Here is a 243,793-nt window from a genome sequence, read left to right as displayed (position 1 = left end):
TACAGTTTTCTGTAGAACTTAATGGTACGGCCGTGCCGCTTTTTTTTGCTCGACTTGACGGGGGCACTGCCGTGTCCCCAGATAAGTAAAATAGACACAGTCTTCTACCCAGATACGGCTGTATCAATCGAAGATTCGTTCCAGATTAGAGTATAGTCATCTGTAAAACTTAATAACTGGTTACGAAACAGCGTGTGAAGGGACTGTTGTACTATGTACTTACATACATACATAAAATGATCCCTCTTTCCTGGTGCAATAGGCATAGATAACATGTTTTCTTTTGCAACGATCCCTAACAAAAACCCATCGCTTTTTCATGTGATTTTAAACCATTTTGCCAAGACAAGGAAAAAAAAAATATCTGTGGTTAGTGGAAGCAGGCAACTGGTAACACCAAAGATAAATAGAAGGAGCGCGGCGGCGGTCTCCCCTCCATTTACATGAAGTCGATTTGTGTTTTTGTTTGACATAGAAATTGCAAATTTTAATTTAGAAATAGGTAGTTCTTTTATTTATTATAATTGTACCTTGAAAATGACTTGGGGCTTCGTTACCTGCGGTCCAAATGAAGCTCTCGTTGTATCAGGTAAGCATTCGTTTTATAAAATACATAATCCTTGTATGTACAGAGATGTTCTGTATACTCATTACTATTCGTCTAATTTAATATTAAAATATAAGGAAATATTGTTATTATTACATTTTGAAGAATTGATTCGTTATTCTAGTTCGCTGGCGCAATGTTTTATCCATAAATTATTATATGTTCATACCGCTAAGCGAATTTATTTTAATGAATGTACTATTTAAATATTTTGCGTACGCCTGTAATTTTGAATGTTTAATCAATGTATCAAACGTGTATGTTTTAAAGACATGAAAGTAATAAGTTCTATCCTATCTCGGTGCTATTCATTAATATCATAGTCACTGTAAATGTACATGTACAATGCATTAATTGTGTTATCAAAGACCTCTTTATTTATAAATATTAAATCACACCATATTCCTCGAGGGGTAGGCAGAGGCTGCATCTTTTTCACTTGCCAACATAATACGTAGAAGGAGTAACTTTGAACACACATTGATGAGAGAGAGAGATATTCCAGGATACAGGACACTTTAATTACTATTTTTAAAATCACTTCATTAGACTCTTGGTAGTGCATTTTTGTTACTTATTTGATATATTTTCAAGCTGTCACACATCCTTATTCCCACAACAACGTGTCTTCAGATAAATATTCTCACTCATCTCTACATGTTCCCAGTTGCACCCTCCACAGATGTGTTACAGGGCCCTGGGTTCGCCCCAGGGTGTCTTCAGATAAATACATATTGTCTTACGTTTTTATGTCTCTTATACATTCACCGCTCAGTTGATTGTTGAATTAATGTGTATGCAACTAGAAAAAGTAAGAGGTGGGTAAAGACAAATGGTCAAACATTTATCTGTTGATAAAAAAATATCCTTCAGATTTATCTCGCATACACATTTATATTGTGTGTGTCATGTTAGTCGTCTAAATAACTTGGAACCTCCTTGGAATTTAATGATAAAACCTGTGTAATAAAAATCATTAAAATTACATTCAGGTGTTTTTGTCCTGAAAGAGAAACAAACACACACACACGCTTTCAAACTTTTCCATTACAGTATAAGAAGGATAGGATTTAATTTTGATAAGAAAAATGTGTTCCTTGCCATGGGACCCCTGGCACTAATAATAATATGACCACTCCTTCTCATTCCAATGAAAGTCGTTAAAGGTGACTAAGGATTAAAAGCTTATAAACTTTGGAACCTTCTTTTAGGTGATGGGCTAGCAACCTGTCTCTATTTGAATCCCAATTCTATCATCAGTCAAAAAACTGAATGTGGTCTATCAGTCTTTTGAAGACTGTTAGTTGGCTCTGTCTACCCCGCAAGGGATATTGATGTGACTATATGTGTGTATGTAAGAAAAATGAAACTGCCCATTTTATTCATAATGTTTGTACGAGTACTATCATTCTATGAATTGATCAGCAAAACAACATATTTATGAGTCATATATATTATATATATCTAGATAAAGGGTTTCTACATTGTGCAATATTAAATACCAATGTCCTTTGTCATACTAATGATTAGGTTTTGTTCGGGATTTACTTAGCTGTGGGATTCCCAGATAACTTTTCTTTTAGCATTATATCAATGATGTGACCATCAATGCAAAAATTGTGCAGTGTGATCCACATTAGAATAGGGCCACTCGACATCCATAGGGGGATGTCGTAAAAGACGACTAAGGCATGTTCTATGAGGCTTTTCGAAATATATTCAAGAGATATTATGTACATACATACTAACAATCGAGTCTTTATCCCTTGCGGGGTAGACAGAGCCAGCAGTCTTGAAAAGGCTGAAAAGAAAAAAAAATGCCTCTGCCCAGTTTTCCTTGCTCTTTTACCAATTAGGTAATAAATCTGAAAGTCGGGACACATTACGTTAGTCATTCTCAGCTCAAGGCCCACTTAATTTAGGGCACTTGACTGAGTCTACATTAGACAATCATGCAGTGTTGTTTTTGTCGTTTTAGAATAGGACCCGGCCTGACTCTGTCTACCCTGTAAGGGATAAAGATGTGATTTTGTCTATTTATGTAAGTAAACAAGTAAGATGCGTTGATCAAATCAAAAGAAGTTCAGGCAAAAGTTTAGATCAAGATTACCTGAAACTGATAAGCATACATGAAGAGAGTTATGAATGTGGTTGAATCGAAAGAATTATGCAGGGAATATGGCAAGTGGAAAATGAAGTCTCTGTCTACCCCTCCGAGAGAGAGGCGTGATTTATGTATTTATGTATTCAGTCAATTTTTTGTGTTTCTTTTCAATCAATTTTGCACTGAAATTTCGAGAAATCACTGTGCACCCCTAAACCCCATAAAAATGCATAACAAATTTTATTTGGGTTGATAAGTCAGTCAAGTTTGCCATAATTCGTCAAAATTGGTTACAAGTTTAGTATTTCTTACAAACAAAAGTAAAAATATTTTATCTTAACTTATCGCCTCAGAATCCGACAAATATTTCGAGTGTTAAAATATTTTTATCAGATGCGCCTTTTATTCATTCATTCATTCATATAGTCACGTCTATATCCCTTGCGGGGTAGACAGAGCCAACAGCCTTGAAGAGACCGGTAGACCACGTTCAGCTGTTTGGCTTTATGATAGAATTGAGATTCAAATAGTGACAGGTTGCTAGCTCATCGCCTAAAATAAGAATCCCAAGCTTATAAGCCTATCCCTTAGTCGTCTCTTACGACATCCATGGCAAATGAGATGGAGTGGTCCTATTCTTTTTTATTGGTGCCGGGAACCACACGGCATCAAACGAATCATAAAGCGCCTTTTATGTATATTCAAAAGAACAAACATGAGTTATTTATGTCAATGCGAATGATATTTCTAGCTTAGCATCCGTTATTTACTGTTCGAGAGCAATGTTATGATGTTACTAGCCTTGGCGATTGTATGTTTGTATGTGTGTCGGTAGAAATGTTTATAAGCTCATTTAGTTTAGGTATTTGTGTAGTTTGTGTTTGACCTAAAACTGCCTGATATATGTATAATGTAAATGATAAATAAGGGTCAGTTCACACAGATTCAAGTAAGTAGGAGTATTGTGACGTGAAAGAGACAACTAAACAAAATCCAAAAACAGTCATTAAAAAAACATAATGTGTGCCGTGTGTCTCTTACTGTGCAGATCGTAAAAGCTAATCAAGGTAAAGGCTAAACATAAACATGTGATTCTTTTTTGCCGGCGGGCTAGCAACCTGTCACTATTTCAATCTTAATTCCATTATTAAGCCATCCAGCTGAATTGTCATACTTTTCGTGACTGTTCGCTCTGTCCGCCCCGTTTGGGACAAAGACGTGATATATGTATGTAACTATATTAACTATACTTAGAAATAAAAATTCCCAGTCCAATGCGAAAGTATGGCGAATTAATTTCGCAGCATGGTATTACTTATGTTTTATCCGCGCATAATAATAATAATAGAATTTAACCACTCCATATCTTGGTTATGAATGCCGTAAAAGACGACTAAGAGATAGGCTTATAAACGTGTGATTTCTCTTCAATGGGCTAGCAACCTGTCTCTATTTGAAAAATTACATCATAATGCCATACAGCTGAACGTGGCTTTTCAGTCTTTTCAAGACCGTTGGTTATGTCTACCCTGCAAGGGATAAAGACGTGAATATATGTATAGTCGTTAGCTGAGATTTATGTCATTTGTAATATTAAGTTAAATGTATTGTCATTGGTTAGCGTATTTGCGCCGTAGCGAATTTTAAATAATTTAAAAATAAAAACATTATATATCAATTTCCCTGTAAAAAATATTTATAGTATGTTATGATTTTTATCTCAAGGTGATAGATACAAACATCAGTATATACATATATAAAGAAATTATAACATATAATATAATACATAAGATATAATATATCAGAAGTATAGCTTTTTCCAATCATCTCTGTGGTTGCCAGAGGTCTGGTGGTTATGTTAATTGGCGAATAAGAGCGTCTGTTGTGTAACGGTTAAGATGCCCAATAAACAGGATGGCACACTGAGGGGCATAGGTTCTAATCCTATCGGGGCCATCTACCAATGACATGTTTCGGAGTTTAGCTATAGCACTTAGCGTGAGAGACAACATCGCGGGGTAACCTGCACATTCAGCTGGCATTAGCTGGAAAGAAAATAGCATATAATCACGTCTATATCCCTTGCGGGGTAGACAGAGCCAACAGTCTTCAATAGAATGAAAGGCCACGTTCAATTGTAACCTGATCGTTTATTATCGTATATGGTTCCCCCAAATGTTGCGTTAAATCCAAGAGATGGGAGTAGCTTCTTGTCAAAACGCTAACCCAATTTTGGATCGTGGTCAAAGACGAACTCCGGCTTCAAAGTGGTCAGGGTGGAAACGGTATCAACGCTGGATGTTGATGATAAGTGGTAATGTGCTTGGTAACAATAAAGTTATATTGTTGTCAACACTGTTGGTATAAGAAGGCGATTAAGCCTAACAGCTGCCCAGTAAGATTTCAATTTATAATTACAAAAACTCCATACATGTATGTTTAGCATATCATCCATTCGAAGCCTCTCAAAATGTCTACCCTCATAGGCATGGGATCATTATATAACAACTAGTATACAGGATGACTGGTGGAGAATACATTTCAGCATTGAGTTCACCTATTGAGTCGTTAAGGCTCAATAAAGTTTAATTAAAAATAATGATAAAACTGTACGAACTCCCCAGGATGCTGCTACTCCAAGCCGTTGCTGGTGCCGGGCGGGCGCGCGTTCGTCTGGCCGGCCATCCAGAACGTGCAGAGGATATCCCTGAACACGATGACCTTGCAAGTGGAGTCACCCACCGTGTACACCAGCCAGGGAGTCCCTATATCCGTCACGGGCATCGCTCAGGTGAATCATCAGCTTGAATTTTTAATCCAACTACTAGGATAAAGAAATCCGGTTCGAAGGACCAATAAAGAAATCCGGTTCGAAGGACCAAACAAACATAAGATCACGCGTGTTTTCCGGAGTTTAAGCAGTGCCAACATCCCTGCATACTTCTCCGGCTTCGATCACATCATTTGCTCCATGCAACCTCAAGTTTTAGGGTATTATTGACCTTCCACCGGAACGCACCAGTTTGATCAAGTTATGTTCGCCTTGTCACTCTTTTTGAAATTATGTAAAGTAGGTAGCAATCCGGCTCGAAGGACCACGCACCAGTTTGACCAAATTATGTTCGTCTTGTCACTCTTTTTGAAATTATGTAAAGTAGGTAGCAATCCGGCTCGAAGGACCACGCACCAGTTTGACCAAATTATGTTCGTCTTGTCACTCTTTTTTGAAATTATGTAAAGTAGGTAGCAATCCGGCTCGAAGGACCAGTGCTGGTTCAGGGCGGGCGCGCGTTCGTCTGGCCGAAAATTCAGAACGTGCAGAGGATATCCCTGAACACGATGACCTTGCAAGTGGCATCGCTCAGGGGAATCTTCAACTTGTATTTAAAATCTGACTAGGATATAAGAATCCGCTTTTTCCCGCGCTAATTTAGCGTCACCTACAAAGAATACTTTTTCGCAAGTAACTATAGTTTTTACCGGGATGAAAGATACCCTATGTCCTATTTCTTAGTCCACACAATATGTATGAAAAATTTCATACAGATCGGTTCTGTGGTATAACTGTGAAGTGGAAACAAACAAACTCACATTCGCTTTTATAATATTAATAATTGGGATTACTATTAACCTCCTTATTCGCCTTGACGTAACATAACAATAGACACATAATGGGGACAGTAATAAGTAATCAATACACACTAATACCAAGGACACACTCACGGCACAATGAACATCGATCTATGATTTTATTATCATCAAAAAGAATAGGCACATCGGAAGGTGGGTGGGCCGTGTGGTTCTGTGGCGCAGCCAGGGCTCCTCTTCGTAGCGATGAGGATGGAAAAGGCGAACGACGCACATGGTCAAAATAAATAAATATATAAGGGCCAAATTACACAGATTGAGTTAGCCTCGCAGTAAGTTCGAGACTTGTGTTACGAGATACTAACTCGCCGATATTATTTTTATAATAAATACTTTAATTTGATAAACATCCAAGACCAAGATCGTTCATAAAAGTTCGTCTCTCATCATGCCCTGGCCGGTATTCGAACCAGGGACTATGTCCCAGACAGCGCACTACCACAGGTCTTAAAAAATATCCGAGTAAAATTATAATTTCAATCATCTTTCCAGGTCAAAATCCAAGGTCAGAACGCGGAGATGCTGCTCTCAGCGTGCGAACAGTTCCTGGGGAAGTCTGAACAGGAGATACAGCACATAGCCCTGGTGACCTTGGAGGGGCACCAGCGGGCCATCATGGGCTCCATGACCGTGGAGGAAATATATAAGGACAGGAAGATATTCTCCAAAAAGGTTGGTTGTATAATAAATAAATGTTTACAGTATGCAGATTAAGATAGCCTCGAAGTAACTTCGAAGCTTAAGTTACGACATACTGACTCAATAGTACTATATTTTATAATTAACTAGTTTACTTAACAAAAAGCAACGAATTAAACGCCACCTAGTTGCAAAAATCATCGAATATAGCGCCACCACAAAAGCATACAGGTTTTTCGCAAATACCACGGGAACAGTAGTTTTTACCGGGAGGAATGGTACTCTATGTCTACCTCCAGATTCTTAATCATATATACATGATATTTCAAGAAGATTATTTCAGGTTATCTAACCCATGAAGAGGTAACAAACAAACAAATAAATTCGTACATTTATAATATTATAGTTGGGATACTTTATAGATAAACATCCAATCCTAACGATATAACCCAGGTTCTTTTGATTATGAGGCGAGAAAAAGAGATCTGAAATAGAAAAAATAATGTGTAAAAAAAACCTTTTCTTTGGAGCCTGAAGAGAGAAAGAGAGATGTTCATCATCATCACCTGTCACTATTTGAATCTCAATTCCATCATAAAGCCATACATCTGAATGTGGCCTTTCAGTCGTTTCAAGACTGTTAGCTCTGTCCACCCCGCAAGGGATATAGATGTGACTATATGCGTATTTAGAATCAGTAAAAAACGCACTCGATAGTACACATATACCTAGATGACAATCTCCTGAGGAATTACTTCATCGAATCAAGTAAAATGTCCTTATTGTGTTATTGGATGACAAAATCCTGATGTGAATCATACTATGTTCTTGTCGAATTTAAGTGGCCGTGGTGTTATCCCAACTAAAATTATAAATGAGAAAGTTTGTTTGTTTGTTACCACATCACGGGTTATCTACCGAATTGATCTTCTTGTAGTAGTATCACGAATATATAACTAATAATTTTGAAGTCTGTAGATCGTCATTTATTTATTTATTTGAACTTTATTGTACAAAATATAATTGGTGGACTTAATGCTGGAAGTATTATCTGCTAATCAACTATTGGGGTACAGCATAGAACATTAACATTACGTTAAATTTCTAAAACCTAATTATACACTTGGTTTTTGGAAATATAAACACTTTCCTTAAAAATACAAACACTTTACTGAAAACCGCATCAAGAACGGTTCAGCGAAACGCGAGACAATCGCGGACAAACATTCATACAAACAAACACATACTTACATACATAATGGATTCTCTCGTCCACATTCTATTCTAAGTTTGGATAATTGTGAAGTTGACGTTGTTGAAGAAAATGCTGCAGTGCAGTTTGTTACCGCTTCTTCTGCACTGACGCCTTGGAAGCGGCAGTAAACTTAGTTTTAAGTAGGTAGTTTATTTGACGTCAACCAATGTTGTTAAACCATACGTTTTGACAATTATTAAGCGATATGAAGTCTATAATAATGAATAAAAATTTTGGATTTGTAGGCAACCTTCTTGCTAGACGCCCATAGCAACGGTTGCCATGGTTTTGTTACTGATTTATGTCACAAATAATTTTTATTGTAAAAGCTTCTTAATTTTTATGTTCATAATATAATTATTTTAAACCGATTATTTTCTCCTCTTTTCTCCTTCTTTCTTCTGTAGGAATTAAATAACTTTTAATATCTATACTTCCTACAAATTTGAATTTTGAATTTGACATACAAACAGGTCAAACTGAGAACCACCTCTATTTTTGAAGTCGGGAAAAAAACTGTTATTTTAACATCTCTCCTATATGCATCTCCATAGAAATAAATCCAATAAATTGTATCCATTTGTTTCAGGTGTTCGAGGTGGCCTCCAGCGATCTCATCAACATGGGTATCACAGTCGTCTCCTACACCCTCAAAGATATACGGGATGAAGAGGTAATACATCTATGAGACCGTGACAGTGCCGTGTGGTTCCCGGCACCAAGAACAGGACCACTCCCATCTCTTTCCCATGAAGTCGTAAAATGTGACTAAGAGAAAGACTAATAAACTTGGGATTCTTCTTTTAGGCGATGGGCTAGCAACCTGTCACTATATGAATGTCAATTCCATCATAACTCTTATGGGCTAGGATGTTGTCACTATTTGAATCTCAATTCTATCATTAAACTAAACAGCTGAACGTGGCCTAACAGTCTTTTTAATACTGTCGGCTCTGTTTACCCCCCAAAGGGATATAAACGTGATGATATGTATGTACATTCATACATACATAAAATCACGCCTCTTTCCCGGAGGGGTAGGCAGAGACTACATCTCTCTACTTGCCACGATCTCTGCATACTTCCTTCGCTTCATCCACTACTCTTGACCTGACCCTTTACCAGGACGTCCTTAATTTGATCAAGATACGTTCGTCTCGGTCTTCCCACTCCGATCTTTCCCTCCACACTCTCCTTGTATATCTGCTTATTCATGATGTCTGCTTAGATATGTATGTATGTATGTTTTTTAAAAATATTTAATTTACCAACAGGGCTATCTGAAAGCGCTCGGCATGGCTCGCACGGCGGAAGTGAAGCGCGACGCGCGCATCGGCGAAGCGGAAGCGCACGCGGAAGCGCGCATAAAGGAAGCAATGGCGGAGGAGCAGCGCATGGCGGCGCGCTTCCTCAACGACACCGAAATAGCTAAGGCGCAGAGGGATTTCGAATTGAAAAAGGCGGCCTACGATGTTGAAGTTCAGACTAAGAAGGTAGGGGACTGCAGGCATACATACATACATACATACATATGGTCACGTCTATATCCCTCGCGGGGTAGACAGAGCCAACAGTCTTGAAAAGACTGAATGGCCATGTTTAGCTATTTGGCTTATCGATAGAATTGAGATTCAACTAGTGACAGGTTGCTAGCCCATCGCCTAAAAAAGAACCGCAAGGACTGTAGGCGTCTTTCGATATTCAGTTGGTCCCGACATTAATGTATGGGAGTGAAAGTTGGGTATGGTAAAAGAAGCACGAGAGCAGAATAAATGCAGCTTGCATAAAGAGAGTAATGAATGTGGATGAAACGAAGAAGTATGCAGAGATCGTGGCAAGTGGAAAGATGTAGTCTCAGCCTACCCCTCCGGGGAAAAGGCGTGATTTTATGTATGTATTAGTTAAATCAGATTTCACTGAGAACTACAACAGAAAATTTTCTGAAGACAAAATATTTAAATAAGAAATACAGCCTGTGTGGCTTTTTAAATATCTATATACAATTACTTTCATCAAATACATACATACATACATATAATTACGTCTATGGGGTAGACAGAGCCAACATACAGCCTTCAAAAGACTTATAGGCCAAAAAGACTTATAGGCCACATTAAGTTTTTTGGCTTAATGATAGAGTTAAGATTCAGATAGTGACAGCCCAGCCAACACAGTATAGCTGTATAAATTTTGCGTAAAAGCAATCTTTTAACTTTAAGCTGGATAAAGTATTTGTATAACTTCTGTGTAAGCGCTTATACAGGTGATATTCAAGCAATTTGGGCACAAAATATCTTGCTTCAATTTGGTTAACAGTTGATTAATAGCCACATAGCAGCTGAATAAATGTACGACACACTGAATATCTTCTGCATAAATTCTGATTTTTCTTTAGTCCAGAAATTATACATCTTTTATGCAGTTGTTAATTTGTGAGTTCAGATATTCAAATGATATACGAAATTCCGATCTTTGGAGTAGTTTTACAAAGAAATTATTCAAGTAAAAAGTATTTTTTATTGTGACGGGATAAATTTATGTCGCTTAGTTCAAAATATTGTAAATGGTCGCCGATATAAAATAGCGTAAATGATTTCATACATTTTAAGTAAGTTTAAGGTGAATTATATAAACGCATGGCACTTTACTGTGAATTATCAACATGATCATTATACATTTTTTGAGCGCCTCAAGATAAAGCTATATTTTAAAAGGTAAACAAATGTGAAATGAAATACTATGAATGACGCATTGCGTAATATTTAGTTAGACAATTGTTTATATTACCAACTAAAATTGTAGGTAGTTGCAACCAAAAGTTTCGCGCTTGTTACAAAATACACCCAAGAGCACCTAATTATATTTCCATTTAAATCTCTTTTTTAATATCTTTCACACATATGTATGTATGTATTGTCGTTATCTGCAGCTAAAGTTGGACCCAGTCTATGTGTTTGAATCACTAATCCTGATGGTGATGTATAATCATCGTGTACAGAACCCTCTTCAACTGTGTTGGTCGCACTTGGCCCGAGCCCATTTGTATCAGATGTTAAACTCTTTTCTATTACTGTACAGATACTATTTTTTATCTTTACATACTCTCGTGAACATTTTCTTCTTGTTCCTCCCGTTCTCTTTTTTTTCCATGAATCATTTACTCTTTTGTTATTATTTTTCTGAGGTGGCATATTGTTGATTTTGTCACAAAATGGTGAAATATCTGGATATAAACATACGATATCTTCAACTAATCAGTTATTTGCTGCTTAAGATACCCACATTTGTAACTGATATTGTTTTAAGTTTAACATAAAGACAATTGTATGCTTATAGCGCTATAAGTTTGGTAAAACAAGGAGTTTATTTTCAATTTTGCAGAAGTTAGCTGTAAAAAGAAGAAAATATCTAAATTATTCAGCATCTGAATAAATTAGTACCATTTCGTACACTAAACAGCTTAAAGACAGTATTTCGTCTAATATTCAGCGTTTTGCTGTTTAACTGCTTTTCTTTAAAATGTTATGCCGTGTGGTTCCCGGCACCATTACAAAAGAATAGGACCACTCCATCTCTTTCCCACGGATGTCGTAAGAGCCGACTAAGGGATAGACTTGGGATTCCTCTTTAATGTAAATCCCTGCCAATCTAAGGTCTGCCGCGCCGATGGATGCATGGCTAGGGGCGAGCCTAGTCTCGAGCGTGCCACTTCCGCCATGGGGTTGGGCGACCCCCAGGTAATGGCTAGCCTTACCCTGGCATGCGGGGCTCTGCTGGGGCGGACAAAATTTTTCCCTAGCGTCTCGTGGGAATCGCATGGATGCAAATTTTTTGAAAGAGCACCTAAATGGCGGCGATGGTGTCCGCACCCCATCACGTCTCGTTCCCGGCGGGAGCGGTATGCGGTCTGCTGAAAGCCGCTTTGCGACGATGAATGTAAGAGGAGGAATGAAGGATAAGATTGAGGAAGTATGCCAGATGATGGATGAAAGACGTTTGGATGTGTTGTGCGTGAATGAAACGAAGCGGAAAGGATGCGACGCGACGCAGCACGGCCCTTACACGGCGTATTGGTCTGGAATTTCCAGTACCAGCCGAGGCTGTCAAGGGGTCGGTCTAATTCTTTCTGCACGAATGGCTGAGTGCGTGAATGAGTATGAGTGTGTCAGCCCTCGTCTTCTATGGATTAGGCTGAAAGTTGGAATCACTCGGATCTTCGTTCTAGGTGTTTATGCACCTTGGGATGTGGGTTCGAGGGGTACAACATCAGCAAAAAGCGAAAACGAGGAGTTCTGGAATAGTGTAAGAGAAGTATTGAAAGTTACCAAGCCAAATGAGAAGATTATTATGTTAGGTGATTTTAATGGATGGGTGGGTGTAAAGCGTGATGGATATGAAAAGGTGTTTGGTGCGTTTGGTGACGAAAAGGTGAATGATAATGGAAGAAGTGTATTAGAAATTTGTCTAGAGTGGGATCTTTTTGTGTCGAACTCAATGTTTCAACATAAAGAGATCCACACCTACACTAGAGTGGAAGGTATTTTAAAAAGTATGATAGACTTTGTGATTGTAGATGAAAGATTGAAGAACAAAGTGCTGGATACCCGTGCATATCGCGGTGCTGGCATTGACTCGGACCATTTACTGGTGATATCCCGGATAAGGGGTATCTTCAATCGCTGGCGGCACAGGGTAAGGGAGCAAACCAGCGCTTTGGAAAGAGTAAAAGTAGAAAATTTGCAAGATATGGATGTAGGTAAGAAGTATATTAATAGACTGAAGGATGAATTTGAAGATTTAGAGGAAATGAGCGATATTGAAGATGGATGGAAGGAATTTAAAGAAAGAATTGTGAAAGTAGCTGTTGAAGTGTGTGGTGTAAGTAGAAGAAGGAAAGGAAAAAATCACAAAAATGCGTGGATGAGTAAAGATGTGCAAGAACTTGTGCGATTAAAGAAGAAAGCATGGCTGGATTTGTTAGCAGCAAAAGCTAACTTAAGAATGCAAGAGGTTATAGATGAAGATGTGAATGAAGCACGTAAGGAATATAAGAAAATGAAAGATTTGGTTAAGAAAGCTGTGATTAGAAAGAAAGAAGAGTATAAAGAGGATTTTGATAAAAGGCTATCAGAAGACTTTCAGTCAAATCTGAAAGTATTCTGGAAATCCGTAAGGTCAGCCCGAGGAAATACTATAACCAGAGAGCTGACTAGGATCAGATGCCAGGATGGTAGCGTTGTGAAAGGAGAAGAATGTGTACTAAAGATATGGAAGGACTATTTTGAAAGTTTATTTGAAAAAAAGGAAGGAAATAAGAAAGATTTCTGCTATAGCGAAGAAAAAGAGAATGAGATGGAAGGCGAAATTGAAATGTTCGAAATTGTGGAAGCACTTAAGAGTATGAAAGCGGGAAAGGCTGCTGGGTGTGATAGAGTGTCGGTCGAGATGCTTAAAGCAGGAAAAGGCGTAGTAGCTAGTCAGTTGTACTGCCTTTTCAATTTGTGTTGGAGAAGCGGCCGAGTACCAAAAGATTGGTGTAAGGCTGTTATCGTGCCACTTTACAAAGGAAAAGGGTCACAGCTGGACTGCAAAAATTATCGTGGTATAAGCCTGCTTAGCGTCGTCGGCAAATTGTATGCTAAGGTATTGATTAATAGAGTCAGGAATGAAACTGATGACAAAATATGGGATGCTCAAGCGGGATTTCGAAAGGGAATGGGATGTACTGATCAGGTCTTTTCCTTGCGGTGCATAGCCGAAAAGTTTTTGGCCAAGAGTCAAAAAGTCTATTGCACATTCGTAGATCTGGAAAAGGCCTATGACAGAGTTGAGAGGAATGAATTGTGGTCAGCACTTTCTATGCATGGGGTGAGCAGTCTCTTAATACGAGCACTGAAATCCTTATATGAGGATTCGAGTGCTTGTGTCAGGATAAACGGAGCGCACACTGAGTGGTTTAAGATTGAGAAAGGCGTTAGGCAAGGATGTGTTGCGTCACCGTGGCTGTTCAACCTATTTATGGATAGCTGTTTGACAGATTTGAAAGAGTCTAAAAGTGGATTAAGGATGAATGAGTTACTCGTCAAATGTCTGCTCTATGCCGACGATCAGGTTATACTGGCGTCATCAGCGGAGGAGTTACAGGAGATGGTAAACTGTATGCATGAAGCTTTAAAAGAGAAAGGAATGAAAGTGAACGTAAGTAAAACTAAAACACTGGTTTTTGAAATGGAGAAAGAAATGACAGCATGTAATATTTTGATTGGAGGAGAAAAAGTGGAGCAAGTGAAAGAGTTTGTATATCTAGGATCAAAGTTTACATCAGATGGCAAGTATGATAGTGATATTGAAAGGAGAGTGAACGCGGGGAACATGGTGAATGGAGCTTTGCATGCCTTTATGAGCAGTCAGAAACTATCCAAAAAGGCTCGACTGGCTGTGCACAGGGGCGTGTTGGTCCCGACATTAATGTATGGGAGTGAAAGTTGGGTATGGCAAAAGAAACATGAAAGCAGAATAAATGCAGTGGAAATGAGAGCGTTAAGGAGTATGATGGGTGTGAAATTGAGTGACAGGATAAGGAACAGCGTGATAAGGGAATGTTGTGATGTGAAAGAAGATGTAGTTACAGGAATAGAAAAGGGTATGTTAAGATGGTTCGGTCATGTGGAGAGGATGAATGAAAGCAGGTTGACTAAGCAGATATACAAGGAGAGTGTGGAGGGAAAGGTCGGAGTGGGAAGACCTAGACGAACGTATCTTGATCAAATTAAGGACGTCCTGGTAAAGGGTCAGGTCAAAAGTACCCGAAACCGCCGAGCTTGTATGAAGAGAGTTATGAATGTGGACGAAGCGAAAGAAGTATGCAGAGATCGTGGCAAGTGGAAAGAGGTAGTCTCTGCCTACCCCTCCGGGAAAGAGGCGTGATTTTATGTATGTATGTATGTATGTTATACAGGTCAATGCAAAAATTTCACCTAATGTGCAGATAATAGCTGTTTCAATTACTTTTATTTGAATATCGCTTGTTTAGCAGATACTACTCTTGATTATTATTCAGCTTGAAAAAATACCGCGAACTTTATGCAGAATTTAGTAAGCTTACAACATTATTTTAATTTAAGAACTCTCTTATTCAAAATTAAGCCATAACATCAGTTGTAATACATAATTAATAAAGCTTGACACTGCTTATTGTGGTATATTTTCGCTATTATCTGGCTTATGTGTTGGCTGGGAGGTTGCCTAGAAGAAGAATCCCAATTTCATAACCCTATCCCTTTGTGAAACAGCTGATCGTGGCCTATTAGTCTTTTCAAGACTGTTGGCTCTGTCTTCCCCGCGAGGGACATAGACGTGATTATATGTATGTACGTATCCATATGTCGCCTTTAAAACGACCAGTGGTCCTATTATTTTTTTTCCTTATATTAGTCCCGGTAACCACACGGCATTACATCATATACACTTTAAGCATTTACACTCGGGTTCACTTCCATAGGCCGAAGCGGAAATGGCGTACGAATTGCAAGCTGCCAAAACGAAGCAGCGCATCAAAGAGGAGCAGATGCAGATCGCTGTGGTGGAACGGACGCAGGAGATAGCTGTTCAGAAGTGGGAGGTGCAGCGGAGGGAGAAGGAGTTGGACTCCACTGTCAGGAGGTACGTGGGGGGGGGGGGGTTATATATACGGTCACGGCTATATCCCCTGCGGGGTAGACAGAGGTTGGACTCCACTGTCAGGAGGTACGTGGGGGGGGGGGGTTATATATACATACATACATACATGTGGTCACGTCTATATCCCCTTGCGGGGTAGACAGAGGTTGGACTCCACTGTCAGGAGGTACGTGGGGGTATACATACATACATATGGTCACGTCTATATCCCTTGCGGGGTAGACAGAGGTTGGACTCCACTGTCAGGAGGTACGTGGGGGTGTTATATATACATACATATGGTCACGTCTATATCCCTGCGGGGTAGACAGGGCCAACAGTGTTGTAAAGATTGATATGGCCACGTTCAGCTGTTTGGCGGACGCAGGAGATAGCTGTTCAGAAGTGGGAGGTGCAGCGGAGGGAGAAGTTGGACTCCACTGTCAGGAGGTACGTGGGGGGATACATACATACATATGGTCACGTCTATATCCCCTGCGGGGTAGACAGAGTCAACAGTGTCGAAAAGATTGATATGGCCACGTTCAGCTGTTTGGCGGACGCAGGAGATAGCTGTTCAGAAGTGGGAGGTGCAGCGGAGGGAGAAGGAGTTGGACTCCACTGTAAGGAGGTACGTGGGGGGGGGGGGGGGGGTTAATATATACATACATACATGTGGTCACGTCTATATCGTGTAGACAGAGCCAACAGTGCTTTTTCAGTTAAATGCTTGTGTATTTTTGACATGATCTTGACATAATTTGTACAGTATGTACATATTTTATTTTATTTGACGAAATATTCGTATTAACATTATTAGTTCTATTTGTACATTGACGTCCGATGAAAATGCTGCGGTGTAGTTTGTTCCGCCGCTTCTTCTACACATCGCACGTTAACCTTTAAGTATGGACGTAATATTTTCTAAACACAACTGTGGACGTGGAGTCTCACAGGCTCCTATATTGAAACACTTTTTTTTTGGGTTAATTGATATAAAATCCTTTAAAAATGTACTATATATTAAAGATAAGGAATATAGCAATAAAAATAATGTGCGTATATAATCAATTTTTATTATAAAAATTAAAAAAAAATTAAAAATAAAAAATAATGGCACTTTTTACTCTTAAATGTTCTTAGATTACATTTTAGGTATAAAACACAGCCAAACTTATTCTTATAACAAAATTAGTCTTTTTTTCTCAAATTATAATGAATATATAATTTAAAACGTAAGAAGCCTACTTCAGATAGCAAATATTAAAAAAAATGACAACACCCTAATATCGGCAATTTATTGGCAGTCAGTGCATAAAGGTCTCGAACATTGAAGACACACAGGTTTGTTGCACCCTACACAAACATGAGTAGTCATCCTATGTTTTTTCGCAGGACAGATTCTACATGCTCTTCTGGTTCCTTGATTGGTTGCTTGCTCCTGAGCATCTTCTATAACCATGTCTTCACCTAAAACTCGAGTCATTGTCAACCTCAGCTCTCTTGGCAATCGTGTATTTATAACACGCTTTTGCATATGAGGCACCACAAGCATACGTGCTAATTTTTTAACGAAATCTCCTCTCTCGGCAGCTTTTGGTTGATATATGTTATATAGAATGTAGGCATTCATGGCACTCAAGTCTAGAACACGATATAGCAACACCATAGGCCATCTCCTTGTTCGCCGGCTAGTGGAGTAATTCGAGCATTTTTTGTCAGCCTCATCAACGCCCCCTTTAGTTGAATTATAATACATGATAATTTCAGGTTTTTTAGTATTTTCATCTATCTGGTTACTGTGATGCATGGATGATATAAGTACCACAGCTCTATTCTTCTTTGGCACGTAGGAGCATAAAGTTTTTGTGCTCGTAAATCCAAATAAAGCAGAATTTGCTGCTCGATTCTTAGCTGGCTGAAATTCAATCGGGATTTCCCTTTTGTTCTTTTTTAGCGTTCCTACATACGTCAGCTTCCGTGATGATAGTTCGTCTACAAGCTCTATGGATGAAAACCAATTATCAGCTGTCACGTTACGGTTGGTTCCTTGAATGGGTTTTGTCAGGCGTAAGACACACTGAGTTGGAACTAGAAATTTTTTTTCCTGTTCTGTCAATCCGATCCCATCCGAGTCTTTTCCAGAGTAAATATACCCATTATAAAAATAATAGTTTTCGGCATCACATAGTGCTCGAATTATCAGTCCATATTTACCAGGCTTTTTTGGCATGTATGATATCATATGACTTCTTCCTCGAAATTTGACGAGCATTTCATCTACTGTGACGCATTCGCTCAATTCATATAACTGTTGAGAATTACCCACAAACTTATTGAAAATATTTGAAATAGCGGCCAACTTATCACTCTTCATCCTCTCTCCACGATCATCTGGGTTGTCAAATCGTAGACACAATAACAAAACCAGAAATCTTGTCTCTGACATTACGCACCTAAATATCTCAACACCTGTGCCATCTAAAGAGAACAAGTAACTCGTGTTTTCATCATTTGATTTCAAAACAGCAGAGAAGTATAACAGACCAATAAAAGCTTTGAGTTCAACCATATCCAAATCACTCAATTCGGGTCTATTATAACGGACAAACTTAGTTCTGTAGCTAGAAATACTAACATTGGTCCAAGTTAGAATGCATTGGAGCATTACTTCGTCGAAAAGCTTATTCCAAATGTTGTAGTGATCCTTACTATCCTCAGGTTTCAGTTTTGAAGTACCTGCACGAGACGTTATAATATTGTGCTCTGGGATACGCTTGCTAGCCGATGGTGGCGTTTTGGCCCATTTATACCTATTTTTACCGTAGTAATAGTTAGATTTTACTAACTTCGATAAAGGAATACTGTCCGAACTATCATCACCTGATTCTTCTCCTTGGTCTTGGTCCTGGTTCTGGTCCTGTTCGTGTCCTTGAACCTCCTCATTGTCACTTTCGTGATTTTGAATGAATTCAGACTCCAATATAAAAAGATCTTCAATAGTTTCTTCATTGTCAGATTGATCCGAAGCCAACAATAACTCACTCACTTCTTTTTCAAAAGAAGGATCTCCTACCCGAAAAGTTTTTGTTACTGGGCCTTGAACAGAGCTCGTCGATGGTCGTTTTAACTTAGAACTACTGGCTTTATTGTTTTCTGACATTTTGAATAAAAAAATCTGAAACAGACATAATTCCCGTTATAATATATGTTATAGGGGAACAATGGACGTGTAGCCTCACAGGCTCCAGTCACTATTTAGATGGTCATTACTTACGAAATATTTACCGGATGACGCAACCTCCTCCCTCGTTGGCAGTTTTACGACTAAAACAAAAGCTACTGAGCCGCTCAATCCCGGGTGGTGGGGAGAACTAGGTAAAACTAAGAAATCGAAAACATCAAGTAGCCTGTCAGACTCCACGTCCATACTTAAAGGTTAAGAATCAAACCGTCACTAAGCAAAAAAATCAAAACCTCAGAAAGTTCATTTGAAGTCCCAAAATTTACAATCATTGCAAAATGTTATTATTATGTATATAATTTTCTTACTTTTGTGTCCATATTATTATTATTAGGATAAACTTTGTGCTAACCATTTACAGGATTTAAATCTATTTATTAAAACGGATTTTTTTCTTTTTTTTTTTAAATATAGTGTCACTGTACCACGTAATATGTAAAAGTGTCACTTTTCAAAATGTCTTAAGTTAGAGCTGAAACATTACATGCGTTAAAATGACACTATCTTCCTATATTTATAACGATAAATAAACAAAATAATATAATTGGGTAAATGAAACCACGACTTATTATGAAATCAGTCGTTTTATATAAAAAAACAATGTTTTATTACCAATTATATGGCTACATTCAGTCTTAATCTTATTTCCATTTAGGTAATTGTAGAGTATTCTTATTGAAATTGTTCTTATTATCTAAAATCACAGTAATCAGACTATCAATATTACTATTATTTGAAACAATAGATAACAAAATTAAATTCTAAACAAATGTCTCACAGACACAATAATTTGACCAAAATCAATAAACAACTCTCCTCACTAATTACGAATTGGTTTTTGTTTTGGTATCATTAAGTTCGAAAATGAAACAAAAATCATACCTTTTTCAAATACTTTTTCATTTAAGTTTTTTTTATAAACTTTATTTACCTAATCAAAATCAAAATAAAAAGAAATAGTAAAAAAATCTTAGTACAAAATAAAAAAGTGACAATTTTGAAATGGATTTCTTAATCACCTATTATTATTATCCCTTGAAAATTATAGAATGTGATTATAAAAAGATGATACATAATACGGCAATATAGCATTTTTTTTTATAAGATCCTTAAGATCCTTTTTTTTATTATCAGACAATGGTAATTTTGAAGTATAAAGAGGGAGTAATTGAGGCCGAGCACGAGGTATTTTAATCAATTTTATTTCTTTGTAATTTTCTTCCGAATAAGATTCCTTGTAATATACTCTTACGTTATTATTTGAATCCCCTTTTTCAATCTTTATAATCTTGATATCACTTACTTTAACTATCGCTCCTTCTGTATTTTTAGTCAATTTATACTCTTGAATTTTTTTTATGTCATAAAATTCCTTGTGAGACATTTCTACTACATTATATTTGTTCCCTTTTTTCTTTGCCTCTCGTATGGCATTTATGTACTGATCCGGGACGTAAATAGGTCCAGCACGTAACATTCTTTTTATCTGCCGCTCTATTGTGGAATGGACAGAGTCACCCTCATTTTGCGTATGACCTTTGATCAAAAACTTATGAATTATTGAATTAATATTTGGTAAGTTCTTAACTGCGTGTATGTATGTGGAAAATACGAATTGGTTTTTATTTTGGCCATATGCGTTATCAGAGTAAAATATTATATCTACTTTTCCTGACAAAGACGCGGACTTTTTCTCTAAGAATTTGAAAATGCATGTACCTATTTCATTTGCGCCCTTTTGCCCTTCAACCTCATTCCAAAAAAAGCAGTCAGTATTATCTGCTTTTAGTTCGCAAATTGTAAAATTCATGCAATTTAATCTGGATTTGTAATAGAAAGAAGACACATCTCCCCTAGGAACCTGTAACATGGCTTGCATATCATAACATGCTACAATATTATTCTCACTGATAAATTCCTTGTCTCGTAACTTCTCTGCCCTGCTTAATTCTTTCTCTTTTAAGTGTGATATATACTTTTCTTCCAATTTTTCTTTATCTGGTTGTAATGCGTTTTCATATGCAACACAATCTTCGCAACGGTCTTTCTTTGGTGTAAAAAAACTTATATTAAAGTCTTCTTTAAACACTTTTCTATAAATATTAATTTTGACATAATCAGATCCATTCTTTTCACAATCTTTTTTATAATCTCTGTATAAATCGGTTAATGTTTTCCCTCCCTCTATGTATTCTCTACTTGTTTGTTGACGCAAATAATGGCTCTCAATTCTAGGTATACTATCAATATGTCTTTTAACTGTAGCCAATAACTCTGCAGATACTTTGGTTCCATGATTTTTGTGTTTTCCACGTAGTTCAGGTTCAATAATACCCGTTGAATTAAATTTTTCTATAACAGTCCGAATTGGCCTGTCATTGATACCTAAAGTTCTTTTGAAAAATATTTTGCATACCTTCTTTTTTTGGTTATTTATTGTTAAGTAAAATGAGTGTTTGGGTTTTCTATTGTTAGATATTTTTTTATATTGATACTTCGGTTTAATCTCACTCATATGTTTAGATATAAAGTATCTTTGTTGTGTAAGTGACCCCATTCTCCAATAGTTACAAAAAATTTCCTTACGTTCTTCTTCGGAAAAGTTATTGGAACACTTTAATCGGCAATTATTATTACAAGGAACACCTATTTTTCTTTCTGTTATTACTTTATGTTTGGTAGACGAAGATGTATACTTTAAACCCATATTTCGTAAAGTTTTTGCAAGAGCCTTTTTACTGCCGCGCTTTCTTTTTCGTGTTTGTCCATTAGAGTCATTCTGGCAAACTTCATCAGGTGTCAAATCACTAATAGCTGCAGTTTGAATATTTTTAATTTGCTCTAATACAATTGATTTTAAAGATAGAGGATTATAAAACGTAGGATTACTTTGCTTTAGGGGTGATGAAACATAAATAAAATTTGCTGGGTCATGTGCTACTTCAGAATTACCATTAACTGTTGCGTTAATTTGATTATCATGAAATGAGAGTATTTGGGTTTCTCCATAATATGAGTCTAAATTATGTATGTAATTGTTTGAATTATCTACTTCGGTTATGGGCCTTTCAGACGTTGTACATTTTTTAATCACATTTTCATTAATATCAGACGAACTATTTGAATCATATTGTAATGCTATTTGTTGTAAAGATGACAAGTATTCAGTTGATTTGCTTATTATTATTTCAATATCTGTTTCTTGGTTCATTGTAACACATTTCCGCTTCGATGGTGCAACTGAATTTTGTTCAGAATCTGAAGAACTGTTAGAAGAGCTACTAGACGTACTAGAAGTGGATGAACGAGATGATGAAGATGAACTAGATGATCCGGGTGCAGTTCCCGACGATAGTGTTTCTTTTTGTGTAAGTGAATTGTACGAACTGAATTGTGATTGAGACCCACTGACTAAATTTTGTTGTTGACATACTTTTTTTGGTAATTTAATGTTTTGTGTACGAGTTTCATTGTCAGATTCTTGAGATGACGAATTATCTAGAGAACTGGGTTTATACTCCTTATCATCATCGGAAGCTGGCGAAAAATCTCGAGTAGACTGACGGCTGCTACAGGAAGAACTTGAAGAATTTCTGTTTCTAAAGTATTGTTTACGTTGAACGCCTGTAATGCTGGAACTTGGGCTTGGATCTTGTGCAACTCTAATACTCGTAGTTTCGTTTATTTCTGGAGATTCTTCAATTTTGGAATTAATATCTTTAATAATTCCTCTAAATTTACGAGTCCTTGGGTTGATAGGAGGCATGATGAAGATACTGTAAGATAATATTGGCAAAGTTAGGTTGCATGGTCAATAAAAGATTGTTATCATCTATACTAATAGGTATTATAAATGTGAAAGTACGTTTGTTTGTTTGTTTGTCCGTCTTTCACGTTTAAACCACTGAACATTGTCATGTCTTTTAACCAAAAATTGTCGTTTGGTATAAAAATTACAGCATTCGTTAATACATAATTATTATAAACTACTTACATAGCCTATGTCACTCAGGGATAAGGGCCTATCTAACGGCAAAAGATTTTTTAAAATTTATGTTGTATTTTCGTAGCCTATTAAATTCAAACAAACAATGAAATCATTCCTCTTAATAATTATTATTAGTACCTATAGTAACAAGAAAGTTGGAACATTAAGACAAAAACGTTTCTTTTCGGATAGGGGCAGATTAATAAATAAGGTGATCATCTCGAAATTGCAGCAATACTGACTTTAAACTGAAAGAAACATTAAAGATCTAAAATTGTTTTAAATAATACATTCTGAATTTATGGAAAACACTGTCACTATTTGTAATACTACAATTATCATTTAAAATTGTTATCTTACTTAAGAACATAATTATGCGAATACTGTCATTTATTGTTTAATGACAGTATACCTTCAAACAATATTCCAAATATCCAACCAAAAATATGTGAAGACTGTCACTTATTGTTTAATGACAGTATACCTTTAAAAAATATTCCAAATATCCAACATAAATAACGGGACAACTGACACTTTACATTTAAATACACTATTCTTTAAAAGTATGATCTAACATACAAACTAAAATAAAAAGAAAACTGTCACTTTTTGTTTAAAAACGTTTTTTATGTATAAACCCAGTCAAACTTACCTTATAATTTCAGGAAAAGCGTAGGTAAACAAAAAATGTCACTGTTCAATACAGAATTGACCTCAACATCACGGCGGCCATGTCTCTAATGAAAAAATGACGATGTTGCTGTCAACGGCCTCGTGATCTCCCACCAATGACATATCGACACTAATGACATCTATCGAACGGATTATGATATAAACATGGGAGTTTCTGCATTACACTGTCCTTACCGCGCGCTACTAGATGGCGTTAATAGTCGATATTTGCATAATTTCGTATAGTGACGGTTTGATTCTTAACGTGCGACATGCGCTTTGGAAGCGGTAGTAGTTATAATTAGATTTAAGTTATGTGACGTCAATAAGTGATACCTTGTATCCAATTTTGAAAATAAATATATTCTATTCTATTCTACATACCTACATACATAAAATCACGCCTCTTTCCCGGTGGGGTAGGCAGAGACTACATCTTTCCACTTGCCACGAACTCTGCATACTTCCTTTGCTTCATACACATTCATAACTCTCTTCATGCAAGGTCGGCGGTAAATTTTTATATACATACATGTACCTACTTACAATATTGCTATTACTCCGTCCAGGCCGGCAGAAGCAGAGAAGTTCAAATTGGAGAAGCTGGCGGAAGCGCACAAACTGAAAACCGTTCTCGAGGCGGAAGCCGAGGCCGAGGCGGTCAAAGTTCGCGGAGAGGTAACATCAACATCCTACTATATAATATTATAAACTAGCGACCCGCCCCGGCTTCGCACGGGTGCAAAATTATAAATGTTATTATACATAAAAACCTTCCTCTTGAATCACTCTACCTGTTACAAAAAACCGCATCAAAATCCGTTGCGTAATTTAAAAGATTTAAGCATACAGGCAAACAGACTAAAATAGCGACTTTGTTTTATACTATGTAGTGATGCGAAAGTTTGTATGTCGGGATGTCAGAATACATATATACATACATATGGTCACGTCTATGTCCCTTGCGGGGTAGACAGAGCCAACAGTCTTTAAAAGACTGAATGACCACATTCAGCTATTTGGCTTAATGATAGAATTCAGATGTCAGAATGGATGTTTGTTAATCTTTCACGCAAAAATCAATTGAACCGATTACGATGAAATTGATATGTAGGTAGCTGAAGATCCAGAATAATGTATAGGCATATACTTTTTATTCCGGTGTTCCCGCGGGATTGATTCCTTGACCGGAATGCATTCAACCATTCGAGCCCTTTTATTTGATCCCCACAATGAGGGTACCGTAAAAAAATTGTATTTTTGTGGCAGCGGCGGCCATCTTGAACCGATTTCCATCCTTGTTGGAGCATAGCGTAGAAAACATATAATCACGTCTATATCCCTTGCGGGGTAGACAGAGCCAGTAGTCTTGAAAATAAGGCAACATTCAGCTCAGGTGTATGGCTTTATAACGGAATTGAGATTCAAATAGTGACAGGTTGCTAACTCATCGCCTAGAAGAAGAATCCCAAATTTATAAGCCTATATTTGTCACCTTTAACGGCGAGTGGCCCTTATCTTTTTTATATTGTTACCGGGAACCACACGGCACGTTACAAAGTAACTTATATTGTTTCAAGTCCTTCCCTATACATATATATATATATAATAAACGGTATGGATTTTTTTGTTCCTTTTCAAGGCCGAAGCGTACGCCATCAAAGCGAAGGCGGTGGCTGACGCCGAGCAAATGGCGAAGAAGGCGGAGGCGTGGAAGGAGTACGGGTCGGCGGCCATGGTCGACATGATGCTGGACACCCTGCCCAAGGTGTGTACATGGATCACGTCTTCATCGATTGATGAACGCTCACAACATACATACACATGGTCACGTCTATATCCCTACGGGGTAGACAGAGACAATAGTCCCGAAAAGACCGAATGGCCACGTTCAGCTGCTCGGTTTAATGATGGAATTGAGATTCAAATGGTGACAGGTTGCTAGCCCATCGCCTATCCCTTAGTCGCCTTTTACGACATCCATGAAAGGAAAGAGATGGAGTGGTCCTATTCTTTTTTGTATTGGTGCCGGGAACCACACGGCACAAGGATGCAAATATATCTACAACACGATTTACACGAGCGCATTTGACGGCCTCTGGCGCAGCAGTCTGTGACACCGGAGGTCCCGGCTTCGAATCCTGGCTAGGGCATGATGAGAAAAGAACTTTTACTGATCGGCCCGGGTCTTGGATGTTTATCTATATAAGTGTATATTATATACATAATATAGTATTGTTGAGAGTTAGTATCTCGTAACACAAGTCTCGAACTTACTTCGAGGCTAACTCAATCTTTGTAATTTGTCCCATATTTATATACATATATATATATATATATATACATTATATTTATTTATTTATATATATATGTATTGTTTTATTTTCTCGACCTCCGAGTCGGTTTCTTGTCGAATTCCCGTCCTGAAGCCTTCAGGAAGAGGGAGATTCGACGTCCCCTTCAATAAACATAGTGTTTATATAAATATATATGTATATCTTAATTTCACTTCGTCGCCAGGTCGCGGCGGAAGTGGCGGCGCCACTGTCGCAAGCTCGCAAAGTCACCATGGTCTCCTGCGGCGGTGGAGAAGTGGGCGCCGCCAAACTAACCGGCGAAGTGCTCAGCATCGTCCAGAACATACCCGAGCTGGTCAAGGGGGTCACCGGAGTTGATATATCGAAGGTAAAGTGATTGTTGTGTGAGGAGAATGTTTTTGTACAATAATTGTGATTGTATGATTATTGACATCAATGTTTTGCAATATTTTTGTTTTTTTCAGCAAATTACTAATGATACCAATACGGGTTTAAGGTTACAAAGATAAATTTCTGTCAATATATTTTTTCAAGTTTTCTTTAAATTACTAATGATACCAATACGGGTTTACGGTTTACAAGAGAAATTTCTGTGATTAAATTAAAAATGACGCGTAGGAATTTCAATTACTTAAATAATGATTTCCGTTCTTCATTTTTTAAATTTATTCATTTATTTGTATACATACATACATACATAAAATCACGCCTCTTTCCTTTGTATCACTTAACAAAATTGACTTCAAACATAATTTTTTTTAAACGCGGCGGAACAAACTGCGCTGTAGCATTTTTTTGGATTTACAAGTATGCATATTAAATCTTAACGGCGAACGATTATAATGTCATATCGTGATAAATAGACAACGATTGAATTGATTAATTAAATAAAAAATTAATCTTTATTTTCAGGAAAGGGCACATAAAATATGAATTTAAAAGAATAAAAATAAAACTAAACATACATATATTTATTTTTAAAAATCACACCTTCCAAAAAACTACATCTCTCCAAATGCCACGATCCCTGCATACATCTTTCGCTTCATCCACATTCACAACTCTCTTCATGCAAGCTTCGGCGGTTTCTCGTAAACTTGACCTGACCTATCGCCTAACAAATGAAACAAATTAACTTATATCGTTGTATCAGTTACCGTTGTTAAGATAAATTAAATGTTTTTTACGTGATATGTGAGCGATATCGCGAACTATACACATATTGTTCTATGCACGTAGGTATGTGTGTCACACGACATTAAAAATAATATGTTTTAATGTTTACCGATAGTAATTCTTATTTATTTATCTTTGAAGGCCGAGTTTTGCGATACTTAGAACTAAATGGTTAATTTTGTTTTACATATAATAACTATATAGATTTTAATCAGTGCCGTGTGGTTCCCGGCACCAATACAAAAAAGAATAGGACCACTACATCTCTTTCCCATGGATGTTGTAAAAGGCGACTAAGGGATACGCTTACAAACTTGGGATTCTTTTTTAGGCGATGGGCTAGCAACATGTCACTATTTGAATCTCAATTCTACCATTAAGTTAAATAGCTGAACGTGACCATTCAGTCTTTTCAAGACAGAGCCAACAGCTCTGCCTACCCCGCAAGGGATATAGACGTGACCATATGTATGTAGATTTTAATTAATGCCAATATCGCTGCTCTTACGGTGAGGGAAAACGTCGTGAGGAAACCTACACATTCAGGCAACTGGATGTGTAACCGTGATCCAATATGAGTCAGGTCCCTTGCAAAGGTTGCGGAGGTCAGACGGGAGTCGCTTCGTTTTGAAACCTGACTCACCTAATCCATTAAAAGTGAACAATTTTGCTGGGTACTTTTGGCGATATTAACCAAAATCGATCATAAAATCCACTCTTGCGACCATTATACTTTGTCCAACCGTTTATTTTATTTCTACTACAGTTTATTTATTGTGGCACTATTAAGTTGCTGGTGCGATTATTACGACAATCGATTTAATATTTTACTACGAAAGAATACAGGTTCTTTAAGAACCCTACGGGAACTTTAGTGTCTGTCTGTTCTACACATGCGCTTTGGAAGCGGTAGTAGTTATATAATCAGATTTAAGTGATGTGACGTCAATAAGTGATACCTTGTGTCCAATTTGGAAAATACATCTATTCTATTCTATTACAAGCAAACATCAATTTGTCCGTATCAATTTATTCATCACGTTATAACACTTGACACGAATGGGACCTTCCCCACGCGAGCCAAACTCACACTTGACCCTTTTTGCCGCGAGTGGGCCGAACGCTGAACACTATTCAGATGCACAGATAAGACACAGATTTTATTAGAATAACACCACATATGTATGTCTACCTACAATGATGTGTTATTTATCTTGCTCTCAAAATTATTTATTTATTTTATCCTACTACTATTATAAAGGCGAAAGTTTGTATGGATGTTTGTTACTCTTTCACGCAAAAACTACTGAACCGATTACCATGAAATTTGATATGTAGGTAGCTGAAGACCCAGAATAACACATAGGCTACTTTTTATCCCAGAGTTCCCGCGGGATTGATAGGGTTTCCATGCGGACGAAGTCGCGGGCGGCCTCTAGTATCTTATAAAATTCTCGTGTCGCAATGTTTGTCTCCGTACTCCTCCGAAACGGCTTTACCGATTTTAACCAAATTTTGCATGCATATTCAGTAGGTCTGAGAATCGGCTAACATCTATTTTTCATACCCCTAACACACTTAACATTTTTTTTAACTAGAAATTACTTTAAAGTGATTTATATGGTAAAACAACGTTTGCCGGGACAGCTAGTTACATATAGAAATCTTCGATGATTTTTTTAAAGCCTATATGTGTGGGCAAAGATTCTCCTTCCATAGAGGTCTGTTTGAAGCATAATTTTGCCATCTTCTGAGAGAGATGTATATGTCGTCCCGCTATCTCCACCGAGGTCTTCCTTTTCGATCGATAAAAATGGAAAATCTTCTTTAGTTGAAATGTTTCTCGTTATGCCCTGGCCGAGATTTGATGCATGTGGATGAAGCGAAAGAAGTATGAAGGGATCGTGGCAAGTGGAGGATATATAGTCTGCATACACCTCCGGGAAAGTTGCGTAATTTTATGTATGTATGTATATTCAATCTTGAAACTCAATTCTATCTCGAAGCCTAATAGCTGAACGTGGCCTACCAGTCTTTTCGAGACTGTAAGCTATGTCTACCCCGCAAGGGATATAGACGTGATTATATGTATGTATGTATATTTTTAATTAATAACAAGGTCACAATTTTGGCGCATGTAGAATAATACGAGATAACACAGCATGTATCTATGACCCGCAGTGCATGATAACGCAATACTGTGCAGAATAAATCAGTACAAACAATATCTTACGTGTGTATGTTTACTTTTTTTTGGCGTCAGTGATACTAGAATTTTCTGAGAAAAAGTATAAAAATGGGTATTAAAATAAACGTAACATGATTTACAATAGGTTTGTTTGAAATCATTTGTTAAATTAGAATGTGGAGTGATATGTTAAGTCATATTGTTCTCAATCATAAGCTCAATGTATTTAAAAAATATCAAAAAAAGCGTTTGCTATTCTATAATAGCAAACGCTTTTTTTTGATATTTTTTCGACGTCGTTTTTATAATTTATTAGATATAGATCTAATAAATTAATTTACGGATTAACGGATATAAACTAGCAAGTCTAGATTGTTCTTTTTTATTATTGTCTCCGCTTGTAATGAATTTGAAACGTATAAATTATAAATTGAGACCGTGTTTAAATAATTATTAAGACAAGGTCTCAATTGCCAAAATCCTGCTAATATTATAATTGCGAATGTTTGTATGTCAGGATGTCAGGATGTCAGTATGGATGTTTGTTACTCTTTCACGCAAAAACTACTGAACCGATTACGATTAAATTTGGTGTGTGGGTAGCTTAAGACCCAGAATAACACATGGGCTACTTTTTATCCCAGAGTCCCAGCGGGATTGATAGGGTTTCCATGCGGACGAAGTCGCGGGCGGCCTCTAGTTGAGAATAAAACTCTGATACAGATGGTCTTATTATTTCATGCCGCAAAACCACACGGTTTATTACCACACTGTTTAAGTAGATATATAACCATTATTTAATAACCAAGTGTATGAAGTTATTAAACAAGTTAATCGCTTTCACGGCTATAATGCTATTTTAAACATGATTAATTAATGTTTTGCTTAAGTGTCGGTTTACTTTATTATACTGTGTACGTACATGCGTGTGTGCGTATTATGGCTATTTACCCTCTGAAATCAATTTTTCGAGCGAGAAAGGAGTATTTCTAAATTACTTTACGCAAGTCAGGTTTTTACACGAAGCCTTCGCAAGGGAACCTAACCCGTATTGGATCATATGATTACACATGCAGTTTCCTAAACTTTGTAAAATGGCATTAATGTATTGTATGTACCTATATTTTGTAAATAATGTTGTCATTTTTCATCTTGTGCACACCATTATACTGTAACATACATGTCTTAACATCACTGCTTCGCTTGCGTACTAACTGTGGGTGATGGTAGACGGTGATGGAACCGCCTCCGCTGCCGACGCCGACCGCCCGCGGAGACTCCGCGAGGAAGCCCCGATAACTGGGGCGGAGGCCTACGCAACGCCAATGTCAAGGTGAGGGAGCTGGTGAAGCTCGAGAAAATGTTTTAATACCCGTTCAGATCATTTTTAATGTACTGCGATAAAGGTTAACAATTTTAATATGTATGTTTTTTTTTGTTGGTAAAATACGTTTTAAAATTAATTGATGTGAAGAAATAGTAAGATAAAAAAAACGGATGCATGTGCACTTTATCGCACCATCAACTTGAAGTTATTCTGTTTGGTCAGCTGGTTGACTGGTAGAGAATGCCAAACGGCATTAAGTCCGCCTTTTGTACATTTTTTTTGTGCAATTAAGTTTTAAATAAATAAATAAACAGATGTTATAATGATTTTTTTTACTAAGGAATAGTTCCATTATTTCGAGATCCATTTTTAATGGAAGTAGTGATGAAAATTGTTATCAGTAGTTCCAACATGGCACTGTGCCGTGGTACTTGTGTAGTGTCCAAGGAAGTATTTACTTTTTCACAAAATAAAAAAAAGAAACAGTAGGCGATGGGCTAGCAACCTGTCACTATTTCAATCTCAGTTCCATCATCATCAGTTGAACGTGGCATTTTCGCCGTGTCTACCCCGCAAGGGATATCGACGTGATTGTATGTATGTATGTATACACATTCACAAACAATGTCGCGATTCGAAATTGTAAATCGGTTTATTCGAATTTTAAATATTAGTTGAAGGGTTGTGGAAAGTTTGACTAACGCAACAATTATATGCGCAAGTTCATTATAATTACTTTTTTATGAGTATATAATTAATACTTTTATACTTACTTAAATACTAATATTTTAAAAAGGTGCTCCTTTTTAGTATTAATAAACAATACCCCTCTTTTGCATTCGGTTTTATGTCCTAGTTAATGTTAGATTGGACTTTTACGACTATTGAGCAATATCAGGTAATGTAACAAATCGATTGTTGCGGCCGAGTCGAATCGATCGGCGCGAGTATCGGCCGTAACGCAGGCTTGCGGCTTAATCGATTGATTTGCACATGTAATATTAACACTTTGGTAAAAAAAAATGATAATATCGCATATAATATTCGCATGACCAAAACATCTTAACATTTCCCATTCTCTTATCACGCTGTTTCATATTCTCTCATTATATGCTCTCATTCCTGTTTATTCAGTGTTCATCTCCCCTTCTGTCACATTCATATACTACCCATACATTAGTGTTGGCAACAACCTTTAGTTTAGCAAGAATATACAAGTCAAAATATAACGAGACTGTACAATAGTCTCATGGAAATATAACCAACCTTGGAAAAACACGTAAGCTGAGTTCAAATGGGAAAATCATTTTATATTTAAAAAAACACCAATTAAAAAAAAGATGTACCTAAATGATATTCGACGTCGTTTTTATAATTCAGTCTGTTCAGTCAACGCGCAAAGAAAAACGATTATTTAAATATTTGTTCTAAAATCTTTAATTCATATAGTCCGTATCCACATCTGTAGGTATATATCCATTATATGCTATTTTCTTCGACATGAGACATGATAGTTTTTTTTTATTTTCAGAAAATCCGCGCTATGTAACGCTGCGTTCGAAGTAACAATGGAGACGGCGCGTGCGCACATCAAACTTGCTATTTGTTTATACATTAACACGCTAGACGTTGTTTTACGGAGTAGGTGAGTGTTCATTTAAAGCGAGTGCCACTTTTGTATTTAAGATTATTCATTCCCCCTATTGTTAAACAGATATAGGCCACGATTATAACGTGAATTATGTTACTGAGGCTACGCTACGAACGACGAACCAGTGTTACTGAAAACTTGTGGCTCGTTTAGTCAGTGTCCCTGATCGGGTTTCTATAGTTCCTTAGTTTGTCGAAAATACCACAAGGAATACTTAATGTTTTTGGTATTTGTCAAAATATAAAACAGTGTATTAATTCTCATGTTCATTTTGGAATGATTTGAAGATTGAACAGCATTTTGTCTGCAATGAGCGAAGTCACAGAACAGTGACAGTAACTAAACGAACGGACAGTGCATATTTTTCAATATATGTAACTATTTTCGTAAAAAAAAAACTATATACGCCCAAATATTTCAAACACATTTTAAGTGAAATCCATCTACTCAAAGTCTCGGTAGGTGTAGATTTATCTATACTATTTGAAGAAAGAAATGAGCAGATGCCTCCGCTTAAAATGGGTTGGTATTTGGGAAACAGCTTGGAAAAAGCCGGCAGAGGTGACGATTGGTTCTACTAAGGGAAACGGGCAGGCAGTGCAAAATATTGTGTATGTTGGATGATGTTAGTGCTTGGTGAGCTTAACCTAATGCCAAAAATGTGTTATAAGAGATTTTGAGTACTCTAAGACCCTGTTTGAAGACTCACATAGCGCGACGTGAGATCTTTAGATAAATGAGTATTTGAGACATAGATGATAACCTCTTGAACTTAAAGTTGGTAAACAATTATGACGAATAGGTATTTCTAGAATCTTTTGTGATATCGCAACTCTCTCATATTGGCTAATATCTGAGTAACGATAACAGACTAAAAGATAAAAATTAAGTAAAATGTTGACTAAATAACTCGAATCTTTTATAACGGCATATTCGCTTGGCTAGTTCGATAAAAGCAATCTTAAAGTACCTTATCAGAAATAGAGAATGATAAAATGTTTGTGTTAAAGCTATTTAATTAAAAATTATATCTTGGCCTGCATATTTTACAAAATTAAAGTTTAATTTAATTAACAAGTCAACTTTATAATAATTAATTTATACGGCTATAATTATAAATGAAACGTGAATATCAGAGTTGGTTTTGATTGCTTCTTATCGGATTAAGAGTTAATTCTCTTTAGGACGCGCCACGTGCGGCATATAATCGTCTGTGTAGTTATAACGTCTAAATGTACAAGATTTGTAATGTACGTTAATTAAAAAAAATATATAAACAATTTTTGACCAATTGCCTAAATTTTTCCCCTATGTAGAGATGGTTACAAATTTAATGACTGTTATACAAAAAAAAAAAATACCTATATTTTTTTATTTAGCTAAACTGTCGTTAGGGTAAATAATGTTTGGTGTTCAAAAAAAGTGCAGTTTAGAAAATTTAATAATAATTGTAATTTAGTGCGTTCGTAGACTTATTGAGAAGCCCTTTTCTAAAAACATGTATACTACTACCGTTGTAGTTTTCATAAGATTTCAATGTGTGACCATCAAGTCGAGCTAGACATGTCCGTATTGGCCTCACCTTTATAATTAATTATTAGTTATATACTCTTCTTCAGTACCTAATGTACATACGACGGCAAGGATTCGTTATGTAATAATTGTCTTTACAACTAAATTCTACAATGTGATTGTAGTTCAATTTTATTTTAATATTTGATTAATTTATATATTTTTATTTTTAATAATATTTTTTATTTTAATATTATTTATTAATTATTTAATACAACATCAGATGATTAGTTTGGTGACGTACATAATTATTTTCCGGGACAAAATAGAAGATTGATTATGTATGGAATCTCTTTAAGAACGTGAATATTTCTGCTTACTTTTGATATTTTTTTAAGGTGTAAACAAAAATATTCACGGAAAATTTTGCATAGATAGATACCATAAAATGTTCTGATGATATTTACCTGCGTTCTAGCGTAGTGGTAAGCTGTAAGTGAAATACATAATTTGGGTTACCTCATTTTACTAAGGCCTCTAGTGCCATATTCAAATTAGAATTTTGTATATTTTTATTATTATTTATACAGTTAAATTAGTTTTAAGCGATTGTGTATTATTGCATGAAAGTACAATTATTTTGATTTAATTAACTTAGGATTAGAATGCACAAATCACCGCCGATTATTTTAATGTCCTGTTACATATTTTTTAATAATTACTTTCCACTACTTACTAATTAATATCTTGTCATCCAAAGTGAATAATTATAAAAACTAAATTAATATTTCAAATTTAATTGAATAATGATTTAATTTGTAATTATGAAAATCAATTCGAAAATAATCAATGAAAATAATACCACAGACGACTTTGGTTATAAAGACTCTGTCTAATTCAATTCAGTATTTATTTTCATATTTTTAACTGGAGCTTTGTCTAGTCACTAAAATTATTAGGATTTATGATCAAAACACACCATACGTGTATGTCTTTAAAAATGTTATCAGTGCCATTATAGTACGTATAAATAATCTGTCATATTTTTTTAACGATTTCATATTTATATCTCCGAATAAGTAGCAATTTTAAGCAAAACATGTAGATGGAAATGTAATTATTCAAATAGCACACTTTACTGTTATTTTTTTTTTAAATACTAAGTCGTTTACCGTAAGAGTTTTGAAAAAGTAAATCGGCAATATATTGATGCACTAAGAGTGGCACAATTATTTAGTTTCTTTGTGTGAATCACAATTTTTCCAATAACTTATGTATGTATGTGTATTGATGTGTTTTTTTATCAAAATATATTCATTAAATTCGAAAATATAACATGTGTTTTATTTGTATTCACCTATTTATTACCTTAGTTCATAACAAGGTTGGGTTTCTCTCGTAAAAAAGAAAATACTGCTTGTGAATGTTAAATAACTTATATTTATCAAATGAAATATGAATCACAGATTACAGCCGTCTTAAATGCTTAGACTGGGTAATTATTATAATTGGCAATCACTGGGTAACCATATTTTCAGTCAACATGTCGTTCTACAGTAAAATAATAAGGTTACACTTATAATTATTTTTTTTAATATTTACCAGATACTGTTGGTCCAAGACAAAATGTCATTAAATATTAACCAAAAAGGCCAGGGCCACATTTAAATTGACAATAGTTGTTGGAAATATGTAACTGAAAATAAAATTAGTCACGATCTCCCACAAAATTTGTACAAAAAACATTTAAACTACAATTGAATAACCTCACTGATAGTGCGTCACGTATGAAAGTATTATACAACTATTCACAATTGTACCAATAATCTTATCTAAATCTAAATTTAGATTCACCACGAGATCACTTTACAAAATCTCTTTTACTTATATTCTAATACAATTAGTGGCAGATAAACTCAGCCAAATTATGACTTTTATAAAACACATTACAGAGTTTGGAATAAAGATAGTTCAGACGCCCGTAGGCTATGCTCGTCTCTCAATAAAAAAGACATTAAAAATATTTCAAAAACCCTTCACTAAAATCCCTAATGACATGCAAATGGAGTACATTTTATTATCTGTATCTACACACGGCTAAGACTCAAGGTAACTATTCAAATTATGTTGTGGCCCATTTTTAGTAAAGCTATGTGTATATCTACGGCTTCTTCGTACACTTAATTGAATTTACGTCAGTACCTAATTTATTATTTCCACGTATTAGAAATCTACTTCATATCCTACAAATATGGGAGTGATCTACACAATATCATAACATATGGTAAGAATTTGCAACAATTGGATGAACATTATAAATTTTAAAATTTTGACACATTATAGGAAAATCATTAAAAAAAACTTGGATTGTCGACCTTATGAATATTATTAATTTATTTCAAAATAACAAGCTGTTTATATTTCAAGAATTTGATTACAAAAGTTTTGTGTCTCTTTAAAATACTTAATGGATAAAAGATAATTTGCAGTAAAAGTGGTACAAAATAACAGTCGGTGGTTTTCACTTTTGACCTCGGAATGCAAAAGGCCGATTTGATAATTGCATTTTTAATAACACATATTTTAGATTATTTTTATTTAATATATTCAGGCAATTTAAAGAAACAGAAGTATAAATGTGTCACGTATGATAAAACAACAGTAAATGTCAAGAATTATTCTTAGCCAATACTTCGAACTAATTTATGTCGTTGTAAACAATCACATGATATAACTTACTGACTGAACTTAAACTCTCTATAAATTTACATCATATTTTACGATTATTCCGATTCAGACTAAAATTCCTAACCCAGTTAAAATTCCGTTAAATAACCTTACCCACAGCGGTTAAGATTTCGGGCCAGGATCGTAATGAACCATAATTTACGTAGATTTTTAATGGTGGTGCTGACAATCCACTGACATTAGTTTGCAGTCCTACGTGACTAAGCTCCAAAAAGCAATTCTTCGGTGACAATTTAGAAGAGTCCTAAATAGCGTCGGCAACAGCATGTTACGTAAACCTGAAATGTAATTAAATATATTATAACAGTTTACATCACATTAAAAATATTAGGGTTTAATAGAGTTTAAATTTTTTTTCTTTAATATTTTGATTTCGGTCGATAAATCAACCTAATTTAAATACTAATTTTATTACTTATACTTAATTATCTTGAACATATAGATCTATAAATTGAAAATATAGGTTAAGAGAGCCAGTTTATTTTTCTATTGTTTTTCTTTTTTTGTAATAATACTGTTTCAATACTTTGCGTTAATAATTACTAAATTACGGTGTAGAGATTTGTTACGTGCTATCTCCAGTGTTAGTCTTAAGTATAGGTTGTGTGATGTGACCAAGTGCGCAATAGAAACAGGTTATTGGCCTATCAAACGGGCATCAATCTTAATAACTGACTGACTGTAGTGAACATGATTGTTAGTAATAGAATGAAGTACCTACACATTTAATAAATATTCCTCGTTTCAAAATAACTTGCTTTTGACGGAATTATTCTCGACATCGATTTAAAATCGGGATTTTGAGGTACTTAGCTAAAAAGCTATTTATTTTTAGGACCAATTAAGACCTAACTCAGCCATTACGCTATTCCTCCGCGACCTCGCCCTGATGAACCTAATCCATCTTAGATGGCCATTGCACAACCCATCGTCAAGACGTTTCTCTTACAGTTTATTTGACTATTAATTTTCTACATACATGGTGATCCACGGAAATACGGAAATGATGTTGCATACAATCTCGTAAAACATGCGACGTAAAGGTGGCACAAAGCGGCTCGGGATAGAGAAATGTCCTTAGTTTCGTGTCATGCAAAAAGCAGATTGCAAATCTCATGCAAATTATCATTCACAGGCTCAGTCCTGCGGACCCCGTTTAGAAGCCAATTGCTGATAAATTCAATTAAATTAAAGCAGTTTTCTGCAATATTAATTAGTTTTCTTACGAGTATCAAATAAATGTCATTAAGATGAACGGAGTCCCCTCCTACCTTAATAAAACTATTACGAAGATAGGCATTGAAAATATCAAGTATTGGTGGACGTATACAAGATATGGTGAAAAATGAAATGTGATAATTCCTATCCAGGGTGAACATTTTTTTCTGAGTTACTTAATTGTGGAATGAGAAATATAATTATTTATTTCCGAAGGTTAATTAATTTGATCTTGGTCGCCATTTAGTATTCGTGATGTTAAAACGACAGACAAGAGGCAGTGGGCAGTTAATATTAGTGCCGTCAACGTGGCGAATCGACTGGAAATACCCATTTGATAAGCGAGATATGTGATTATTGAGTGGTGATGATGATTACCTAGGCACTGTCTTAGCTATAATCATTTAGAAATTTTACGTCACCAATACCTCTTGTAACCTACCTCCCTATCTTAATTTAATAATTATAAATTGGTTTTCATTTAAATCTCATTTCATCTAGGTACATCAAGTGCAAACTATTGTACTATTAAAATAAGGAGAACAAATAAACCTTGATGTAAATACCTAATTGGTACTTTGTCGTAAGACTGATAAGGTACCTACGCTTTGTAAGTGACATTAAAATAAAATGTAACTAAGTTGACTGACGTTATTTGAGAAATATCGTATGTAAGTATCGAAAATAAAATATGAGTACAACAAGGTTTTCAATTTATATAACAAATCTTCATATTAACCCTTTCCCTATTTCAATATACCTTAAGTTTCCACCGTCCTGTTTAAAGTCCTAATATTTTTTATTAAAGTTTTAAGTCCTCATTTGAATAATTAGATCAGTTATGATGTACTTATTTTAAATTAAAGAAACGGTTGGAATTGGAAAAGAAATACTTAAGTTTTTTTTTAATTTGTTTTGGTTTTATTATCTTGCCAAACATAATAAGGACGCAACAGTACCTACATGTAAAATTTATAGATTTATACTTTATATTTAAAATTATTTTTACAGTTTGTTAGGCAAATCAAACTGTCTCATAGAGATGAAAATGATTAGTTTCTTTTATAACCTGGCCCATTTTGTTTTTTACCGATTGGTAAATTTGTCGTTCTGACTTTAGAGTGGATAATCATCCACTCTAAAGTCAGAACGACAAATTTAATTAAACATCTATGTAATCAGCATTATTGGCGGCAAATCTATTTGCGTCATCTGTTACCCGAAACGGAAACTTAGCTCAAAACAATAGGCAATTACAAGCAATTTGTGGACATATTAGCAGCTTACTATTAACGAACAGAACCCTCCACCACAGCAAATTCAAAATATCTAGATAACCTCAACTGACCTTTGCCTACATAGACGCCATTTTGGACCAGACGTGGAGAACCAAACTGTCACGAATATAAAACAAACATATTATTTTAAAGGTAATAAAAAGCAATTCAAAGTGAAACAACATACTATAAACAATTAACTTTTAATGTCATCTTCTTATGTATAACTGGTATATCTTATTTGCGATACGTACTTCAAAATTCGCGACATTTATTTTTGTACTAACGGAATGTAACGGTAACAATTATCTAGCGATTCTATTGACCACATGTAACATACGTATCATTTATTATCTAGATCAAAAGCATCTACTATATATGTATTAGTTAAACACTAGGCAGTTCTCGTTGATATGTCATTATATCGGTATCATATCAAAAATATCTAATTGAACTATTTTAAAGGCTCAATGGTCAGTATATGAAACTAATGACAGAATTAGAACGTCGGTATTATATATTTGTTGGGAACTGATTTCCCTATTCCCAAATTTTTTTTTCTTTTTTTTGGAAAATAAAAGTATTCCTGTAAATGTGAATTTGTTCAATTCCGTATACTGAATTTGCCAAAAAAATAGTAAGTCTCTGAATTTTTTTTTATGTATACTTAAATGAGTGGTCTTAAATATTTAAATTGTATAACAAAGATATTTATATGTACTCAATAACAAACTCGATAAATTGGAATTATATTAATTTTGGCAAAAATAAATCTGTATAAAAATAAATAAATAACAAAGTTTAATTATTTAACTTACTATTACTTCAATAAATAATAATTCACTATTTTCCTACCCTAACTATCGCAGTATGGAAGTGGTTGGCCCATTTTTGTGATTTAACGTAAAAATATAAACTAGATGGCTCTGTCACCAACGCACCCGTAATGCGTGACCAAATGTTATGTTCGTGAGTGAAAATAAACATGCCTGCGGTCATCATGGAATACATACATGCATATCATTGAATAAAAGAAACCCTTTGTGAAACTGATTGGAATTGATGATTGTTGGTCGCCAACTTCGGTAAATTAGGAATTTCACCAATTTTCCCTCTGTTTTCAACAATTTTTCATTGAGTTTCTGTACACAAAATGTCTTCCTTTTAAAACAATGATTGTCTTAATCATTTTCTGATTATACCAGAATGAAGACTTTAGAGAGCTATTGGGGTAAATTGGATACGAATCAAACAAAAAAACGGTAAAATAATATAAATGAAACTAGATTATGTCAATCCATCACTAACCATGAATAGCAATACTTACACAGTGTAACCAAACTAAACTTATTGTTCTCCGTCTTTACAATAGCGTGTTAATTTATTTAAACTGTGCCACCTGAGGCGAGATTAAACATCATAAAGATGTTTCCATTAACACGCAAGCATTTGTTTGATTTTCTGATTTATTTACTTACGTAATTCTAGAAATATCTCGAGTTAGGACATTTTGTGTTATAAATAAGGCAACGAGTATTGACGTCACTTTCATGCTATTATTTTACCTTAACTTAAGGAAGACTTTGTGGGTTTGACTTGTTGGAAAATTCCATGGAGGGTAAGACCATGTCACCACAAGATTGCCAACACTGATAGTTTATAATTAACTAGTTCAAGTTCATTTGTAGTAAGCCTTCTTACTGGTTAATTGAAAAGTTAAATTATAACTAATAGGTGTTAACTATGTTATGATGACAGACAAAGTCAAATAAAGAGATAATATTTTTAGGACTCTTAATGGGATTCATTGCAAAGCGTCTGTCTGTCTGTATTTTAAAAAATCTACTTTTCACTAGACAGATAACATAATTATAAACATTATGAATATTGAAACATAGTGCGAAAATTTTATGATGGTGTCAGTTAGACGGAATAACAAAGTAAATTAAATATGTATTGAAAATTTGATAAAATCCCACAAACAAATGCCCCTTTTTATATAGCAATAACAAAGACAATATTCGTGGTGGGTTGATTAGCACCAATGTTGGTCATTGACAAATCATACACCCCATTGTGGTGCTTGTCAGTTACTAGAAAATATTTTGTTTTCTCTGGAAAACATAATCCTAATGGGAAAAAAGCCACTGGGTCAAATTATTTATAAAACAATTAATATTAGAGGCCACTTTTCAGAGGCTTTAAGCTGTTAAACTAATAACGTTTTACCATTAGTTTTGGAACCCTATGAAGGCACAAAACAAAGTGAGAACACAAACACAAAAGCCCAATAATAACAGGTCTAATTGGCCATAAAAATGGATATTTAGTAAGCAAAACTTTGTTTGGAAGGGAAATGAATAAATGTATTAATAGAAAGTATGTAGTATACTCTGTCAATAAAATATTTTACTAAATCAGTTTTACGGCCAACCTATTTGGAAAGATGTGACCAGCTAATGTAGTGAAAATTTAATTCAATGTTATACTTTACCCCTTCCATACTTGTAAAGACGTTTTCTGTAAAATCTTTTTGTTAAGAAGTATCTTATGACTAATATAAGAAAAAATAAACAGAATATGTACAGGAGGCCAAATTGGAGAAGAGACATCCCCGAGTCCAAATTGGAGAAGGGCCCCGCCGCAGAGGCTATGCCCGGTCTTCTGGTCACGTCTCTAATGTTATCCGCCTTGTAAACAGACAACAGGTACTGGTAGACGGCGGGCAGGTTCCAGCGGCCGCTGCCATCTCTGCAGTCCAGACACCTCGCCACACTCGGGTACTGGATCTTGGGATGATCCGGATCTTCTGTCACGTCTCCCGCTAAGCGTAAATTCACTTCATTGTGTGATATCCACAACCAGAGCACGGCCTTGTCGTTTTCTTTGACATCAAATATTTTGTTCCTAGCTGCCATGTCTTGGAAGTGTTGGGCGCATTCTGTACAACCAAAGAAGTGTTTGACATATCCGTGCATAGCTTTCAAGACATCAGGGCCCTCGGTGCCCGCAGTAAGGGCCGCATTCACAGTCAGTGTGTGGAATAAAGTCCAAAGGCCGCAGCTGTAACCTCTGTATTTAGCTTGACTGCCTTTGCATCCGATATACTCTAAATTGGTTACATAAACTGGTGCATGAGTGGTTTCCAAGCGTTTCACAATATCATATATTTCACTTCCGGCCCACTCATTTTTCCCACTCAGTGTGACATACAACTCTACGATATAATCTCTGAGATTCCCTCGGGCCGGGAATACACTTCTCAGGACTGCTAAATAATTTAATAATGCGGTGAGAGCTTCACCAGTAACAGTTCTGTGTCTTGTGATTTCTGTTGTCAAGCTTGTTTTAATTGTTTTTTCTAAATCACTGTAGTATACTACATCAGACTGTACTGTATCATATTTTTGTAATTCATTTTGTTTTGTGTTTATATCTGTAACTTCTAAATCACGAATTGGGAAGACATAGTTTTTGGATGCAAGATATGACTTGACTGATTCTAACAAATTAAATTTAGATGCAGGTTTGGGATTGAAGACTGTTGGTTGTGAATTCGCTTCAAGAATAGCAACGGCTGGGAAGTGCCTTATTTGTGCCATTGTCGCTAGCTCACTGTTTTGATATACTCTTTTTACTAGAACATGAGGAAAATCACTCAAATCTAATGCGAGTTCGGGTCCAATAGTAGAATTGTCATTTTCAAACACAAGAACTGTGTAAATCACATCACTTGGCTTTTCTTTCATTGCAGACTGAAAGGAGGGGTATGTTTTGATTTTGAAATCAGGAGCAAAAGGTAATCTGCCTTTTGCTTGCTCTGTAAGCATCTTAGTGATAATCTGATCTTTAAGTTTTTCTGCCGTGTCAGTCATTACGATGCGATCACCGACATTATCATTTGCCTTTGTATAATGTTCATGCAGGTATCGCAGCGACGGGTACGCCATTACTTCGAACTGCCGACATACTTCATTATTTTCTTCGACAGAACAATCCATCACTGCCAGGACTATTATATTTTTCCATGGTGCAAAGTCAATAGCCATAGATTTAAATTTAGGGGCAAAAGCTCTACAATGTCCGCAGAAACTATTGTAAAACTGAACGATTGTGGCATGTTTCTGTCCGTATACTTTTCTCTCGAAGTTTCTTTGCGTTAAAATAACAACATTGTCTAACTTACTGTACAGCCCTTGTTCGTCTAAATCGCCGTCATTTAATATAACTGCACTGTTCACTATAGCTACAGAAAATACGATAGTTAACACTAATAAATACCAGCGGTCCATCTTGAAGTGAATGTAGTTATTAGCATGGGTGAAAATGAGTTCGTTGATTATTATTCTGTAGGGTAGGTAACTACAACTCAACACCGCAATCAATTAAAAATTATCGCTTTAATTAAATTAGACACAGCGAACCTTTCATGATTAAGCTATTACTCAAAGCATAGCAGAGTCCAACTTTATTGTAAGAAAATAAAAAAGAAACTGAATTAAATTTATCACTGAAATCCTAGCCCTACTAGCGTCTGAGATAGCACGCAACGCAATCCAACCAATCAGATAAACATGGTGTTACAAGCTGTCTCCGACGAGAAGGCGCGCTAGTTCGGTCTTAAATAAGCGCTAAATTGGAAAAATATGTAAGACAATAAAAGCTAGCGAACAATTTAAAAAAAACCGCCGTCTATTAATAATTCCACAAAAATTACAGTAATTACACGATAACTATATTCTTGTTCTTTTTATATTGATGCCGTGTGGTTCCCGGCACCAATAAAAACAGAACAGGACAACTCCATTTCGTCATCATCGCCTAAAAAAAGAATATCAAGTTTGTAAGCCTATCCCTTAAACCTTTTGACCGATAAATGCTACTATACACTGGACGAGTTTTTAAACGATAGAAATATTGACATTTAAATTATTTTTTATTTTTATATATCATTTTATCAATTAAAAACATGTTATAAATTATATTCATTTTGAATAACTTATTAATGATCTCTCAAAATTTATTACGACATTTTTTTTATTGTTATATTCAACATAATAGCCGACATAAACCTGCCCGCCGTTCCATATTATTGCGATGCCCAACAGGGTTCATATTGTACCTATTTATAAGAATTTGAACTGTAGACGCTGCAGTGGTCAATAAAGCGCCGTACTACGTACTGATAGCACGAGTTGGTAACATGGGAAAAACTTTCTAAAACTGACATTGACTACTAAATATTTCATATGTCAATGTCACAATTTTATTTATGCTTGCTAGCTAAGGCATTACTCACGCAGCCAGGATCTCGAATGATGTTCTCTTCACTTCTTACCTTCACACTGTAAAACCCGCTTCTTACTTCTACGAAGAGATAGGTAGACTACATACTTGAAATATTCAACTAAACATAAGGTGAAGAGTATTTTTACCGTCGCGTCGTTAAAACTTTTGTCTCTGTCTACCCCATATAGGATATATACGTGATCAATGTATGTTTGTTCGTTAATCGAAAATACATAAGTCCTTTACTGTCACCGGGCTTCGGGAAGAGTCGCACGGCGCCCACGCTCCTAATACCTTCTAAGTTTGAGCGTTTTTTATTCAATAAGTTAGATTTGGTATTTGTATTTCATCTCCACTCACGGTAAGCGACGCTGAAGACGAAGGTGTTACATGCCTACTCATTTATTCTAATAGTAGATAGTACTTGTCTTGACCTCCCTCTGCAAACATCTCTTCGCTTTGGTGGAAATAACCTGCCAGCATCGCAGTACATCTCCTCTCTTCGCCTTGGCGGAAACCGGGCCAAACTATGATGGACAGACAGGTTATCAAACTTTGCTTTAGGTGAATGGAAAAAATAAAAGAGTAATTGGAGGGAAAGAAAAAAAATCATATTTATTTTGCTTATTGAATACATGGATATTGATTAATTAACGATGATTAATACATGCCTAATTCTAATTAAATAGACACGTAGGTATAATAATAACTTCATACCAATCTAAATAAATAATATTTTGTATACAGTTCCCATAAACTGAAAAAATAATAATTATAAATAATCTTAAAGTGACAACAGAGGAATATTAGCAGATTACTTAAATTAAATTACTAAAATTGTTGGCATTATTTTTGTACCACGTTTAAAACGAAACTACCCTACTTTTCACTTCGTTCGCTTACAGCCTTAAACAATCTCACCAAGCCAGGATGACATCCAAATTCCTATACGGAAATCATTTACTCACGTCATGTATCACATAATAGCACCCCAAACTTACTACACACGCCAATAACATAATATAGATTTAAATATAACGAAATTAAATGAATATAACGAAACATTTATAACATAACATCATGTCATACATCATGTCATAAGTATACTGAATATAATTTAAGTCAAAAATGTACTTGCTTTTAAATTGGGAAAGATTTCCATTAGATAAATGCGATTATAGACACCAATATGTTTACCTATTATATGAATATACCTAATAGATTCATACATCTAATCTTGATGAAAATTGAAAATCTTTAAAATCTAACTGTACCCTATCCCCTTTGGCGAATTGGATGTTAACACCATGTATTAAATTGATAAAAAGTGGTATATCCATCCAACTTTAAACCAAGGACAACCTGTCCTAACCTGTATATTTACTAGTAGAGCCCACCAACTATAATGTGGGAAAAGATAAAGACACATTAATGAATACCATGTAGTTAATAACTTGGTTAATAACTTTTTTTTTTGCTTTTTTATTTTTTAGTTTTTTTTTTTTACTATTCCTATGAAAGATTATGTTAAAACTCCTCAAAGTTGGGCAGTAACAATCAGACTTAAACATTAACCATTGAATTGTTAATAAATGCATTGAATTAACTAAACCTTACAAAAAAAAATCCTTACCACTATTCCATATTATAATAAAAATAATATTATTTTTTGTATATTAATTGAAATTATATACAGCCAGGTACTGAACTTAGGACAGAATCCAAATTGACATTAGCCGAAATATCTATTACTAAAGGTTATAATCTTCAAAAATGTATAACATTTATTTTTAAAAGTAATTATAGTTTTCTTTAAATAGTGGATATGCAAATCTTACAAGTTTCATGAATTTCAATATGTAAAAGACATCAAAAGAGGAATTGTACCAAAATATGAATCAGAATCAGTCATCATAATGAATACAGCTATCAAATTAGATTTACTAACTTAATGTAATTTCAGTAATTTAGAATTCAGAATTCTCGCACCATTACCTATCACTCCGTCCCTTAATAAAATCATACTTCGAGTTCACAGGGATCAATCAGTCAAAGTCTCAATCCAAAACTAATAGTGACATTAACAAAGAGAAAATTAACCCGTACTTAATAGACAAACATATTTGTCAACTTAACGAGGTTTCTTTGTCTTCTTTAAGTCAGTTATGCTCACGACATGTGGAGTTGTGAATGAATCGCCAACAGTTTTAACTGTTATGCCAAAGCAATACCCCGGGTACAAAAATTTATGAAGGGCATTATCAGAAAGTTGTTTCTCCACAGCTGTACAGTAAATAGCAACTGCGGGCAAAAGGAGGAATGATTCCCGCATTGGCTTGATGGAATCAAACGGGACTTCGATCAAATCTCCCCAATCAACTAATTGCACCAGCGCCTTACTATCTGGAACAGTAATTTTTTTTACCAAAGCTCGTTCATATTTGAATCGCTTAGTTGTCTGAACACATACTGGTTTTCCTTCAAGTATATCTTCAGGCTTCATCGGATCGGCTTTTGCAGCAAAATAGGCAATATTCTCCCGCTCTTCAACATATTTCTTGAAGTTGTTTATGTCTGCAACATAGAATTCTTTCAAATCCTTTCCGCTCTGCACCCGGACTTTAATAATATCATCTTCTTGAAGCTCCGTGTACAAATAGTAGGCTTGTTTAGGTGCTGGTGCGGCAGAGAACCTATTGATAGAACTCCCATCGTAGCCAAAAGTGGAATAACCCATCAATGCTAACATTGTGGATATATCCTCGGGGCATGAATTGAACATGGTCACGGTCAGCAAGTCGTCTGTTTTGTCACGCACAATGATTTTGGTGCGCTCATCTCCCACATAAAATTTCATTGCATCTATTGCATCCTCTTTCCATATGCCGCCAATTGGTTTACAAAGTTCCAATTGGCAATGTTTGACAAGTGATGGGATGCTATTAGTATTCTTGGGCTTATAAATTTTCTTTGGTGGTACCTCCCTTTCAATAAAGCCATAATCCATGGCAAACATTTCCACAGTAAGATCTGTATTTTCTTCGTCAATAAAAATAATTTGGCCGCGTATGTAATCTTCCTGTGTTTTAGAATCGAAAATAAGTACATTGCCCAAAAATAAATCTTTTTTATCAGCTTTAGCGCCTGCAGCTTGCAGATCATCAAGGTATTCGTCGTATGCTGTTTGACGAACATAAAAGCTGTTAGGGTTGTTCACGTGAGTGACTTCTATCCAGTGTGAAGAACCCACACTGTCTGGGGAAACAGTCAGCTTGTGCCTCAGAATTGACAGTGGATCTACTAAATCCTCGAGGTCATTCTTTAAGTTTCTAGCCATTATTACGATTCCTTTTTTCTTGGAGTGAAGACAAATTTATTGAATCAATTACACCTGAAAAATGAAATTATTTTAATTTATCGTAACAATCTAGAGGAAGGAGGCAGGGGAGGGGGGGGGGGGAGAGGGGGGGGGGCGTTAACTTCCCTTCCACAAGTTAAAATCCTAGAGGTCATAAAAATAATCTGATGTTATAACCCTAGAAGCAGTATCTTAATTTGTTTTTGGTAGTCATAACAAAAATAAACCTAGTTGAATTTCTTTGTGCTCTCATTGTTCTATGATCTATGACTCTCTACAAAATGGCGGCGTCACTGACGTTTTGTGAAGTCACATTAAATGCTCAATGGTATTTTTAAATTTATACAATTTAAATAATCCGCACTCATAAAGAGAAAAGATTTGTATGTTTGTAGAGAATAAACTCAAAAACTTATACACCAATATCAATAATCCTTTCACCTTTTCATAGATATAAGAGGCACAAATTTGTTCAAAAAATAGATTTCAGACAGATTTATCAATATTTGTAAATAACGCGCTTCCAAAAATCTTATTCTTAATGTACTATTGAATGTTTAAATATAGATTTTTAAGAAAGTCCGCAATACAATACTTATATAAAACTTTTATAATTAAGTAACTGTAAGTTGCATTATATGCATTAAAATAATGTGAATTAAAATATGCATTTTGAGCATAATTACAACACAATCCTTATGATTTCAAGCCATTTCATCATTAAGATGAATTTGCGCAGGTAAATTTACCCTTTACAGCGCATAAGTTGAATTTATAGTTTTTGAAATATGTGAAATTGAAATTTAAATGTGTGCTGGGAATAATTTTAAGCAGGTGGGTACTGTTGTCCGCAGCTATAAAAATTGGCATTGGTGTTCTCGACTACATTTTTTATATATAAAATTCACGTCTTACAATTCATTTCATTCCCGTACTCCTCCAAAATGGCTTGACTGATTCTCATGAAATTTGTGAGCATATTGAGTAGGTCTGAGAATCGGCACAAGTCTATTTTTCTTACTCCTTAGATATAAGAGAAAACACTGAACAGATCTCCATACAATACCATATAATGTACCTATAATGTGGAGTATGGACAAAGGGTATTTTTCAAGCGGTCGAGGTCGCGTGAGATAGCTAATTTGGATATAAAATAATTATACGGAATGCGATATAGCTATGCTGGCATAAATTTCTCGTGACATTAACTAGAGAAAAGGCAAGCTATTGCCACAACTTAGTAAAAAAAAGTATTTTTAAACTATTACCGTATACATATATTAAAGATTCGAATCAAGATCTACCAATAAACGTCTATTGCACTAAAGAGAACAAATACTATTTAAATACTAAAATTTTTAATAAACAGGATAACTTTGTCTTACCTGCCCAGCCCGGGAAAGCACTACAATGCAACTGACGCGCATGCACTGTGGATGCAGGCACGATCGATCGATGCACTGTATGAATAAATTTATGTAGGTACAAGGAGAAATCAATGCAGCTGAACCCGGCCCGGCCAAACCCAACCCAACAAAACAAAACAAACAAACATCACGTAGGTAGTGTTGCCGATTACTAGTCTACTATCGATAATATATCGATAGTTATGTAAAAGAAATAGTATCAATACTATCGATAGTGCAATTACCCTCGATACTATTAACACTTAATAATACTGTCGATACTATTGCTGTTGACTATTGCGACAACTATCGATATTTTTATTCATAGTTGTTGCTTATCAATAGTGAACTTTTTCTCTTCCTCCCCTGCCTTCCTATCGATAGTAGTTCCAATATTGAGGTTCAATAGTATGGATACTACAATATTATCAATAGTACTAATGTAATAATTTATCAATAACTATTGCCGTGTGGTTCCCGGCACCAATACTAAAAAGAATAGGACAACTCCATCTCTTTCCCATGAAGGTCGTAAAAGGCGACTAACTGATAGGCTTCCAAACTTGGGATTCTTTTTTAGGCGATGAGCTAGCAACCTGCCAAAGCCAAATAGCTCAGTATTTTTTTCACAAGACGTATTTATGTACGTATTGCTACCAATGACAGTACAATCGTATTGCAAAAAAAGGATGTGGTTATAAATTTGCATTGGCAACACTGCAAGGAGATGACAAGCAAGTGACAAGTGTGACAAAATGACGTTTTAATATTTTTTTTATCTCCTCTCCTCTCTCCTGTTTTGTCTTGCCTGTTGGTTTATAAATAAGGTTGTGCTGTTTTACGTTGAATTTTATAGGAAAAAATAACAAGGCAATATGAGCAGACGTGAAGAGAAAGAAGATGAGGAAAGGAATTACTTGCAAAATCTTGATAAAACGACTCTCATACAGGAGGCGAGATACTTCAACTCCACCCCAGTAAATCCACGGAAATGTGTGCATATTCTCACCAAGATAATATACCTCATAAACCAAGGCGAGGATTTAACGACACAAGAAGCTACCGATTTGTTCTTCGCTACCACCAAATTGTTTCAGTCGAAAGATGTTGTGTTACGTAGACTGGTTTACTTGTGTATCAAAGAGCTTAGTTCTTTAGCTCAGGATGTGATTATTGTGACTTCATCTTTGACCAAAGATATGACCGGTCAGGAAGATCTGTACAGAGCTGCTGCTATAAGAGCCCTGTGCAGCATTACAGATAGTAGTATGCTGCAAGCTATAGAAAGGTACATGAAGCAAGCTATAGTGGACAAGAATCCAGCAATCAGCTCTGCGGCCCTTGTGTCTGCACTTCATTTGTCTGCCACTGTGCCTGACTTAGTGAAGCGATGGGTCAACGAGGCGCAGGTTAGTTATCTTCCTTTCTGTTGGGTGTGTGATGTCATTTGTGTTATTTCTAGTGCTACCCAAGGTTTGACCTGGTGTTGTGACCTTAATAATGTATATCTCATTTTAAGATATATTTTGTGTGATTGTATAATTAAGAGTGCCTGAAACTGACAAGCTTGCATGAAGCATATTAAGTATGTTAAGCGTTATTTATGCACACGCCATACCGCTCCAAAATTAATATCTCCTCTCATGGGTCTACTGGAAGAGATTTCTTTTGAAATAAGTAGCACCTTTGTACTAGAATTACTGTAATAAATGCTTCTGTATATAATTTTGTGTACATAAATAAATAAATAAATAAATAAATAAAGCATTTTAAAAGATGTTTTAATTGTTACAGGAGGCAATCACATCAGAGCAAGTCATGGTTTCCTATCACGCCTTGGCTGTAGTCGCCGGCGCTCGAAGAAATGACCGTTTATCCACGGTGAAACTCGTCACCAAGCTGACCCGCGCCCCCTTGCGCTCGCCCTACACACTCAGTTACCTCATTCGTCTTGCTGCTAAAATCGTTGACGAAGATCCTGACGCCTCAGACCCTCTGGACTTCCTGGAGTCTTGCTTACGTCACAAGTCAGAAATTGTCGTGTATGAAGCTGCCCACGCTCTTTTGAACTTGAAAAAGCAAACCAAAAGTCTCGCGCACGCCGTATCTGTTCTACAAATATTTTGTGGTTCTTCCAAAGCGACTTTACGTTTAGCCGGGGCTCGTACCTTAGCCAAGCTCGCTATCAAACATCCCAATCTGGTCGCTAACTGTGCTGCCGACTTAGAAAATCTGATTTCAGACTCCAACCGTTCCGTTGCGACTCTGGCTGTGACCACTCTCCTTGCCACCGGCGCCGAAAGCTCTATCGATCGTCTAATGAAGCAAATATCAGGTTTCATGTCCGAAATCCCAGACGAGTTTAAGATAGTTGTTGTTAATGCGATAAGGTGCTTGTGCTCCAAGTATCCGCGTAAGCACCACTCACTCTCCACATTCCTAGCCGGAATGCTCCGCGACGAAGGAGGCTTGGAATATAAAACTGCCATCGCCGATGCACTGATCGCTCTTATTGAAGAAAATCCGGACGCGAAGGAAACAGGTTTAGCTCATCTTTGCGAGTTCATTGAGGATTGCGAACATACTTTTTTGGCTGTGCGGATTTTGAATGTTTTAGGTCGTGAAGGGCCGAAAGCCCGCCAGCCGTCGAGGTATATTCGCTACATTTACAACCGTGTGATCTTGGAGAACGGGCCGGTCCGCGCGGCCGCCGTGGCCGCCGTCGCCAGATTCGGGGCGGCGCGCCCGGAGCTGCTGCCCAACATCCGGGTGCTTCTCTCCCGCTGCCATTTGGATGACGACGACGAAGTTCGCGATCGCGCCGTATTTTACAGCGCAATATTGGATTCCGGTGACCAACAACTTATCAACGACTATATTCTTAACATACCGATGCCCAATACAGTTTTGCTCGAACGTGCACTCAACGATTACCTCGCTTCTGAGGATGCGGGTAATGAGCCATTCAATATTGATTTAGTCCCGGTCGAAGAAGAAGTGGAGAAAGCCAAGGAGACGCCTGTGGAAATTGAAACTCGCAAAGCACCAATTGTCTCTCTAGAAGAGAAATATGCCGACGAGTTGAAAGTCGTTCCGGGTATTGAGAATTTCGGGCCTATATTCAAAACGTGCGAAGCTGTTGATTTGACAGAGCCCGAGACAGAATACCGAGTGTGTTGTGTGAAGCATGTATTCGCTAGACATGTTATACTTCAATTTGAATGTTTAAATACTCTGAGCGACCAACTACTTGCGAAAGTTCACGTGCGTCTGGACGCTATTCCCGGTTACGTAATGCACAGCGAGGTGCCGTGCGGCCAGCTGCCTTACAACAAACAGGGGAGCGTCTTCTGTGTTTTAGAATTCCCTGAGAACCCAATCGAAACCCTCGGCTCGTTCGGGGCCACGCTAGAGTTCGTCGTGCGAGACTGCGACGCCACGACCGGCCTGCCCGATGAGGGCGAGGGCTACGCTGATACGTATCCTTTAGAGGAGATCGAGATGGGATGTGCCGAGCAGTTCAGATTTCGGCCAGCGACGGATGATTGGGAGGCGGCGTGGGAGAGAGCGGCTTCTGCCCCCGAAGCCAGCGATACCTTCGCGTTGGCCCAGACTGACGCTGGAGTGGCAGCTTTGGCCGTGTGCCAGCATTTGGGTCTCTCCCAAGCGGCCGTTAGTGGGGACGCGGTGAAGGACATCAAGGGCGGGGGTATATGGCGGGAAGGAGCCCCCATTCTGATCCGGGCGCGCCTGGCGGCCGCGCAGGGGGCGGTCACCATGCAGCTACTCGTCCGGTCCACTCGGCAAGATGTCGCTACTCTCCTTCTAACAGCTGTGGGTTAATTCTCCATTTCGTTTCAGGATATTAATACATATCAAAGGCGAATAACGTTCTAAACTAATTTCAATATACAAGTTTTACTTTCTTAGTTTATTCTTTTTCATTTATGTTTTTTAATGTTTTCCAACCTAGCTTAATTTATGGGGTTTTCTTAAAAATATTATGTAATTAATTAATAGTTTTTATTCAGTGAAACAAATCCACAGAATATATTTCGTGGTGTTTAGTATGTACTATTAGCAGTTTTATATATTAATTAATTCATTATAACTTACGCCCACAACTATTTCGAACCTTGAGGGCTCTAAAATAAAGTTGATGTTTTTATCTTTAAGTAAGTATATGCTGTTTGACTGCCTGTCTATGAGACCAGCCTAAGTGTAATATTAATGTTTACATTTTACAGTATGTACCTATATAATATGATTAAACATAAGAATTATACAACATTTGCTATTACATTTAACCAAGTGGCATTAGAGTATTCCAATAAGTAAGGCATTATGTATTGAAACCTCGTAAGAGTATTTAGGTTAGGATTCATTATGTAACCTTTTATTCGAAATGAATTGCGTTCCTGTGCCTTTTCTCAGTAACTTGCTGAAGTTGAATACAGTCAGCAATCAATTAGTCTGAATTGAAGTACCCAATTACAATCTGATTAGGTACTTATTTTTATTATCTATGGTCAGCCATGTTATTTATATAATTGTAGCAAAGTTCCAATCGATGTATTCCAATCTCTGTAAATGTACACTAGCTATAGGTCAACTTAATTTCCGGGCCTACACTAATTTACTCTTATTTAAGTACTCGTACCTACCAGATACATTATGTTATTTACCATATTTTATTCTTCCTATTTTTTACAATTGAGTATGACACTACATTGTTATTTGGTTTCAAGAAATATAATTTGATGTTGTCTTAAAATATTGTTTTATTTATGGCTTTCTTTCAAACATAGAATCACGCCTCTTTCCCGGAGGGATAGACAGAGATCTACATCGTTCGATATTTAAAACTCTTCGTGCAAACACGTCGGTTTAGTTTACTACCACAGGATAATACTGAGCTTACTTTTCGTGGTTCTCAAAGAGGTGAGCCTACACTTGAAGAGTAGGATTGCCCCATATAAATCAGAATAATGTTGGTAATAATAATAACTGTAGATTTTTGCGCTGAGATGGAGATTTTTAAATTCCTTGGGATTTTTTCCCGAGAACCTCGTAATTTGGGCAAGTTTGCATACCTTCCTACGAATAACCTAACTACCAAAAATCTACCTTCTTAACGTCTTCATCGTGGTCAAAGACGGAAAATGAGTATAGATCAAAGCTCTATGGATGATGAGAGTGTCTTTAAAAAATACGAGTCTACGTTGTGATAAAAATCTACGTTGTGATAAAATTTCAATGAAAAGTCTTGAGAAGTGAAATATAAAAAAAAAATACTGTAGTAGGTACATAAATATAAAGAATATAAGTTTAACGTAAAGGACGTCCTGGTAAAGGGTCAGGTCAAGAGTACCCGAAACCGCCGAGCTTGCATGAAGAGAGTTATGAATGTGGATGAAGCGAAGGAAGTATGCTGAGATCGTGGCAAGTGGAAAGAGGTAGTCTCTGTCTACCCCTCCGGGAAAGAGGCGTGATTTTATGTGTGTATGTAATATAAGTTTATAAACCTTTACATTTATTGGCTGTTACACTCTGGGCCGAAAAAGAAGGCTGGCATACTCGTGATTTTTCTTTCCTATAAGCATAGAGCTTGCACTTGAAATATGTGCTTATTAAATTCAAATTCAAAATTTTTATTCATTATTATAGGATACTTCATATCGCTTAATAATTGTCAAAACGTATCGTTTAACAACATTGGTTGACGTCAAATAAATTACTTAAAACTAAGTTTACTGCCGCTTCCAAGGCGTCAGTGCAGAAGAAGCGGTAACAAACTGCACTGCAGCATTTTCTTCAATAACGTCAACTTCACAATATCAATTAAACTTAGAATTACTTACTTACCTAGAGTTTCTGTCACAGAAATAAAAAATATATTTTCATTTATATTGCATCTGCTCGCTTCTGCCATACATAACACAGCACTGAAACCCTATAGGTTAGGTATACTTACGTGATTACCACTAATGAACAATGGGACATTTATAACTCCCATATTCCACGAATTCATGCCGAGTTATTCCCAGTACATTTTGTAACCAGAATGATTAGGCCACCAAAATATCTTTTAAGTAGATACTGAAAGACATAAGACTTGTTAAGTTACTAAATATTATATACTAGCTGTGCTTGCGACTTCGTCCGCGTGGAGTAGTTATTTTGGGCATCATTGAAGCCTTCAAGCATGTATAATTTACCCCCCTTTTTTCACATTTTCCATTATATCTTCGCTCCTTATAGTTGCAGTGTAATGTTATACAGCCTTAAGCGTTCCTCGATAAATGGCCTATTCAACACAAAAATAACTTTTCAATTCGAACCAATAGTTCCTGAGATTAGCGTGTTCAAACAAACAAACTCTTCAGCTTTATAATATTAGTATAGATAGTATACTTAGATTATTTTAAAGGTTGGTAGTGGTAGGTAGTCGTAATAGTCGAAATCGTAAGTAGATAGGTGGGAAGTTATTTAGTAAATACCTACCTATAATTATAATGCTAAGAATGCTGAATACTGCAACGGCTTTTCCCTATTAAGTAATGATCAAAAAAATATATAAGTAATAAGTTATCTACCTACTAAGTACAAGAAAAGTGTGTACCTAACTACTTGGGTAGGTAATTAGTTAGGTACTGAATTGTTTTTAGCTTATTTATTTTTTAGTTCTGTGTGGTTCCCAGCACCAATTTAAAAAGAATGGGACCTCTCTACCTCTTTCTCATGGATGTCGTAAAAGGCGACTAAAACATGGGATTTTTCTTTTAGGCGATGGGCTAGCAACCTGTCACTATTTGAATCTCAATTCTGATAGAATAGGTATATAGAATGATAGAATATAAGTCAAATAGCTCAGTATTTTTAAGACTGTTGGCTCTGTCTACCCCGAAAGGGATATAGACAATTCTATTAGGTCTTTCAAGAGATCAAGTCCTTCAAGGCTCTCTCTGCCCCGCAACGGATATAGACGTGATTATATGAATGAACTAGCTGTACCCGCGACTTCGTTCGCGTGGAATACCTAGTTATTTTTCACATTTTCCATTATTTCTTCGCTCCTAATAGTTGCAGCATTATGTTATTTAGCCTAAAGCCTTCCTTGATAAATGGTCTATTCAACACACAAAGAAGTTTTCAATTCGAACCAGAAGTTCCTGAGATTAGCGCTTTCATACAAACAAACAAACTATTCAGCTTTACAATATTAAATATATATATAAATATATACGGGACAAATTACACAGATTGAGTTAGCCTCGAAGTAAGTTTGAGACTTGTGTTACGAGATACTAACTCAACGATACATAATAAATACTTATATAGATAAACATCCAAGACCCAGGCCAATCAGTAAAAGTTCTTTTCTCATCATGCCCTGGCCGGGAATCGAACCCAGGACCTCCGGTGACACAGACAAGCGCACTACCGCTGCGCCACAGAGGCCGTCAAAATATTAGTAAAGATATAACGAAACAAAAATAATACTAACATAAAAACAATCTTTAATTTTCCTGAACGACAAGTGCGTTGTATGATAGAAATAATCTTAATATTATTAGCTTGAAGCAGGAGGTAAGTAAATGATCGCGTGATGTTGGGAAAGTGCTTAGGGAAAATGACGTCAATAAAATAAAAGTAGTACATTTAAAAATGGCATGACATTGGTACAGAAATAATTCGTCAGCGCGGCCGACGCTTATGAAGCCCTAAAATTTTAGCGATTTCAGTGTTAATTATAGCACCACATCAAACTTCAGAAAGTCGCAAGCCTTAGCTTTTGTTTTGTTGTTTATGTTTATTCTTGAACACGCTTTTAATACGTTCAGCAACTGAATTCTTTTTCGTAGGTAGGTACGAGGCCACAAAAAGGTAAACGTGACTCTGTTTACACAATTTATGGTAAAGGCATGTCTGACATTAGGTATTACTCATGTAGCGGGAGCGATGATTCGGCTCGACCGCCACCAAAGGGAAGATCTTCCGCCAGGCTAGGTGTTATGCCTGGGGAACCGCGCGACAGACGATGTTGTGTCGGAGGTTGTGCATCATGTATGCATCTCTCTAATGTACATACATACATATAGTCACGCCCATATCCCTTACGGGGTAGACAGAGCCAAAAGTCCCGAAAAGACTGAATGGCCACGTTCAGCTGCTCGGCTTAATGATGGAATTGAGATCCAAATAGTGACAGGTTGCTAGCCCATCGCCTAAAAAAGGATCGCAATTTTAAGAAGCCTATCCCTTAGTCGCCTTTAACGACATCCATGGGAACGAGATAGAGCGGTCCTATTCTTTTTTGTATTGGTGCCGGGAACCACACGGCACTCTCTAATGTTTCCTCATTAATCGAAGTTTATGAGTCATACATGCCGCAAGGCTTCGCTCTTGTGGAGGTCGAACGAGCATCGCTTCGTGTAGAAACATGAACAAAAGTCGCGCCCCGGGCTCTTCCAGAGAAGTGAAAAAGTAACTAGAAACGGAAAAAGAAAGGTTTTTTATTCAGAACGATAGTGGACGACAGTAACCGAAAAGTTACATCCTCCATATGACAAGCATATGATGATTACCTTTGGATAACACGTCTTCATTCCTAAAGCTAAACAGAGCCAATAGTAACAAGATTCCAAGGCTACGTTTAGTTGCATTTCTTGTTGGAATTTAGATTCACAGATACCGATATCGCCTATGTATATGAATCCAAACAATGGAAAGAGGTAGTCTCTGCCTACCCCTCCGGGAAAGAGGCGTGATTATATGTATGTATGTATTTGAATCCAAAAGTTTACAAGCCATTCTGATTGATTTAACAAGCAAGAGAAGCAGCTGGCATACTATGTTTTTTCTTAGGTACCTATTTAATGGCGCTGCTATGTACGTAGTAGATTACATTCGTATTTAATTCATCTCGTATCGGTGCAGAGAAGGGCGACATAAAATATGGTGAGTATAGAAAAGTATTCTACCTACTTATATATTTTTTTAAGCTGCTTACGCCAGGAGCTAGGAGAAATATTACTAAGGTCTTTTGTTTCACTGTGGAAATGTTGTATTTTAGAATGACAAATTACTTAAATGCACTTTAGTATGTACTCTATCTACACAAATAAACGAAAGAATTCTTTACTACGGTATATAGGTGTGCGTTACCGACTGATAAAGTATTGCTAAACCTAGATGTAGGTTTTTGAAAAGGAGTATCTTGTATTAAGCAATAATAAACTGATGTTTCAGACAGCAACTTTGAAAAATACGCTTTTATACAATTATATTAAAATTTAATGATATGGGTATGTGACAATGAAGAATGTTCTGTAAATTATTTCATTTGTTTACCACCCGTCGGGCTGCCGACATTGTGTATTGTTGTTGTCCTGCTCACTCAAACAACTCACGTGTTCTTGAGCGTGAACGTTTAGGGTAGGGTTTGCCTTTTTGCAGATGTCAACTTTTTAGTAACAATGTATCGATACTTCATAAATCGCCTAATATTTATTAAACAACAAAGAACTAATTCAACATAGCAATATGTTTGTTATGTATATTGTTCATAAAAAAGAAAATAATAATTAAATTTGTAAATTAAGATTTGACAAATACTTACTGTTAAACAAAATAAAAATTAAAAATATTGGAAAGATATCAAAGTTAGCAGCAGCATAGCTTAAATTATATTTTGCTTTTTATATCAGTCTATGCGAAATATAATCTTAAAAAAATGGGTTTTAGATATACATTCAGTATTTTTATTACAACGATTCCAATTCAATAACGACCGTGAAACATTTAAATATACTGGAATGTTTTTCAAGAACCCTTAAAGTGCGTAGGATTGAAATTTTCATATAAAATAAGGTATAAATTGACCATATCATACATGAAAGGACTCATTAATGACTAAAAGGTAGATAATACAATAATCGATTCAATTCGCCACATTCCTTTCGACAGAAGGTTCACAGCACTATTCTCATTGCGACTGTGTTTGTGACGTGACGTGAAGTTTTGATTCAGATTTAGTTGTACTTCGCGAGACGATTTATAATTACATTTAAGAGAATTCAGTTAAGCTAACTGTACACGCATATAGTAAACAGTAATTTCTGTCCCATGCCTTTTAATACTTGGTGTATTACGACGTTTGCAGTTAGTAATTTAATTACAAAAGTGTTCATTCAAGAGTCAAAGTATTATCATTGCTTGGTGCATTTTGGACTTTATTTTGTACTGTATTAATGGATATATAGACCCGGTAAGTTTATAAATAGATTAAGATAAATTGCAGTAAGTTTCATCTGATTTATTTCAATCAAAAGTTTATTTATTCATACTTTGGCATTTGTTTTAGTGCATAATTTACAGATGATACTTATGTTGATACTATAAATTAACCAATCGACTTTCAGGCACAAGCATGACTACTTACATATTATTCTTTGTCTACGTTGCACTTCAATAATTAAAATGAATTTATCGCAAAATCATTGGAAAAGTTTTTTTATGAAAACCTATGCATAATCATAAATCTCTTACTTAGTGAAATTTCAAGCATAAATTTTAATTATATAGGTATTTACCTAAGCAAATGTAACATCTTACTCATTCTGTAATTCAGATAATTACGCTCAAAATTCAACCTTGTTTCTGGATAACATCTTGTCCATGAGAAAATAAGTATGTTACATAAATTTCTCGGCAACTATCAAAAAATTGTAGCCATAATGAAACAACTGAATGACTGAGTAAACATTAATAAATAAAACATCAATAATGTGATTAAAGACAGTAAGTGGAAACCCAGCATTTTTCTTGATCAGAAATAGTTTGTGAAATATAGAAGGTTGTTGAAGAGATTGCATGCACATAATTATGCATAACGCATCAGTTCCATAGATTATGTTATTGTAACATATTAACAAAAGTCAAAGTAACTTAATGTTAAGTAACTTTATTTTTGAAATTCTTAGAGCTTGGGTATGTTGCTATTCAGTTGGCTGTACAGACCTGAATTGAATTTATTAGGTGATATTTCGAAGTGAAAGTGATTGATTTTGTTTTTTATTTTGCTAAGCGATTTATTTGCATAAGCGATTTTTTTTTATTTTTTATTACAGCTATGCGAATGTGTGTAAGTTTCTTTATTATTTGTCTTAAGCCCTATTTTTCATTCCTACTACTACACCACCTAAAATCAAAATCTCCTTATTTCTGGTTCTGCCAAAATTTTTGTAAATCTTAGTTCTCAACTAGCTTTCCTCATACATCTTAGCCGAAGCCATGCCAAATATCAGCTTCATAGGCTCAATAGTTTCAGCTGTATGTTGTGTGTTACTCACTTATTAATATTAGAATTAAATGATTTTTTTTATACATTCATACATATAATCACGTCAATAACCCTTGCGGGTAGACATGACCACAATCTTGACTTCGACATGACATGAACAGTCTTGAAACAAGTGAGAGGCCCCGTTCAGGCTTAATGATAGAAGTGAGATTCAGATAGATACCAGTTGCTAGCTCTTCATCTAAAAGAAGAATCCTAAGTTTATAAGCCTGTCCCTTAGTCGCCTTTTACAACATCTATGGGAACGAGATATTATTGATAATGGTCCTATTTCTTTTTTTTTAAAGGCGTCGAAAATTACACAGTACAAATAGGAAAAAAAATGTATCGAAATGATACGAGCTAGTTGCATACTAATGACAGGAACAGCTATCACTTTTAACAATATTAGCTGCGCCCGCGACTTTGTCCGCATGATATAGTTATTTTGGGCATCATTAAAGCCCTCAAGGATGAATAATTTCCCCCGTTTTTATTCACATTTTCCATTATTTCTTCGCTCTTAATAGTTGCAGCGTGATGTTATATAGCCTAAAGCCTTCCTCGATAAATGGTCTATTCAACACAAAAATCATTTTTCAATTCGAACCAGTAGTTTTCGAGATTAGCGCGTTCAAACAAACAAACAAACTCTTCAGCTTTATAAATATAAATATTAGTATAGATTAAGATCTGATAATACACAAAAGTCAACTTTGCATCTTTTTAATAAATCAGCTTTAAAAAGAAACAAAAAGAAAAATAAGAAGAAATAATATTTAGAAATGTGGAAAGATGTAGTCTCGGCCTACCCCTCCGGGAAAAAGGCGTTTATGTATGTATATAAAAAGGAACAGTTTATGTAACAGTTCAGCCTTTTTATTTTGAACTCGTTTATAAACTTCATTAAAAACAATAACTGATTACATGAGTATTGAATCAGTATAAAATCGTAGCAGCTTACCCAATATAGATGCGGCTTTACATTTTGTGTCATCACTCATCACTTCCACATATCAGACTTACAAATAAATTAAATATAAATAAATATATACGGGACAAATTACACAGATTGAGTTAGCCTAGAAGTAAGTTCGAGACTTGATAGAGAGAGAGTATATAGCACTTATAAAATACATTTACGGCCTCTGTGGCGCAGCGGTAGTACGCTTGTCTGCGACACCAAAGGTCCCGGGTTCGAATCCCGGCCAGGGCATGATGAGAAAAGAACTTTTTCTGATTGGCCTGGCCCTTGGATATTTATCTATATAAGTATTTATTATAAAATATAGTATCGTTGAGTTAGTATCTCGTAACACAAGTTTCGAACTTACTTCGAGGCTAACACAATCTGTGTAATTTGTCTCGTATACACATATATATTTATTTATATTTATATATTATTTAGGGCTCACTTTTGACCTGACCTTTCAACACAACGTACCCGATTTACACGAAGGTGTGAAAGCTAATTTGTTCCATTATCCGTGCGAAGCCGCGCCGACGGAGCGGTGTTGGTATTATTACATAATAAATAATCAATCTAAGGCTTTTTATGTCGTACACCAGCTCAGGTGGTGTACGACATAAGTCACGTTCCATTATATTTATTAACTGTAGTACGTTTCACGACTCGTGTTTTGTTGCCTTATAGCTTTCCTAGAAATTTATAGCCGGCACCAACTTTGGTTTAACAGTACCATTGTTCAAGTTTCGAACTTGAAAATCTTAGAATATTTACGTAATACTAGTATGTCGGTTAGTATACAATACTCAATCAACAAGCTTGCATGAACAAAATTATGAATGCGGATAGAAATTGTATCTGCTCTCCTCTCCGGGAAAGAGGCGTAATTTTATATATATATATATATATATGTAAGTATGTGTAAAAGTAAGCATATACGGATGTCGTAAAAGGCGACTGAGGGATGGGGTTATAAACTTTGGATTCTTCTTATAGGCGATGGGCTACCAGCCTGACACTAAGCCTGACAACTGAACGTGGCCTGTCAGGCTTGAGAATATATGATTGAATGAATGTATTTGTAACATACATACATACATACGGTCACGTCTATATCCCTTGCGGGGTAGACAGAGCCAACAGTCTTGAAAAGACTGAATGGCCACGTTCAGCTATTTGGCTTACCTACCGATAGAATTGAGATTCAACTAATGACAGGTTGCTAGCCCATCGCCAAAAAAAAGAATCCCAAGTTTGTAAGCCTATCCCTTACTCACCTTTTACGACATCCATTACAAAGAGATGGAGTGGTCCTATTCATTTTTGTATTGGTGCCGGTAACCACACGGCACAAGCCAGTGTGTGTAACGCTCACAAATAAATCGTTACCGAACTGAAGCACGGGTTGTATTCCATCATGGCATATTTCAAGTACAGCCAGCCATTAAGCGATCAGTTTGTCACAATGGACGCAACGTGACCGGTTCGTGTACCTAGTAGAACGCTGCGAGCGGGAGGGAATAACGTGATATTACGATGTTTCTCACGGAATTTAATACAAGTGCCGTGTGGTTCCCGACGCCAATATTAAAAAAAAAGAATAGGACCACTCCATCTCTTTCCCATGGGTGTCGTTAAAGGCGACTAAGGGATAGGTTTGCAAACTTGGGATTCTATTTTTAGGTAATGGACTGAAAACCTGCCCCATTTGAATTTCTATCAATAAGCCTTACAGATGAGCGTGGCCTATCAGTCTTTCAAATCTGTTGGCTCTGTCTATCCCGCAAGGGATTTAGACGTCATTATACGAAAAGGTCAAATCGAGTAATATTTTGTAGCATTGATTGGAAGACGTTTTAGTTGCTTTATATGTATGTTACGTCTTTTTCTCTTACGAGGCAGACAGTGCCAGCAGTCTCGAACAGTTTAAAGTCATCGTCATACAGCCGGATGGCTCAATGATGTAATTGAGACAGTAGCTAGTGATCGGTAGCGCAGCGCAGTTCATAATAGAATCAAATTCGCTATGTTAACTTTTTATTAAATAAGAATAAGTGCAAGTTTTTCGTAACTTTTTTCCTAATTTAAGCTACTCGTATCATTCCATAAACGTGCCTTGTGGTTCCCTAATGTATGTAGAATCTGCCAATAGATTTTTTTAAGTTCGCAGGCTTTCAAAATCGGTCAGTTAGTTTAGAATAGAATAGATTTATTTTCAAAATTGGATAAAAGGTATCACTTATTGACGTCACATAACTTAAATCTAATTATAACTACTACCGCTTCCAAAGCGCATGTGTAGAAGAAGCGGCGGAACAAACTACACTGCAGCATTTTCATCAATATAGATCCCTTAAATCTATAACTTATTATGCCAATACGAATATATCGTCAAATGAAATAAAGATAAAATAAAATATGTGCATACTGTACAAATTATGTCAAGACCATGTCAAAAATGCACAAGCATTTAAGAGGCCATTGTGTCAAGCTCGGGCCACACATGTTTATCATTAATATAATCCTCCGTGCTGTAATAGGCTTTCCTACAAAGCTCATCAAAATTCAAAAAGTATATTAAATACTTTTTGAATTTTTGTTCATTCATTTCAGTTTGTGAGATGTTTACAATTTCGTAAATTAAAATTTTATGCTGTGGTGAACGGCTAGTTAAGTGATCAATGAACAGTTGTTGTTGTTTGTTTGTTTCAGACTAAGTGAAGACATCTATAAGCCATGGACAATCTAGACGATTCGGAGAACAACGCTAAGATCTCGGACTCTGCCTACTCCAACAGCTGCAGCAACAGCCAATCAAGGAGGAGGTAATGTAAAAAAAATTGCTGCCAGCCTTCTGGGCACGCTCCCGCATGTTGATGCTATGCAGGGACTGTATGCAACTTGTTAATAAAATTTTGGTTTTTTGATCATCATTTTTTTCTTTCTTTTTTATAAGTAGTTTTAATTTGAGTTCATTTTAATTAAGTTTCTTTTCACATTTTCCATTATTTCTTCGCTCCTTAATCTAAAAGTTGCAGGGTGATGTTATGTAGCCTAAAGCCTTCCTCGATATGATATAATGATCTATTCAACACAAAAAAAAATTTCAATTCGAACCAGTAGTTCCTGAGATAAGCGCGTTCAAACAAACAAACTCTTCAGCTTTATAATATTAGTATACTCGTAGATAATAGGATGCTTCGCTTAATAATTGTCAAATTCTTTTAGTTTCACAACATCGGTCACAACAAATAATAAAAATATGAAAACTCTGAATAATAAAAATATGAAAACTCTGTGCCGTGTGGTTCCCGGCACTATTACAAAAAAGAATAGGACCACTCCATCTCTTTCCCATGGATGTCGTAAAAGGCGACTAAGGGATAGGCTTATAAACTTAGGATTCCTCTTTTAGGCGATGGGCTAGCAACCTGTCACTATTTGAATCTCGGTTCTATCATTAAGCCAAATAGCTGAACGTGGCCATTCAGTCTTTTCAAGACTGTTGGCTCTGTCTACCCCGCAAGGGATATAGACGTGATCATATGTATGTATGTATGTAAACTCTGAATAAGAGTGCGAGATGATTGTTACCGATGATGTTGCATAATGTACATGTAGGTATGTGATGATGATGATTCATGATTGTTCGCAGCCACAGCTCCAAGTCGACCCACTCGGGGAGCAACTCCAGCGGCAGCAGTGGTTATGGCGGGAAGCCCTCCACATCCGGCAACAGGTGGGTTTAAAAAATAATGTCTGTAGTATCAGTCTCTTAAAGTTTAAATGTACGGCATTCAGATATTTAACAAACTTTGGCTCATATTATTGATATATGTATATATCTTACTAATATTATAAATGCGAAAGTTTGTGAGTATGTCAGGATGTCAGTATGGATGTTTGTTACTCTTTCACGCAAAAACTGCTGAACCGATTACGATGAAATTTGGTATGTTGGTAGCTGAAGGCCCAGTATAACATATAGGCTACTTTTTATCCCGGAGTTCCCGCGAGATTGATAGAGTTTCCATGCGGACGACTCTAGTTATATATATATATGTATAAACAGACCACAACAGGCCACTTCATCTAAGGTTTTAAGTACATTGAAAATAATTATCAAACAAAAAACAAAATTTAAAAATGATATTTTACTAAGAAGAAAAATTTTCAAGTTATTGGCTTGGCCAATTGGGGTGCAGTGGTGTGTGATTATGATTGTATTTAGAGAACTTTTAACGTATTTAATTGCTATCAATTATCAATTCGTGTCCACGTATAGCAACATACAACAGCCGGAAAAGAGAACGAAAGATAAAGATACAAAAAAGAAGAAGAACCAGATTGAGACGTTGGCTGTCCAGGACGTGATCCAGGAGGAATGTAGACCGCCAGCGCCCGCGCCCGTCTGCGAGGCGCCCAAGGAGGAGACCAGTGATGGTGAGTGGACATTCTGATTCATTGTGACAATATTGATTTATGTCTGAACGCCGAAAGTGCTAGTATTGGTCGTATTTATTGTATTTTTTTATTTTAGTTTGCAATTAATTTTCGTTGTCCTTATTTAATGGATATACATACATACATATAGTCACGTCTATATCCCTTGCGGGGAAGACAGTGCTAACAGTCTTGAAAAGACTGATAGGCCACGTTCAAATATTTGGCTTAATTATAGAATTGAGATTCAAATAGTGACAAATTTGCTAGCTTTGTAAGTCTATCCCTTAGTCGCCTTTTACGACATCCATGGGAAAGAGATGGAGTGGTCCTATTCTTTTTTGTATTGGTGCCGGGAACCACACAGCACTATTTATTGGAATAATGAGAATTTTAAGTGTCTTTTTTTTATATATTATATTAGTAGTTAAATTGAGTGCGTAGCTTGAACTACTGAACGGATTTCATGATTCGTTTTGAGTTATTATGGTCAAGGATTTCTTTAAAATCAAGAGTAAAGTGGCATGCGAGTAAGCTTAATAATATAATAGACACGTCTGGCAGTTAATTTGAATGATTATATTAAAATTTCCCAATTTAGTAGTGCGATAGGTATGTTGGTGTAGTGTACCAAGGAATGTACAAGTTTTGCGTAGTGTAGGGCCCCGTCCTCGCCCGTCCCATTTCATGTAAGTATGTTTTTTTTGTGTTTAACTACACAGGATGCTTTGTTTTTTTTTTTTGAGTACACAAATTTTTGAAGCAAGCAATTTTTCGTCCTAATCTGTCGGCAATTCAAATCGAGTAATTTTATTTTGCATAAAGTTGATATGGGACAGAAAAAAAACTTTAATTGTTTTGATGATATTTATAAAATATTTTTTTTTAATTAAGTACGTTAAAATAGTTTTTAGATATAAAAAGTTTCATAGTCTTGTTCTTGCAACAAGAATTTGTAAACAAGAAAGAAAATATATACATGTATTTTTGTTTTTTTTTTTTTTGTTTTAGATAAAATTGTTATTTCAGTGACATTTTCAATATGTGTGACATCCATTATCTTCCCTTATTATAATGCATTCCTGTCAAGCCATGTCTTTAATTATATAAGGTTGTTTTTCTTTGGCTTTTTTAATATGTACAATGATTTTTTTGTATTCTGTACATCAATATGTTTATATGACCGATATTCAAAAGGTTTCGCCTATTTATACTCGATGTCTTATTATACACTTACTGATTTAGATTTGAAGATAAGATATATTAAGAGTATCAAGCACTTAAATAATTTTAATTAATTAAACAACTTTCTCTTACGAAACATCCTGTATATTTTCGATTCTTTTGAACAACTTTTCAATTAGTTATATTTTCATATTAAATACATTTGTATTGGTAATGAAGAAAGTAAATAAAGTATTCTTTTTGTTACTGATTAGTCTAATTATATTTAAATGATATTTATTATTTTAGGAAAATATTTCTAAAATATATTCAACAATTATGTATAATTGTTTATCGTGATGATTCCTATTATCAATAATGAAATATATATACTTAGATAATACTGTTGCGCTTCATGCGTTAATATACTATTTATATTCATGAATTTGTGACTAAATCTTAGGTCATATAATATGATCTAAGCACTAAATAAATAGTTGGTTTATCAAAATCATGTGGCATGAAAAATCTTAAGTATAAATATCGCATTCAACATAAAATTCTTCACATATTTTTGTATCACTGATCTCATATATTATGCAGTTCTTCATATGTTTAAAATTATTTTTATTTTCGCATAAAAATCTATATCTTGAAATATATTTATTTATTAATTTATAGCATAAAACATCTAATTATAATATATTATATACCATAAAATTCGTTGTATATATTAATTTCCTTTAACGCATTTAATTCAATTTTACGGGTATATACGGTATAAACATGAAATCTTACAATTTCTTTTCGTAGCGTTTTAATGGTCAGAATTATAATAATAAAATACATTATTATCGTTCCAGAGGGCGGGGAATGAAACGCCGTGTCGGTTGTATAATAGCCCCCTTTATTTATTGAATAGGTCCTACGCATCGGGTTTTAAAAAGGCAAAACTGACGAGGTAACGTATATGTCGGGCCCAAACTCAATTGCATGGTATGTATTTGTATACATTTTATTAAATGTGAATTAATAAAGTATATATTGACGATTTCGTAGTGTTTTTATTTCAGATATGTTTAAAAAGTTTAGCTTCGTGTGTGTAGGTTCAAGTTTATCTTCCCGTCTTGTTATTTGTTCCGCAGTTGTGGTGTCGCCGCCTACCCCCCACTCCCTCTCGGACAAGGGCATCGAGCTCATGGAGATAACCACTGCTGAGAGGACCGGCGTCAAGGAAGAGGTGGGTTACTTCATATTCTTACTGAAAACGCTGTTGACCAGACTTCATCGGATGACTTGATAATCATATACGTATTATAATGAGAAAAATTATGCGGCTTCGAAATTATTTATTTAGTTATTAAAACTTTATGCACGTAAAATGTGATATAGGTGGACTTAATGCTACAAGGCGTTTTCTGCCAGTCGAACCTTAGGACCAAACTGAGATGGGATTATTCAAAATATTTTTATGAAATTTGGCACAGATATGTACAGAGTCTTTAGTATTAATAAATTATCCTTTTTTAAAACTTTATATTCATATAATTATACCTAAAACGCTACCACCTTTTTGCCTTCGCACGGTAACTTGCAATAGTTACAATTCAAACCGCGATAGTTCCCTAATGTGTTTGCGTTTGTTGCATAAAACATAGTTGTGTACATGTTTTATTGATTGGAATTCGATTAATATAGGTATTACGTGTGTCCCTAGCCTGGTTAGGGATTGCGCACACGGTTCACGAAAACAGATTTTAAATCAGTATGAATCTGCGTAAGAGTTTTAAAAATGTTTTGCCGGTTGACTGGAAGAGATCCCTTTATGGGATAAGTCCGCCATTGCTAGTGATTTGTTTATTTTATAACTTTGTACTATTTTCTTGTTACTGTGTAAATTTCTATGCAATAAAGATATTACAAACAAACAAACAAACAAACATGTTTTTTTGGCATAATCGTCGTTTCGCATACGACGAATACTTATGAAATGTATTCATACAGCTTTGTATGTAGTTTGCTTATTCTTATTAGCGGCTAAAAATTACCAAGAGACATAGAACAAACGTCTAATAAACAAAGTAAGAAACACTAAACTGTGTTAATTTTTATTTGAATAGTTACAAACTTTACAAACTTTCTTCTGTCATTAAATTTGCAAGCAATTTCGATAATTCGATGTACCTAACCCTAAAATTTTCTAACAGAAAATTTATACCCATTGTTGAGCACTGTCTTTCCTTCCAGGAAGGGTTCTCGTGCGTGATATCGATGCACGACGGCGTGGTGATGTACACCAACTCATCGCTCACGACCACCCTCGGGTTCCCCAAGGACATGTGGAACGGCAGGTCCTTCATTGATTTCGTGCACCCTAAAGTGAGTACTATTTTGTTACTGACAAATGAACGTGAAGGCTTTGAATAGGAGATAAAAAAGGTGGGAAAAATACAAGAAAATATGAGAAGGAAATGTTAAACACGCTTGAAATGAAGTGACCATGGACCATGGTATCGAACCCGGTGCTTTAGAAGATAGCAGTGTATACACATTATTGGTTTGTGTTGGGACCCATAAATAATGCTTACAAGATAAATTTTTAAATAACTAAGAGCTAAGCTATATTTAAGAGCTCTTGCTGTGGTGTTAAGCGGAGCGTTTCCATTTTTTCTCACTTATGTTTTTGGTCTGCTGGTAAGTCCGAACTTCATTATTATGGATTCAATATGGATCCCCCAGATTTCCATAGAGATTTATTTTTTGCAGATTGCAGAATTCCTCACATTTTTCTCCCGCCAAAGTGACTAATATAACAGTCATTTGTTTCGCAGGATCGCAGCACATTCGCATCGCAAATAACCAATAGTTTGGCTGTGCCGAAAATCGTAAATGGTACGCAAGAGAAAGGTAATTTCGATTCATTATTATCCATTGTGCCAATTTATTTGGATGATTTGATTTATTGCATGATTATTTTTTTCTTATTTTTTGCTGTGTAAAATGTGGTGAACTGTCAAATTTTGTGTTGTAAACTACCAGCGCGTTTTCGGAGTAGGCATTTATTTTATCTTTTTAAGAATTTAGTGTAGAAAAATCATATCAAGCTATAAATGATGGGTCGTTGAGACATATTTGAGAAAAATCAAGTTGTGGCTATTTAATAATGCCTATGGACAGTGGTGGATCCAGGGAAAGGCCCTTACCCCAAATTCATCAGTGTCTACTTACTACTTACTTACTACCCATACTATAGATAGTATATTTTTATCATTTATCCTTTACTGAATTAATTTTAATCAAGTATTGTAATATATAAGTTTTTTATATGCCTACCTTCAGCTGGGCCTAGCTCCCCCACCCCTCCCAATCAGGAAACCTGGATCCGCCACTGTATGAAAAATACTGGAAACCGAATTATAAGTAGGCTTCTATATGATAAAAAATTTTCTAATATTTTCGGACTTCGTATAAAAAATAAAGCTTAAATTCTAAAATTTCGCATGGCATATGTTAATACCATCGATAATTTTAGAGATTAAGCTCCAACATTTCTTTTTTTTCTTTTACAATTGGCACATGGATGAAAGACGTGAATGTTAGTTCAGTTTTTAGTTTCAAATTATTTCCCTCAACTTTTATTTTATTTGTAACATCTTTTTTTTTCAAGAGCGATAAGATTAACTCTATCATTAAAAAAATTTTTTTTCACTTCTCATTTTTTGCGACCACATGCGACTATGGTGAGCCCATAGAATTAAAAATAATATAAGACTGTATAGAAGTGGTAAGTTTTGGTGAATGTGACGTTGCCACTGATGACTTTGACACTATCATAGCACACGTTATGTTTTTATCTAGCACCTTTTTTCTATTTGAGCTTTACAATTGCTCATAGCATTCGATGCAAAAAGACAACACATCATTCCTATAGTGTCATATACAATATGGCATTTCTATTATCTTATATTATTATGATTGCTATGAGTGTTTAGTCTTTTCTACACTTTTAGTGATCTGTAGATTTTTTATCGATAGTAATGATAAATGGTGAAGACGGTTTAGCCAATTCGGAACTGTATACACTACTAGAATGGCTAAGTCAAGGTATGTATTTAAAATTTTGAACTTCATTAATGTGAATGAAACAGAATACTTAAGTACACATGCCAGAAGATAAGATGTATTATTTAACAAATTCTCATCATAGTCAGCTTAAATTCTAAAATTTAATAATGTATAAGTTTATTGTACGACACGAGGTAGAGATGGCGTTACTGTAGTCGCATTATGATATTGATTGGTTTTTAATTTTTAAATATTATACTTTTATTTTTTTAAATTCAAAGCTAACATTCACTGCGTTTCTTTTTGAAATTGGGGTCAAATTTTCACGATTAAATTGCACGGCAAAATATTGCTCCATTAGGCTTGGCCATATGTTTCGGATATTGTTTGATTGTTTCTTTGATACGTTTCTTTTGCAAATTTTTTTTTCGGAAATGACTATTGGTCTTTCACATATGGAGCTGCTTATATATTTAAGAAAACCGTTTTAAGTCTTAAGTCTGAAGGGAACACGCAAATGTGAGAGTCTCTTACATGTCGTTCCCGTTTTTGGCAGCCATCTTGTGTGTCAAAATTAACTGTATTGTATAAGTATGAGTGGTTTAATTTTAATATTTGCCCCTTTTTTATATTTTGTTTTAAAGATTCAGTTGTTAAGTAATTACACGAGCAACGTGAGTTGGTGATTGGACCACTCCATCTCTTTCCCGTGAATGTCGTAAAAGGCGACTAATGATAGGCTTATAAACTTAAGACTTTTTTTTACTGCAATCTGCAACTACTCGAATCTCAGTTCTATCATTAAGCCAAACAGGTGAACGTTGCCTATCAGCATTTTTTAAAATTAATGGCTTTATCTTTTCCGCAAGGGATTTAGACGTGATTGTATGTATGTTTGTAATGATAATTCTATGGTGTCCAATATAGCCCAGTCACCAGGCAGTTCCGTGTCTACAATGGTGTGCCGGATCCGACGATACAGGGGTCTCAACGCCGGGTATGGGGTCAAGGAGCGCGTGCTCACATTCATGCCGTTTCTGCTCAAGCTGAACTTCAAGAACATCAATGATGACGAGGGAAAAGTCATCTACTTGGTCATTCAGGCCACGCCGTTTTTTTCCGCATTTAGAAGTAAGTATAGATATGTAGAACTCGGTTTAGTTTTTTTTTGTTTATAAAAGAATGAGTGTGATTGGTTGTTTATTAACAGTCATAATGGTGACTGTAAACTTGAAATTCGAACAGCTTTATATTTAAAATTTCGCGAAGAACTCGAGAAATCATTTTTTTTTAAATTTAATCTGTGAAAAACAAGTTTTGCATAGAAAATTGTATAATTTTAAGGCCGTAAATTCGAAGCTTTGATATTTATTATCACCCCTCAGACATACGTTCTTGTTACGCGCTGGAAACCACACACTCGCACCTCACACCTACTTTGATACAAAAAATGAGTGTCATTAATTATATAATACACTAGCGACCCGCCCCGGCTTCGCACGGGTGCAAAATTATAAATGTTCTTATACATAAAAACCTTCCTCTTGAATCACTCTAACTGTTACAAAAAACCGCATCAAAATCCGTTGCGTAATTTTAAAGATTTAAGCATACAATCAAACAGGCTAAAATAGCGACTTTGTTTTATACTATGTAGTGATTACGAATCGGCCGACCACAGATATACTAATATCGTTCTCAACTTCCAGTACCGAACGAAAAAGTCACCAAAGCTGTGCCTTTCGTGATGCGGCACGCTCCAAACGGCCACATAAAATACATGGCGCCGGAGTCGGTGCCGTACCTGGGCTACCTGCCTCAGGACCTCGCGGACAAGGACGCGCTGGCGCTGTACCACCCGGAGGACCTGGGGTACCTCCGCTGCGTCTACGAGACCATCGTCAAGGAGGGCGGCGTGCCCCGCTCGAAGCCCTACAGGTTTGTTTGTTGAATAGGGAAGATGCAAATATGATATTTATGAAAATTTTACGTATAAAATGTTAAAAAAATATAAAAGAAGAACTTCTTCAACGTTTTTATTTTAAATTATGTTGATTTTTAGCAATTATTACAAATTAAAATTACGTTAAACGAAACGCATTTCAAAACACCAATCAGCGTTCAGTGACGTCACTCGTGCTGTGTCAACTTTTAGAAGTTAACTTTGCGATTATAGGCAGTAGTGCTTTATTTACGTATTATTTACGTTTTTAATAAAAATGGAAGTTAGATTTAATAAAACAGACTCCAAAAATTTACCAAAAAAAAACTTTTTGTCGTGAGTGCAGAGTTTTCAAGTGTAGAAATGAAAGGCACTAAATTAGTACGGTATGCATGAATGTTTTTAAACGTTGTTTGCATTTTATTCAGCAATTTCTAAACATAGCAGTTATAATTTAGCTCAACGAGAGAATCTTACGGCGATAACGCAATCGGTTATGTGCAAATTAAAAGAGATGGAGATGGATTAATTATGTACAGTGAAAAGTCGAGTTACTCCAGAGCACAAAGTACGAAAAGAAGGTTATCGTGTTACAGCTGTAATAAATGAAGCACAATGCTTAGTTCTGTCCTGCCAATGCGAAGATTGTGCAGCTTCTGCAGGTCAAGTATTACGACATTAATGAATACTTAAACTGTTCAAAAAGAAGATTATTTTAAATGCTATGACGTATTTATTATCATGACTAAAACTTTATCATATACAGGTGGGTGCAAGCATGCTGCTGCACTATTGCTATGGTGCACAGAAGGTCTGAGCAGCCTGTAATTACGTCCGTCACATACTATTGGAAGAAGTCGAAATTATCTACATGTGCTTCTGGAAAATCTGTCATAAAAGCCAAAGAAATGGGTCAAGTTTCAGTCAATCACAGTTTCTCTCAAGTAAGCAGCTTTTTTATTTAAAGAGATTGAAAAGAAGTTAAATGTGTGTTACAATAATAACTGCATATTTTTAGGTGGATATTTTATAAGAATTTGTAGATGCTGTCAATAAAAAAGATTGTCGGGGAAGTATTCTTCGCTACTTTCAATAAGACAAGCATTCATAAGGTGTGTTCAAGCTTGATTGGAAAGTTGGACTCTCCAGAATCATTTCTTGAAGCATTATCAAAGCAAATGACCACTGATAATATAAACATGGTATTTTCCTCCACCAAACATCAAAGTGATTCACCAATGTGGTTTGAGTTGAGGTAAGTAGTAAGACTTCTAGCTTAGTTTTGTTTATTGTATTTATCACTGAAATACCATGAATAAAAAAAATATTTTGACAAAATAAACTCATTATCATACTCACATAACATAAACTTGATTGGCATATTAGCTGTACTGTATATAAGTTTATTTTTCTATTTTACAGGTACGGCAGAATTACTGGCTCAACTCTTTATGAAGCCGCTCACTGTAGAACTATAAATGGTTCCCTTCTGAACGCAATTATGGGAGAACATTCAAAATTTACTTCCATTGCGATGAGTAGAGGGAAAATACTAGAAAAAAAAGTTCTCAAAGTAGTAAGCAAGAAAGAAAAGGTAAGTTCGGTGGTTTTTGTTTGTTTGAATATTATGAATTTGGTTCAAGGCTTTTGTAGTACATAATTCATATTTTTGTTTCTGCAATTCAGATTGAAATTGAAGATGCTGGACTACTTCTTAATGCCGAGTATCCTATTTTTGGAGCAACACCTGACGGGCTTACTGAAAATTATACAATAGAAGTCAAATATCCTTCAACCGAAGCTGCCATACTTTCCTATGTGAAATACCTACAATAAAATAACACCAAAATGTTGTGTGCCATATGATAACAGCATTGTATCTGTAATGAATATTGCAAAGAAATTCTGGATAGATGCTGTATTTCCGAAATTAAAAGATATATATAATATATAAGCACATTTTTTTGTTTTTCAAATATTTCATAAATTTATTAAATAAAACTATGCTTCGAAAATATTGTTTTTTATTCAATTTTAATTAAAGGTGATTAACAAGTGCACAACAAATGATTATATATAGTCTATTTGGGGTATGAGAAAATGATCTACACAGGCATTTAGAAACTTTGTTATAGTAGATGGACACATAGGCAGTAGGCACAAAACATGAGTCAACACGACTTTTTATCCGAATTTTTTCAGTATTATGTCTTGTGATCACTTGATGTGGATGGATATTCCATTTTAAATTATTACAAAAAACTTAGTGGAAAGTCGAGAAAATTTGCAATTTATGATAATCAACCAGTGTTTCCACTATAAAAATTTTCTTTCCCCATGCCTCAATTCCGATTTCCCCTTTTCAGAATTTTTTCCCCTCAAAAATTATTTTGCTGTAGTTTTGGCACTTTTGTTGTAACTAAAAGTTTAATTTTTAGGTAAATATATTTTTTATAAATATATACGGGACAAATTACACTGATTGAGTTAGCCTCGAAGTAAGTTCGAGACTGTGTTACGAGATACTAACTCAACGATACTTTGTATATTTTATAATAAATACTTATATAGATAAACATCCAAGACCCAAACCAATCAGAAAAAGTTCTTTTCTCATCATGCCCTGACCGGGATTCGAACCCGGGACCTCTGGTGTCACAGACAAGCGTACTACCGCTGCGCCAAAGAGGCCGTCGATATAATTTTATATATAATAAAAATTAATATATGATTACCTAAAATTTTCCCTTTTATAGTATTTCCCCTTTTTCTTCCCCTCTGGACCCTGATTACCCCTTAAAAGGGGAATTTCCCCTCATTGTGGAAACACTGTAATCAACGAAGGCAAGCACGACCAGTGTCAGACACGTGTGACGTCATTGGAAGTGTAGGTCCGTTTTGGCGCGAAAATTTAAACGATCAGTTTAAAGTCGCATTTTTTTACGATAAATTAGATTGTTTTAATTTTTTTAATATTTTAAGACCTATTTTACATGGAATTCTTTAAAATGAAATCAAAACTAAAATTATTGCATGTTCCCTATTGGTTTTTTTTGTTGTTCCTTACAGCTTTAAATTGTTTATCTATCTATACTGATATTGTAAAGCTGAAGAGTATGTTTGTTTGTTTGGAAGCGATAATCTCAGGAACTACTGGTGCGAATTGGAAATTTCTTTTTGTGTTGAATAGACCATTTATTGAGGAAGGCTTTTGGCTATATAACATCAAGCTGCAACTATTAGGAGCGAAGAAATAATGCGAAAAAGAAAACGGGGTAAATTATTCATCCTTGAGGGCTTCAATGATGCCCAAAATAACTATTTCACGCGGACGAAGTCGCGGGCACAGCTAGTAAGGTATTCTTGGTTTTGTACGACTATTTTTCGCTATCGCTTCCAAACAAACTATCGACGGAGAGTCTCAAGAATCAACGACATGCATCGGTACAATGTAACACTTATTGACATTAACTTCTAGACTAAGGTTTGCTTTAGAGTTTTTAGCTGCTCCTAAAGATCTAGGCCATGTACCAAATTTTATCAATATGTGTCCTTTTCGGAGGAGCAGCAAAAGTTTCATCTGAAACTTCTGGTGAGAACTTAAAAGGTTGAGTGGCGACATCTACAAACGTCACACGGCATCCGCCAATCACAGCGCGAGTGCTGAATCGCTCAAGAAAAATTTTCATGGACTAGAGTTTAATTAAAATCCCGGACTTAACATCGTTGAAGCCGCGGTTCTCCAAGCAGTCTGCAGAAAAGAACTTACCTTTGTGGAATTTTTTCCAAAATCGTGTTTTGTTGTTCTAGAATAATGACCCAAAATGGCGACTACATTCGTCTCGAGACGGAGTGGTCGTCTTTCATCAACCCTTGGTCTCGGAAACTGGAGTTCGTCACGGCGAAACATTATATAGTTGAGGTACCTAAGTAATTAATTGCAAACTTTAAAACCTGTTGATTAACTTTTAAGACGAAATATGACTTCATTGGTGAATTTGTGATGTACAGGTGAATTTATGACATAAACAAGCAAAAAAAAAAAAAAAACTAAATTAACTTCTTCTCTCAAACTTAATACATAATGAGCCACTTGTGTGTCACGACAGCAAATACCATGGTAACTGGAAATAAAATAAATAAATATATGCGGGACAAATTACACAGATTGAGTTAGCCTCGAAGTAAGTTTGAGACTTGTGTTATAAGATACTAACTGAATGATCAGAGAAAGTTCGTTTGTCATCATGCCCTGGCCGAGATTCGAACCCGGGACCTCCGGTGTCACAAACTAGCGCACTACCTCTGCGCCACAGAGACCGTCGATTCTTTTGTGGATTTCTTTCTCATTTGATTTCAAAATGGAATATATGTACCACAAATATACGCATGTTGACCAAACATTTCTCCCGTTTCACTCCAGAGGTTCAAACAACAAATACATATAATTTTCTATAGATATTTTAAAAATGTTGTTTTGTATCCTAGGGCCCTTCTAACCCGGACGTGTTCCAAGCGCCCACTCCGGACAAGCTCTACAAGCAGACTGAAGAAGAGAAGAACAAGGCTCAGAGTCTCAAAGAAAGCATCGTCAGGATTATTAATGAGGCGAGTAGTTTCTTTTACCACCACAGCTTATGAGGAACTTTGTCCTGATGGAAGGAGATGCGAGAGAGAGAGATGATGAGATTATTTGGAAAGACAGGGAAAGAGTTGTTGTGTGGTCGGATAATTTTACGGGTCGTCAAGGTTCTTGGGTAGTGGTAAAACCCGGCAATTTTTAGACAAGGTGAACAGGTTTGAATATTGTTTGAGCCACGTTCTAATATCACTCTTCCCCCTGGCTTTAGGAGGAAGAGTTATATTAGAACAATTCTAATATATTTTTCTTTTCTTTAATTAATTCTAATAATTCTAATACAAATATCACATTAGTGAATAAAATAATAATTGCAGAGTTACGTAAATAATCTAGATTTACACTATTAATAAAGAGAAAAGATTTATATTTTGTATGTTTGTTAGGAATAAACTTTAAAACAACTGACCTGATTTTCACGAAATAAGACACTGATATAGATATAGAATATACTTTCGAGAGTGACATACTTTAATTTTTTTTCTAGAATATCCTACGGAAGCGAATCCCCGCTCAAAAGCCAGTTAGTAATTTTAGTTAAGAAATTAGTTAATAATGATGTTATTCTTGCAGGTATTGACGAAGCCGGCCGAAGTGGCGAAGCAGCAAATGAGCAAGCGCTGCCAAGACCTGGCTTCCTTTATGGAGAGCCTCATGGAGGAGCAGCCTAAACCTGAAGATGAATTCCGACTGGAGATCCAGGAGGCAGACAACAGTTATTATGTGAGTATCGCATATTTGTCCGTAGTTCCGTAGTTCAAATCCGGCTCCAAGGACCAAAAAGATGTAGCTTCTTGAACAACATAGGATTAAAATTAGGAGTGAGTTCCGTATGGAAATTCATGATGCTGACAACAGCTATTATGTGAGTTTACAGTCCCGGTAAATCATCCATAGGTCGAGGTCGCTAGTTCAAATCCGGCTCGAAGGACCATAAGATTTAGAGATCTAACGATAAATTCAGTCTTCAAAATAAGTATGACCTAGAACATAAATTAATTACTAGATGGCGCTGTAAATAATCGAACGACTAGTAGTAGTAATTTTACATATTCTTACATTGTATATATTCTTTAAAATCTAATGACTGTTTTGTAATTTGTTATAATATATTTTTATATGCAATGAAGAGTTGACAAACAAACAAACTGTTCATTGACACATGTATTTGTTTTCAGGAACGTGACTCAGTAATGCTTGGAGGTATCTCCCCCCACCACGAGTACAACGACAGCAAGTCAAGCACGGAGACACCGCTCAGTTATAACCAGCTGAATTACAACGAGAACTTGCAGAGGTACGGACGAACAGACACACATTATTGACAATTGCTCGTGTCTGTGACAATTTCAAGTTATCCCTTTACGGCCTCTGTGGCGCAACGGTAGTGAGTAACACAGTAGGTCTCGGGTTTGAATCCTGGCTGAAATTATGAGTACATACATACATATGATCACGTCTTTATCTCTTACGGGGTAGACAGAGCCAACAGTCTTGAAAAGACTGATAGGCCACGTTCAGCTGTTTGGCTTAATGATAGAATTGAGAAATTAAAATTATGAGTAACTAACTTTTTTTGATAACTTTTCAAGTCTCGATTTTTAGGGCTAACTAAATCCGTGTAATTTGCCCCGTATATATTTATTATCTATTAAAATTTATTTCAGTATTAATATAGAAAAGGTCAGGTCAAGAGTACCCGAAACCGATGAACTTGCATGAAGAGACATATGAATTTGGATGAAGCGAAAGAAGTATACAATGAACGATGTGGTATTTGCCTCTCCCTCGGGAACGTGTTAATGTATTTATATATTTATTAACAGGTATTTCGACAGCCACCAGTCGTTCTACCACGAGGAACGGAATATGGACACCGCGGATAACATGTTCAGTTTGATCAAAGCTAATCCTACAAGGTGGGAAATGATTTCGCGTCACAAGATAATATTATAAATACATTCATATAATCACGTCTATATCCCTTGCGGGGTAGACAGAGCCAACAGTCTTGCAAAGACTGATAGGCCACGTTCAGCTATTTGGCTGTAAGATAAAATTGAGATTCAAATAGTGACAGGTTGCTAGTAATAATAATATTATAACTGATAATATTATAACTTTCAATTATGATTAGCCCTAATGACTTTCAATGATAATTTTAAAGAAATTAAGTTTTTTGTTTCGGATACGTACAGTCTCAATATTTCAGGCATAGGTAAATATAGGTTTAGAAGTTTTTCAAGACTTCAATTTTATGTTTGTCTTTTGTAGGCACTTAGTTGTATTTTTTTTCTGCACTTACATTGTAAATTAAAAACACATATGGAAAAAGAAATATTTTTATATAAAAAAAAAACTTTTACTTGTGATTCGTTTGATGGTAAATATGTGAACAGGTTTCAATATAACCCTTTTTCTACCCCTAGCTGCCTATCCCCGGTGGCCTTAAACTCTGGGGACTCGGGCGAGATGAGTTCAGGAGAAAGCAGCGCGCTGGCCATCAACCCGGGACCTTCCGACGACGGGCAGGCCATGCGGCTCACTGAGACACTGCTCACCAAGTAAGCTTCTAAATAATGAACAACCTCATGTTCGAAACTCGTATAGCAATGTGCTTGAGTGTAAATGGTAGTGAAAAGAATAAGGGAGAGGGGGGGGGGGGAGTTGATGGGGACGGCAGGGGAATTTAGGAGGGAGGGTAGGGGGAATGAGCTAGAGGGGAGAGAAGAGAAGGAATAAGTCGATAGGTTGCTGAAGAGAGGAGATCGGGGGAGAGAAAGAAAAAGAAGGAGGGGTAAAGTGAATAACCGTCCATTCCCGCGGGAATGCCCAAAAATCCTTTCTCTAGCGGATCCAAATTTCAAGTCGATCGGTTCAGTAGTTTGGGCTGTACTCTTATTCAGCAGGCAGTCACCTTTGCGTTTTATTCATACGTATTATATATATCGTATACATACGAATTGAGATATAGTGACAGGTTGCTAGCCTATGGCCTACAAAAAGAATCGCCAGTTTATAAGCCTTTCGCTTAGTCGCCTTTTACGCGACATCCATGGGTGAGATGTGGAGTGGTCCTATTCTCAAGTGCCCGAAGCGACACGGTACTTTTTTATATATGTATAAATATATTTCCTTTGTAACTCAACTAATCAATATCAGCAATTCAAAACTTATAATAAAATACGGGGCCCAAATGAACAGGCACAATGCCGACATGGAGAAGGAGCTGATGAAGATGCACAGAGAGAGCCGCTCCTCCAAGTGCGAGCGAGACAAAACATCCAGCGATACCAGGAAGAAGAAGAAGGAACATCTGGCGAGGTGCAACGCCACCTACCAGCCGACCACGGCGGGCGCCATTTTGGATGAGCCAGTGGTAAGTAACCTTTTTAATACCTAAATATGTGGTAAGTAACCTTTATAAAAACTATATATTAATTTCTCAATAACTTATGTAAAAACAGTTTACCTGTTTAGTACTTTCTCACGAGTGTAACAAACACTATCCTGAAAACTGCATCAAAATCGGTTCAGCGAAACGCGAGTTGATAGCGGACAAACATACATACTTACCAGCATATATACAGGTCAAACTGAAAACCACTTTTTTTGGAGGCGGTTAAAAAGAATATATATACAATATTCACTTACCTCAGTAAGTCAGTTAGTTAATAATAGAAAAAACATTACATCAATATCATCTTTTCCACTTGCTTCGACTTCTGCATAATTGTTTCTCATCATCCACATTCATCAATCTTTTCATGTGAGCTCTTCTCTCTTCTACTCTTAACTACTTAGTATCCTTCTTTCTCCTGGCTTTAGATCCGGTTGCATCCTCACCACTCTGGAGAGGAGCCCGGGGTATGTCTTTGACCATGGATCCTGGATTGTCTGAGTCAGGTGTTAATACGAAGCGACTCCCGACTGGCCTCCGCAACCATTGCAGGGGAAGCTAACTCATATTGGATCGATCATGGTTACACATGGTGCCGTGTGGTTCCCGGCACCAATACAAAAAAGAAGAGGACCACTCCATCTCTTTCCCATGGATGTCGTAAAAGGCGACTAAGGGATAGGCTTACAAACTTGGGCTTCTTTTTTAGGCGATGGGCTAGCGACCTGTCACTATTTGAATCACAATTCTATCATTAAGCCAAATAGCTGAACGTGGCCATTCAGTCTTTTCAAGGCTGTCGGTTCTGTCTACCGCGCAGAGGATATAGACCAGACCATATGTATGTATGTACATATCATTGGTGACTTTTGACCCTGTGGTTGCCAATCATGCGCATCACATACTTTAATCGGGTACTCATCAGTTTGACCACGGAATCTCTTTACGTTAATTTGAATAACATTCTTGGGAGAATAACATCATGCGTTATATTACTATTAACCGTCCTGTAATGAAGTACATTATTATCAACAACTATGCCTTTGAGATACCTTGATTTCCACCGCATGAGCTTTTGATGTTAATATGTAGTTTTATATCTCTAGCCACACGGCATCAAACGCAGCAAACAAGGCGACTCGAGCGAAGCCGGGGCGCACAAGCACCACTGCCCGCAGTCCCGCGGCCTGCGACGAAAGCAGGCAGCCAGCTCGGCACACCCGATAGCTTCCTCCGACGTCACTACCGGTTAGTGAAAGAATGAATGTTGCTTAACCTGGATCATGATCAAAGAATTCTAGTCTTTTAAATTTAGGATTATTTTAGGCGACGGGCTAGCAACCTGTCACTATTTTATTTTTTATAAATTTGGGATTCTTCTTTTAGGCGATGGGCTAGCAACCTGTCACTATTTTAATTTTTATAAATTTGGGATTCTTCTTTTAGGCGACGGGCTAGCAACCTGTCACTATTTTATTTTTTATAAATTTGGGATTCTTCTTTTAGGTGATGGGCTAGCAACCTGTCACTATTCGAATCTCAAATTTTATCATCAAGCCAAAAAGCTGAACGTGGCTTACCTATCAGTCTTTTCAAGACTGTTGGCTCTGTCTACCCCGTAAGGGATATAAACGTGAGTGTATGTATGATCAAAGAAGCACCCATTTTAAGTAACAGGTTAAAGAAGTAATAAGAGTTAAAAGCTAGCTCCGCTCTTGCGCAAGATTTTCAAGCTTTGAAAGGGTTTTCTTTTTTCCAATATTAGGCGTTTGTCTTCCATCTCACCTGATGGTGAGTGACGATGAAGATGTTGCATGCCTATCTGAGAGATATTCATTTAACTTTTTAATGTTTGTGAGCAGTAGGTACTTGTCTGGGAATATAGACGCAGGCATATAAGATGGATTTGAAATATGTAAAACGAAAAAAAGAGTGAAATGGTTAATTGAAAACATTGTTGGATGTCCGCCTGATGTAATGGGTATTTGACGTAATGCATTAAAAAGCATTAATTTGAGAAAACGAATATTAAGACAAGTGAGCGCTACTTACAAAAGAATATAGGTTTTTCACAAATCCCACGGGAAGTTTGGTTTTTTTCCGGGATGAAAAGTAGTTTGTTCTTCTGCAGACTCTTAATTTTATATATACGTAAAATGTTAAGAAGATTGGTTCACTAGGTAACGCGTGAAGAGGTTACAAACATTTTATAATATTAGTCGGGATATTTATAATACCCGGGATTTGAGTTGAACCACCGGCCGCATATTATCCGACCAAATAATGTAGCGTAGCATGTTGTTTTAACAGTTATGAACAAAGAATCCTGCCGGCTGACTGATGTCCTGCCTAATCTAGATTGAAAACATACAAACAAACATATAACTTTGTATTTACATGTGGATGGTTGTTGTAAAACTGTGAGTTTTTATTGGGCGAGTGACGAAAAGGCGAGACGATATGTACGAATATGTAATAACCTTTTACCTTTTAACTTCCAACCATAATCTTCGATTTTCCAATGTCAATGTTAACACTTAAAATCGCAAAATAAATTATTAAGACAAGACATTTTAAAGATACCTATCTACCACATTTTAAACATTTCATTAAACATACCTAATTCGCGCATAATTATAGAATATATACGCAATTAAATTTAAAAATAGAACGATCTGTTTTCTACCAGGAATTTTTTACATAAATTTGCCTTAAGTTTCATTTGAATTTCGAACTGGCAGGCTAAATACAATACCGCATAGTTTTTAGATAAATACCTACGTAATAAAAAAAATTCTTGGCGCGAATTTATGAAGTAACAAATCCAAATAGTTTTGGAGAAAAATGGTAGCTTTTAATATATAGTGTAAAATTCAGAAAGGTGTTTTACCTTTTACAACATTTTACATGCCTCCATTCCGAATGACTCCTGCAAACTTACGATAAGATCAACTTACGTGCAAAATACCTAAATAACAAATTCACAATCGTTCGCCTTTCCGTCAACACAAGCCAACGTCTGATACCGTATAGTGGATGCTGAGGTACATTTAACAATTCCAGCGAATTCGCCTTGGCCGACCCCGGCCGTGAACAACATGAACGCGTTCATTCTCGGCGTGGGCATTCCTCAGCAGATGTCCATCATCAACCCCATGATGACCCAGCAGATGGCCGCGTTGCCTGGTAAGATGGGAGGAACATGGGTGTATATAACACAGATTTTTCTAACACTGGCATCCGGTGTTAGGATATGATTTCATAGAAACGAGTTTTTTAAATGAGGATTTTTTGGGTAACAATTTTAGACTGCTTTGTAAACAATGTTATTTCGATTAACTACCTAAATAATTAAACAAAAAATACTTTTATTGTTTATATGTATCTGCGGGTAGCAAGTATTTAGTTAACAAAGCAAGTTAGTTTTGGTATATAATAGTCTGTGTTATTTGTCTTATAACCATACCAATATTATATTGAATAGAAAATATTTTTTTTAGTTTTTTTCCAACCAATAAAATCAAAAAAGTTCCAATTTGATCATTTATATTATAGCACAGGACCCGACAAACCTTTCATTAGTGACATGATTTAATATATTTTGTATGAACAGCGGGCATGTTCCCGATGTACTACGCGCCAGCTGCTTCCTCCACGATGCCCTCGACTTCCACCGAGGGGGAGACCAGCAAGGCTGGACAATTCCAACAGCCGGCCAGTGAGTTACATGCTTTTTACATGCTGTTGTTTACCCTATATCTTCTCAAGTAATCCGTACTGCTTGAGAAGATAAAGGTGACTCCAGGAGTTGCTTTGTATAAAAATCTGACTCAATCTATAATCGTCGTAGGCGCACCCAGACCTGCTTTAAAAGAGATGAAATGGAGGGAGAGAGAGGAAGATGTAATGATCCGTGGTAGTTGCAATGATCCGTGGTAGTTGCAATGATCCGTGGTAGTTGCAAATTTGATTAATTTTCGGAAAATTGATTTCTTTGACTCAATTTTAAATCAATCTAAATCGTAACCGTAACTAATATTATAAATGCAAAAGTAAGTTCATTTGTTTGTTTGTCTCTTCACGCGATATCTTGTGAACCAATATTTTTTTAATTTTGCGTATATATGTTACTGTAAAAGCCCGAACTGTGGTAAATCCTAAGATTTTCCGGTAAAACCTAAGATTTACCAACTTTCCATGGTAAAAGTCCGAACGTTCTTTTATTTCGAACTTTTACCACCATGTAATTGGTAAATCTTAGGATTTACCATAATGCCACGGTAAAAAAAAAATGTAACTGTCTCAAAAAATGCTTGTCGAAGAAATGCGCTTGCAAGTCAGCTCGTATCAGGATTACTTTGTATCTAATTCTAAGTGCCACAATAGCACTCCGTGTTGTAACAAATAATATTTTTCTTAGGTACTTAGTACCTACTAATTAATGACGATTGTCTTTTTTTTCAACTTTGTTCCTTAAAATACCAAATTATAAGAATCATACCGATTTAGTGAGATTTAATTAGCCAACTTAAGCGTTATGTTTGTGAGAAGATATTTTATTTTTGTAATTTAAATACATAATTATGTAAGATTCATAAATACATGCCTATTATAATGCTAAAGGTAGAAATAAATGATTAAGAATAATATTTTTTTTTATTCCCAAAACTAATATGTACCAGTCATCATTGGTAAAACCTAGCATTTACTTAATTCTTATAGTAAAAAAATCATTTTCAATATTTACCGTGCTCTTGAGGTAAATCCTAAGATTTACCTAGTGAATGGTGGTAAAAGTTCGAAATAAAAGAACTGTTCGGACTTTTACCATGGAAAGTTGGTAAATCTTAGGTTTTACCGGAAAATCTTAGGATTTACCACAGTTCGGGCTTTTACAGTAACATATATAATTGAAGAGTCTGGAGAAGTACACAGTGTAATTTTTCTCCCGGTAAAAATTATAAGTTCCCGGGGATTTGTTGTAACAAAAATAGTAGTCTTTTTAAGGTGGTGCGAAGCTGCAAAAGATTCTCATGAAATTTTGGGATCATATTGAGTAGGTCTGAGAATCGGCCAACATCTATCTTTTCATACCCCTTAGTGATAACGGTAGTCCACCCTTGTCATTTATTTTTAACTAGAAATTCCTTAAAAAATATTTATATGGCAAAACAACGTTTGCCGGGACAGCTAGTGTTACACATATGTATATAGCTCAATTTGTTTGTCACTATATGAAAATGCTGCAGCGCAGTTTGTTACCGCTTCTTCTGCACTGACACCTTGGAAGCGGCAGTAAACATAGTTTTAAGTAATTTATTTGACGTCAACCAATGTTGTGAAACCATACGTTTTGACAATTATTAAGCGATATGAAGTATCCTATAATAATGAATAAACATGTAGTGGGAGCGATGATTCGGCTCGACCGCCACCAAAGGGAAGATCTTCCGCCAGGCTAGGTGTTATGTCTGGGGAACCGCGCGACAGACGATGTTGTGTCGGAGGTTGTATATATAGCTCCAATCCGTGAAATCATTGAAATCGCGTCTCAGATTCTTCGCTGCTATTGGTTGAGCGCGTCAATTTGTTCGCGATGATTGACAGTAGGTAGTTGTTTTCGATTGGATGTTGCGACGAGTGGCGTAGAGATGGCGCCACAAACATTTTGAATTTTGACTAAGTAGGTATATGTCTAAAATCACATTTTACTTCCAGTGCAATGTCTAATGTACGGCTCACCGTTCATGTACTCGTCGATACCGCCGCCGGTGCCGTACCACGTGCAACAGACCACGCTCATGGCGCAGACGATGCAGTACACCAACCATCTGAACCCATTGGGGCTGACCAACAGCAATTATGAGAAGGTAACGTGATAAAATCTGCCCTGGTATAACTAAAATGCCGTTATCTGCCAAATCCTTGTTTAAGTAAAACGTCAAAAATGCGGTAAAAATTTTAACTGATGCCATTCATCAATGAGAACGCCTATTTATGATTTAAGGTATCAAAAAGTCGTATATACAGATCGAAAGAGATTTTTTTCTTATTTTACTGGTAAAAAAGGTGAAAATCCTGATGTCAGATAACGGCATTTAAGTTATACCACGGCAGAAATTTAATGTAGATTACCTAAGTCTTTGGATACATACATACGTAAGAATAGAAGAAACATTTCAAAAGTTTAGGTATATTGACAGTTCCTAGTTTGTACCTTATAGTCCTATTGGTAGATTTAAAAAAGCGATTTGCCTTCTTTGGAGTCTGATAGATAGTCTAATAGAAGGATATAAGAAGCCTTGGACTATTTAAGAAAAAATTAAATTTGTATTTACTACAAAAAATTTTTTATTCAGTGCATGGCTATTTTTAATGAAATTCGCGGTTATGCAATTTATATTAAATTGATTGGTTTTTTTTTCTTTTGACATTGTTAAGTTTAAATTGTAAGTATATTTTGTATCACCCGTGTTTAGTTATAATTAGGTAAGTACTTCAATTCAAACACAATGTAAAAATTGTTAGTGAATAAATAAATTAAATAAAATTTAATACAGGTTAAGCCTTTGGGTATATAGATATCATCACGTCTATACCCCTTGCGGGGCAGACGAAGCCCACAATCTTGAAAAGACTGGTAGGCCACGTTCATCTGGTTTTGGCTTAATGATTGAATTGAGATTTCAAAAATTGACAGGTTGTTAGCACATCGCCTAAATAAAGAATCCCGAGTTTGCAAGCCTATACCTTAGTCGACTTTTACGACATCCATGGTACTCCTTCCCTGGAGTGGAGTGGAGTGTTCCTATGATGATATAGATGGAGTGGTTCTATTCTTTTTTTTTTTGTATTGGTGCCGGGAACCACACGGCAAAAGTAGTACTAATACTGTTTATTTCCACCCACAGTGCACAGACGTGCTACCAAACCCCAGCAGCTTCCGTGCCAACGTCTCCAAGAGCAGCCGCGTGGTGACCAGCGACGAGACGATAGACAGGACTGATGGGGAATCCTCGTACTCCTCGTTTTATTCCTCGTTCTTCAAGACCGAGTCGGGCAGCGCTGAGGACAGCGGCGGAGCTGATAAGAAGTCTAATAAGGTTAGTGTGTTGCTTATTTTTGTAGGTATGTAATCTTATATATAAAACTAGCTGTCCCGGCAAACGTTGTTTTGCCATATAAATAATTCTTAAGCAATTACTAGTTTAAAAAAAAATGTTAAGGTCGGACAACCCTTAATACTTAGGGGTATGAAAAATAGATGTTAGCCGATTCTCAGACCTACTGAATATGCATGCAAAATTTGGTTAAAATCGGTAAAGCCGTTTCGGAGGAGTACGAGACAAACATTGTGTCACGAGAATTTTATATATAAGATTCTTGTGTCACGTTGTTCGTTCCAGTTCTCCGAAACGGCTTGACCGATTGTCATGAAATTTTGTGAGAATATTGGGCAGGTCTGAGAATCGGCTAACATCTATTTTTCATACTCCTGAGTGATAAGAGTTGTCCACGCTTTACATTTTTTTTTACTACAAATTACTTAAAAATTATTTATATATTACTATATGTATAAAGACATTCATATTATATAATGGACGAATTTAAATTAATCGCCATCTGACAAAATGCGCCTAAATTAGCATACATACATTTGATCTCGTCTATATCCCTTGCGGGGTAGACAGAGCCAATGGTCTTAAAAACACTGATAGGCCACGTTCAGCTGTTTGGCTTAATGATAGAATTGAGATTCAAATAGTGACTAGAGCTTGCTAGCCTGTCGCCTAAAAGAAGAATCCCAAGTTAATAAGCCTATCCCTTAGTCGACTTTTACCTACGACATCCTTGGGGAAAGAGATGGAGTGGTCCTATTCATATATATACTAAATATATTAAAATATAATACATAATATAAAAAAAAAAAGAAAAGGACCACTCCATCTCGTTCCCATGGATATCGTAAAAGGCGACTATGGGAAAGGCAAGGCTTATAAACTTGAGATTCTTTTAGGCGATGGGCTAGCAACCCGTCACTATTTGAATCTCAATTCTATCATTAAGCCAAACAGCTGAACGTGGCCTATCAGTCTTTTCAAGACTGTTAACTCTGTCTACCCCGCAAGGGATAAAGACGTGATCATATGTATGTATGGCCTTATTCTTTTTTCTATTGGTGCCGGGTACCACACGGCATACTTCATACAGTTTGTGTTAACTCCTCTATCGTTTACAATTCCAGTGTTGGAGCAGACACCGCCCTGGTGAGCAGACTCCTGAGGATGGCCAGTCGTACTCCGACCCGAGGGCTGGAAAAAAGTTCGCCCGAAGGAAAATGGATCCGCCGTGGTTGGACCAGGTGTGTTATAGTGAAACCGGACGGATCTTATCTAGTATTTGTTGTTTGTTTGTAATATCTTTATTGCATAGAAATTTACACAGTAACAAGAGAATAGTAATGTTGTTATTTATATATATATATATATACATATACATATATTCTTACATATTTTTATACACGGATGTCAGTAAAGGCGACTAAGAGTTATAAACTTGGTATTTCTTTTAGGTGATGAGCTAGCAACTTGTCACTATTTGAATCTCAATTCTATCATTAAGACTAACAGCTGAACGTGACTTATCAGTCTTTTCAAGACTGCTGGCTCTGTCTACCCCGCAAGGCAAGACGTGATTTTATGAATGAATGAATGAACATACATATATAAAATCACGCTTTTTTCTGGCGGGGTAGACAGAGACTATGTCGTTCCACTTGCCACGATCTCGGCATACTTCTTTCGCTTCTTTTTCTGATCTGCCCGTTTCTTAGATGTTTATCTATGTAAGTATTTATTTTAAAACTAGCTGTGCCCGCGACTTCGTCCGCGTGGAATAGTTATTTTGTCAGGCGGTGACGCGTATTAGAAAGAACGCTGGTTCGCCGTATTAAATGTTTCGCTGCAAATTGCTTATAACGACTATATCTCAAAACCTATTCGTCTGATTTATATACTGTAAATGGCAATTTTAGTCTACATGAAAAGCTGAAAGTAATAAACATATTTATTTGGATAAGGATTAATACTGAATTAAAGAAAATTGGTTTCAAAATGACTTATGTTTATAATTAAAAAAATAATCTTAAAAAATGAACATAAAAGTGGTTATTGTAAGTAAACCTTAAGAGATAGATATATGCTCTCGCGGACTTTTTTGTGGCAAAAAATGAGTACTTCACATCTTTAGTACATTGTTTTACTATATCTTTGTTGGTTTGCGCAGCGTTCGCGTGGAAAGCTCGCAGATGGCCGACTCATTCAACTTTCACCTGCATTGTTGACGTTTCCCGTAGAAAATCCGGGATAAAATGTAGCCTATAGCCTTCCTCGATAAATAGACTATCTAACAGTGAAAGAATTATTCAAATCGGTTCAGTAGTTTCTGAGATTAGCGCGTTTAAACAAACAAACAAACAAACAAACAAAACAAACTCTTCAGCTTTATAATATTAGTATAGAAGTATAGATATAGTATCGTTTAGTTAATATCTCGTAACACAAGTTTCGAACTTACTTCGAGGCTAACTCAATCTGTGTAATTTGTCCCGTATATATTTATTTATTTATTAAATTTGTGGTAATTTCAGGTGTCGGTGACATCTGAACTAATTTACAAGTATCAAATACTCACCAAAACTATGGACGAAGTGTTGACGGCAGATAAACAGAAGATTGGCAATCTGGAACAGGTTTGTGAAAATACATTATATTATTTATTTATACATACATACATACATACATAAAATCACGCCTCTTTTCCGGAGGGGTAGGCAGAGGCAGAGACTTGCCACGATCTCTGTATACTTCCTTCGCTTTATCCACATTCACAACTCTCTTCATGCAAGCTCTAGTTATATTATAAAAGAATTAAACCTTGGTTTCAGCCATCACTGGTGAACGAGCAGCTGGAACAGCTGTACCTGGATCTCCAGCTGGAAGGCGTGGCCGCCAGGCTGACTCTGGAGGAAGGCATCACCAGCTCTTCCAGTTCTGGAGAGGAGACGTCCACCAAGCAGACCAAGGTGATTCAATATACCTACATATAGACACGTCTATATCCCTTGCGGGGTAGACTGAGCCAACGGTTTTGAAAGAACTTGAATTGAACACCACGTTGATTTTCATGTTTTTATTGTTTTTGTATTTGTTGTTATAGCGGAAATTGAAATAAATTGTTTATGAAAATTTCAGTTTAACTAGCTTATTATGTTCATGAGATACTTTGGACTTATAGATGGACAGATAGGCTTAGTAATAGGCCCTCGTTTTTATTTTTATAATATTATAGAGAAGAGACGGAGTGGTTCTCCCCTTTTTTTATTGGTGTTATTCTTTTTATATATATATATATATATAAAAATTTAAATATTAAAATTTTTTATATATACCTATATATATATATATAAAAATTTAAATATTAAAAATTTTTAAATTTTTATTGTATACAAAATTACAATATTCAATAAATTTTAAATTTATATTACAAAGATATTTGTATAAAGTAAGGTTGAGGTATGAAAGGCGATAAGTAATATTTTTAGGTAAATACATACATAAACGCATATGTTTCATAGAGGAGTCAATACCAATATAAAAAAGGCCTCTTTTTTTATAGATTTCGTAAAAGGCGACTAAGGCATAGGTTTAAGAAATTGAGATTCTTTATTAGGCGATGGGCTAGTAACTTGTGACTATTTGAATTGTAATTAAATCACAATAAAGTTTATAATGTTAAGTTTAATATCTGAACGTGGCCTGTCGGTTTTTCAGGACTGCTGATTTTGTCTACTCTGCAAGTAATATAGACGTGATTATATGAATGAATGAATGATTTTAATCTTTTTGTTTTTTATGGAAATATGGATTGTTTATAAGTTTCACGATCTTTTGCTGTCTACTATCTGTCCTGTGGCTGACGAGGAAGCCCAGCGTCCTTTAAAATGTACTTTCCATTCTTCTGTCGGTTTTCAATTTTGCTGACGAGGAAGTCCAGCGCCCTTCAAATATACCCTTTGCTCTGCCGTCGGCCTTTAATTCCACTAGCTAGGGCAACCAACTCAGGGTTTCCGCTTTCTGACGAGGAAGCCCAGTACCCTCTAAAATATACCCTCCATTCTTCCGTTGGCCTTCAATTCTGCTGACGAGGAAGCTCAGCCCCAGCTGTCTCCAAGATATATCCTCCGTTCTCCCGTCGGCCTTCAATTCTACCCGCTAGGGGAGGGCGCGCCTGGCACAAGCGCGCCTTCGACCCAGGGCCGTTTCGCCAGGCAGCGGAATCCCGTTTCCGCCGCCCGACCGGCCCTTATTGTGGGGGCAGCAGGTGCAGGGCGTATGCCCGCCTCCTGCGCCCAGTGCGCCGGCGGCGTATGGGGAGGTCGGACGTGTCCTCTCTACACATACATACATATGGTCACGTCTATATCCCTTGCGGGGTAGACAGAGCAATTAGTGTTAAAAAAACATTAATTCGCCACGTTCAGCTGTTTGGCCTTAATGACAGAATTGAGATTCAAATAGTGACAGGTCGCTAGCCCATCGCCTGAAAAAGAATCCCAACTTTGTCAGCCTATCCCTTAGTCGCCTTTTACGACATCCATGAGAAAGAGATAAAAAGGTCAAGTAAGTCAAGTCACTCCATACAAAATATGAATTAATCATCGGATAATTGTTTTGTGGGTAGTATTGTATGGGATACCCACAAGACTATTGTAGTATTGAAATAATTGGTTTTACGTTCGGTCATGATTTTTTTTTTGTATACATAAATACATACATAAAATCACGCCTCTTTCCACTTGCCACAATCTCTGCATACTTCCTTCGCTTCATCCACATTCATAACTCCCTTCATGCAAGCTCGGCGGTTTCGGGTACTCTTGACCTGACCCTTTACCTTTGATTATATGGAAATAAACGGAAACGGGTTGGCTAAGCAAATATAGCGTGTGAATCAGAATCATGGTACCTCTCTCACCCTTTCCGCCGCCTCTTTGCGGAGCATGACGCTCTCCGCAAAGGTCTGCACTGCTGTCCACGACCTCTCGCGCGAACTTCGGTCTTATAAATACAAACACATACACACGGTCACATCTATATTCCTTACGGGGTAGACAGAACCTTCGAGGCTAAGTCAATCTGTGTAATTTGTCCTATATATATTTAATTTATTTAACTTAATTTAATACATACACACATATGGTCACGTCTATATCCCTTGCGGGGTAGACAGAGCCAACAGTCCCGAAAAAACTGAATGGACTACGTTCAGCTGCTCGGTTTAATTATAAAATTGAAATTTAAATAGTGACAGGTTGCGAGCCCGTCGCCTAAAAGAAGAATCTCAAGTTCATAAGCCTATACCTTACTCGCCTTTAAGACATCCACAGGATTGAGAGACAGTGTTCCGATATATTTTTTATTGATGCCAGGAACCACACGACAAATCATAATACTTAACACATATTTCTAACTTTCAGACGCCACGAAGGAAGCGAGAGTACAGCAAGCTGACCATGATATACGAAGAAGACGCGCCTCTACCGCCGCCTGAACTCACATAGTTTTAATTTGTGGTTACCATAGACTAGATAGAGTTACGTTAGTTATAAAGTTAGTTGGTAAAATTGAAGGATGACTGACGGAAGCTGACCAAAAAAAATAATTGAGAACCTCCTTTTTTGAAGTCGGTTAAGATATGGTGAACAGGTATAAATTACTAGAATCAGCTCGCGATTTTGTCCGCATACATATAGTCACGTCTATATCTCTTGCGTGGTAGACAAAACCAACAATCTTGAAGACTATATAACCACACGGCACTTCAAATATCTATAAATTTAAACTTATTATATTGCCTAAAGTTATATTATTGCAAAATATCATGAAAATTAAAGATAAATGTAATTCTTTAATGATATTGAAAGATATCATTAAAGAGTTACACCAAATTATGATAAAAATCAATGTTAATTTTATCTTCTATGCTGGTAAGAACGAAGTGTTCCAGTTGCTTTGTGAAGATTGTAAAAGTCCATTAAAAGAAAGGATTTTTCTATTATCTGTCTGTCTGTCTGTTAACAGAAAATAGTAACCCAACTTGAGTCGTGACAGTTACACTAGATAAAAGGACCTACTTGTTCTATTATCGCCTCTTACGACATCATACTGCACCAATAGTATATTTTTCAGTGTACTACCCAAAATTGTGACAACAGCTTTCGTTTGTCAGACCTGTATGTATGGTCGGGGAAGAGAGATTATATTAATATTTCATATGTCATTTGAATGTAGATAAATACCAAAATTTTAATAAACAACATATTGAATAAGAGGTTCACAAAAGTCTTGTCACTTTACTATAAGCTGTTTTAAAAAAATAGCAGAAATATATTATAAGCGAAACCTTGCCAGATTGAAATTTTAAACTTTAATTAATTTAAATATTAAGTCTAACAATTTAGGGTTGCCTTTTTTTACAAATCAACAAGTTGCTGTATTAGTAAATAAATTATTTTCTTATTTTTGAAATATGACAACCAACACTTTCAAATGTCTTAGGACCAAATCTTTTTAAGATTATGGTCATAGTAACATGTTATTACCAATTAACATAGTGCGCTTAATAAAAGTATGTAATTTCGTATCATTCCACAAGTTTAAAAGGCTTTTTGAGTATTATTTATTTATTTACACATTTGAAATATTAATATTTCTCCCCGGAAGAAGTGTGAGAATGACCATAGAGTAACAATATAATATAGAGCGTTACAAAATGGCGTCCGCGACCACAAGGAATAGAGCGATATTCACCCTTATTTTCTTTTAATTATGGACGATTATTAAGAGACCTGTCTGTGTGAAGACAATCTATTGATTCGCCGGGTAGAGATTGTGATAACATTATCACAGTTATACGTATAATTATTTAATTTAACAACAGTCTGCATTTTTTTGTATAAACAAAAATTACATTCAAAGGTAACAAAAAAGATATATAATTATATATCTTATTAACTATATCTCAAATAAAAATCGTGGACTTATAATAGCACACTTAGATCAGTGTACAGTACGCCAATGATACTTGAAGTAATTAAGTTGGATGCTTGGAATTAAGGTATACTTTTCTATGTGGCCCACTGTATTCTTCATACATATATTTAATTTACATGTCTAATATAAAACTAAGTTATTTGACGTCTGTTTTTTTGACGAAAGTAATTTTGCGCCGATAGAAAATCTCAAACAATATAAATGTCTAGGAGTGTAACCAACAAAATAGATATAAGTTAGTAGTAATATTATAGTGATAAGATATTCAAATTTAATTATATTCCATATTGAAAACAAACGGATGTATAATTATAGTTTGGAAAGTATAAATAGATCAGTCGGGTGCATTTTACGCCTGCAGCCTTCAACATTAGGTAAGTGTTTGTAAATGTATGGATCTCTAAATCACAGTTTATTTAATGTATAATGAGTATATTATAAACATATCACATAATTCTATTAGTATTATCAAATTTAACAAAAAAGAAACTGTCCATTTTTGTTCTATAATTTTTTCATTCACTATTTAACTGCGCAACTTTTTTTAAAAATTATCATTCAATTAAATTGGGACTGATATTTATACTTAACATTTACTTTTATAGGCTACTTGTCTCATAATTAATGTCATATATAAAATGAATATTTTGTATTGTATTAAGCTTAAAAATAAAAATATATCAATTTTAATAATTAAAAGCGCGAGATTAGATTAAATATACGAACATAGCGAACAGCGTCTTCGCTCTTTGTTGAAAAACATGATTTTAATTATATTTTTGAACTTGATAGGTATTTGAAAAATGGAATTATATATTTTATTTTTGGCTAAAATAACAAAATATATGAACTATTTATAGGGCCATCTTGAAAAAACAGTCAACTAGCCTTTTGTTTTTTTGACTTATTTATGTCAAAATACAGGTTAGTTACAGGAGTTAAATAAGTGAATGTGATAGCGCCGTGTTCGTAGAGTGAAAAACCAACATATTGTGTATATTTATGGTGAGACATATTGTTCTGTATTTTATACGTTTTTATAGTATTATATAAAATTGAGACCACATGTATTTCTACTGCAAATGTATATATTTTTATATTACAACTCTACGTACTCTATAAAAAATATTTAAATGTATTGTGAAAATAAATATTGAAATCTATTTACCAAAATAATTTACGAAAAAGTTATCACTGACCAAAATATAGGGTTTTTATTAAATAATGTCGACTATTTAATGTCGTATTTATTTATTCGTAGTTGAAGTATAAGAAACGCTGAATGGACATATAAGATATAGTATGATATTAAACGAAATACTATAATCATGATGCCGAACATATCATAAAGTGTGCAATATTTTGAGTAGCCGCCACAATTATTGTTCTGTTTGGAAATTATATTTCTATCATTTGTTTTATTTAAATATTTATTATAATGTAAATAGGAATGAGAGAAAATGCTTATTTTTGACTGACAAGTTATTTAATGATAATTAGGAAGTTTATTCACTTGTCATATGTTTTAAAGCGGAGATAGTGAAGGAAGTTAAATTTTAATGTATATTCTCATCCGGTAAATAGTGATAAGTGGGTTCAATGTTATACAGATGTTAATTTAGATCAATAATTCAATAAAACGTATATTTGTATGGAAAACATCCATATGTGTATAGAATGATACAGTTTGAAGAAATTTACTTCACTACTAATGTTTATGTGTTTTTTATTTTATTGTTATGAAAAATTCTCGAATGATTACGAATTCTGAGATAAACCCACCATTAATGTTTCTAGCCAAAAACTAGGAGTTATCAAATTCGGCGTTGTATGTTAAAATAATTGAACTGTTGATGTGTACGATAGAAAAGAATAATGTAATTTTTGTGGAATATAATTATAGAAGGCTTAAGTTATTGTTTTATTTATGCTGACGATGCGACTGCTATTTAATGAACTTAAAATATAACAAATTAATAAATATAAATCTATAGATAATTATATTATAAAGCTAAAGAGTTTGTTTGTTTGAATCTCAGGAACTACTGTTTCGAATTGAAAAATTATTTTTGTGTCTAATAGACCATTCATCGAGGAAGGCTTTAGGCTATATAACATCGCGCTGCAACTATAAGAAGCGCAGAAATAATGAGAAATGTGAAAAATTACGGGAGTAATTATTCATCCTTGAGGGCTTCCATGATGCCCAAAATAACTATTCCACGCGGACCAAGTCGCGGGCACAGCTCGTCAAATATAGACAGTTATGTGTCTATTGATTGCATTCTGAGTGCATACAATTGTATTAAAATTAACAGAGGCTAGCGGATAGACCAACGAACTTAGACTCCTTTTTTGTTTTACAAGGATTACGGTACACTAAGTCCGTCCATTTTGTACGATGATGAGTAATACTCATTATATTGTAAGTATTTACACAATACAAATCTTAACAGCAAACATAGCTGTTGTTTTAGACAATGTTATCTAAGTAGCGTTTCACAAGAAGCAGGTAAACTCGTCAATAACACAATAATGTGTGGCTCCTGCCACTTTCTATTCTTCCAATGGATGTAGTAAAATGCGACTAAGGGAAAGGCGATGCGCTATCAAACTGGTATTATTTTAATCGCAACTGAAGAAGTATGCTGGGGTCGTAGTACCTATATGAAAAAATTGTCTCTGCCTACCGCTCCGGCAAAGAGTAGTGGTTTTATGCAAGTATGAAAATTAATGCCAAATAGTTACATACATACATATGGTCACGTCTATATCCCTTGCGGGGTAGACAGAGCCAACAGTCTTGAAAAGACTGAAAGGCCACATTCAGCTATTTGGCTTAATGATAATATTGAGATTCAAATAGTCACAGGTTGCTAGCCCATCGCCTTATTGCTTCCATTAAACGCATATTAATTGCTTTCTTAAGATGAAGAAGTTAATCTTAATCACAGATAATTTTGGCATATGGTAATCCTTTTAGAAACAAATGTAACTATGCCGTGTGGTTCCCGGCACCAATACAAAAAAAGAATAGGACCACTCCATCTCTTTCCCGTGGATGTCGTAAAAGGCGACTAAGGGATAGGCTTACAAACTTAGGATTCTTTTTTCAGGGGATTAACTTTTAACCTGTCAGTATTTTTGTTAATTTCAGTGGTATCAAGCTGAACAGTGACCCTCGAGTCATTTTTAAACTATGGGCTCTATCTACCCCGTGCCGAATAAATATTCAATATACCTCCTGGTATGCAAGTAGGTACTCGAAAAATTATGCATCGTCATATTTTGTAATATTGCCGGTTGGATCAGGATCCAACCGGCAGTAGTCAGTAAACGGACCCAGGGGTCCGTTTACTGACTACCCTGTCCATTAGCTCGCATATTTCCTGGGCTAATTTTGAATGTCTAATTTTCTTTTATTTGAACGAATAATAAATTAAGCAAATATGTATTCTCTTTATTAAATTAATAGAAAAAAGGAGAAAGCTCCACTTAATCGTCGTCTTTGCAATACTTAGTCCACCTCTCTTCTTTTTTTAATCTATTATTCCATGCCATTTGCATGAAAACCTTTTTTTCGACGATTTGGTCAGGTCAGGTGCAACTGTTTCAATAACTGACAACGACCGCTAGATGGCGACTCAGACCAAATGGTTTCACGGTTTCAAACGCATTAAAAACCATGGTGTCATCATTATGAACAATCAGGTGATTAGATCCTGGAATGCCAAAACCACACGAACCTTATCAGTTAATTAACTAATTCTTAATTAATTTACAGTAAAGATGTTTCTATCTCACTCACACAGTCACCTGTCCACAGTTTATACAATGTAATTATTGTTACGCACACAAGCGCGGCGGTCACTGGCTCTACCTGCGCAGGAGTCGCATTCCGCGCTCGCACCTCCGATTGGCCGTCTCGTCAGGCCCACGAAGCCTTCAGTACTCGTCCCCAATACCCAATATTTAGAAAGTGTTTGTGCCCGTTGGAATAACATGTCGACTTATTAAAGGTAAGTTCTTTGATAAATTCTTTTTAAAATTATTATGTGTCTAACTGTGAAAATCCATCGGCCTTGAACGGCTTTTTGTTATCGTCGTTAACTCTACCATGGAGGTTTATAGCTGTGTATTTTATCTCGAATATCGTCAACAAAAGCCTTATTTTGTATTTAGTTCATTGCAGCTACAAACATATTTTTAAGTATTAACCCTTGCACCCTAATTAACTGAATACTATACTGAATATACAAAATGACAAAAAAAAAAACCTTAAATAATTCGAGAAAATATTAGTTCATAATAATCGTAGCTAATAATATAAAAACTAATTCTTAAACAATACAAGATTTGCCAAAAGTCAATGCCGTTGTAACAGTTATTTGAAAGAATTTTTTATAAACATTTTTATCCGATGAGTAAGGTTATTTACCAAGAATAAAAACTGAACAGGTAGCTTCATCTATAGCTATAGTTTAATGTTTGTCTTGACGTCATCGAGCTGACATTATCTAAGCGACAATATTAATATTAATATCTAAATTCATTAGTAAACCTTAATTTCTTTGATCTAAGCATATAATAGTTTAAATGAGTCATATTTATATTTATTTTAATTAATTATGTATCATGTTGTTACTAAAGAACTTGTATGTTCAGTGAAAAGATTCTTGTACTGAAAAAACTTACTAATTTCAACTTAATCGCGAATTAATTACATTAATTTGTTTATCTTTCGTGGTCTAAATTTAGCCTACGGTCTTGAGCACATATTGATACTGTCTACCCTGTAACGAGTTAAGACGTGGTATATCTATAATCTTTTGTAGTTATGTTCATTAGTTCGTATACTAACCGATGCTCTTACGGTGAGGGAAAACGTCGTGAAGAAATCCACACATTCAGGCAACTGGATGTGTACCTATCCATGAAACAATTCGGGTTAGATTTACCTGCAAAGGTTGCGGAGATCAGATGGGAGTAGCTTTGTGTAAAAACCTAACCCACCCAATCCAGGATCCAAGGTCAAAGGCATACTCCCGGCTCCTCTCCAGAGTGATGAGCATGCAGGGACTAAAGCCAGGAGGAAGTCTATAAAGACTATAGAAGAATATCAATAATCATCAATTAATATCAATGATTATCAAAAATTGTATATTTAAACTTAAACCAACAACTTAAGATCTTACATACAAGTTTATTTTCCAAATTGGATACGAGATATCGGTATCGTAATATAACTTAAGTCTAACAATATCTGCAACTGATTCTAAAGCGCATGTGCAGAAGAAGCGGCGGAACAAACTACACTGAAGAATTTTCACCACACGTGAATTCACAAATACAGATCATATAAGTCTAAATAGTGGACGTATATGACCATTGTCTACATTAAAAAAAAAGGCTTACCTATAGAAATACAGGCGATGGAGCTAGTCGATGCTTGAAACCTATAATATTTTTATTAATTCATTTATTTATTTTTATTTTATGACAAAATTTCTTTTTATAAAATAGCATTTGTCTAAAGTGAAAAAATTAAATCATTTAGGCAGATTTTGATAAACATTTGTTTCGGTACCGTGATAGACTATTTACATACATATAATTACGTCTGTATCCCTTGCGGTGTAGACATAGCCAACAGCTTTGAAAAGTTTGATAGGCCACGTTTAACTGTTTGGCATTGAGATTGATATAATGAGAGGTTGCAAACCGGTCGCTTAAAAAAAGAATCCCAAGTTAATAAGTCTATCCCTCAGTCGCCTTTTACGACATCCGTGGGAAGGAAATGCAGTGGTCCTATTCTTTGTATTAGTGCCGGTTACCACAAGGTACTTGACTATTTCCCTCAGGGAAATTCCTACAACAGCGTTGCCTGGGCAAGAGTCTAGTCGTTAATGAACGCGATCAAGTGTTCATATACGATCATTTAATGTTATAACTCTATGATTTGTTTATAAATGCGAATGTGCAATCGATATCAACCACGTGTTAATTTGTTTATACTCCCATTTGTGAGCTGTTAACGTAATAGGACTTCATTTGTTTAAACAAATGCACTTGATTGTAAACATAATGATACACAGTTTTAGCTTGTCTAGTGCCGTGTGGTTCCCGGCACCAGTACAAAAATGAATAGGACCACTCCATCGCTTTCCTATGGATGTCGTAAAGGGCGACTAAGGGATAGGCTTACAAACTTAGGATTCTTTTTTTAGGCCATGGGCTTGCTAACCTGTCACTATTTGAATATCAATTCTATCATTAAGCCAAATAGCTGAGCGTGGCCTATCAGTCTTTTCAAGACTGTTGGCTGTGCCTGCCTTAAAGAGATGAATAGTCATATTCTTTTTTCCTATTGGTGCCGGGAACCACACGGCACTTCTATTAATACATCTATAATCCCCTTATTAAAAGGTAATATTGAAAACCTCTTAATTTCGCTATCGGGCAGGTGATCAAACACAGTATTTGAGAGCCGAGCGTAATATCCGGGACAGAACAGTGTATTTTGACCATAGACAACCATGCTCATAGACAACGTAACTTTGTATTGCGCGTCAGTTATAATAATATAATAATTGTGACCGTATAATTAATTCAGTTTGAGAAATCCTCACTAACAGGTCGCTTGTAAGAAGGCCATTTTATTACGGCACCAATACAAAAAAGAATAGGACTAGTCCATCTATTTCCCATGGATGTCGAAAATGCGACTAAGGGATAGGCTTACAAACTTGGGATTATTTTTTAGGCGATGGGCTAGCAACCTGCCACTAGTTGAATCTCAATTCTATCGTTAAGCCATATAGCTGAACGTGGCCATTCAGTCTTTTCAAGACTGTTGGCTCTGTCTACCCCGCAAGGGATATAGACGAGACCATATGTATGTATGTATGAATTGTATGATTTTGGAGTCTTGTGATCATTGATTGTGTCTATGCCATTTTCCATTCAGTTTTCATCTTCGTTGTGATGATGTGTGCCTTGTGGTTCTCGGAACTATGGTTGCCTATCGTGCTGTACATTTGTATTTTGTACATACATACATATGGTCACGTCTATATCCCTTGCGGGGTAGACAGAGCCAACAGTCTTGAAAAAACTGAATGGCCACGTTCAGCTATTTGGCTTAATGATAGAATTGAGATTCAAATAGTGACAAGTTGCTAACCCAACGCCTAAAAAAGAAACCCAAGTTTGTAAGCCTATCCCTTAGTAGCCTTTTACGACATCCATGGGAAAGAGATGGAGTGGTGTGTAATATTTTTTTGTAATAGTGCCGGGAACCACACGGCACAAATATATTGTATTTTGTACAATAAAGTTTCAATAGCTAAATAATTCCGTTTAACTCCATCGACAAACTCTTAAATTTTTGAAGATAGGTGGTCCTACACAAACTGTCACAAACCAAACAGTACCTATTGACACAGATATTATGTGACATGTCGTGTCTACCCCGTAAGTGGTCTGTGACCCCATCATATCCGGAGTGGCCGATGGAACGTCGGCTCGCGTTCCGTTCCCATACACCTCATAAGCCCAAGAATTGGTTTAATGGCTTTACTTACCTGTCTCTGAGATATATACCTAGTTCCTGACTATGTTTGAACTGTGATATGATAATACTGTTGTTTATCGTGAGCACATGATTCTTTATTAAAGGGACACAAAAAAATTCTGAATGTAAGGAAGAGAAAAATTGTTATCATCTTATGTATATATAAAATTCTCGTGTCACAATTTTCGTTCTCGTTCTTTTCCAAAACGGCTTCACCGATTCTCATAAAATTTTTTGAGCATATTTAGAAGGTCTGAGAATTCTCTTCTTCTTAAGAAGCACTTCTCAATATGCTCCAAAAATTTCATGAGAATCGGCCAACATCTATTTTTCATACCCCTTAGTGATAAGGGTTGTCCACCCTTAACATTTTGTTTAACTAGAAAATACTTAAAAATGATTTATATGGCAAAACAACGTTTGCCGGGACAGCTAGTAGGATATATTAATTAAAATGTGTAATTAGTGCTCCGACCAAACATGCATAAAGAGAGTTTTGAATGTGGATGAAGCAAAAGAAGTATGCAAAGATCGCGGCAAGCGGAAAGTTGTAGTCTCTGCCTACCCCTCCGGAAAAGAGATTGGTGCTATGGATTTATGGTAATTAAAAATTTGTGGAAAGGTCTTTACCAATACACATTCATACTTAGTATTTATTATACCTCATTCGGACAACGAGACTAAAACAAAAATTCACGTTATTTACAAGTTTCTAACATCACTTATTACACGTTATTTATTATTAGATATATATTCTATTGGCATTGTATTATATTTATGCATTTATTAATTTTGCTTAGCGCCAACGCCAATCTCCTGTTTGGTTTCCTTCCACCCAAAAGTTGACTGGAAGATATTGCATTAGCGATAAGTCCGCCTTTGTACCATCTCTGTCTGTTTCGGGCTGTTTTGTATGTTTTACTCTTTTTTTTTTTGGGACAATTTACACAGATTGAGTTAGCCTCGAAGTAAGTTCGAGACTTGTGTTACGAGAAACTAACTAACTAAAAAACTAAACTAACTCAACGATACTATATTTTATATTATATACTTATATAGATAAACATCCAAGACCCAGGTCAATCAGAAAAAGTTCTTTTCTCAACATGCCCTGGCCGGGATTCGAACCCGGGACCTCCGGTGTCACAGACAAGCGTACTACCTCTGCGCCACAGAGGCCGTTGAAACTCTTAAGGTGCAATAAAGAGTTTTATCTATCTATCTAGGTATCACCTTTATGAACAAACGGGCAGAAAAAATAAAAATTAACTGTAAAGTGATTATTTTTACATTTAAATAGCTAGTAGTTGGTAGCCTCGGAGTCATTGGAAGCGCCTCTTGCATGCCAATGATACAGAACAATGACAATTGTCATCGGGTCTCCTTTCCTTGACGACGCGTATATACTTGCAGACATTAGAACCCATTTATAGCTGTTTTACTGCTGATAATTATGATAAGTCAGTTAGAAGTATCACAATAAAGAGTGCTAGTAAGGATTTTTTTAAATATTATTGACCGTGCCGTGTGGTACCCGTCACCCATAGAAAAAATAATAGAACCACTCCATATCTTTACCATGGATATCGTAAAAGGCGAATAAGGGATAGCCTTATAAACTTAGCATTCCTCTTTAACAAAATTGGCAAGCATCCTGTCACTATTTGAATCTCAAAAACAGCGTGCTTATACTCGGTAACGGTTAAAGTCTGAATAGCACAGGTTCAAATTTGTAGAATCACTGCCTGGTACTAACACCACGATGATGATGGATGATGATTGTACTAACTATAACATCATTATTACCCTCATCTCAGCCACGTCATCTATTGCAGGACATGGGCTTTCCCAGACTGATTTCTGTCTTGATTGGTCGGAAATGGTTTGCATCAAGCGCCTTCCCGCAACATTGATAAGGTCTTTAGGGCCATCATGATGGTAATGTTCATATCTAAATCTCTAAAGTCTGAATGACTGACTGATTGATTAATTGTTAATATTTATCTATAGCCAGTTATAAAGTAACTATTAATTATACAAGGTGAAATGTGAAAAATAGCAGATTTACTTCTAATAGTTATAATGACTGTGTGTGTGTGTGTGTGTGTGTGTGTGTGTGTGTGTGTGTGTGTGTTAAAGACAGTCAAGGGAATGGCTTATAAATAATCTTCTAATATATTTTAATTAATAATATCTAATATAATAATATTTATCATTTTCATACAGTTAAACAAAAATTTTTGGTGATTTAAACAATACGTGTATTTCCATATTGTTGACTTTTTAATATATGTAAATGAGTCATCAGTTTGCGATGTTGCTTGCCGTCTGTACTTGACCTTGAAGTTATTATCTTATTAAACATCATTCTAAATCAAGCATCATACATACATACATACATACGGCCCACGATAGGAAAATGTAAAGAAAGGCATATACTATAAACTTACTGATTTATTAAGCAGAGCACTTAACAACACGAAAACAAGCTAAAATAATGACAGAGTATTTTCAATATGATTGTAAGTTTCAAATGAATTCTTAATTAATAAATGAGTATCTGGAACATCAGTTGACTAAAATAGAAAAGTCGCAAATTTCTTTTTAACATACATACATACATATGATCACGTCTATATCCCTTGCGGGGTAGACAGAGCCAACAGTCTTGAAAAGACTGAATGGCCACGTTCAGCTATTTGGCTTAATGATAGAACCGAGATTCAAATAGTGACAGGTTGCTAGCCCATCGCCTAAAAGAGGAATCCTAAGTTTATAAGCCTATCCCTTAGTCGCCTTTTACGACATCCATGGGAAAGAGATGGAGTGGTCCTATACTCTTTTTTGTAATAGTGCCGGGAACCACACGGCATTTTTCTTTTTTTTCTTTTTAAATTTTCTATTATCCTTACAAGCAACAATGTGCTATCAAAAAAAACATGTAAAAAAAAATTATATACTTTTCTGCTCTCATTCACTCATGCAGCAATGGAAATGTTTTAAATATATTGGTATTATTATTTAGTTTGATGATCGAAAATCATTATATGTAGAGACGTGCGCCGGAGCCTCGATCTCAAGGTGACCAGGCATTAGATCATGCGCGCGCGCACCTCGACACGTTCGGCGATATCTACCTTACTTACATCGTAGTGTCACCGTTACAAGTTGATGTTGTTTATAAACGTGATTTTTTTACATTCAAATATAACGTGTGAATTATCACGCACTTAGGGTATATATGGTATTACTTTTACGGCCGCTGTGGCGCAGTGGTTGTGCACTTGCCTGTGACACTGGAGGTGCCGGGTTAGAATACCATCAGTCCCAGTCAGGGCATGATGAGAAAAGAACTTTTCCTCATAGGCCTGGCCATTGGATGTTTCTCTTTATAAGTATTTATCATAAAATATAGTATCGTTGTGATAGTATCTCGTAACACAAGTTTCGAACTTGCACGCTAACTTAATCTGTGTAATTTGTCCCTTATACGACGAGTATGTTAACATTTATTTATATTTAACTAGGTACTATTAAAAAAAAATTTTTTTTTAATTCTGATAAAGTCTAGAATAATTTACCTTGATCGAATTGAGAAAGTTAATACCTCAATGGTAACCGAAACTGGTGAGCTTGCTTGAAAAAAATTGTGAAAGGATGAGTAGGTAAATAATATACACTGAGCTGGAAAACCAAAAAAAGTATGCAGGGATCGTGGCAAGTGGAGACATGTTGTCTCTGCCTGCCTCTTCGGGAAAAAGGCGTGATTATATGTCTGATGTTCACTTGTAAGGTTGCGAACAGTCACATACGAGTACATCAACTGCTGTGATGTATAAGGCGAGGAAGGTCGGCCTGATGACAACTTAGGTTATATGACCTTAAGAAAAAAGTCCTGAACTATAAAAATGTTTTAATTGAGATTAAGATATAGACAAGAACAAAAGAAGATCGATATTGTTTGTTTGTTAATGTGTTAACTCTTTGTTGCACGTAAAAATAAATATGACAAATTAAAGAACATTCATTAGATTTAGAAGAATATGTTGTTTAAATGATTAACTAATGAATTGGTTTGTCAATTGAAAAAAAAAAGGGGAAATAAGTCGGGGTAAATAAACTTAAGATACTTGATACTAAGAAATCTGTATGTATTGCACTGGATTTAACGATTGTATTTGTTCTTAGTTATTATTAAAAATAATTGTGAGTATTGTGTAGTTATTCTATTTTGAATTATTTTCCTTGGGTTCCATTATGAAAATAAAATATATTCAATTTTTGTAACTGGCCAGTGACATGTAAGGAGGTTATGTATAAAATTTAACAAACATTCTGGACAATGTACAATGACAGACTTTTCACAATTGAGACTTCTTCCAGTTAACCAAGAGTTTAATCAAGTTTTTAATTCAATTTATTTATTTAGGTACTTCATTATATTTATAATTATGACTTCATTTAACTTGAAACGCTATATACAATTTTATTATTTTTTATTTTAAGGCACCAACTCGAATTAGGAACCAACTCCTTTTTGGAGTCCGTAAAAAAAAATGCGTCAAATTAATTTTATTTCTAGAATTCCGACGGTATCTAAACCCCTTACGAAACCTAGTTACATAACATTTTAAAACTTCAACTTACACCATTTATTTCTTTTGTATCCATTTCGATTTGTAAGATCGATGTTAGCAAGTAGGTACTTATGTATAAGCCTCTTGAGTCTAGCGAATATATTTTTAAGCTTTCAGAAGCTTCACAAGAGCTTTCATGTTAAACAGATCTTGTTCTTCAAAGTATGTTTTGTTTTATTCCATACACCCTCAGTTACTGGGAATCGTTATAATATAAATGTTTTTGTTGCTAAGGTGTATATACATACAGTGGGTTGCCAAATTAATAGGGACAGTCACATTTTTTATCATATTTTTTCTTCAGGCGCGTTTGACTGCTATTTCAAGTGGTGTAAGTGGTCCTGGAATGTATTTTTATGTTCACAGCACCTCTACAGATCAACTTGAAAGTAAATTTCAAGTGTTATGGGATTTGTTTATTTTGTAAAAATATTTTATTATCGGGAGAGACGCGCAGTCCTTCACACGTGTAAAAGTAAAATAAGTAACTAATTATTTTAAAAAGTTATTTTGTGATTTTGTGAAATTATTATTGACTGCAAGTAAGTATTACTTTATTTTTATTAAATCTTAAGTATTTTGGGGCTGATTTTAGGACGAAATTAATTAATTTTTTATTTTTACAGCTTTCACTATGGGTCGAGGGGTAGATTTGTCTCCAAGAAAAAAATCTGAGGTTAAAACCCTTCTTTTGCACACAAGTCATTCTCAGAGGAAGATAGCAGAACTGGCTGGTGTTTCTAAGTCGGTAGTAAATAAAATAAAAATAAATCTGGATCAAGATCAGCCACTTTTGCCCAAAAGAAAAGGCAAATGCGGAAGAAAACGGATTACGACACCACGGTCCGATAGGAAAATCAGGGATATGTGTTTGCAAAACAGGAAGAAAAGTGCTGGATTGTTAACCCAGATGGTACAGGAGTCTGGAATACAAGTTTCGAAGAGAACTGTACAGCGTAGGTTGGCAGAGGAAGGCCTGACCGGACATCGCCCAGCTAAAAAACCGCGACTGACAGAGGCGATGAAGAAGAAACGACTTGCTTGGGCTCGTGAACACCGTCTGATGAGTGTTGAAGACTGGAGCAAGGTCAGTTTTAATGTCAATTGATAATTTATATTAATATTATGGTATATTATCTAAAAAGATTTTCATATAAGTTATAAATATTTTTTTTCAGGTGTGTTTCTCAGACGAATCAACATTTGAGATTCTTGCCGACAAAAGCAACTTTGTCAGGCGGCGCCCAGGCGAGAAATTTCACCCTGACTGCATTGTGGAACGCGTTAAACACCCTGTTAAAATAATGGTATGGTCTGTCATAAGTGCTAAAGGGGTTGGGCGTCTCTACATTGTCCAGGGAACCATGAGACAGGACCAATACAGGCAGGTCCTAGAAACTCGCTTGTTGCCGCAACTCCGGGAATGGTTCTCAGAGGGGGAGGAATTCATGTTCATGCATGACTCAGCACCATGCCATAAAGCAAGGAGTGTAACAAAATTTTTAGCAGACCACAATATACCAGTTTTACCTTGGCCTGGCAATTCTCCAGACATGAACCCCATCGAAAACTTATGGGAAATTACCAAGGCGGAAATTGCCAAGGAAGTGATAACCACCAAGGTAAAACTGATCGAAAAATTAATAAATGTGTGGCACCACAACCCTAAAATAAAGGAAAGTGCCAAACAGTGCATAGAAAGTATGCCGAGGCGGATCGAAGCACTCATTCAGGCTAAAGGAAATGTGACAAAATATTAGCAATATCTCATTGCCATTTTCGTAATACCTGCTAATATTTTCTAATTACCCAAAGACTGTTATTTTTTTGTTTAAACTACTTGTAAGATGTGTGTCTAATATTATTAAATATAATTATAACTCAAAACAACGTTTTTAATTAGTTATGGACCAATAAAGTGTAAAAAAACAATATTTTTCGACTGTCCCTATTAATTTGGCAACCCACTGTACACTTAATCACGCCTATATCCTTTCCTGGGTAGACAGAGCCAACAGTCTTGAAAAGACTAAAAGGCCACGTTCAGCTGTTGAGCTTATTGATAGAATTGAGATTCAAATAGTGACAGAGCGCTTACCCATCGCCTACAAGAATTATCATCCCAAGCGTATAAGCCCTTCCCTTATTCGCCTTCTACGACATCCATGGGTTAGATTTGTTTTTTAAATGAAAACTTTTGTTAATCTAACGAGTAAATAATAACATGCATCAGTATATAAAGGCACCTAAATGTATCGTTCATAAAAACCACATCAAACATTCAATATTTTGTGTGGTACAAATTGACATAAAGAAAAATTAATATTCTAATAACAATCGTTTTGATTTCTACCGATTCTCGAAAGTCTCTAATGTCCATCGATCTTTGCGTGTTCCTTTATATTTGCTTCGGATTCTGAAGACCGCTTTTCGACAATTACTTTTCTTTGTCCGTACTGCAACGATTGAAAAAAAAAACCTCTATCCATTTTCACTTTGAAACTCTCCAATTTCTCATCTTAATATCTTCCACACACAGACAAAATCCAGTTATAATTTTTACAATTATATGTAAGTAGATGATATAAGGCTGTTTCGGCCGGTACCACGTCCGATTTGAAGTGTGTCAAAGGTTGCTTAGCGACGGACTCCCTACATTCCGTAATAGTGCCGACGTGAACATTCGCTTACAACAATGACTGCATTATATTTATTAGAACTGCTTCATCCACCTTGAAAGAGTTCAAAAAATATTCATCTGTTTTGCTAAGGTGAGTAAAAGTAGATTTTTAATATAAAAACTACATTATTATAAATCTGTTATTAATCTCTTACCGTGTTATAATTCACGAGTTGGTACAATGCCAATGTACACAACATTTTTTTGGTTCCATAGTAACACAATATTTGTAAAAAAAAGTAATAAGGTTGTAGCGAATGGGTGATCTGCGTAAATTATTTGATTTAAATCTATAGTTACCTAATTAAGTGCATATCATTTCAATTAAAATGTTATTAAAAATATAATAAACATTAAACCTACAATTTAAATTCCAAATTTTTATTCATTATTATAGGATACTTCGTATCGCTTAATAATTGTCAAAACGTATGGTTTAACAACATTGATACAACATGTTTAGTTATTCATGTTATAATGTTTAGTTTGGTATATTGAGCAAATTTTTCGTGTAATAAAGTTAAATATCTCGCATTATCTAAGTACCTATATTGTTGAGAAAACAATGTTCTGTTGTTCCGACGTGTGGGTAGAGGGCGAGTGCTTCTCTGAAATACTAATTGCCCTCTTGACAGGATCACACAGGAATATACAAGCTTTGAAAGATCATTTTGTATCGGGGTCGATTTCCAGTACATTTCTCTATGGCACTTCCCTCGCGATGTCTGTCTGAGTACGTTATTATTTTGTACTTATGAGATTAAATCTGTTATGCTTAAAGAAAAATCTGTAATATAATTTTTTTTATTTTTTGTTGTTCCTACTCGAAATACTCCAAATTAATACCTTTTTGATTTAGAGGATTGATATTTTAATGACTAGCTCTACATCCACGGGCAAAATATGTCTGAATTTTTAAAATGTTTAAATCCCCTTGCCAACCCTGTATATTTTACCAGATTAAAAAGTAGCATAGCAACATATTATTAAGTTTATGTCAGGGGGAAACCTGATGAACTTGATTAGGTCATTGATGATTTTAGTAAAAGGTTACATTTCATCTTTTTTTTCACTCAATACGAGTATAGACCTAACTAATAAAAACAGTTTAGAATAGACATTAATTAAACTTTATTTCAGGACCTCAAAATACGACCTAATTGTACGCACTTAATTTTATATATTTATAAAATTAGTTTCGCAAATTAATCATTAATCATTATCATCATTAATCTTTATTCAATCATTGATTAGATAGCTCAAAACCACATGTAAACAAAACTTTACATTTTGCCAAGTTATTGCGAATTTATTTCACGGCAGGTTGCCTGTCTGATACAAACACTCCATTATACATCAGGTAGAATGCAAGTGAAAAAGAAAATGTAGATTTCTAACAAGTCCAGCTCATTTCCACTTAAACCAGGTTTTCCAGCCGGCTGGGGATGACCTCTCACATAGGGGCGGCAAAAGAACCGGCTAAGTTAACCTTTTCCTACCCTACTACTTTTAATTTATTTTCTTAAAAGAAAAGCTTACATCAAACCGGTCACATATTTTAAAAATAGAATAAAGAAGGAAAACTTTACTTAGCCCAATGATGGTTTTATTGGCAGAGAGCCCATCTTGAAATACTCCAGTCCAATATCATGAAACTTGTCTACTCGTTAAGCCGTGAAAATTTAATAGACTGACTCACGGACAAAATGATTATGGATTATCGGGAAAGCTTCTACCTAAGAATGATATTAAAATTTTTATTTGCATAATATGAGCAGAAACCAGGTCTTAAATGTATATAACAGACATTCATATTAACCCTTTCGGATATTGCAAATATTTGTACGTATATATAGTAGACATACTATATTATATTAACTTAAACCTATAGGTACTTAGTATTTGAATATAATTTAACGTAGGTAGGTACTGAACATTTGAAATCTAACTATTTAAAATTTTCGGTGGTAAGGTCTCAAATGAAAGGAACCTCCTTGCAATGCGGGCCGTGTCCAGAAGTACTGCCTTCTGCATCTGACCCTTGACCCAGCTGCCAAGCGAGACAACATATTTTATACTTGCCCGCGACTTCGTCTGCCGTTAAACGAAAATATAAAAGCTGACCCCATTAATTTGGTGGGGGCGACGAAATGTATAACAGTTTTTAACTTAGCCTTATATATCTGAGGAAACTGCGTTCAAATCGGGGCAGTAGTTTTTGCGTAATGCAAACATAAAGACAGACATTTTTATGGAAAACTTAAAAATCACATTTTTGGACAGATATTTTTAAATACAGACTTTTCAAAACTACACTCAGTATATCCATTTTCTTATATGTGTGGATACTGAAGAATCGTAAAAGGGTTTTTAAAATTTTGATAGATAACAAATTCTCTTTATAATATCTCGAAGAACTGACAGCCCTCCCACGTCGCAGTACAGACGCACCGACCGACCTCACCTCTTGAATATTAAAGTTCGGGCTAATGTGGACAGCTTTAAAGAGTACCACTTTCTAGATCGTGCTGTTTCTCATTTAAGGCTATTACCTTTATTAATCTAGATTTTGATAAGAAAGTACTGAATCCTTTTATATTTTTAACCGATATCACAAACCTTTTCACCTTGTTGAAATGAAGGCGTTTGACGGCCTCTGTGTTCGAATCCCGGCCAGGTCATTATGAGAAACGAACTTTTTCTCATTGACTGGTCAAGTCTTGGATGTTTATACATATAAGTATTTATTATTAGATAAAGTAACGTTGAGTTAGTATCTCGTAACACAAATTTCGAACTTACTTCGAGACTAACTCAACCTGTATTTGTGTGACGTCATTTAGACGGTATCGTTTGCAAAAAATTGAATAAAGTAAAAAAAAATATGATATATCTTTTTAATGTTTTATGCAGTCAGTTATTTCAAAAAACTATTGAAACCAAACTGGTCATGAGAATTTTATAAAAACACAGTATCTACTTACATACAGAAAATTGTGGTATTTTAAATAACGGACAAACCCGCGGACAAAAGCAAAACAAATAGTTTCAGTACTAACGTGCGAAGACGGTTCAGGTAGTATAACAAACTTATAAAAAAGATTTTAGAATATCAGCTTTAAAACTATGTTTTTAAAGTCGATTATGCCTCGAAGCTTAAAGTCTCACCATGCGCCATGTGTAACTATGACTCATTCTATTTACTATGCAGAGAAAGTTATTAACCTCAACCGATTCTAACGAAGGCTTGTGGGCTGTTCTTGTGGTGTCTTGTTGGAGCCTTGAGGGTCTATTCACTGATCAATTTAAGTTCAAAGATCTTTATTTCTCAATAAGACATAGTACATAGTCACTTAGCTGAGAATCTACAATATACTTAAAATTAGTTTTATCGTTTGCACTGGCACAGGGTAATCTGGGTATACGAATATTATCACAAAGAAGACTATAGAGGTAAAATTGCACAAGTCATTGGTTCATTAACTTAAATTTAGTACTTAATTACATATTTTTATAAATGTGTTCAGAAAGCTTTTGTTTTAAATAAATTTTGAAGTTAACATACATACATAAAATCAAGTCTTTATCCTTTACGGGGCAGACAGAGTCAACAGTCCCAAAAAGACTGAAAGGCCACGTTTAGCTGTGTGGCTTAATGATAAATTGAGATTAGTTCAAATAGTATGCTAGCCCATCGTCTACAAGATGAATCCCAAGTTCAAAGTAAAAAACTAAATAAAAAGCTTTTAAAAAGGAGAAGATGGCACGCGTCATATTTTATTTTTGCTACCAGACTAGAAAATGTATGTAAAGTCACGCCTCTTTCCCTAAGAGGTAGGCAGAGACCACATCTTTACACTTGCCACGGTCCCTGCATGGTTCTTTCGCTTCATCCATATTAAATACTCCCTTCATGCAAGTTCGTCGCTCTAGTTACTTGACCTGTCACCAGAACTTTATTAAACGCCAAGATTTCTAACATGGTAAACCTGGTAAAGGGTCAGGTCAAAAGTACCCGAAACCGCCGAGCTTGCATGAAGAGAGTTATGAATATGGATGAAGCAAAGGAAGTATTCAGGGATCGTGGCAAGTGGAAAGAGGTAGTCTCTGCCTACCCCTCCGGGAAAGAGGCGTGATTTTATGTATGTATTTCTAACATTTCTCTCATTTCCAGGTCCAAAATGTGTCGACTAGCGCCCCTCCTAGCGGTGGCCGGCCTGGCGTCGGCGTCTGCGTCTGCGCAGCTACCCGACGTCAAGTGCGGACAACTGCGGTGTAAGGCCAACGAGTACTGCTCGCCGGATACCAATCGCTGTGCGCCGTGTGACGTCATCTGCAACAGGACACATCACAACTATGACTCGGGACTGTGCGTACAGGAATGTCAAAGTAAGTTACCAACTTATATATGGTCACGTCGATGTCCCTTGCGGGGAAGACAGAGCCAACAGTCTTGAAAAGACTGAATGGCCACGTTCAGCTGTTTGGCTTAATGATAGAATTGAGATTCAAATAGCGACAGGTTGCTAGCCCATCGCCTGAAAAAGAATCCCAAGTTTATAAGCCTATCCCTTAGTCACCTTTACGATATCCCTGGGAGGAGATGGAGTGGTCCTATTCTTTTTTGTATTGAAGCCGGGAACCACACGGCACCACCAACTTAGAAATGCTAAATAATGGTTGATTTTCTCTTCACGCGATATAAAGAGTCTTGAGAACATAGGGTACTTTTCGTCCCGGTTAAAACTATTGTATCCGTGAAAGTCGCGAAAAATCTGTAGTCTTTTGTTAGTGGCGCTAAATCCTCGCGAGCGAAGCTGCGGTTAAAAGCTAGTTGCAAAGATAAATTCAATTTAACTGTGACAGAGAAATCCTTATAATACTTTCGATAATGCGGAAAGGGATGAAATGGTCTTATTACAAAGTAGACAATCCGAGATCAGAGTTCAAGGCGGACCCCGGGCTCCTCTCCGGAGCTGAGTCTTAAGATGTACCCGAGATTGACGACAGCAGGAAGAAGGTTCTATTCTGTAGTGACCAGGTACTTTACACACATACATACACAAAATCACCCCTGTTTTACTGTGGGGTAGACATTACATGTTTCCACTTGCCACGATCCCTGCTTATTTCTTTTGCTACATTAACTTTGAATAGTCTGTAATGGGTGTGATAAATCGGACTCAATCGCCACTAAATTTCCTATCCGTGAAATCTTTGCTTGCGCGATTAAGACTCTTAGCTGCTATTGGCTGAGCGCGTAACATTCTTCGCTACGATTGGCAGATGGCGTATGACGTCAGTGATGTCACCGCAAATCGTTTCATTCAAGTTCGTCGCTAAAAAGTGTATAAGAAAATGTTGTATTTTTATACTGTTTCATTGTTTCGGTATGTAGTGAATATAAAGTGATGTATCACAATATGATAAGAAAATCTAACAACACAGGTTGTTTGTTCAGAGCGTCCGTCTGTTTGTACAACAGAATGTCGGAAACCATGCGGGGAGCAAATATTGCCGTGTGAAATAATTAATATGTTTAAAAAGTCATAAATAAATTCTGACTATGTGGCTTCCGGCACATAAGAGTATTAAATTTCTTCCCACGAATATAATGCCACTAAATATACTAAGTATATATGTCATATTGTTTAATCCCTTATAGGGTAGACAGCACCAAATGTTTCGAAAGCCTTGAAGATAGAATTGAAATTCAGATGACAGGTTGCTATTGTTCCTTAATGGGAATTAATCAAAAATTCCTTGTCAGCGTGGTCTTGTGATTTATTATTAATAATAATTACTCTGGTTTGCCCCGCCCGCGTAATATCTTAAATTTATGTTTCCCAAGTAATTTTGGGGAATTTATAAATTTCATTTCTCTAGATGCAGCGTTTAAGGCAGTTGCTTTTAATTCCTCTTTTAAGACAGATTGTCAGGTTAATTTACCGTCATATTGTCATTGATTGTGTCATTATTGAAAAAAAAACCTTTCTCAACATTGCATTTTGAACGTGCAATGAAAAATTCTGCTCTACGGCCGATGACTCATATCCTTGAGTTGCCTACCGTGCAACTATAGACCTAATGTCGTGATGCATAAAGTTGTTTGTCCGGATTTCTGTGTGTCTCGTGACCGCAAACCGCCTACAAAACCTGTCGGCTGATATCGCTATCTCGCTCTAACATGAGTTGAAGAAGAGAAACAACACGTATTTCAGACATTTAAACCTTCCGTTGAAGAAAGTATGGCATATATGCCAAAAGTTTTCTTTATTTTTTGTACATTAAAAGACCCCAGTTATTTTTAAATTCTGATCATTTAATCTATTTCTCTTTTCATGAGAGGTTGGTAGATACTTTAAAAGATACCTACCTCTTAAACCAGATATAAATTAAGAATGAATGAAGATAGGTAAGTAGTTATCTATGAAATTAAAGACTTTTACGACTTAAGACTTTTTGTTAAGTTAAACACGTATTTACCTAAGTTTATTCTTACTTGATAAACCCATCGCCACATTTTATTGTCGAATGTTATTGACATAGCTTTTTATAGACAAAGAAAAAATGTAAGGAGAAATTGTTGAATCAGATATCCAATTAAATGGAAGAGTGTAATTATTGGTTTCTGCATCGTTTCACGTCTAAACCAGGTGTGTGATATTTATTGCCTGTAACATGTTATCTCATAAAAGTTATAGGCACCTACTTAGCTTACTCATATAAACGTTGTACTGTGCATTATTTTTAATGGCATAGCAATAGCATTTCGATCTAATTAATTTTCAAAATAATTTAATATCTCTTTTCAAATTTACTTCCAAATCAGATGTTAAAAACACAGATAAAAATAAAATATTATTTCCCGCGATATTAAGGAATATTACCATTATATGACTTTCCCGTGGATGTCGTAACGGGTTACTAAGGGAAAGTCTAACAAACTTTGGATTCATCAAGACGATGAAAAAGTAACCTGTCACTATTTGAATCTGAATTCCATCATTTAGCCTTACAGCTGAATGTGGCCTATCATTCTTTTGCAAGACTGTTGGCTCTCGCTTTACCGCTCAATATTAGCTCTCTCCCCGTTCCAAATCTCTGCGTGTTTCCCGGTCGCACCCTCCACAGAAGTGTTCTAGGGCCCGGGGTCCGCCTTCCGACTTTTCACTGTTCATTTATCATAGTCCGGTTTTCGGCGTCCTCCGATTTCAGTCCATTGGCTCGAATATCATCTTTCTTTATCACCGCTCAATATTATATCATATCAATAATGTCACCTGTTGCGTTGAAAAGTTAGATAATGAAATAGCGGAGGAATGCAGAGATTGGTACGAGGTGTAACAATACCCTGGACGATACGCTCCGTTGGCTCCGCAACAGGCACAACACAAACACACAGACATACAAACACGCAGACGCACACGTGACCCCAGTCACCGTAACACGGTAAAGGCCTGTTCATATGTGACCATAATTATAATCACGCGGTACATTTTAAATGGTTGTATTTTTTTTTAGATCCATACATAAACCCACGCTTCTGTTCTGGAAGGGTAGGCAGAGACTATACTATATATAACTATATCTTTTGACTTGCCACGATCCTTGCATACTAATACACCTTTCGCGTAATCCACATTCTACACTCTTCATTCTTAGTATTCTTGACTTGACCTGACCTGTATTTGGTACAAAAATAAGTATTGTTTAGCGTTAACATCTTGTAAACGAACCTTCAAATTAATTTAAGGGCTGAAGATTTAGTCATGTATTAATCTTAAATGGATGTAATTAGTAAAATCTGTTCTGTGGTTTTGGCTGTGTGTTGATTAATGATGAGTCAGGTGATTTTTTGATAGCAGGATTAAGTTCATTTTCATACTATTATACGCAAAATTTAACCTTATATAGCAGCTGACAGTTGGTAATGTTAAGTTAAAGTAAAGTTGCATCCTTCCTGCTTATCTACATTTGATTGTAAAACGTGTCTTGTGTCTGGCAGACCAGTCACAAACACCTGTTTTCTAATGACATCAGCCATTACAGGGTGTAACTAAATGCGGATAATTTAGTATCTTAGTATAGATATACTAATGGGGGTCAATGCACTTAGCCATAACTTATTTTCTTAGATAAGTATTATAATTAAGGCTACTTTTAAATTTTAATAAACATAAGTAATTTTTTTTTTGTTTTTAATATTACAAACAAACAAACTAAGCAATATTTGTGCCCCGACAAACAATAAAACAATAATAAAATTGCCACCACTGACTATTTCAAAATTATAAATAGTAGGTATATTTTCAATATTTCTGCACACCTGGCCCGTTTATTATGAAGTGAAAGGAGTATGCAGGGGTTGTGGCAAGTGGAATGAAAATCTCTGTCTACTCCTCCGGGAAAGAGGTGTGATTTTACGTATCTATGTATGTATTAATTAGAGTTTTGACTGAGACGCTTATCAGTTCATCAACTTTTATTAGAAGATACATTTTACTTACGCGCGTATGTGAATGTAGCCTTAGTTTTGTGTCGATGTGTTTGCGACACACACAAATATAATTTACTATGTGCCGTATCTATGACTTTAAACAAGTGTTTACATTTATACACTGGAATTATGCGTTTTTTCCGGGGGGATAGACAGAACACACGTCTTTGTACTTGTTACGTTTTGTGAAACTCCATCCCTTACTGGGTAGGCAGAGCCATTAATCTCGAGAAGACTGGAAGTTCACGTTCACTGGTTTGATGATCACTGAATCTCACTCTAGCTGAACGAGGTTATTGAGAATATAAATACAAGTACATATTATCACATTTATATCTCTTAAGGGGTAGACAGAGCCAACAGTCTTGAAAAGACTGAAAGGCCACGTTTAGCTGTTCGGCTTAAGATGGAATTGAGATTCTAGTAGTGACAGGTTACTAGCCCATCGCCTGCAAGAAGAATCGAAAGTTATACAGCCTTTTCGTAAGTCGTCTTTTACGACAACCAAAGATATGTGTTTAATTATTATTTAATATAGTATCGTCATATTACTATCGTGTTTCACGAGGATATTTTGTTATGTATTAACGACGTAAGTGTTAACCTTGTGTCTTTTTGTTTCAGATTACCTTCTTGACTTACGATACCTACACCAGGGCGATGCAGAAGGTTCTTGTAAGTATATTATACCCAAATTTTGAAAAACATTAACACGCTCTGCGAATTAAAAAAAAATTTGAATAATATAAAAATAAAATATCTTATTTTTGGCGAATTTTTTTTGCGACGATTTTGTTTTTGCTTACTGCGATTTTTTTATTAGGAATAATTTTTTATTTCTTTCTTTTTGTGAAATGTAATTTTTTTTATGATATTTATAGTGCATGCTTAATATATTGCCGGGATTGTGAGCTCTGTCTATTTGGTAAGGGATAAATACGCGATTATATGTATATGTGTATGTTATATTTAGTATGAGTGTCTCAAGTGTGAATTTATGTCTTAATTAAATATTTGAAATTGCTATTATTATGTTTGTATGCTAAATATTTTTAAAGCGAAAGTCATCCTGTCTGTAAATCTGCCGATTTTACGATTATTGTAAAAGTATCAGGAGTTAGAATTTGGTCATGTATAGTACTCAGAAAATATTTCCTCAATTTTCCAAAAAAATAAAAGAATTTTGCATGGATAACGATGCGGACATAACAGAAAGTAAAGTCTGTAAAATAATACTTTTTGTGACACAGAACTACTAACATACGATTCATAAATATAAAAAAGAAATGCTTGTAATGCTTGTTGAGATAGAGAGGTATAAAAAGAGATATAAATAAGTTTTTAAGGAAATAAATATACCTACGAGAGCGTCCCAGTACATTTTCGATTCTTCTTCTGCACTGACGCTTTGGAAGCGGCAGTAAACTTATTTTTAAGTAATTTGAAAATGACAATAATTAAGTGTTAAGTGATATGAATTTGAAAACATTAGAAATAAAGAAGGGAAGAGAAAGAGATAGAAATACCTTGAAATTGTACTCATGTTCTGTTTGATATCAGCCTGAAAGACATAATGTTTCCAACATAAGCATAAAATATATTGAATGAAATAAATTCTACAAACTGTTGATGAAATATTTGAACAAAGGGCTAATTAGTTAATTATTTTGTTTGAAACAGCAATAGCCGGCCGCTTCACTAAACGCTTTCGATTTGCGAATTTATATTGAGCGAAATTTTGTTTTGTTGCTAAATGTATCTACATTTCACACGCGACGCTGTATTTATCGCGGGAAAATCCTTGTTGCGCTTTTTATTACGACGTGAAACGGGAGAGCGATAGGTTTAGGTTGTTCTAGGCCTTTTAGAATAAGAATACTTCCAATCATTTCTTTATATGTCGTAAGTGGTGAATAAATGAGTAAACTTCCATCTAGTGCTAAAACCATGAGGTAATTAGCGGTCATAGTTGGGCTCTTTCCTAAGGAGGTAGAGGAAGAAATAAAAGTCTGGAGAATAAAACACACATACAACACGCCCCTTTCCGTGAATAGGCAGGAAATATGTTCTTTTGCTTGCCGCGATCTTAACATGCATAATAATTCTTATTTAAATAGTGTACCTTACACTAGAGCGTCACCAATATGATTAAGTCGAAGGAAAAACGGCGACGGAACAATGTATTTCCAACTTAAAATTAATTTTGCAACGTTTTTTTGTTAATTATGTGATAAAACATCTTTTTTTAATTAAATTTTAAGTTTCTTGTGAAATGGCAATAAATTATACTGACGAACTGATAACTTAAGGCGAGTGCTAAATATGCCGTGTAACTATTTGACGATGGCGCCCGAAATTTTCGGGAGAACTGTTTGATGAAAGAAACAAATTAAACCAAATTATTGCATAAATGAGAATAGGTATTGATTTCTTATATATTATACTTATAAAAATGATCTATAGTATAGTTTATTGATACTTACCATTTATTTTTATTTTTTTTTGTTTTTCTACTATTGTTACTTGTGATGCATGTAAATGTAAGTGCGCGAACATCCTAATGTTTTGTTCTTGCGTTTGTGTTTAGTAGGTTAGCAGCGAGCGGCTTTATACGCAACTACCGACTTATTTTTATTTTATTGAAAATATGTATTTGAATGCTCACACCAACAAATGTACATATTTACTTTAAATGTTTTCTCTGTAAGTGAAATGTAAATTTCTTTGAGAAATAAAGTTCTTTAACCACATTTCTTATTTTCATTTAAATGTTGGATCTAAGCTCGCACCTTGTGGTTAACGTTTTCGAAAAAAAGCTGCAGTGCAGTTGTAACCGCTTCTTCAAACTGACGCTTTGGAAGCTACAGTAAACATAGTTTTAAGTTATTCATTTGACGTCAACCAATGTTGTGAAATCAAAAGATAGTCATATCTTTTGATTTCACAATTTATTAAATGACATGAAGTGTCCCATAATAAAGAATGAAATTTTTGTATTTGAATTTGACGTGCTATGTAGTTTTATTTTTGTCACAAGTAAATTAACCAGACCTTATGAAATTTCCAGTGAAATTGCAAGCTGTGCAGCGACAAGCCCAGGCTGCCCTCATCATCAGCGTGGTGTCGCTGGCTCTCCTGGCGCTCGTCCTCATCATCGTCTGCCGGGGAAGGTACTCCTGGGCGTATCTCAAGAAGAAGTTCCAGCCTACGAAGGTACATACACCAACATTTCGCACAGTACGAGTACCATGTACTACGCTAGTAGTCTTTAATCCTATGTCTGTACCTTGTGACGCTTTACGATCTTGTGGATGATGTAAGAGGTGACTAAAGTCATACACTTAGTGCATTAAAAATTGCTGTAAAAATACCTCAAAAAATTTCTGCCGGGAAAAATTAATACGACTAATTGTAAATCTAATTAAATTAAACTAATAATATAATTATAAATATAGATCATTTGATCACTCAAAATGTGTCTTAATTTTTATTATAACAATGAGAAAGTTCAATTATATTCAGATTTATATGATTCTATTTTAGTTTTTAGTATAATATTATACTATTAAAATATAAATCTACCTATAACCTACCTAAACGTCCAAGCTAGCTGGTCTTTCCCCATATAATTCTTAGATTTGATACAAAGTACTAGGCCTAACCTGTCTATAGAATTTATCTTCCTTATAATTCAGGAGAGGAACCATAGAAATTAGAATAATATAAGGCTATAGAAATGCCATATTACCTGAATCCTATAAGAGTATTGTGCAGCCGTCTTGCATTGCACGTTTTTTTCTGCACGGTTATAAAGATGTCAAATATATCTCTGAATTAAGATTGAGACGAAGCTTACTATAGTCATGACATGCGACGTCACATTCACCAGCGCTTAGCAGTTCTATAATCTTATATTGTTTCGAATTCTATGGTAGACGCTGTGATCAAGTTCAGTCGATACAGACGAACAAATGATGAGACAATGTCAGTCTAACGACTAGCCGGGGGCGGGAGTCATTCAAGTCAAGATTATTTGTATCATACAACGCACTTGTCGTTCAGGAAAATTAAAGATTGTTTTAATGTTAGTATTATTTTTGTTTCGTTATTTTCTTTATACAATTTTACGCCTACACTTACGTATTCCATGCATTGTTAGACGTTAGATTAGTTAGTTAATCAGTTGATAACTAAAACAAACTTTAATCGTTTTTAATATCATATTGTTTGTTTGTAATATCTTTATTGCATAAAAGAAATAAATCACTTGCAATGGCAGACTTATCCCATAAAGGGATTTCTTCCAGTAAACCGGCAAACAATAAAGGAACTAGATAATTCAGTAAAAAGTAGTATTGTATTGGGTTGGAAATTTTCAATCGGTCAAAAGTCACAAGGACAGACGAATGAGCCTGTCCATTGAACATCCGTGGAGCTTACGATATTGAAGAAAATGTCCAGCATTTTGTGTGGTTATATATTTATATCTATTCTTTTTTGTAATAGTGCCGTGTGGTTCCCGGCACTATTACAAAAAAGAATAGGACCACTCCATCTCTTTCCCATGGATGTCGTAAAAGGCGACTAAGGGATAGGCTTATAAACTTAGGATTCCTCTTTTAGGCGATGGACTAGCAACCTGTCACTATTTGAATCTCGGTTCTATCATTTAGCCAAATAGCTGAACGTGGCCATTCAGTCTTTTCAAGACTGTTGGCTCTGTCTACCCCGCAAGGGATATAGACGTGATCATATGTATGTATGTATGTATGTCCAGCATTTTGTTACCGCTTCTTCTGCACTGACGCTTTGGAAGCGGCAGTAAACTTAGTTTTAAGTTATTTATTTGACGTCAACCAATGTTGTGAAACCAAATGATATGACGGTTATTGAGTGATATTGAAATGTCTAATAATAATGATGGAAAATTGTGAATTTGAGCCAAGTAACAATGAGTTTTTTATTAGTTAAGTATAGTTTGAATGCTAATTGATGTCCATGCGCTGAAGCAGAATATTATGTATGTTCAGGAATCAGTTTGTACAATCCAATCTGGGTTAGGTTCATATTCAAATTCATTGATTTGCCAACTAAGTGAAGGTCTCAAAATTAGGAATTGAACTTATAATTAAGCAACCTTTTAATGTGCCGTGTGGTTCCCGGCACCAATAGAAAAAATGTGGATGTCGTAAAAGCGACTAAGGGATAGGCTTATAAACTTGGGATTCCTAATTAAGGCGATGGGCTAGCAACTTGTCACAGTTAAAATCTTAATCCTTTCATCAATCCACACAACTGAACGTGGACCTGTCTTTTCGAGACAGTCTCTCTCTACCCAGTCAGGGATATAGACGTGATTTCATGTAGTCCTGTATAACATAACAATTGACTTTCAGAACCGTGTGAATAACCACCCAGCCGGCCTGACCCACCACAACCCACACGCCGAGATGATACGACCGAAGCCCGAAACCAAGTTGGAGATCCGAAGCCCTGACCGGCCGCAAGCCCTGAACGTGCGCGACCTGGACACCAGGACCTCCCACGCCGACAGGAGCCAGGGTGCCATGACTCCGAAGACTGTCAGCACAGCCCTTAGCAACAGGCACCCGGCTGAAGACAGCACCTTGGACTTCGCTTACGATAACCGAGCGTTGAACGTCACACCTCCGGACAGATTCTGAGACAGGACTGTCCAGTTTTCGAGCGAAACTGTCCATATTTAGGTGTTTTATGGTTAATGTTTTATTGATTACTTATAATTATGGTCTACGTATCACAAGAATATGAATATTGTCGTGAGCTGACTCTGGTGAATGATATTACGAGAGTGACGAAGTGGTAAATATTGAAAAATATTGTATTTGAATTGTTATGGACTTTATATTACTAGCGATCCGCCCCGGGTTCACACCGGTAGCATAGATATATAAACTAAGAAAACTCACTTTACAACATTCTAAACAGGAATAAAATCCGTCCACAAGTTTTTGAGATTAGCGTACATACAGAAAAAATAGACAGACTTTATATACTGATGACATTTGTTATCTGGTTATAACAGTCAGTTGAGGATGCGTAAATTTTCTTGTTTAAAAATATTTTTTAGTAGTAAATAGCGTGCAAAGTAACTTAGTCTAAACTACGTGATCTTCCATCTAATATGCAGGATAAAATTAATTATTTAATTAGTATTTCAGTGAATTGTGACTACTTATTGAGTTAAACCTGATGTAGATGTCTTTTTCTTTTTTTTAATAATGTCGTTTGCTCAATATTATGCTGTGTATACACCTCTAAAATCAGGCATTCAACATAGCTGGCGCTAAAGAAATCTAAAATTAATATAATCTAGATTTCTGTAATTGGCACAACACGATATTATCATGAATTTATACGATATTTCTTATGACTAAAACTTATGGAAGTAATAAGTTGAGTACTTACTATACCAGCCTTGAACTACTTAAAACAAAAGATAAGTAATGATGGAGATGTAATTAAATTTACGGAATTATTAATAGTAGTTTAATGTAGAAGGTAATTGTATTCCAACATTTCATTTAAGTTATATTTGATGGATTCATTAAGATTTCATGTGATTTATGAAATTTTCATAGAATAAATGTAGGAAAAAAATACATCTTAATTAATAAGATACCCAATTGTAATTACCTGGTATTGTTTTTTGTATATCTATGGCAATTTATAGTTTTTTTTTATTTTGTCTACACCGTTGTCTTAGATTCAGATTAATTAATAATTATTTTTAATGTAGATTGTTAATCTAGTATTTATACTTCGGTACGGTGAAATGAAATGTAATTTTTTTAAATATGGTTTTGTGGCCCTTATTAATGCAGCTATACCTTAATTTTTTTCGATTCTATGTAAGTAAATTTTGATATTTACATAAGAAGATAAAGAAGATTGATAATAATTACTTAAAAGAGCTTTGTTCTTACATAATATCAGTTGTAAAGTTTCGAAATGTTTTATTAATCAGTAGTTAATCTATTTATACTTTATTTATTAATACTGTTACTTTAGGAATATACAGTAAGAAATACGCAGTGTATTCGCGAAGCAATATTAATAAAATTAAGTAGTTTTTTATTAGAAGTTTGGACAGATATTTCGATTAAGTATTTGTTTATACGCTTTCAACAAGAGCAGTCAAGGGAGCTGTATAGTTTTCAGAATTATTGTAATTAATTCATAAATGTGTCTTTTTATAGATAGAAATTAGTTAGATGGTGATAGTTTATCACATTAATCTGTTTCCTTATTATTCAGATATATGTGGTTGTTCATTTATTTGATTAAATTTAGTTGCTTTATAATCCATTGTTATAAATATTGTAATTTTCGAGTTCAACTCGGGTTTAAATAAATATGACAGCGCGGCTGAGGTTCAGCTTTTTATTTTCTGTGTATTTTGTATCGTTGCGCTTCTGTTATAATGGGTTTTTATGTTATAATTGCATTTTATTTATAATTAATTAATAATATTTATTATTTAGTTTGAATTAACATCTTGTTGTTTATATGCGACATATCATGAGTACATTAACTGAAATAAACCTTGTGTTTGTTTATACGCTATTTTCTTCTGTACCTACAGTTTGTGATGTTTAATTGACATTAATTACACACTGGTTTATACTATAGAAATTATACAAAAAAAATAAAATAAAATATATGAATCTCACTAACATTTTATAAGGCAGAAAATAGTGTATGAACAATTTGTGATTATTTCGTGAGTTGTGTGATTTTGTATATGTTGTTGAAATGTTTAATACTGTGTATCTATGTCATCTGTATTATTTACAGATAATTTTAAAACGTATATTCAGACAAGGATTCTTAACCACGTTTTTTTAAAACTTTACACACATTGTTGGCAAAATAATTAATAAAAATAATTGAATTGTCGTGTGGTACAAATTTGAGGGGCGGCGTAACGTTCGGAAAAAGTAGTGACTTGTTAAATCGCCCTTAACATCCTTGTCTACAAAGAAAGAATAATGCTACGTCGATTTCTGTGTCCTTGATCACAATAATACATACATATAATCACGTCTATATCCCTTGCGGGGTAGACAGAGCAAACAGTCCTGAGCGGACTGATAGGCCACGTTCAGCTATTTGGCTTTAAGATAGAATTGAGATTCGAATAGTGACAAGTTACTAGCCTATCGCCTAAAAAAAGAATCTCAAGTTTGTAAGCCTATCCCTTAGTCGCCTTTATCACAATAATCTCATTAATAATTGGTTGGATATCTATAATTTTAGGAATCCTAACAATAATCTATACTCGACTGAATATACGCTATAAAATTATAACTCTAATTGACTCATTATATCATACTTTTTTAATTCACTAAAGATGATGCCCTGATCGCAACTGAATTAAGGGCAGTCGTAACCAAATGCATTGGTATGATTTAGGAACTCCGGTAGTAGCTTGTATATTAAAAGCTAGGTCTCTGTAAACTTTTGCATAAAGTAACAAAATTATCTATGAACAAGATTGTTCTCTATTTTCTTTGAAAATTTGAGCCTCTTCTTCAATGTAGTATAACAAAGTTCTGGTCGGTATGCTATACACATACTTCTATACATTAGTAAATGCTTTTATTTGCCATTTTACGAACGACTCCACTTTTTGACGACTTTTATCATTGATCTATTTCGCAAACGTTAGCTCATGTCTTTTTATATGAATCTCAGTTCCATCATTAAGACATACTGCTGAACGTGGCCTTTCAGTGTTTGCGAGACTGTTGGCTTTGTCTACTCCGTAAGGGTTACAAACGCGATTATAAGACATATTCTTATGATTTTTCCAAAGGCAGATATCTAAAAGGTTATGCCGTTTACATACAAAAGCTATATTTTGCCTAGGTTCATAGCTTGAACATGTAAACGACAAAGAAACACCGTCAGATCAAATATACAATCGTTTATCACCAATAGAACGACGCCTCTAAAACCGCAAATTTGAATTTAGCTGAGCTAAATTTCCGAAACATTTACGTATCTGATATGAGCATTGACAATCCAATACCACAACAGACTTAGATCTACCTAGACCTTGTCAGTACGTATAAGTTATGTACTTTGTTTTTCTGTACCATTTTGTTCGAAATCCATGGTGATAGTCATAAAATTGTACTATTTTTAATGAAATATGGTGCTGTATTCACTAAAATCTATAAAAAAATAGAAAACCTCTTATAATCTCTCTGTTGACTTCACAGCAAGCAGATAATTTTATATAACAATTATTTTCATACATAGATGTGAACATGACTCTTTCCCGGAGAGGTGGGTAAACATTACATTTTCTACTTGTGATCCTTGCTTTGATGCAAGCTTTTGGGTATTCTTTATCGTATCCCTCGCCAGGACTCTCAAGATTCGTACCTTGGTCAATCTACGATTGTCCCTTCCAACGTAGACTTTACGATTTAAATATATTCCAATTTCGCTGTTATTCATTTGCGGTATCTAGCTATATGTATGTCCGTTAATACAACCATTGCAATTAGTGAAATATTCGTCATTATCACAGCCAGGAATTCGGCGGCATGAATGTTGTGAGCGTAAATCGAATTACTGGACTTGTGCATCGGTCACATTCATTCACTTACTGTTGTCTGCTGGCTGGCTTTACTGGGAATTCCAGAAATCACACATGAAAGAGGCGTACGCGGAGGCTGTATCTTTTCATTTGCGATAAACCCTGTATACTTCTTTCGTTTCATCTACATTCACTACTCTCTTTTTGGAAGTAAGTCTTTTGAGGTTAGTCTTTACATGATTTTAGGTATGTTATTATCATTTTTATTGTTAAGACAATCCTTAAATACTTACCTTATACTTTGAAGGCACAGAAAAATCATAATTTTCCTACACATAATCACGTACGGTACATATAATAACTCGTTTATGCCGGAGGGGTACATAAAGACTACTTTTTTCCACTTGACACGATCCAATCACTTACCAACACGGATAACTAATTTTTACAACTTTGTTGACTAATTGTGCAAGATAATAGCCATAGAAATTGAACAGTCCATATTATATCGATTTCTATGGCATAAACCTTAACGAATCCTTTACTATTTTGAATATATATAACCTCATATTAATGAAAAGCAACTTTATTATTAATTTTCCATATAATGCAATATCCACGAGGCACAATGCACATTTTAACGATATTTCATAACGTAGAGTAAATTTCCGCAAATAATTATGTTATTTGAGCCAGACATTAATTATGTTAGTCAAATTGATTTTGCGTGGAGAACAACGAGGTACCTACTCGTGTTAAATTGGCATTGCAGTTCAGGAGGAGCGCTGGAAGTCTGGGAGTTAATCAAAGTTATTTTTTGTGAAGATCGAACTAGAATGAACAGAAAAAAAGTGAAAGAGGTCGCTGGTTTTCTTTTATTGTCGACAAGCACCGTCGGTTTTTGAGATAAAGAGGATCGAAAGCCACTTGCGGCTGGATTTTTTAAGATTCAAGTATGTATAGCGTTAGGATGCTTAAGAAAAAAAGACACTGAACTTACCATAGTATAACACTGAAAAAAACTAGATAATGATTTATGTGGTTACCTGCAAATTCTGTTCAGGGGTTGAAATACTTTGGTGATTTAAAAAACCAAGTTTAATAAATGTAAAAGTTTTGTTTATATAATTAGAAGTAAATGATAGATTTATCTTAATTATTACGAAACCGTCCATACAAGACATTCCATTAGTTAAGTAACTTAATATTATTTTCTTGGTTTAAGGTTAAAGTATGATCACATAGAATAATCACAATAATAGCTTGTAGATAAAGATTTTTTTGTTATTTATTTTACACATCATCATCACATTTTCACTGAAATCCGTGATGAATAATAATTTTTTGGTACAGTTAATAAAAGTAGTTCAAAAGATGTCCTCATGGAGAGAGGAGAATATCGTGAGGAAACATGAATGCAAACAACTGTAATGTAAATGAATATCAGTAGTATCAGTATCAATCAGAATACTATAGGACATTGACAGGAGTAATCCACGTTATATCTTCATGTTCAAATTTAATTATTTATTGTACCGAAAAAATGTAGAACAGAACAAAGGAATCAAGGTGTGGACGTGGTATTTAATTACGTTTCTTTTAGTCTACGGACTGCGGCAGTATTGTACTTAATGATTATTTAATTAGTGTTAGTAAACGTGTTCTGATAACACAATTAGTATAGTATTCAGGTTAAGAGATTAAATTTTAATTCATATGATTTTTTAAAATTCAAACTTGTCAATAATACATTTTAACACCGTGATATTGAAAATGCTCAAACCGTATCACACACTTAAACGAAATTTATGAAAATAAGAGAATATATCAAATAAATAATAATCCATACTTTATTTAAAATTTCTTCTTTTATTTGATTAAAATGAACTTTATACAATAAAAAAAAACTAGATTTCATATTCGCCCTTAATAAATAATTACACCTTATTTATATAATAAAGGTTCTCGTTGTATTTTTATGTTTCAACATTCGTATCACAAGTCGTAAGAATAAATACCGTATTAAAATTTTATAAAATCTTACAATTAAAATAAATTATAGTAAGCTTTATAAATTATACTTAATTATACTAATAATTAGCTATAGGTTGTTAAGTATATGTAGACACTTTAGAAGTTAAATGTAAATATTAAAACCCTTCAGATATTCCGTCCAATTTATAAAATAAGTAATATTTAATCAGTTTAATAAATTACTGTTAAGCGTTAGTATTATAATAATGTTTACTTGTAGATAAAGAATATTTACAGTAGTTTTATTACAAGTTAAATTAAATTCTTCAATGGTGTTGTTAAATGGGATTTATATAAATATTGAAGTTATTTTGAAGGCATGTTTTTGATATTCATTAACCTGAATTTAATTAGATCAATTGTGTCTTTTTATTGTTCTTGTAAAGCAATTAAAAATGATGTTTAAGTATAGCATGCTCATTTAGCAATTTACACATAAGTAAAAATCTGTTTTATTAAATGATCCTTTTGTCGTTAATATTAAAGACTTATAACTTGTTAGCAATTTTCATGTCACTTTTATTTTTATGGGCATACGCTTATATGTAGTTCATCCACTGTATTGTCCTTTATATGGAGTGAAATTTAATAAAAGCAATACATATAAAGTTGTTTTTGATTATATTAAAATCGTTTCCTAACATAACATTTAAAAAAGTTATGGAGTTCTGAATAAATATTTAGATTTCCGTATTCTTAATCAATTTAACCTAGCTTGGTATCGGTAAACCCATTATTTCGTTTCTATAAAAAATAGAAGTGTAGCTAAGTACATATAGTACTTTTACAAGTTCATATTTTTTTGCAATTCTATTTACATATTTTAGGATTCAGATTGTCATCCTAAAGAACGTACAACTAGTTCAAAATATGTTGCTAGATTGATTCAGACTAAGCTTAATAAAATGAATTCTAGAATGTACGCAATATACATTAAATAAATAGAAAAGTACAAAACTTAAATTATTAAACTTAATACCGTCGCTTCCTTTCATAATCCTTAATTAGTTTGCTATATTTTCTCCTAAACTGCTTGTTCTTGTGTTTTTCAAGTATATCTGCGTACGCGTCGGAGAAGGGGAGCACATTAATTCCTCCGTCTTTGCTTACTATTCCTGGTATGCCAGGAACCATTCCCACATTGGGTACAGGAGCTGGCATTATAGGTGGGGGAAGTGGGGGACGTGCAGGAGGTAAATAAGATAACGCTGATTGGGGTAGCATAGGTAGGGTGGGGTTAAGGGGTATGCCGTATGGTATTTCCTGGGGGTAAATCAGAGGGGGAGGAGGGCAAGGTGGACACGGGGGACATTGGCAAGGGTCAGTCGGCACTGGTGGGGGTGGGAACAGAATGCCTGGTACTAAACATGGTGGGCAGAAGCAGCTGCTGTTTGTTGGGTTCGTTTGTGGTGGTATTACAGGGAATTGTTGAGGAACCGTAGGCATTGATGGAGGGGCCCAAGGTATTTGTGGATATCCCATAGGTTGTGGGGCCATGGGTATAGATGGTGATCCCCAAGGAACAGGCTGGGATAAAGGCATTGGGAGGTAAGGATACGGTTGGGGTGGGGGGTATGGAACAGCAACGGGCGGCATTTGAACTGGTATTGGAATGGGAATGGGCTGTGGAAGAAGTGGCGCTGGATCCTTAACGTAGCAGTGGTCTGGCATGTGTCTGGGGTACCAGTAGAGGGGGTTGCACTCGTCGTTTTTGGTCTTGGTGGACTTCGCAGTTGTCATGTCGATGTAATTCACGCCGGCAATGCTACAGGACGTGATGCCAATAACGAACGAAAAGAGGAACACCTTGAAATAATAACAGCATTTGTCATTTTAAGCCTAAGAGCGCTTGTAGACGTCCGTTTTTTTCACCGGATAACGGACCGTGTTTTTTGCCGGATTCGCGGTGGTGTATGAATTATAATGAATGTGTGTACATGCACCGGACATCGGTCCGGCGAACAATTTACGCCGGATGCACCACCCCTTCCCCTCGGCGCGACGGACACCGGTCCGGTGTAAGAAATGGCGGTCATCCACGCCAGTGTATTGGTGCGTGTTGACGCTGCCGGACGTATTGCCTGTTTTCTGTTAATTGAGTGCCGTCTACCTGCGTTCTTTTAAAAATGGGTAATATTGACATGGAATTGTTAATAAGTTTGGTTGAAAATAGGCCTGTACTGTGGGACAAAACCCAAGAGTGCTATAAAAATAGACAGTCGAGTTTTGCCGCTTGGAGAGAAATTTGTCCATCCACATCCAGGATGCCTCAAGAACTCATGCAGCAAGATGATTCCCAATCTTCAATTATTACTGAATTAAGTTCCATCACATCGCCTGATTACGATTTCGATTTTTCTAAAACTCCTTAATTTCTTTTTTGAGTATAATATATTACTACCTACTAAATTTTGTTTTAATTAATACAGGTAATCAATCCCCTTTTCTATAATTTGAAATTGAACATCTCTTTAACATACCTTATCGTAACGGCTAATCTCTCTGCCGGGGAAATAGATTTACGCATGTCAGTATCCTCGTGTCTTATTTTATCATATATGGCTGTTAATAATAGTTGAAAGGTTTCTTTCTTCATCCGAAAATAATTGTAAAATTTAGTTTCATCTTCTTCCAACTGCGTAAAAAGAGTTTGAAATGCACCATATTTTTCCCTTTCCAATAATATAGGATGCACCCACGATGACCTTTTACGTTTTTCTATTTCTTTTTGTTTCTTCTTGTACAAACAGTAGGCCAATTCGAGTTTTTTTTTCTTATTATTCGACATTTCACACATGTGTAATCTCTGACTACCAGTTCAAAACTAACGCATATAGACGGCAGTCCATCCATCCGGTAAAAAAAATATGTATACAAGGATAGCCGTTTATTCACGGTCCGTTATCCGGTGAAAAAAACGGACGTCTACAAGCGCTCTAATGATTTCTTAATGTGAATCTTGATTAATTACTTAATGCTGGGACAAAAATTAGCACAAAACTAGATAACTAATGTTGAGATGAAAATAATGAGAGATTTACTCTAATTTTAAAGATGAACATAGAAAAAATAAGAGTATTAAAATATCGAGAAATACTCCTTGCTTAGTAATAGCTCACGAAATGAATACGCCAAAAAATAATTAATATAAAAATGTTAAGTATTATGAATAACTTCCAATTTTTATGTCGAATAAGATTCCGTGATGTCTTTGGTTCAAAAGATAATTTAAGTACACATAACTAATCACCAAATGTGCCTATAATCTTAACCTAAGTTCATTAAAATATTATCTTTCTAGTAGTCAGCTCTATTTCCAAATTGAAAACAATTAAATTACTATAGGTATTATAAATCATTTAGACTATTAATTCATAAGAAATATTGGTTATTTTTATTAAATAATAATTTGAGTGCGTTTGACCTCTATCTGCCTGGTGGTAAGCAAGACGAGGCCTAAGGTGGTGCACGTAAGATCAAATAAAGCCTATTCACTCTTGCTTTTAAAAACCCCAAGTTGTATGTATCGTAAAGGAGAGATGCGGAGAGTCAATTGCAAATCCAAGTGATGTTATACATATGACAGTGGACAACTTTTAAGAAAAAGTAAGAAGTGATGACGACAAAATCTACAACAACAACTCTGTCGTCAACAAATCAACAACAGAGTTGTTGTTGTAGATTTTGTCGCATATATAAATATATGTTTGTTTAGTATAGTTTATAAGTATATATATATTAAGTATAGGTTGATAGTATGTATAGTATAGTAAGTATGTTCATTATACATTATTATTATCACCCACACAAAGGTTCTCTGCTTAACCCAACGGTAGACTGTTAGATAATGCTATTAGCATTAAGTCCGCCTATTGTACTTAACAAATTGTAATTGTTACAATAAAGAAAAAATGAATAAATAGACTTACCTTATAACAAGTCCGCATGGTGTTGCCCTTTGAAATGACCAATCAAGTGTGAGCCAAATATTTCAAAATTTCATTTCTACTATCAACTGAACAACACCTGCTTACTCACAATGCCCTCATTGAAACAGAAATACATTAGGTAAGTGTTACACTGGCATTATGTGATCGTGTTTGGGTTTTGTGTGCTTATGAAAAGAGGTTGTTGCTTGGAGTCTGCTCGTGTGGGAATGTTGCGAAATCATTTAAGTTGATAGTGGAAGCATATATCTGAAGGGTTTTAGTCGGAAACGTTCGGCAAATTATTGGAATCAAATATAGAACCATCCGCGGATCTACCTAATATTCTTATAATATAGATATTTCGTTTTAAACATTTCTAAGACAGTTATTTACGCTGAAATATGAATTTTTATTTTATTACGATTAACGTTAAATTACATTCTTTTGATTTCTAAGTCTTCAAGTAAAACGTTTGCATGGAGCGTTTTTGCTTATTTTTTCTAAATAAACACAAATATTCTAAACATAATTTTATAATATTATTCTAAATATATTTTTTCTTAAGGCGATAGATATGGAACACCAACGGGCGGCATCTGGACTGGTATGGGAATTGGAATGGGCTGAGGAGGAGGCGGTACTGGATTCTTTACCAAGCAATGTTCAGGAATATGTCTTGGGTACCAGTAGAGGGGATTGCAGTCGTTGTTGTTGGCCTCCCTGAGCTTCAGATTTGAAGATTCCATGTAATTCGAGCCACCAATGGTGCAGGACGTGAAGCCCACAGTGACAAAAAAGAGGCACACCTTGAAATAAGTAATTATAGCATTTGACAATAGAATACTCTAAAGGTAGTTTTTGGGAAATTAAATGCATAGGAATATTGGGACATATTAATCAGACAATTAATTTAACATACTTTTGAAATTCAGTCATCAATGAATTATAATGATCTAGGTACATTTTATAGTTTTAACCAAATTCATATCTTCATAATCTAAACTAGGCACTTTTAAATTATTATCTTTCAGAGCACTTAGATCGATAGCAGTGTTAATTTTTCCCGCGGTATTTTGATTCCACTATACTTCAATATGGCTTTGTCCATTATGAGGACAATTATGGTCAACTACCCACTGCTATTGTAAATTTTTTTAAATTATTATTATTAAGTTAAGAAAAAGTAAGAAGATGATGGCTTCAAAATTCGTAAAATAAAAAACTCACCTCATAAATAGTACGCATAGTGTTGCCTTTTGAAAGTTCTAATCAACTGTGAGCTAACTTTTTCAAAACTGAATCTTTACTTTCAACTGATGTTACAGCTGCTTGCCACAATGGTACTCATTGAAATCAAAATGGATTACCTAACTGTTATGCCAGCATAATTGTGTGCTTATAAACACTGGTTCGCTCAAGTGAGAATATGAAGAATTAATATATAATTTTTATATAATTATATTTTTTATATTATTTATATAATTTTATCTGAATCGGAAACCAGTCCATTATTAGAATTTTATTATAAGATAAAATTTTTGTTGCTGTTCGTGTTACGAGTTATCTTCTATAATTGTTATTTCTTTTATACTAACATTATGATAATTATTTTTATACTATTATTTAGATTAGGTACTGTGAAATTATATCCTACTTATTTCGAGTATGTTCGATTATGGCTGCTCTAATAAATATGGGTTTTAGTGGTCGATGTACATTGCGATGTCACTTTTTTCAGTTTCTTCAGGAGTTGCCGTTTTATTTTTGTTATCACTAGCGCTGCCAGATTCCTCAATCTCAAGGTAAGGCCCGGCTTGGCCATATGGATAATATGAGTTTTGCCTTCGATTATTTTTCCCGTATATTTTAGCTATATTCTCTATCATTGCTTTACTTGTTTTGGAGATAGGTTGTTGGTATAAGGCTACTGGGCCTAGTCCGGGGAAGAAAGTGACTTTTGGTGCCGAGGGTAGGTAGCTGATGTCCTGTCTCAGGTTATCCATCATTTGCTCATACGGACTGCTAGGGTCCCGTACTCTTTCATTAATCATTTCATTTATTTCGTACACTATTGGTTGAACTTCTGGAGGGGAAGGCCATAAATTTTCAAAAGATTTGGATTTGTACGACTTTCGTTTTATACTTTTTTGTTTCTTCGTCATAATCCTGACGGGTCCGTGGGCTCCGACCTTGGACCTGATGGTTCGCTCGAACAACTCAGCACATCTTTCGGGCAAATGAAGGGGGTGCCAGTAGAAGGGGTTGCATTCGTTGGGGTCTCTGTAGCGCTCTTCGAAATCAAATTTGTCCCTGTAAGTGACGCCGACGATGGATTGTACGCTTGATTTTATTATTGCGCAAAATGCAAACAACGCTAGTTTATTCTGAAAAAAAGGAATACTTCCTAGATAATCGAAATAATATGAGGAAGTACAAAATTTATCAACAAAAAGGGACCTAGCGTTGTGTATAATAAAACGCATAGTGCATAATAAAAAATATTCACAAGAATTAATGTTATTTATTTTTAGTTTTACAGAGCCTACTTCTAACTTAAACACAGGCAATATCATCTTGATAAGTACGTCGTTTACAACCTGAGACATAAAAAAAAAAACTAGTTTCCACGCGTACAATACTTACGGATAATTTTTTTTATTATTTCTAAGTATTTTCACGAAGATTTTTGGCTTACCATCATTTCCTTTGATTGTTGCGTACTTAATGTCTTTCACTGACACGTCGCTCGCACCCACTTACAGAATAATTATAGCACAATACAAAGCTTTGTCCGTCGTGTCGTTGAAACAGTCTGGTGCTGTACTTTTATATAACTAATCTGTTGCAGTTCATGCCACCTGCAAGGTTGTGCAATGGCCGATCGCTTTTTTGGATTTTTAGTAACACATACATACATACATATGGTCATGTCTATATCCCTTGTGGAGTAGACAGAACTAACAGTCTTGAAAAGACTGATAGGCCACGTTCAGCTATTAAGCTTAATGATAGAATTGAGATTCAAATAGTTATCACTATTTTGTTTCTTGGTTGCAAGACCATCGCCTAAAAAAAGAATCCCAAGTTTTAGTGATACTTTTGTTCATATATACGGACGTGTGACCAAATTATGTCATTTACGGGGAAGCAGTTGTTTTCTTCATATTGGTAAAATAATTGAGTCGCGCCACCTGCGAGATTTTCTTTTAGAATGCTTTAAGTAGTTTATTTGACGTCAACCAATGTTGTGACACCAAAAGATTTGACAATTGTTAAGTGTTATGAATTGTCCCATAATGATAAATAAAATCCTGGATTGTGTCTTTGACCCAGACCTTGTGTGTGTTTGACCCAGTCAAAAACTGTGACCGCCATGACACGCGTGAATCAGCTTATATCGCGCGAAAAATATCGCTGTCCCGTTTCATGTCATAATAAAATGAGGAACAGTTGTAGTTTTTTAGCGCAAAATTGGCGTCGCGCGTGCTATACTATATCACGAGGGGTAAATTGAACTAAGGGTCGATAATAATAGCAAAATAATTTTTTTTATTGCAGTGAAACCCTGAGTATAAACTTGGTAAGAATTATTTAGAACTTTTTGCTATTTCACGCGTCAGGTAGCTAATTAGCTGATAAGTGATACATTTCACATGTACATCTTTTTTTGTGAAAGCTAGCCTTGTATAAAATCAAATCACTTGTATACTATTATATTTAGTTTTATTTATAAATTAGTAGCGGTTTGGCCCTGCATCGCACGTTGTCTTTTGAACGATAATAATTTTAATTTAATTATTTTAATAATATATTTATATATTTAATAATACATTTATAAATTTAATAATATATTTATATTTTTATAATAATTATTTCAATATATTTATTTTTAATTTTAACTTAGGAGGGAGAAAGGGGAGACGCTTTCCCAATAGTGGGACACAAACATTGTTGCCTTGTTAAGGATAAATAAAATGTGTCATGTCATAATTGTAATAAACACTTCCTATGGTCTATACTATGATTTATTTAATATTCGAATTCTGAATAGCTTTCGAGCATTTGGTCAGTGTGTCTTGGAGGCAATCTCCTCCGATGGACGTCAAACTTGGGGTAGCGGAACAGCTTGATGATGACTGGCTGGATCACGATTGGAGCTTTCACGTCCTGTTGGCAAGGACCTGGAATTATATTTTTTTATTTTCCTATACAATTATATATATAATAAAATTATAAGTAGTATTAGAGGTAGTCTCTGCCTACCCCTCCGGGAAAGAGGCGTGAGTTTATGTATGTATGTATAAGTAGTGTTACATACATACATACATAAAATCACGCCTCTTTCCCGGAGGGGTAGGCAGAGACTACCTCTTTCCACTTGCCACGATCTCTGCGTACTTCCTTCGCTTCATCCACATTCATAACTCTCTTCATGCAAGCTCGGCGGTTAGTGGTGTTTCAAGTGATAAATTGTATCCCATTGTAATAGATTACCTATTACATATTTTCGCCTATTCTAGTCAAGTAACGAAGATAAAGCCCAGGTATTATAGCAAAAAAATTAAAATAGAAAGTAAAATATCTATCAAACTTGTTATTCTACTTACTATAACACATTTCTTATAAACGAGGCATAACTTATTTAAAAAAGTAAGATGTCTGATCTACCTTCTGGATGTTCAATTTCTTCAATTTCCGAACGACAATTTGCTATGAAAAATATTAACAAGAATGGTTTATACATCATGCGATACCTCAACTTGGGTCGTAAAGTTTTAAATTGAATTTTATATTATGAAAGTTAACGGCATTGAAATAAATAAAAACCGATGTTAGAAACGTTATTTGCGATTTTAGAAAAAAAAAAACCGTATTATAGCCATTTTAGGATTATTTTTATAACTAACTATTATAAATTTCTGAATAATTCCTAGCTACAGAAATCTATAATATTTTATTAATGCAGGTGGTGTTTTAATCATTTGCATTAATTTTAAATAAATTATTGATTTAAAATGACTTAAATATGATAATAATTCCAGTCTAAATTATAAACGAATAAGACTGAACACATTTATTGTCCATTTTCATCATCCTTATTCTTCCCGACTCTACCAATGACTTCATCGAACTTCTGATCCGTGATGAAGGTAGGCATCATCAGGCTGCTAGGGGGGCAGCAGCAGTGTTCTCCATCAACTTCCACCTCATCCGTGGCTGCCCGGTTCATGCGTCTCCTGGCTGCCAGGATCCTGGCTTTGATTGGTTGCTTCGTGGATGACAGTTGCTCGAGGTCCGCCTTGTACTCCTGAGCCTTGGTCTCATTGATGATCCCTCGAACGTGGAGGAATTCTATCATATCCTCGTTGGGCTTGAATTCCACTTCGCATTCTGGAAAAAGGGTTTTGACTCTCTTTAAACCCTTAAGGGGAATGAAGAGTCAAGGGTCAAATTTCTATATAGCACGTTAGTACGAGTAGCCTTCATTGAATAAGGATTTAATTTCCTTAACACACACGTCTAACTTTACGCTATAATACCATAGTAATCTTAATACTACACAATTCAAATTTCTGTAGTCAGCACGAATTCAGTCAGAAAATTATTTGGTATTAATAAGACTGCAACTTCGAAACACGTTCAAAAGTAGGCCATTTCAATAAGACAGCTAAAATCCATTGGCAATTCTGAAAGTTGCAAATAGTTAAGACAATGTGAATTGTTAATCTACGGACAAACTAGAATTAGGGTTGCCAGATCGCCATATTTAATGGCCGGAGAAACCTGCCGGTTTAACCCAACATTTGGATAAAAAAGCCTGACATATATATAATCGTATCTTTATCCTTTACAGGGTAGACAGGGCCAAAATCTCGAAAAGACTGGGAGGCTATGTTTAGTTCTTGACATTCAAATAGTGACAAGTTGCTAAACCATCGCCTTAACGAAGAATCTCAAGTTTATTAGCACTTTCATTCGTATAGTTTTTCCGGACATTGGGGTTATAATGTACTTAACTATCGTTGAGTTGGTATTTCAGAACGTAAGTTTGGAACTTACTTTGAGAATGACTCAATCTTTTTCGCCTTTTACGTGAAATTCTTTATAGATTGTGAAAATACCCGTATTTTGTCTAAGATAATATCTTATGTAATTACTTGATCCCAAATATTAAAAAACGTTGGTCAAAGAATTTTTTTTTATTGACATGAGAAGTATATTTGTACTACAATATTTGTGTTCTTGCTATTTTGTATACATAAATAAATTAATAACCTTACAAAAACCAGATAGGCCGGAAACCGTAAATTTAGGCCGGACGATCAAAAAGCTAGCTTTGATATGGCAACCCTAACTAGAATGAAGACGGAGGAGGGAAGTTTTAACAAGTGAGAGGGCTGCCCCGGCGGCAAGAATGCTTAATTACAACACTTCTACTACTGCATAATGAAGGTTTTCAGTACTTTTCTCCAATGACCCCTTCTGGAAGAGGCGATGGATTGGGTGAGCTATATTGTATCTTTGTTTTTGCAATTTCTGCCTAACTGTTTTGTATATTTGTTACCTATTTAAGCTTATATACTTACTATTGCGTTTTTTTTAAATTATTATTGTATAAGAGTACCTTTGAAAGGAGGGCATTCACAATGGACTTGTGGCGTCTTAATAAACATAGTTGGGTTCCTCCGAAAGAAGTTCTCCATCTGAGTCTTGGGTTCTGACCAAGGAAACCTATTCCAGGCAGTTTCGATGCTGGCTTCAACAGCCACGGAGAGCATAATTAGAGTTAACATCTGAAATTAAAGTATTTGGCATCATCGATATCAAACTATAAGATAGTTCGGTCATGCGGAGAGGATGAATGAAAGCAGGTTGACTAAGCAGATATACAAGGAGAGTGTGGAGGGAAAGGTCGGAGTGGGAAGACCTAGACGAACGTATCTTGATCAAATTAAGGACGTCCTGGTAAAGGGTCAGGTCAAAAGTACCCGAAACCGCCGAGCTTGTATGAAGAGAGTTATGAATGTGGATGAAGCGAAGGAAGTATGCAGAGATCGTGGCAAGTGGAAAGAGGTAGTCTCAGCCTACCCCTCCGGGAATGAGGCGTGATTTTATGTATGTATGTATGTATGATATAAAACTCGAAGCTAGGTACGGAAGTGACTGATAGACAACGTACATCTGAAAGAAAGAACTTGGTGTAGAAAACTGAGAATTAGCCTTTTGGAAACTACAAGGAAATTAAAGAGGATCCCAAACATTCTTCTTAAGTAAAAAAAAACTTCGAGATGTTTCATACAATGGTATGGTAGTAAATAAAAATTTAGGTGTGGTGTATCAATTAGTTACCACAAATCCTTTCGTATTGCTCACAGATTGGGCTAATTCTAAAAGAAGTTTCTTTGGGTTTTGGCACTCACACTGGACATCACAATTCGGTCTTAAGTTCCTCTTTCAAAGGAAGGGAAGGTGGACATCAAATGGCTCCAGGACTTGCAATAGAAGGATGTCACAAATTGGATGTCAAATAATGACAATAGGCATTACTACCGGCCACTGACTGCTAGAAACCTGACTTCAATCTCGTATGCGTGTTCTCTGCATAAGCTAAGATTAAGTTGCTGATTCAGAATTTTTATTTTGGGTTAATATTTTAGGTTATAAATAAATAAATAAATAAATAAATATATACGGGACAAATTACACTGATTGAGTTAGCCTCGAAGTAAGTTCGAGACTTGTGTTACGAGATACTAACTCAACGATACTATATTTTATAATAAATACTTATATAGATAAACATCCAAGACCCAGGCCAATCGGAGAAAGTTCGTTTCTCATCATGCCCTGGCCGGGATTCGAACCCGGGACCCCTGGTGTCACAGACAAGCGCGCTACCGCTGCGCCACAGAGGCCGTCGAATTATTTCTATATGTATGTGTGGTTTGAGAAACGCTGCAAGACTTTACCTTAAAACTGACTTTGGTTCAAAAATATTGGTATTGATTTGTAAATTAAAATTTTTGAATCTTCTAATTCCTTAAACGATGGCACATTTACGAGAATATTAATCTTAAAATATCAGGTAAAGTAAAAACAAATGTAAACAATACTAACTTTATTACAATCTTAAATTTATTTATAATCGTCATTATCAGAAAGTCTTATGAGTTCTTTTAGAAATTTGGCATTTTTTGTATATTTTTCATTTAAATTCATTAAAGTGCCTGCTATACTTGTAGCCGATACGGTGCTTGCAGTTTGAACATCTTTCGTCAAACATCTATCTTTAGAGTATACGGGACAAATTTTTAATAATCTTTTAATAGTTGTTGTTGCTTCTGTTGTTGTTGTCGTGGTCGTTGTTGTAGCAGTAGTAGTAGTTGTTGACATTTCGGCTGTTGATTTAGATTTCAGTTGTGTAACTATTTTGGTATTATCGTTGCACGTGGTTGGAGTCTCTCGGGTAGTCCTGCGTCTGAAGGGACCTCTAGGGTTCTCCCCGTGGATACGCTTCCAGTCTTTCTCATAATGAATTTTGTAGGTGTCAATCGCCATCTTTCCGATGTAGATGGGGAATTTGAGAACGAAAGAGTTGTCGGTCGTGTTGCAGCCTCCCTTGCAAAGACGATACGGCGCGGTGAATAGCAAATACTCGGGTCTTTCGGACATTTCTAAAATATTAATATTTACATGATCTGGACATTTGCATCAAAACTTGGTACTACACGGCAAGAGAAAGATAATTTAATTTTTTTTTGAGATTTATTGCGTTTACATCATTTCACGTTAAAAACAAAACTTTGAAACTTCACGCTCTTGCACGAGTCATTTAATGTTTTTTTTTATCCACGCGTAATTATCAGAGATATTTGTTAAGAAGCAGCTTAAGAAAATAAAGCTCTTATAATTTCAGGGAATCCAATCGAAGTACGTTGTTTTCATAATAACTATTTAATTTACCCAAAAATGAATTCATTAGTGTTTTTAAGACTAATCAAAGAATACTTGTACTTAAGTGTCTAAAGTATCACTATGAAAAACTCGTGTCAAACTTTCTTTATCTTTTATCATTAACAGTTCCACAACATTTTCCTTTTTTTATCTACAGTTCTTAACATGTTAACAGGATCGACTAATCAAACTTTGTGTGGTCAGATTGTCCTTTTATTTATTTAGACAAACCATTCGTAATATTATAATAGGAAGCAGAATGCCTCTCTTTCGCTACTTACTTTTTCCACTGGCGATATTCTTAAAGAATGCTTGTCCGTCCGTGTCATTGCGAGTTACTTTGACTGTCGTTGTATTCGAACCTTTTCCTTTCCCTGCTGACAATGACAAGGTAGCGCTAATAACAAGAACACATATTTTTAAATGCGAATATAATGTCTTCATTGTTTAGGCTGCGGACATCTATATTAATAGTTACTCTAGTCACCTATATATTCAGGAATAGTTCCAAGGTACGTTTGATGACTTTGAACAAATGTGTTACATTTATTTCGTCGGTCTATTGTTTTGTTTTATAGTTTCACATCTAAGAGCTCTAAAATTACTATACTCGTAAAAGTGCTATCGAAAATCTTACGAAATTCATAAAGCTATCCAAAGACTTATTTTTTTTTACTTTACCTAGTACCGCTAAAAGAAGTGGTTCAATTGAGTTTGCTAATATGACGCTGGTGTCTGATTGACATTTAATTGGCTGACTGGGGATACATCCAGCAGTTGACCTGTTAAGTTAATTCTTAATCTGTGAGGCTTTATATTTGGCGATTTGTATGAGCGTTTTTCTCTTATAAGTACTTATAAGTAGGATGTAGTTTATTTTACCACTTACGAGGCTTACATTAACGAAGTCTTTTTCTGTTTATTGCAGTGATAGAAAACTTATAGTTTAATGCACTTCTTTGTCTAATTCTTATTTAATAATATTCAATTAAAATCATGAGTTTGATGACATCTTCCTGCCAGTTGTTAATTTCTTCTCACAAGAAAATGGATCATGGTGTCTAGTTCAGTGTCAGCGTTGATTTAAAGATGTGTTGTTGTTTAGCGTCACATTTAAAACATTGTTTTATCACGCCGGCCTTCGGCCTCTAGTAACAATAGGAGATTATTTATGTACAACAATTAATAACTGTCGCTGTCTCTAAACTCTTTCCAATTGGCGGAAGAGTGGGACTATTATTTTTGAGGCGAGACGTTCATGTAAATATAGGTGTTTGAAGCGTCGGCTTGACTGATGGCGATACTTGGCAAATAGTTACAGCAATCAGTTTGGTATTATAGAAGAAAATGGAAAGAGAAAAACCTAGAGACGTTAAAAATAAGAATAAAGAAGTGGCTATGTGCGTGTTGGACAACGCACAAAGTAGGCTTTTGTGGTTTCTTATCTTGATAAAACAACTTAATACATAATGGGAACCAACAACCTATTGTACAACTTTAGCCATCTTATCAACTCAACACAAAAATCAACTGAAGTATTACCGAGTAAAGTTTTTAGTTGATCTTTTAATTTCTTAAAAACCAACACTACTTTAGCACTTTACCTAGTCATTGTTGCAAAGTCTAAAGCTCCATTTGGCTGTGCTTTATTTTACACGTTTCTATCTTCTTTGCTCTGCGGCGTCGTCGCCCGCTGCCCGCCGCCCGCCGTAAGTAAAACCTCAGCTTAAGTCAGTAGAACATTGAGATGCGTAATAATTATACCTTGGCCAACATAACTCATGTTTTCTAGTTTGTTGTGAGATGAGCGTATTTTGAGACTATCACGATTTAACGTATTAATAAAGTCGTAAGGTTAGCACAAATTTAATACTGATTATAAATTTATTTAATACTAGCAACCGTTTGCGGGGTTGGTACAACAGGTTTTTAATACAGTATAAGATTATATTCTATCCGATAGATGATCTATAGCCATAGGTAACATGGGGTTTGACTCATGTCTTTAGTTTCACACAACAGACCTCTTTTCATTAGGTCATCCACATTCATCAATCCTCTCTTGCAAGTTATTCTTCGAGATACAAATTCCCTATTCTCAAAGAAATTTAATATGATCTTTGTACTGAATCTAGAATTTTCAATATAGTTCTCCACTCAATATGTTATGGGTTCGGTAAATAAAAGTTCAAGAAATAAATTTAAAGCAAGAAATATGATAGAAATTTTCACCTCTCCTCACAAAACGAGCAATGGACTTAACTGAAACCTATGAAAAGTGGAAAGTTTTGCGTTCACTATAAGTTTATTGAGAAAACTTGCGCGTCGTTGACTCAACCTGCCTTTGAAATACTTTATTTTTCAAGTATTTCTCCGATAAAGTATATTAAATTATATCTGATGGTCTCGTGGCCGAGAGCTGTTTGCTCTGGCTTCTTGGTTTTATTCTCAGTCCGGTTAAAAGTTGTAAAAATATGAATTCACCTGGGCATTATAGATGATTTTAATAGTTAAAAAGATTTTCGTTATACATATGTATGTAGAAAAAATATAGAATTAATCTTGAACTGACTGCGGCTCATAGAACCTTGCCTGCTGTCAGCGACTTTGTAATCGTGGAAGACTCAAAGCATGTTCATATATGAGTCGTACATGTTATTTTTTTAATTTCAAACGACTATACCCGATTTAGATATTGGTAAATTCAAAATATATTTTTTTGACAGTTTCTATCAGATCTAAAGTACCCGACGAGCTAGCACGAAGAGAATTATGAATGTGAATTCATTCACATTCATAATTCATTCAAGCTTCAGCTTAAGAAGCATGCAGGAATCATGACAAGCGGATATATGTAGCCTCTGTCTACCCCTCTGGGGAAAAAAGCGTGATTTTTCACATCGCTTCAATTAATGAGACTTTGAACTTATAAATACTCGTGTAATCAATAGTGATGCAATGTAAGTGTCGCATTTAGCGTCTATTTTCGTAACTCTGGTTTCTAATCGATGTCTAGGCCCATTGTTAGCGATCATTGGCGGCTTGCCTGCTTTACCTGCGATACTGACGTGTTGGCTAGCACCCAAAAAGTGACATTCACTGAACTGTCAAACATAAGTTATTTTAGATGGGACATTGAAATCTTTGTGCGTTCGTCACGATGATACAGGGTGGTTTGTATTGATTGTATTTTAAGTAATGTCCTGATGCCGTGTAGTTTCCGGAACTTTAGAAAATAACCACTCCATATATTTCCCATTGATGTCGTAAACGGCGACTAGGCTTTTAAACTCGATATTCTTCTTGTGGGAGATGGGCTATAGCAACCAATTATTATTTGATTATAAATTCCATCATTTAGCTATCTATAAAGCTGAACGTGGCCTTCCAGTGTTTTCAATACCGATGGCTCTAGCTACCCTGCATGGGATAAAGACGTGATCATATGTATGGATGTATCGCCCAGTATAGAAACAAACTGACTGACTGACGGACAAAACAACACCCAAACCGCTTGGTCAAGACATTAGAATTTTTGTTTAGGGTTGCACCAAGACAGGCTTTTCCACAATTAACTGCGGAGGTGGAGGCTTATCAAAGTACTGTTTAAAGTAAATTAATTTAATATCAAACCGCCTACTTTACGAATTGTAAATATTATAATAACTATCACAACATAGTAAAAAATTTTAAAACTATAAGTCCACGACGGATTTTAAAGCCGTTTTTTTAAAATAAGTAGAGTGTTTCAAGATGAGTGTTTTTGAGTATGAATGCAACCCATGCGAAGCCGGGGCGGGTCGCTAGTGAAGTATAAATAAGATCATCCCGTACACGGTAAACTCGCACCGTCCGCCGTTACTCGTTACTTTAATTTGACATTGTTAAACCCTGTCTTTCTAGTATGTATGTACGAATGTGTGTATTTTGTACAACTGTCAACGCAGATTATTACGTATGATGTGTCAGTGTTCTCGAATGCGACATTTAACTTGTTAGTTTGAGATGGAATTGTCAGAATCCATATTTAATATTGTAATGCGAAAGTTGCTGACAGCTGTCTGTCTGTTTGTGACGATTACACGGCTAATGACGGCTGTAATGATTTTGATAAAGTTTTGTGTGAATTATTAATGCGATTTAGAACATAGGCCGTTTTAGATATTCTCATGGGACTAGAAAAATAAAGGATAATTTCGTTTCCTGTGAGAGTGACTGACACAATTTAAGCTACTAAATTTAAATATTATAATTGTGAATATCGTATAATCAATTCTACTCTATAGGATGGAGTAGTAGTAGGTATATGTAATTTTTATGTATTTATGTGTCTTAATGTGTTATATATGTTTATATATTCTGTTTGCATTGTATTATGTTTAAGCATTTATTAATCTTGCTCTGCAGTAACGCCAATCTCCTGTTTGGTTTCCTTCCACCCAAAGGTTGACTGGAAGAGATTGCATTAGCAATAACTCCGTCTTTGTACCATCTCTGTCTGTTTTGTGCTGTTTTGTATGTTTTACTCTTATGGTGCAATAAAGAGTTTTACCTTTCTATCTATCTCTTACAATGTAAAGATAGAAGTTTAGTGCACTAACTTCCCTGATTTTATTTAGACTGTTATTTTCAGAAGAACCAATTAATCTCTTGCTATAATCGTCTTAAAAGACAACTTACAAATGCAGAATTTCGGAAAAAATACATACATACACACAAAATTACACCTCTTTCTCACGAAAACAATGCAAATCATTTTATTGGTGTGTAAGATGTAATTCATAATTTTAGCCGACTTCAAAGACTTGAACTTGATCCCTCTATGTATTGGTTTGTTAAAAACAGTAAGTTTAATATTTATGTTTATCTAGAGGTGACTGTACACTGCATGGCATGTGTACAGTCAATGAAATTAAATTCACGTAATGTCATTGACGAGTTGGATTTCGTCAATGACATTACGTGAATCTGGTTTACAAGCGCGCATCAGAGTCATTTGATTAATGTATGTATATACTAGGGTCGTATAACAATGTATGTAAGTACTGTATAATGTTCCTACATGTAATTTGAGGTTCAATAAGAAGGTTTAAAAGAAGCGAACTGAAATTCGAGAAGTTAGCCTCTAGGCTTTTGAAAAAAATAAAATAGATAGCACGATCTTGATCAATGGTGCCGTGTGGTTCCCGGCACCGATACAAAAAAGAATAGGACCACTCCATCTCTTTCCCATGGATGTCGTAAAAGGCGACTAAGGGATAGGCTTACAAACTTGGGATTCTTGTTTATGCGATGGGCTAGCAACCTGTCACTATTTGAATCTCAATTCTATCATTAAGCCAAATAGCTGAAAGTGGCCATTCAGGCTTTTCAAGACTGTTGGCTCTGTCTACCCCGCAAGGGATATAGACGTGAACATATGTATGTATGTATCTTGATCAATCTGCCTACCCCGTTGGGGAAGAAGCGTGATGTTATGTATGTAAGATGCTCTTCATCAATTCAGGTACTTTCTGGCCAAAGAGCCCAGGTCAAGAGTACCCTAAACCTTGCTTGCTTGAATATAGTGACGATTGTGCACATTCACGTTTCTTTTATAATTTGCACATTTGTAATGTGGTGATATCATAGAGATTGGAATACTAGATAATTATTTCGGTTTCTGCAAAGGCAATTGATGTAGAACTGTAGCTACATAATTAATATATCAAAATTCATTATAACTGATTAATAATATTATGTGTATCTGTTCGTATCGTGTCACCTCTTGTTCTATCTGACTACTTGCTCGTGAGAGAAAATTAAAGGACACGTACGTAAATCGTAATTAATTTATACTATTCTGTAAATAAATGAACACGACTAACTGATAGATAACGCGCTGCCGAGACTTGAGCGTCGATGGTTAAGGTGGCCGAATAAAAAGCGTAACATACAGGTTCAAGTGTTATCGATTACTTTTTCTGAGTTATGTTCGTACATTATTGTTTTAGTCGTTTGTAAGGGTCAGGTCAAAAGTACCCGAAACCGCCGAGCTTGCATGAAGAGAGTTATGAATGTGGATGAAGCGAAGGAAATATGCAGAGATCGTGGCAAGTGGAAAGAGGAAGTCTCTGCCTACCCTTCCGGGAATGAGGCGTGATTTTATGTATGTATGTATGTATGATTGTTTGGTATTTGGCTTTTACTGCGAGGAAAAATATTGTGAGAAAACCTGCACATTTATGTAAGTATTTAAGCGAGGTAAGCGTGGCTTTTCAACAAGATTAGCTCTGTCTACCCCGCATGGGATATAGACGTGATTATATGTATGCATGTTGCGGAGGTAAGACTGGATTGATGTCGCTTCCGATAAAGAACCGAGTTAACCAATCCTGGTCTCAGGCTGATCCCGAGCTCCTCTCCGGAGGTGGTGACATGCAACATAAAGGCATGAATTTTAAAAAGTGAAAAGACTTTTAAAATCCACGACGAGTACAGGAATAAAATATTTGCGAATACTGAGTCTCGCCGGCGAAGTCACAAGTCAGGCAACTGAATGTGTAGTCACGATCCAATACTGACAAAAGGCGGGACTCGCTGCGTTAAAAAAAACCGCCTCACAAACTTGGTGACAGTTACAAAAAGTTAGAGTTAAAAATGCAAAATGAACTTACTTAATTTTGGCAAACAGTAGATGTTAAGAAATGATTATGTGGCAATAGTGTGTCAAGTGGTAAAGTGTGATGATGTGATAAGCTAAGATATTGTATATCCTAATACTATTATACACTTAATAATATCAAAAAGATGAGTTCAAATACAAAGGTATCTTTTTGCTTTATAGCATTCCTATTAATTAATAGCACTTGAATTAATAGCTAATTCAAGTGCACTTTATTACATAACAACAATGAAATAAAATCATATTATACACACGAATAAACCTAATAACTGTTATAATCAACAAACTGAAAATAAATTTAAATTAAACTTTAGACACTGCCAAAACATGGAACCGCTAATTAACATACGAATGGTATATTTATTCTCTTTGAATCATCCGAATGCACTCAACTAATGAAACTCATTAAAGCTTTAAATGTTGAGAATAATTTTACAAATATCCCTCCGCAGAGTCCGTTTGACTACGCCGAGGACATCGCATCGCCACTAACTTTCGCATTGCATAATATAAATGACTGCTCACTAATATTCGGAACGAACACTCTGAATTTAATTTCTAAAAGCGCAAGCGACGGTTACGAAATGAAACTAGAGTTTAAACTTAAAGATTTATTGTCTTACCAAGAGACATTTAATTGGGAATGCGGACGGCTTCCGATCGGGTCGCGGGCGCCGGCGGCTGCCTCACGCCAACGTAATCCTGTAACAGCAGAGAAAGGTCACGCCTCCGACCGGAGCGGGTCCGCCAAGCCAGTTCAAGCAGGGTGTTAGAGCGAAGCTAGATGGACACGGTGTTAAATCCCAGTTTGGAATACTTCCTCGAGATCAGGGACTTGCTATGGTAACGGTGGAAGCGGGCGCCGCTGGAGATGCCCCGCAGCAGGGCGGTGTCCCTGCCCGTGCTCCGCGCGCTGAGGCTCGACGAGCTCCTCGCCAGGTACGTCCGGAGCGCCCTCTCGGCCCAGGTCTGCGGCCGCGGCTTCTCGACCGGCAACCCTTTGTTCCGTCTGTCCAGGTAATTAATGACCTGGTCGTAATAATTTTTCTGGTAGTCGTAGAGGTAGGCGTATTGGAGGAATTTCGGCCTGAAACACCAGTTATAATTATTTCTTCTACCGGCTATTTGACGTGGAAAGAGCAGGTGTGAGGATCGATTGTAAACAAAGTATTTTTGGAAAGCGTGAGCAGACTGACCTGATCCAATGTCTGAAGACGAGTTTCTTAGGTTCTGTGCCCATGACCACTTCTGGCGCTGGGGGCTCGGCCTCCTCGGGCTTGGCGTCGGCGGCGGCGTCAGGGGCGGGGGCCTCTTCGGGGACGGCCGCGGGCGCCGGGGTCTCTTCTTCAAAGTCATCCCACATCTTGACAGGGGTTAGTCTGGGATCAGAAACGACACTTGAGATTATTACTCGATTCACTAGAACACTTCACTCACAATGATCACGGCACTGACCTAACTGGGAGCGGAGATGTGTGGAGTGGAGAGTGGTTCGAGAGCGACTGGTGAGGCGGCCGCAGCCTCCCGAATTATCTGAGCGAGCCACCTGGCTGTCGCAAGCGCTGCGGTGAGTGTGTTGGCTGCCAATGATTTTCTGTCAATACAACGGCCGTGCATCGACGAATTCCTCATTTCTTTAATGATGTGCCAAATCTTGCATACCTTGAAAATTTTCGACTTTGTAGTAGTTTCTTACGCAAATTCTTGCGCGGTGTATTTTTGTTTTGTTGTGCAGCTGTCACGCCGCTTTGATATATGCGCTGGATACTGGTTTTGATGGGGATTTTGAAATTATAAACTATAATGTTTATTGCTATTTGTTGAAGTTGTAGAATTGAAGGAATCTGTCTGTGCAACAGTACAGTAGTATTTGATCCATATTTCATTGTATTTTATTTGCATATGATTCATAAGGTAGCGCATGCGATCTCCTCCTTATCATGGAATCATGATATTAATTATGACAAAAAGCAATAGTTGATCGAGGTAAAATGTAACTAAAATAAAGAGAAGGTGTGGATAAGAAGGGAACACCCACCTCGTTTTTTACACGTGTCTACTGTAATATGGTAAGATTAAAATATTAGGTACATACTAACTACTCATTATATCTTAAAGTTTATTATCAAATTATAAGGTTAAACTAGAAACTTGATGTTATGTGGAGTAGGTTCTTTTTTTTTCAAGTATATACACATACATATTTTTTTTTAATAAGAAAAATATTCTATTATCCAGTCTAGTTACATATTAATGATTAATATGAAAGAATAATAATAATTAAAAATATGTTAATAATTAGTTCTCATTTTTGCGTGTTTCGGTTGCAGCCATCAGGAACGCATCGGGCCCGAGGTCCGCGAGGTTGCTGTAACTGGTGTTAATATAAATAAATAATTATTTATTAAATTATAATTATGAAAACAATTATACAAATAAAATAATAAAATCCTTATAAAGATTTTTTTAATTACTGTCAACATTTCACCGAAGTAATGCGAACATCAAGAAATTTGTTAAATCTCGTTAAAATAACTTTTGCGTTGACAGTGACAAATGAAGTTTAATTAAAAGCCTAATAACGTTAATCATAGAGAACCCATCTAAGAGTATTTTAAAAAAATATAATTGCTTGTTTTATTAAAGAAAGAACACGTTAACGTAGAAGAATCGGACTGTTTTTATATTATTTATAATATTTTTTTATTTCCACCGTTATATTCGGTAGTGCACTCAATGCGTTGATTTTAAATGTTAGTTGCTAAATTTATTTTTTAATATTTTATCATTAAAATGCCTGTGTTGTCATGTAACGTACCTAGTTTTTTTTGTAATGAACACATCAGACGGTAGGTGTGTGTGGAGACGAGCCAGATGGTCGCATGCGTCATTAATGCTTTATTTTTACTCATTTTTTACCATTTCTTGATATGAATGACGTCCTCTGTGGCGCAGCGGTAGTACGCTTGTCTGTGACACCGGAGGTCCCGGGTTCGAATCCCGGCCAGGGCATGATGAGAAAAGAACTTTTTCTGATTGTCCTGGGTCTTGGAAGTTTATTTATATACCTAAGTATCTATTATAAAATATAGTATCGTTGAGTTAGTATCTCGTAACACAAGTTTCGAACTTACTTCGAGGCTAACTCAATCTGTGTAATTTGTCCCGTATATATTTATTTATATATTGATGTCTGTAAAGAGAAGTAAAAGGCGACTAAGAGAATAGGAGCACATTCATCTTGTGCGTTTATTAATGAGTTAGTCGCTATTTACTTTTGAATATAGACTTATTTCGCCCTATTACAATGTCCGCATCTTTGATTATTTGAAAAGTTCATGGTATGCAAATAGTATTTATGCCTCTCTGGCAAATACCTTTTAGGTGATAAGCCAGAGTGCCATCCATACATATAATAAAACTGTAACTCAACTTAGTCTGTACATCCATACATATAATAAAACTGTAACTCAACTTAGTCTGTACATTGAAGATATTTAAGAAAAAAAATTATAAGGGGTCTTTTTAGGGTCAATAGAAGCCAAAACAATTTTTTTTTAGAATTTTTGTCTGTCTGTCTGTCCGTCTGTCTGTCTGTATGTTTGTACGCGCATCACGCAAAATCTACCGAACGGATCTGAACGAAATTCGGCACAGATATAGTTAGTAACCTGGATTAGAATATAGGCTACTTATTATCCTGAAATTCTATCCCAAGGGGATGAAATAGGGGGTGCAAGTTTGTATGGAACTTCGTCATTTTTGATTTGAATCGATATAAAAATCTATAAATAATTATACATACATACATACATATGGTCACGTCTATATCCCTTGCGGGGTAGACAGAGCCAACAGTCTTAAAAAGGCTGAATGGCCACGTTCAGCTATTTGGCTTAATGATAGAATTGACATTCAAATAGTGACAGGTTGCTAACCCAACGCCTAAAAAAGAATCCCAAGTTTGTAAGCCTATCCCTTAGTCGCCTTTTACGACATCCATGGAAAAGAGCTGGAGTGGTCCTATTCTTTTTTGTGTTGGTGCCGGGAACCACACGGCACCATAAATAATTAATTCTTATGTTTATTATAATGAAAAATGATGATAATGATTAAAAAAATAGCATTTTATTGATTTAATTCATTATGCTTTGTTTATTGATTTAGTTCCCGTGGTTTAGGTATTTATTTTTTGACCACTCGATACGAGATGGCGCCTCATGAGAATTTAAGAAATAACACGATTGTAGCCGCCGGCAAAATTTTTAATTAATTAAGTTTTAATAAAGTAATTTTAGTTTCGCCAGTACTTACTTCCATTATTATACTTACCTTTTTTTGTCTTTAGAATTTATTCGTTTTTTAACAGCTGCGCCCCCGGGACTTTGCTTTTGTAGGAAAAATAAGTTATGTTCTATTCCAGGCATTATTCTTCCCGTGTACGTAAGTTTCATCAAAATCTATCCAGTTGAATTTGCATGATTGAATAGCATCCTTTAACACGCACTCACGTAGGCACATCTATTTTTTTGCATAATATTAGTTTATGTCAATGCAAGGCTCTTAATCTAAGCAATCTTTTTATGGAAGCGAAATTAACGTAGGCGAAGCCGCGGGCAAAAGCTAGTTAGAAATATTTGCTCTTGTGGGGACATCGGAGTGAAAAGTAGTTACTATGTCATACACACATATACACACATATGGTCACGTCTACATCCCTTGCGGGGTAGACAGAGCCAACAGTCTTGAAAAGACTAAATGGCCGTTCAGCTATTTGGCTTAATGATAGTATTGATATTCAAATAGTGACAGCTTGCTAGCCCATTGCCTAAAAAGGAATCCCAAGTTATGTCATCCCAGGTAAAATTCTACCTGATTTAAGAGTAACAATTAATAGAATATTTAGAAAAGCATATTTTGTATGTTCTGTTGTTGCTAATAAAACAATTATATATCTATCTATTTAAAAACATAATAAACGTAGTTGTTATATTATGACGACTGCACACAACCTCATGACAGATCCGACATGACATCCCATCGAGTTCCGTCTGAATCGATTAAAAATCGTTCGAGAACAGTACTCGCCTGTAATGGTCAGCTGATTTACCAATCAATCGTCATCATCATAAAATACCTTGATTGGCATGTCAATCGGCATCCAATCATGTACTTCCTCGATATCAGTCATCAGTTCCGTCACGGGATAAGGTGAAAATATATAAATAATCTTTCGCTACGACTATAAATATAATTTGACATGCTGGCACGCTGTGGCATAGCACAGGTAAATTGATGTTTTGTTTAAGTGTTTTGTTGTAGTTGGGTTCAGTATATACCTGATTATAACTAATTGTTCACCGCAAACTTACACCTCGCGAACTTTTATAATTTTAAGAAAATAGTGAATATCTCAAAGACAACTTAACCGATTGTAATGATCTACGAACTAAATAATTGACATAAATTTTAATTTACATCAAAATCAGAGTTACTGTTAGAAAGTTGTCGAGTTTCAGGCATACATATATACATACATAAAATCACGCCTCTTTCCCGGAGGGGTAGGCAGAGACTACCTCTTTCCTCTTGCCACGATCTCTGCATACTTCCTTCGCTTCATCCACATTCATAACTCTCTTCATGCAAGCTCGGCGGTTTCGGATACTTTTGACCTGACCCTTTACCAGGACGTCCTTAATTTGATCAAGATACGTTTGTCTAGGTCTTCCCACTCCGACCTTTCCCTCCACACTCTCCTTGTATATCTGCTTAGTCAACGTGCTTTCATTCATCCTCTCCACATGACCCAACCATCTTAACATACCCTTTTCTATTCCTGTAACTACATCTTCTTTCACATCACAACATTCCCTTATCACGCTGTTGAAGAATAAGGAACACCTTATTCTGTCACTCAATATATACAAAACCATTTTTGAATTAATAAAAGAGATTTAAGTTTTATAAAATTTAATCAGGCCTGAATCCTTGCGCGGCCATGTTTCTTTATTGAATCATGTACATTTACTTCAGTCAGTAACCAATGATCTTATTATAAAAAAAAACATCGCACATTTAGGGAAATGGATGCACATCCATGACTGTTTTAAAATTGGTCTAGTCGCATTTATTTAATGTTTTATATATTCCAATTTTAAATAAATTATAAAATTTTCCTCAAAAAAATAGTTTTCTGTAAGAGTTTTCAGTTTCACATGCGGATCTCTAATAAATGTGACATTAATAATCCCGCTATTTATTTACATCGGATTTTATTGCTGCAAATATTTTGTCGGCTAAATAAGGTACCTGCTTGTTGGCTTAAGATTGAAAACACATTACGAAAAGAGGGAAAGGTATCTATTATATAAATAAAAATTAATTTAAACATGCAGGTTTTTGCAGGCGGATTCGCAATTTGTGCGATGGAAATTTTTATACGTTGGAAATTACGTTATTACTCTCATAGAATGATCCATCACGATTTTAGCTTTTTTTGCTATGTATAAAAAAAAAACAGGTGGCCGAAACACAAATACACTTTTATGTTAACACTAGCTGTGCCCGCGACTTCGTTCGCGTGGATTAGTTATTTTGGGCATCATTGAAGCCCTCAAGGATGAATAATTTTCCCCGTTTTTTTCTCATTTTCCATTATTTCTTCGCTCTTTAAAGTTGCAGCGTGATATTATATAACCTTAAGCTTTCCTTCAACAAAAAATGATTTTTCAATTCGAACCAGTAGTTCCTGAGATTAGCGCGTTCAAACAAACAAACTCTTCAGCTTGATAATATAAGTATAGATTGAATATTTTCATTAAATCTAGAGTTATATATAATAATAAAAGTTACAACTACTTTCGTACAGTAGTAGACGATGTCTCATTTCGTGTATTGTCGTCTTGGTGACAAAAGTACAGAGACTACGAGATTGTCCAAACTTAGATACATTTAAACAACATTTTTTCAATTAATTGGAAGAAAATGTGAAAAATTGACCATTTCTAACACTGTTAGAAGAGACTGCAGTCTTCCCACAGCCTGTGGTGCACTTTATGACCAGGATCCAAGATTAGGTAAGTCAGGTTTAAACATGAAGCGATTACCGTCTGACCTCCGTAACCTTTGCAGGGGAACCTAACCCATTTTAGGCTACATATACAAACATACCTACATATTATCACGTCTACACAGGGTGACTTTTAATTCAACTGCATAAATTTAACTGTTAAGTGTACTCATCTAAAGGATATTTAAAAACGTTAAAAGAAAAATATCGGTTCATATTTCAGAAAGTACCAAAAAAAATAAAAGTATCACCCCGGCCGGCAGAAATGCGACGCGTAAGATTCAGAGGTCAACGACACAATTCATTCAGCTGAGCGATCTCTACAACTCTGTACTTTACTTGATCTTGATACTAGAAAAATTATTTATTTTTCAGACATTTATTTACATGTTTAGTTTTAATTTCTTTTTGTAGTATTGGTCTTTAATAAAGCGTGTGACGTAGTTTTTGAGGGTCTTTTAAATGTGAAAATGATGACGTTTAATTTCAATAAAAATAGGCTCAAGCAGCTCCCAAGCATTGGTATAGTCTATGTTTAAAAGGATGCAGTTGTTTTAAATGTCACCCTGTATGCCTTGCGAGGTAGATAGAGGTAACAGTCTTGAAAAGACTGAAAGGCCACGTTTAGCTGTTTGGCTTAATGATAGAATTGAGATTCAAATAGTTACTAGTCCATCGCCTAAAAGAACAATCCCAAGTTTATAAGACAATCCCTAGTCGCCTTTTACGACACCCTTAGGCTACATATTGCAGTCTGAAAGCACAGTTTTATTAGTTAAGGTATCTCTGTATAATTTGGCATGATTACATTGTTTAAATAAGCTGCTATCTTCTTTGTTTTTTTTTTTGCGTAGGCACATCGAAAGTTGGATGATTTGTGTCAATGCACGGCCCATCGCCTCTCGATAGAATTAATGACAGAATAATTTGGCTTCAATCAGCGATTCGTCCCATTGACCTACAGCCGGTGCCAATCTATGGTACGATTTAAATAAATCTATAACCTAGAACCTAGAACTTGTAGTTATAAATGTTTCTGTGGTCGCATGAACAAAACATCATTAATACTTTCTCTCTTATCATCCACTAGCTGTGACCGTGACTTCGTCCGCGTGGAATAGTTATTTTTGGCATCATTGAAGCCCTCAAAGGATGAATAATTTTTCCCCGTTTTTTTTTCACATTTTCCATTATTTCTTCGTTTCTAATAGTGACAGCGTGATGTTATATAGCCTAAAGCCTTCCTCGATAAATGATCTATTCAACACAAAAAGAACTTTTCAATTCGAACCAGTAGTTCCTGAGATTAGCGCGTTCAAACAAACTCTTCAGCTTTATAATATTAGTATATATATGGCGTTGGGCCCAATGAGTTCAGCCGAAAGAAGGGTCCAGGGTCTGCTTATAATCAGGATCCGGCTCATCGTCGTCATCAGTAAGGAGTTAGAACGACTGCTCATCCACTCGATCATTAAAAACAGAAATGATTTGTATTCCTGTTGGAACTACTACTCAAAAACTAATGATCCGATTGCGTCATGATTGGCCAAGCCTACATGCTGGTCTTGAAGCTGAGAAGAAACATAATGTGTACCAGCCGCTTCTTTTACTCTGCAGATTGTTAAGCCAATCAAGGTGAAGGCTAATAAACTTGGGATTCTTCTTTTAAGCGATAATAACTTAACACTATTGAAATTTCAATTCAACAGGGGCAACCGTCTTAAAAAGCTGCAGACATCACTTTACACTTTTTTCAAGACTGTTAACTCTGTCTACCCCGTAAGGGATAAGATGTAAATCTATGCAGGTACGAATCACAGTTTTGGCCCAAGATGAATGTGCATAACCTGGCTCATAATAGGATGTCCACGTATAAATTATGAAGTGATATAGTTTCTAAAATTGAAAAGCTTGTCATGGTAATAGATGTATAATACATTATTCATCTAGTTAGTAATCTCGTGACAAGCTTTAACGTTATATTTAATTGAAAATTTTACAAACTGATAGGATTGGACTACATCAAAATATTTTTTTTTTGACATTTAAGTGCATTTTTATTATTATTATATACTTTAAACACACTAGCAGCTCATTAAGCTGATGCGTGTGAATTTTGATGCTTGGAGATTTTTAAAGTTTGTCTAGCCGATTCTTAAACAATTGAAATAAAGCATATAAATAAAAGCCTGTTGTTTTTGATTTTTTGATAGTTTTTATTTTTATATTTTCATGTCGCATTCTATCGTGAGTTGTTCACAAAGTTGTCTGTTTGTCTAGTCTACATCACCATAAGATCGGCTCCTCTTTCGAAGAGCATTCTATTACGAGAAATTCTCAATTAACTCTTATTTCTGGCAATGTTCAGTAGGATTATTCATACATAGTAAAAATAAATTTAATTTATAATTACGTGTCACTTTCAAATATAAAGAGAACAGAAGAATCGTTTTTGTGACATTTATTTTTAACTAACAAAAGTTAGTGATGAAGTACCAGGTTTGATACCCAGGATACATTTGTAAACATTAGAAATGAGTTGCCTTGCCTGCGGCAAAAGGTCGAGACCAAGAAATTCTGGACTTATGTTTAAATTATTGTCTTTGTTGTATAATTAGACTCGTATTATTTTTGTACTCAGCATGGTATTCAAATTATACTTGCTAACTTAAGGGATTACTTGTAAAACTTAATTATGTATATTTGCTTACTTACCTAAGTCAATCAAAAAGAGTTCATCAAGATTCGAACCTACAATTTTTTATGTCACAGGAACAAAAAAGTAAAAGTGTCGTAAAAGGCGACTAAGGGATAGGCTTACAAACTTGAGATTCTTTTTTTAGGCGATAGGCTAGCAACTTGTCACTATTCTAATCTCAATTTTATCTTAAAGCCAAATAGCTGAACGTGGCCTATCAGTCCGCTCAGGACTGTTGGCTCTGTCTACCCCGCAAGGGATATAGACGTGATTATATGTATGTATGTATGGAACATACACTTCTGTAGCCGCTGCGCCAAAGGGGCCATTGGTTGTAAGTTAATACTACATACATACATACATATAGTCACGTCTTGCGGGGTAGACAGAGCCAACAGTCTTGAAAAAACTGAATGGCCACGGTCAGCTATTTGGCTTAATGATAGAGTTGAGATTGAATTAGCGACAGGATGCTAACCCATCGCCTAAAAACGAATCCCAATTTTGTAAGCCTATCCCTTAGTCGCCTTTTACGACATCCATGAGAAGGAGATGGAGTGGTCCTATTATATTTTGTATTGGTGCCGGGAACCACACGGCACCACTGTAAGTTGATTCTGTTTTGTAATTAATTTGCGCTAGCTGTGTGTAGCCGCGCTCGACTTGAGAAGTGACCGCCGCAATTAGTCACGGGGCGACCTTCACGGCGCAAATTAAGGAATCCGATCGCTTAATAAACAATTCTTACTAAATAACGTAAACACTCACATATAATCACGTCTATATCCCATGCGGGGTAGACAGAGTTAACTGTGTCGAAAAGACTGAAACACGTTAAGTTGTACGGCTTAATGATGACATTGGGACTCAAATAGTGACAGGATGCTAGCCTATCGCCTAAAAAAAGAATCCTAAGTTTATAAGCATTTCCTTGATTGCATGCATATATACATGCACGTCACGTCTACAACCCTTGCGGGGTAGACAGAGCCAGCAGTCTTGAAAGACTGAAAGGCCACGTTCAGTTGCTTTTTACGACATCCATGGGAAAGAGATGGAGTGGTCCTATTCTTTTTTATATTGGTGGTTCCCACCACACGGCACATTCCCTTGATTGGCCTTTACAATCTGCATGGGAACAGAAACAGAGCACACTATGTTTCCTTCACTACCGACCGCAGCATTGAAACATGTTTTAATGTTTTACAATAACAAAATTATCGGAAATTATTTTATTTTGCATAATAAAAATTTCCGATAATTTGCGTTCGTTTCATTCTGCAAAAAACAATCGAGATGGAAATATTAAATCGAATCACGTTTACGAGTCCGCTGCAATTCGTTATTGAGAAATCATCCAATGCAACTCGCGAGAGGCTCTCGTATCTAAGATATTCCTGTCTCTAGTAGTTTACTTAGCTTTGTTTATTTCATAATTCAATTCGAATTTCAACATTATTGTAGGACACTTCGAATTACTTAATAACTGTCATTCGTAATCTTTTGGTTTCACAACATTGGGTGATATCAAATAAATTGAATTGACGATATATTGTTTCAAATCTTCATAACCGCCAACTACAAAAGAGGGTGTTATCGGTTTTTAACCTAATGAGAAGAAAATTAATGTCTAGTGAGATGGCAAGGGACAGTACACATTGGAAGACACTAAAATATTGTGTCGACCCCACGTGAAGAGTGAGAAAAGATAACGCAGAAGAAAGAATGATTTCGGTACCCGAGGATATGAAAGACAACTTTGGCTTCTTTAAATCATGACTAAAGAAAGATTAGAGATCCCTTCATGGGATATGTCCGCCATTGCAAGTGATTTGTTTCTTTTATAAATATCTACTTACTATTTTCTTGTTATTGTGTAAATTTCTATGCAATAAAGATATTACAAACAAACAAACAAACTAAAGAGTTTGTTGTTTGTCTGTTTGTAATATCATTATTGCACAGAAATTAACACAGTTACAAGAAATAGTACCTACATAGTTATAAACGAAATAAATCACTTGAATTGGCGGACTTATTCCATGAAGGGATTTCTTCCAGTCAACCGACTAATAATGAAGGAACTAGATAATTAAGGTACAAAAAGGGGCAAGTTACTGCGTTATTAGTAATAATTTATAATAATATACTAACAGATCTACAAATAATACACATATACCTACAAATAAATATATATGTATAACTTTATTTATATACTAGCGACCCGCCTCCCGGCTTCGCACGGGTGCAAAATTCGGAAAAAAATATACATAAAAACCTTCCTCTTGAATCACTCTACCTGTTACAAAAAACCGCATCAAAATCCGTAAAATAATTTGCCTGACGTTCGATCTAGGTGCTCAGAACTTAAATACAGTATTTTTAAATATCTTCGAGTGTCTGTGCCTTTTTAGTAAACAAGAAATGTAAATCAAAGTTTTAAAATAACTACACAACTAAACTACACCGTTTCTAGATGAACCAAGACGAATCTGTTTATCCTCTCAAACGACATCTACGGCAAATTATTTCAACGATAATGCTATTTCAAGTTGTCTGCGCTCAAAGACGTTTCCTGATCCGACTTAATAGTGGTAAAGGACTAAAACTATGTTTGCTTCGCCGTGTTCCGGGTAATCTTACAAATCATCTGCACAGAGTTGACTGCACTCACAATAATGATATTACAGAATAAACATTCATGTCGCGTCTTGCCATAATTGTTTAATAAACTCATGTTAGTTCCGCTGTTTATTTTTAACTTGCACTTTGGAAGCGGTTGTAGGTACTTTTATTATGTATTGTAGGTATTTTGATAAACAAATGAAGACTGAAACCTTGTTTATATGAAGACGTCCCTGAATTTGTGTAAAGGGACGTACTTTTTTGTAAGCCTGATACATCGATTTTGGGAGCATCATATAAAGTAAGCGCCATTTTGGCAAAAATTACTATTAACATACTATTCTGGGTTCTCTTAGGGGTGGACAGATTATGATCCCTCACAAGAACCATTGATCAATTTTGCCTTCCATGAAAAGTTTTGTAGATGAGCCAAAGAGGGGCAGAGATAGATAAAGTCTGCCTACCCCTCCGGAAAGGGCCAGAATTTTGTATGTAATTATTTAAACATAGTCATTCGCGGATCAGAACTTGAGACATAATAGGCAATTTTATCTGCAGCAGAAGAAGAAAGCTGTATCTATCGTCCACTTACAATTTTATTGGAGGTTTTTTTGACATGTTATTTCAGAGCACGCGTTCATCATACTACAGTAGAGCCATCTATGAGTCTGTCCAAGGAGACAAACGTTTGGCTTGTGTTTTTGTAAGTGAGAGAGGATTTGAAGTTTCGTATCTCGTATTTAGATGTCACTACATGTAGTTTATGTATGAGTGGTGGTTTTCATGGAGGTCATTTTACTAATTTATATATATATCTAGTTAAAATGACTGTGTTAAATAAGGTATTGCCGTGTGGTTCTCGGCACCAATACAAAAAACGATTGGACCAATTCATCTCTTTCCCATGGATGTCGTAAAAGGCGACTAAGGGATAGGTTTATAAACTTGGGATTCTTTTTTAGGCGATCGGCTAGCAACCTGTCACTATTTGAATCTTAATTCTATCATTAAGCCAAACAGCTGAACGTGGCCATTCAGTCTTTTCAAGACTGTTGGCTGATAAATAAACGAGAGCATCGGTGGTTGAATTGGTAAGGTTCCTGGTTAAAATGCGTGTGATTACCTGCAAAGGTTGCGGAGGTCAGATGAGAGTTGTTTAGTGTAAACCTGACCCGCCTTATTCCGGGTCCACGGTCAAAGGCATGCCCCGGGCTCCTTTCCAGAGTGGTGAGGATGCAACCAGGACTAAAAGCCAGGAGACAGAAATTAAACACTGTGAATCCCAGGCTCCTCTCCAGATGAGGATTCGATGTTACCAGAACTCCTAGAAAGAAGATTTTAGGCAATAGGCTAGCGAACTATCACTGTCTGAATCTCAATTGCACCATTAAGCTGCGGCTCCACCGAGGCGGAGACGAGCGGAGCGGAGAGAAGACGTGTGGGGATCGACCAATCATACATGAAATCCACATCTCGTCTCCGCTCCGCTTCAATGGAAAAAGTCAAGCGGAGACGAGCGGCGAAGTGACGTGGAAGAAATCAACAATAAAGGGCTCTCTCAGCTCCGCTCGTCTCCTCAGTGGAGCCGCAGCCTTATGCCATACAGCTGAATGTGGATTGTCTTTTTGAGACTGGGCTTTGTGTAAGGAATAAAGACGTTTTTCAACAAACATACATACACAAAATCACGCCTCTTTCCCGGAGAGGTAGGCAGAGACTGCCTCTTTCCACTTGCCACGATCTCTGCATACTTCCTTCGCTTCATCCACATTCATAACTCTCTTCATACAACGTTTTTCAAAGAAGAATATATTTAATTTGTGCCTTTTTTACTGCGGTTCAAGTTCTCCTTCTGTTCTGTCAATTCTTTCGTTCAGTTCGAGATATCCTCTTACCTATTTGCTTCGGATATACGTCGAAGCTCCTTACGTCGACCTTACAGGAGTCCTGTCATGTTGCATCACAAAGGGATTTCCATAACGGTTAACAAGCTTCTGTTAGATTAACGCTTCTAGTGCAATCTTGATAGACAGAAATTCACAAGCCTGTAGTTTATGTAAATTTTAATTTTAACTTAATCTATGTTGCACTTTACAAAGATTTAGTTCATAATTATATAATATATCTTCCGTTCCGTTGCCGTGTGGTTCCCCGTACCAACATAAAAAAGAATAGGACCACTCAATCACTTTCCTATGAATGTCGTAAAATGCGACTAAGAGATAGACTATAAGCCTAAACTTGGTATTGGGAAACATTATTTGAATCTAAATTCTATTATAAAGCCTAATAGCTGAACGTGGCCTGTCAGTCTTTTAAGGCTCTGTCTACCCCGCAAGGGGTATAGACGTGATTATATGGATGGATATATTATATATCTGTTGATATTATTGGCTAGTAATGACGAAAAAACGGCGAATTAAAATTTTAATTTAACAACAATAAGTAACGTGTAAGTATTAGTTGAGTGTGTCGTAGGAGACGATTAAGGTATTAAGCGAGAGGTAGGCAGTAGCACCTCCTACGCTGACATGACAACAAAGTCCAGATTCAGTAGACACTGCGGTCTGACTATGAGTCAAATCTCCCCCTTTCTGAGGAGGCCTTAGTCCAGTAGTGGACTTTTTTTTTGACGGTTAATGTAAGGATTAAGTAGTTAATTATCTTTTATACTGTATGTTCCCTTTTGATCCCATAATCTCTTTATCACTAATCCTTTCAGATGATGTAACATAGATAAACCGGGCTTAAATTGGAACATTATGATTATCTTGTGAATTTATTCTTTAGGTACCTACCTACCTATATTCTATTCCCCTGTTGGGCAAATTCGTCTCCCATTTCACGATCGTGATAGCTCGAGCGATGAAGCATCCTTATTACAATGTATCTAATCTCATATGGTGATTCCGTTATCAGAAACCTGTATAATGAGGCACCCCTCTTGCTTGTTAAATCTGACAGTTACCACGACACCCTCTGTACATGAGTCGAGAGGTACTTAAAGCACCATCTCTATAATCAAAAGTTAATAATTATAATTTTGGTGCACTAATTTTGGGCGCTTCGGCAAAAAAGAAAGATTTTTTTTATTTGAACATACCATCTACTGAGTTAATCGAGACGCCACGACTATAAACATTACAGTCACTCACAATAAAGTACAAAACTCAATATTGTTGACTTTATTCAATAAATACAGTAATTTCATAGAAATTTCCATTGGTTTCTTAGTACGCATCAAGTGAGCTCCGTTGAGCGAATACCAGAGGCCGAACACATTCCCGTGGCCCAATAACAATTTCCAATAACGCATGCCTATTAAAGGTTATAACAACATATAAAACTTGTCTAAAATCTATAAAAATATGTACTAAACATTTTAATTAACTTGAAAATATATGTATAAAAAAACAAGTTTATGATACACTTAGTGAAAAGGACGATACAGCGATTATCTGTCGGACGAGTATAAAATAAGTCGAGTATTATACAGCACAAATGCAGGACACCCCTAGCAAACAGACCCCCCACAGCAACTACACGATTATCTAAAACTTGGGTTTTAGAACGCAGAGTTTATCTCGGATCTTAAGGCGGGCTTCCGATCCTGTGACTTCGTGGATGCAGATGGTCTTTTCTTTTGATTGAAGGTCAAAGTTGCAGAAGCGTTAACATAGTTTTCAGAATGTTTTCTGGACATGGCTTGGCTTGGCTTGTTAATAAGTAAAAAAATTATGCTAATGAAAAAAGGAAGAGTTGGTGTCGTAGAGTATTCCACGGCTTCTTGTGGAATCCGTTGATCTAGTTCATCTGCATCAACGACTGCACCGGTGGCCGGAAGTCGGCCATGATGGTGTTTGCACGAGTTTAGAAGGTGACTTGTTTCTTCTCCCTCTCGGCGCGTATAGTGACCTTGGTGGCTGCGACTGAACTGCCCGAGTCTAAAGCGTCGCTGTCAGCCACCAGCGCACGGAGTCGCGCGGCGCGCTTCTCCCTGGCTGCACTTCTTTCATTGAGTTCCGTCATTTCATCTTCCAGATCTGTAAGACGTGCCCTTGTCACCTTAGCTCTCTGAGCCGCAGCACTTTCTTCATCACTCTTGAGAGCAGACCATTTTGTAAGTGAGTTCTCCTCATTGAGCCTGCGTGCGATGCGTTTTTCGGTGCGTTCCTCGTTCTCCTGTAGAGCACGTCTGGCGCCGCTGATCTCTGACGACCCGATGCCGACAGTCTCGAGGATTTTGTCGGAGATCTTGACACGGTTTTCGAGATTGGACAGAGAATTCTCGAAGTCGATGTCTTCTGCGAACCGAGATGTCTTCTTGCCGGCTCTGAGGCGTTTCAGTGACTCTGTGATCTGTGAAAGACAAGGGAAACTTTTAAGACCTTTTTTTAATATGAAAATTCATTCACGTATTGTTGAACATATTGAGACCGCATGACCGATGAACGTAAAAATAAAAACTTGGAGTGGCTTGTCATTTGAATTGGCAGGCCTATCAACTCCGGATCGGAGTCATCTATTTGCGGCTCATACCTCGGCTACGACATAAAGCACCGATGATAAAGAAACGTATCCCACATGTGAGTGGCTATGTCACAGATCAGAAATATTTTACTTGATTTATTTGGAAATAAAGCCGAATTTAATAGGTTACGTGTTTAAATAAAAAAAATCTATGAATCTGCAATATTTCTGAGTAAAACTACTTTAAATCTACTTAATTATAAATTAGCTTCACTTGTCTTCCCACAACAGTGTTATATTACAACATTATCAATAAACAAAATCTGATAAAGATTACTTGGGATGGAAAATTCAATATTCTGTAATCTCTTTACTTTGAAGATAACTTCAGATAATAGTTATTTTAATGCGAGTTCGTTGGAAGGGATCAGACGCTGTCTTTTTGAAGATTAACGGGAGGCCGTGGTTTCTCAAAAATATCTACGTCTTGCTTGCTTTTAATGATGCTATTAACTCACGGCCATTATTATTGACGTAACGAATTTAACATCGGTGTGTAGAAATTTTAAAAGTTTGAATACTTGACTAGTGGTCAGGTTGGTCAGATCTACTATTTCTTTTATGATTCTGATTAATTAAAAGCAACCTAATTTTTCATCACGACCTAACCGGTATCAAATGCAAGTCGTAACATTTAATTTTAAGCTAAAAATTACAACGTGATTGCTGTTTTTTTTATTTTCGTCCCCTAAAGCGTTGCAATATAGTCAGAACGGAAACTATTACAGAAAATGAAAGTTGAAAAACACAAAGTGCAATAACCAAAATAAAAAAAAAACACGCACACGAAAAATGATGTTAAATTAATTAAATAAAAAAAAAATAACTTTATTTATCACGGTTCGTTACTGTGCGCCAGTGAAATTAATAACTGTTGGGAAAATCTGATGCGGAAAGTTTTTCGCGCGGCGGCGGGAAAAAAATTCGCTTTTTAATTTTTGCGCTGTTGAAAAAAAAAAAAAGACAGAAAGTTCTCGCACAAAACATGAAAGGCTGCGTTGCATTGACGCTGCCGACGTTCAGCCGTGCCGCGGGGTATGTCGATTATTAAATAACTGACGCCGGCCCGGTGGGGGGGGTGCGGGCGGTGGGGGCAGCGGCCATTCCGCTTTCTGCTTTGTAACATATAGTAACTTGGGCTAATCTCACACGCTGATGGTATTCAGAGCTCGGGAACTTGCTTATAATTAACATATTTATACATAAATGTAATTACGTCTATATCCCTTGCGGGGTAGACAGAGCCAACTGTCTTGATAATACTGATAGGCCACGTTCAGCTAAGGTTTAGCTTACTGATAGAATTGAGATTCATATAAAGTGACAGATTGCTAGCCCGTCGTCTAAAAGAAGAATCCCAAATTTATAAGCCTATAACTTAGTCGCCTTTTACGACATCTATTGGAAAGAGATGGAGTGGTGCTACTCTTTTTTCTATTGGTGCCAGAAACCACACGGGACGAAAATCAAAAACCAAACTCAAAGCGTGAGAGCGTGAGCGTGAGTGAGGGCATCGGTTAGGGCTAAAACTAACGTAGGTAACTAAAGCATAACACTCGTCAAGAGAGATTGGTACCTAAATACTACTTCGTAGTCACTTTGGTACTGTCTACCCCCCAAAAGGATATAGATATGACAAAACGTATGCAAAAGTATGCATTAAGTGTAACATAATATAATTTCTCTGAACATAAATCAAATAATCAAGAACTTGTAAGACGAAATGGTACCCTTGGGATTAGGGGCGTCTAGTTGTAGCGGCTGTGAAGCCGGCTTTAGCTTAATACTTAGATCGATAACCTCTATACAACATACATACACAGAATCACTCCTATTTCCCGGGGGGATAGGCAGAGACGACATCTTTCCACTTGCCACCCTTGCATACCTTCTTCCGTTTGATCCAGAGTATAACTCTCTTTATACAAGCTCGGCGTTTTAGAGTTCTTTTGACCTGACCTTTTACCAAGACATTGGTCTTGGCTTTCCACTTTTAAGTTCATTCTCTCCAGCCAGCTGTGGCCAGCAGTCTTGAAAGACTGACAGGCCTCATTCAGCTGTTAGGCTTAATGATAGAATCGAGATTCAAATACTGACAGGTTTTTAGCCTATACATATTTAGTTATTAAAAGCCTTTCCCCTTTTCGCCTTTTACGACATCCATGGGAAAGAGATAGAGATGGTCCTTTTTTTCTTTAATATTGCCGGGAACCACACTACACTTTTTTTTTATCCTGTCACTATTATGTTATTCTCATAGCACCCTGTTTCTTAACCTATAACATTTTTTTAAATAAAATACTAATTTCAAGAGAGCAAAGACAATAGCTTATATATGTCTTTTGAAAGTACTAAAGTCAAAGATAAATTAAATGACTTTTAATTCAACCGAATTTTTGAACGGAACAGTTCTCAAACAACTCTCGGTAATAACGTTCTATACAGTGGAACATGAAATAAAAATGTTCAACTCACACACATTCAACTCGTACATTGGAATGCAAAATATTTTTCGCTTAGTATTTGTGTCGTACTTTAGCTGAACGGAATTTAAATTTAGACTTCTCATTGAAATTAAGTCTTTAATTAAATATGCTGAATACACAAACATTAAGGACGTCCTGGCAAAGGGTCAGGGCAAGAGTACCCGAAACCGCCGAGCTTGCATGAAGAGAGTTATGAATGTGGATGAAGCGAAGGAAGTATGCAGAGATCGTGGCAAGTGAAAATTTGTAGTCTCTGCCTAGCCCTCCGGGAAATAGGCGTGATTTTATGTATGTATGTACGGACATCAATATTTTGAAGAAAGCGGTCAACTTAATCAAGGTACCTCAACTTTTTCCATGGTCTTTTGAAAATAAATTATAGATTGGTAAAGGCAACTTTTATTCTTACACACAATCAGGTTTTTATATCTTACGGGCTTGACGGAGCGAAAAGTTCAACAAAGACTGAAACGCCACGTTCAGCTGTAAGACTTATGATAGAATTGAGAATCTTTAAGGTTTAAAGCAGAACCTCAACTTTATAAGCCTGTCCTTAGTGTCAGTTGATTTTAGTCGATTTAAATTTTCTAATAAAAATCTAAATTGTAATTTAATTTTTGCCTGTTCACGGGAATTTTTGACCTCGAACATTTGAACTCGGACAAATAATTAATACATACATACATACATATGGTCACGTCTATATCCCTTGCGGGGTAGTCAGAGCCAACAGTCTGGAAAAGACTGAATGGCCACGTTCAGATAGTGACAGGTTGCTAGCCTATCGCCTAAAAAAGAATCCCAAGTTTGTGAGCCTATCCCTTAGTCGCCTTTTACGACATCCATGGGAAAGAAATGGAGTGGTTCTATTATTTTTTGTATTGGTGCCGGGAACTATACGGCAAATAATTAATATTTTATAATATAACAATCGGTTATTTATTGTTCAGCCGCGAAAGGGTATCAAACGGACATTTGCATTTTTAGAATTCCTTAGTCCATACCTAAGCAAACCCAACGTATTTCCCTCTGGGTGCCTGGTCTGAGCGGTCACCTAGTTACAGATAAATTAATAAACTAATGTCAGTTTGTGGCGCAGTTCAAGTTTCCTGCAGTAAACGAGAAACTTACTAAATTCCCTATTTATCAGTTACACGGGATTTTGAGGGAACATTTCGTATCATGATATTCATGTTGTAATTAAATTAATAATATTTAGGATTCTTCTTTTAGGCAATAGGCCATCAACTTGTCGCTATTTGAATCTCGATCCCATTTAGCTGAGCGTGGCTTTGCAGTCTTTGCGAGACTATTGGCTCTGTCTACTCCGTAAGGCAGTAGTGTTAAGTTGAAATTGAAAAACTCTTTCCTAAAGGGTCGTTCTTAAAACTTTTCAATACATGAGTATCTTACAATGTTTATTTACTATAAGCTTCACATCAATAAAAAATCAATCTTAGAACCCTTTCCTCGCGTACCGGGGGTTAAAAGCGAGCCAGATTACACATAAAATCGGCGGGAGTGTAATAAAAAGTAATAAACTTGGCGACGAACAATTAGCACCGAGCCTTCAATCCAGCGATATGGCACAAAATATATAGAGTTACAGAATGAACACTCTTTGGAAGACCTCCACGTCAGTCTGCCACTTTTTAAACTTTCTGTAGATTATATTTATAAAACTGTTTAAATTCCACTGTACATTTTAACAAAGGTTTTGTTTTTAAAATAAACCGAAACGATATATTAAAAAAAAATTACAATTCATCAAAATCAATAATCAAATCAAGAAAAGCTAAAGACTCCTTTTGTTTTCATGAGGTTCACAATAGCATTCTTTGTTTTTTTTACTTGGACTATTTTAATCATCAATAACTAATACAAATCTATGTGTAATTTGTCCAAGACTCCAGGGCTATTGTGACGACGGATAAATATTTGTAACCTCATTAATTTGTATCGGTGTTCTCGAATAATTGACAAATATTGGTTCAGTCAGTCTGCGTCGGAGTAAGTACTGATGTCAGCTTAATTTAAATTCCATTTACACTACACGTCCACGCCTGGTGATGGAGAGCGGAAAAAGGGGGCGAGTCTGTGTCGAAGAGGGGACGAGACTTTTACACGGGTACTTACATATAGTCACGTCTATATACCTTGCGGGAGTAGACTGAGCTAACAGTGTTGAAAGCACTGACTCCACTCTCAGCTGTATAATTATGGAATTGAGATTTAGTGAAAGTGAGAGATGTGTGAGCGAGAAGAGTGAGATTAATAGTGAATAGTTGCTAGTTCATCGCCTGAAATAAGAATCTCAAGTTTTTTAGCCTATCCCTAAGTCTGATGTAAGTTTATTAGTTTGAATGTACATATATAAACAAAAGAAGTATGCATGGAAACATCCCATTCTGTGCCTAGATCTTTGATACAAAGGCATGATTACATGTTTGTATTAGGAATCCTTTCAGCCCAAAGGGCAATTGGTGCGTACCTTGAACACATTGAATGGAAACATTCAAACGGATGTCAGGTAGACGCAGTCAGTCGCAACAGATGCATCTGAGAATTCTGTTAACTGTATGTAGAAATTCCGAGGATCAATCGAGGCATGCTGCTGAGGCAGGAATGTTATAGAGAATAGCTTTATTGAGAGTGGCTCGGAGCGCCTGCCTTTATATTGCGAGCGATATTTAGAATTCACGAGCGTGGAGTATGTGGCGGAGTGATTACGGCTTGATAGTGAGAGGACCAGGTTCGAATTAGAAAATAGTCTTTTAGGAGAACAGGCTGTATGACATGTCGAGACAGCAATAGAAAATAAAACAAAATGGAGGTCGATAAGTTAGTCCTAGGTATTTAGAAAATCAGTCTTGTTTCATAACTATACATACATACATAAAATCACGCCTCTTTCCCGGAGGGGTAGGCAGAGACTACCTCTTTCCACTTGCCACGATCCCTGATGAATATCATATATATATCCATATATCCCTTTCATAACTATAACTATTATTATTAAGGTAGTTTCATATCTGACTGAGTCATCAGACACCGAAATCATCTTCCTGATGACAGTTAAGTCTTGCTGGACCTTCGAGAGAAGAACGAGGTTTCCTCACGAGGTTTTCCAACGCCGTGAGAAAATCGCATAACAATGGACATAGTAGGATTTGAAACTACGCTCAACATTATTATTCTGATTTCTGTGGCAATATTTGATACTAGCACCTGCCCGCGAGTTTGTTCGCCGTAAAAGTTCACTAAACAGCTGAAGCCCTTTGAAGGGGTAGGGGGATAATTTTCTTGTATTAGGTATACAAGCCTTTTCTTAAGTTGGACCAAGCTTAATACATCTGAGAAAACTGAATTCAAATCGGAGAAAAAGTTATTGCGTGATACGAGTACAGACATACAGACATAAATTGCCAATAGAAAAAAGAATAGGACCATTCTATCTCTTTTTCATGGATGCCGTAAAAGACGACTAAGGCATAGCCTTGTAAACCTTGGATTCTTTTGGGCGATGGGCAACCTTTCACTATTTGAATCTCAATTGTTTTATAAAGCCAAACAGCTGAATATGTAATTGTATGTATGAATAATATGGAAGAGGAACGAAAAAAGACGAATTCTTTTTTATCACGTCTCGTATTCGGACGCTGGACACATCATTATTTATAGGCCGACCTACATGAACTAAAAATAAATCATTACGCCACTATTTGATATAGTAAATAAGCGGGCGTGAATGAAAGGAATGATGTGTTTTCAAAACAACATATGAAACGACATATTTAATTCACACTGCCTACTATGTTTTGATACCGATACGCTTACGAATACTTTTTAAATCAAAAGTAATCATACTCGTACATACATACATAAATCACGCCTCTTTCCCGGAGGGGTAGGCAGAGACCACATCTTTCCACTTGCCACGATCGCAGCACACTTCTTTCGCTTCATCCACATTCATAACTCTCTTCATGCAAACTCGGCGGTTTCGGGTACTCTTGACCAGACCTTATGTTAGAACATCTCCGATTTGTTCGAGGTACGTTCGTCTAGGCCTTCCCACTTCATTCAATCTGTTTACATTCATCCTCTCGACATGAACAAACCATCTAAGCATTCCCTTTTCTATACAAACATACATACATATGTCACGTCTATATCCCTTGCGGGGTAGACAGAGCCAATAGTCTTGAAATGACTGAATGGCCACGGTTAGCTATTTGGCTTAATGATAGAATTGAGATTCAAATAGTGACAGGTTGCTAGCCCATCGCCTAAATAGGAATCCCAAGTTTGTAAGCCTATCCCTTAGTCGCATCTTACGACATCCATGGGAAAGAGATGGAGCGGTCCTATTCTTTTTTGCATTGGTGCCGGGAACCACACCACTACCTTTTCTATTCCTGTCACTATATCTTCTTTCGCATCACAACATTTAATCAAAAGTTATCGCGCTGTTTAGTTTCGTCCCGCACTGTAGAAAAGCTTTTACTTGATATATTTTTTATTTCAAACACACATTGCACATTTATTGTCACGTGTTTATCCCTAACGGTGTAGACAGAGGCATTAATAAAGGCCGCCTTTCAGTTTATATGTAGTTTTTATTTCGTTTATAATTGGTAAATATTGTCAACCAATCAATGAATTAGAAAACCTATTGTACTCTGTACTGCCGTGTACTTCAGAATAGAACCACTCCATATCTTTCCCATGGAGGTCGTAAAAGGCGACTAAGGGATAGCCAAATACACTTGGGATTTCTCTTATAGGCGATGAGCTTGCAACCTAGGTTGCAAGCTCTCAAATAGTGACAGCTGTCACTATTTGATTCTTAATTCCATCATAATGCCGTACAGCTGAACGTGACCTTTCGATCTTTAAAGACTGTCGGCTCTGTCTAGCCCGCAAGTGATATAGATGTGACTCTATGTATGTAGTTGTTGAAACTACACGACTAGATTTATACTTCACCGATCAGCTGATACAAATTCCTTTAGTGCATCCTTATACAGTAAGATGCCTCATAATGTACGTGTCATTCAGTAAATCACCTAATTATAAATGTTACTCACTTGTATCGCCTATTTATAGAGATGGTAGTAATCCAATTTGGCATCAGATTTGTTTATTTTTGTCCATTACACGTATTTTAGTCGACATTCATGCCTCGTGTTTTGGTTACAAAATAAATGATACTTCAAAGATATAAACGGACCTGCCGTCACCTGCGGTTGCTACTTTGTAAGCCACATAGCTGTTTATTCACTGTCTACTCACAAAAAGCTGAACGGGAAAGCTTTCAGTTTTATAAGCGATGCGACATGTTTGTGGGGAACCGCAAAGGAGAGCCATTACCTTCAACCGAGTATCGCAAGCGGAATTATTCAATTCAGTTCCAGCGGTATTCCAGAAATTAACCCGTCCGTACCAACGAACTCCGGGATTATTAATTTCACATAAAAGATGATTCAACCTCGGAGTCCGAGAATTGAAACTAAAAAAAAAATTATCGCAAATGCAATGAAAGCTTTGAAAACAACCGCGCAAAAGTGGATTAATTACATATTCCTGAACTTTCATCGGAGTCAGGGGCGGACGAATAAAAAATGAAAACGAGACTCGATACGAAGGTATTTGTATTCAGTATTGATCTGCAAGTTCGGACGGACAAGGCGACTAAAGGATAGGCTTACAAACTTGGGATTCTTTTTAGGCGATGGGTTAGCAAACTGTCACTATTTGAATCTCAATTCTATCATTAAGCCAATAAGCTGAACGTGGCCATTCTTCTCAGGACTGTTGGCTCTGTCTACCCCGCATGGGATACAGACGTGACCATATGTATGTATGTTTTACGGACAAATCGATCATTCTCCCGGCGTGCCCGGCCGCTGACTGTCCAAATTGAAATGCATTTGTTCACATAACGGTTTAGTTCGCTTTTTTAAGAGTTGTCCAATGTGTGCGGCGGCAGATGGAATTGAATATAAAATCGAACGAACAGTGGGCATAGGAAAGTAGATCTTCTTCGATAGGTTACATACAGACATACAATCACGTCTATATCCCTTGCGGGGTGGACAGAGTTAACAGTTTTGAAAAGATTGATAGGCCTCGCTCAACTGTTTTACTCGATGATTGAATTAAGATTAAAATAGTCACAGGTTTCTGACCTACAAGATGAATCCCGTTTATAGACCTACCACTTAGTCGCCTTTTACGACAATCATGGGAAGGAGATGGAGGGGTTCTTTATTTTTTATCGGTGCCGGGAACCACACGGCACTCGATAGATCAATTATACGAAAGTCGTGTATATTTCTGTGTATCCCAATATTTCTAAAAATTCTATTCAAGTCTACCTAAGGAACACAGCTGTGCCCGGATGAAAATATACCTAATTATTACCTTTTTAGGATGGAATTTCACCAAACGCTCTATAGATTCGGCTGGCCATGTTTCTGTCAGTCAGTCACTAAGTGGGTTACGGAAGTTTATATTGTTCGTATGTCCTGTATTGTGTATGTTGATCATAACATCTAAATCTCTACACTCGTGTATATCAAACGCAAAATAGGTAGTTGTTTGTTTGTTTTCTATAAATTATCTGCATCATATGGTCCTCGGCACCAGTAAATAAAAAGAATAGGACAACTGCTTCTCTCGACTCTCTTCTCTGGACGTCGTAAAAGGCGACTAAGGGATATGATTATAGAATTGGCATGATTTTTTTCGGCGATGGGCTAGCACTTTATTTAAATGGAAAGGCTCTCAAAGGCTTGACATAGGCATGACTCTATGACCGTTAAGACTTGACTTACCCAATTCAGGTGCATAGTCAAAAGCTCTAGAGAGGTCACTATGTAACCAGGGTCAACGCTAGGAAGAAGTTTGGTTTATGGTCGCAATAGGATTTGATCCTGAGAATTTGCTGTTTAATTCAGTTTCACCCCCGTCTTCCAAATAACATCATAAATATATATTAAAAAAAAACTCACATCTTCAGAAAACTCGTCCTCTTCAAAGGCTGAAGACAAAGGCCTGCCTCTCTGCGCACGCGCACCTCTAGAGTCGAACAGTTCGTCGTGCAACACGTCGTCGTCCAGAGCGGACCTGATGCGGTTCTCCACGTCGGCCCGGATCCTCTCCCGGTCCGGCTCCGGCCCCCGGACCGTCTTCCCGTCCAGCCGGTCCAGGACTGGCCGGTAGTAGCTCTCCCCCTTGTTGTAATTGCAGTCATAGACGCGCGTGCGCCGGGTCCTTCCCACTCGGCTCATGGTTCTGTAATTATTAATGATTTATCTGGATACATTATCTATGTAAGTACAGCTCAGTTGTGCCGTGTGGTTCCCGGCACTAATACAAAAAAGAATAGAACCACTCCATCTCTTTCCCATGGATGTCGTCAAAGGCGACTAAGGGATAGGCTTACAAACTTGGGATTCTTTTTTAGACGATGGGTTAGCAACCTGCCACTATTTTTTATCTCAATTCTTTCATTAAGCTAAATAGCTGAACGCGGCCATTCAGTCTTTTCAAGACTGGTGGCTCTGTCTGACCCGCAAGGAATATAGACGTGACCATATGTTTGTATGTATGTACAGCTCAGTTTTGGTCGACTGATGAGGATGCCATATGACGTAAAGTCCACCTGTCGATAAAGTAAGATCAGTGGCTGGTGTCCTCTCGCTTGTAAGAAGAATATCAAATTTATAAGCTTCTCCCTTGATTGATGTTTACACTCCGCTTGAGGTAAGAAGTCGCTGGAAAACGCTATGTATTCTTCATTACTAAACTAGTTTTAAAGTTTGGAACGTGAAATTTGCTAAAGAAGATCCCAATAGTAAAAGAATTGTCACTGTGATGAATTACATCTTTGAAAGTTGGTGGATGCCAAGGAAATATTTCTGATGATTTCAAGCAAATCTGATGAATAGCTAATAGTAAACGTCCACAGCATTAATTTAGCTCAACAAGAGCTATAAATTTATACCTTATAGTTGCTTATTTATAAACACTCGGCCATTTATAGGTCCTGATAGATGATAATAAGAATACACATGGGTTCGCTTCGTGTGAAAACCTGATTCACCCAATCCAGAATCCATGGTTAAAGGCATATTCAGGGCTCCTCTCCAGAGTGGTGAGGATGCAATCGGGACTGAAGAAGAAGAATATGTTGCATACAGCATCCCAAAGAGATGATAAATATTTATTTATATAAGTGTTCTTATATTTATGTAGGATTTTATATATTTTATTTATGTATGTTTATCATTAATTTATTGGAATTTAATTGATTATTGTAACGCATCTTCAATATTTTTTAAATGCGCTGCCTCTTTGGATTTTACTTTTAATTTTGTTTGACTAAAACAAATCCCAATTGGGATAAATCCACCATTGAACATATTCTTCTAAATCCAAGTCTTTTTTATGTGCAATAAAGAGTTTCCAAACATAGAAACAAAAACATATATTTGAATATATGAACTTTTAACTAATGTCATTAGGTTAACAATCTTTATTATTGTTGATTTTCAACTGCATCGATCAAAAAGGAGGAGTTAGAAGTCGTCCTAATCTAGAAATATAATAAATAAATAAGTCAATGTCTACCATTAGGACTATTATTTCTATGGTTCACACACGCGGGCTAAGCTTCACCACAGATTATCATCTCTTAAAGGCCTTATTAATGAAGTCGAAGACCGAACAATGTCGAGATATATATAAAAGAAATACAACGAGCGTTGAGGGTCGCACGATTTAGTTTACGAAACTATACTAGTGTAAGCACGATCAATTAATTGATTAGACCCTTCGGTCTAATTTCTATTGAAATTATCTGTGCAAAGAAAAATAATGCCTAGATAATACGATGTAAAGATTACTCAATTTATACTGTCAGCCTTTGATGTAATTATCAACTGGACATATAACAAACTTCCTGTTTACAGAGCTTTTAATAAACTTCATTGAAATTACGTCAGAGCTCACATAAACAACGCGAGAAACAGGCACGATGGAATTCCGAAACAAAACGTAACATCCCAACGGATCATTACGTGCTAATCTAAAATTAAAAATAGATTGGTATCTACACAGCAATAGTCCTAGGTATACTGGCCATGATGAACAAAGTTAACCTACTAACTATAAAACAATTCTTGGCATCGAATCTAGGAATACACTACTAACGATTTTGTATTGAATACGCAATGGTCATAAAATTGTTAAGATTGTCGCAGAATATGATCTAAACGTTGAGCGTATTGTATCAAAAAAAAAGTTATTGTAGGCAACAATACTACAACACAAAGAAATGATAATAATCGTATGCTATCAGAACGCTTCTCTTATAAACAAGCCGCCGCTGTATTTGTTTCGACCGTCGAGCAGTCGAACACTTTGAAAATAGAATTCGCAAACATTCGATATGGGGATATTTATAGTGCCGAAAACCCGGTTTTTGTTCAACACGAACGTATTGTGATATGCACTATGTGAATCTTGAACGACACATCTAAAAATACCTATTCCGAATTCAAATGCATGAAGTGTGACTGAAAAGAATGTGAAGTAAAAAAAATTAGGTTGTTTTAGAAATTAGAACGTCGCACAGCAAAATGAAGAGTTATGAAAAGAATTCGCAATAAAAAATAAAGATGAAAAAAAAATGGACTGACCTGGTAGCGTGTATAAGCGTCGAAGGGAAAGATGGTACTGGACAGACGAGAGGCGAGTGTTAGGTGAGCCAGAGACGTGTGGGTGAGACTATGTTTAACCGTGAGCCACACAGAAATAATACTGAGTTTTGTTTCGAACGATTTCCTTGTCGGAAAAGAGACGCCTGCGCTTCGGCAACTGTAGCGGACTTCCGAAATATCGCCGACGATGATTCCAGACCTTTTTTTGAGGTCACGAATTTGAAGTTCATGGAAAATATGTTGGAAAGAATGGTTTCCATTACGATGTCTCTGTTAAGTTATTGGTCAAAGTTCGTGCTGTAATCAGACATAATAGTAATACTCAGAATTGAGTTCACAGTTATTAATGGGTTTCCATTGCAAACTATGATTACAAACTTTCTTTTAGTTTATCAGAATGTTGATAATCGGAAATTATAAAAAAAAAAACAAAAAAACACGGTTCGATAAAGATAAATAAAATACATAAAGAATAAAAATTAACTAGTCAAATGATAAAAATCTACTTAAAGTGTTGAAACTACAGAAATTTGTTGAGGCTATATTATTTCAAGTCCTTTGGTTGAAATGAATGGTAAAAGACTCAAAAGTCAGGTCGAGTAAAGAACGTATTAAAATGAAATGAATACCAAAGTATTTTGCACTAATTGGTCCTCTGACATTTATGCTCTAAACTATGAGCGGTCTGAAGAGCTTACTTGTTCTTTTTAATAGACTCCAATAAAGAGGTTCTCAGCTCGACTTTTCGGTTCAAAATTGAATCAGCCAATTTGATTCTGTTGTTCTGAGACTAATCTGCCTAGCCCTCCAGGAAACAGGCGTGTTTTTGAAGGAACGCGGACTGAAGTCATTTCGAGATTATTTGTCCTTTCTACCCTGTAAGGTATAAAGACGAAATTACAAATATGTACGTGAGTATTTTAATTTCATCAATAGGTGGTTCAGCAAACCTCTTTGATATGCCGACCTTTTTGGTTTTATCACTTGAAACAAAATAAACAAAACTGACATTGTGTAGTCAACTTTTCTTTTGACATATATTGCTTCGTGCTTTATTTTTGTTATTGAAAATAACATTTTAAGCAGAGAGTATGTAACCGCTCTGCCTTTTGTAGCAGATTTATTGATCCCGACCTATGAAATAACGTAATAATTAAGCAAAATGTTGCGCAGTGATGATATGACGAAATGCGATGTGTATTTCCAGTCGGAAGCGGCTTTTGAGAATCTTTCTGCCATCGGTGAAATGGAGTGTCTTCAGTTTATAGATGTAAGTGCAACTGCTGTTCTCATTTATAGAAATATAAATGATACAGAGATATAACTCCTCTTTCACGTGTGTGGTGGTACGGTGACACTACATCTGTACACTTATTGTTTTAGCTTCATTCACACACGTAAATTCTTTCACGCGTCGTTTTAGGGCACTTTTGATAGAAGTGACTTACCTTTTATAATGTATGACGATATAAGTAAGCTGTTAGTAATAGTGAATTGTGACGTCTCAGCGAAAAGCCAGGTTAATATAGGTACTAAGCCCTTAATCACGTCTTGCCTTGCGGATTAGACAAAGCCAACAGTCTTAAAAAGATTGCTAGGCCACATTCTGATGTTTGACTCAAAGATAGAATTGAGATGTCAAATAGTGACAGGTGCATAGTACCTCATGCGTCATGTACAAAGCCGCTGTATATTTTACCTGCAAAAAGTGACGAATTAGGCGCCATCTTCAAAATGCAATGAATTTAGAAACTACAAGAAGCAAAGAATCTAGCCCCACCTTTTAAAAGCAAAGAATTTAGGGCCATCTATAAAAGGCGATTAATTTTGCGCCACCTGCAAAAGAATAGAGGTTTTCCGCGAATCCCACGTTAACTATAGTTTTTGCCAGGATGAAAGGTACCCTATATCTTTCTCCAGACTCTTAATTATATTTACGCAAAATTACAAGAAGGCTGGTTCTGTAGACAACGCATAAAGAGAAAACAAACAAACAAATAAATTTACTTTCGCATTTATAATATAAGTTGGGATGAGACAGAGCTAAGTGTATAAATTTTGTAGTCTTGCGAATTAACAAGAGATTTTTTAAAATTAGTAATCAAGGGTAAGGTAACTACACGAGACTGCCAAGTTTGCATGAAGAAAGTTCTGAGTATGGATGAAGTAAAAGAAGTATGCGGAGATCATGGCAAATGGAAAGATGTAGTCTCTGCCTAGACGAACGTATCTTGATAAAATTAAGGACGTCCTGGTAAAGGGTCAGGTCAAAAGTACCCGAAACCGCCGAGCTTGCATGAAGAGAGTTATGAATGTGGATGAAGCGAAGGAAGTATGCAGAGATCGTGGCAAGTGGAAAGAGGTAGTCTCTGCCTACCCCTCCGGGAAAGAGGCGTGATTTTATGTATGTATGTATGTATGTAGTCTCTGCCTACCCCTCCGGGAAAAAGGCGGCATTTTGTATTTACGTATATACCTATGTATTTATTTCATTTTCAGATGAACCCCAATGTGTCACCAGTTGACCGGCACTTCGTGACGGAGCTGTGTCGCTGTGCGGACCTGGAGCGGACTCTGATAAACATCCGTGATGAGATCCACAAGGACGGCATAGCCATACCCAGGGTGAGGTACCTGGCTGACATCAAGCCGCTGGCCCCGAGAGACATGTTCGAATTTGAGGTATTTTTACACGCACTCACACACATGTCGTGACTTGATAGTGGCAGATAGACTAAAAAGAATCAAGGGATTTTGCTTCTTTGATTGACTTTTACAATGTGCATGGAAATAGGAGCAGCCCATTATGTTTATTTCTTTTTCTTCGCTAGAATACCATAAAGGTTCACGAATTCTTGACCTGAACTTTTACCAGAATGTCTCCGATTTGATTGGTCACCTATTGTAAATTTCATAATTACTCTTTCTTTTCCAGAATATGATAGATTCAGTTTCGAAAGACGTGAAAGATATGACAGCGAACCAAACCAACCTCAAGAAGTTGAGGTCTGAAACGAAAGAGATTTACTACGTTTTGAACCACTTGGATCCTATCCTCGGAGACGTGGAGTCAAGATACACCAAGTTTCCGAAACAGATGCAGTTAGTTGCAATTTGAATCAATTTTATTTTTTAGGTTTCCGGGGACAAAAGATAAAAATTGGGATCCTTATAGTTTCGCCATGTTTGTCTGTCTGTTTGTATGACCGTATGCTGTCTAATTCAGAGACAGTGTAATAGAATTAGGTTGATGAAAAATTGGTGTATTTAAAACTATGTAGGTACACGGATGTGTCACGTAGTATGATTTAAAAATTACTCACGAGTTCCCTACATATAAATGAAGGATGGAATTTTATATCCATAATTGGACCCCGGGCCGCTCTCGTGAGGAACCAACGACCAACTAACGCCAGGAGGATGATGATCAATTGATTCGATGATTGTAGGCCGCCTACACCGTACGACCGACGTCAGCTGAAGATCATCACCGGGGTCGTTGACCGCGCCAACACCTTCTACTTCCAGACCATGCTGTGGAGGATCTCTCATGGAACTATCTACTACAAGGAGGCGCCGAATGACGATAAATTTCAGAATCCTACAACGGTAATTATTGCGATACATACAAACATTGTACATATAATCACGTCTATATCCCTTAGAGCCAACAGTCTTGAAAAGACTGATAGGACAAGTTCAGATGTTTGGCTTAATGATAGCATTGAGATTCAAATTGTAACAGGTTGCTAGCCCATCGCCTAAAAGAAGAATCCCAAGTTTATAAGCCTATCCCTTAGTCACCTTCTACGACATCCATGGGAACGAGATGGAGTGGCCCTATTCTTTTTTTTTAGTGCCGGGAACCACACGGCGCTTCGCCCGCGCGAATTTTGCGTTATCTACAATAAGCAACGAATTTAACGCCACCTACAAAAAGCGACGAATTTAGCGCCACCTTCAAAAGAATACAGTCTTTTTGCAAATGCCACGGGCACTATAATTTTTACTTCTCCAGACTCTTAATTGGATATAAGTTTCCGGCATATCAGATAAGATAATGTGCATATCAGAAAGATGTTAAGGGAACAAATACATTAACGCTGGTCTGATAATGAAGGAAACACATAGTGTGTCCCAACCGAATTGAACTGAAGCCCTTCAAGTTTTTTCAAAACTATTGTCTGTCTACCCCACAAAGGAAAAAGACATGACGTGCTATGCGATTTCTTGTAGAGCGAATAGTTCTTTTCAGGGTCGCGACGTACGCAAAGTGGCGTTTGTCATCGTGTGTCACGGGGAGGAGATGCAGGAGCGCGTCCTGAAGGTGTGTAACGGGTTCAACGTGAACCTGTACCGCTGGCCGGAGACCCACGAGGGCAGGGTCTCCACCATCAGGGAGCTGGCCGACAGGATGAATGAAATGGACAAGGTACTCGTAAGCTTGTACCCGTAACTTCTTTTGCGATTTAGCGCCATCAACGCTCGCGAATTTAGATGGTTTGTTAGCGCCACGTACAAATGAATAATATAAATATATACGGGTCAAATTACACAGATTGAGTTAGCCTCGAAGTAAGTTCGAAACTTGTGTTACGAGATACTAACTCAACGAAACTATATTTTATAATAAATACTTATATAGATAAACATCCAAGACCCAGGCCAATCAGAAAAAGTTCTTTTCTCATCATGCCCTGGCCGGGATTCGAACCTGGGACCTCCGGTGTCACAGACAAGCGTACAACCGCTGCGCCACAGAGGCCGTCATGAATACAAGATTTTCGCAAATCCCACGGGAACTATAGGTTTAGCTGAGATTAAAAGTACCCAAAAAGAACGCTATGTCTCCGTACAACGCATACTATGTACGCCTACCAATCGTTGCCAAAATAATAACCTGAACGGACGATGTATATAATTTACAACGTCAGTCGTCAATGTAGGTAGCTGAATAGGGATGTGGACTGTACTCAAATAAGTACAAAATTTTACCACGAAAAGGTAGTTTCTATAGTAAAAATAATAAAAAACACAATATTTTTCTCAATAAACAAGGGATTATTTTTTTATTTAATAAAATGTAATTAAATATTTCACCCTCAAGTCACGTGACAATGAACACCAATCAAAATGCGTGATGTCACGCGTTGCAATACAAGAATTTTCGCTGTCAAATACTATGGTGTTTGTTGATATTTGGATCATATTATTACCGTGATTACCGTCCGATTATCTTAGCCACGGAAATACTTTGTGTAGAATGAGTCTGTTCTTTTTCTCTTTCACATTCCGCTATTGATTCCAATCTTTGCCTTTTAACTGCTAATAGTCGAGTTGTTATGTTTTCGGTTCGTCTTTTCTATCGGGTTGACATGCAAACTTTCTTGGCACACAACCTGCTCTCAGTCTGATCTGGGATACTGTGCCCATCAAATGATATTCTGGATAATTCTCCATATCATTGGCAACTATTATTAAAAATACGAAAGAAACATTGTTTACTTTATTTCTAACCTAAAAATTCGAGTTTCCGTCTTTGAAAACTTGAAGAGTAAAATTATTTTAATACAAGTAAATGTAACAAATATTATCAAACTTACATCTAAATGATCCACACAGAAATACATTTTACTTTGTGTAGATACAAGTGCCGGATCCCGAAGGGCTAATTGAACCCAATTTTTCAGCATCGTTTTTGTACGTGGATCGTGAATAAACAGTTTTTCAGGTGTTTTAATAGTTGTAATTTTACACTGCGGCACCGCACAATATTTATAAAATTTTGAATTCATAATATTATCACACAACTAAGAAATAACTATTCATTGCATACAACTTCGACAATATTTTATAACGCGTGACATCACAGCGGCCGTTTGACAGGTATCCGCGTTTTAGCGCGAAATTTTAAATGGAATTTTAAATAAATTATTTTAAAGGTATTACTTCAAATAAAAAAATAATAATAAATAGTTTGGGTTATATTTGGTACTTATGCATGGTTTTAAACACTTTCCCAAAAATAGTCCACATCCCTATTGGAGGTAGGTAGCGGATTGATAGGGTTTCCATGCGGACGAAGTCGCGGGCGGCCTCTAGTAATTTTATATATTTTTCTGAAAGAGGATATATCTTTTGTCTCATTGGCCGACCGGATTACGTCGCAGCGCGTATAAAAAGCGTTTGGACAACCTGCCAGCACCATGACGTCACGCAACGAAAATTGGATATATCGGGAATCAACTTAATAAATCACTGAAAATTTAGGATAAACACATAGGTACATACATACATACATAAAATCACGCCTCATTCCCGGAGGGGTAGGCAAAGACTACCTCTTTCCACTTGCCCCGATCTCTGCATATTTCCTTCGCTTCATCCACATTCATAACTCTCTTCATGCAAGCTCGGCGGTTTCGGGTACTTTTGACCTGACCCTTTACCAGGACGTCCTTAATTTGATCAAAATACGTTCGCCTAGATATACACATACATATACACAATATCACGCCTTTATCCCTAACGGGGTAGAGAGAGCCAGCAGTACGAAGTGAATCAAGGGTAACGTTTAACAGTTGGCTTAACATCTGTAGAATAACACGCGTGACGTCGTTTTTAACGCGCGAAAAACTATTGTATCGCTTTTTATTGTGACTTCAAACTGGACAGCGATAGATACCGCGCGATAGAAACGGCGTCACGAGGGCAGTTAATCAGTTTCCTCTTATATTTATTTACAATGTGCCGTGTGGTTCCCGGCACCAATAGAAAAAGAATAGGACCACTCCGTCTCGCTCTCATGGATGTCGTAAAAGGCGACTGAGGGGTAGCCTTATAAACTTGGGATTCTTCTTATAGGCGATGGCCTAGCAACCTGTCACTATTTGAATCTCAATTCTATCTTAAAGTCAAATAGCTGAACGTTGCCTATCAGTCTTTTCGAGACTGTTGGCTCTGTCTACCCCGCAAGGGATAAAGACGTGATCATATGTATGTATGTAGGTACTGCAAAAGACTAAAATCCAGCGTGCCATCACATTTCGCGACATTGGTCGCCAGTGGGAGACCTGGATGGCCCAGATAAGGAAAGCAAAAGCCATTTATCACACCATGAACATGATGAATTTGGACATCACCAGCAACACTCTGATTGGCCAGTGCTGGATGGCTGACAGGAACTTCAATGACGTCGAAGATGCGTTGGAAAAGTCTTCGGTAAGTTAGCTAAATAAGGTATACATAATGTGGTTTCCAGTCCACATATTTTCCTAATGGATTCCGGAGAAGGTGACTAAGGGTAAGACTGTTAACTCGGGAATCTTCTCGTGGCGATTGGTTAGTATACTATCACTATTCGGATCGTTATTAAGCTGAATTTGGCACACAACTGAATGTGGCCTTTTAGACTTTCAAGGTTCTGTCTACTCGGCCAGGGATATAGACGTGATTATTATGTATGTACTAGCTGTTGCCCGCGACTTCGTCCGCGTTAATTTCGAATTTTTCCGCGTAAACTTATTTGCAGGCAAACTCATGCATTGAGTTCATTCAAATGACGATAACTTTTTTTTAGTAAACCGATTTTGATGAAACAAACTTTAAATATTTTTCTGGGTTAAAACAAAGCAATTGGTGAAAGATTTAAGTAAATCGGTCCAGTACTTTCGGAGATAAACGTGATCAAACATACAGACAGACAGACAAGAAATTAAAAAAAAATATTTTTGCTTTCTATTATTCATTCTAAGTGTCCCTCTATCCATTTCAGTCAAAAATACTAAATGTACAGACAAAATATTTTTACTGTTTTATTATATGTATAGATGTAAATGACCAGGCAAACAGTTGTTTTTTATTCACATACTCTACTACAGTTTCTTGATCGCCCAATTTTGTTTTTAAGCAAATACTTGAGGAAAAATAAAATGTGTTTTATTATAGGTATGTATTGAATTCATTTTAGCAATTGGCGGGAGCACGCTCGTTCATAGTGAGGATGTATACGGACGAGACTCCGCCCACCAGCTACAAGACCACCAGGTTCACCAAGGGCTTCCAGAGCATCATCAACTCTTACGACTGCGGGAGGTACAAGGAGTTGAACCCAGGTCCATTTTTTTATACAGTAGTAATAGATGAAAGATATTGGGCACGTAAAGCTTTCTGTTACCGATACATACATACATACATATGGTCACGTCGATGTCCCTTGCGGGGAAGATAGAGCCAACAATCTTTAAAAAAAAGACTGATAGGCCACGCTCAGCTATTTCGTTTAATGATAGAATTGAGATTCAAATAGTGACAGGTTGCCACAGCCCATCGCCTAAAAAAGAATCCCAGTTTGTAAGCCTATCCCTTAGTTGCCTTTTACGACACCCATGGAAAAGAGATGGAGTGGTCTCTGGTTCTTTTTTTGTATTGGTGCCGGGAACCACACGGCACTATATCTATGCTATATCTCATCAGTGTTTGATTTACAGGTACTTTCAGTGTGATTCTCTTTCCGTTCCTATTCGGCGTCATGTTCGGAGACGTGGGGCATGGAGTTCTGCTGTTTATTTATGCGTCATGGATGATCAACAATGAGAAGAAATATCTTCCTCGTCGGACCAAGAATGACGTGTGGCACCTGATCTTTGCAGGTTGGTTTTCAGGAGAAACAAAGTACAAAAAAGAATAGGACCACTCCATCTCCTTCCTATGGATGTCGTAAAAGGCGACTAAGGGATAAGCTTACAAACTTGGGATTCTTCTTTTAGGCGATGGGCTAGCAACCTGTCACTATTTGAATCTCAATTCTATCATTAAGCCAAATAGCTAAGCGTGGCCTCTCAATCTCAATCAAATATGTATGTATGTATGTATACATACATACATATGGTCACGTCTATATCCCTTGCAGGGTAGACAGAGCCAACAGTCATGAAAAGACTGATAGGCCACGTTCATGTATGTATGTAGAAACAAAAAAAAGGATAAGCATGATGCGAAACAAGTATTCAAATTAATTGCAAGATGGTAGATGTAGTTTGTTTTAATTATGACCAAAAATTTACCCCATGGGTTGGGAAGTCATTCTTCTGTCATTAGGGATGCGCAATTGAAAATGATACTGGGTCAGGTTTTTACTCGAACCTTACCGTAGGTATAGATAATCTGATCCGGTCATGCTGAGAGAATCGGCTAGCACTGAAACGAATGTACATAAATCAGAAAAGAGTCATCGGTACATTGGTGACATTTTAAACTTTGCTTCTATTCGAGCGAACCGGTCGAAAGCTAGTTTAAAAGCAATGATTGATACATACATATGTACATAAAATCACACCTTTTTCCCGGAGGGGTAGGCAGAGACTACAGTCTTGAAAAGACTGAATGGCTACGTTCAGCTATTTGGCTTAATGATAGAATTGAGATTCACTTGCCACGATTCTCTCGATTAATCTCTGATTGATTGTGATGATTATGTAAACTATGATTGATTGTGATTTAAAGTCGTTCAAAATCAATCATAGTTCTGAAATATTAATGAATTTCAGGTCGATACATCATTCTATTGATGGGCTGCTTTTCAATTTTCATGGGATTTATGTACAACGAATGGTTTTCCTTGCACTCAAAGATGATGTCAGGTTACTGGCTGAACACGCATCCTGTGGATCGCCTGCAGTATTACTTGCAGTTCCACATGAATCCCAAGGCCGATACAGGCTATATTTATAAATATGGCATCGACCCAGGTGTAAAGGTATGATTTGATCATGTTAATATCAATAAATCTTGTTAATACATACATACATATAGTCGTCGTCTATATCCCTTGCGGGCTAGACAGAGCCAACAGTCTTGAAAAGACTGATAGGCCACGTTCAGCTATCTGGCTTTAAGATGGAATTAAGATTCAAATAGTGACAAGTTGCTAGCCCATCGCCTAAAAGAAGAATCCCAAATTTATAAGCCTATCCCTTAGTCGCCTTTTACGACATCCATGGGAACGAGATGGAGTGGTCCTATTCTTTTTTTATATTGGTGCCGGGAACCACACAGCACTTGTTAATGATTTGATATATTGTTTTCTTTCTTTATAAATAGGTAGCGAAGAGAGCATATTGTTCTCCTCCTGCGCAGGTTGTAAACGTCAGCCAATAGGATCTCTTGTTGAATTAAAAAGTCTGCGTGACTGTCTGTTTCGCTTTCACAGCTAAACTGCTGGACGAAATTTGGAATGCATGTAGTTAAAAACCCTTATTTTTTAATTTTTACCCCAAAATTCTAAAGTGGGAGATGAAAGTTTATAGGCTAGCAACATGTCACGGTTTGAATCTCAATTCTATCATCATGCCAAACAGCTGAATGTGACTCTACCCCAAGAGGGATATAAAAGTGATTATATGTATGTACATATGTGAGTTATTTATAAGTATTGACTAATGTTTAGATGGCACTGAACGGGTTGGAGATAGAGAATTCATTGAAGATGAAACTAGCGATTATCCTCGGAGTGACACATCTCACTCTAGGACTCATTCTCAGTATTTTCAACATGGTGTAAGTATACTTGATGATAGCCTCACCTGTATACATACATACATATGGTCACGTCTATATCCCTTGCGGGGTAGACAGAGCCAACATTCTTGAAAAGACTGATAGGGCACGTTCAGATTTTTGGCTTGATGATAGAACTGAGATTCAAATAGTGACAGGTTGCCAGCTCATCGCCTAAAAGAAGAATACATCAATCCCAATTAATGTTGTAAATGAGAAAGTAAGTTTGTTTGTTTGTCACCTCTTCGCGGGTGATCTACGAAACCAATCTTTTGAAATGGACCATTGGATGCTTTGGTCGTTACGAAACCATCATTAACTCGTATCAGGGTTTCTGAACAGGTTGTCAAGAATTTATGAGCGATATGACACATGTTCTTCTATTCTGATAATTTTTCAGATACTTCAAGAAGTATTACGCAATAATATGTCACACCGTGCCGCGAATTCTATTCATCTGGTGTATTTATGGGTGGCTGTGTTACATGATGTTTTACAAATGGATTTGTTCGTTCACTAAAAAGGCAATTGGTTAGTCTTGTTTGTCCTTTCTTTTATCTTTATCTTCTATCTTTTATTTTACTTATCTACATATGTATATAAGTAATAATTGCCTTGGATTATCAGTCAAAAACTCCATTTCCACATTAGCGAAATTTTTGTTGTTTTCATTATTTAGAATTTAAAATTGAATTGAAGAATTGAGCTGGCGAAATACACTACAAAAAAGTTAGCATCACCTATGTCTTGTTTAAATCTATAAAATCGTCCAAAATTAAAGCCATTTTGACGACTGTGTTGATTTGAGCTCTTTTTCCTGATCTCTAAATACATATGTTTATTTCGATGGTTACTTCTAATTTATCGACTTTTAAAAAAAAACGTTGCGCTTTTAATCGGTGCTTCTAAACTACCATGTCACGAATTTGTACAGCATAAACTTGTGATTTTGTGCAGATAATCGTTCTACTATGCCAAATTTGAGACAAGAATTTTTGGACATTATGTTTTGGAGAGAACTTTCGCTGAAGGAGAAACCGCAGAATTTCGAACAGAAGAGAATGCTTTACCACATTGCATTGATCTGCTTCCCCGTCATGCTGTTGGCGTCCCCGCTATATATATACATCAAGTACAGGCTACAACTGCGTTATTTGCAGGTCAGTCATATCTGAGTATCAGCCGTATTCGATTCCCTTTTTATTAACCCACTAACCTAGCTTAAACCTACGGGTGGTTACAAGTTATCTTAAATTTGTTTTTCTGGTTTTCCAATGTACACGTTTTACAGCAAAGCGGTCTCCACGGCCCCTGCCAGTTGGGCGAGTACAAGAAGCACGAATCAGCTGATGTGAAGCTGAAGAGTCTGCTCGCCCACCGTTGTCTCCGCACCATGGAGTATGGCCTGGCCGCAGTCAGCCACATGGCCTCATACCTGAGACTTTGGGCCATATCTATGGCGCACACATGTAAGACTCACTTGTTACTCGTGGCGATGGTTCAGAACCACTTTTTATGAAGTACATTAACATAATAATGTCTCTCAATGCAGGGCTACTTGTTACATACCTAGACTCACTTGTAACTCGTGGCGATGGTTCAGAACCACATTTTATAAAGTGCATGACCATTAATATGTAATATGTCATGTCTCAATGCAGGGCTACTTGTAAAATATTTAAAACCACGCAGAGCAACATATCCAACATGATTAACAACAACATTGTACGAGTTTTGTCATAACATTTTGATTAGGTTTTATTGTTCTGTACAAATATTTGTAGGTATGTTCATACGTAATGCTCAACTAAGTCAATATTCCTAGACAAATCGAAGATACGATGCGCATAAAGAACATTTATCTGAATGTTCTTAACTCTATGCGCATTGCATAATTAATATTTAGTTTTGCATAAAATATATATATTTTTTTTAAATACATAACAATATGATGTTAGCCAAAATAGTCTTGTGAGTTTGTTAATGTTTTAACCCTATAGTGAAGTGGAATTACACATTTTTCTCTATCGGCAGTGCTGTCCCGTTTCGTCTGGGCGATAACCATGAGGAACTTGGCTTTAAGCGATTACACCTCGAAGGGTTATCTGAAAATTATCTACGTTTTTCCCATTTGGGCATTGATCACCTTGGGCTTTCTGGTGTTTATGGACAGCGTCACCGTATTTATACATGCGTTGAGGCTTCACTGGTAAGTTAATTCATGATCATCATCATATCGGTAGGACGTCATACATAGGCCTCCCACGATGATTACCACCTCGCTCTGTTGGAGTCAACCTGCATTCAAACGTTGTGCCGCGAACTTCACCAAATCATCGGTCCACCTCGCGGGGGCCGTATGCTGTATGAACCTACTGTACGTGTTTTCCACTCGAAAATTTCTTGGTTCCATCAGCAGCCATAAGTATATTACTCTCTCTTATCTTTGCGTGCACCCTCTGCCACTTTGTAACGGGCCTGGGCTCCGCTTCTTCATTTAAAATCAGTCTGTTTGGCGGACTGGTATTAGTATTGTTTTTAAACCACAGCCGGCTACCAAGTTCCAGCCAGGGTCTGATTAAATAAAGAATTTGTTTGCATTTCGTGAAATATATTTTGAACTTATTTTGGATAGCACAAACTGTGTAATTTGTCTTGGTTATAAAGAGTTTACAATTTGTAACTTAGATTATGTAATTAATTGTAAATGCTGTTCTAATAGGTATATATCCAACCATGATATTATTTTTCACTAAAGTCTTTTTTTTTTCAGGATCGAATTCATGAGTAAATTCTTTAAAGGTGGCGGGCAGCCCTTTACTCCCTTTTCTCTCGTGACTGTCCTTGATGAGCTCGATTACAATCATGTTGATGAGGAGACCGAAATGATCTGCCGGGTCAAGCGCGCCAGGGCTAACGCAGGCGACTCCTAACATCCATTTATCACTACTGACAAAACTGCTGGGTTCAGAGTCACGCGTTTGATCAGCGCCGGCCACACGCGCGCCGTTACAATTTTTTTTTTCGAAGTATGTTCGAGAGTTTTGTTACGAGATACTATAGTAAATAAATATCTCTTTATTTTTTTTTCCTCTTTCACATAGAATTACACAGTTAAAAAATAAGAAGTAAGATGAACCATGCAGTTACAAAATAATGATCTATGTGAGAGACTGGTGTCTATACTAGGAAAACCTGTAAGACAGATTACTACACATACACTTACAGATATTAACTCAACGATACTATATTTTATAATAAATACTTAGATAAACTTCCAAGACCCAGACCAATCAGAGAAAGTTCGTTTCTCATCATGCCCTGACCGGGATTCGAACTTGGGACCTCCGGTGTCACAGACAAGCGTACTACCGCTGCGCCTCAAAGGCTGTCGTCAATTACACTAACGCTATTATAGTAACGCAGATAAAACGCGTCGGTTGTGAGAAGCACAACGTCTCATGCGTCGGTCAGCGCTGCTAAAGCGCGAACACTTTCACAGAGGTCCGCCAGACAAGCGCGCGTGTGGCCCGCGCTGGTCGACGGCGCGTCTCGCCGGCGTAATTTTAAATCCAGCATAGAATTAGAAATAATATAATACAACAATAGAAATGCCATATTGTACACTGGCATCGCACGCTAAGTGCCATAGCTATAAGTTGCGATGTCAAATTCGCCAATACTTACAATGCCATAGTCTTATTCGGATTTTGTAGTATCAAGGTCCTGTAAAATGATCAAGATTTCTTGAAGAAATGTGTTCATTTGCTGTTGTTGAGTTTCTGGTTTATATAATCTTATTTAGCATTTTTATTGTGTTTTTTACGATGAGAAGTGGGACATTATTTTTTTTCAAGTTTGTTAACATTAAGTTATCTAAATGGTGTGTTTCTGTTAAGGCTAGTTTTTCTAAAAATAAGTTTAGTGGATTTTTCTTCATAAGTGCGCAAGTGTGTAATCAGGCTCCTTGTTTTATGTTTTTATGTAGGATTTAATTTGACGAGTATTTATTTCAGTTGCTTGATTATTATTGTTTCAATGAGATTTTCTGTTGTCACCTCATTTAAGAATACACATTTTAGTTCAAAGTTAAGACAAACGTTGACAGTTTGAAAGTTTTCATTTATATTTTAAGTGAAGATTAGGTTTACAGTTAAGTATTACTTTTGAACTATTTATGCATATGGCTACAAGTAACTCAATGCCTTTTCTACTTATGTATTAGTTGTCTTTTTGCTTTTTAATTTTTACGTCATAAGTTATATGAGAAAAATATGAGTTGAATAATAAACGGAACGGATTGATGCAATACACGCTTTTCATTTCACGGGTTTTATAATGAATTGAAGTTTCCCACTATTAGTAGTATTATCTTTATATTTATATGTTTTAAGAAGTAATATTGCAATTTTTTCACTAAATTCGTGTTGCCCAAAACGAGAAAAAGCCACGTCAACTGCGCGTTAATTTGCCTCTTTGACGAGGGCATGCCTACTTTAGATCTTCTTGTCAGGAAGATGCTGGACTGCTAGGGCACAGAAAGTGAGAGTTCGGCCTTCATTCTGGCGTAAGTCCTGTTGAAACTCTCGCCACTGTTGAAAGGAGCTTGGCGTGCTACTTTTGACCACAATACTGCGTATTGGGTAAGTCAAGTTTTTACACGAAGCGATCCCAATCGGATCTCTATACCTTTGCAGGGAAATCCCATCTATTTAATAAGCTGCACTCGATGATATCCATTCGCTTAGTTTGTCTTTTGCATGTCTAATCTTACAGATCAGTCAGCCGCCTTCTCTTGGAACTTTGTTCAAGTTGTTACAACGGGAAAAAAAAAACAAAAGTTATCTCGTTGGCAGCCATAGATTTGTCCCGATTAGGACAGTTTAGTGTAGGTAATAGTCTGCTCTTATTATAGTAGACTAAAACCGTGCTACATTATTAGAAATTTTTCGATACCCTTCGATTGATACAATAATAAAGGATAATCTTAAATACCCCAAGGGAACTGAAAATAATGACGACTTTTAGTTATAAGGCTTTTCTTTGCTCTGTATATCTTACTCTGATATAATTATTTTTAACGTTCCCTCGTCAAAGCTCTGTCGTACCTTTTTGATTAGCGACATCTTTTTGGAGAAAATTAAAAAGAAAATAACCTTGTCATTCTATTTCGTCAAATCAACGAAGATCATTTAATTTTATATAATATAAGTCTTTTTCAATATATTTATAAACAATGGGCTGTATGTTGAGGAGTGACTTCATGACTCTCTTTGATTTATATCTACAACCCGAGACAGCTTTTAAAATCCTCGCTTATTTAGGAGAAGTAGGGTGTGTTCAGTTTCTTGATGTAAGTATTATTTTATATTTAGTTGGGTCTTTTGATACAGTAACTAGATGTGGGTAAACACGCAAAATTATTTGTATCAGGTGGTCCTGAGTTTATTTTATCTTAAGAATCATCTTACGGAGTGACTATGATCAAAATAACTGGGTGGTAGAAGTTTGGCATGCAATTTTCTTGAGAACAACATTTAGGTTTCTTTCATAGAGACGCAGTATAAACGCGGCTGTACTTTGCAAAAAAAACGCTGATTTAAATAATGCACTTTTTCATTTATACCACCTATGGATATCAGCAACATCTTTTACTATAACGAAACAACAAAAAGGTCAAGAGTACCCGAAACCGCCGAGCTTGCATGAAGAGAGTTATAAATGTGGATAAAGCGAAGGAAGTATGCAGAAATCGTGGCGGGATGCTTTTATGTATGTATGTATGTATGTATACAACAAAACTCTCACAACAGAGTAGATATGTGACGAAGACAAAAATGCCCGGAAGGCGCTAAATTTAAATTTACTTTAAATTTTCACAAACGCGATACTCATTTCACAGCTCTTCACGCGTGTGACCGGCGCTAGCCAAACGGCCCGTTTCGCCGGCGTCACTAAAAATTAGAGTATATATCTCAAAATTCTCATGATATAAATGGAGTTTTGCGATTAAGACGGTGGAGATATAAAGAATAGGCTAAAAATGAAGCAAGTTGTGGATATATTGTTACAAATTTGACCAGCATAGGCAGTACAATCATTTTTTCTACTTCAGATGAACCAAAATGTGCAAGCGTTCCGCAGGTGTTATGTGTCGGAAATATGCCGGTGCAGTGAGATCGAACGCATTTTGAGGTATATGGAAGATGAGATGAAGAAGCATAATATCCCGCCGGGGAGGTCCAGGTTCGATCCCAAACCTCTGATGCCCAATGAGATGCTTCCATTGGAGGTAATATTCTAGTTACCTTTTTAAAGTGAAAGTGAGTGATGATACTTTGCACCTTCTACATAGATACACATAATCACCTATCTGGCTTTAAGATAGAATTGAGATTATACAGACACATAAAAAGCCCAATTATTTGTTTTCTAAATCTCTCATAATCTTGTGCAAAGCTGGGTAAGGAGTTATATTTAAATAAGTGAAGTGGCAATTAAAGAGCTTTGACTTTGACCTTCTAGAACATGCTCGAGAAGTGGGAGAGCGAATTGTTGGAGTTGTCGGCGAACAATGCGAACCTGCTGAAACTGTATTCGGAAATGACTGAGATGCACTATGTGCTGGACAGCGTAGAGCCGATGCTGGGAGACGCGGAGATAAGGAACGCGTTGTTACCACAAAAATTCTTGTGAGTGGCTTGGATTTGGTCTTAATTTTGGTGTAGATAATCATAATAAATCATGAGTCACTTTTTCTCCTGCTAATAGACTATAATATCTAGAGTAGAATAGATTTATTTCAAAATTGGACACAAGGTATCACTTATTGACGTCACATCACTTAAATCTAAATATAACTAGTACCGCTTCCAAAGCGCATGTGTAGAAGAAGCGGCGGAACAAACTACATTGCAGCATTTTCATCGGATCTCAATTTACAAATATAGATCTCTTAAATCTAAATCGTGGACGAATGCATATTGTCTACATTAAAAAACATGAATGAATAAATATTTCACATGTATTTATACTTTATGGGGATTAAAAACCAATAGTGGCAGTATTCTTAAGCCAACTTTAGGTGCTTTAGTTAAGTGCCTGAAGTAATGCGATTTTGTTAAAAGCAACAGGTTGCTAGCTCTTCGCCTTAAATAATTTTTTTAAACCTATACAGAGCAACGTGGTACTAGACTCATGCATACATTTATCAGGCCCTCATTGCATTCGGGACAGATAGAATCAACCGACTAGAAAAGACTAAAAGGTCGTCACAAAACGCTTTTTACATATCGCTATTGAATTTGCCGTCTTGCATGGTACGCACGACGCCGTTTTTTTCGCGACTATTGCTATCCCGTTTCACGCCATAATAAAAAGCGAAACAGCGACAGTTTATTGCGCTATGAAAAAGGTGTCGCGCTTGCTTATCAAAGAGTAATAAGGGAAAAAGTTTTAATTTTGTAGGAAGGAGGAAGACATCACACGCGACCTGCAAGGGAAGGGTGGTCAGCTGATGCTGGTCACGGGCGTGGTCAGGCGGGTCAGGTCCTACGCCTTCCAGATGATGCTCTGGAGGATATCCCTTGGGAACATATACTACAGACAAGCGCAGGAGGACAGGATTTTTAAGGACGCCTCGGTAATGAATGAAAAATGAAAAAATGAAAAATGAAAAATGTTTTATTCAGTACAAAAAATACAGAGTTTTCTACAACAGTTGCACTGACCGTCACACTAGGATTCCCTGTGTCGTGGCGACCAGTGTCTTCCCCTTAAATTTATTAAACAATTTTAATTTGTGTTTTTTGTGGATGAGAGCGTACGTTAAATAGTAATTGTAAAGTATTCTTACATATAATTGTAATAAATAAATAAATAAACACAATAAATATAAATATATACATTAGAAATACATGTAATACATATATACATAACAACATGCAAATATTTAAAATATATATTATATATATTAAACATATGTTTTATACATTATATATATTATACATAAAATATATATATTTTTTTTTTTTTTTTTTTTTTTTTTTTTTTTTTTTTTTTTTTTTTTTTTTTTTTTTTTTTTTTTAATGCATAATTTCATATGACATTAAGTAACAAGTTCTCCGTCTCATTGTAGTTTTTAGTCATTAACCACTTGCATACAGTACGTCTACATCTTAATTTAGTCATTTTGACAATGGTCTTATCCACCCTGTAAATTTTCTTATATAGGTATGGACCCATAAATTTGAATGACCTACGCGCGAAGACTGTTTTGATTTTTGGATAGTCCCATCTGTAACCTCTATAGAATTTTCTTGCTAATTTCATGGCATTTTTGTGAAAACGTAGAATAGTTGCTGATATATACAATTGACGCACGCTAAGGAGCTGACGCTCTGAATAAAGTTTTTTAGTTGGGTATCTTCTGGGACGACTATATGCTATTTTTAGAATGGCTCGTTGAGCTCTTTCTAGTTTTAATATAAAAGTTTTTGGAGCTCCACCCCATACCACTATACAGTAGCAGATTACTGATTGACATAAACTCAAATATATTAGTTTAATAATATCATGGTCAGCAACAGATCTTAACCTTTTAAATATATGCATGAGTTTTTTTAGACGTTTAGAAACTGCTTCAACCTGTGCAGACCAATTAAATTTATCATCAATGATAACTCCTAAGTATCTGATCGTTTTAACCTCCTCAAGATTCTCACATTGACATTCTTGTTGGCAACTATGAAGACGAAGTTTTAGAGATTTATTTGGACCTGTTCTGTTACTAATTTTGAATGAGACAACTTTAGTTTTACCAACATTTGCACTCAAAAGGTTACTTTGCAGCCATACATGTACATCCTGAAGCCCTCTCTGAGCTACAGTATGGACCCGGTCCCATGATTCGTCATGATAGACGATTGCGGTGTCATCAGCATATGTAAAAATTTTTGCATTTGTCATTTTCATGGAACACAGGTCGTTTATGTAAACGAGAAAGAGTGTAGGACCCAAAACGCTGCCCTGCGGCACTCCGAACCTAATGTCAGCATAGTTACTACAGCAGCCCTCTAAGGAGATTCTCTGTTTACGTTCAGAAAGGTATGAGCGGAACCACTCTAGAGCAATCCCTCTTATGCCAAGTTTTTCTAGCTTGCAGAGGAGTATTGGCCGAGAAACAGTATCAAAAGCTTTAGCAAAATCCAGAAAGACACCGACGCATTTTTGTCCCTCACCGATTTTTTCAATGGTATGTGTAACCAAATCAGTTACTGCATCCTCCGTGGATTTGCCTGAACGAAAGCCGTACTGGTTCTCGGCCAACAGTCCCCCTGCCTCCAAGTAGCTTAAGAGTCTCGAATTAACCACTTTCTCAATAATTTTCGACAGTGCGCTTAGCAGAGATATGGGTCTATAGTTCTCCGGTAGTAGAAGATCTCCAGACTTAAATATAGGAACAACATTTGCAACCTTTAATTCAGAGGGAACAGTACCCGACAACAAGCTTAAGTTACAGATATGCGCAATTGGATTTGCTACGAATTTCTTGGCTTTTTTTAATATATTGTTGCTAAGATTGTCATGTCCGGTTGCTGAACTAGATTTAAGCGATGTGATCAATTTAGTTACCTCTATTTCATTTGTAGGTGTCATAAATAATGAATGGGGGGTTGTTGAATCGGTTTTAGATTTAAATTTTTTAGCTAGGTCTATTTCAGTTTGTCCGCTTTTATCTAGAATATTATTTGCAAGTTTTTCCCCTATAGAACTAAAATAATCATTAACTACATTCAAGGATTCAAAGGAGTCACGTTTAATTTGAAGTAGTTTTTCACTTTTATTTTTTGTAGTTTTAATATGACATATAGATTTAACTGAGTCCCATAATTTTTTAATATCTGTTTTATTTTCTAAAATTTTTGCTTTGTCATGTTCGGTTTTTAAATTTTGAAGTATATTGTTGCAATAATTCCTATAGGATTTATAATGGTTTAGTAGATCAGAGTCATCAGGAAATTTTTTTGTTTTCATATGAAGTTCATCTCGACGTCTAATACATTTTAATAAACCCGGAGTAATCCATTTTTTACGTATAACATTACGACTAGTAATTTTTCGTGTTGTTTTATGTTTTTCAAGAGCACTGTTCATGACATTCAAAAAGTAATTTATAGCCTCTTTAGGGTCATTAATCTGGTAAAAATCAGTCCAATCAACGTCTTTGATGGTATTTAGAAGAGCATCGAAATCTATTTTAGTGCTTTTGTAGCTGTGATCTTCGTGTTCTAAAGATGTGTTAAGACTACATAATACAGTGCTATGATCAGTAATATCGGCGTGGCAAACCACAGTAGTAGAGGAAAACGTTGATTTAATCATGCAGTGATCTAGATTTCTGTGTTCTCTCGTTCGGTAATTATGTCCAGGAGTATAACCGTAATGTGCTAATATATTTAGATATTCATCCGTCGCGTCATTATATTTGTCTTTAAGTAAATTAATATTGATATCGCCTAATAGAATAGAATGAGGTTTAGTATAAGATTTTAGAATTTTCTCTAGAGACCTATAAAAGTTTTTAGTACTTCGAAAAGACGGTGACCGATAGATGGCTATCACCGAGTAAATTTGTTCAATTTGCAGTACTAAACAGTTGGCATCCTGAAACGGTGGTTCTGTTATAGTTATATCAAGACCTGTTCTAGAATAAATAACTATACCGTCGTTTTGATTTATAAAACACTTTGAATGATTGCAGTCATATCCCTCTAAAGATATTTTGTTAGAAAAATCATTAATCCTGCATTCTGTTAGCACTATCAGATCCGGTTTAAATTTCAAACGATGTAAAAGTAGTGTTAATTTATCATAATTTTTATTAATACTCCGTATGTTTTGAGATAATATGGTAAATTTCCGTGCGCTGGTGCCTAATAAATGTTGTCTACATAAGTCGGGATCATATAATTCGACGCTAGTGACCAGATTTGTATTATCTATATCATTTAAAATATTTATTCTGCTATCCATAATAAAGATGCATAAAAATATAATGTGTTCCGAGGCAATGTTCCATAAGATGAAAAGGTAAAGGAATTTTTATAGCCATTAACATACCATTGATTCTTATGTGATTTGTGAAAAACACCAATTTTAAGTACAAGTCATATACTATAGAACAAAAATTACATAACTGACGAAGTTTTGGCACTGCTTTACATTGAAGTTCAGCGTCAATAACGGAGGTAATTATAACGAAATATCGATTATAGGTCTTAAAAACATGCAAGAAAATCATAAGTATATAATATGTAATAGTAGATATTATTAATATATCAATAAATTTATATAAGTAATTTATATTTATGAATAAAAAGATAAATATAGAATAATAGTTGATATAAGATATAAAGTGTTTGTAGCTTACACAATTTGTAAATATTTGTGTTTTAATTAGAAATACTCGAGGGGCACAGTAGTGCCCGCCCCATGTTAAGAGTTCATTTATTTGGTAACAAGTCACTGAGCTGATTTTCACTTTTAACCAGAATGTATGGTGATCCTTCTTGTTTTCTAAGATAGATGTTTCCATTGGAGGTCCAGCAGAACTGAAAGTTTTCTTGTCTGGCATATTCTCTGGCAAGAAAGTAAAGTCTTCTGCTTTTTGCTGTAAGAGTCTCCGATATAAATATCGGGGAGGTATTTTTTTCGATACCAAGATGGCTAACATTAAGTTTTCTAGTTTTATTAAATCTTCTAGCCGAGTCCATGAACTTGGACTTAATCAGTGTATTTGACAGCTCGGCAATGATAGTAGATCTTGAGGGGTCCTTCTTATTAGGTACACGATATACATCCCGTAATTCGGAAGCGTGCAATGAAATATCCAAATTCTTACCAAGATTCTGTATGTATTTGAATAGGTTATCTTTATTTTCATTTTCAATTCGGGGTATAAACTTAATTTCTATACAGGTCTTCTTGAGGGATTTTTCCAAAAACTCGCATTTTTCTTCGACTTTGTTTATTTGGGATAATATCTCAATTCTTTGTCCTTCCAATCCATCAATTGTAGATTGCAAATTCTGCAGTTGACTACCCATAAACTCAAGCGACTTTTCAATATCCTGGCTACTGCTATTTATATTTGAAGTTTGGACTTTGACCTCCTGTATGTTTTGACTCAATAAATCAAACTTTTTATTTTGCGATTCTTGGAACATTTCGAACATACAGCGAATTTCCATTTTAAACGCCGTCAATTCGTCATAATCTTCGTTTGACAACCGCCTTCGTTTATCTCGGACTGTGATATTAGTGTCGCAGGCGTCAACATGAGACGTGTTATCAGAACGTCCCATAATATTAGGTTCTGAAGACGACATAGACTTATTCAAAGTTGGCGATCGCAGCATTTTGATCAGTAACAAATAACAGTCTTACAAATAATCTTAATGTAGGTAAGAAAGTATCTTCCGTTTTGAATATTTTGCAAAACCTTTTTTATTCTGTAAAGATGATGTCTAAGATAAAGGTGATAATGAAATAATTTTGCAACAGGGTCAGGAGGAGCGAAAAGTGGCGTTCCTGGTGATCTGCCAGGGCGATCGGCTCCACGATAGAGTGTTGAAGATCTGCAGCGGTTTCCGAGCTAACCTGTACCCTTGCCCCAGAACGGCGGATGATAGGCACGTCATGAACAAGGATATTGGGATCAAGTTAGAGGATCAGAAAGTAGTATGCTTTAATTTTTGCTTTTTATATGAGACGTATGATTTGATGACTATAAAACGAACCGTAGGTATAGTTGTATTATGTTGGCGATTTTTTATCCTGTTCAGTTCAGACGGCCTCTGTGGCTTAGCGGTAGTGCGCTTGTCTGTGACACCGGAGTTCTCGGGTTCGAATCCCGTTCAGGGCATGATGAGGAAAGAACTTTTTCTGATTGGCCTGGGTCTTGGATGTTTATCTATATAAGTATTTATTATAAAATATAGTATCGTTGAGTTAATATCTCGTTACACAAGTCTATCACGGTATATTTGTCCCGTATATATATTCAGTTGGTGTTTTTATTGTAGAATAGCACGTTTTATTAGTAAAGATACTAAATAGGTATGTTTAGAGTTACAAGTTCGCGTTATTAATTTTCGAAATATTTATGAAGAACGACAAAAATCAGCAATGAACAAAACAACGATGATATGTATCTTTTTAACGCCATTATTTTATTTATTTCTAATATCTTTTATATTTTCTTTGTATGTTATACAGCTGAATGCAGACTGTGTGACTTTTCAAACTGTATATTCTGACTACCTACTACTCTTCATCAACAGGTTTTAGCCAAGACGCGCTACCAGCGGTGCAAAGCGCTGTACACTGTCGCGCAGCAGTGGGGGACGTGGAAGATGCGAGTGAAGAAGACGAAGGCCATATACCACACGATGAACCTCTTCAACCTGGACATCACGAGGAAGTGCCTCATCGGCCGCTGCTGGGTCCCTGACGCCGATGTGCATAAAGTGCAAAGATGTCTCAAGTATTATTCGGTATTTATTTTTCTACTAGCTTTTTCAATTATCCGCAGTTTCATAAGCGCGAATGCAGCGCCGCTTACAAAAAGCAACTTATTTAGCGACAACTACAAATGCCCTGATTGGTGTATTAGTATATTGTAGATATGCATGTAACATCTTTTTCACCATAAAAATGGCAGATACGTCCTCATCCGCATGTACTCCAGAATTATGATCATAGGTATCAAAAGTCAAATGAAACTTAAATCTGAAATGCGTGACCCTATTGGAACCTTAATGGAGGTGCTTATTCCAATTGCTTGTTTCTCATAAAATATTTATTCAAAAGAAGATGGGACTTGTCCTATTTTGAAGAGTCTCATTGTCTCACATCAAAAGATCGTTAACAACTTAGTGAAATTTGGTGTTGGCTTTTATTATTCACAGGATAAGTTGGAAACTCCAGTGGAGTCGTTTCTCATCAAGTCCAGTGCCAACGAAAAGCCTCCAACTTTCCACCGCACCAATAAATTCACCCACGGGTTCCAAGCACTGATTAACGCGTATGGTGAATCCTATTACAGGGAACTGAATCCAGGTATACATACATGATATATGCAATAAAAATCCGATCGTAAAGAACCTAAATAACTGAAAGTATATAATAAAGTCACCATTTATCAAAATGATAATTTCCTTGATATTATGCAAATGAAAAAATAGATGCGTTCTCATGCCAATCGAGTGATGACATAAAATCTAGTGTCACGTGTAGTTAGTCCTGGTGACACCCACACCTTTCTGAAGACGAACCCAGGGAGCAACAATGGTCGCAATCCTGAATTAGGTGACTCAGGTTTTAAAATGAAGCGACTTCACCGCAATCTTTGCAGAGAAACCTGACCCTTATGTTCTAAGCCCATACAGCATTAAAGGTATATACTCATACATATTACTCGTATCATGACTTCAGCCCTTTCGAGGTAGACTGAACCAACAGTCTCGCAAGGACCGACAGGCCAAGTTTACGATTCAAATAGTGACAGGTTGCTAGCCCATCGCCTACAAGAAGAATCACAAGTTCATTAGCCTTTTCTTTACTCGCCTTTTATTACATCCATGTAAAGGATATAGTAGGGTCCTATTCTAAGGTGCCGAAAACCACACTAACCTACACAATTCAGAAAAAGTCTTCCTCCTGGATTGGGTGAGTCAGGTTTCAACATGTAGCAACTCCCATCTTGCCTCCGCAACCTCTGCTGGAAGACCTAATCCTTAATGGATATTTAGAAGAGGTCATAGTGAATAACACTTTTATTTGTTTAGCATAAATTCCAACCTTATTTAACTCCGCAGCCTTGTACACCGTCATCACATTCCCGTTTCTATTTGCGGTGATGTTTGGAGACCTTGGACACGGCCTCATTCTGGTGGTCTCCGCCACGTGGATGATTGTCAAAGAGAGGAAGATTATGGCGTTGAGGTCTAACAACGAAATTTTTAATATTGCCTTCAATGGTACGTACTTTGGTCACTTTAAAAAATTAAAAAGCAAAATTCATGCGAAGACACCAGTAACCTAGTTACTTTTAGGGCATTCTATTGATAACTCATTTATAGACCTCATAAAGACCCTTCACGACAGATCTCTAGACCTAGCATTAATGTGAACATGGTAAGTTACCTCCTGGAGTAGTCCCGGATACATCCACACCTTTCTGGAGACGAACCCTGGGAGCGGCTATGGTGGCTGGATTGGATGAGTCAGGTTTTCAAAGTCAGTCAATCAGTATTTCAGTCAATCAGACAGCATCTTCTTTTTAATCATTAAACAATACAGCTGAAATCATTAAACAATACGGCCTTCTAGTCTTTCAAGACTGTTGGCTCTATCTACCCCCCAATGGATATAGAGGTGATTATATGTATATAATTTTTTCTCTGTCTGTATGTAAGCGTTAATCTCGGAAAGTAGTGGACGGATTTTGTTCCCGTTTGAAATGTTGGAGAGATGGTTTAAAAGTATATAGTACACAACAGGTAGATATCTAATTTGTTACAAAAGGAACATACCGAAGTAAAAGTGCTCAATGTCAAAACGGTACATTTACAGTATCGTCATGTCTCATGTCCGTCTGTCCGTATCTCACAGCCTTTTTTATTATGAAACTTTTGCGTACGTTTAAAGTTAAAATTTTGAGTACGTGTATTCATTGAACCGCAACAGAATTGTGCACTATGATTTTGAAAAACCTTTGTGTGTTTGTCTAGTGTTTTTCTGTTATCTTTGCTGTTACGTATTACAAGTGTACAGCGCCCTCTGTATTGTGTGCGATGTAGTCTGGGTTCAATTTTTAAAGACAAAATTGAACCCAGACATCGTTTCATAATTAAGTTTTTTGGTATAATTATCGTTTCGCTTTTAATTAAATATATTATGATTTTTTAAATGCAAAACGAAGATAATGCCGAAAAATAGATACGATTTAACCATTTATTTTTATTATTGACTAGCGACCCGCCCCGGCTTCGCAAGGGTAGTATTTAATGTAAACCTTCCTCTTGAACCACTATATCGATAAAAAATACTGCATCAAAAACCATGGCGTAGTTTTAAACATCTAAGCATATACATACATCATACTATACTATATAGTGATTATGCTTGAAAATGGATCCTTGATTATTACATTTATTTTCAGGTCGTTATGTTATCTTAATGCTGGGATTGTTCACAATAGTGACTGGGTTCATATACAACGACGTGTTCTCCCGAGGTCTGCGGCTGATGGACCCGTACTGGATCAACAACAAGACGAAGGCGGACATCAGGAGCAAGCATTTCATAACGCTCAATCCCTCGGGAAGTACAGGGAAATATCCGTACTTCTTCGGCATGGATCCCGTGTGGAAGGTATATCGTACATGTACATCATCCTTATATACATAGATACATATATATGGTCACGTCTATATCCCTTGCGGGATAGACAGAGCCACAAGTCTTGAAAATACTGAATGGCCACGTTCAGCTATTTGGCTTAATGTAAGAATTGAGATTCAAATAGTGACAGGTTGCTAGCCCATAGATACATATATTTATTTAAACTTTATGCACGTAAAATGTACAACAGGTGGATTTAATGCCACAAGGCATTCTCTGCCAGTCGAACCGTTGGACCGAATTGAGATGGATGTTTGTACGTGTGGTACAATGACTGTAAAAAAATATATATACTCGTACATAATGAAATTCTACTTGATTGAATTCTGTATGACAAAGTCGCGGGCAATAGCTGACTGATATTCCAGAAAAGGACGAACATAATTTTTGCACTTTAAGAGTCTCTTTCTTTGAATTCATAGAATGAATAAAGCTGCACTATATGCATTAAAGAAATGGTCATTTATTCCCTCAGTCATCTTTTACTATTCCCACGGGTATAAAGTATGATAAGTAGGGTGATAAAGTAGATTCTTTAAAAGTGCTGGCACAATACATTCATACATCCGATTTTCGCAGGGTTAGGCAGAGACTAATCATTACGGCACAATGGAGTTAACAAAATGCCAGCACAAATTAAAAGCATTTTTTTTTTTGGTACAGGACGCCACAAATAAGATAGTGATTGAGAACTCTTTTAAGATGAAAATGTCCATTATCCTCGGAGTGGTCCACATGTTGTTCGGCCTGTGTTTGGCATTTTTTAATAACATGTAAGTATATTGATGCGTTTCTTTTATTTAAAAGTATTTAAAAAAGTCCGTATAGGTATATAAGTTTATCAAATTATCATACTGCACTTTTATTAATGACTACCCTGGGTTTGTCTTTTAAATATTAGTCAAAAGATATAACAAAATGAAATCTCATTTATCAAAGGTAATGATCATAAATGTGATAGTACGAGTATGTAATTCATTTTATTTGAAATCCAACGACAATTGTCTCATCCCCAGTAACATGGTACGCGCGACGCCGTTTTTATCGCGCGAGAAGCTATCGCTGTCCCGTTTCACGTCATAATGAAAAGCGAAATAGTGACAGTTTTTCGCGCGATCAAAACAGCGACACGCGTGCCAAAATAACTAGGGCAGGACAATTGCTTTAAAAGCTTAGAAAAATTGTATGTAAATAATTAGGGATTTAGAAGTGTTTACTAATACTTGTGGTCGTTATTTTGTAATTTGCAGATATTTCAAAAAGTACTGTTACATATTTTTGGAGGTGATACCATCAGTGTTGATTCTGTGCAGTATATTTTTGTGGATGGTGTTTCTGATTTACGCGAAGTGGATATACTTTGATCCTAAATCAAGTTAGTGTTATCTGATCCTTAGTCGTGTTAGTGTACAGTAACTATGGAATTGAAACAATATATAAATAACTAGCGACCCGCCCCGGCTTCGCACGGGTGCAAAATTATAAATGTTATTATACATAAAAACCTTTCTCTTGAATCACTCTACCTGTTACAAAAAACCGCATCAAAATCCGTTGCGTAATTTTAAAGATTTAAGCATACAGACAAACAGACTAAAATAGCGACTTTGTTTTATACTATGTAGTGATGTAGGTAGCGTAAACATGTTTTCGCAAATTTTTGCTGCTTATGTCACATCGCAACGTTTTATATAGTTAAATTAACTAGTCATCAATAAAATAATTTTTTAAATAATACAGTTCTTAAACGCGCACGTAATGTACCTTTATTATATCATCAGGGTTGATAATCAATGATTTCAAACGTCCGAGGTAAAATGAAGTTGCATGTTAAGTAAATGTAACATTTATAAATTGAAATACAACACGAAAGTTTGAAACCAGTTAAAATTAATTTGTTTTTTAGCCGATCCCGACAGAAATCCAGCCTGCGCTCAACTAATCCTCATCCTGATAATCGATTTAGTTTTGGTCGGAAAAACTGACAAAAAAGTGCCAGAAGGATGCAGCAGCTTTTTTATATTCGGAGAAGCGCAGAGAATAATCCACCGAGTTCTATTGGTGGTCCTTATTATATGCATTCCCATTTTGCTCTTTGGAGTACCTATTTATAAGCGAAGAAAATATACGAAGGCACTGATGGCCGCGAGCGCTTCGGTAAAGTGATTTATTTATTATGACCTAATTTGTGTTAACTTGTCTGTTTATCATTTTTGCCTAATATTAACTGATCTGGATGCGCAAACGGGTTTAGATCAGGCCCTATGAAGATTAAATCAAAAATCTTATACGAAACGATGATTATGAATATGGAGCCGGGACTGTTTGATAGCCCATCGTCTAAAAGAAGAAACCCAAGTTCATAAATATACATATTTTGTTTTTAAAAATTGGAGGGAAAACTCATAATTGGAATGTAAATAATCATATTTTTCTGAAATATATCATATAACTGGCCAGTCCCTCACACACAAAAGCTTTATTTCGCAAAATTATCTTAGTCGCTGTGAGCTAAGACAATACACACTGAAAATTCTTCGCCACCATTGTGGTATCTAACGTTTCCCCTTTTGTTCCAAGTCTCAAGGCAGCAAGTTTCGCAAGTACCGCCAAAGCGTCATCCAGAAAGAGGAGGCCAGACTCGCCCGGCAGTCCGGGGTACCAGCGTTCAATTTCGGCGAGGTCATGATCCGCCAGGCCATCCACACCGTGGAGTACACTCTGAGTACCGTGTCTCACACGGCTTCGTATCTTCGTCTTTGGGCTCTCTCGTTGGCTCACTCGCGTAAGAACTTTGCGTTAAATTTTCTGGTTTTAAACATTGGATCCAAGGTTTTCGTTGACTGGAAGATATTCCGATTCAGATAAGTCCGTAATTTTAAATTTTTTAAACCAATGACTGTTTTGTAATTTGTTATATTTCTTTTCTATGTGCCATAAGAGTTTACAATAAACAAGGTATCGTTTCTTGAAGATAATCGGTCAGTGCTACTAAAACCAATTATCCATGAGAATATGTCTAACCTTATATTATTAATGTCTTGTCTGTCTATCTGCTAGTACTCGTATTATGTGATCAGTCAGGCAGGTGTCTGTTTGTGTTAAAACTGGAACGACAAATCCACTTATGCAGCCATTGTAAATGGATATAGGCTATGCTCGGATCAGAGAGGTATGGACGCGGCCGGAATTAACATCGAGAGCTGTCTCGCAGAGAATCCTCTTAAATCTCAAATTGATGATATTGATCTTGTTAATCAAATTCCATTGATGATAATTTCAAAAAATACATCATCACGGCATCCTTGTATTATTACAGAACTAGCAGAAATGCTATGGGAGATGATCCTGAGTGAAATCGGCTTAAGGTCCTGTCTCACCGGCGGGTCGTTTGTCGGCACATTGACTCTCTTCTTCATCTTCGCGCTGTGGGCCTTCTTCACCATGTCTATCTTGGTCATTATGGAGGGGATGTCCGCCTTTCTGCACACGCTAAGACTGCATTGGTTAGTTTTTTTAGACTTCATACAATCACATATCAGCTAATTGGCGATCCATAGTCTAGATTTTAAAGGAGACTTTACATGGTAAAGTCAGCGTGATTTTCCTTATTTTTCAGGGTAGAGTTCATGAGTAAGTTTTACCACGGTAATGGTTGGATGTTCACTCCGTTCTCCTTTGCGAGCATCCTCGCTGAAGGCGATACTATTGACGCCGTTTGCAACAAAAAGAAAATATAAATCGGATAGGATTTATCAGTCATTATCACATTAGCCGAAGCGAGTGAGGGAGTGAAGCGACTGATTTGTTAAATCTGTTTCGTGGCTAAAGCTCGCTTAGACAACTTGAATATGTAACTATAGAAATTTTCCATGGTGGGTAAAGTTTGTGGGTGAATTAGTTGCGGCTATGATCTAAAGATGAAGAAGAGAATCAATGTGACGTGTGGTTCCCGGCACCAGTACGAAAAAGAATAGGACCACTCCATCTCTTTCCCACGGATGTCGTAAAAGGCGACTAAGGGATAGGCTTGGGATTCTTTTTTTAGGCGATGGGCTAGCAACCTGTCACAATTTGAATCTCAATTCTATCATTAAGCCAAATAGCTGAGCGTGGCCTATCAGTGGCCTATCCTTTTCAAGACTGTTGGCTCTGCCAACCCCACAAGGGATATAGACGTGACCATATGTATGTATGTATGATCTAATCTGCTGAAAAATAAATGTTACTGACGCAATATACATTACTTATCTCAGAACTACGTGATAACATAAAGCTAATTTCCAAATTTCAAGTGTATAGCTTCTATGGTTTGAGCCAGGCGTTGACGAGTCATTCACCCTTCTTGTTTATATGTATGTACTGCATGTAAAGGGTATTAGTCATTTCAGATTTCGCTTCACTTTGCACTCGCTCGAATAAAAGGGTGTGTGTGACAAAGCCCTTATGATTTTGTCTTAACAAAGTTCTTTCAATCAATTGTTTATGTATTTTTTACATATAAAATAGTCATTTGTGATCAATTGCTTTTGATTTATATAATTACTATTAGTTTTTAAACATACTTATTATTTGCGATAAATAATTATTTGAGCTATTTTTCTTTGACTTTGCTTTAGGTTATTTTAACAATTCGTTATTAATTTATTGTCCTAGTTGTATTTCAGTATTAGTTTTATTTATAGTTTTACTTAAATATATGAATTTTTGTTAACCGTTAGTTTTATTTCCGTAATATCGAATATTGATATACTTTGGACTATTTTCTTTATTTGCTGATAATGAATTGTCGCATGGAGGGACAAATGAGACAATTTAGTCACAGTAGTCCCATGAGACTAGTGACACTAACGAAATTGTCTTAATTGATCCAGACATTTGGACTGTCCTTTCTCCTGAGTCTTGGCGAAAGCGGTAAGATTCCACAGGTCGTTATGGCCTGTGTCAGAGATAAGGTGTGTGTAATAACAACAACAAAAAGAATACCACAATATATGTATTTATTTGTAAAACTAAATCTAAAATTAACATCTCATTTCTTTAACGATGACCACAAAAATCTTATTCGGCAACGGGTGCCTTCTTGCCGCTCTTAGTGGACACTGCTGACTTCCTGCTAACCATGGACTTGGCGTCCTCTTCCTGCTGCTGGTTCGGCGACTCCTCGATGCTCTCCATGGAGATGGCCGGGGTCACCGTCACGTTCTGGGCGCTAAACTCCTTGCTGCGAGGGAGGTAGATGCCGAAACGGTCCTTTAATAGTAGTAAAGATTAAGTCAGTACTAATTGAGATTCACATTGTCACGTCTTCATCCCTTCAGTGGTAGATAATGCAAAACATCTCGAAAAGCTTGGAACGCTGGAAGGCCTGGAAGCTGAATGTGTCAGCTTAGGTTAGTAATTTTAGGTTTAATGATTGAATTGGGTTGGAATTGTTTATTTTATCGGACCACTTCACATCTTTACATTCCCACAGAAAGACCACATCCCAGAACTCCACACTCCAAACCACTCTCAGATAATCGCTAGGACTTTTTCAATACAGACAAGAGTGCTTGTCGGCAGATGTACTATAGAATAGACGGGTTGATGTGAGGGAGGGAAGATTCTAATAAACACTTGGTCCAAGTGTCTTCAAACTTTGATACTAGCCTCCTGCTGATTTTGAAGAAATGAGTGAAAATGCAACGAACCGAGCAAACAAGCAATTTATCAAAAAAACTACACATATTTTATTGATAGTTATCAGAGTCCGTAATGTAATACTTACTATTTATAAATTTGTACCTTAGGATATCGGTTATAGTGATGCTGTTGGTGGCAAGCGCAAGGTCGTTGTGGGGGCTTCTTGTAACTCTCGTGGGATGAGATCTGCGATTTGGGGGTTGGGGGTGTCTCATAACCTGAAATGTTATAATTGGTAAACGACAAAGTAAATACATCTAAATTTGAGCTAAAAATAAGCTTGTATTAACCCATCATTTTGGAAGGCTGTTTCTGATCATTCATTGCGATAGAATTACTTTACAAAGAGTCAACGCCATTGTTAATTGTTAATTATATATGAGTATTAATAATCATTATTGAATCTATTATAAAATTACAGACTTGTCACACTATGGTAGTGAAATACAATATTTGAAAGTTATGTTGACATTTTGATGATATAACAAAACCAAATATTGGTGAAACCGACCAATGATAACACGACGCACAAATAGTTGCAACTTTAGAAAAAGGTTACCTCTGAAATTATTCTGTCTTCTTAGTGTCCTCTTCAGTTTCTTTCTCATCCTCTTTTCCCAAGCGATTTCAGCAGCTGCAATTTCAATTATATTTAAAAAGGTTACTTTTCGAAAAAACCTTTTTTAAGATACAAATACCTATAATACCAAAATTTTACAACACTTTATAAGAGTAATTTTGGCTAAGTTTACAATGACTCGTTCCTATCGTACTGTTTCATTTTTAATTGTATTTATTTTATTTATTCAATTACATCGAATATGACTAGCACTAAGTACTTTTGTATTACATAACTTACCAATCCTTTCCTTCTCCATAATATCAAGTTCGAACAATTTGTATGCGTTGTAATACAGCTCTGCTATATCTTCCTTTATCTCAATTACTGGAATTTCCATAGCTTCTTCTACAGCTCGCGTCAGTTCTACGTAGGCGGTGTCATATCGTAGAGAGTAGTCGTCGACGTGGAGGAAGATTGCTTTATCCACAGTGTTCGAAATTAAACCTAGGAAAGTCTCGGATAGCGTTGGCTCCGGTGTGGGTATGGGTTCTGAAATAATCATAACATATTAAAATATACCACATACAAGTTTTTGATTTAGAAGAGCAATACAATGAAAATGATGATGATGATAGAGAATTACAATGAAGGGAACAGACTTTGCGACTGTGTAAATTATAATTAAAGTTAAGATTACAAGATAAAAATACAAAAAAGACATCAAAGTTACGTAGGTCAACATAGCAAATGAATGAAGATTCCCGTGGGACGCAAATTCTGTAATTTGCGTCCCACGGTACTTATAAACTGAGCGAACTCTAATAAATGCATAATATAAATCCAGAAGCAGTTTTACCAGGCGTCGGCAGTGTAGTATCAGAAGTGATGATGGATAAGAACGATGATGAAACAGTGTCCGGGGTGGATATAGATGGCGTTGGCACCCTCCACGGTTCCGGGGGGTAGTGCTCTAGAATTATGTTCTTCAGGTCTACTTCCAGGTCCAAATCCTTGAACTTGTAAGGTTCTTTGTCTTGCTGAAAATAATAACAATATGAAAAATGCGTAGGGACCTACCACCTTCAAAGCTTAATTTCGTTAATATTCTTCTTTTTACAACTAAACCCAAAAATATAGATATATTTCGATAGGGTTCTCCTTTTTGCATTTCTTCGATATTATTAATTTTTTTAACTATTTTACACCGGCAAAAATCTTTCTCAGCTTCATACATATGCTCACACTTATATCCCTTGCGGGGTAGACAGAGCCAACGGTCTTGAAAAGACTGATGGCCACGTTCAGCTATTTGGCTTTAAGATAGAATTAAGATTCAAATAGTGACAGGTTGCTAGCCCATCGCCTTAAAGAAGAATCCCAAGTTTATAAGCCTATCCCGAAGTCGCCTTTTACGACATCTATGGGAAAGAGATGGAGTGAGCCTATTCTTTTTTCCATTGCTGGGAAACACACGGCACAATATATTGTATAAAAATATCATATATGTATAATGTATATACTGTACTTAAGCTAAGATAAGGACAAAAGGCATAATGTAGTTAATTTACTTACGAATACATTCAGATGACACTTTCTAAGTGATTTTAATAATTAAGTGCTTGACAGAGACAGTGTATATCTATAATAATTATTACTTGATGTTCGTTGGTAAAACCTTGGGATACATGTCCTACGGGAATTCTGGGACAAAATCATCTCACTTGTCACGCCATGGGACAACATAATGGCACTAGTGGGATAGACGGGGATTTAATCCGTTTATCTCACTAGTCCCATTGAGTTAAAATAACAGTTGAAAGTTGTATATACATACATACATATAATCACGTCTATATCCCTTGCGGGGACAGAGCCAACAGTCTTGAAAAGACTGAAAGGCCACGTTCTGCTATTTGGCTTTAAGATTGAGATTCAAATAGTGACAGGTTGCTAGTCCATCGCCTTAAAGAAGAATCCCAAGTTTATAAGACTACCCCTTCGTCACCTTTTACGACATCCATGGGAAAGAGATGGAGTGGTCCTATTCTTTTTTCTATTGGTGCCGGGAACCACACGGCACTGCCGTTGTATAATACATAATTATCATATACATATATTATAGAAAGTTGTATAATACATAATTACCGCAGTATAAGGCACGTCCGGCGGTAGTTTGAGTCTCTCCCTGATTTCTTCATCCAGCTCAGTATCTGGTCTCGTGAAGTGTTCTGCGGCTTCCTTCAAGATGTCCCTTCTTTTGTGTTGAAGTGTCATTTTCGCCACAAATATTTCCAACATTGCGCGAACCTGAATTTAAACGAAATTTAAAATAAAAATTTTAGACGAACCGACTACAATTACTGACTCTTCCTTTTAAAAACACTGTGAATTAGCGATTTCAGCCAATAATGTTCTCTTAGATTGATAATTTATAAAAGAATCTAATATACTTTGCGAATTGGAATTTGAAATTTTTTTGATTCCTAATAGGTAGATACATTCTTTACTCAAAGTTATCTGTATATTTATATACATACATAATACATACATAAATATAATCACGTCTATATCCCTTGAGAAAGACAGAGCCTAGTGATAAGATAGTGACAGGTTGCTAGCCCATCGCCTACAATAAGAATCCCAAGTTTATATTAGCCTATCAATAAGTGATACCTTGTATCCAATTTTGAAAATAAATCTATTCTATTCTATTCCTAGGCTATCCCTTAGTCGCCTTTTACGACATCCATGGGAAAGAGATGGAGTGATCCTATTCTTTTTTATTGTGATGCCGGGAACAACACGGCACTTATTTATTTAATAATTAATATTAGACGTGCCAGTCAGTCGTGATTTTTGTTATTTCCAATAAAGCAATATCCCGTATGAAAGCTAGTTCTGTTATAGTAACGACTGGACATTAATTACCGTACAAATTTATCGAGAGGGTGCTTCGCCGCCGGCCTCACCACCCACTGAGTTTCAAATCTAAAACACCCCACGGCATCAGACGTGGTTTGTTTGACCATAAATATTAAACGGCGCTTGATCATCACTAATTGAGAAAATGGCTTAACGTGCCTATCATAGCAGTTTCTTTAAATACAACAACAGATACACTCTCAGGGACTAAGTTGGACTTCGGCATAATTTCTCTAGTATATCATAATTAAAATAAAAAAGCCATTAATCTAAATGGGTATTCATTCTAAATGTAATATATAATTGTCAGTCAAAAATTCCACCCCGAATCGTACCCTGCTCAAAGGTACCCATCACACTAGCTGCGTTTCCTCTTTGGATGGCTAAGGATATCCTTTGAACCAGGTACCATCCGGAGCGGTGGTTTTTTAGATTAATTAACAAAACATAGTCCCTGCATACATCTTTTATTCCATTCACGATTATTGCTCTCATAATTGCTATAAAAAATGGATTTCGTAAAAGGCGACTAAGGGATAGGCTTATATACATACTTGGGATTCTTCTTTTAGGCGATAAACTAGCAACTTGTCTCTATTTGAATCTCAATTCTATCATTTAGCCAAACCTATCAGTCTTTACAAGACTGTTGGCTCTGTCTTCCCCGCAAGGGATATAGACACGATTATATGTATGTATAATGTAAATGCTGCAGTGTAGTTTGTTCCGCCGCTTCTTCTACACATGCGATTTTGAAGCGGTAGTAGTTATAATTAGATTTAAGTAATGTGACGTCAATAAGTGATACCTTGTGTCCAATTTTGAAAATAAATCTATTCTATTCTATTCTAATTACGTGTACCTCAGGGTGGGTTATCAAGTAGGCCTCCTGCTCTTGCTGTATAGTGATGCCCAGTCGGGCAGTGCAGGCCCTCTGGTTAGCGGTCATCGCCTCCCAGTCATGAGCCATCAGACCTTCGGCGTAAAGCTGGTCAGAGGGCACCCCTCGCATCACCTTCTTGAAAGGCATCCTTGGTTTTTTAATTAAGACTTCAAGTTAATATAGTTTTTAGATTAAGACATTATTATTATCAATCGTTCTAAGTAAATCTCGTTCGTAGCTGAAGTCTTAGATTTTGTTTTGGTTATGTTTGTGGCATCAGGTGTCATGTGATTGTCACATTTTATACAGGATTTATTGTAATTTCCATAGATATTTTGTTTATAGCCTTAATAGGTATTAGAATCTTCGCGGTCCGTCGTCAAGTCCCGTCAGCTCTGTAAGTGATAGTTAATAGTATTTACTTATAAAAACATATAAACTATTAAAACATGTAAAAATCTACTAGATTTAATGATTACATGACTTTGAATATCTATACTAATATTATAAAGCTGAAAAATTGTTTTTTGTTGTTTGTTTGAACGCGCTAATCTCAGGAACTACTGGTTCGAATTGAAAAATTATTTTTGCGTTGAATAGACCAAGGTATGAATCAAGGAAGGCTTTAGGCTGTATAACATCACGCTGCAACTATAAGGAGCAATGAAATAATGGAATATGTGAAAAAAACGGGAAAAATTATTCATCCTTGAGGGCTTCAATGATGCCCAAAATAACTATTCCACGCGGAGGAAGTCGCGGGCGCAGCTAGTTTGATATAAATCCTCAATGGGAATCACAGTCGTATAAATAGATGTTTTTAAATCTGTGTTGGGAATACAGCAATTTGTTATCCCGCATGTAATAATAAGTCGAATAAGAAAATATTAATCGGCTATGCAGTTTCAAAATATCCAAATGGAGACACAAATAATAATTTCTTAATTTTAATAATTACTCATCAAGTTCTTATTATGGGACTTATGAAATTAGAAATAAGGCTATCGAGTTTGAGAAATGATAATCAGTTTGGTTCTTTTCAAAAACATACTTTTTTTCTGCACTGCCTGTTTTAGTTCTAAGGCAAAAAGGAAGATGGCGGTGTAAAAAGTTTCAAGATGGATTTGCTCAAGACTTGAATGACTTTCGAGAGAAGATTATGGTACAGTGGTCATCAGGAAAGTGCAGTTAACGCTTTGAGCAATCGAAGGGAGACTGGTATTTTGGTTCAGATTATGTGCCGCATTATACAACAAACAAAATGTACAACATGACCTTGTATATAAGTTTACACAGTATGTTTTTTCTCACTAACTACAAGTAATTTGTATAATTCAACAAAAATGGAAATAAACTTGAAATTCTTAATGGCGATGGGCTACCTACCACTATCTAAATCTAAATTCTATCATTAAGGCATCCAGCTGAACGTGACCTTTCTGTCTTTTGAAACTTCTATCTCTGTCTACCCCTTAAAGCATAAATACTTAATATAATTATGTATATGATTTAAGTGGGATTCGGAGATGCAGTTTCTTACTTTCGAGTCAGAGAACCAAGAGTCTCGAAAAGATTGATAGGCCACGTTCAGCTGTTTGGTTTTATGATAGAATTGAGATTCAAATAGTGACAGGTTGCTAGCCCATCGCCTAAAAATGAATCCCAAGTTTATAAGCCTATCCCTTAGTCGCCTTTTACGACATCCATGGTAAACAGATGGAGTGGTCCTATTCTTTTTTGTATTGGTGCCGGGTACCACACGGCACTTACGTAGTTTGCCGTTCTTAATACCTTTTATATACTAACTTATACCCGCAGCGTCGCTCGCGCGTATTTAGCGCCACCTATCAAATAATATACCCCCGGAAGATCAGCGCTGGCCGTGTAGCATATTGTTTACGGCCAGCATTATGCTGAGGGGGTACCCTTTCGGGAGCACCATACTACATGTTTGTTTTTGTACATCTTTTGTTTCCTTTTTTGTCTTTTTGTTATGGTGTTCTTTGAATAAATTCTTTTTACTTTTTTTTTTACTTTTTACTTTTTAATATAGGTTTTACTCAAATTCCACGGGAACTTTAGTTATTACCAGAATTAAAAGTACCCTATGTTCTTGTCCAGACTCTTAATTATATACGCAAATTTCAAGAAGATTAGTTCAGTAGATAACGCGGGAAGAGACAACCAATAGTTTACTTTCGAATTAATAATATTAGTAAGGACAGTATGTGTTGTTATTTTGTAATAAGTCTATATTTATCACATAAAGAGAAATAAAAAAAACCCCTAAAAATCTTAAAACATTTCATTCAACAATACCTCCCTCTTATTGATATTATTTTGGGAAGGGGAGAGTTGCAATACCTTTCCTTGTTATTTATTGCCACGGATTAGAACTACAAATAACACTGGGCTCCAACGGTAAACCACGAGATTAGTTTTGTTAAAATTGTTTTAGATGTTATTTTGCTCAACTGCGAAAGATGGAGAGTAAAGTTTAAGAAAATACTTGATTTCTTGTCCCGTCAGTAAGATTTTAAGGATTTGTACAGTTATAAAATATTATTTTAACGTGAATAAAGGGAATTATAAGTACTGTTTTAAGCGATGGGCTATCAATTCAAAAGTGATAGTACTTTTGAAACTCAAGTCCGTCCAGGTGTGGACTCACAGAAAAAGTAATACGACCGCTTCATTATTTAAGTATGAATGTCGTAAATAGTGACTAAATATACTTTTAAACTTGGGATTCTTCTTATAGACAATGGGCTAGCAACCTGTCATTATTTTTATTACAATTGTACCATTAAACCAAACAGCTGAACGTGGTTGGTTAGTCTTTTCAAAACTGTCGGCTCTGTCTACCCCGCAAGGGATCTAGCCGTGATTAAGTATACGTATGTATCGTATTGAAATAACTTGATCTACATTTATTCATGTTTTTAATGAAGACAATGTGCATTCGTCTATGATTTAGATTTAAGAGATCTATATTTGTATATTGACGTCGAACGAAAATGCTGCAGTGCAGTTTGTTCCTTCGCTTCTTCTACACATGCGCTTTGGAAGCGGTAGTAGTTATAATTCGATTTAAGTGATGTGACGTCAATAAGTGATACCTTGTATTCAATTTTGAAAATAAATCTATTCCATTCTATTATATTCTATTCTATTAAGTCATACAGTTGAACTTGTCCTTTCTGTTAAGACAGTAGGCTGTCTTTTAAAAACTTTATGTATACATTTGCTGAGCGGAGAATTTTTGATATATTTTGGGTTGTAAATTGTGAGTGTGAACGGAAAGATCGGGGTGGGAAGACCTAGACGAACGTATCTTGATCAAATTAAGGACGTCCTGGTAAAGGGTCAGGTCAAAAGTACCCGAAACCGCCGAGCTTGCATGAAGAGAGTTATGAATGTGGATGAAGCGAAGGAAGTATGCAGAGATCTTGGCAAGTGGAAAGAGGTAGTCTCTGCCTACCCCTCCGGGAAAGAGGCGTGTTTTTATGTATGTATGTAAATTGTCATATTTTAATTTGTATTTTTTTTAAAAAATTATCATATTTTCCTCCTTTCTTTCTTCATATTTCCTAAGATCTCGACAAGAGAAAGCAATTGATTACAGAAAACTAACGGAGAAAACTCTATACCAAATGAAAGTTGCATTGCAACTGCATACCAATATAATGTCTGAAATTTATGCGGGCCCAAAGTTCTGAGTGCAATCGTGAACTCCCGCCGCTGGTTTTAGGCTATTTCCAACAAACGTATTGCCATTTTCATTATTCGCCTCGCTGCGTCCTTGTTACTTAGGCCCTGGTCGTCAAAAACGATTAAAGTTTTAACGGAAAAAATAAGGTTATTTGTGAGAAAACTATTTTGATTTGACTTGGCCTGCTTTTGAGAGAGCTTGGCTTGAAACAAAAAAAAAAATTGATATAATTTTGTTTTTCATGTGGCGACATCTCTACGCCACTCGTTACAACATCAAATCACACAACTACTGTCAATCATCGCGAAGAAATTGACGCGCTCAGCCAATAGCAGCGAAGAATTCAAATCGCGATTTCAAAGATTTCATGGATTGGAGCATAAATACAACCTCCGACACAACATCGTCTGTCGCGCGGTTCCCCAGGCATAACACCTAGCCTGGCGGAAGATCTTCCCTTTGGTGGCGGTCGAGCCGAATCATCGCTCCCGCTACATTCATTAACACCATTTTGAGAAAAAACTTAAATGTTTTGATGCAGTTTTTGATGCAGCTTCAACAAGTCATACGAGTATCAACAAAGGTATATAGGCTATGTATGTATGCAAGTGTATGCCTGACCTTACACTATACGGCTCACTGTGTGTCATTTAGTATTTTAATAAGAATATAGTAGTATAGCTTTCCTGCTGATATAATAATGAAGAAAAGCCAATTTAGGGAATGGCTAAATTAACCTGGTTAGTAATCTTGACTTTCATCTTTGTTTTTGGATCCTAATTCTATCATTTAGTAGTGTCTCAATATTTTTAAGACGGTCGGCCCTGTCTACCCCGTAAAGGATAAAGACGTGATTATATGTATGTAGATATGTATTAAATAAACAATTATCAGACCTCCGGTCTTGGGGGGGAGTACTGTGGCGACATCTCTACGCCACTCGTCACAACATCAAATCAAACAACTAATGTCAATCATCGCGAAGAAATTGACGCGCTCAACCAATAGCAGCGAAGAATCTAAGACGCGATTTCAAAGATTTCATGGATTGGAGCTATATATACAACCTCCGACACAACATCGTCGGAGCCGCGGTTCCCCAGGCATAACACCTAGCCTGGCGGAAGATCTTCCCTTTGGTGGCGGTCGAGCCGAATCATCGCTCCCGCTACATTGGTGACCCCGACGTGATTGGAAGCAACCTTCTCCATCATCATCAACTCCAATCCTCAGCATCACTCCTCACTCTGCAAGCAGTCTCACAGCAAGCCAGCAACTGGGTATCGCAGCAGGTCCATCGCAGCCAACGCAACGAGCTTCCTGGTCCTGTCTCCACCCGCACTCACTCTCATCGACTTCAGCGACCGCACATCTACCGCAGCCCACGCCTGGATCTCTTCGACGGCCGCTCTTCTCTCCAGCGTGGCAGCTCTGCACGATATCTCCCGGCGCCAACAAGTCGACTTCGCTCTCTACTGTCTCGACTCACCGCAGACTACGAGCAACGCAACGGCTCACTCCTGACTCACTAGGACTTCGAGCAACTTCCGACTCACTGGAAGACAACTGGCACTTGCAAGCTACTGAAGCACAGATTGCACAGCAAGATCAAGACTTCAGACCTCCGGTCTTGGGGGGGAGTACTGTGGCGCCATCTCTACGCCACTCGTCACAACATCCAATCTCACAATAACTGTCAATCATCGCGAAGAAATTGACGCGCTCAACCAATAGCAGCGAAGAATCTAAGACGCGATTTCAAAGATTTCACGGATTGGAGCTATATATACAACCTCCGACACAACACCGTCGGAGCCGCGGTTCCCCAGGCATAACACCTAGCCTGGCGGAAGATCTTCCCTTTGGTGGCGGTCGAGCCGAATCATCGCTCCCGCTACAGGATTGTTCTTTTATACGGACTGACAATCTTCAACATCTGAATCTCAATTCCATCATTATGCCATTTAACTGAATTTGGGTTTTTAGTTATTTCGAGATTGTTGACTCTGAATCCTCCGTAAGGTACTTATACAAAAGTGACGTATGTTAATAGTATTTTGATTTGACAGTCCATGGAATTTTGCTAAGAATTCAACATGACTACGACCTACGATAGACCTCACAGCTTAGAATTTATCAAAGACGAAGAGAAAGAACCAAAATGTAATTTCCTTGAATAGAAACGCAACGTTTTTAATTAGCGTCAAAGCAATGTGTAACTACTTACTTCAAAGGCGAAATGAGGGGATCAGAAAATTAAATGGTTTTTCTCTTGTTAAAAATGCAGTACTTAGTAGGTACCTACTCGGGGAGGCAATGCTTTATGTTTTACATCCCGTTTTGGACCTTTATAATTTTTTCTTTATCTATGTTAAAAAAAAATTAACGGCAAACCACACTCGCTCGGCGTAAATACGAGTATAATTGTGTTGAGATTCCAATTCTTACATATACTCACTATTACTCACGTCTTTTTTCTAACGGGGTAAACAGAGCCAATACTCTTGCTAAAACTAAAAGACCACGTTCAGCTGTGAGGCTTAATGATGGAGTTGAGATTTAAATAGTGACAGGTTGCTGGCCCATCGCCTGGAAGAAGTATCTCAAGTTTAAATGTCTGCTAGAAGACACAAACATTGAGGCGACTTCGTCATAAAATTTCATACATACATACATATAATCACGTCTATATCCCTTGCGGGGTAGACAGAGCCAACAGTCCTTAGCGGACTGATAGGCCGTTCAGCTATTTGGCTTTAAGATAGAATTGAGACTCGAATAGTGACAGGTTGCTAGCTTATCGCCCAAAAAAAGAATCTCAAGTTTGTAAGCCTATCCCTTAGTCGCCTTTTACGACATCCACGGGAAGGAGATGGAGTGGTCCTATTCTTTTTGTACTGGTGCCGGGAACCACACGACACTAAAATTTCATACTAATTAACATTAACAAGATTTTGCATTAATAATGTTAGTGATAATCATTTTTTTAATTAAAAATCGGAGGGTACGAGTTATTATGAAAACTAACTTTTTTCGAGGGGTGCATTCGGAAGGGGACGCCCCTAATTGTATCGCCACCGTGCCCGAATTAGTTGCTGAAATATGCATAGGATTATTAATTCTGTTTTATTTGTCCGTGTTATTAATACTACATTTTGCCCGTGGCTTCTAACCTTTTGCGTGTCGATCATCAGGTCATCTGTCTTCTACGATAAATAAATAAGATGTAGGCCCAGCCTCTTCAATTTCATCGTGTTAATTAAAAAAAAAACAACCTGCTGCTTTCTTTTAATCCCGATTTCATTGTTTGGTCAACCAGAGAATTAAGAAGATTATTAGTTCTGTCGACCGTAGGGTAAAGACTTAAATCCGATAAAATTAGATCCCAAAAGTTACACGGGAGCCGTTTTGTGTTATTAACTGACTTACTCAATCTTTGATCGTATAAGCAGAGCCAATAATGCAAGTCTCTCAAAGGTCACTTTTTTGTGAGGAAAATGAAATTCAGAGTGGTCAGTGACAGATAGAATATAATAGATGAATCGGTAAGGTTAAAATATGTAATGCGCATAGGCACAAGTATCGGCCATGAACCAATGATAATTTTGGAAGTTATGTACATTGCAATGAACCGATGCTCTTACGATGAGGGAAAACATAGTAGAGGAAATCTCGACATTCAGGCAAATGGATGTGTAACCATGGATCCAATGCGGGTTAGGTTTTCAAGCAAACGGTACGGAGGTCATATGAGAGTTGCTTCGTGTAAAAACCTGACTCACCCAATCCAGGATGTTCAAAGGCATACCCCGGGCACCTCTCCAGAGCTGTGAGGATGCAACCGGGACTCAAGCCAGGAGGAAGACGACTGACAGTCAGAAAATAATACCAAGTTTAAAAAAGAATACGCTCATATTAAAAACAAATAAATTAAATTTACCCTTCTTTTGTGAAGCGAATTCATCTGAGACACCTAAAAATGGTACGTCGAGTGAAAACGAAATAAGGGTAGCTACAAACACGGGGCTCCAAATTGTGCTTCTTACTAATTTAATTCTCAAAGGTGCGGCGTAATTAAACAAAAATATACTAAGACCTGTTTTGGAGAGCGGGGGTAAATAAATAAATATATACGGGACAAATTACACAGATTGAGTTAGCTGCGAAGTAAGTTCGAGACTTGTGTTACGAGATACTAACTCAACGATACTATATTTTAAAATAAATACTTATATAGATAAACATCCAAGACCCAGGCCAATCAGAGAAAGTTCGTTTCTCGTCATGCTCTGGCCGGGATTCCGCCACAGAGGCCATCAGTGGTTGAACGGTTAAGATGCCCGAATACAAACTCTGATGCACAGGGTGAAGCACAGCTTTAAATATACAGCAGGTCTTATTCCAATGATTTTTCGGAGTTATATATATTAACTACCTTTATTGATTGCTATAATGTTCTTAAGGCGAGGGAAAATCTTGAGGAAACCTTCAGAGCCAGACTCATAGTGTGACCATGCTGCAATCAACTTCATTTTACATTTTGTATATATGTGACAATGGTCACTAATAAGTTTTCAAAAAGAAAACCGGCTCCAATCAAAATCCTCCCTTTTTGTAGTCGGTTAACTTTTTGAACCGGTTCCCAAACGTAACAAACACTTTTCTGAAAACCGCATCGGAATCGGTTTAGCGAAACGCGAGATAATCGCGGACAAACATACATACAAACAGGTCAAACTGAGAGTAACCAAAGCTCATGAAAATCGAAAAATGAAGTGTAACAATCTATATCGTTAGATGGATTTCCAAATATACTCTAAGTCGTATTTTTTGTAAAATCTCAGATTTTGGTGTCCTGTCTACAAGTCAAACAATATTGCAAGGCGAGCAGGGAAATTGAGCTCGAATCATTTATAAATGGGGGGTATCGGGCGAGGGTGGGCCGGGGAGGGGGGGGGGGAGCTGCATTTTGTATGAGCCTGGTGTTGCCGTGCCTCTGCAGTTACGTACAAATCGCAGTGTTTTATTGCGCCTTTATTATTACACCGAGTTTTTGTTTTTATTCATATTTGTTTTAATAACTCGATTGTGTGAGAATGTTGATTTTGCCAATTTCATTGCTGTATTGAGCTATGAACTTTTTTAGGGTTCCGTAAACCTAAAAGGTAAAACGCGACCTTATATTTGCCTCCGCTGTCTGTTTGTCTGTCCGTTTTTGGTCATCAGGCTGTATCTCATAAACCGTGTTAGCTAAGAATCTAAAATAATACTGAAAAGGGAAAAATATTAAAGGTATTATAATAAAGGTTTTATTGTGGATTTCTTTAGCGCAATATTAATAACGGTAATAGGAAGACGCTTAAATTTTTTAGTGAATGTAACATTGTATGTTACCTTACCCCCTCACTACTATGTTGAGGAGTCCAGGGTTCATGTCTTATGTGAGTCAGGTTTTTTTACGGAGGTTAGTCAAAAGTCGCTTCTCACCGTTGAAGTCATACACATCCAGCTGCCTGAATGTGCAGGGTTCCTCACGATGTTTTTGTCCACTGTAAAAGGACTTTTTGTGTTATTAAAATCTAAAGTTAATAAAAAATTACCTAATGTAAATAATTCAGAAAAGAGTCACTGTTTTTTTTATCTGTTATTGAGATAGTGTGTAGAGTGTTATTCAAAAAAAGAGAGAAGGAATCATTTTAAAAACGATTGAAAATAAGTGAGTGAGAATGTTTGGACATTTAATCAGTCATGACGATTTCTAAAAACTTTTTTAGAAGGAAATATTCATGCGAAGAGACGAAATGGAAGACCAAGAATAAAACATTTCGATCAATTTCGATTAATTAAGCAAAAAGTAAAGTAACAACATACCAACAAATAAAAAAACAAATACATACAAAAGAGATGAATGGAGGACGCTCCATTTAACTCCATTGACAAGAGTCAGCTTTGAAATTTAAGGACCACAGATGTTCTCATTTATTTAGTAAGTACCAGGATTGTTTTCGTCGAATATACACAGAAAAATCACACAATTTTTCCATCTAGAATCTGTGAAATTAAAAAAAAAGCATGTAATAATTAAAAGCTTTTGCCGCCGTCCGATGGATTTTCCAGAAGTCCGTTCGGGTGGACATCTGCCGCTCTCGGCAATACTATTTACTTTTATTTGTAATTATCGATTATAAAATACTGGTCATTTTAATCACAGACTGTTTCGACTTTGCAAGCGTTTGCACAGCTGATTTTGCGTGCAGATTGTAAAAGCCGGTCCAAGGATAAGCTTATAAATTCCTTAAAAAAATATTGTTCTCATTTTTCTTAAGAACAAGAAATGTAACCTAAAAGATATAAATAACTCTTTTTACAAAAATGCTACATTTAAATGGTTCTATGGCTGCTAATCGATGTGATATACATACTAACTTATAACACCCTCTTTTTTCTGGGTTATAAATAAATTAAATTCAATGTAACCCATATCATTTTGGAAAATTAACAGTAATTTCGCGAATGACCTTAGGTTTGGTTTACGCGATACGAATAAGGGTGATTTTTTTATAAAGACAGGTAAGAGGGAGTGGGGGGTGTAGAGGAGGGGGGGGAGAGTCGCCCGGGTCTGCATATTGCATTAGATTTAAATTGTTTACGTCGTTAAGAAAGAAACTTCCCCAAACTGGAAGAAGCTAGGGTGGCTTCACGGTATATTTAATTTTTCCGCATAATCGTGTGGGAATCACTGTAACCTACATTCTGTATTTTATGGTTCTGCATGTTAAATGAAAAAATTATGCATATATACATATATTCACGTCTATATCCCTTGCGGGGTAGACAAAGCCAACAGTCTTGAAAAGACTAAAAGGCGACGTTTGGCTGTATATCGTGTATTCGGCTTTATAATGGAATTGAGTCTCAAGTTTATATGCCTGTCCCTTAGTCGCCTTTTACGGCATCCATGGGTATTAAATCAAGATAAAAGTGTATATTAAACTTTGATATCAAAAGAGCTGCTTAATCTAATTTGAGTAGTCCTAAGGGCGTCTCTTATAATGAATCATTTAATTGTCCAATGATACGTATCTATCAATTATTATTGCTTAATTGTAACGTTGATGCCATTATGACCCGTTGTCCATTGTTTGATATTGTAAACTAATGAATAATGAAATTATAACAATCCAGCGCCAAAGCTGAAACAAAGTCAGTCTAACCTCGGATTCTCGACGCCGTTACACCAACCATGAAGATATTCGTAATAATATTAGGAGTTTTAGTGACACAAGCTTCAAATATTAATTGCTTTGAATTTTTTGACATAATGATTGAAAAAATGAACGAATTTGGAAGAGATGTTACAAATTTTTTTGAAAGAATTGGTGATAGAGTGAAAGCATTACTAAATGGCAATAGAAGACTGAACCATGATATAGTTATCCACAGTGAAGCTATTCCGGAAGGCTATAAAGTAGTGTATCAAACTGAAAGAATGAGCAGCGTGCCGAGCGAACAGTTCAGGAACCAGGAGCCGGATCCCCCAGCCTTCTTGTCAACTCCACAATTGGCAGCACTTCACGGGAAAAAGGTGGAGTCTCATGTCATCAGTACTAGTGATGGATATCTGTTAACTTTACATCGAATTGATGTCGATGATTGTATGAACGAAACAATTGGCACAGTTTTGCTTCATCACGGACTTCTAGGCAGTTCTGCCGATTGGATTTTATTGGGTGCTAACAAATCACTACCCTACCTGCTGTCCAGCATGGGTTACGACGTGTGGATGATAAACGCGAGAGGAAATTACTATTCACGAGGACACATTGAAATGAAAGTTGATTGCGAGGAGTATTGGAGTTTCTCATTTCATGAAATGGGAATCTATGATATACCAGCAGCTTTGGATTATATTAGAAAAGTTAAAAATAGTACAGAGGAGATCAATTTCATTGGACATTCTATGGGAGCCGCAGCCCTGCTAGTGCTGTTGTCCACGCAACCGAGGTACAACGAGTATTTTAGAATAGCAATTCTGTTAGCTCCCATGGTGTACATGAACAATATCAAAGGTCCATTGAAATCGAATTTTACACTATTAAAAGAGTTGGGGGAGAGAGAACTGTTACCTCAACGGAAAATCCCACACGACATAGCCAGGAGATATTGTAAGGGATTGATTATATTTTGCACGAATCCACTGTTCTTTTTTAGTGGCTTACCGGAGTATACACAGTGGACAGACGAGTTTATTTCATCGTTGCTTTATCACGTGCCGGCCGGGGGCTCCATAAATACAATTAAGCATTACCAGCAGATGTCTGCGAGTGGGAAATTTCATAAGTTCGGTGACATGTTTTCAGAATATGCATTATCAGAGGTGACAGTTCCAATAGCGATGATCAGTTCCAGTGAAGACTGGTTAGCGACTCTGCCTGATGTTTTGAAACTATTTTACACGATCAGAGTCCCGATTGATAATTTCGTCATTCACGGCAAGAAAATTAGTCACACCGAGTTCGTGTGGGGCGCCACGGCCGACAGGCTAATATTCCCGAGAGTGTTTGAATATTTGGAACATGGAACAAATTACACTTCGTTTAGAAATGAGATAAAACTCAATTGATGGAAAATGCAATAATTTTAGATCAGTACGTCGATGTAGTTCGTCAATGCTTTCAAAGAAAAAATTAAGTGTTTAAACATTTTTTTTTACACAGGCCGTTACTAAATACTACTACTACCTTTATTTTAATGTAATTTAATAAATGTTTTAATAAATGTTAAGTTTGTAAACGAACACGTTACTGCTAAAATTAGCAACAATGAAAAATACTTATTTGTACTTTGATACCAATATTTAGATTTGTCAGAAGAAAGTGACAATGCAGCAATTTTTTTCAGCGTCCCTTTTTTGTGACGTTCCTTTTTTGTGTGTAAAATATTAAAGAATTATGAAATGGTTTGTTTTTAATTTATAATCTTTGTCATCTAGTCATCATAGCAATCTGAGTAGTTAATTTGTATTCCTTTCCTTAATATTCAGAGTACATAAATCTAATGAAAGTGTGCGTGAAAGTAAGATATTTTAAATACCCCGATAGCTTTACGCAATACATCCTAATGTGCAGCGTTCAGCCTATTATTATTGTCACATTATTTCAGTATGCTTCTTCTTGGCTTGTTGACATTAATATTTAATTATTCATATGCTAGCTTTTAGGAGCATAGAAACCAACATGCTGGTTGTTGTAAAGTCAGTCAAATAAAGAGATAATTTTTTACATAACTTTTTATAAATAACAAGTCCAAAAGCATCAACAAAATAAAATAGAAATAGACAATAATGATAATATGGATGCGCTACGAGTATTTTCGGAAAGTTGTAGACGGATTTTGTTACTGTGTTACATACATACATACGGTCACGTCTATATCCCTTGTGGGTAGATAGAGCCAACAGTCTTGAAAAGACTGATAGGCCACGTTTAGCTATTTGCCATAGTGATAGAAGTAAGATTCAAATAGTGACAGGTTGCTAGCCCATCGCTTAAAAAAAGAATCCCGAGTTTGTAAGCCTATCCATTAGTCGCCTTTTACGACATCCTTGGGAAATGGAGTGGTCTTATTCTTTTTTGTACTGGTGCCGGGAACCATACGGCACACTGTTACTGTTTTAAATGTTGGAAATATCCTGCGAAAGGTTTATATCTATAAATGCTACCCGTGAGAAGCCGGGGCGGGTCGTTTGTGTATGTAATAAATCGATAAAGTATCGATGTTTTGGCGTCGCTAACGAAAAACCAAAACACGTAATGGAAAGCGGAATCTGGATTCTGTAATATTTACACACGTGGGTATCATCAGCAGGGTCATGTCATTCATTTTCATTTTTAAATTGTTCACTTCGTTCAACTATAAACAACGTAACGTAATATTGTTTATAGTACGTCAATGATTGTTCATGTACTTAAATAAAAATACTTTATCGCCTTGGATTTAAGATTTATGTTTGTAAATTGATGTCTTTGTAATAATGCAGTGTTGTTTGTTCCGCCGCTTCTTCTCTATTTCCAGTGTAGCTTTTTATGCCGCGTCTTCTATATTTTCGCTTTGTATCCGCAAATAATGTACGTTTTTAATAGTGAAAGAATTTAATGATCGGTACAGAATTTACGAAGACTCCTTAAAAAAAAAATTATAATTATCTTTACCTCTTTATGTTTGATGTCAAAAGATGATAACGTTTTTGTATCCAACATCGCAACAACTAGCAGTGTAAATGTAAGAAAATGTGATCGTCAAAGTACCTGAACTCGACGAGCTAGCATGAAAAGAGTTATAAATGGATGAAGCGAAAGAAGTATGAAAGGATTGAGGCAAGTGAAAAGATGTAGTCTCTGCCTGCATCTCTGGTAAAGAGTATGAACATCCTCATTAAAACAATGTCTTTTCCATTCAAAAGTGTTCCTATTGGCAGCCCTAGTGCGATAAATCTCTAGAAAAGATTGCGACAGACGGTCACTACCTTCACTAAACAGCATTTGATAGTCGAGAACAGAAATGAAGTGTGCTATAGTTTTAATTATATCAGAAATGTTAAATTTGAGCAAGGCTTGCCAGCCAGGGGGTGGAAAGGGTAAAAAGCCCGATATTCCTGAGGAGCTCGGCAGTCCTGAGGAGCCCGGCGGCATAGAAGGCGCAATAAAGCAAGCTAATAATGAAGGGTGGGGCCCGGCTCAGTTCCAGTATTTTAATGAGAGCTATTACATCAAATACATGGAGAAAGTACCTTGGAAGACTGGCCGTAAGTGTTAATAATGCTCACACGACCTTTAAGGCTATGGTGATTAAAATGTATTTAGTTCAAATAGTTTCACAACATTTTCAGCCAGTTAGAAAGTGAGTAGGTGGTTGAATCGGTGAGGTGTCCGGTTCAAATGCGTGATGAGCATGAAGGCACAGGTTTGAATCCCACACTGACCATGTACCTATGACTATTTTAGAACTAATGAACTTTAATTTGGATACTAAACTTGCGGTGAGGGAAAAAAGCAGCAGGAAACCTGCACATTTAGGCAACCAAGATAAATCCAATACGGGTTAGGTCCCCCTGCAAAGGTTACGGAGGTCAGATGGGAATCGTTTATTATAAAACCTGACTCACCCTATCCAGGACCCGTGATCAAAGGCGTCCTCCGTCCTTCTCCAGAGCGGTGATGATGCAACCGGAACTAAGGTCGGAAAGAAGATGAAATTTTTGAAATTGTATTCCTTTTTTATTTATAATACTGGTTGATTATGACACAAGCTAAAAATGTCTTTGCTAATGTAACAATGTGTTATTACGGAAATGTATCTCTATTTCATAGATTTACTTTATTTGAAGATAATTATGGTTATCTTGGTAGTTTGCTTATCAACTTGAGATTATTTTTATGACGGTAGGTTAGCAATCTGTTGCTGCATCTGCATCTCAATTCCACTTTGTTGTCTCTGTCTATGTTGTAATGAACAGACGTGGTTATGTATGTGTGCGTGAAATCTAAATGAATTTTGAGATTTTATGATGCCGTCATAAGCTGCCTTTATTTCTAGCTGCAGGCGAAGAGCTGTGGCCTGGCGAGCTCTGCAAGAAGGGCAAGGGCACCAGGCAGTCTCCCATCAATATCATATCAGCCAATGCCACCCGAGATCTGGACATGGACTTTATAAAGTGGGGACCACTGAAGTTCAAGAATTACCAAGAACCGCTGCCTGTGATTGCATTCAATAATGGAAATACACGTAATGTTAACTTAACCTTTTGTAGTCAACCCGAGCAAATTTTGTAGTAAACCCGTGTACTGAAGCATGTGGCGGACACACGCAAAGATAATAGATTATTAATAACTTACATAATTCTGGTACGACTAAGAAGTTTGTTCAAAATTCTGGTTATTATCACAATTTGCATACTCTGCTGACATCCAAACAACTTCTAAGCTTGAAGCTGTTTGAATGCCCCTTACGTGGATTGTCACCTTCATTCTTTCGTATTCTTTAGAGATATTTATTGTTCGGGAAATTAATTGCATAGCTATTAAAAGCACTGGTGTGAGAAGGTCTTTTAGTTTCGGCTAGGACAAAGTCTGTTTCTATGTTTGTACCCTTATCCTGTATTTTCGGCTCAACAATAATAAATTTGATATGAAATTCGAACCCGTTATTAATATAACTTAGCTAACGTTCGCAAATTGCAGTACAATTCATATCTATGGCAATGAATGGCACGGACCCCACCGTGACTGGAGGCCCGCTTCGGAAGGTGTATCGTCTGGAGCAGGTGCACTATCATTGGCCTTCGGAGCATGCGATAGATGGCCACAAGTGAGTATACAATGTTACTGATGTCAAATATATCTCACTAGCTGTGCCCGCGATAATAAAATATTTTCATTTTCAAAAATATTTTCATTTTTCATAAGGATGAATAATATTCCCCGTTTTTTTTTCACATTTTCCATTATTTCTTCGTTCCTAATAGTTGCAGCGTGATATTATAGACCATTTATCGAGAAAGGCTTCCTCGATAAATGGTCTATTTAACGCAAAAAGAACGCGTTCAAACAAACAAGTAAACAAACTCTTTATAATATTAGTATAGATAGAAAAAGGCCTAAACGATAGTTCCTTGATTAAAGCGGGAATATCTTGGTGGGAAGTCAGGTCATGTACTCTGAATAGACAAGTTTGCATGAAGAGTGTGATGGATGAGGCATGATCACACGGCATGATCAAGCAGATCGCATTAAAACAACTGAAAACTTAGTATAGAAGAATACAGTTTTGATTTCTTGTGAATTGATAATTATTTATCATTTATTATTGATTTAAGCATTTATCTTGCGTGATCTTTCGTGGGTGTACCTATATTTTTTGTTACTGGTTATCAAGTATCCTAATCGACGACCTTGCATGAAAGTGATGAATGTGGATGAATCGAAAGAAGTATGCAGAAATCGTGGCAAGTAGAAAGATATGTAGCTAAGATATCTGCCTACCCTCTGTGGAAAGAGAAGACATTTTATTAATGTCTTCATTGCAGATTTCCAATGGAGATCCATTTCGTCCACATTCGTCAGGATTGCGATGTGGAGCAGGCGCTCAAAGAATTTGATGGTCTGGCCATTTTAGTAGTTTTTTGGAATGTAAGTAGTAATAGTTTCAAAAATCTCGTTAGGTCTCATTATCTTTCTACTCTATCCTAAGTATATGTTATTATTATGTATTTATATGTATTTATGCGTGTTTGTATGTATTTATATGTATTATATATAGATATATATTCTGTATGTATTTTATTATGTTCAAAAATTGATTTATCTTGCTCTGCGCCAACGCCGATCTCCTGTTTGGTTTCCTTCCACCCAAAGGTTGACTGGAAGAGATTGCTTTAGCGATAAGTCCGCCTTTGTACCATCTATATCTGCTTTGTGTTGTTTTGTATGTTTTCTATTATGGTGCAATAAAGAGTTTTATCTATCTATCTATCTAAGTATTGGAATAAGTACATCAGCATCATAATAATATCAACCGTAGGACACCACTTAGGCCTCCGCAATGATTTCCATCTCACTTTGTTGAGACGGTCTGCATTCTTGCTTCTGCTTTAAATTTGTAGCTCGTAAATTCATCCGTCGTAGATAATTTTTTTTAATACATATATACACATAATTTTGTCCTTATCGCTTACGGAGAAGACAGAGCCAATAGTTTTGAAAAGACTATAACTCTATCTTCAGCTATATATCTAAATGGAATTGGAATTCAAATAGTGACAGGTTGCTAGCCCTACATTAAGAATCCCAAGTTTATAAGCCTATCCCTTGATTGAATTTTATCATCTGCACGGTAAGAGAATGAGCTACAAACATTTTAAATGTAAATTGTTTTAATAAAATTACATTTTTTATTCTTGTGATACAGTTATTAATGGGTTGGATGAAGAACATTGTGAGAACCGAAGACATTCCTTATTTCCTAAACCTCAAGGTTCCGGGCACGAAGTTGGATAACGTGGAACTGAACATCAGGTAATCAGGTCCTTACACGTATCCACACATGTCACGTCTTAATCATGTACAGGGTAGGCAGAGCCAATAGTAACTAGGCTCGAAGATCACGTTTAGTTAGATGGCTGAATTATAGATTAAATCTAAATATTGCAATTGATCAGATTTTTTACAGATTGAAGTTTACGTACATTAAAAAAATAAGTACATACATACCTACATACATATAATTACGTCTATATCCCTTGCGGGGTAGACAGAGCCAACAGTCTTAAAAAGACTGATAGGCCACGTTCAGCTGTTTGGCTTAATGATAGAATTGAGATTCAAATAGTGGCAGGTTGCTAGCCTGTCGCCTAAAAGAATAATCCCAAGTTTATAAGCGTATCCCTTAGTCGCCTTTTACGACACCCATGGGAAAAAGATGGAGTGGTCCTATTCTTTTTATAATGGTGCCGGGAACCACACGGCAATGCAATGCCAGTGCGATGCCAAAATGCGATGGCAAAAAAATTAGTACTAAGTACATATTATTAAACTAGAGGCCGCCCGCGACTTCGTCCGCATGGAAACCCTATCAATCCCGCGGGAACTCAGGGATAAAAAGTAGCCTATGTGTTATTCTGGGTCTTCAGCTACCTACATACCAAATTTCATGGTAATCGGTTCAGTAGTTTTTGCGTGAAAGAGTAACAAACATCCATACATCCATACAAACTTTCGCCTTTATAATAGTAGTAGGATTAGTAAAAGTAAAAACGTATTTGTTAATAAAACTCCAAATAAAAATAAAATAAAAATATGAGTAGGTTTATCCCTTTAAACCTTCTCATATTTTTATTTTCTATCCCTATAGGAGCTGACTGTAAAATTGAGACAGGGCCGGCCTCGTCGAACTATAAGGTCTAAATTTCGAATGTCTTAAAAAGGGAGATGTTATGGGTGGGTAATCTTCGAATATGTATGAAAAGTAATGAGTGTGGAGGAAGCGGGAGAGGTCTGAAAGGATCGTAGCGAGTGGAACTTCATAGTAATCTGTTTACTCCAATGGGAGACATGCGTGATGGTATGTTTGCATGTACAATAATAATAAAGGTGTTCTCAGAATCGATATATAGTATAAAATTGTTGTGGCACTGAATTGTGGTAATGATTTAAATCAAACAACGTAGAGGAAATTAGGATGATCATAAAATTTGATATAATCTATACTAATATTATAAAGCTTAAGAGTTTGTTTGTTTGAACGCGCTAATCTCAAGAACGTTTGGTTCGAATTGAAAAATTTGTGTTGAATAGACCATTTATCGAGGAAGGCTTATATTAGAATATTAGAATTAAGCTATATAACATCACGCTGCAACTATTAGGAGCGATGAAATAATGGAAAATGTTAAAAAAAAAACGGGAAAAATTATTCATCCTTGAGGGCTTCAATAATATAATTTTATAATATAATTTGTTTATTTCAGACTTTTCAATCCATTTGTTAGTAACAATGTTCTTAGCCTAGTGTTAGTAATACACACAGAAAACAAATACAAAACAAAAACAGATCAATGATGCCCAAAATAACTATTCCACGCGGACGAAGTCGCGGGCACAGCTAGTGTCTTAAATATTCAAATTCCTATGGTTTCTTTGTTCTAGGGCTTTGATAAACACAAACCACAGGGAATACTTCTCGTACGCGGGCTCCCTCTCATCTCCACAGTGCGAGGAGGCTGTCATATGGATCGTCTTCGAGACGCCGTTATATGTCCCCGAGACACTGGTAATTATTACATCTGATGACTCCAATACGATACTACTACTGATACTCCAATATTATAATGACGAAATGTTTCATTTACATTTTTTATGCTAACTCAATAGGTTTTTTTAATGAAATTATGTAACTTTAGATATATTGATGTAACATTGGTACCTAAAATGGAATGTATAGTAAATATTGTACTTTATATTATATCAAGAAGTGATACAATATCTGAAAAAATTAATGATTAGAAACTGAAATTATAAGTAAGGATGATTGCATACTAGAATGCTTTACGATCATACTCTCCACATTATCCGTATCAAAGTATACCCCTGTTTTATTTTTGTAATGTATTTAAGTTTCTTCGGCGATATGAACAAGAAACCTGTCAATATATTTTTTTAAAGTGTAGTTTTAGCTTGTATACACGGTGTTTGAGAAATTTAGTTGTATATTAAACTAGCTGTCCCGGCAAACGTTGTTTTGCCATATAAATAATTTTTAAGTAATTTGTAGTAAAAAAAAAATTAAGTGTGGACAATCCTTAACACTTAGGGGTATGAAAAATAGATGTTAGCCGATTCCCAGACCTACTGAATATGCATGCAAAATTTGGTTAAAATCGGTAAAGCCGTTTCGGAGGAGTACGGACAGAAACATTGTGACACGAGAATTTTATATATAAGATTTATATTAATGAAGTAAGCAGAGGTCGTTGCAATTGAAAAAATGTAGTCTCTGCCCACCCCTGCGGGAAAAAAGCGTGATTTTATGTATGTATGTAAGATTGTATGTTCCAGTATCGAGCTTTTGGCAGGCTGGGTGTGCAGCGGAACAACTATCGAAGTATGCAAGCCCTGAATCAGCATAAAGTGTATCGAACCACTGGCCACTCCTTCCTGACCCCCTTACTCGGCGACACGTTTGCTGACTTTCGAAAGGCGATGGGTTTGGTTCTTAAAAACATAACTAGGTAAGTCATAAAAATATTAATAATTTTTAAGCTATGACATCTGACGAATATTTGAATTTATGGTGGTTTAATATATCGTCATATGGTGTAGCTCAGGTCGAGAGTACCCTAAGCCGATAAGCTTGCGCGAAGAGAGTAATGAATGTGGAGAAGTATGCAGAAATCGTGACTGACTACACCGTAAATACGCGTGATTTTATCCATATTGTTTTAAGTACATATTTCACATACATTATTACGACATAATAATTTATTCACGTCTCTATCCTTTCTTTCTTTTTTAAAAGGAAAGATGTTTTTTAGAAAAAATTAGGGTTATGAAGTATGAATTTGTTCGTTTTACTTACATTAATCATTAAAAAATATGTAAGTGAACAAAGAAAAGCGGGCCTTAAGAAGAAATACAATTTCCAGTCACTATTTGAATCTCAATTCTTTCTTAAAGCCAAATAACTGAACGTGGCCTATCAGTCTTTTCAAGACTGTTGGCTCTGTCTTCCCCGCGAGGGATATAGATTGTGGATAGTGATAATATGTGTGTATGTATAATTTTCAGAAAGGCATACGATTGGTCCGGACGTGTGGCGCACGCGGCGCATAGTTCTGTGTACGGAGAAGAACATGATCATAGTGAATTGATTGATTTCATTACCTTAATGCTTAATAAAACGAAGGAGGATGAAAACCAGCACTTAAGAGATAAGTATTCAGAAAAAGTTATGTATATGGATTCAGATGAACTTGTTTATTGCCAGAGACGTGGCTAGACAAGGTCTAGAACAAATGTTATCAATGACATGGGTATGTGAGACCTAAATTTGAAAAATTAAATAAAAAAATGTAAGTAGATGAAGAATAATAAAGTTGGAACGTAAAGCCTGTGGCGAAATCTATACGCCACAAGTCACAAAAATAAAAAATAGAATCACGCGACGGTATCAGTAAAAAACAGCGAAAAACCTAAATCGCGCAAGCAAAGATTTCACGGATTGGAGCTATATACAACCTCCGACACAACATCGTCGGAACCGCAGTTCACCGGGCATAACACCTAGCTTGGTGGAAGACCTTCCCTTTGGTGGCGGTCGAGCCGAATCATCGCTTTCTACTGTCTCTCTACAAGCCTTTGACCTGATTCATCAAGATAATATCGCAGTCTTTTAGAGAAAGATCAGGTCAAATGTATTAACCGAAGAGTTGATTAATGTCGTGGGTCGGAATCATGCGAATTTCATCATATCAACTAATTTACTTGCAGTAACCAGATTTCATTGTTAGGCTTTCGATCAAATATTGTATCCTAATCTGTTCATTCAAATGGGTGTTACCTTATTTCTGAAGTACAAACACGCGACCAAGGTAACTTAATTTGATATAAAAATATCTGAATAGAATAAAGTAGTGCGATCATTAACAACGGTAGATAATCTAGGAAAGCAAGCAAAAAAGGACGATGAATGGAAGTAAAAAGAAAAACATATAATTTGCAAAACAGATTTGCATTTATTTCCGTCTGAGAACATTAGCTCGACCACATTGTTTTACGAGGACTCTTTTTATTTAAATTTGCCGCATCAAAGCATTTTAATGTAAATAGAAAAAAGTTGTCTCCCCGACTAACAAAAAATTAAATAAAGGTACAGACCCGTTCGTTGGATGTTTTCTGATCTTTGTAGGAAAGTTTGAGCGTATTGTAAATATGTCCTATATTTATGCCTGTGTGGCTTCGGTGTGGTGATTATTTTAAAAATAAATATTGTTTTTTAATTTTGTCTACATATCAATGCCTACATACATATAATCACGTCTTTATCAAGCCAACAGCCTTGAACAGACTGATAGGCCCCGTTCAGCTGTTAATGATGGAATTGAGATTCATATAGTGACAGGTTGCCAGCCAGTCGCCCAAAAAAAATAATCCCAAGTTTATAAGCCTATCCCTTAGTCGCCTTTTACGATATCATACGAATCATTAAGGCAAAATATCTTGTAAATAGGTAAGTGTGTTTTGTCAAATTTTTTTTTTTAGTTGACTAGCATTTTTGGGAATGATAAAACAACGCCATAATATCATACAGACAAAGATAAATATATCTTCTTCAATATCTTACATCACAACTCACATCAAAGACATGAGAACTAATTTTGTAATGTAAACGATTTATGTATATATCGAATAATATTAAAATAAATATTTTGATTCCCATGTTATAGAGCAAAGCTATTGTCAGGATCGTGCAACAATCTAATTTGAAGTATTAGTGTTAGTGTCGCCGCAGACCCAAGCAGTGCTCGCGACAATGTTACTTAGTTTCATCGTCATTTGTCTATTTAATTTCACTGTGAAAGCAGATGTCGATGACTTGGATCTACAACTCAAAAGTTCTGTCGCATCAATATCAGAGTCATTCAATAATCTAATGGAAGACATTAAGAATTTCTTTAAATGCAAATTCCAATCAATTTTACACAGAAAATCTGTAACGAAAAATGCATTCTACAAGTTTATATCGGAATCTACCAACAAGAGTTTAACAAAAAAATGTGGTGAAGACAGGAACACTAGAACTCTCGGTAAGGAAAAGATGGATTTTGTTCCCAAAGCCGATAAACATGGAGATAATGAACAGATGGATATAATTAAATTAGTAGGATTGCACGGGTTCAGGCTTGAAACTCATACAACACTAACAGCAGATGGATATACGCTAATGTTACATAGAATACTGTTTCGTGATTCAGATGGGAAAGAAATGAAAAAGGTTTTACTACACCACGGTCTTCTGGGTAGCTCTGAAGACTGGATGCTCCTCGGATCGAAGAAGGCTCTCCCGTATTTACTATGGATGTCAGGTTACGACGTGTGGCTAACGAATGCCAGAGGGAACAAGTATTCTAAAGTACATACAAGGCTGCCGGCAGACTCTGCTGATTTCTGGGATTTTTCTTTTCATGAAATCGGAATTTATGATCTGCCGGCTGCCATAGACTACATCAAAGAAATTGGTGACAGTAAAGCGGAACTTCACTACATCGGTTACTCTATGGGAGCCACATCGTTATTGGTATTGTTATCCACTTATCCGCAATACAATAACATTTTTAAATCAGCCATTTTGCTTGCACCTTTGGCTTTCATGTACAATGTCAAAGGTACGTTCCGGTATTTTTCGGATATGAATAAATATGGGTTTGTACATTATTTAGGAAATAAGGAATTTCAACTCAATAGTAGTATTCCTAAACAAATTTTTACCAAATATTGTGTTGGTGACCCCCAATTATGCCTTAAACCAATATTTCTGCTGACTAATGGAGGAAAACACATACCAAATTTGGAACTTAGTAATGTTATAAAATCTCGTGTATCTGGCGAAGGTTCCGCCAAGACTATAAGACATTACATTCAGTTAGTAAATAGTGGTCAGTTTCAAATGTTTGATTACGGACATGAAGAAAATTTAAAGAAATATGGTATGCCGTCTCCGCCCAGCTACCGCTTGAACGACGTGACATTGCCGGTCGCCATCATAACGTCGACTGATGATTGGCTGTGTACTATCTCTGACACAGCAAGTTTGTTACCATTCTTATCGAATCCAATCGTTCATCATGTAATTAAGAGGAATCAATTCAGTCACACAGATTTCTTGTTTGGCGAAGATGCCCCGCAATTAGTGTATAATCTTATCATTGATATATTATTGGATCCAAAATCATCAAGGTTTCAAAATGATGACACTGTTCGTAATTTCGTTCTAAGGAAAAGATAAAGAAATAACAGTTTATTAATGTAAGCAGCGATTTCAAAATATTATTTGAATCCAAACCTTGTAATAACATACTCTTTTTGTGCCTTGGTAAATTACATAGGTAGTCTTGAATTAAAGTTGTATAAGTATTTGAAATTAAAAGTAAATTATTTTAATTAAGTAAAGTTTTGAAGTTTATTTCCCTTTTTTTTATTTTCTGTTTCACAACTTTTGAAGGTCAACTAAAAACTTCCATGCAACGATGTGGACGAAAAAAAATATTTTGCAAGGAAATTAGCGAGTGAATAGATGAAATCTCCACCTACCCCTGCGGGAAAGCGACGTGATCACAATAATGTATGTATGTTTGTACTATTATTGGGTTGTGAGGTGCGACGTAGTAGACAAACAAAGTAACACATTCGATCGGCATGTTTTCGTCGGTGGAGAGCAAGGGACACAGCCTGATTTCCCGAGTGGGCTATCACCAAACCGACGGACGCGCCGACATGCTCCGGCCACATTTTGAATTTCGAATGTTTGAAATAATTAAAACGAATAATTTCATGGAAGTTTTTTTGTATTTTTTTTTATGTATCGTAAAAGCTTCCATGCTAGAAATGTTGTTTGTCTACTCCTTCTCTTCCCGCGCAGATTGTAAAAGTAAATCAAGGGAACAGGTAATATGAAGTAAATTAATACCTTAATAATAACTATACTAACAGGTACATACATACATACATAAAATCACGCCTCTTTCCCGGAGGGGTAGGCAGAGACTACCTCTTTCCACTTGCCACGATCTCTGCATACTAACAGGTAATATAAAGTAAACTAATAAAATAAACTCTTTTAGGTGATGCGCTAATAACTGGTCATTTAGCTGAATGTGGCATTATTTTCATGACTCATGACTATATATTGTCTACCCCGTGAGAAATAAAGAATTAAGTATCACATTATATACATCTCGTTGGCCTATCATCAATTTAATTATCTGTATGCATCACAGAACCACCATCAGCATCACTCTGTCCCTTTTGAGGTTAATAAAATAAAAACACTCGCATTAAATAAAATGGTTTTAATGCAGTCGTAATCATATTTTACCTGGTAAATTTATTTACTTGTTATTTTTTTTTCAATTATCTCATAACATACTTACATTCACAATATTTCATTGGTTTATGGTGCTCATAGTGAAAAGAATTATTGTTTATTGTGTAATGACATTAATCGTTGATAGAACAATTTACAAAAGGAATAAGTTCGATAAAAATTGTTAAAATTTTACATATTAACGTTAGTTGGTACGTCGGTATATAAACGTTGACATTAACGTATTTAGTTATCACTGCTATTGTAATAAAATTAAAACATTGTACATATAGTCAAAAGGATCCTGAAAAGACCAGTTTGCAGCGGAAGAAGTACTCAGGATCATGGTAAGTGGAAAGATGTAGTCTCTGCCTACGTTTTTTTTAAATATGGATTTTTTTTTCTTAAAATATTCAAGAAGATAAATATATTTCAAACAACCCACGGAGCTAATTAAATTAGCTCTCTGAACTCGAACCGTCCATGAACAGAAACTATCGCAATAGTGGGTGGGTAAACGTCTTATACAAAAACAAAATGCTGCTTAGAAATCTGTATCTAAATATAACAAAGAAGAAAGTGAACGACTGAATTACTTTTAAACGAAATTATTAATTAACTCCCCTTGGACACTAAAATGGCACAGACTCTTAACATATTGATTTTTTTGTTTTACGCGGGCGTCCTCTAGTAAGTATATCTATGTATAACAGCGAAAAACACTTACTCACTGTTCATGATAGCTCAAAAACTACTGAGCCAATAAATACCATATTTGCGGAAAGGTAGATTGCAACTAGAAGACGTCCGAAGAAAGGATTTATGAAAATTACCGCCGGAAAGGGAAATAACTGGATTTTTTATTTTCGTTTAACGCGTACGGATCCGCGGGCGATCCACTAGTAAAGTTACAAAATAAACACAGCTAATGTCAGCATAACAAATGCAATGCAGCTGCACTCGCCCATTTTATTGCTTAACAAAACAGTAAATAAGTATTAGGGCCCTGGGGGTCAGAAGATTAGCCGTTCATGCGCTCCATACTAATATAATATGGCGGCGTGTTACGATTTCAGCGCTAAGTTCTGTGGTTTCTAGTCCAAATATTTTCAGTGGCTTCGTTAGTTAGTTAGTTGCGACTTTGTAAAAACAAAAGCGGAACTAAACTTTTAACAACAAATACAAGGCTTAGTCTAATCGGGGATGTACTGGCTAAGTTCAGGACAAGAGTAAACTAAATCGACCTTGCGTGAAGACTGATGAATGTGGATGAAGCGAAAGGATTATGCAGGAATCGGGTTAACTTGAGTGGTGGGAGGTTGATTGAATTTTCTTCTGTATAACCAATAAATTCATCAAATCCATGAAATCTTTGCTTGCGCGATTTAGACTCTTCGCTGCCATTGGCTGAGCGCGTCACATTCTTCGCTGTGATTGACAGATGACGTGTGACGTTAGTGATGTCGCCACAGTGAACAAATAGACTTACAAGCAGAGATAGCTATACCTTTAATGGGGTTGCTGGTGAGTATAACAAAAAATAAAATAGAAAATACAGGTTAACACATTTTTATGGTTGGCACTGCTCCTTTGCCGGCATTGACATGGATTTGTGTGTCCGAATTCACATGTATATAATAAAAATAATAATAAATTTATTTATTCAAGTGACCATTGACTCATTTTTGTTAGTAACAATACACTTATCCTAAGTTAGTAAGTAATAATATATGCAAACTTTTTTTTAGGATATACCCACGAGCGACTTAGTTACTAGAGAGCTTGTGTATTTTTTTTATTATTTTAAGCCATGAGCACAATAAGCCATGTCCCAAGCACGGACCTGATGTTAAAAGATTTATGATGTCAGAATAAATAGATCCTCCTCCTGTCCATGTCTACTGTATAAATATTATGAAATTAACATTTTTTTTCTACAAAATGTCCATAATGTAAGTGTCAACATGGCGATCAAGTGATTGCATTAGCGCCGCGTTTTATACGAAACACTACCTTTTGTGTGCAATGCACCGCCCCTGCCGTTTTATTGCTCTCAGCTGTAGCTACATGTAGGGTTGCCAATGCACAGAAATCTTCTTCTTTGTCCTCGCCTCTTCCCGTTACGCGGGGTCGGCTTTCCTAATCTTAAGGCGCCATTTCTTCCGCTGATACACGCCAATGCACAGAAATAAAATTAATATATTAGTAGGTGGGACAATTAAAAAAATACCGCTTGGAAAATAAAATTAACTTAGTAAAAAGTAAAAATTACCAACGAATATTTAAGCAATCATGACAATTATAACGATA

At 36.2% G+C, this 243,793-nt stretch overlaps 18 protein-coding genes across 26 annotated transcripts; 10 read left to right on the top strand and 8 right to left on the bottom strand.

The window, feature by feature from the left end:
• The first annotated feature begins 412 nt into the window (after positions 1–412).
• On the top strand, positions 413–32,914 carry LOC106130576 (flotillin-1). 2 transcript variants are annotated; one of them, XM_060953435.1, is made up of 11 exons: positions 413–589; positions 5,336–5,502; positions 6,852–7,031; positions 8,843–8,926; positions 9,528–9,746; positions 15,755–15,915; positions 24,386–24,494; positions 25,459–25,584; positions 26,337–26,501; positions 30,729–30,831; positions 32,357–32,914. In XM_060953435.1, the coding sequence occupies exons 1-10, from the start codon at positions 538–540 to the stop codon at positions 30,795–30,797; spliced, it is 1,332 nt and encodes a 443-aa protein (XP_060809418.1). In that variant the 5' UTR covers positions 413–537; the 3' UTR covers positions 30,798–30,831; positions 32,357–32,914. The 2 variants fall into 2 exon arrangements, with proteins under 2 accessions (XP_060809418.1, XP_060809419.1); XM_060953436.1 differs by lacking the exon at positions 30,729–30,831.
• Positions 20,173–23,987, bottom strand: LOC132903927 (uncharacterized). The gene is made up of 2 exons (XM_060953434.1): positions 23,797–23,987; positions 20,173–22,932 (listed from the first exon to the last, which is right to left on the bottom strand). The coding sequence occupies exon 2, from the start codon at positions 22,920–22,922 to the stop codon at positions 20,199–20,201; it is 2,724 nt and encodes a 907-aa protein (XP_060809417.1). The 5' UTR covers positions 22,923–22,932; positions 23,797–23,987; the 3' UTR covers positions 20,173–20,198.
• Positions 32,915–35,405: 2,491 nt separating the features above from the next.
• Positions 35,406–43,802, bottom strand: LOC106130591 (sulfhydryl oxidase 1). Of its 2 annotated transcripts, XM_013329478.2 has the most exons (3): positions 41,818–43,802; positions 39,303–39,348; positions 35,406–37,014 (listed from the first exon to the last, which is right to left on the bottom strand). In XM_013329478.2, the coding sequence occupies exons 1-2, from the start codon at positions 43,521–43,523 to the stop codon at positions 39,309–39,311; spliced, it is 1,746 nt and encodes a 581-aa protein (XP_013184932.1). In that variant the 5' UTR covers positions 43,524–43,802; the 3' UTR covers positions 35,406–37,014; positions 39,303–39,308. The 2 variants fall into 2 exon arrangements, with proteins under 2 accessions (XP_013184932.1, XP_013184933.1); XM_013329479.2 differs by lacking the exon at positions 39,303–39,348.
• Positions 43,803–45,120: 1,318 nt separating this feature from the next.
• Positions 45,121–49,449, bottom strand: LOC106130523 (uncharacterized). The gene is made up of 2 exons (XM_013329375.2): positions 49,264–49,449; positions 45,121–47,911 (listed from the first exon to the last, which is right to left on the bottom strand). Exon 2 carries the CDS (start codon positions 47,855–47,857, stop codon positions 46,652–46,654), a length of 1,206 nt encoding a protein of 401 aa, XP_013184829.1. The 5' UTR covers positions 47,858–47,911; positions 49,264–49,449; the 3' UTR covers positions 45,121–46,651.
• Positions 49,450–50,024: 575 nt separating this feature from the next.
• Positions 50,025–54,058, top strand: LOC106130612 (coatomer subunit gamma). The gene is made up of 2 exons (XM_013329505.2): positions 50,025–50,693; positions 51,079–54,058. Exons 1-2 carry the CDS (start codon positions 50,160–50,162, stop codon positions 53,125–53,127), a joined length of 2,583 nt encoding a protein of 860 aa, XP_013184959.1. The 5' UTR covers positions 50,025–50,159; the 3' UTR covers positions 53,128–54,058.
• A 5,226-nt stretch (positions 54,059–59,284) lies between these two features.
• Positions 59,285–97,274, top strand: LOC106130500 (period circadian protein). 4 transcript variants are annotated; one of them, XM_060953439.1, is made up of 25 exons: positions 59,285–59,554; positions 64,308–64,420; positions 65,251–65,334; positions 65,881–66,038; positions 68,348–68,442; positions 69,450–69,581; positions 70,034–70,094; positions 72,195–72,398; positions 72,977–73,205; positions 77,020–77,131; positions 77,698–77,817; positions 78,422–78,571; positions 79,027–79,145; positions 79,675–79,767; positions 80,278–80,412; positions 81,053–81,227; positions 82,355–82,496; positions 84,312–84,434; positions 84,862–84,966; positions 86,967–87,118; positions 88,160–88,351; positions 89,494–89,610; positions 90,898–90,999; positions 91,195–91,332; positions 93,787–97,274. In XM_060953439.1, the coding sequence occupies exons 2-25, from the start codon at positions 64,332–64,334 to the stop codon at positions 93,868–93,870; spliced, it is 3,111 nt and encodes a 1,036-aa protein (XP_060809422.1). In that variant the 5' UTR covers positions 59,285–59,554; positions 64,308–64,331; the 3' UTR covers positions 93,871–97,274. The 4 variants fall into 4 exon arrangements, with proteins under 4 accessions (XP_060809422.1, XP_060809421.1, XP_013184804.2 ...); XM_060953438.1 differs by having other exon boundaries at positions 80,278–80,413; positions 81,039–81,227; XM_013329350.2 differs by having other exon boundaries at positions 70,034–70,109.
• Positions 73,296–76,257, top strand: LOC106130186 (uncharacterized). 2 transcript variants are annotated; one of them, XM_060953441.1, is made up of 4 exons: positions 73,296–74,153; positions 74,228–74,464; positions 74,632–74,803; positions 74,896–76,257. In XM_060953441.1, the coding sequence occupies exons 2-4, from the start codon at positions 74,253–74,255 to the stop codon at positions 75,043–75,045; spliced, it is 534 nt and encodes a 177-aa protein (XP_060809424.1). In that variant the 5' UTR covers positions 73,296–74,153; positions 74,228–74,252; the 3' UTR covers positions 75,046–76,257. The 2 variants fall into 2 exon arrangements, with proteins under 2 accessions (XP_060809424.1, XP_060809423.1); XM_060953440.1 differs by having other exon boundaries at positions 73,296–74,464.
• A 1,930-nt stretch (positions 97,275–99,204) lies between the features above and the next one.
• On the top strand, positions 99,205–126,164 carry LOC106130517 (protein grindelwald). The gene is made up of 5 exons (XM_013329367.2): positions 99,205–99,381; positions 114,427–114,641; positions 119,377–119,427; positions 121,820–121,965; positions 124,149–126,164. The coding sequence occupies exons 2-5, from the start codon at positions 114,434–114,436 to the stop codon at positions 124,434–124,436; spliced, it is 693 nt and encodes a 230-aa protein (XP_013184821.1). The 5' UTR covers positions 99,205–99,381; positions 114,427–114,433; the 3' UTR covers positions 124,437–126,164.
• A 5,183-nt stretch (positions 126,165–131,347) lies between these two features.
• LOC106130502 (uncharacterized) lies at positions 131,348–135,549 on the bottom strand. The gene is made up of 3 exons (XM_013329351.1): positions 135,532–135,549; positions 134,958–135,110; positions 131,348–132,181 (listed from the first exon to the last, which is right to left on the bottom strand). The coding sequence occupies exons 1-3, from the start codon at positions 135,547–135,549 to the stop codon at positions 131,348–131,350; spliced, it is 1,005 nt and encodes a 334-aa protein (XP_013184805.1).
• A 455-nt stretch (positions 135,550–136,004) lies between these two features.
• LOC106130503 (uncharacterized) lies at positions 136,005–137,005 on the bottom strand. Its single transcript, XM_013329352.1, has 2 exons — positions 137,000–137,005; positions 136,005–136,688 (listed from the first exon to the last, which is right to left on the bottom strand). The coding sequence occupies exons 1-2, from the start codon at positions 137,003–137,005 to the stop codon at positions 136,005–136,007; spliced, it is 690 nt and encodes a 229-aa protein (XP_013184806.1).
• Positions 137,006–150,703: 13,698 nt separating this feature from the next.
• LOC106130548 (flightin) lies at positions 150,704–151,500 on the bottom strand. The gene is made up of 3 exons (XM_013329403.2): positions 151,379–151,500; positions 151,120–151,302; positions 150,704–151,010 (listed from the first exon to the last, which is right to left on the bottom strand). The coding sequence occupies exons 2-3, from the start codon at positions 151,284–151,286 to the stop codon at positions 150,704–150,706; spliced, it is 474 nt and encodes a 157-aa protein (XP_013184857.1). The 5' UTR covers positions 151,287–151,302; positions 151,379–151,500.
• Positions 151,501–165,488: 13,988 nt separating this feature from the next.
• On the bottom strand, positions 165,489–179,148 carry LOC106130530 (uncharacterized). Its single transcript, XM_013329383.2, has 3 exons — positions 179,042–179,148; positions 176,351–176,633; positions 165,489–166,677 (listed from the first exon to the last, which is right to left on the bottom strand). Exons 2-3 carry the CDS (start codon positions 176,627–176,629, stop codon positions 166,189–166,191), a joined length of 768 nt encoding a protein of 255 aa, XP_013184837.1. The 5' UTR covers positions 176,630–176,633; positions 179,042–179,148; the 3' UTR covers positions 165,489–166,188.
• Positions 179,149–180,224: 1,076 nt separating this feature from the next.
• On the top strand, positions 180,225–192,552 carry LOC106130504 (V-type proton ATPase 116 kDa subunit a1-like). Its single transcript, XM_060953716.1, has 15 exons — positions 180,225–180,332; positions 181,562–181,744; positions 181,998–182,164; positions 182,512–182,671; positions 183,318–183,494; positions 186,128–186,283; positions 187,032–187,221; positions 187,552–187,713; positions 188,611–188,819; positions 189,510–189,619; positions 190,020–190,150; positions 190,577–190,779; positions 190,911–191,088; positions 191,654–191,828; positions 192,393–192,552. The coding sequence occupies exons 1-15, from the start codon at positions 180,225–180,227 to the stop codon at positions 192,550–192,552; spliced, it is 2,469 nt and encodes an 822-aa protein (XP_060809699.1).
• Positions 192,553–194,855: 2,303 nt separating this feature from the next.
• Positions 194,856–209,826, top strand: LOC106130505 (V-type proton ATPase 116 kDa subunit a 1-like). Its single transcript, XM_060953715.1, has 15 exons — positions 194,856–194,972; positions 195,735–195,911; positions 196,145–196,288; positions 197,094–197,261; positions 202,184–202,360; positions 202,963–203,175; positions 203,590–203,740; positions 204,499–204,660; positions 205,845–206,056; positions 206,750–206,859; positions 207,337–207,461; positions 207,993–208,243; positions 208,667–208,871; positions 209,406–209,592; positions 209,706–209,826. The coding sequence occupies exons 1-15, from the start codon at positions 194,856–194,858 to the stop codon at positions 209,824–209,826; spliced, it is 2,520 nt and encodes an 839-aa protein (XP_060809698.1).
• Positions 209,827–211,101: 1,275 nt separating this feature from the next.
• Positions 211,102–231,183, bottom strand: LOC106130536 (uncharacterized). Of its 2 annotated transcripts, none has more exons than XM_013329389.2 (8): positions 231,015–231,183; positions 216,118–216,533; positions 214,479–214,640; positions 213,190–213,370; positions 212,631–212,882; positions 212,331–212,405; positions 211,874–211,989; positions 211,102–211,339 (listed from the first exon to the last, which is right to left on the bottom strand). In XM_013329389.2, exons 2-8 carry the CDS (start codon positions 216,283–216,285, stop codon positions 211,148–211,150), a joined length of 1,146 nt encoding a protein of 381 aa, XP_013184843.1. In that variant the 5' UTR covers positions 216,286–216,533; positions 231,015–231,183; the 3' UTR covers positions 211,102–211,147. The 2 variants fall into 2 exon arrangements, with proteins under 2 accessions (XP_013184843.1, XP_013184845.1); XM_013329391.2 differs by having other exon boundaries at positions 211,167–211,310.
• Positions 227,172–228,473, top strand: LOC106130506 (lipase 3-like). Its single transcript, XM_013329356.1, has one exon. It carries the CDS (start codon positions 227,172–227,174, stop codon positions 228,471–228,473), a length of 1,302 nt encoding a protein of 433 aa, XP_013184810.1.
• On the top strand, positions 230,404–237,400 carry LOC106130507 (putative carbonic anhydrase 3). Of its 2 annotated transcripts, XM_060953753.1 has the most exons (8): positions 230,404–230,654; positions 231,446–231,634; positions 232,090–232,216; positions 232,935–233,037; positions 233,816–233,922; positions 235,552–235,675; positions 236,461–236,633; positions 237,190–237,400. In XM_060953753.1, exons 1-8 carry the CDS (start codon positions 230,411–230,413, stop codon positions 237,398–237,400), a joined length of 1,278 nt encoding a protein of 425 aa, XP_060809736.1. In that variant the 5' UTR covers positions 230,404–230,410. The 2 variants fall into 2 exon arrangements, with proteins under 2 accessions (XP_060809736.1, XP_060809737.1); XM_060953754.1 differs by lacking the exons at positions 232,935–233,037; positions 233,816–233,922.
• Positions 237,401–238,933: 1,533 nt separating this feature from the next.
• On the top strand, positions 238,934–240,512 carry LOC132903975 (lipase 3-like). The gene has a single exon (XM_060953752.1). It carries the CDS (start codon positions 238,934–238,936, stop codon positions 240,404–240,406), a length of 1,473 nt encoding a protein of 490 aa, XP_060809735.1. The 3' UTR covers positions 240,407–240,512.
• Positions 240,513–243,793: the final 3,281 nt, after the last annotated feature.

The sequence above is a fragment of the Amyelois transitella genome, chromosome Z, assembly GCF_032362555.1.
Source record: "Amyelois transitella isolate CPQ chromosome Z, ilAmyTran1.1, whole genome shotgun sequence".
NCBI classification, from domain to species: Eukaryota; Metazoa; Arthropoda; class Insecta; order Lepidoptera; family Pyralidae; genus Amyelois; species Amyelois transitella.
Note: the sequence above shows the minus strand (reverse complement) of the source record. Positions and strands in the feature narration are given on the sequence as shown.

What these genes read in the sequence shown, in the direction of transcription:
- LOC106130507 (XM_060953753.1), top strand. Translation starts at nt 230,411, where the DNA reads ATGAAGTGTGCTATAGTTTTAATTATATCAGAAATGTTAAATTTGAGC. An exon ending in ATTCAATAATGGAAATACAC is followed by an intron (nt 231,635 to 232,089) that starts GTAATGTTAACT and finishes CGCAAATTGCAG; the next exon opens with TACAATTCATATCTATGGCA. An exon ending in GTTCTTAAAAACATAACTAG is followed by an intron (nt 236,634 to 237,189) that starts GTAAGTCATAAA and finishes TATAATTTTCAG; the next exon opens with AAAGGCATACGATTGGTCCG.
- LOC106130502 (XM_013329351.1), bottom strand. An exon ending in ATATTCCTGAACATTGCTTG is followed by an intron (nt 132,182 to 134,957) that starts GTAAAGAATCCA and finishes TATTATTTCAAG; the next exon opens with GTGTTCCTCTTTTCGTTCGT.
- LOC132903975 (XM_060953752.1), top strand. Translation starts at nt 238,934, where the DNA reads ATGTTACTTAGTTTCATCGTCATTTGTCTATTTAATTTCACTGTGAAA.
- LOC106130505 (XM_060953715.1), top strand. Translation starts at nt 194,856, where the DNA reads ATGGGCTGTATGTTGAGGAGTGACTTCATGACTCTCTTTGATTTATAT. An exon ending in GGATTTTTAAGGACGCCTCG is followed by an intron (nt 197,262 to 202,183) that starts GTAATGAATGAA and finishes ATTTTGCAACAG; the next exon opens with GGTCAGGAGGAGCGAAAAGT. An exon ending in TGATGGCCGCGAGCGCTTCG is followed by an intron (nt 208,244 to 208,666) that starts GTAAAGTGATTT and finishes TTTTGTTCCAAG; the next exon opens with TCTCAAGGCAGCAAGTTTCG.
- LOC106130536 (XM_013329389.2), bottom strand. Translation starts at nt 216,285, where the DNA reads ATGCCTTTCAAGAAGGTGATGCGAGGGGTGCCCTCTGACCAGCTTTAC. An exon ending in CGGACGTGCCTTATACTGCG is followed by an intron (nt 213,371 to 214,478) that starts GTAATTATGTAT and finishes TATTATTTTCAG; the next exon opens with CAAGACAAAGAACCTTACAA. An exon ending in TATGGAGAAGGAAAGGATTG is followed by an intron (nt 212,406 to 212,630) that starts GTAAGTTATGTA and finishes TTGAAATTGCAG; the next exon opens with CTGCTGAAATCGCTTGGGAA.
- LOC106130186 (XM_060953441.1), top strand. Translation starts at nt 74,253, where the DNA reads ATGCTGTCAATAAAAAAGATTGTCGGGGAAGTATTCTTCGCTACTTTC. An exon ending in CCAATGTGGTTTGAGTTGAG is followed by an intron (nt 74,465 to 74,631) that starts GTAAGTAGTAAG and finishes TCTATTTTACAG; the next exon opens with GTACGGCAGAATTACTGGCT. An exon ending in TAGTAAGCAAGAAAGAAAAG is followed by an intron (nt 74,804 to 74,895) that starts GTAAGTTCGGTG and finishes TCTGCAATTCAG; the next exon opens with ATTGAAATTGAAGATGCTGG.
- LOC132903927 (XM_060953434.1), bottom strand. Translation starts at nt 22,922, where the DNA reads ATGCCTCCTATCAACCCAAGGACTCGTAAATTTAGAGGAATTATTAAA.
- LOC106130517 (XM_013329367.2), top strand. Translation starts at nt 114,434, where the DNA reads ATGTGTCGACTAGCGCCCCTCCTAGCGGTGGCCGGCCTGGCGTCGGCG. An exon ending in GTGCGTACAGGAATGTCAAA is followed by an intron (nt 114,642 to 119,376) that starts GTAAGTTACCAA and finishes TTTTTGTTTCAG; the next exon opens with ATTACCTTCTTGACTTACGA. An exon ending in AGAAGTTCCAGCCTACGAAG is followed by an intron (nt 121,966 to 124,148) that starts GTACATACACCA and finishes ATTGACTTTCAG; the next exon opens with AACCGTGTGAATAACCACCC.
- LOC106130506 (XM_013329356.1), top strand. Translation starts at nt 227,172, where the DNA reads ATGATTGAAAAAATGAACGAATTTGGAAGAGATGTTACAAATTTTTTT.
- LOC106130530 (XM_013329383.2), bottom strand. Translation starts at nt 176,629, where the DNA reads ATGAGCCGAGTGGGAAGGACCCGGCGCACGCGCGTCTATGACTGCAAT. An exon ending in AGGACGAGTTTTCTGAAGAT is followed by an intron (nt 166,678 to 176,350) that starts GTGAGTTTTTTT and finishes TGTCTTTCACAG; the next exon opens with ATCACAGAGTCACTGAAACG.
- LOC106130612 (XM_013329505.2), top strand. Translation starts at nt 50,160, where the DNA reads ATGAGCAGACGTGAAGAGAAAGAAGATGAGGAAAGGAATTACTTGCAA. An exon ending in GATGGGTCAACGAGGCGCAG is followed by an intron (nt 50,694 to 51,078) that starts GTTAGTTATCTT and finishes TAATTGTTACAG; the next exon opens with GAGGCAATCACATCAGAGCA.
- LOC106130523 (XM_013329375.2), bottom strand. Translation starts at nt 47,857, where the DNA reads ATGGCTAGAAACTTAAAGAATGACCTCGAGGATTTAGTAGATCCACTG.
- LOC106130591 (XM_013329478.2), bottom strand. Translation starts at nt 43,523, where the DNA reads ATGGACCGCTGGTATTTATTAGTGTTAACTATCGTATTTTCTGTAGCT. An exon ending in CTTCTCCAATTTGGCCTCCT is followed by an intron (nt 39,349 to 41,817) that starts GTACATATTCTG and finishes TATTCGTGACAG; the next exon opens with TTTGGTTCTCCACGTCTGGT.
- LOC106130576 (XM_060953435.1), top strand. Translation starts at nt 538, where the DNA reads ATGACTTGGGGCTTCGTTACCTGCGGTCCAAATGAAGCTCTCGTTGTA. An exon ending in CCGTCACGGGCATCGCTCAG is followed by an intron (nt 5,503 to 6,851) that starts GTGAATCATCAG and finishes TCATCTTTCCAG; the next exon opens with GTCAAAATCCAAGGTCAGAA. An exon ending in GGAAGATATTCTCCAAAAAG is followed by an intron (nt 7,032 to 8,842) that starts GTTGGTTGTATA and finishes CATTTGTTTCAG; the next exon opens with GTGTTCGAGGTGGCCTCCAG.
- LOC106130500 (XM_060953437.1), top strand. Translation starts at nt 64,332, where the DNA reads ATGGACAATCTAGACGATTCGGAGAACAACGCTAAGATCTCGGACTCT. An exon ending in CAAGGAGGAGACCAGTGATG is followed by an intron (nt 66,039 to 68,347) that starts GTGAGTGGACAT and finishes TTTGTTCCGCAG; the next exon opens with TTGTGGTGTCGCCGCCTACC. An exon ending in AGGCAGACAACAGTTATTAT is followed by an intron (nt 78,572 to 79,026) that starts GTGAGTATCGCA and finishes ATTTGTTTTCAG; the next exon opens with GAACGTGACTCAGTAATGCT.
- LOC106130548 (XM_013329403.2), bottom strand. Translation starts at nt 151,286, where the DNA reads ATGTGGGATGACTTTGAAGAAGAGACCCCGGCGCCCGCGGCCGTCCCC. An exon ending in GTCTTCAGACATTGGATCAG is followed by an intron (nt 151,011 to 151,119) that starts GTCAGTCTGCTC and finishes CTGGTGTTTCAG; the next exon opens with GCCGAAATTCCTCCAATACG.
- LOC106130504 (XM_060953716.1), top strand. Translation starts at nt 180,225, where the DNA reads ATGTTGCGCAGTGATGATATGACGAAATGCGATGTGTATTTCCAGTCG. An exon ending in AGTGTCTTCAGTTTATAGAT is followed by an intron (nt 180,333 to 181,561) that starts GTAAGTGCAACT and finishes TTTCATTTTCAG; the next exon opens with ATGAACCCCAATGTGTCACC. An exon ending in GTGGCACCTGATCTTTGCAG is followed by an intron (nt 187,714 to 188,610) that starts GTTGGTTTTCAG and finishes AATGAATTTCAG; the next exon opens with GTCGATACATCATTCTATTG.